The 202124-nt window shown below is 40.0% G+C and overlaps 13 protein-coding genes across 21 annotated transcripts; 5 read left to right on the forward strand and 8 right to left on the reverse strand.

Annotated features, from left to right (window-relative positions):
• Window positions 1-1047: 1047 nt before the first annotated feature.
• LOC117476467 (peptidyl-prolyl cis-trans isomerase-like) lies at window positions 1048-3965 on the reverse strand. Its single transcript, XM_034123036.1, has 5 exons — window positions 3723-3965; window positions 2799-2829; window positions 1766-1854; window positions 1500-1672; window positions 1048-1403 (listed from the first exon to the last, which is right to left on the reverse strand). Exons 1-5 carry the CDS (start codon window positions 3789-3791, stop codon window positions 1268-1270), a joined length of 498 nt encoding a protein of 165 aa, XP_033978927.1. The 5' UTR covers window positions 3792-3965; the 3' UTR covers window positions 1048-1267.
• A 604-nt stretch (window positions 3966-4569) lies between these two features.
• On the reverse strand, window positions 4570-28386 carry zmiz2 (zinc finger, MIZ-type containing 2). Of its 5 annotated transcripts, none has more exons than XM_034123030.1 (21): window positions 28061-28386; window positions 27583-27675; window positions 23038-23139; window positions 20988-21108; window positions 19474-19676; window positions 18187-18355; window positions 17142-17345; window positions 16242-16454; window positions 14864-14947; window positions 14553-14730; window positions 13847-13988; window positions 13360-13465; window positions 12967-13098; window positions 12741-12846; window positions 11075-11232; window positions 10825-10892; window positions 10673-10741; window positions 10189-10430; window positions 8824-8984; window positions 7228-7437; window positions 4570-6745 (listed from the first exon to the last, which is right to left on the reverse strand). In XM_034123030.1, exons 3-21 carry the CDS (start codon window positions 23085-23087, stop codon window positions 6638-6640), a joined length of 2724 nt encoding a protein of 907 aa, XP_033978921.1. In that variant the 5' UTR covers window positions 23088-23139; window positions 27583-27675; window positions 28061-28386; the 3' UTR covers window positions 4570-6637. The 5 variants fall into 5 exon arrangements, with proteins under 5 accessions (XP_033978921.1, XP_033978923.1, XP_033978924.1 ...); XM_034123032.1 differs by having other exon boundaries at window positions 13387-13465; window positions 28061-28382; XM_034123033.1 differs by having other exon boundaries at window positions 8869-8984; window positions 28061-28377.
• Window positions 28387-32621: 4235 nt separating this feature from the next.
• Window positions 32622-40073, forward strand: pargl (poly (ADP-ribose) glycohydrolase, like). The gene is made up of 18 exons (XM_034123035.1): window positions 32622-32763; window positions 33219-33299; window positions 33577-33660; window positions 33975-34519; window positions 34908-35027; window positions 35197-35283; window positions 35670-35741; window positions 35834-35920; window positions 36011-36171; window positions 36251-36324; window positions 36410-36482; window positions 36873-36948; window positions 37038-37185; window positions 37845-37923; window positions 38396-38504; window positions 38947-39043; window positions 39121-39249; window positions 39329-40073. Exons 2-18 carry the CDS (start codon window positions 33221-33223, stop codon window positions 39445-39447), a joined length of 2139 nt encoding a protein of 712 aa, XP_033978926.1. The 5' UTR covers window positions 32622-32763; window positions 33219-33220; the 3' UTR covers window positions 39448-40073.
• A 1818-nt stretch (window positions 40074-41891) lies between these two features.
• On the reverse strand, window positions 41892-71741 carry ogdhb (oxoglutarate (alpha-ketoglutarate) dehydrogenase b (lipoamide)). Its single transcript, XM_034123037.1, has 23 exons — window positions 71615-71741; window positions 69916-70316; window positions 65187-65372; window positions 64218-64311; window positions 52887-53002; window positions 52336-52490; window positions 52055-52201; window positions 51494-51584; window positions 51022-51201; window positions 50806-50934; window positions 50384-50563; window positions 47396-47548; window positions 46644-46746; window positions 46410-46538; window positions 46175-46325; window positions 45826-45953; window positions 45449-45627; window positions 45225-45296; window positions 44632-44757; window positions 44475-44547; window positions 44192-44355; window positions 43573-43727; window positions 41892-43429 (listed from the first exon to the last, which is right to left on the reverse strand). The coding sequence occupies exons 2-23, from the start codon at window positions 70147-70149 to the stop codon at window positions 43309-43311; spliced, it is 3066 nt and encodes a 1021-aa protein (XP_033978928.1). The 5' UTR covers window positions 70150-70316; window positions 71615-71741; the 3' UTR covers window positions 41892-43308.
• A 3264-nt stretch (window positions 71742-75005) lies between these two features.
• Window positions 75006-117731, reverse strand: LOC117476681 (calcium/calmodulin-dependent protein kinase type II subunit beta). Of its 3 annotated transcripts, none has more exons than XM_034123370.1 (21): window positions 117622-117731; window positions 113878-113972; window positions 112199-112258; window positions 111264-111318; window positions 110383-110448; window positions 106748-106820; window positions 103360-103462; window positions 100411-100494; window positions 100229-100323; window positions 100015-100137; window positions 98581-98664; window positions 97265-97307; window positions 94701-94772; window positions 93531-93565; window positions 84878-84943; window positions 84058-84102; window positions 83438-83486; window positions 79768-79843; window positions 78634-78728; window positions 78305-78541; window positions 75006-77289 (listed from the first exon to the last, which is right to left on the reverse strand). In XM_034123370.1, exons 1-20 carry the CDS (start codon window positions 117681-117683, stop codon window positions 78306-78308), a joined length of 1617 nt encoding a protein of 538 aa, XP_033979261.1. In that variant the 5' UTR covers window positions 117684-117731; the 3' UTR covers window positions 75006-77289; window position 78305. The 3 variants fall into 3 exon arrangements, with proteins under 3 accessions (XP_033979261.1, XP_033979258.1, XP_033979259.1); XM_034123367.1 differs by having other exon boundaries at window positions 93531-93568; XM_034123368.1 differs by lacking the exon at window positions 106748-106820 and adding an exon at window positions 107646-107718 and having other exon boundaries at window positions 93531-93568.
• Window positions 117732-121074: 3343 nt separating this feature from the next.
• Window positions 121075-126184, reverse strand: nudcd3 (NudC domain containing 3). Its single transcript, XM_034123550.1, has 6 exons — window positions 125987-126184; window positions 125174-125490; window positions 124403-124535; window positions 124162-124305; window positions 123889-124077; window positions 121075-121447 (listed from the first exon to the last, which is right to left on the reverse strand). Exons 1-6 carry the CDS (start codon window positions 126182-126184, stop codon window positions 121337-121339), a joined length of 1092 nt encoding a protein of 363 aa, XP_033979441.1. The 3' UTR covers window positions 121075-121336.
• Window positions 126185-126574: 390 nt separating this feature from the next.
• mrps24 (mitochondrial ribosomal protein S24) lies at window positions 126575-128508 on the forward strand. The gene is made up of 4 exons (XM_034123257.1): window positions 126575-126818; window positions 127592-127669; window positions 127764-127875; window positions 128020-128508. Exons 1-4 carry the CDS (start codon window positions 126777-126779, stop codon window positions 128301-128303), a joined length of 516 nt encoding a protein of 171 aa, XP_033979148.1. The 5' UTR covers window positions 126575-126776; the 3' UTR covers window positions 128304-128508.
• Window positions 128509-128942: 434 nt separating this feature from the next.
• gnsb (glucosamine (N-acetyl)-6-sulfatase (Sanfilippo disease IIID), b) lies at window positions 128943-142863 on the reverse strand. The gene is made up of 13 exons (XM_034122992.1): window positions 142549-142863; window positions 140965-141024; window positions 139967-140170; window positions 139188-139253; window positions 138961-139059; window positions 133715-133882; window positions 133546-133628; window positions 132871-132989; window positions 132678-132781; window positions 132484-132585; window positions 132288-132398; window positions 131742-131852; window positions 128943-131012 (listed from the first exon to the last, which is right to left on the reverse strand). The coding sequence occupies exons 1-13, from the start codon at window positions 142726-142728 to the stop codon at window positions 130863-130865; spliced, it is 1557 nt and encodes a 518-aa protein (XP_033978883.1). The 5' UTR covers window positions 142729-142863; the 3' UTR covers window positions 128943-130862.
• Window positions 142864-144680: 1817 nt separating this feature from the next.
• On the forward strand, window positions 144681-151601 carry polm (polymerase (DNA directed), mu). Its single transcript, XM_034122993.1, has 11 exons — window positions 144681-145009; window positions 145611-145788; window positions 146221-146319; window positions 146412-146582; window positions 146672-146743; window positions 148043-148163; window positions 148246-148378; window positions 148467-148569; window positions 148680-149015; window positions 149089-149172; window positions 149260-151601. The coding sequence occupies exons 1-11, from the start codon at window positions 144822-144824 to the stop codon at window positions 149344-149346; spliced, it is 1572 nt and encodes a 523-aa protein (XP_033978884.1). The 5' UTR covers window positions 144681-144821; the 3' UTR covers window positions 149347-151601.
• Window positions 151602-158328: 6727 nt separating this feature from the next.
• Window positions 158329-160673, forward strand: ved (ventrally expressed dharma/bozozok antagonist). Its single transcript, XM_034123326.1, has 4 exons — window positions 158329-158335; window positions 158823-159065; window positions 159679-159938; window positions 160323-160673. The coding sequence occupies exons 1-4, from the start codon at window positions 158329-158331 to the stop codon at window positions 160671-160673; spliced, it is 861 nt and encodes a 286-aa protein (XP_033979217.1).
• Window positions 160674-164936: 4263 nt separating this feature from the next.
• Window positions 164937-167190, forward strand: purbb (purine-rich element binding protein Bb). The gene has a single exon (XM_034122994.1). It carries the CDS (start codon window positions 164952-164954, stop codon window positions 165981-165983), a length of 1032 nt encoding a protein of 343 aa, XP_033978885.1. The 5' UTR covers window positions 164937-164951; the 3' UTR covers window positions 165984-167190.
• Window positions 167191-173905: 6715 nt separating this feature from the next.
• il1b (interleukin 1, beta) lies at window positions 173906-178705 on the reverse strand. The gene is made up of 6 exons (XM_034122995.1): window positions 178508-178705; window positions 177533-177596; window positions 176872-177061; window positions 176100-176273; window positions 175085-175212; window positions 173906-174853 (listed from the first exon to the last, which is right to left on the reverse strand). Exons 1-6 carry the CDS (start codon window positions 178660-178662, stop codon window positions 174641-174643), a joined length of 924 nt encoding a protein of 307 aa, XP_033978886.1. The 5' UTR covers window positions 178663-178705; the 3' UTR covers window positions 173906-174640.
• A 7093-nt stretch (window positions 178706-185798) lies between these two features.
• LOC117476444 (metal transporter CNNM3) lies at window positions 185799-201492 on the reverse strand. 3 transcript variants are annotated; one of them, XM_034122997.1, is made up of 11 exons: window positions 200388-201489; window positions 198834-199168; window positions 197913-198089; window positions 196524-196681; window positions 195918-196061; window positions 195684-195842; window positions 194564-194733; window positions 193857-193953; window positions 193086-193216; window positions 191705-191834; window positions 185799-188984 (listed from the first exon to the last, which is right to left on the reverse strand). In XM_034122997.1, the coding sequence occupies exons 1-11, from the start codon at window positions 201090-201092 to the stop codon at window positions 188935-188937; spliced, it is 2256 nt and encodes a 751-aa protein (XP_033978888.1). In that variant the 5' UTR covers window positions 201093-201489; the 3' UTR covers window positions 185799-188934. The 3 variants fall into 3 exon arrangements, with proteins under 3 accessions (XP_033978888.1, XP_033978890.1, XP_033978889.1); XM_034122999.1 differs by lacking the exon at window positions 185799-188984 and adding an exon at window positions 190874-190954 and having other exon boundaries at window positions 200388-201491; XM_034122998.1 differs by lacking the exon at window positions 185799-188984 and adding an exon at window positions 190993-191224 and having other exon boundaries at window positions 200388-201492.
• Window positions 201493-202124: the final 632 nt, after the last annotated feature.

Raw genomic sequence — 202124 nt, forward strand, 5'->3', positions numbered from 1 at the left:
GATAGCAATGAATATCTTAAGTGCTTTGACAAAAAATCCATAAAAAAATGTCATCTGTGGAAGCCGTAGTACTGTAAAAAGCACGACCAATCATTTTAGCCGGCCCGGCTAAAATAACTGGATGGCCTACCTACCTGTCAGCCTTCCATCTGTGCACAAACTTATCTCGTGCCCTCATTGGTCATGTGCGCGTTCGTGTGTGTTGGAGGAGGGGCTCTATAAGGAAGTGGCAGATTTTCTCCGGTTGTGTATTTTCAAATTCTAGCGATCTCGAGCCGGTTTCTCAAATGTACCTACTCTACCTTTAATCTCATTCTGACAGCCTGAACGATGTGCAGGTGAAGCCGAGAAAGAGAAGCTCCTCCATCAGATATGGGAAGCTCAAAAGGTTTGTAGTCTAACTGGATTCACATTTTTCCCAGCATGCTCTAATGATCCATGTAGTATTTGTTGATAACAAGTCGAAACCACTGTGGCTTTACTTACGGTTCAGATACAAATTGATGAAACTGAAAGCAAAACATGCTAAATACTTTATTCAGATGAGCTAATGAATGCAATGGCAGTACTGTAAGAAATTGCAATTAATTCACATTTAATTTGCTCTGTTTTTCAGGAACCTGGGTCCAGCTCCGAGCAGAACAGTTTATCAGCTGTACTGCACTCAGGGAGCACTGACATAGCTTAATATAAAAACATATCATGAACATTTCAGTTTCTATCCCTACTTTACTTGAATAATACACATTTTTAGGATGGAATTGTCCTTTGTTATGTCAATATAAACATGCTCCCAAGTTCTCATTACCGTAACATATTGCTGCTTGTATGAAGAATTTCACAAATGCCCCCGGGAAACTTAAATAAAGTTTACATTTTGAATGGTATTTTTGTTATTGAATATGTTAAGAAAGCACTGTGGTAAACTTCTAAACTGTCAGAAATTAAATAAAGAAGAATATTTGTATTTGTTTAACCCTCTGTACTTTTGTTTGTGACCCCAGCTGCTGTTGAACAGCATTCACACTAATGACAAGACAAACAAAGTTAGCCTTACATATCTTTTTATTTTTCACCATTAGAATCATTTTATCCAGACTTTGTTAACAAATGTGGTCCTTAAAGAACAGATAAGCAGGTACAAAATATTAAACATAACACAGGAGAGAAACATTTTTAGTGGAGAAAGGGAATTAATTCAGCGTTTTTCTCTGATATTCACCGGGATGTGGATGATAAAGGAAACAACATAAGGAGCCTTGACGCACTAATTTAATTGACCGCAGTCGGCAATGGCAACCTTGACCTTAGGAGTGCCGCTCTTTGTGCCTTGCTTCTCCATTGCCTTGACAACATCGACGCCCTCCACAACACTTCCAAACACCACGTGCTTCCCGTTCAGCCTGAGAGGAGAGAAGCTCATTAGTATGCGAGACGGTCATGGGAAACAGTTTGAATAAACCTGAATGCAGCAGCACATGGCTGAGAGGGGAGCTCACCAGTCAGTTTTGTCCGTGCAGATGAAGAACTGGGACCCGTTGGTGTTCGGCCCAGCATTCGCCATGGACAGTGTGCCCATGCCCTGATGCTTCAACTGGAAGTTCTCGTCACCAAACTTCTCCCCGTAGATGGATTTGCCTCCAGTTCCATCGTGGTTAGTGAAGTCTCCCCCCTGAAATAAATAGTTCGCTCAGCAGTCAAAAGAGTTGAATCTGAGCTTGTTTTAAAAATACAAAGACACACACATTTCTAGCCTATACTGTACCTGGCACATGAATTTAGGGATGAGGCGGTGAAATGTGGAGCCCTTGTAACCGAAGCCTTTCTCCCCGGTGCAGAGAGCACGGAAGTTTTCTGTGAAATGGAGACACTTCAGTAAGTACACACCACATTTCTGTATTTTAGTTTGTGTAGCATCTCTCTGCGGTTGTTTAGTGTCCCTTTGAGTCTCTTTTTGGTTGCTTTGCCTCTCTTCTAGTTTGTTTATGGTAATTTCTTGTGGTAATTCTTGTGTCTTTGTGATCATTTTTTTTCTGTCTGGTGATTTGTCTTTTTTAGTAAGTAGTAATTTGCATATCTTTGAGGACATCTGACTCCTTTCCAAAGCTTCCTGTCACAGCAGATCTATTGACGCTACTTTGCACAGATTATTATTCTGAATCCTACAGTATAATAACACCCCCCCAGACATTAAGAGGGCCTTGCAGAAAATAAAATAAATGTCTGGAGCTGGCCCTCAGGATCCTGCTTATGAGGATATAACATTAAAGTGCATTTGAGTCACTTAACAGCACTGTATGACAGAGGAAGCATATAGGCAATTTCTATGTATGAATGAGGTCAAATAAACAATGGCTACAGTATGCGGGTCAAAATGGGTTAGTCATTAATGCATCCTGCAGGTTTCCATGTTGGGAGTTGAGACAGAGCAACCAATAGGCTGCCATCATCCACCAGGAGGTAAAACAAATCAATGCGAATTACAGCAAACAAGAGTAATTTCCCCTTTCCTCTTCCCCTTATATTTATAGTGTGAGAGCACCTGGTAGCATACATTCTTGAATCAATGTTTACACTCACATTCAGCTCTATAAATAGCTACGCAGGCTCTTCAGATTCATACAATGAATCACCCACAGCCACAACCCATATTCAGAATAAACAGCTGTGGATTAATGTGGACCAGTACTTTCCCCAACCAAACAAATCCATTTTCGGTGTGTGAAAAAGCAGGAGCAGTGTTTATTGCTGCTTGAAGTGATGTTAGAGCTTCCTGCCTGCCTTTAAATCGTACATACCTGCAGTCTTTGGGACCGCATCCGTTCGCAGCTGCAAAACACAAACCGTTTCAAATGAGTGGGTGGCAGTTGAACACAAAATGCATAGAATGAAAATAAACTAAACCTCTCGAAGAAAGCTCAACATGTCTGACAACAGCAGCAACTACAGGCAAGTGGCTTGTTCAAACAACTGCAGGATTTTTGGCTTAAAGTTGAAATGAGTCATTTAGGATTTTGCGTGTTTAGGGGTGCCAAAAAAAAAATTAAATTTCACATAATCTTCTCAAATATCGTTTTGTTTAACTACCGTCATCAAACATTGAACATTTGTTGTAATATTTTATTAAATATTTTGCATTATTCCATAAATATATCAGATCATATAACACAAGACAAAGCAATATATTCTTACATTTACGGAGGTTAAAACCAGAGACTGTTTGGCACTTCACTTTAAATATGAACAATATGTTGATTTTCACAAGGGTTGATTTTCGGTCCATCCATTAATACATTACTTCACTTATCATTTCAACTCGCATTGTGTTTTTTAAGACACATCAGAGAAGATTCATCCCCCTTTATCTGCCTGATCTGCCCATCAGACAGCAGCACCACCATTTGTTACACCCAGCTGTGCTGCTGGGCGTTTCCATCAGGATATGGTCTCTCTGGAGGACTGTTTATGATGTAATTGATGTTATCTGTGCGAAGGCAATACATAAAACAAATATATACAGCCTGTAAATGCAAATTGCGACCAAAATGGAATCCTAAAAGATGCATGAGAAAAGTTGACGCACTACAATATGTCAGTCATTTCTCCAGGCCCTTCAAAGCACACAGATGGATGCAAGAGATATAGGCTACTTGTCATCAATTTAAACCTTAATATAATGACGTTTTAAAGATAGTGACGAATGTTAATGTCTGTGTTCTTACCTCCATTATAATCCTCCCAGCGTTAGCTCCATCAATAGTGATGTCGAAGAAAACCTTGGGGTTCATCATGTTGATGAACGCTTGTGATAGAGTTGATGGGAATACGCACTTGAATTACTACCCGTCGAAGCGCCAGTACACTCTGTCTTTTTAGGTCGGGTCTGTGCACCAGTGACGTAAAGGATTACAGCCAATCACAGCCTTTTCTGCTGAAAGACTGCAGAACGGACCAATAGGAATGAAGAGGGGCGGGGTTAGTGTGATGCCGCATGAGATGGGGAGAAAGATGGGCCTCTGTGGTGAAAATCAGCAAATTGAATGCACCCGTGTGCAAAGGTGTGTCCAGTTAATTCATTAATTGTAAAACATGTTGACCCCGTTTGTTTCTTCTTATGCAACACGTGTAAAAAGCCAGCTCCTCTTTTAGGGACTGTTCCTGAAGTAACACTTTTTGATATGACCCCTTTGGCAGTCCTGTTTTAAAACAGAAAATGTGATAATCCAACTCAAAATTTGTTTTTTGGGTGATGTAATGTCTCAAAAGAAAAATGTATGTCAACAATCTTATTAGCAAAATATCATAACTTACTATGTGAAAAGTTTTTTTTTTGTTGCAATTTAATGTTAAATATCAATCTGAAAGTAACTATAATCATAGATAATAAATGTATGTAAAGGGTGCAATAGGTCCCTCGCAAATAATAGGGGTGAAATAAAAGTAAAGAACAAGAACCTCGCAGTTATATGAAGTAGCATTTTATGCAACAGTATTGGATATAAATAAAAATGACAACCACTTCAAAGGCTACTATAAAAATAAGAAAGCCTCCAAAACAAACCATTTTTGTCAGATAAAGTGATTTTTAATTCTGATTCTGAGATTCAGGAAAGGGACAAGGTAACTGTAGGTACAATGACGATTATGATTAAAAAATAAATAGAAAATAATGGCAATTACAATGTGTTACAAAATATGTGGAATAGTTTACATATTAAAAAAACATTTTTTCTAGCAAATTTGCAGTTAAATAGTCCATAGTTTCCAAATATAACATTATTGGCTTTCTCAATTGGCAATGAACATTAGTTCTTGTTGCCTTGTTGGACCACAAAGGGTGAGATCATTCATAGAAAAAAACATCAGCTTTAAAAAGTGTTAATAAGAATAATTTCTTCCGCTGCATCTTTAACTGCATTACTCAATGTCAGCTGACTGTTTTCTGTCATACATGCATTAGTACGACCTTTTTACAATTGCTTTATAATCTTCTAACATACAGTATGTATACAGTGCCAACAATGATCCATTATCCAACTAAATAACATTACAATTACCATGATTAACAATTCATTTGATACACACACGTTCTCTAATGAAAACAGCTGATTATACAGTACATAAACCCGTGTCATGATGGGTTATACATGTGAAACCATTTTAAAACATACTAGCTTTCAAATGGCAGAAAATGCCACGACACACAGCTGTACTCATTTACAGATGCTTGAAAAACCCTTCATAGGAAGGTGAAAACAAACCGAGGGAAAGATGGGAGCTTTAATATATTTCACAGTGCTGAAGGATGTCAGAGATACAATGAACCTCAGCCTGCTCCCAAACTTCATGAATTAAAAAAAGGTCTATTTTACATCTGGGCCCCGCCTTCATAGGCTGGGCTTAGTTTGTCCTTAGGTGAGGAGGCCCCTCGGATCTTTTCTTTTACTCTGCCATCGGACTGAACACAAAGAAACAAAAAAAGTGACCACTGCCCTTATCTTACATCATTGTGAATAAAGTCTGGTGATGCACTGTATTTCCTTATTGTCAATAAACCCCAAATCAACAGAAATGATATCTACTAACAAGTATTGTGTGTGTATTAAAGCTCGATACACCTTGGTATGTGCCATAGAGCTCGATTGTTGTCCAAAAACACCCGAATACTCACAGAGACCCAAATGTGGATACATGTGCCGCTGAAAATAGTCCCTCACAAATGCCTTATTTCCTGCATTGTATTTGATTACCAGCTGTTTGAAGAAATAACTTAGCTTTTTTAAAACATAAAAATATAGATGTTTTTGTGTTTTACTGATTTTTGCAGTCCTTGAATTGCATTGACAATTAAGGATCCGTTTCTCAAGATCTGCACCACAGACAGGAAGTCATTTAGTATTGAAAGATGGATTCATATAATGTTGGTTCTTTTCATGGGAGTCGTTGACAATACGAAAAGTAAAGAATATCACAAGCTTTAACCCTTAATGCAGTGGTCCCCAACGCGGTAGAGGGTTGGAGGGGTTTACTGCTGTTCAATATATATTGAGGAAGGATTTTACAACTCTGGAAACTGTCATCTCAAAGAAAACAGTTGAAATCCGGTTGTTGAGCTACAAAGTAATTGACCAGGAATGTGCGTGTGTGCAAAATAGCGACAGAAACATTTGGGAACCACTGTATTAATGCGTCCTATAACTCCTTATAAACACACCCTATCTTCCATTATCCTCCACTTCTAACTATTACAATCTATGAATTAAATACTGTATATTTAAATCCTTCACCCTGTGGTTTGTGCTATAGTTTAAAATGCTGGTCTGCAGAGTCAGTGCCTACAGTTTTTACTGTTATATTCCTCATGAAAGACAGTGATCACATGTGAAGCGTGTTCCCTCCGGTTCCTGTATACTGCAATGAATGAATTTACAGCAGGACACTTAAAAAAAAGATACACAAAAACGCAATCATGTACACACTCGCACACACTCACACATTTATGCACACTCACACACACCCGCACACACACACACACACACACAGAAGAGGGCGCCCATAGAGACAGTGCTGGCTTTAGCCAATGAGGGCCGGGCTACAGCACCGTGGGAAGCAGAGGCTGGAAGATGAATGGAGGGGGTCAGTTGTTCTCAAAGAGAGAGAGCAGGTCATCACTGCTGTTGTTGGGAAGGTCGGGGGGGCCCAGGTAGGACAGCAGCTCGTCCGGGTTGGTCAGCTCAGGAAGAAGCTAAGGACAAATGAAAGTTTTCCCTTAAGTCAGAGTTTAGGTTTTCTTAAAATATACCTGTTGCATAAAATATAAAACAAAAAAGGTCAAATGTTCTACTTAAGGTTTCCTTAAAATGTTCACATAATTACTCAAGGTTTCCTCCCTTGTGCTCTCTACTTAAGGAATTAATATCTCATTATTATTTAAAATGTTAGCAACCAAAGTAAGGAAACAAACTTTCTTTAGGGTGCTTAAAATGCTTTAAAGAGACAACTTGGAAGTAAAAATGGTATTGGTAGTGGTATTTTCATATGGAAGTCGAAGGGTGAATTGCAACTCTTAAGTTTTCTCATGTTTAATTACATGTATGTTCCGTGCAGTATACAGTATACAAGCTGATGAATATTGGCGCTGAACCTACAGAAGAATAAAGCTACATTTTAGTCCTGTGAAAGGGCCAGTTTGTGCTCTTAAATAACTGAACAGGTGGGTCGACTCACGTCTAGTGCATGGTCGGCCGCGTCCCCCCCGGGGGCTCCAGGGCCTCCCAGAACGAAGGGGCCTTCGTTCTGCAGCCGGGAATTCTGGGTGTTGATGTTCCGCTGCGACAGTGGACTGCCGGCGTCTCCGAGACTCTGGTTTCCATGGACACCTGAGCTGTGCTGCTGCAGGATGTTATGGCCGTGTTCCATTCGTCCAGGATGAGACGTCTGAGAGAGAAAGAAGGAAGAGACGAAAAGACTATCTTTAATTTATGGTAATAAAAACATCAACAAGATGATGCTATTAGGCACATTAAATTCAAACACTATGCTTTTGATAGATTGAAACCTTTTGTTTCTTTCTTTAGAACAACAGAAGGGTGTGACAGTAAAGGAGCATGTCTTCATTGTTCTCTCTCTGAAAACCTTCAGCAGACAGCTGAACAGCTGACAGCGACAGGTGGTATGTGGTGTAGATGCTCGATATGTAATCAAATATATTCTCAGTCTATGCTGTCTACTTCAGGTTTAGATAAAGGCTCTTAACTAAACTCACAAGCCAGAAGGACGAGACAGTCCGTGTTGGTGACAGCAGCACAATATCAGGCCCTTTCAACTGAACAGCTCCAGGTACTGAAGGACTGAAAGTCCCTGACTGGTGTATTCTGTGTTTCTGCAACATCTGAACGTGTTTGGAAATAATTAAGTAGTAATACTGTTGTTCTTTGTATTACATGCAGAGACTCTGATGTTTAAATGGATGTGATGAATGACATGTAGAGGGTCCCTCCCCAAGGTAGATCCTCTGCTGATTGTTTTTAACTTTATAATTCAGTTTTACAAATAAGCAAATTAAGTTTGAATATCTTGGCATTCTCTCGTTGCTCTAGACTAGATCACACAGTCTTTCTGTGAAAGTGTTAAGGCAGCAGTGTCCTGTTGTCATACTTTTCCAGCCTTTTCCGATGATTCATATTTAGTATGATGAAAGACCCACATCAACAATGTGTTAGCCCATGGGTTCCTGCTAAAGATGTAAACACACACATTTATCGTGTCAAAAAGGAGGAAATTGTTTATTTTTTGGATTATATTTTTTCAGCGTTGGATTAATCCTCATTTGATGCTCTGGTGAATATTTGGGTCAGCAGGATGTTGTATGTGGGGTCAAAAATAATAGTTTTTGGACAACAATGGCGCTCTTTGGCACAGAGGAAGAAGACTTATCGGGCGTTAACACACACACACACACACAATACTTGTTGGAAGCTACATTAACTATTGGTTATGGGATTTATTGAGAATAAGACAAAAATAGAATAACCTGATTTGCTCTTCTACCTCTACTGGTTGAAAAACCCCATTTGAACTGTGACATGATTTCAGTTACATAACAGATACCTCCTACTGTGGGTCTGTATGTGAGGGGAGCGCAGTGCCTTCAGGCTGGGGTCTATTCATACTCTGTTTGTCATTGTTGCCTACTCGACCATTAAGGAAAACGCAGCGAGTGAACTGAACAGGAAAAAGACAGTGATCCTCATAGCAGTGGCCAAAGGCTATGTCGAGGAAAAGGGACAGGAACATGCTGCATGTGTGTTTGCTTCTACATACGGTATGTTGTGTCAGAAAGGGGTGTTGAAGTAGAAGGAGTCTGACCTGCTCCGACTGATAGGGGAGGGGAGGTCCGGAGGAGGAGTACTCTCCCAGTGTCGGGGTGCCGGGAGTGTTGGGGAAGTCTGAGAAGCCTCCTTGGCCGGAGAATCCCTGGCTCCCTACCAAAACAAATCAAAACTATTACTTACAAACAGAGAAGCATTGGTCTTTGTCGCCGTCGGTCATTTTGATGGACATAGCGGTAAATATTCTGTCACAATCGATTATAACCTGTAACTTTAATTGTAATCTTTTAATGATGAATAGACTGACTTAATAATTTCATTTTCGTTCATTTTTGAATAATTTATAAACAGAACAAGCTTATGGATTATGCTAAGGCCATGGATGGACACAACATGTAGCAGATGAAGGATCTGCGATACTCTTTGCTCTGCTGCTTGAAATATTCTTCTGGGTCACCTCCCATCTAAGGGCAGATGATCTGAGCTATGAAGCATGATTTTGTTCAGTATGTGTATATAGAGAAAACAGAGATTGTATACTGTACCAGTCAAAGGTAAACATTTACTAGGTTTAAAAAAATATATCTACAACTTAAAACTAGGTTAATAAGTTATTATTATTTATAGGTTTTGTTTTTCACGGTTGACTTAAGATTGAATTGACATGATAACTTATAACAGACAGAGTGAGTTGTTTAACAGCTGACAGAGTGACAGTAACAGCTGTAGCCTCAAACATTGTCTCATAATTATCTCCATGATATTGAATGCCTGTCATTTAAATCATAGACCAGTTTCAATCAGACAGATCCCTTTTTAGAATCTAACGTCATATCAATGTTCCCCTCTTTATTTCTGTCACAGAGAACAGCTCTACAGTCATTTTCAGCGTATTCAAATGTTCTCATTTTGGGTTCACTAACACAATAACTGTCTCCGCTGCATTCCATCGTCTGATGATAACCAACAGCAGGAGTTGAAGCTCCACAAACAGAGGAACAGGTTGCTTTGTGTGGTATTTTTGGAGGCGTTAATGATGCTGATGATTAAATGTCCAAAACATCCAGCTCCTTTTGAACAGTTTTCTTTCATCTTGTTGAAATAAGTAATATAAGCCACACCTGTTTGTGCAGTAAATACAGTTTGATCATTAAGAAACAAATCAAAGAATAAACTACATTTTATTTACATACACATGGGATATTTTTCTAAATGAAGTACATCTTCGCCTAGTGTTCTTCTAACTTTTACTAAGTTACATTTTCAATGCTTGACATTTCCTTGTTACATTGTGTTTACAGTGTGGTATTCATATTTCCCTCCACCACTGACTTTCACTCCTCTCTGCTGACCCTACCTGGCCGGTTGTAGTCGGGGGTGTTCCTGCCCCCTGCAGACAGACTGTGGTAGGGGGACGACGCGGGGCCCAGAGCGGCGATCATCTCCATCACGTTAGGCAGCACCATGTGACTCGGGCTGACGGTCCGGCAGCGCTTCAGCACCGGGCCGTCCGGCTCCTCCTTTATGTGCAGGTCTGGTTTTACAGGCACCGGCCTCCAGCCACACACCGGGTCTATGGTGATCTCCTCATACTCTGAGCTGAGGGAGTAGGGTATGGAGGTTTATTAAGATACTTGATAAACATACACATAATTCAAGGAGATGCACTAGTTACAATTATGTTTTTAAAGTCTGAGCTGCTGATTCCAATTTGTCTTTCTTTCCAAGGAACTATAAACGACTTAATACACAAACATTTTCTAACCATTTTCTCTTCCATTAGCAGCCTTCTATCATAGCATCTCTAGTTGTTCACATACAAAACACAAATAAGCACTCACTTCTGGATGTAGACGAGAATCCCGAGCATGTACTGGTCCACCTCCAGTCCTTCTAGCAAAGCTGATTTACTGTTAGACCAAAGGAAAAAGTGTTGGTTACATTTAATTGTGAGAAGATTCCAAAAAGGTGCAATGGGTGCTTCTTTGCGTACTTGCACACAGGACATCTCCAGGTCCCTCTTTCACAATTAAGCTGCAAATAGGACTCCAGGTCGAAACACTGAAAAATAAAGGAAATCAATATAAGAGAACATATTAGCAAGTCATTTTAATTTGTCTTTGTGTGTGTGTGTGTAGGTGGGCCTGTGTGTGTGTGTGTGTGTGTGTGTGTGTGTGTGTGTGTGTGTGTGTGTGTGTGTGTGTGTGTGTGTGTGTGTGTGTGTGTGTGTGTGTGACCCCCACCTGTATGTGTCTGCAGTCGTGCCCCCTGGCTGGCAGCTGGATTCGTCTGAACGTGATCGGACATTTGAGTGAAACTTTGATTGCCGTCTGCTCTACGCCGTCCTCTCCGTTCAAACCAGGGGTCCCGGGGATCGTACCGCTACTGAAATTTCTCTTTACTGAAACAAGAAGACAATTAAGAAAAGCAAAATTACTTTCTAGATCGATTAATAACTTATATCAGTCAGTTTATTTGCTATCAACGAATACAAATAAGTTTACTTTTCAGTATTGACTTTCTTTATAAGCAAAAGTGTTATAATTTAGGTTTACAGGGAGACCGAACAACCCTCAAACAAACCAAAGAGGTTGCAGGACATGTGAGCCTGCTGGTGTACACACACTCTCTAGATTTGTAGGGTGGTTGAAGAACTAGGAAGGCGTTTCACTCAAAACTCCAAAAATATTCTGCATTCAAAATCTTGTAGTAAATGTGGGTAAGTTTCAAGGTAATGAACTTAGTTACTTTCCAACACTAGACACAGAACCACTAGGTTAAGCTAAAAAAAAACATAATCAGCCGCTGTTGTGCACTAGAGATGGCAAATCCGGATCCTTTTACGGACTCGGAGTCTTCTGAGTCAGTCATTGAAGAGATCCGGATCATACGAGTCCTTTAAGTCATATGAGTCAGCATCACCAAGAGCGTAGAAATCCTACCGGTGAAACCGAAAAGTTGTTGCATTTCACGAGCATATTAAACTAACGTTACATTAACCTCCGCTACACAGTGTCTTTTGCTTTAATAAAAAATGTTGATCACAAAAAAAAAGGGTTATTTAGCGATTTGGCGAATCTGAGTCTGCTGTTGACTCGTGCATGAGGACGAGTCTGCTGGATCTCTGGATCTGCTGCTATACGGTTACGGCTCTGAGTCCGCACGAGTCTGCTATGTTTTGCACAGTGAGTTAGGATTTGCGAATCTCTGAGTCTGCTGTTGACTCGTACACAATAGCCGCGGGAAGTAGGGGTGCTGGAGGCGGGGCTGCGAATGGTGTACATTTGAAAAACTTCATGTTACTGTTGTTGAAATCTCTCCCCACTTTTGTCCGCACCCCCTAAATAAAATGACTTCCCAGTTCCCGCGGCTATGTTCGTGCATGACGAGTCTGGATCTCTGGATCTGCTATACGGTTACGGCTCTGAGTCCCCACGAGTCTGCAGGAAGTGAAGGAAGTTCCCTTGATTCAGTGAGTCAGGATTTGCGAATCTGAGTCTGCTGTTGACTCGTGCATGATGAGTCTGCCTGGATCTCTGGATCTCTGGATCTGCTACTGTTACGGCTCTGAGTCCGCAGGAAGTTTCACTGATCCGCGTCCACTCCCCTGAGCCAAACGATAACTTCTGGCAGCTATCCTACTTGCTAAAGGCTAGGCAGATGGACTGGGGTACGTTGTAATGTGATTTTACATGTTATAAGGAGAGTAGCGAGTAACGCAATTTATAGTTTTAATTTGTACGTCACCAGGTGTAGGACTCAAAGGACTCGGGTTAATCGAGAGGGGAGACTCGTCACGACCAGCTCATTACTAGGATCCGGGTTAATGAACCGGATGAATCAGGACTCACCCATCTCTATTGTGCACCATAATGCTTTAAATCTAAAGCGAGCTGGATCTGAACTCACTCTTGGTGATGCAGTGCTCGGCAGGCAGGAGTCTCTTCTTCATCAAACCCTGCAGGACAGACCTGACGGACGGCCGGTGGACCAACTGTAACACAAACAGGTGCGACTGGAAAGAGAAAAGGGTGGGTTAAAAATGGGATTAGATGTTTAATGTAAGAAATATGAACGTGTGGGAATATGGGAACCAAACGCTGGGACAGGAAGTTGTCATTTTCAGGGTACTTACACAGCAGCAGGCGGTTACTGTGATCTGCACTGTGTTACGTCCCGGTTGACACACCGTCTTCAGGTACAAGGGCTTGTGGGAGGTTTTGTTGTCCCCTCTTTCAATGCACAGAGGAGTTGCATTGACACTGACCTAATACAGATGAAAAAAGTATATTATTATATTTATTTAATGATGTTTAGCCTTGTTTGACAGCAGAATCCAACAATAATACAAGTTGCACGGTATTGAAGTTCAACAATCAAAAATAGCATCCTGGTGGTATGAAATCTCTACAATGAATACAAGTGATACTTTATTTGAGTAATTTAGATAAAAACCAGGGAAATAAAGCCAAAGCTCTAAAATGACCATAGTTACCCTTTAAGAAAGAGTGCCGTATCATGACTTAACTAATAAAGAAAGGCTGATGATGCTCACTTGAACGGATGCAGGCCAGTTTGTATTCATCTGTCGGTCCTCGTGGTGGTAGCATTTAAACTGCAACTCCAGGTCCGGCCTGCAGGGGGCAACACAACACTACCATCAGGGGAGACTGGGTGGGGTTATCAAACATTCCTCATTTGTTTTTTCTTCATGTCTCTTAGAAATCCTTCAGTTAGAAAAACTGAGAGCTCTGAATTCACACTGAAGCCACATATCACGTCACAAATAGAGTCGTATTTATTTTTTAAGGTAAACACCACATATTTATCTTGTATTCGCAGTAACTTCGGCTCATCAGAGAGTAGAAGACTTTGAAGATATTATTTCAATATTATTATGATATACTATTTCATTTGAATATAAAACCCATGAGATGTTTCTTTAAACGGGAGCAGTGCTGCACACAGACTGGACATTCATAGATGTTTCAAAATAAAACTATAAATAATAGTACCTCAACATGAGTGTTTTGTACACAGAGTCTCTCAGCTGGAAGGCGTGGTTACTGACGGCCAGGTTGTGCTCCAGTCTGAACGGCTCCAACACGACGCCGTCTCGTACCGGGAACGTCAGACGCAGGTCGTCACTCGGGTTACCTGGAATGAAAAAGCCAATGTGGTTTATGATTAACTTGCATACATTTCAACAAAAAGCTGCAGACGGTGAGGGGTGGAAATGCAGATTTTAATGTGTAAAGGCCCTTTTAGTTAAGTCATTATGCTTCTCAAAACTATTTGGTCAAAATAGGTATATTAAAAGGATCTTTTACTGTTACACTGATTACGTGTATGTACTCTAAAATAACAACAGGTTAGTCATAGAAACAAGCTAATGCTTTGTGTTGCTCAACAATGATTGCTCAATAATGATTGAGCAACACATTCACATGCACTACATTAACCTGGTAAATCTGTATTCATCTCAGGTCAATGACAAGTATTTTCCTCTACCCTGAACATAATGTTATTTTATTAACAATCTGTTTATAGCCAGACCTCGGAAAAAAGTTTGGACTTTCCGATTTAATTCATTTTAAGTACAAAGATACATATATTTGTGACATTTCTTTTTTCAGCTCTGTAGGTAATTTCCCTGCCTGCAGTGTTTGTCTTGCTCTAACGTGCATCTAATAAGCTTAAAAGCTGGATGTGGGGTCTCACCTGTAGAGATCTGCTGGGCGTTTATGTTGGGTTTGATGTCCGGTGGGAGGTAGGGGGGTTTTGTGTCCTGGCCCGGGGACAGGTATGGAGGTATTGACGTCCCGGGTGTCATGGGAGGCGTGGGATTCCCTCCCATGGGAGAGCTGGGATATCCGGGCATCACTCCACCCCGACCTGGCTGAGGGACGAGGATGAAAACGAGTGCTTAGAACTTCAGTGTTTCTCATTAAAAGCCATCGTCAAACTGTTTATTTCTCTGTGTTAGAACTCAGTCCTATAATGGGATTAAGAAGAGTGCATTTATGGCTTACCCCGTTGACTGCAGCCTGTGTGAAGGCATTGTATCCTCCTGCTCCTCCAGATGGCAGGCTGCCCTGACCATTGAATGGCTCCGACTGGAGAACAGACATGAAACATGAAACTCAGCTAATGATCGCTCTCTCTGGACCCCAAAGAGTCCAACAGTGCTGACAAAATTAGATCTGTGTGCTGGAAGCTTTCAACAACTTGCTTTTAATAATGTGATCAAACATCACCAGGTCAGGTGGAAATAGGACTTACACCAACAATTCTTTTCTCAATGAAAAATGTATTTAAAATTATTTTTTTCTGTTTTACTGTCCTGCCTGTCCAAATCTTTATCATTAGCAAACTGTGAACTATTTAGAAAAATATGTTTTATAAACAAATCTTAAAGGAGAGGTGTCGTGGCCATTTCTACTGATCATAATTCCATTGTTGAGGTATACTAAAATAGATATATTGTGCATTTTTCCAAACTCACATTGGTTTCTCATACAGCATCTCTGTAAACTACGTCTATTCACTGAATTTCACTCTCTGCCTTTAACGGCTCGTTGTAGCTCCCAAAGCTCCAGCCCCCACCCTCTCTGTGAGCACAGTGTGCTCTGATTGGTCGGGACGTTGTGAATCGCGCTGAGCTCCGTGGAGGTGTTGTTTCCTTGTTTAGGATACACAGCCAAACACAGCCAAACTCATCCTGAGCACACACAAAGTCACAGCCGAAGTAAAAACAATAAGTGTGGCTTGATATTGAGTAAGAAAAAGGTTGATAAACGCTGTGAGAATGGGTCTGCAGAGAGAATTTTGCCGCGATCCCAACTGTCTGTTATCAGCCTGCAGCCAGGGAGGAGAAATCAGCTGAGCTGCCTGCTCCCTGCACACAGATGTGTGTGTGAGGAAGTCCGTGGATCGGTCAATTTGGACCAATCAGCGGGGGCTTAACGTAACGGCTCCGCGGACGTAATGTAACGGCTCCACGGATTGGTCCATTTCGTTCCGGGTACGGGTTGACATCATGCCGTCCCGGAAGACTCAAATGGACAATGACGTATCTCCAACGAGGCGTTTTGGGGAGGTATTTTCTGTGTTAGAGTTTTACTCGCTCCAGGGTGTACTTTGAGGGTTTTGACTCTGCACACTGTTTACATGCATAAACCTTCATAACACACAAGGGGACGGGTAATAACCGGAAAAGCATGACACCTCTCCTTTAAATAACTTGCAAATAGCTTAATAATAGATTTGAGTGAATTATTGCAATTTATTTTTGCACATTTTACTCTTTTTTTGGACAAAATTACTTTTTAACATTGGTGATATCAATGTTAGCATGAGCCTCAAACATCCAGAATCTTTCGGCTGTAATTTGTACAGGAAGTGGTTTACCTTATAATACTGTGGAGGGTTGGGCTGGCCGGCTCCTGGGGGGAACTGTCCCAGGTTGTGTGATCCAGAAGAGTACTGCCCCATGAGAGGCATCCGACTGGAGGGGTAGGAGGGTGAGGGCGCACATCGCTGCTGTGGACCAGGGGGGTACTGCAGAGGCTGGTTAGGGTACCCCGACATCCCACCAGAGCCGTACTGCTGCACTGGGAAACCCTGGGGAAAACAGAGTACATTGTAAGAATGTATTGCTGAAAGAGCAGGTAAATATTCAATGCATACATTATATTTATATTATACATCATATATTTTATATATAAAACTTTTTCTTTTGTCCACCGCTTCAAACCATGTCATCATATTTAACACTGTGAAGATGTGCATTTAAAAATACAAATAGCAGTGAAAGACTGGGATTTCTAATCCCAAATAGTTTCTTTCTTTCATGTTTACATTTTTCTTTTAAAGGAGCCTGCGCACTTTGTCTGGTCAGAAAATTAAATTTCTTTTGGGCATGAAGTTGAAGAATCTACAGTCTAATACTCAAACATATTTAATTTGTAGTTAAATAAAAACAGAGAAAAAACCCCAAGTCCTCACATTTAAACTAATTAAAACAAATGAAGATTCAGCTTTTTCCCCCAAATAAATTGGTTAATTAATTATTTAACAGATGTTAAATTAAGATTGCTGTTGATTAATCGACTAATTGTTCAAGCTCTCATCTTATCAACTATTTCCGACATATTCAATGCAACTACTATAAATTGTAGAGTAAACTTGTAGAGCAAAGAAAACTGTAAACAACTTATGAGCAGTGTGTTTTGTGTTGGCTTGAACAATCCACACCAGGGCCTGGCAAAAATCTAAAAGTGTGTATGCCCCTTCTGTCCCCTCACTGACCTCTGAGTGATACGGCCGTTTGAGCCCCTGCTGGGGCCCGGGATAGCCTCCGTGCTGGGGCATCTTCTGAGCCTGGTGGGGGTGGGTGGGATACAGGCCTGCGGTGGAAGGTGGAGGTCCGGGCCTGGAAGAGACCATCCCTGGAGGACCGCGGGGGCCCGCATGAGACAGGAACTGGGTGCTGTAAGAGGATGCTCCACCCATCTGGGAGGGAAGAGGAAGAACAACAGCAGGGGTGAAAACAAAGCTCACCGGGTGTTTGACACAGAGCAGAGGGGGTGAGTGTGAACAGAGTGACAGAAGGGGAGAAGTCATTAAAACGTTGTTAGTGTGACTGTAGGAAAAAACAGACCAGAGTCTGGATTTATTAATTATCAGAATCTCTCCAAAATATCTCACTGAAACTACATCTAGGACGAAAAACAAGCAAAACACTAGCCACATATTGTATTTCTCCGATAGTTCTGGTTTGAATAATTTCAATACAGAAAGTATGGCAAATTTTAAAACTAAGTCTAGACACTTAGGATCAGCTATGCATCACACTGTGGCTGCCTCCTATTAGCTGGTTAAGTTGTTTTGGTCTTTCTTCATTCAGTTATAAATGTTTTCATGAGGAATAACTTATTTTCAAGAATCTCATGAGCACATCTTTGCTTTTAGAGTGGAAAGTTTGCATGACTCTTTGTGGAGAAACACAATTAGTTGCCGATATCATAGGATTTTTAGTCGACTTGAATTTCTTTAATGGAGGGAGCCCTGAAACTAGGTTCTATAACTTAGAATTAAAGTTCATTGCTCCAAATTAAGATACATCTAAGACCAACATTTCACATAAGTTGTGACTGGGGAAGTTTACTGGAGACATCCTGTGCAGGAAAGCTGGTCTCATGATGTTAACAAAATAATAAAAAAGTAACATGACCTGCTAGAAGACTGACATGGACAGGCTGCATCAGAAGGGGATAGTTGTTTAGCCAAAAGAGATGAAATGATTCTGGGCTGGGTTAAAAGCTCCCCGGCTCCTATACAGTCACACATTTACCTGGCCATAGCTCATCTCCTGGTGCTGTTTCTCCTGTATTGCCGCAACAGTTGCCGTAGCAGTGGCAGTTGCTGTGGCAGCGGCGGCGGCAACAGCAGCGGCAGCAGCCTGAGTGAAGTCTGAGGGAGGACGGATGCCCATACCGGCACCTCCACCGTTACCAGAGTAACTGCAGAGAGAGGGGAAGACGGGGAGAGGAGTGGGCGATGAACTAAGTGAACTGAGCGTGTGAGTGTGTGGTTTCGTCATGAGCATGAGTCAGAGCAGTGGGAGAGAGCAGCCACGCTGACATATTTTGATGCAAAATCACGTAGATGTAGCTCAAAGCGTAGTGCTACATAACACTGAACATTCATCAAACTAATTTAGTTTTTATAGTTTCATTTCTTGCTGATTACAGCCAGGCATGATAAATAATGTTCCCTACGCAAACTGCTCAATGTAAAAGGACAGTTAACCAGTTAGTAATCAGCTGGTGCACTCCACTCCACTCCTAGCAGCAAATATTCGGCTTCAACACATGTATTTCAGTTTATTCAAGGCATTCATTTTGTTATTCTACAGTATTGTTGTTTTATAGTTATTTGTTAATGTATACAACCCAATTTGTTTTCTTTGAAATTGAAAAGGATATTGCATTGTGTTTGTTACTTTCGTTGTAGTTGTATATATGTCTTAAGTGTAATTTGGCTTGGCTTCCTATTTTGGATGGATATGCTTTTATTTTGAAGGAGAGTTAGCGCTGTTGACAGGAAGTTGTTGTTGCTATGGAAACAACGTGACGGAGAAAAGGTGCGGAGATTAAAAGTAACATCTACATATAAAGACAGAGAAAGTAAACTATAAAGTTTATGGTTAAGTGTTAGCACCCCCCGAAGAGGCACAAGCTCTTACGTTGATATTGGAGATTTCAATCAATTCAATTTGGCAGCCGCAGTGCACTGCGGCTGCCAAATTGAACGAAATGTAATGAACGGAAATTGAAAACCGAATAGTACTCCAACGACCGAATATTCGGATATTCGGGTACAGCCCTAGATAATTGAAAATGTGATATTGTGACAGCCCTTGTTGCAACACAGCCCATGCCACATGGCTATACTATTTTCTTGATTTCATTAACATATACTTATAAACACAAACATCCATAATCTGGTGAAAGTTAAAATAATAATTTAGCCATTAATTAACTTGTTTCTGCCTTTTCAAATGCTTTGCACAACACAAATTGACATGGAGCATTAAATGAACTGCAGCTGATATTTGGTGAGCAGAAACGCAGCGTACCTTCCTCCGTAGCCCGAGGCCGGGTTGTAAGCAGGGTTGGGACGTCCGTACATGATTGGCTGGCCGTATCCTTTGGAGATAGCGTCTCCGTACGAGTGCTGGCCCATGAACTGGGACCCCATGCCAGGACCCATACCAGGACCACCACCAGGCATCATGTGACCGCCAGAGCTCTCACCCGGACCCATGGGTGAACAGAACACCTACATGAGAAAAAAGAGAGAAGTGTTATCACAGTAAACAATCATAAGAACCATAATCAAGTCAATCAGAGAGAGGAAGGAACACGAAGGCCACAGTGTACAGTCATATTCACTTCTAAGTATCACAATGATAGTCCCTCTGATATGAGATATGACATCCCTATTTTGTGAGGCCATAAAATTGAATAATGAAAGTCTTTTAGTTTTTCTCAGCAGTTATGGCGTTTAAAATAAACCCATTCAAAAGACTGACTGATATAGTTCAACCTAAATGATTGACATTTCAAGTGCATTTCAATCTTGCAAAGCTTCATTCAAAGCTGAAAATAATTGTTATATGGTACTTAGTAAAGGGTAAATTGAAAAAGTCCTTGAAAGAAATTCTCAATTTAAACTCAAATATAAACTTATTTAGGGCTGATAGGTCTTGATTGTAACCTGACATGGTTTCTATTTAGTTTTATTTGTATGAATTCTAAAAAGAAATCCAGTTGCAGAAACATATAACACAAAACAACTGAAAAAGTAGCTTAAAAAAACAAAACATGGCATGGATAATATTATTAACAATTTACCTTTACTGTAAAAGTGTTATACTATATGGGACTTGGATTAAAGGTGGGGTAGGTAAGTTTGAGAAACCGGCTCGAGATACACTTTTTGTTATATTCCATGGAATGCTCTTAACATCCCGATAGCAATGAATATCTTAAGTGCTTTGACAACAAATACATTAAAAAAATGTCATCTGTGGAAGCCGTAATACTGTAAAAAGCACGACCAATCATTTTAGCCGGCCTGGCTAAAATAACTGGATGGCCTACCTGCCTGTCAGCCTTCCATCTGTGCACAAACTTATCTCGTGCCCTCATTGGTCATGTGCGCGTTCGTGTGTGTTGGAGGAGGGGCTCTGTAAGGAAGTGGCAGATTTTCTCCGGTTGTGTATTTTCAAATTCTAGCGATCTCGAGCTGGTTTCTCAAACTTACCTACCCTACCTTTAACATTAAATGTATAAAACAATAGAATTTGGGATGGAAAATATTAAATAAAAATGACCTAGGCAATGTCATCCTTGGTGTGAACGCGCCTAATAAGGGCACTCTGGCTCAAAAGATATCTTAATTTTTTTCTTTTTTAAATGATAGGAGACAAAATGTTTAAAAAATGTGCCTTTACTGTAGCAGTCTGGTAAATATGGTTCTATTTTTTATACATAAATAATACATTTATTTAATATATCTTTAGAGCACATAAAACAGGAGGAGAAGGGAATAATAAAAGATGTCCCCGGGTGCTGAGACATGTGCTACCTGGCTGTGTGTGGGATTGGTCCCGCCCCCCCACACTGTGGTTACTACAGAGAGAGATCCTGGGTGCTGATTGGTTCCTGGTTGCCAGGAGACTGGGTCATTCAGGAAGGGGCCGTCAATGCTGCAGGAGGACATGAAGCCGAGTTACAGGGATGTTGAGGAAGGTTCAGGAGAGAGATTCATCCATTTATCAATGACTGTACCACAGACTTTCATAATGTCCTCAATACAACTAAAAAGAGTGTGTACCACCTTATTAGCGTCTTTTCTACTGGAGCAGACATACAGTATTGAGTAAGAGGTCATCAATACATCATTTACACCCCGTGAGCTAACGATTAACCTGAGCATGGTTTATTCATCTGACGGTTGAGGTTACCCTGTGCTTCCTCCTTTAAAACCGTTTCCTCAACAGGAAACTACCACAACAGCATTGATGTCATGCCACATGTTATGGGTTAATACCATTTACCCCAATAAAAAGTATTTTTACAAGTTAATTTACTACCTATTTTCCATAGTTTTTAGGGCAAAGAATCATAAGATCACAAGATTGAAATTAACTACTTTGCTCTTTCCCTTTTCTTTTATCACCAGGCCCATTTCTGAGGCTGTTAGTCGTGTCAATGAGCTGGCAACACATCTTTAGCTTTCACGGCTTTCTAGGGGGGGAAATAGAGCATTCAACAGGCTTTGTGGCCGCACTCAATTAAAGGAGCGTTTTGGCTCCAGACCACCTGATCAAGACACTTCCAAAAAGGAAGAACAAAGGACACTCAGCAGCCGGTGTCCTTAACAGTTCTTAATTAAAGATTTGAAGCAGTTTGGTGTCCATTTATGTTGTCTTTTGTGCCTCTACAACAACAGGCTTAGCAGTAGCACCTCTTGAATTAACACTATTTTCTGATTTAAAGATTATCTTTTCTGTACAGACTATTAATGTGTTCGTCTGTATGGCAGGAGATACAACCTGACCTACATTCTAGTTGTGTGATAATATTGTGTTTATTTCACCACTCAGAATATCACTTTTTCACTGCATTTATCGCCGTTTCATCTTATGTAATATTGGGGACTCTACTCATAGCTCTGAAGATGTTGCTAGTGGTAAAGAACTTGGCTTTTTACATTTGAATCTGGATTGGAAAGGAGTAAACTGCATCAGCAGGCAACTAGCTTTAGGACACCAGCTATCCAGTATCACAAATAAGTGTTTCTGTCCAGCTGTTTATTTGCATTTCACATTATTGTGTTAAAAAACCTGACACGAAACACCAGATTTGAAGATGACGTAGAGTGAACGTCAGTGAAGAGCTGAAAACATCAGACGTGTGTCGAGAGGTGACTTCCTCACCACAGAAACGTCATATTTACATCTTGTTTTCGCATGGTTTCCATGGTTTGATCTAACTGCCTGATCAGTTGTTGTTTGACGTGCAGCATGATGGAGGGGGGGGGGGAAAATCAATGATCTGGCTTATGCAGTCAGATGAAGGTCAGAAATGTGGGTCTGCAGATTTACAGCCTGATTTCCCTCATGGTTGCCGTCAAAACATCCCTAATACACTGTCTGAGCTTATTTTAATATTTCTGAAGTAGTATTTTACATGTTGTGGATACATTTATTCTTCGATGCGACTAAGCTGTGATTTTAAAACTGAACCATGTCTTTCAGACAACATCCATGTTGTATTTCTCTTCTTATTTACAAGTACTGATGCCTTTTTTTTGCCTACATTTCGGAGGTCATTTTACTGGACAAAATCGACCAGGTGTTCTTTGCTAATGTTCAGAGAGAGCTCCACATCATGGTTGGTCAATTGATCGGTAAAAAGGCCAATTAAAACGTGCAGTGAGTTAACCCAGATACCAGATCAATGAAAAAAGCACATTAATATTTGTAGAGGATGGAAATGCACATTTAACTGCATTTTCTTTTATAATTGATCCGAAAAATCTAACCAGGTGACCAATACAGGGTGTCACATGGTTCACCTGAGGACACTGAGCTTTATGTCACAACAGTGTGTGTGTGTTTGGGTGTGTGTACCTTTGTGGATTGAGAGGCAGGGAGGGTTTCATGGAGTTGAGGGGGTTCATCGGATGAACGGGGGGATCATTACAGAGCCCCCACAGTCCTCAAGAGGCAGCCCTGAGAGGGAGAGAGACGCACACATAAAAAGACGGTTACTCAGAGCTCATTTGCTGCACAGCAACAATTCATCATCACTATAGCCCACACTGTGCGCACAAAGACACATCGCCCTCCCACTCACTTTAATCTGTATGTGTGTGGACTGTGCACATCAAAACGTTAGCCTATCACTGGCTGCTGTAGCTCTGATACCTCTCTGAGGAGGGGGAGGGGTGCTGGAAGCTAAATTTAGCTTGCTGATTTCAAAAGGAATTTAAGAGAACAGAGATGTGAAGAGGCAGACTCTTCTCTCAGCAGCTCACCGACGTACAAATCAGTCGCTAACACACACTTCTGTTGTGTCGCTGTGAGGAATCATCTTGTTCTGCGATTTGCTTCATTTATAAACACCCCTGCATGTTGATCTGCCACTTTCCCTCCTTCAATACCAGATGTTTTCTCTTTGTTTCTACACTCCATCTCTGCTCCCGCTAATGATTTTCTTTATCTGACAGTTAACAACTGATATGCAAATGGTATTTATTTTGAATCGTTTATTTGGTAGGGACATTGCACATTAATGAACACTTACAACAATAAATGTGCCAAGTGTAAATATGCCGGATTTAGCTTTGAGCTACTTTCCATCCGCAGTCCCTCACATAAAACATTTAATTTCTGCCATTTGGTTTCCTTTTTGCACTTTTGCAGATTTGGGTCAGACACCCCACCCCCTCTTGTATAGAAGGAGGGGAGGTGGGTGCTTGAATCACATGACCCTTATACCTGAATTCCCTCCTATCAGAAGGCATCTTCAGCCTCCAGACAGCACCTTGTAACTTCCATCACAGCTTAGCGTTAACCACACAAAGAGCTTGTAAGATGTCTGTCTCCATCACAGGCAGCACAGGCTGTACCTGCAGTGCAAGGACTGAGACGCGCTGTTCTCTCACTATCTCAGCACAGGCTGTACCTGCAGTGCAACGACTGAGACACGCTGTTCTCTCACTATCTCTTTTGACCTCAACTTCCTGACCTTTTCTATACCCGCAGCTCTTCCTCTTCATCCAACTGCTTTCTTTTCTTGTCCTTCCGCTCTTATGTCGTGTCAGCTACTGCCATCAGACTGACAGCCAGAAACACTGGAGGCGCTCAATCAACCCTCAGCTGACCCTCGGATTTCAGCCACTACAAACGCTGTTTTGCTTGGACTGATTCCAGCTATTTGTGCAGAAGCAGATGGAACGGATAACAGAGAAAGGGTGGTTCAAGTTCAATAACCCACATTTATTTATAATGTTCCTTTTCAATGAATACTACAATAAAAGCCACAATGAAACAATTGTCTGCAGACTGTGTACCACATGTTCAGAGGATGCAGTCAAAACACTGATTTATGCAGTTTGAATGCGTTTTTCGAATGTCTATTCAATTATTCTGACAATTATTATTATTGGTTCAATGAATTGTGAAGGCATACAATGCTCCTTATGCTTTTTTAGAGTCTAAAGTAAGGTCTAAATGTTGGCTTCTTTTGTTTAATGAAAATGTTTTTGGTATCTGTACTTCAAAGTTCAAACAATATCATGCAGTTATAATCGCCATTAACATAACAATTTGAAACTGTAAAAACAGTAATAAAGCAGTCTTTACAGCTTAATATTTGTTACGTTTTCACGTGACACTTAAAACTAACATTTAAAACAAAGTTATTAATACTAATTAAAACATACTGGAGTCTATAGATTTGTTAAAAGCTACAGATTACATCTGGAGCCAAAAATATATAATCAAATTCAATTAAACCTAATAATCAATTCACGTCTGGAGAAAACTGCTATTAATGTTCAAGTTGCTGCTCGAGGGTAAGACAGGTTGGCAGCCATTCAGGAAAGATGATTAAACACTCCCTCTGATACTTAATCAAATCAAAAACACACTTTACATAATTAATGAGTTGACAGTCAGACCACCATGTCAATTAAATCAAGGCTCTTCAGTGGCTCTTCTGTTACGACACCCACTGTGTGCAGTGATGGAAAGGAACTCAGTACACTTACTCAAGTACAAGTTGCAGGTAGTTGTAGATAACTTATTTCATGCAACTCTATACTTCTTTTCCACTCCATTTCAAAAGAAACATTTTACTCCACTACATTTTTTTGGATGACCTCAGTCATTTTAAAATAAAGAATCACAACACTGAAGAACAAGTTTAGGATCAAGTTCACATTTAAACTTGATGTATAGTAACATTGAAAAAACGATGTGATTACCTCAAATGTTGTGTATTGTTCGACAAACAGTCCAAAACACACATTTGTTTCCACACAATATGATATGAAACATACAAAATAAGAAAACCCTTGGACTAAAGATGCTGGGATGGTATAATATTAGACTGTATTCATTGCATTACAAAGACAAGTATTTGATTGTTTCATCCTACCCTCAGTAATATAAACGGGGTGGACAACATCAGTGACACCTTTCAATATAAAACAACCACAAACTACATACAAATGAATACATTTCAACAGAAACTGAACATCATGACCTTTATGAAGGGATGAGTTTTTCAGGACTGCTTGACTGCATTAACATTCGCCAGCTGTATCTGATAAACCGAAAAAACAACTGTTTTTATTACCAAAACATCTACGAGTTGCCCATCAAACATTCCTGAAGCACAAAGTGATATCTGTCCAACAGTAAAACACCTACATATTTAAATATCACATGACAACTGAGATACTTAAACTATGAAAGAAAGACTCAGAGAATGAAAATATTTCCTGATCACTTTTTCTTTGATCAACCAATTCACTAAATGATTAATTGGCTTATCCTTTTTGCTTTTATTTGCCATTGAATTTCGTGGCACACATATCAATGAAAATAGCTGAGCAGGTACATTGGATTGACTCGGAACGGAAAACATTTGTTTTCTTGTTAATAAAATAAATCCCCTTTTGACTACTGTAAACAAGGTGCATTCTAACACCTGCTCACAATATTGTCGGGAAATTCAAAGTACTTTTCTGAATAACCAAAGCAGCGTAGGAGGCCACTGCTGCCTGATAACTGGGCTGCCGGCTGAAAACATGCTCAACAATACACAAGCTTAACCTGGTTGATCCTGAGCAGCACCTGCCTTTAATAAAGCTTAATTAAAGCTAATTAAGAGTCTCATTGGGATATGAGAGATTATCAGTTAATAGTCTTATAAATACAGGAGCAGGAAGCACCATGGGAGGAAAATGTCAGCTTGCAACCATCAAAAGATACAAATATTACTCCAAGGAATTAAACACTGTCTCACACTAACAAATGGCATACAAATTGTGAAGAAAGGATCTAATAAAGGTATCCAGCACATTTCATATGTTGTTTTTGTTGTCGTTTATGTTTAGTGGTGGAAAGTATCTAAGTACATTTATTCAAGTACAGTACTACCAAAGGAAGTAGCCTACTCCTTACAGCTTTATTCACTTTGCAGGTGCAGATTACTAATGCTAAATATATTGCTAAATTATGTAATGCATGATAATGTAAAATTACAGATTAAGATAAAACGTTCTTGATTCTGGGGTAAATTGATAAGCTTCACATTAACATATAAAGTAATACAAATTATTCCCAGCTTTACCAGGTGCACAATTAAAGTGATATACATGCACGAAAAAAACGCAAATTATATACGGTTTCGAAATTGATCATTCTGCATATTAAAGAAATGTTGTACTAGTGGTACTTACTAAAAGTACATTAAATGCTTACAGTGTTGTACTTTTAGCTGTTACAGAGTAAGATAACATTGCGGTTTTGGTACTTTTTACCTTAGGAAACGATTGGGCTACTTACATCACACAATGTGGTGGCATTATACGAAAAATAATACGACCTAGGCTTGAAATTTACCGAAAAATATAAAATATACAGTGCAAGAAAATGAATCGGAAAGAGTTAACAGTACAATTAAAGCCCTCACACTTTACTGTGTATCTGTAGAGTTATGGCCTAAAGCAAAACAAAAATCATCAAACCTAAAACATCTGGATGCTCCAAAAAACAACAGCATCGATCTGCTTTGAGTCGTTAAACCACCTTCTTCACCCAAGACTGCTTTTTCAAAGAAACAGTGAAGCCAACTAACTCAGCCTGGCTTCCACCCAACACAACATGTTATTGTACCCATGATACATTCAGGAAGTCATGTCCAACAGGGGAAGAAAACAGGCACTGGCTACCTAATAAAACACATTGCAATTCAACAACAACCCATGCATATTAAAACAACTGTTGTGTAAACCATTCAGGGTGCACAATCAGCTTGTGCAAAACGGACAGAATTTCATTTTACGATGTGCCAATTTGTATTTTTTTTTAAAAAGCATTGGAAAATTATGCAAATTCTCTGTACCTGCAAAATATTATATAAAAACAAAACATGCTGCTTACATTTGCAGCAGTACAAAGCAGAACAAAGCATCTCAGCAGTGTGCATGCTATGGAGGAGTGCAGCCTCTCTCTGTCTCTTCATGTTATCCATCACTGAAAAATGAAAATAGCAGATGTTTCCTTTCACCTACCTGAGCTGATTTGCTTCATAAACGCAGATAATATGCAGCAAGTAAAGCTGGGAGTTAGTAATGATAAAAATGTAATATCTATGTGATATTGCTGTGTTGTAGCCTCAAGTTTGAGTGATCTATCTTGTTAGTGGCAGTGAGTGAAACAGGAGCTGTGGAGGGTCTTTAACACGTTGCTGCTGCGCCGCTGGCACCGTTAGCTCCTGGAGGCTACTTAGCTAAGTATGTGTAACGTTAGCTTGTTCTACGTTACACTGAGCGAGTATCTATCTACAGCGTGTTATAAGCAGTTAACTGAAGAGCAAACAAGGCTATATTGATCATTAGTAACTGTAAACAGAGCTTACCTTTTGCCTGCTTCAGCTGCCAGACGATGAAGTGCCGCTTGATTGTAGACGGTTAGCCACTCGGCTAGCTAGCTAGCTAGCTAGCTAGTGTCGCAGTCCCGGCTAACAAGACAAGGCTGCTTGATTACCGTGTGGTCGAACATTAATAATATATTTTTATTTTGTTATCACACACCAGCCTCTTGAATAGTAAGTATACTATAAATAACCCTTCAAATGTTATTATGCTACTCTTATTTATTGCTAATTATAAATTATGAACAGTGACTAACTATGAGCTATCCGAGTCAATTAGAATAAGCGTGTTGCAGTCTGTGCTTGGGGCAAGCCATAATAACCTGGCAGCTCAGCAATACCTTCCTCATTGCACAATGACCCTCTATAATATATTCATGAGATCACAAGGGCTAATGTCTCCCACAGAGAAAGGCATTTTCCTGTCCCTCCTCCTACAAGTCAGGCGGCTGGCTGCCTGACTGACTGCAGACCAGAGCAGCAGATCATTTTAGAGAAGAGAGAGGAGGGTGGAGGTGGTGGAGGAGGAGGAGGAGGAGGGGGGAGATCATGGACAATGACGTCACCCGTGCATGATCACGTATGTATGATCCATGCATGCAACATGATCTGCGCTTTCCACTTATGCACCTGCATACATGTGTCGCAATATTGTATCAACACACACCCCACACACACACACACACACACACACACACACACACACACACACACACACACACACACACACACACACACACACACACACACACACACACAGGTGGGTGGTGTCACTTGCTAACTAGGCGGTGTTTCTCCAGCAGCAGCAGCAGCAGCAGCAGCAGCAGCAGCAGCATCAGGGCCAGCAGGCAGCGAGTGTTATTGGAGTCATTAAGAGGTGTCTGCAGTATCTTGCCAGAGGGCAGTGCAGCGTGGAGAATAAAAAAAGTCCAACCTGCCTGTGTTTTTCAGACCTCTGTTGCCCTGGAAACAGGTGCAGAGATTTCCCATTTCTTCATTTTTTCCCTCCACACTATCCATATCTCTCCCCACCACCACCACCTCTACACTCCACACTGCTGCTGCTGCTTCCTCCCCCACGACCTGCCGCATAGTACAATCACACATACACACACACACACACACACACACTCACACATACACCCTTTGCTCACAATTTCCAATCTACGACTGCAGTCATTTCACAATGTCACAGTAGGATGGAGTGAATGACTCCTCAACAACATATCTGCACACAAAACCTGAGACATCAGTGAGGCGTTGACCCTCCTTTGACTCTGAGGCAATGCTGCAACAACCTGACCTCCAGGAGGAAATAAAAGAGGGGGGAGATGGGGAGGGTTGAGGAGACAAAGAGGGAGTAAAAAAACAAAGCTGCCTGCACTCACAGATGAAAGAATGTGGTTAATCTCGCTTTTTCCCCCCGAGGCAAGCGAGGAGAAAAACGGGGACAGGAACAGTGCCATCTTTTCTAAAACCTGATTATTCTCATGGCAGTTCTATAGAGATCAGGCAGTTGGCTCACCATATTGCACACATAACTCTAGGTGTTATTTTTGAATATTCATGCATAAAAGTGGTTTAGACAGAAAAGGCATACAGCTGCCACCAGGGGAGACACATTTACTCTGGGCATGTCTCCTTACTTTCAGGCCTTTTTAAGTCATCCTTGTGTTTCTGAAGTGTTATGTGTGCATACCATTGTAGTGACTTCTCTTTGGCATGAGGCAGAACATTCCAGGGAAATGGCTGACCCTGAGTAACACACACACACGCAGGATGAGTGAGTGAGGGAGATAGTGAGGGAGTGAGGTCCTCCACCCTTTTATTGCCCAAGTTGCTGTTTCCTTACAGACACATGACATTGTGTGTGGGAAAACACAGCCACACATAAAATATGCAGCTAGAATAGCAGCATGACTATCATCACAAGAACACATGACAGTGTTTTCCCCTCAACTATATCTTAAAAAACCATACAAAATCTTGATTTTCACCCTGCATTCATCAATGACCTCCCATTTACTCTAGTACAGTGCTGAAACAAGAGAGCATTGAGTATTTTTGTTTTGCTAATGACTGAAACAATTAATCTATCATTGAAAAAGTTGCCAATACATTTTCTGAATAAATCTCGGGCTCAACTCAATTACTGTACTTAAGTGCAAATATGTGACACATTAAAGTGTTACTATTTAAAGTTATTTTTCTACTTCCCTTGAGAAAAATATTGTATATTTTACTGCACTACATGTATCTGTCAGCTATTGTGACTGTGCAAATGATCATTTAAAAAACATAATTAATTTATAAATATAGTGCATTTAGATACAGTTAACTTCAAAAAAGAGTGTATAGTATTAGAATAAAGTTAAATAAGCCATCAACCACAATTATTAATACATACCGATAAAAAGCAGGAGAGTAATTTTTTACTTTCATATTTTAGGAACTAATATTACTCAGTTAATTCATATTCTAAAAATAAATGATTTAATGTGAAGTGGAGTACTTTCACAGTGTGGTATTGCTTTACTTTTTTTTTTAAATTATATAAATACTTTCTCCACCACAGCCATAACAGATAACTAATTTTCTCCTGATGTCTCTCTCTCTATATCCAGCTTGGCCATCTGTGTGACCCTCCATTTGTGCGATGTGATGATGCAGTAGTGTATTTTTACTCCAGTCTCACTGGTTGAAAGCAGTTTGACGCAATTAGCATGAACTCCAAATCATCCTTCTGTCCTTCGACCCCTAATTTTCATCTTTTTACATGTTACTCCTACGACCATCTGGTGCCACAGAGACTCACTTTTCCTTTCTATTTTCATCTCCACAGAAATGATACAGCCCTGTAAATGAGTTGTTGGATTCTCCTCAGCAGACACTTACTGCATTTGATCCAGAACATCAGGAGCAGCTTGACCAGAGCTGTGCCCCCCTGCTGGTACTGTAGATCCCTGGGTATGCTTCAGCAAGCAATGGGGGGAATTATCTGAATACATTTTTACAGCTATTTTAACTTTTCAGATCAAGTTTTACAGTTAAATATAATAACAATAACAGATTTTTAAACCTGTGTTTTTCCCTTTTTGGCTCATCTCAAAAACGCAATGTCTATCGGAGGCCTATTTTCATGGTCTTGACCCAAAAAGGGAAGAGAATCCAATATTTACTCAAAGTTAGAACTTAGTTTCTTTACTTTTTTTTGTTTCCACTTATATACAACCCATCAGATTTATCTGGTGACCAATTGCAGGGGCCCATATTGGGGGCCAGCTGGTTTACATGGATGTAATGTGAACTATACTATACACCACTGAGTTGTTTGATCTGTAACACTATATTGCATTTGATAAGCTGAAGATATATTGTGTTTAAAAGATTAATTGGTTTTAAATAACCAGTAACCACCGTTGTTAAATAAATAAATGTGGTGGAGTAAAAAGCAGAGGTGGGAGAAGTATAGATCTTGTACTTAAGTACAAGTACCAGAGTGTAGGAATACTCTGTTACAAGTAAAAGTCCTGCATTCAAAATGTTACTCAAGTAAAAGTACAAAAGTATTAGTATAAAAATATACTTAAAAGTACCAAAAGTAAAAGTACTCATTATGCAGATGTTTTGATTATAATTATTGATGCATTAAAGTGTCATGCAAAGCTGGTAAAGGTGCAGCTAGTTTTAATGACTTTGTATACTGCAGGGTAGCTTGTGAATTTACTCCAGGTATAAATAAAGTCTTATTTAACTGTTGATTATTACATTATTAATCAAAATCTGCAAAGTAACTAAAGGTATTAAATAAATGTAGTGGATTAAAAGTACACGATTCACCTCAAATGTGTAATGGAGTGGAAGTACAAAGTAGCATGAAATGGAAAGTATCTCAAAGTATTTATATAAAATACTTTAGTAAATCTACTTAGTTATTTTCCACCTCTGGTAAAAAGCATGATATACTGTTTTAATTTTTAAATGTAATGTATGAAGTATTATTATTATTATTATTATTATTATTATTATTATTATTATTATTATTATTATTATTATTATTATTATTATTATTATTATTATTATTATTATTATTATTATTATCTTGCATGAGTTTGACATTCAAATGATAGAAATAACACAATTATTTTTGAAGTGGTTTTGTGGAAATCCTGCAACAAAAAGAAAATCACAGCTGGTCTGCTGCTGCCACCTTGTGTTTAAAATCTCAACTTCACTTCCTGTAATACTGTACTGGTACCAGGCTGGTAAAAACTGTAGTTTATAACAAATACAAATAAAACATAAATAAAATAAAAGGTTAGTATACATAAGGAACCTGGTCAAAATAATTACCATCAAATCTAATGTCCCTATTCTCCGCAATAAGATTATAGTTCATGCTGGATTAATCTCAATTTTAGTTAAAACGAATGTTCTGTTGCAGAAGGTTTTAACATATTATAATGGAAAGCTGCAATACCACAGAATCGTTTCGTGGATAATGTATAACTCACAGTTTCATTGCAGAAGAAGCACTTGCCCTTTAGTTCACTTTCGTTTTGGCTGCAAAGTGAAAGTAAACTGTAGCCTGTGTTTGAGGAGTCTTAACTGCGTTTTCATCGATGAATGCAGTTGTTGAAGAGAATTAAGTGAAATCTGAACACATTACTCGCTGTCTTTTGTGAAAGGTGAGTATTTTTGAACAATTGTGCTTTGTTGTGTACTGTAGCTCCTGCGTGACAATGACAGACAAAATGTCACACTCGTTGATACAATATATATTTCATTTTTTGTCTTTCTGCTCTTAAAACGTAAGATTTGTGTGTGGGACAAACTAGCAGTGGTGGAAGAATTACTCGGATCATTCATTACCTTAAGTGAAAGTCGAAATGACACATTGTGAAAATACTCCGCTTTTTTCCCTTTTTATTTTCCTAAGTTAAACTACAAACGTATTTTACGTTAAATGTCAATTATTATTCTGGACTAACATTATATTGATGCATTAACGTGTAGTATATCAATGTTAAAGCTGTTATGATCACCTACAATCAGTTTTTGTAAGGCGGTCATGAGGTCAAAAGTGTACGACCAATCCCACACTTTCTTTTTACAAACTGTCATGTTTTTGTCTTACCTCCAGGGATGGCTGAGGGCCAAAGCAGCAATAGCTCCATGAAGATGTTGAAGCCTGAATTACTGCACAGTGGCAAAAAAAACTCAGGTGAGGCCTCCTCTGCATATAACTATTAAAAGAGTAAAAGGAAATGCAGTCTACTTTAATTCCACTTCATTAAAAAAATGTGTTTTGCTTCTTGTTGCTTTACTGTAATTTAGCTTCACAGTGCAGAATGTTGAATGAGGAACATTTCCCTGAGCTCACATTACATTTCAGTTTAACCCCTGGACATACTTGCAGGATTAGTTGGAAGCAAATCAAGGTCCGGCATGAATCTTAAACAAGTGATGTAGAGAGTTGAAGCCTGCTCTCTTACCTCCAGATGTGGCCGACGGAGGAGAAAGCAGCAAACGCTCCAGGGAGATGACAGAAGGGCTTCAGACTGGAGAACTGCACAAGAGCAAAGGTCAGGCCTGCTCCTCCTGCATTTAGAGAGATGAAATAAGTAGTTGCCTATAGATTATAATATCAATGAGGGAAAGTAGGGAGATTTCATTCACAGTATTTATAAAGAAGGGAACTTGAATGTTTTAATTGGGAAATCGTATCAGACACACATTATAATTCCCAGGAGAGAAATGTATTACATTACAAGTTTGAAATGTCCAGCAACATATTCTGGATTTATGAAAAATCTTGTTCTTCTTAAGTGTTACCTAGAACCTTTTTGTGTGTGTGTCAGCCACTTCCTTTTCACTGTAATTTGTCTCTCACCTCCAGAAATGTCAGTGGACCGCAGAAACAACTCTGAACAGATTAAACAGTGTTTATCTGATATAAATCCTGATGGAAAAGCAAGCTCAGTTCAGGCAGGCTGCTCATCCCCTGGAGCCCCCTCCTCTGCACCTTCCTCTACTGGAACCTCATACCCTGGACATTCCTCTACTGGACATTCCTCTACTGGACCCTCATACTCTGGACCCTCCTACCCTGGACATTCCTCTACTGGACCCTCCTCCCCTGGACCCTCCTCCTCTGGACCTTCTTCCTCTGCACTTTCCTCCTCTGGACCCTCCTCCTCTGCACCCTCTTCCTCAGTACCCTCTTCCTCTGAACCTTCCTCCTCAGTACCCTCTTCCTCTGAACCCTCCAGTTCCTGGGATGATGTAAGCGCTACACATGTTGAGGGGGCTGAAGCAGTGAGGAAGAAGAGGGAGGACGGCCCTTCATCTTGTTGCCTGCTGGAGGATATGAAGAGAATTCCACAATGTGACAACAAGCTGGGACGTCTGGAATTCAGCAAAACGCACACTGTCCTTGTAGATGTAAGATGTTAGCCTTCTTCTTCTATCTCCACTAACTAAGTACATTTACTCTAGTGCTATACTCAAATGCAATGTTGAGGCACACAACACTCTTTTATAAGTCCTGCAAAATGTATACCTTAAGCAGTAAATGTACTCATCCTGCAGGAGAATATGCACCAATATCTGATTCTATGTGACATTATTAGATTCATCAATATTAGAGCAGCATTTGACCTTCATAGATGATTGATGTTAAGCTACTTATAACTAGTTCATATACATTGAGCTTGTTCAGTCAGATGGTTCCTCTCAGGGGTCAAGACATGATTAATGGGAGAGGAAATAAGAGATATTATGTTCCGTTTTATAATTTTCCTCTCATCTTTTTTTCTTATTTTATACTCAGGTGAACATTTTCAACTTTGGAGCGGGACCTTTGCCTCAGGACGGAAGAGACGTGTGGAACAGTGACTTTGTGAAAATGCCGTATTCTCAGTCGAGTCACATGAAGACTGGATTTGCGATGGTTAGTTTGAAGCTGTTCACATTATGTTTATCTAGAGACAAGTTGTAGGAAATATATGATGTCCTCATTTTCAGGGATACAGATACATTCTCCTCCAGAATAATGGTGGATTATATCAAAACGAATAGAGTAAACATCCTGAGAAGTTATTTGATTTTTCCATCCACAGCAAACCAACAAGGTTAGGTGGGAAGTGATCTCCAAGCAGCTGAGCTCTCTGTCCAAGAAGACGACAGCCAGCGTCAATGATTTGGAGGTAATCTGGCTATTCCATCACCATTTGCATATTTTGTTTTGCACGTTGACCATATTTCTCTTTGTACATTCCTTCCTCTTAGTTTCAAACACTCTATAATTGTTTCTTTTGAATGTATGTATCTAGGCATCCCCTCTCTCCTATCATAGCGGTCACTATCAATAAAGGACAAATGCCCCAAAAACATACATACATGTTTTGTAGTACATTTCCGTTTTATATTTTTGAGTCTTGACTCTTTTCTCTCACTGTTATTTGGGACAAGAAGTAAGGCACAATCCATACTGTACATACGACAACCAACTTGGCAATAAACCTGATTCTTATTCTAACGTGTCTGCAGTAAACATGGATTGTACTCCTTCAACCTGTGTATCTCTCACTAGGAAGCTATCATCAAATATAACCCAAAGTACAAAAGTCAGTGGTCCTTTGATGCCCTCTCCAGCTTGGTTAAGGTCAGTGCCCACGTGTTAACACATTATTCAAACATCTGTTTTGTGGCAGAAACCCCTTTTAATCATTTGTTATAATTATATTTCATCATCAGGCCAACCCGAAAGGAGATAATTACTTACCCAAACTATTTCCAAAGATAGCTGAGCTGGCCTTGAGGCTGCCTGAGCTCGTGAAGAAGGTATGACACTCACTGTCTCAGCTTCACTCTACAGTAGTCACTATCACACTGATATTTGATAATTGACCAAGTTCGCATCTATGTTTCCAGGCCGTCCCGCTGCTTAAGAGGGGACACCCTGCAGCCATCACCCTGTCACAAACTCAGATAGCCTGCCTGCTCGCCAATGCATTTTTCTGCACGTACCCTCACCGCAACGCCTCCGGTCCTAAAGCAGAGTACCACAACTACCCCTCCATCAACTTCACCAGGTCAGAAAACACCCATACCACTCTGTTACACATCCAATTGCCAAGCCTAAATACTCTATTCTTCTCATTCTGCATGTAGTCTGTTTGGTAACTGGTCGTCCCGGAAGAAGCAGAAGCTGAGGGCCATCATGCATTACTTTCAGGAAGTCACAGGTGAGAGATAGTTGATGCTGAACCTCATCTTCCTCCAGTTTGTGAGGAGTGTCAGTGAAGATCTCTGACTGTTGATGTCTTTCAGCCAAGGAACCAACAGGACTGGTGACGTTTGAGAGACACTGCCTCAGAGACACTGACTTCCCCAACTGGAGAAGGTAATAATATTATTAATATGTATTTATAGAGGCATCTCAAACAGTTATACATGATAGAATAACTAAAAGAGAATTCAAGTTAAATATAAAAAGACTATAGCCATGCTAGCAGATCCTGTGGGGCCAGCAGTGTTCATGTCATGGATTTATATAACGATTTTCCAACTTGTAAACATAGTTGAACTTTTTTCTGTACGATTGGAAAACGAATTTCTTTTTTTTAAGCTTCAGGTATATTCAACCTGTCTATTACTAATAAAGAAATACCTTCAGTATAATCAAACAAACAACTTACGTATGTTGACCTTAAGGTGGCACCATATGAAAAGTAAGGATCACTAAAGTTTGTGTAAAAAAGTTAACTCATTATTCATTTTTTTATTGTGGCAGCTGTAACAAGAAGATGCATAAACTGCACGTTGCCTCACATGGCACCATTGAGAATGAAGGAAAAGGAATGCTTCAGGTAAGATCTGAACTAAAGCATCGCGGTCCCAACTGTTTTTGTCCAGAATCTATTGAAATAAGATTTCTTGTGCCTTTGTTTTTGTGCAGGTGGATTTTGCCTCCAGCTGGATCGGTGGAGGTGTGCTGGGCTCAGGTCTGGTGCAGGAGGAGATCCTGTTCATCATCAATCCAGAGCTGATCGTGTCCCGCCTCTTCACTGAGCGACTTGGGGACAAGGAGTGTCTGATCGTTACAGGTACCGTAGTGGAGAAATTATAAATGGATTAGTTATTGTTGATCAAATTAAATGTTTTAAATTACTTAGTAAAAGGTTTTATGTGATTGTAAACTGAATACCTTTAGGTTTTGGTCTTTTGGTCGGGCAAAACAAGACATTTAAAGATATGAACTTGTGCATTTTCACAATTTTTTGACATTTTACAGACTAGAAAAGTGTATGTGTCATCATAAGGAATCAGTGAGACACATTCATTACCATGAGCACACAAACTGTAGTTTACAGACATTGGCTGGTCTCCTAAATACTGACCCAATTGTTGATTCATCCGATTTAAAATAGTCCCCAAAAAATGTGCTTTGAATCGTTTGGTTTGTCATCCATAAAAATGTCAGAAGAAGTTAAATGTTTACGTTTTTACTAACCTCCCCAACTGCTGTGGACAGCTTACATTATTGTCAATCTCTTCTCTGGCGTTCCCAATGTGTTCTGCTTTTATATGTGATTTTCTTAATATGTTGGACTGCCGTTTAGACAAAAAAAGGATTATGTTTGTGTAGCGTTTTTTAAAGATTTACCATTTCAGTAAGAACCAATGGGCTTGGAGCTGAGAGAGACAGGAAGTCAGAAAGTATTGAGACAGACTAACTCAATGTTGGCTTTTCTCTGTTTCTCAGGCTCCCAGCAGTTCAGCAATTACTCTGGTTTCGGGGACACCTTTCAGTGGGAGGGCCCTCATGAGGAGCGCCTCAACAGGTATAATCACTGTCATGGCCTGGCTCTTGGCCATAACAAAAACGTGGAACGGACATGATATAAGGAAGATATTTATTGTAAACCAAAAGACTAAACAAAAGAGCTACCACAATGGGATGTGTTAATCAGTAAGATCAGTAGTGTAGGTCACGGTGTGGGTGTGTGAACGTGGTGTGGTGCAAGGTGTTGAATGCCAAACTAAGAGGAAGGGAAACAAAAGCATATAAGTCAGGTAGCTGCTCTCAAAAACAGATCGTCCAACTGAGAGAGCGAACGAGACTCTGGCTCGAGTCTTTCACTCCTCCGGTACCGGCGGCCAGGTGCCCTCAATCAGCGCTGATAGGGAGGAAGGGAGACCGTTAAAGGGCCATACACACACAATAGGAGAGAGTAAAGCAGGGGTCGTCACATCACTTTTATTATACGAGCCATATTTTAATACATCCGGTTTTCTCACATTTGATCTTTATAGAGACGAGTGGGCTCGGCTGCAGAGGCAGATCGTGGCAATCGACGCTTTGCACTTCAAACACAGAAGTGAGCAGTTCAATATGATCAATGTCACACGGGAACTAAACAAGGTGAGCTGTGTGTATTGTTATTTTGTCATTAATCATTATTTTCATATTATATGACCTAATAATCATATACTAAAAGCCCATATATGGTATATAAACGTTTGTGTGTTGCCTTAAATCAATGCATAACCCACCAATCTTTTCCTGAAATAATGGTATAACAAATCTTAAAGGAAGTATCCAACCACAACTTATATTTTTGCCTTTAATTTGATTAAATATTGTATTTTTCTTAATTGATCTTTTGGCATGCTGCAAACAGAAGTAATAAAGTGTTGGCTCTTGTTTTGGAAAAGTATGTTTGTTTCTGGCTTTAATTCAAAGGACTTCTCAACAGTAATTGTATTATTCTGCATGACCAAACATTCTGTATCAATAGTAAAGTTACATTTGCATTTTATCAGGCATTGTTTTATCTATAGTAATCTTTTTTTCCTTAAAAAAGGCATACTGTGGATTTAAGGGTCATCGGCCCAATGAGCCCGACATCGCTACAGGAAACTGGGGCTGTGGAGCTTTCAATGGAGACAAACAACTCAAAGGTACTTTTTCAGTCTCCATCCATTTATTCTTCACCCAGGAACACATTTAACACCTTGAGCTTTTCCTTTCTGTTCAGCTGTGATCCAGCTGATGGCAGCAGCACAGGCAAAGCGAGGTCTGGCCTTCTTCACCTTTGAGGATGAAAGTCTGAAGCAAGGCCTGCAGCAGACGCACCACCTGCTGGTCACAGAAAGAACTACAGTTGGTGAGAGATTTCAGGACATCAGACTTGTCAAATGTTTCTTGTTGGTTCAAAACGTTTCTAATCGTCTTATATTTTGCAGAGAAACTGTTCAGACTCCTTGAAGACTACTGTGCCGCTCAGCAAGCGTCTGGCAGTGTACGTGTGGATCTGTTTGATTTCATCAGGATCAACTTCAGCCCTTCCAGGAGTCTGCTGTGAGGACTGATTCATCCCTACCTCTGCATCTGAATTTGCACTTAAATCTAAAAGGGATCTTTAAGTAAAAGAAATTAAGAAGCGTCCGTATTGATTAAAGATCATTTTTTGCAAATGTACCTTATTTTGATCGTTAAAAGCGTAGCGATAGCCAGGAAATCTGGGCAGAGAGAGATATGATGTGTAACAACGAAGAAAATACATGGTTATTAAACAAGGCTTTAGATCAATTAATCCAGAAGGTGTTTTTGATTTAGTTTCTACACTTTGATTTATTCACTTTTTCCTCAAGCCAACTGGCCAAGTTGAGAAACTCATAAAAAATAAAATGTCTTAGTGTGAATCATATGTAATTTTAGCTCCATCAGTTGCTCTAAAGCCTGAGAGAAGTTAGCGTTAGACCAGTACTCTCACACTCAGTCAGCTGCTGCAGGTTTTGCAAGTTAACCCATTAACATTCAGCTTCACAAACCAGTGTGACAAGGTGCATTACCTGCAGCAGTTGTTAGTGAGTCTGCTGTACTACCTCTTACTGTACTACTTAATATCACAGCCGTTTCAAATCAACTGAGGTACATAGTGTAGGAGTTACATGTGACTGTGCTGATTAATAAAGATTGAAAGCATTCTCTGCATGTTGTGGACTTTTTGTTTAGTATATGACACCCACTTGAGTTGTAGAATCTCATTTTGGCTGGGGCACTAGTCAAGACAAAAATTACAAAACACTTAAGGAAAAAGAAAACAGCATACACTTCACATACACAGAGACATACAGCTCTCTTACAGCTGTTTACAAGAACAATTGGCGACAGTGATCCCTGGATAATAAATCAAATACAGGTATTGTACAGGTAAATCAGCACAAATGCACAAATAAAAAAAAATAAACATTGATTTATGAGAGAATAAGATTATTCTAAATGTAAAAACAGCTTTATATCAAACTGACCTGGGTCCAGGGAATAGAAAAATAATTGACATATGTCTGCGTGGATATGAAGATAATTAAGTGTCACAGAGGGGAGTATGAGGAAGGAATATACAACCCAAATACTTACCATTAAGCAGAGCTAACAGCTTAGGGATTTAACGATTCAATACGTTACATGGGCTTAGGAGCACGGGTAACAAGTCCCAAAAGAAAGCCCTGAAAGTCAACAGGTGAACCGGAAAGGAGCAGGTATCAGGTATCAGAGGCTGGAGTAAAAACAACCTTTCACTGAAGGGGGAAAAGGGGCTGGTATGTTTTCCTGCAAGGCTAACCTGTTAAGCCCCGAGCCTGTTTTTCAGGTTTCAGGCTCGAAAATGACATGCCCAAAACAAATGACTACAACTTCACTTCTAAAAGGGTTATATGAATAATTTCTTTTATCAAAGCAAGGTTACATCTGTGAGTTGGATGTAGAAGTGTCAGAATCAATATAGATTTTTCTCAGTCAGAGTAAATTCAGATGGAACATAGCAAAAAAAGGTAAATTCTTACCTCCGCCTAAAGAAAAAACATTACTTATAGTGAAAACCACCCTTGAATGATGGGATGGTAGACTAAAAGCTTTAGGAATCCAAAGTATAACATATAATAAGTACCCTGTATCAAGACTGAGGCAAAACAAGTGAAATGTGACCTTTTTCCAGGCGGAATAAGCTTTGGGCACATTTGGGTATATCTGGTTCCATCAGTGCCATTTGACCTTTTTCAGGTACCAGACTATAAAAATGGTGTATTACATTGAATTATCACCATAGGTATTCATTCCATCCAAAGAAAAAAAAAATAAATAAAAAATTTAATTTGTGAAAAAAAAAGGGCCCGCCGACGGGGTCTTTGGGGCTTAACAGGTGTTAACAACATGGGAAGCAGGTGTGTGTGGAAGGTCAGGTGACGGGAAAAGCGGGAGGGTAAAGCGTTCATATTATACATCCATGGGGTAAAGTAGTCTTTTTTTATATTGGAGGCTTCTAAAAAAGAATGTCGAAATACTATACATTCAAACTTTTCCTAAGCAAATGTACACTAGTATTTTCAATAAAAGTACATATAGTTTTAATCTAATGATACCCATTGTGCAGAATGGCCCCATTTCAGAGTAAAAGGCTAGAATTATTGAATTATTTATAAGGAATTAATGTGGTTTTCACTTAAATGCTGCTATAAATTAATTTATTTCTGTGTATCTTGTCAATTTCAATACACTAGTTTTATCTTAATCTATAATTCATAACATCATTATTTAGTTGATTATATTTTGTAGAATTATAATGTATCTGCGAAGTAGACTACCTTTAGTTTTTCAATAAAAGTTATAAAGACAGTAAGAGTTAAATATTTAAGCATAAAGCACATAATTCAATGTTTAAAAATGTATAATATAAAAAAAGACTATACAAGATGTGTTAGTAGCTCAAATAGACACAATAAACTCCAACGGCACTGTTTACCAGGAACTATAATCTTTATTTTTTAAAACAATAAAACATACAACACTTTATGAAAATAAATACATCCAACAAATCTGAGGATCTGAGGAATCTCACATTGTATTACAAGTATTTTCCATTGGAGGCATGATTGTTTTTTTGATATTGAAATGTAATTTCAAGTAATCCTTTACATTTGGCACAAACAGACGTTTACAGTGATGAGACAGGACGTTGAGGGAACCATGGAGGAGGAAGAAGATTTCAAGCATGATATATGAAAAAACAACAAATTAGGTACAAAATGAACTGAAAAAAGGGGTGTGTTTATGTTACTGTAAATGGAGATGCACATGAAGCCTCCCCTCTGTTTGCAGGCAGATAACAACCTGGGTCATTTTAAAGTCACTGCTGATCTCAGATAAAAGTGCAGAAATACATACATACGAGTCCCTTTAATCTAGTTATCTCAAAAGGCAGACATTAAAGGTTTCAAAAGGTTTCACTTTTGAATGTAGGGGGGTCAAATCAAAAACATAATAAAGGAGTTTAAGACATCCCTTTATCCCATTATTTAGCTATTGTAACTCAGCCTTTCAAATAATCAATCAACATGATATGTGTATAGGTTTACCTCTTGTCCACTATCACACTGTAGTCGTGAAACATTCTTGGACATTCAACTCCATTTTAAAAAGGGAATCGTTTAATATTTTGGGGACTACGCTTATTTGCCTTCTTGCTAAGAGTCAGTTGAGAATATAAACGCTAAATATGACACTACTCTCGGCAGCTGGTTAGTTTAGCTTAGCATAAAGCTTTGCAGAAAGTCTGTAAACGTGGGGAAACAGCTAGCCTGGCTCTCAGTTCCTTTAAAGCTTAACCAACTTACCGCGCGTGGTTTCCCAACTCATCTACCTCTCGGCAAGAACACGCTTATGTCCTTGGAAATCAAACCATCCTTTAAATATGTGCGCTGAAGTTTCTTCATTTCCTATGGTGGTCTAAAACCTTTTCCTTTGTAGGCAATCTGCAACAGATCAATACATTTTTTAAATAATTCTTCTGGAGGTGATTGCATACGGTTTATTGTGTGGATGTGCAGAGCCGGTTGCTATTACTAAAATGAAGATCGAGTATTTGTCTTACAAATGAATGTAAGAATTCATACATTCATTGCAGGTGAACTTGCACTATTTTCTGTAATAGTGTCAAACACTGAACACGAGGTCTTCATGGTAACAGTGTTAAAGGTCATTGTGCGCTTTGTTTGAATATTAAGACTGATAGTATGTCTGATATGCAGGTATATTGAGGAAAAAACACATCAATGCAAAGTGTTGTAGGTACAATTTAAAGCCAGTCTGGGGAGGGGTCCTGCACTGAAACGGGACAGGCAGGTGAGAGCAGAGGAGAGGGAGAGTGGAGGGAGGTGTAAACCAGTTAGATTTTTCCTGAGAATGCATCCAGATCGAACGCTGCGTCCACCAAGCGCTGCAGCTCCGTGAGATGAGTCTTTTTGTTTCCAGTAGCTGGAGCTGCTGCAGGGTCACGACCAGCATACCTGCAAACATACACACACACACACACACACACACACACACACACACACACACACACACACACACACACACACACACACACATATAAGTGTCCATACATTCAAAGCAGAGATAGTTCCTGAAACTGTATTCCTGTAGAACTCACCAAACGGGGCGGGTATGGTTGGTGGTGGTGCAGATGCGGGGCTTGACGTAGTCGTGGTAACCCTGGTTCTTGTGCTCTTCCTGACACCACACCAGGTCAGCATTTGAGTAACGATCAGTCTCTGCTTTCACCAGATCAAACGGGAAGGGGGAGAGCTGAAAACAGAGAGAAAGGTCTGATGTTAATTATATATTTGGGCGATGATCCATTGTCATTCCCATTGGGGGATATGGGGGACAAATGTTAGTTAGCATTAGCGGTTTGCTACAACTTCATTCGTAAATTGTCAGCATTAAATGTGTGCTAAACTACGATTTCCCAGCTAATTTGTTTGATTTACTCACAATGTAAACCAGAGATGAACTATTTCTATATCTTTAGAAAGTGAAAGTTAAGACCCCAAAAACAGAATAAATCATTTACAATTGTGATCATTAGTCTTGACCGAAATACTTGTATGTCACAAGTGAAGGTGCCTATACAAACCAGGCACATACACCACCTCCAAAACAGTTTTTGTTGTAAAACTGAAATCCATACACCCACTGTGCGTTCCCTTTCCCAATTTCTCCTCTCCTTTTAACTCTACGTATAAACACCACCTGTACTCTTTTGTTACCTGTTCGATGCGGATCACAGCCACAGTGTCGTCCATGCCTCTGCTCTTGCGTTCTCGGGTCAGTTCATAATAGATCTTCCCGCTGCAGAAAACGATTCTCTTCACCTTTTCTGGGCTGGCAGCTGCAGGCCCCTCGTCTGGGATTAGTCGTTTGAAGATGGTGGCTGCAGGATATAACAAACACACACAAACTTTAAATAACACAGCAAGAAACCAACCAGTATTTTAGAGGGAAACACCTCACCATCTTCAGTTTCCTGCCCATCTTTCTGTCAGTACTGACCTGGCAGCATGTCATCAAAGCTGGACTTGGCCTCAGGATGGCGCAGCAGCGACTTGGGAGTAAACACTATCAGCTAAAGAAAGAGCACAGGGAAATGCTCAGTGACCTTGAACCACATTATCTTGTGCTTTGAGTCCGTTTAAGGTGTGTCACTCACAGGTTTCCTGAAGGGCTGCAGGATCTGTCTGCGGAGGACGTGGAAGTAGTTCGCCGGAGTGGAGCAGTTCACCACGATCCAGTTGCAGTCGTACAGCTGATGCACTGCGAAGTTCTCAGTGATTTTCTGTGAGAAAAAGTAGAGTTGCAATTCAGAGCTAAGGTAGAACTCATTACCAAAGAAACATGCAGTCACCTGTTAATATTCTTTGTCTTTTCTTTCTTTTCAGGGATAATCATTCTGTTCATTTTAGAACTACCCTAACCCTAACCCTTCAATTCTTAGCCTATTTGGTTCACATTTTGAAAAGTAGGATGAACTCTATAAACTCTCCAGTCATAAAGTTGCCAGGCTCCACATCTGATCATGAGGTCAAACAAACTTCCGTGCAACATCAGACAAACAAGGAAAGTCATCTCACTATCTACACCTCCATGATTTTAAATCAGCGTCATGGTAAGTCAGGTTGCTACGGTCACCAGCCATTTCTGATTTCACCATAAAGACAAACTAAGAGCTGGACTGAAAAGTCTCATCTAAAGTTATAAGGAGCAGTGACAGAGGGAGAGAATTTGTATGTTTTTGACACTCACAGGGAAAACATCAGGGTCATCATTGCACATCTGTAGAAACCTCTCAGGGCGGGCAGACGAGTGCTCTGGACCCTAAGAGAAAGGGAAACAAATGAACACCAATCAGTAATCGACAGGTAAGATGTTTTTAACAATCTCCTGTGAGAATGTTGTTCAGCACTGGTGACATTGCAGCACCATGAGACAAACTCAGAATGTAGCAGATCAAGTTTCTCAGTTCCTACCATCCCCTCCATGCCGTGAGGAAGCAGCAACACAATGCCGTTCTGTCGGACCCACTTGGCCTGACCCGAGCTGATGAACTGGTCGATGATACACTGGGCTGTGTTATTAAAGTCTCCAAACTGGGCCTCCCACAGCACCAGCGCATTGGGACTGGCCATGGCAAAGCCTAGTTCAAAACCTGCACACAGAAACCGGGCACAAACAGAGCAGGTTCAGTAAATAAAACACTATCCAACATTTGTATAAGGTTTGCTCTCCAACTTGCTCTACTTCCAAAGTAAATACAATCCCAAGTGGCTTCCCTAGAAAGAGTTACCCATCAAGTTACAGGTACCACAGATTAAAAAGTACCAAAGGTTTTGCGTATGCTACTCACCAAGTACTCCATACTCAGATAGAGAGCTGTTGCACACAGTGTAAGGAGCTTGATCAGGAGAAACGTAGTTCATTGGGATGCAGATCCTCTTGTCAACGTTCTGGTCGTGAAGAACATGGTGTCGATGGCTGTGGAGGAAATCATTTAGTTAAGTCAGTTCAAGTGAATTTGATTTATATAGCACCAAATTATTACAGAGGTTGTTTAATGGCACTTTTTATACATAGCAGGTCTTATTTTCCAGTTGAACATACAGCAGTAGTTAGTTGACAGTTCTCATAGTGTGGGGGGGTTTCTCTGAAGTCACTTTTACACATCAAGCAGTAAATGTTTTTTGTGTCAGGATTACCTGAACGTGCCTCTCTCCACATCCTGTCCACTGAGGCGAATGTGTACCCCCTCTTTGAGCAGAGAGCCAAAGGCCATGTATTCTCCAAGAGCCCAGTCACACACCCGCTGATCCACCATATTTGCACGGCTCTTTAGGATACGACTCAAACCTGAAACATTGAAACACGGCATTAAAAAACAGACATGACAGCACAATAAGGGGTTGTTTGAAACAGGAGAAGATCATAAAGTACCTCCGTGTATCGTGAAGTCTTCCACAGGCACAGAAGAAGCGATGTTTCCAATATGTTTGAGCTCCTCTTCACTGATGCCAGTCGGAGGGCTGTGCATAGTTTTGGGTTGTCCATCCAGGTTGAAGAAATCTGCAGACAGACACACAAACACATCACAAGGAAGAAATGTCCAGACCACATTCTGTAGAGAAGACATACAAGTTATAACACAAATAAAAGAACAAGACTCCTTACCAGGCCATGGTGAGTCCAGCCAGTGTTTGATGTGAAGGATCTTCTCATCTTTGGAGCGGTTGTAAGCATCTTCGCATATTTTGTCGTACCTCGCTACTTCCTCCTGAAAAAGATTGATGCAAGTTCATTGAAAACGTTAGTATATCCGTCTCCAAAGAAGCAACTTTCTGTCTTGTGTTTAGTATATAGGTCTCCAAACATATTCACCTCCTCCAGAGAGTTACAGCGTTTGACAGCCTTTGATTTTGGCGTGACTTTCAGAACAGGAAGGATGTTAGCTTCAAACAAGTGACCTCATTAATGTCTCAAAGAACTGACATGATTAATTGCCCTCAAAATGTCCTGTCTTTGTACAGTACTTCATTCAATCCTCTTTTAAGTTAAGCTCCTCACAGGAATTGGAAATGCATAAATGTAAAATCTAATTCATCCATTATTCTGTCTAGTCCCTGCTGCTATCACAAAATCTTTTTTCCATTTGCACCTCTCAAACGCACAATTCTTTGTCAGACTATTCAATCCCCCTTTCATTGAGATAGAGATGCTTCATAATGTCTCACAGAGCCGAGATGTCTTTCAAACTGCTGACAATGAAACCTACAAGGTTTTTTCAATTTGCAAAAAAAGCTGCGTCCACGTGTTTAAACGGCACCACATTGTAAATGATCTCAATGGAAATGTGACTCTTTTTTGGCTTGTACATATTGAGCGTGCTTGATAAGCAGTAGCTACAGCAGGGCAGGCTGCTTTACCTCATATGCCTGTGTTGTGACCAGTCCCTCAGCAATGACTTTCTCAGCAAACTTCTGCAGGACCCCTTTCTGCTTCTTGATCCGCTTGTACATGAGCGGCTGGGTGAACATCGGCTCATCCATCTCATTGTGGCCATTACGTCTGTAACACACCTGAATGTGAGAAAACAAGAGATTAGGCATTTTCTTATGTCAACAATCAAGTGACCAATTCGGTACTTTTTCTGTGTCACTCTTAATTGCTCTATTGACTCGTGCTGGTCAAAGTTCAAGGTTCCCATTGTCTCATATGTATAACCACATTATGTTAGTTATTTATGCATGGTTTTTTTGTATTCCCTGTTCCTCTATGGATAATAAACCTGAACTGCTTTCCTTGCCTGTCCCCTTACGCCCCTCTTAGCCTGTCGACCCCAATAACAAACACGTGGGAAAAACAAATAAAGGCTTCAATATACAGTACCAGTCAAAAGTTTGGACACACCTTCAAATTCAAAGTTTTTTATTAATTAAAATTGTTTCTACATTGTAGATTAATACTGAAGACATCAAAACTATAAAAGAACACATATGAAATTATCTAGTAAACAAAAAAGTGTTACAAAAATCCAGAATATGAGGATGCTGGTTAAGTGTGCCTTGAATTCTGAATAAATCCCCAACAGTGTCACCAGAAAAGCCCCCCCCCCCCACCATCACAGTTCCTCCTCCATGCTTCACGGTGGAACCATACATGTAGAAACCATCCGCTCACCTTCTCTGCGTCTCACAAAGACACGGAGGTTGAAACCAAAAATCGCAAATTTGGACTCATCAGACCAAAGTACAGATTTCTAATGTCTAATGTCCAATCTTTGTGTTTCTTGGCCCAAACTATTCTCTTCTTCTTGTTCTTCATCCTCAGTAGTAGCTTCTTCATCCTCAGTAGTGGCTTCTTTGCATCAATCAACCATGAAGGCCTGATTCACGCAGTCTCCTCTGAACAGTGGATGCTGAGATTTGTCTGCTACTTGAGCTCTGTGATCATTGATGTGGGCTCTAATCTGAGGTGCCTTAATTTGCGGTTCCTGAGGCTGGTAACTCTTATGTATTTATCCTCTGCATCAGAGATAACTCTTGCTCTTCCTTTCCCGGGGGGGGGGGGTCCTCATGAGAGCCAGTTTCATCATAGCGTTCGATGGTTTTTGCGACTGCACTCGAGGATAAATTCAAAGTTCTTGACATTTTCCAGATCGACTGGCCTTCAATTCTTAAAGTAATGATGGACGGTCGTTTCTCTTTACTGAGTTGAGTGGTTCTTGCCATAATATGGATTACAACAGTAGTCAAATAGGGCTTTCCACTGAGCACTAACCCTACCTCTGCACAACACTGATGGTCTCAAACACATTCAGAAGGCAAGTCATTCCACAAATTGCCTCTTGACAAGGCACACGTGTTCATTGAAAACCATTCCAGGAGACGACCTCATGAAGCTGACAGAGGCCCCGGCCCCACGGGAACGAAAACGGGTTGTATCCGCATATTTCTCTTGCGTATAGCCCTTTTTGCCAAACGATGCCGTAACGAAACGATAGAAACGGACCCTGCAAACGACAACGGGTCCAAAGGTGGATAGATCTGGGAACGGAGCGCTCTGGGGGGTCCAACGGCTCCGTGTGATCGCCTCTATACGATCATTTTGTGATAATGATGACGCAATAGCCCTGCCTCCCCCCACCTCTGCTGCTCACCCCCGCAAAAGTACACTGCACACTGAATTCAGATTATTTATCTTTATCTCGATATGGACATAAACGTGAGTGAAGTCTAATCTGACAGGACGGAGACACGCAGCTCCTCCTGCTGTGATGCAGCGGGAGCAAAACACACACTTCAAGTCAGATCACCACCCTTAGCTATTTTGATTACCTCTCAAACTACCTAAACTAGTTATAAATGTTTATTTTTACTGTCGGTCGGGTCACTCATTACTGGATCAGCTGCTGCATGAGACAGACACTGACGCTGTCAGAAGAGAGGGAGGAAAAAGAGAGGCCAGGCTCCGTGTATTTTATTATTATATAGTCGTTATTCATTTGTTTTAAAGCTCAATAAATAACAAAGAAGACCTTTGACCGGCACTTTTATAATTTTGTCTTAACACACGTTGACCGGCGAAAAACTCTGCCCGGTTCCCTCGGCCCCCACCGCGGAGAATAAACCGAAGTGCAGCCATGACAACCATTCTTCTTCGCTGCTTTTGTGGAGGAAGTTGCTGCTTTTGTGGAGGAAGTTACAGCGCCACGTACAGGCTCGGCATATGTACTGCAGCTTTTCCAGCGGTTGGATCTAAATGGAGCCGTCTCGTGTGGGAAGACACTATCCGGTGTATATTGCGTGTGGACGGAAGCTTTTTGGCGATTGCGTTTGCGTTAATCCTATGCGTTTTGCCGTATGCGTTCCCGTGGGGCCGGGGCCTGAGAGAAGCCAAGAGTGTGCAAAGCTGTCATCAAGGCAAAAGGGGGCTACTTTGAAGAATATAAAATAAAAATCATATTCTGGATTTTTTAACACTTTTTTGTTAACTAGATAATTCCATATGTGTTCTTTCATAGTTTTGATGTCTTCAGCATTAATCTACAAAGTAGAACAAATTAAAATAAAAAACTTCGAATTCGAAGGTGTGTCCAAACTTTGGACTGGTAGTGTACTTTATCAAAAACAGCTGTTAGTTTATTTACCTTTCCAAAAGTGCCTTTGATTGAAACCTCCTGCTGACAGTTGACCATTTTTTTCATCTCTAGTATCTCTCCCATTAACCTGTCCCCAGCTGCTGTCTCTCAATGTATCACTGGAGGATTTAGGCATGAACGTGTCCTTTACTTTCCTCACAACCAGATTCTCAACTTCCTAGATCTGTCAGGCTTCTCTTTCAAATTTCAACGAAGATGGATTGGTATATTACTGACATTATTTGACTTGACAAAACACCTCCTATAAACTTACCAGGTCTACGACTACGTCTTTGTGGAAAGTGTTTCTCCATTCAGATGCCACTTTACACACATATATTACAGCCTCTGGGTCGTCTGCATTGACGTGGAAGATGGGTGCGTTGACCACGCGTGCTACATCTGTCGGATAAGGAGAGGAACGTGCCATCCTGGGATCTGTGGTGAAACCAATCTGTGTGGATGAGAGTTTTAAATTACTACAATAACAGCTGTTATCATCAAGTGAAATGTTGAAGACATTTTTATGATCTATTATGCCCTCAAACTTACAGAAAATAACATTAATGTAGCTGTACTGTTTTCTTTTCAATTTTGTTTTGGTAATATTCTAAATGACTTTAAAATCACAGTATCACAGTATATGCTGAAATAAAAATATGGACACGATAGCATGCTAGCTGTGAATAAAAATACCTGGTTGTTGACCACCACATGAATGGTGCCATGTGTAGTGTAGGACGGCAGGTCAGACAGGTGGAAAGTCTCGTACACGATACCCTGGCCTGCAAATGCAGCATCACCGTGAAGCAGAATAGACATCACCTGTGAAATCATTCAACAGGTTACAAACATGTTAAGAACACAAGGAAAGGTACTTCTTTTCTTCCATGTTTGAATAAACCTCAGTACCCTCTTGCCCTTGGTGTCTCCGCTGTAGAACTGCTCAGCTTTGGTCTTGCCCTGCACCACGGGGTCCACCGCCTCCAGGTGGGACGGGTTGGCCATGAGGGACATTGAGATTTCCCGGTCGCTGACCCGGTTCATCCTCTTGTGATACATCCCCAAGTGATATTTCACATCACCAGAACCCTGAGAGCAGAATATCACAAAAAAGTGAAATCCATCAACCTCAGGAAGACTGTTTAGCCTTACATTTTTGGTTAATTGATGGCATTTAAAAGGAAATAAATACACATTTGTATTGTCAGTTAAGGCTCTTTATCAAGTCAATAAATCTATTTTCTTTTACAACAAACAAATAATCACTGAATACAAAAGAATCAACAGATTCATTGGAAATGGTCATTATCAGTCCTTGCCGCCTTAAAGCCACTGATACCACTGTAACTATCTAAACCATCATTTAGTGACCTGTTCAGACCTCATCAGCAGCCTCTAGCTTGGAGTCAAACTGGCAGAAGATTTGGTCCAGCTCTTTCCGGATCACGTTAGCGAGAACATTCAGCCTTCCTCTGGAGATGGAGAAGTTACATTAGGAAGGAAAATTCAAGCAAAGGCTTTTTCATCAGATGCTATCATGTGACAAAAAGGGTTGAAACCCCCCTAAAATGTAATCACTGAGTTTATTAGCGACACTGATATTCGTCAGGGATCAAATTCATAAAGTGGAATAACATCATTGTATATCATTGTACATGTGAAAATACACATATTTAAAAAAAAGAAAAACACTCATACAAGACAGTTCAACAATAGTTATTAAATGATGAAGGAGTTAACAAATCATAATCATAAATGTTTGTATGATCAAAAGTCTCATATCTAAGGTGGGAACATCTACTAAACCTTGATTTTATCTTTCCAAGCGTCAACAATGTGTGCATTTATGACAGGCAAAGGCTGTAGGAATTGAAATAGATTTTGGCCCTGAAAAAGACTATGTTTGATATCTTATTGGATAAGATGTAATGTCATTGTCTACCTGTGAGGCATCCCCATGATCACACTCTCCACTCCGCTCAGACTGGACATGTCGATGATGGTTTTGAGGGCCGGGATGAGCGATTCACAACCCTCCAGACCAAAGCGTTTCTCTGACGACCATTTCCTCTGGAGGAACTCCTCAAACCTGTGAACAGGTGGTGCTGCTGCGTCACATTGTGGCTCAGAACATCTATCCCCCTGCCCAAACTCCCCCTGCAGCTGCTTTGCATTGCTTTTATAATTAATTACTAAGGAGTGTTAAGGAATGTGTAGACAGACCTTGTGGAGCGGATCATTCTGGCCAAAAGTGTCTTCTTCTCCTCCAGACTGAACTGCATGATTCCAGGTGTCTCAAACTTCTCTCTGATCCACTGGCACTGCTCCAAGTCGTTAATGAACATGAACTCTACTCCAATGTGTTGACAGTAGGCCATCTAAAAGAGAGAGAAGAACGTTTTAACTCTACTCTTCACTATCATGTCCTGGTAAAGCTTGAAGCTTTCCGATCATTTTCAGGTTCATATTTGTATTTTGTGCCTCTACTGTGACATGTTCACATGCTTTAATGTTCAAAAAGCTCTTTAATTTTCTCATACTGCCTGTGCTGCTACACCTTTTCTCACCCTCTGTCTGAAACCAGAGCCCAGTCTGCTCTGATTGGTTAGCTGGCCGGCTCTGTTGCTGATGTTAAATAATTGCTATCAAACATTTTATTTATTGCTATTATTAAATTACATTTTTGTACTAAATTTGTTTTTATCCTGTTATTATACTTTGAATGGCACCACTGCATAAAAGGTGTCCATTTTGAGACATTTTAAATACTTTACTTCCAGTCGTCGGATAATCTCTCTGAGAGGCAGAGAGCTCTCGCTGCCCCCGATGAAGGTGGTGGTGGGGAGCCGGAACACCTTGTCCAGGTCGGATTCCGCCAGTCCGTAAACACCTGTTTCAAAGACATTGACATGAGCAGAAAGCGTAGGCATGCAAATCAGGTCAAGGTCAGGGTTAAAAACAGCTTGGAACAGAAAAATACCACATGACTAACATATTATTAAGACACAGAAGAGGAGGAAACACCTGTAAATAGAAGATTATCTGGAATTTGTGACCCCTGCTTACTTTTTTTAGTTTACTTTTATTACCATTTAACTGCCTTAACAGCTGTCTCATCTGTCAGATTACATTTTGTCCAGATTACTAAAACCACACTCTTAACAGGAATACAAAAATTGTATTATATGTCCTTTTCAGCTTTCATCTACCATCATATTATTGATAAGCTATATCAATAACTGCAACTTACAATGGTTTTCATGAACTTATCTTAAAGTGGACCTATCATGCTATATTTGAACAATATATTGTAGGGCCATACCTATATAAAGTATATAAATATAGTTTTTTTTTCAAAATACCAAACAGATCCTGCATTTTAGCCATGCCTCATTTCGCTCCATTTGCTCTTTCCAGCCCTGTTTTTGCAGGGGGCTGATTCTGTGAGCTGCAGCTGACCACGCCCCCCTGCAGGAGAGGGGAGCGTGCTCTGATCAGCTGCTGGGCTGTCAGAAGAGGGGGAGAAAAAGAGATCTCCGTCCTCCGTGTTTTATTCTTATATATGATTATATAGAGTCATTATTCATTTGTTTTAAAGCTCAATAAATAACAAAGAAGACCTTTGACCGGCACTTTTCTAATTTTGTCCGGAAGATTTAAACTTTAACGGACATCTTGACCGGCGAAAAAAAACCTAACTGAAACTCTGCCGCACGGCCCCCTCGTTCCTTGGAAGAGGCGGAGAGGTGGGTGTTTGTCATCTGCTGGTGGACTAACAAGAGAATTACAGTGCTTGCCTCGACGGGGAGGGATTGCATTGAATTAAAGCAGCGGGAGCAAACGCTTGTCTCGGGGAGGGAGAAAAAGAGCCACAGCAGAGAATAAACAGAAGGGCAACAGTGGCAACCATGCGCGGGAAGTCTTCTTCGCTGCTTTTGTGGCAGACTACAGCGCCACTTACAGGCCTGGCATATGTACTACAGCGTCTCCAGCGCTTTCGAGCGGCAATGGCCGGCCGTGGCCCAACCCCACATTCCCCTGATAGGTGGAGTTGGCCCAATAGCCGTAGCGCCACCGTCCTGACGTCAGTGAAATGTTCAAATCTGGATCAGTTTTTATCAGATCTGTTGCAGCCCCGTTTTTAGAGATTTGGGTATGGAGGAAAATAGAGAGGGTTGTGTTTTCTGACACTTGGTGAGTTCCCTGGAACACCGGGGACACATATTCATGTATAAAAGACGTACAAAAGTGCATTTTGCATGATAGGTCCCCTTTAAGAAAGTAATGCTTATCACAATGTCACAGTGATGACAAACTACGTATTTTGTCTGACCAAAAGTAGATTATGTTCTCATTATTGGATTATTAAGAGAGTTTGAGAACACCTCATTATATAAAATCGGTCACATAATTGTATCTTTTGTTCCCTGATGAGGCCAAAGCTCTCTTGTGGTTACTACAGAATCATCACTGAACTCAACACAGTTTTAAAGTGTCCCAGCTTTCAGGCCCCGAGGCTCTGGGCAGACCTGACAAACAAGATCAGACATGTTATGTGTCTTTCAAATCAGCTTGAAAGGTTTTCATTTGAAGCTGTGGCTTTTGGCATCTTCTTTTGTTTGTCTTTGTAATGCAATGTTAACTTTATTAATCTAGTTTCCATTTTGTTACTGCCTCTATCAGCATTATAAATTATCATAAAGCCTGACTTTATAGATTTGTTATTTGTGATGTTCTTGTAAGAATCCAAAGAAAAAAAGGTTTGGTTGTTAAATACTTTTTTTTATTCATTCATTATTTCTTCATTCATAAAATGTGCAATAAATTATATTGTGAATCTTACTTAAACGCTTGCTTGACAACTGTATAGAAACTGGTTTATAATCTGTTATTTGATTAATTAATTGATATTTTCATATCTAAATGCTGCTAAAATAACATTTCAGTGAGTAAGTCAACTATTGAAATAAGAGGTTTTGTTTTTAGTTTAGAACAATTATCACATTTTATAATTAAACTAAGCTATGACCGAACACCAAAAAATGCAATGGAACGCCGGGTTACGTATTGTAACCCTTGTTATATTAACACAGGCGGAGCCCTCTACTGGACTCTATTGCCGCATTTCCACCACACGGTCGGCCTCGGCCTCGCTCGGTATGGCTAGGCCGCGTTGGGCCTCGTTAGGGCCGACTCACTTCATGCTGCGCTTCCATTACAGTTTAGGAACTGGGGTAGTATCTATAGTAACGCAGTGTAGGCGGAGCCGTGACGTCATCTTCAATGAGAACCCCAGAAAAACAACACAGCCGTTAGCTGTTAGCACTCAGAGCTCACAGCTCCTCATATCTGTTCAGAAACTAGACAAAAGTTAAACAAGTACAAACCACAGACTGCCTGTGTCATGGTGAATACAGTCGCTGCTTTATTTATGTCTGTATAGGCCGTTGTTGTGAGTGTGGACGGACGGAGCATATACAACTTTAGCTTAGCCAATCTCCATTTAGAAAACACGCATTTTAAAAGGTTTTTCGCCTGCCGTCTGTCTGCAGACTTGACAAAGCATTAATTCATGGTTTTTACTAACCGGTATCAGTATGTTGTTACTTCGGCATCATTTTGAAACGTGTATTACAATTAAATCACGGTCAAATATGTTCATCTTGTTGTAGTTGTAGCCCCCTTGCCAGCGATTCTCTCTCTAGTTTAGCAAACTCAGCCCTGTTTGTTGGCCCCGATAGAACCACGATTTTGTCGGGCCAGAAAAGACGTGAAAAAGTACCCCCGGGCCGGAACTAGGCCTAGTGGAAACGCAACCAAAAACGGGCCCGGCACGACACGGCACGCTTAAACCGTGCTCCGCGCCATGGTGGAAATGTGCCATATGGGTACTACCTTATCCTGCGAGCATTCTCCTACTGAGACTTCTATAGACGTAGCCGGCCTTGGGGCGGGCCTACCTGAATGCGCGCGCATCTCACCGTATAAAAGGAGGCCTCGCCTCCTGGGGTAGCCCTTCCGCCCCGTAACGGGCCAGTGCGCACCTCGCCCATCCCGGGACCCCCCAGAGGGCCCAGGAAAGGCGAAGGCGCATTACGTCCAGGGAGGGGGTCAGATGCCTACTGACCCACAGCCCCCCCCCCCCCCCCCCCCCCTCCTCACCAGTCCTGTGTTGCCCCAGCAAGCACAGACGAGGAGAAAGAGCCAGACATGTCCAAGAGATAAAACTTTATGAAGGGGCCTGGCGTTGACCAAGACGCCGCTGTGCATATATCCTCCACACTCACACCGTTGAATAAGGCTGTTGACAGAGCTACAGCCCGTGTGGAGTGCGCACGAATCCCCGTGGGGTAGGCTCTCCCCGCCTGTCCGTAGGCAGGTGCAATACACTCGCAGAGCCAGCCTGCCAGGCGTTTCTTGGACAGAGCTTTCCCAATCACCCCGCCCCCGACGCACACAAACAGCTGTTCGGTGCATCTAAGGGCAGCCGTGCGCTCTACATAACATGCTAGCGCACGCAGAGGAGGTGCAGTTTAGCTTCCCTGACCCCACCATGGGGGGGAAGACTAAAACCCCCTAACTGAATAGCCCTCGACCTGAACGCACTCCTTAGGCTCTTGGGCACAAAGGAGGGGTTCGGTCTGAGTGTCGCGCCGCTCCAGTCACCCCGAATCAGTAAACAGCTCGGGTGCACCGACAGAGCGGTTAACTCGGACACTCTTTTGGCTGACGTTAAGGCAAGAAGCAAAGCTGTCTTCCACGACAGTGCTTTCAGTGAGGAGAGCTCCAGAGGCTCAAATGGTTCTGTGACTAGAGCCTCGAGCACCAGCGGCAGGTCCCACTGCGGGGTGGAGGCGTGCACTACTGGGCGCAGCCTCCTGACCCCCTGTAAAAACCGTGACATCAGTGGTTGACTAAAGGCTGACCTGCCGCCAAATCCCTCATGGCAGGACGAGATGGCTGCTGCATACACTTTCACTGTGGAATGCGCAAGCCCTCTGTCCACCAGTAACTGTAAGAAGGATAAAATAGAGCCTAACTCACAAGATAGGGGCTCTATTCTCCGCTCCTCACACCATCGCTGGAATCCTAGCCACTTTGGCCTGTAACAGGCTGTGGTGGATCCCGCTCTAGCTGCCTGGCTAGACTGAATAACACTGTCAGACAATCCACCCTGTCTCAGCCTGTCCCTCTCAGGAGTCAAGCCTGGAGAGGTTGGCCGAGAGTGGGTAACGCCCCGATTGCACCTGCCTCTTGAGATATCGCCCCCCAGGGCTGGCCCACCTTCATCTGTGTCATCTCTGAGTACCACGGCGCCCCGGCGCGGTCCGGAGCCACTAGGATGACTGACAGACGTTCCCGCCTCACTCTCCCCAGGAGGGCGAGAATGAGACGGAGCGGTGGAAAGGCGGGTCGTCGCTCAGGGCCATAGAGAACCACAGGGCACAGTGGCTGTTGCGCCGGCTGGCGAACAGGTCCACTTCCGCTCTCCCAAACTGGGCCCAGATCTGCTTCACCACCTCTGAGTGAAGCACCCACTCGCCTGGCAGGGGGCCGCCCCTCGACATGAGGTCGGCCCCTCTGTTCTCCAGTCCCGGGATGTGGAGGGCTCTCAGAGATAATACCACCTCTGAAGCCCATAACCACAGTTTCTCCGCTGTGGTCAACAAGGCGGCGGAGCGGACTCCGCCCTGCCTGTTGATATAAGCCACTGTGGTGCTGTTGTCGCTCCTGACCATTACATGTCTCCCTTGAATTAAGGGCATGAAATGCTGGAGGACTAACACTACTGCCTGCAGCTCTAGGAGGTTGCTGTGTCGTGACTCTGTTAGAGACCAGCGCCCACCTAGAGCCCTCTTCAGGCAGGTCCCTCCCCATCCTGTTCTGGATGCGTCCGTGAACACTGTGATGTAGGAGGTCACCCGTCCTAGTGGAGACCCCCTCCGGAGGTGCCCTCCACTGAGGGGGGGATGGTCACCAGCCGCCGTTTGTGCCTCTTGGGATCCAAACGCAGGCTGGAGAACCACCTCTGCAGGCGGCGCATATGTAGTAACCCCAGCGGGACCACAATGTGAGCAGCCGCCATGAGACGCGCTGTGGGGCCTGAGGAGGGGCCAGCGGTAGCATGCGGCTAAGCTGGACTCTCCTCCTCCAGGCGGCTGAAGCGCTGGGTGACCGAGGAGATCGACCCAAAGAGCCCCTCCGTGGACACGGGGGCTCCGAGGAGATCTTCTTGGTCCTTTTTGGATAGGGCAGTGAGTCCTAGCCACACGTGACGAGACGCCACTGTGGCCAAGGACATCACCCGCCCTGCTGCAGTGGCCACGCCATGGATTCGATTATTCATCTGACCAATGGCGCGGTCCGGATAATCGGCAGCAGGACAGGAGCGTCTGCCTGAGGGGTGATTAGGGAGACGCCCAACACGCCAAGACTATTGGCCGCAGCTGCCATCTGTGTACCGAGCCTGAATATCTTATCAAGATATTCCAAGGTGTCTCGGTCCCGGGGCAGCGGTCGTTTACCCTCCGCCCAACCGGCCGCCCGCGGAAGCAGATGGGCCGCCAGGCTCTCATCGAGGGGGGGCACACCGGGACACGCCGTGTCCGAGCGGCCCTGTACCCTGATGATGCCTGTCATTGCGGCTACTGGGGCCTTTAATGGCTGCTGCCATGTCGCCTCCACACACTGCCAGATGTCTGGCAACGGGGGTGGGCGAGACGAAGGCCGGCTGCGCCGGATGCACCGGGCCGTAAAATCCCTGTCTCAGGCGGCTTACAGGCTTCGGTGGCAGCGGTGGGGGGGAGCCCCAAGGCCGGCTACGTCTATAGAAGTCTCAGTATAGGAGAATGCTGGCAGGATAAGGTAGTACCCATAGAGTCCAGTAGAGGGCGGAGCCTGTGAGAGATATAACAAAATCATTCTTTTTTTCACTAATGCATCAACTAAATTGTCACATTTTCTAACGTTCCTTGTGTTTATGAGTTTATTTAAACAATACTTGACAGGACTTTGCTAACGTCACCTTTGACTAAACTGCACAGTATGTTAAACAAGACACAGTAAAAAGCAGCTGATGTGGTTTAAGCAGGAAACAAACAGGACTGATGGGTTGGATTCTGTGTGAGACACTATAGCTTGAGCTCATGTTTATCTAATGGCGCGTTTCCACTACAGCGCGCAGCCCGGTTTAAGAGGGCTGTGACGTCAGCGGCCCGTCTTTGGTTGCGTTTCCACTTGGCCTAGTACCGGCCGGCGGGTCCTAATTCACAGTTTTTCTGGCCTCATAAAATCGTGGGTCCAGGGCCAGAGACAACGAGGCTGAGTCGGGCTGAGTATGCTAAACTAGAGAGAGCGTCGCTGGCAAGGGGGCAACAACTACAACAAGATGGACATATTTGACCGTGATTTAATTGTAATACACGTTTCAAAATGATGCCGAAGTAACAACATACTGATACCGGTTAGTAAAAACCATGAATTAATGCTTTGTCAAGTCTGCAGACAGACGGCAGGGGAAAAACCTTTTAAAATGCTTGTTTTCTAAATGGAGATTGGCTAAGCTAACGCAGTATATGCTCCGACCGTCCACACTCACAACAACGGCCTATACAGACATAAATAAAGCAGCGACTGTATTCACCATGACACAGACAGTCTGTGGTTTGTACTTGTTTAACTTTTGTCTAGTTTCTGAACATATATGAGGAGCTGTGAGCTCTGAGTGCTAACAGCTAACGGCTGTGTTGTTTTTCTGGGGTCCTCTGAAGATCACGTCACGGCTCCGCCTACACTGCGTTACTATAGATACTGCCCCAGTTCCTAAACTGTAATGGAAATGCGCCATAAAGTGAGCCAGTCCTAACGAGGCCCAGCCATACCGAGCGGGGCCGAGCGAGGCCGTGTAGTGGAAACGCGCCATAAAGCATGTTATGTCCTGGCTGCAGCAAACAGAGATAAGACTAAGGCTGGTGCCCCACGGGAACGCATACGGCAAAACGCATAGGATTAACGCAAACGCAATCACCAAAAAGCTTCCGTCTACACGCAATATACACCGGATAGTGTCTGTTCACACGAGACGGCTCCATTTAGATCCAACCGCTGGAAAAGCTGCAGTACATATGCCGAGCCTGTACGTGGCGCTGTAACTTCCTCCACAAAAGCAGCAACTTCCTCCACAAAAGCAGCGAAGAAGAATGGTTGTCATGGCTGCACTTCTGTTTATTCTCCGTGGTGGGGGCCGAGGGAACCGGGCAGATTTTTTCGCCGGTCAACGTGTGTTAAAGTTTAAATCTTCCGGACAAAATTATAAAAGTGCCGGTCAAAGGTCTTCTTTGTTATTTATTGAGCTTTAAAACAAATGAATAACGACTCTATATAATGATATATAATAATAAAATATACGGAGCCTCTCTTTTTCCTCCCTCTCTTCTGACAGCGTCAGTGTCAGTGTCTGTCTCATGCAGCAGCTGATCCAGTAATGAGTGACCCGACAGTAAAAATAAACATATTCATAACTAGTTTAGGTAGTTTGAGAGGTAATTAAAATAGCTAAGGGTGATGATCTGACTTGAAGTGTGTGTTTTGCTCCCGCTGCGTGTCTCCGTCCTGTCAGATTAGACTTCACTCGCGTTTATGTCCATATCGAGATAAAGATAAATAATCTGAATTCAGTGTGCAGTTTACTTTTGCGGGGGTGAGCAGCAGAGGTGGGGGGAGGCAGGGCTATTGCGTCATCATGATCACAAAATGATCGTATAGAGGCGATCACACGGAGCCGTTGGACCCCCCAGAGCGCTCCGTTCCCAGATCTATCCCCCTTTGGACCCGTTGTCGTTTGCGGGGTCCGTTTCTATCGTTTCGTTACGGCCTCGTGTGGCAAAAAGGGCTATACGCAAGAGAAATATGCGGATACAACCCGTTTTCGTTCCCGTGAAAATGAAACAGAGGAGGGGGGGGGGTGTATCTATGTGTGTGTTCCTACATCTCTGTCAGCAAATCAGTGCAGGCTGCTGTGCTGAGGACAGGGGGTTTACAATCCAATATGGCCGAGTCCGCTCTCTGTGTTACATAAGAGATCTTTAGACTCTCCTCTGTGAACAGCCCCCTGCATGACATTTGAAAAAACACACTTGCTTTCTTTGATGATTGCAAAGTTTAAGCAGAATGATTTAATGCTATAATAAATGAGTGTCTGTGTCCAATCTAATCGCAGTAACATTTCAATGAAGAAGGCCCAGATAAGCCCAGATATGCTCCGTTTGATGCCACTGGCTGCTGAGCAAAGGTTAGAAGCAGCCAACAAACACACACACACCTCCTTTCCAAGCATTACTCAACACATTTTTCCCACTTTCCACAAGAAGAGGTGAAAACCAACATGGAGTAGAGCAGGGAGAACCACAACACTAGTTAATAAGCTAATGATAAACCACAGGAAAGTGGTTTTAGGAAGACCACGCAGCGATAAAAGAGCAGAGAACAAGGTTTTAAGTTCTGCTCCTACCTCTTATCAGATTCACAGACGTTCTTTAAAAAAAGATAAATCTGGAGGCATGGAGAGACACAAACACACACACTGTAGTTAAGTATTTCACAGAGCCTCTCATTAATTCTTTCAGGCTGATTTGGACCCCGAAACCGACCCATTGCTCGACCTCTGTGAACCTCAGCGCCACCAGGACAAAGCAGAACCCGGTGAGACTGAACAATGGCCCGAGTATCTGTGGAAACATCCTACAACAGCTCATAACAATCACCTGTGTTTGAACTCAGAGGCCTAACCTTTTCATGAGGAACAATGACAGTTCGATGTAGGCATGCATAACTCGCCACAGCAAACACACACACACACACACACACACTTTTGAACTATTTGCACTCCTGCGACAAATCTGACAAGTCAGTGTTTGGTTAACACAGTAATGAAACATGTTTTAAAAACAGAAAACTGAATACCCAGTAATTAAATACCATGGAATTGGCTGATGTTGATCACTCCCCCACATATGGTGTTGTGTTAACAACCACCAAGCATGTCTTCTTATCTTGTTTTCCTCAGAAACTATAAAATAATATGCCTTACAGTATGTGCTGATAACAGGAGGGACATAAAGATATCCCTCAATAATAATCTGGTCAAATACATTTGAAGTATAAAAAAAAGTAATTAAAAAATAAATAAAAAAGCGAAGGCACCCCATTTAGTAGGGCATACTTTACTTTAATATTCTAAATCCCGTCCATTAGGGATGAATTATTGTGTAATAAATTAGATTAAAGTAATAAGCATCAATAAAACATACTTTTGGGTTATCTTGCCCTTCGTTTCATATTGATAGCTTCTTAGAAAGAGAAAACCTTGGACCATGTATTTATGATTTACCCATTACAATAACTAATGCAGTTATTGCTGTTAGCATTTCGTTATCAGTCTCCTCTTCTATTAAATAATCTACTATGTCTGCATTCTGACTCCAGCACAGGGTGACTTCATTAAAAACACATGTGAGAGTCAATTTAAAGTGGACCTATCATGCTATATTTGAAACATATATTGTAGGGCCATACCTATATAAAACATGTCTGTGAAGTTTTTTTTTCAAAATACCAAACAGATCATGCATTTTAGCCATGCATCATTTCGCTCTATTTGCTCTTTTCCAGCCCTGTTTTTGCAGGGGCTGATTCTGCTTTTGTGGCAGACTACAGCGCCACTTACAGGCCTGGCATATATACTACAGCGTCTCCAGCGCTTTCGAGCGGTCTCTCATTCCCCTGATAGTTTTTGACAAAATAGGACCGACAAATGGACAACTCAAAACGTTAATTCTCAAAAACAAAATGTATCAAAAAGATACAAATCTAGGTAACAGTAAAACCTGAAAAACTGTTTGATAATTCATCGTCTATTAAACTATAGAAATAGGAGAATATACGCCAGCCAGAAGTTGATCTTTTAATGTCTACAAATAATAACTTAATTATTTAAATATATTTTTGTATAATATACATATTCTTGTATTTATCTTGTATTTGCTTAATTGTCAAATGCAGCAACTGTCATACAACTAAATGTCCCCTGTGATAAATAAAGTAGAATAAAGATAAATACAATTCTAATTCATAAATACACCCCAAACATCCACAAGTAGAGCAGAAGTTCTTTTGTTTTATGAAATGAGATCAGCTTTTGGCTACATCAATAGTGGTAGATGAAAGTGATAAGGACATTTTCAAATGAAATGGAAGCATTTTCACAAGAGTATGAGCGATTGCTCTGAAGCCCATAGCTCCTCCTCATCTGCTTGTCACTCAGTTTGTTATGGGAGGGCTTCAGCTTGGCAGCCATGATGCACTGCGGCTTCAACTCAGCCACATGGTGACCTCTGACCTTCAGCAAACTCCATGAAAGGAGGAGTGTGGGTGTTTCTCAATCGCGAGTACGCTTGCTTGGTAGCACATGTCTGCCGAGCATCTTGCTTCAGAAGCGAGTCAAGAATACTTCCTGGCATTCGGAAAACAAAGAGTGGAACAGGCTAGCAAGTGTGCAGGTGTGCGTCATATGAGAGGCCCCGCCTTACATCTTCCGCCACAGATTTGGGGAAATTGGTCCGTGCGCAAAGCATTGTGGGGATTTTAAGACCGCGGAGTCTACTCATGTGCAGCCTCGATATTTCTCCAAACGGAGTACGCCGGGCTCGGTAGATTTCCAAGTATGCTGGAGATTGGAACAGTACTTCGGCGGCACTCGATGACGTAGTATGCTTGAAATAGTGGCTCTGAAGCAGCTTTACTCAAGATTGAGAAACACCCTGTGTGTTGTTCAACGCAAGTAAACCAAATAGGTGGGAGGCCGATGGCAGAGGGGAGCTCACTCAGGATAAATAACTGATGGATGTGTGACATGGACAAAGGAAATAGATAGAGTGGTAAATAGAGGAGAGTAGAAAGACACTCATTGAAAGGTGGGTGGTTTTGCGTAAAAAGAGATCAAGTGTTTGAGGAAAAAAGGGATCCAAAAACAATACAACAGGAAGTGTGAATGACAGGGACAGAGAGGAACACCTTATATAACATGTCAGGAGGTTTATATTTCTCACCAACGTTCTGGAAACCGACGGTACAAGGGGTATCGTCGAAGTCTACACAGCTGATCTCCAGGGGGTCCAGCTTGGCTATGTGATGCCCTCGTACCTACACACAAGGAAACGCAGCTCATTAAAAGTGTGTGGATGGTTTCACAGGTCAACCCATTCCTGCAGATCAGTGTCTGTCTGCTTTAGGAAACTGCTGACCACTTCCTACAAGATTTCCTAACCTGTCTACACATGTTAGCAGAATCTTAAAAGCAGATGTGGGAAGTTTTTGTAAACAAAAAGAAGAAATGTACTGCTAACAGACACACTGTTTGATTAACAGGACATTCATTAATCAAACAAACTGATATACTCGTTGTGCAAACCTACAAAGTATATTTACCCAAGAGGTAAAACATAATATTAACTATTTCAAAATGTGCTACTGTTTACTTATTCTCTACTAAGATTCAGAGGCACATTTTCAACTTGACAATATTTAGTCACCAAATACCAGCTGCAATGCTTAAAGTACATAAAAGGCTTAGAAACATATATTATCATCTATACAATAATATAACAGTAGTTTACAAATTAATACTTTTACATCTGATACTTTAACTTTTGTGTTTTGGCTTTATTTCATTATCCTGGATCCAAAAAAAAACATTTAATTGAACATTGATTTTGTTATGTCTTTAAAAATATTGGTTGATACGTTGTTGTATGATATTTTAAAACTCCCAAACATCAGTATCAGACCCACAAATTCAGTATCTGAACTTAGCACAGCTCTAAAATGCTTCGAAGTAATAATACTGTAACCAAAAGTATGAAGAGGAACAAAATAATGTGTATAAAATATGTTTACGTTCTGAATTATAGTCAATGTCCCTGTCAGAAAATAGTGTGGAGTTCTAGAAATGATATAAGAGCTAATTCAGTGGTAAAAAGGATTGTATAAGTGACATAATCAGCTCAGGTTTAGTTTACCTGGTATGCCCGTATGAGTGAATGCACTGCTTGATGATCCTGCACCAGTTTCTCCAAATTGGGCTGAGCCCCCATCAGGGCCTGGACCCCGGTCAGTCCCTGAGACCCGCTGAGGGGGGGGGGGCTCTGATAGGCCGCACCAGGCGGAGCCCCTGCGTTAGCGTTATGGAAAAATATATCCCAGGACTGCAGGGAGAAACAGGAAAGAGAATAAAAGAAGGTTAGTACTCACCACAACATTTGAACTGAGGCTGATGGGAATTATTTTATACCAATTAGTATAAAATAGCCTCAGTTCTATTTGAGTACACATTTTGTAATACCAATTGGTATTACAAAATGTGTTTTCTATCTGACGATGGCCCTATTTAAAACCCTATTTGGAGCCATCAAAGTGATCTTTATTTGATTTTATAACTTTTTACTGCAAATGTTGTCCTATGGGGGCCCTATGATATCCCTAGCCATTTTCACTTCAACACATCCAATAACTTAGAACCAAGAATGTCAATACAATGTCAGATAATCAGACATATTTTTGCGAAACATTGTCTTTGAACCATAAATGTCTTAGCCAAATGTTGTGCCAGTCCATCTAGTTGATGTCAAGCAATTGCCTTGAATGCTGGAGAATGTGATCTGCTGAATAAAAAATAAAAACAGGATCATCAATGTCATGTCATTAGAAAAATGATCCTTGAGGTTCCCTTAATCTGTCACTGTGAGGAAGCACAACATGAAGGAAACCTGTGTGTTAATCATTTGCCATAACAAACTTGTAAAGAAGAACGTATTGTAACGTTTCTTCAGTACTGGCCTTTGACTGAGCTTTCAGGTCCAACCATAAATGTTTGAATTAAATCAGTTTATTCTAATGATGTTGTGCTTTACAATACTGCAATTTCCACCATACATTTCAGGGCAATCAAACAAAAAACATTGAGATATTTCAGTCCGGACCAAAGTTTTGCACACTGCACTATGCTTGACCTTGCATCTGTGTTTCTAACCAGAGAGGAGAGTAATTGGTTTATTTATCTCAGAGGCTTTTAGGATCAGTGTAGTCGCAGCGTAAAGGAAGCTTCTTTACTTCCGCCTCTGAAGTGGGATATCAGCTTACAGGTAGAGCGTTACATAACATTTTTACTACGCCACTTTAAAGGGATATGAACTCTTGGAAGCACATGCCACACTCCATTACTTGCAGACAATGAATGCATGGTGCCTGACATTACAGAAAAAACATCATGACTTGATCAAATCCCAACCAAAGATAAACAGTCTTTGAAGTGACAATGAATCCAGTCTTGGACCAACCTTATATATTTCACACACTGTTTGTTCAGCATTTTTTTCATGGCTCTCCATTGTGAAAGTGTGTGTCCAAGGGTTCGAGCTTACTCCCCCTTATGATGTTTATCAGTTATCTGGATTGTTAATCTGAAGCCATTTTACTTGATGAGCAACTTCTAGATAAGCTTTGGAACATTTAATCAGCCTTTCTAGTCATTTGAAATGCGTTTTTTAATGCTGGTTTTGTCTATAAAGTTACATTCAAAAGAGTTATTTAGTGTTGTTTTGACATGTCTGAAGCAACTCTATGTATGAGGTAATTTGTCGATTTACAGGAAGTTGTTGTTGGACTGGAGCCAGTATTTTAAATCATCTCCAGGCTGTGGGTCTAAACTATTCGCTATGAATAGAGTAGTCATTGTGCTTAGACAAATCTTAATATATGAGCAAAAGTAGAACTGGCTTAAGGCCTGGCTTAAGGCATGAGCAGTCCTAAAACAAGAGTACAACAACCCTCACATGAATGTATCTCACATACGTTGCATGAAAAAAAACACGGTGGCTGTTGAACTCAGTATCCTCTTTTAAATTCCTCCTCAAAACACATTTTTATCTCAAAGTTCAGAGTGAATTTTGACTAGAGTAGCATGGACACTTAGTCTGTGTGGGGGAAACTTCTGAAGCAATTGGAGTTAGGACTCAGAGAGAGACACGATGGAGAGCTGGAGCTATGATGGCAAACACTGACGGTTTATTTGGAGCTTCGGTCGGAGAATTCACACGACATGTCACGGGCCACGAGTTGACCACACGGTTGAGATGCCACAATCAATTCTGAAGAACTCTACCCCAGACCCATGTATTTAGCTAGTTCAGAGAGAATAATCAACATTGTGCATAACAAGATAGAATCATAACACCTCTATCAGCTGACGCCAACAGGCAGGACAGGGAGGCAAAACAGTGAGAGCACAGCAGCCAAAGGCGCGTTCACACCGCAGTACTTTTCCCACTTTAGTTCCGATATAGTTCCGAAATGTCGCGTTCACACCAAAAAGAGCCGGAACTAAAATGTGTTCATGAGAACCTTTTTACCCCCTTTTCCGTCCCTGCTAGAGAGCAGGGACTTTCATGGGAGAAAAAGGTTCCTATGTCTGATTGGCTGGGCGGATTGCAAACCACGCCCCGTAAAACTCAAAAAAAGTGTTGTGAAGCCGCCATTTTATTATCCTCGCATTAGCATTATTAGCATTAGCCCAGCACAGAAACGCAGAGAGACTAACTTATGGCAACACAAAAGAAAACATGGGAGCGGTGGAGATGAGGAGGTGTCGGCGTTCTGGCGATTTACTCGGAAGGCTTCAGTAGAAGCTGCTGGGACTCCCAGCAGCTTCCCAACTCCCCAACTCCGGGGACTTCCGGCCGGGGACTTCGGGTGGCAGTATACACCGTGAAGTTGTTTGCGGTCTGCCAGTAAACCCAAAGCAGAAGAAGAAGAAGAAGTGACGTCAGCGGCTTCATTTGCCTAATCCTCCCCCAGGGACTTATTCCGGTGTGAAAAGTGCTGCGGTGTGAAAGCGCCTATAGTTACAGGTGCGTGTGCTCAGTCAGGACAGTATGAACTGATAAACTGGGTCAAGGTTATGGGCCTTGGAAATTATTTCCCCAACAGTCTGGATACAGATGTTGCTTTTGAGTGTTAATAATACAATTTAAAAATCTAATCTATAAAGGACCACTACATTGTGGTGTGGAGAAATAGCATAAAATCTCGACAAAAGTAAAGTTAAACTACCTTTATGGCCAACTACCACTACAGATAAGTGAAGAAAATGTGTTTTGGTTGAACAAAAACTGATCCTTTTACATTATATTTGAATCTAACCTGCTTTTGGTAAATCAAGTAATTTAAATTTAGATCATTTAGGCGCCGTTTACACGAGGAGAAAACTGCTTGTATCTGCATAGTTTCGCGTGCGTATAGCCCTATTATTTACACGAGGCCGATAGAAACTGACCCCACAAACGATAACGGGTCCCAAGGTGGATAGATTTGCAAACGAAACGCTCTGGGGGGTCAACCGAGTCCGTGTAATCACCTCTATACGAATATTTCCGGAAAAAATAGCGATAGCCCCGCCTCTCCCCACCTCTCCTGCTCACTGCTGTAGCAACTATCAAAAATAGCTGTGTTAATTAAACGCACAAGGGGTTCTTGAATGAAATAATATTATAAAAGGCAAACCAGAATTGTTAACGCCCAATATACTCCTTAAACAAAATAAACAGAGTCAGATTTCATGCATTGATCCATTATATTGACAAAGGTGCGATCTCACCCGGTGTTTGTAGAGAATATCTCTCTTTCTGAGCCGTCCTCTCCACAGAGACGTGCTTCTTGGTCGGTCGATGCAATAACCACAGAGTCGGTTTCTTTCAGTTAACTTCCCCGTTGCATTTATCCATATGCTGAGGAAATGACTATATCCCGCTGAATACCAGCAATCGCCACACACTTCCTCCTGTCAGTAACTACTGCTAGTGCTAGTGCTACTGACCATGCTACAGATATTAGTGCAAAATCTACAGCTCCTCTACCACAACCATCAGCAACAAGTGGACATGGAGAATTACATGAACTACATGTTGCTAAATACACCGCGGGGCTTAAACAGAAGGGTAGCCATGGCAACATTGCGGCGGGGCTGCTCTTCTTCGCGGCTTTTGGTGTATTTTGGCGGAAGTTACAGCGCCACTTACAGTCCCGGCATATGTACTACAGCGTTTCCAGCGGCCTCGTTTGAACAGACACGTTAAATGAAACGAATGCATGTGAATGGAAGACTTTTTTGAATACGCATACTGTGCATAAACGCAAACGGTCCCGTGTGAGCGGGGCCTAAAACCCTTTAATCACCTAACAGGCTGACGTCAGTTTGGCCACTTAGGTGCTAATGAGGTTTATTGCAGTAGGGATGTTGTTCAAAAACTTCTATATTAGTACAATCGGAATGAGATATGTAATTGTACAACGTATGTAAACCTACTTTGTTTCCTGGATTCAACATCTTTTAACGTGAAATAAGCACACTCACAATGTGTGTTTTTCCCTCTGCTGTGCTGCGTGTCATTCACTTTTTGAACTATTGCTCGCTGCTGTGGTTCCTGAGATGTCAAACATGCATAAGCAAATACACAAACACACAGAGTACCAGAAGTGTCTACGCTTACCTTTACCCTACTAACTGCTGGACAGGTATATGTAAACATTGAGAACATTTTTTTGTATCTTTATGGGCCTCTCAGAAGGAAAGTGAAGGGGCCCTAGTGAATAGTAAACCTGACCTGAACCTGTTTTGTGCAAAAATATCCCGCATATTTTTCAGCATAAATAGTGCAGATGTGACATCAAATACAAGCACAAGCTGTACATTACCTTGTGGACATTCCTGGGGTTTTCCAGCCATGCATAGTACATCTCCTCCACATAGTTAGAGCTAGTGCCATTAAGAAAGGGCTCAGCAGCCACAGATGTGTTCAGGCGCCTCGCAGGCTTAAACGTCCGTAAACCCCCTTCTATCGCCAAGAGTCTGGGCTGCGATATGCTCTGGGCTGACTGTGCAGCCGTTAAAGGCCGAAGCCTTGCCATTGTAGTCCTTAAGCGATGCATGGCTGCAGATCAACCACAGCTACTATCCCTCCTTATTCCTTGAAGAAAGATACAGCAGCACTGTCCCGAACAAAATAGATCCTCCAGGCTCCTCAACAGCTGCCTTCTTGTTCCTCCTCTGCTGGCTTCTCCTCTTCTTCTGCTCTTTCTCTTCTGTCCACTGGATCCTGTTGAGGGAAAAAGTAAATATTGGGCAACCGAAACATTGTACATCATGTGCAACAAGTTAGCAAATCTTAAAAGATAAGATTATGTTTCTGTCAACTGATTGTGTGGACTGTTTGCAGTCTATAAATGCATACTTTTTGACTTTCCTACTCTTTCTGTAGCAGCCTATTGGTTCCTACTGAAAACATGAGTATTTTAAAAATAAAATCACAAATAAATACTGTCATTTGAGAAAAAGTCTCAGTAAATCTCTAAAACAGCTTGGCTTGTAGTTTTTAGCAAACATAAGGAAAATAGGCCTTTTTGTGGACTATGTTTAGTGGTGGATTAATTCACAGTTTCGAGCCAGTTTTTGAAGCAGCAAGAGAGTTTATGTATCAAGTCAAATTTAATTACTGTATTTATTGTCATGAAGCTAAATATCAGGGCACAAATGTGGCTCCTTTGTAAAATAGTTTAGTTTGGTTTTGTATTGTCATTGTCATTTGCACAACTATTACAGAGAGGCAGTCGTTGGCAATTTTAGATCTCAGACACAATGTCCAGAAAATATGTATAAAAAGAAAACCATAGTGGGTTAGTTAAATATAGTGATAACTTATACCATATATTGAATTACTATGTGCTGTAACGTCATCCAAGTTATATGTTGTAGATCAGATGATACAACTCAGTACATGTACTGAACATCCTAAATATAGCTAGACCACCTATACCCATGGGGGAGCGTCCCACTCATAACCAATACATCTGGGTAAAGAACACCCCCAAACAAGCAAAACCAAAGGGGTCTTGCATTTAACAGTTAAATTAAACGGCTTAGCTTTACGTTGGGGGGAATTGCACTTACATTGCATTTAATTTAGCTGACTCTTTAATACAAAACGCCTTAGAATAAAAATGGAGATACAAACTCAGAACAGCAATAAACATAAACATGGAGGTATGGTGGTACAAATACGCCAAACCATTAAAAGTGTTGGTACATTAGTTTCAAATGTGCTTTAACCCGTTAACTACGACAACTTTTGGCTTATTTGTTAACGTTCTAATCGCTCTTTTGTCTGTTCGACAAGATGCGAGTGGGTTTTCAATCTGAGCAGCTGTTTGTCCGGTAAAACATGTTCATTCACACTTATTCACCCACAGCTCCACGCTGGAGGCAAACAAACTGCATTTCAGTCACTGTAGCCTCACGTGCAGGACACACAGTCCGTTAAAGTAACGTCTCTCTCTTCTAAGTTGACTGCAAAGCTTCAACTTTCGCTATCGTTACATTTTTTCTCGAGTTTGTTACCTTTTGTCACTGGTTTTCGCGTGGCTCTGCCCGGGTGAATGAGGAGCAAACTGTCCTGAAATCCTGAGCGCGAGCCGGATGCGGCGTGTGTGAACTCACTGCAGCGCGAGAGCTGAGGAGCTGAGTCGCGCGCCCGGGCACTGTCTAATCACTCTAGTGCTGATCTGCGTCACGCGGGTTCGTGACGTCAGCAAAAGTATGAACTGTCCTCAAATGTGTACTTACAATTACAACACAGGAGTAAATACTTAGTTACTCTCCTTCGATGATGTAAACATGTACAATATTTCTTAAAGGGGACCTATCATGCAAAATGCACTTGTGTACATCTTTTATACATGAATATGTGTCCCCGGTGTTCCAGGGAACTCACCAAGTGTCAGAAAACACAACCCTCTCTATTTTCCTCCATACCCAAATCTCTAAAAAAGGGGCTGCAACGGATCTGATACAGACTGATCCAGATTTGAACACTTCTATGACGTCACAGAAGTGGCGCTACGGCTATTGGGCCAACTCTCCACCTATCAGGGGAATGTGGGGTTGGGCCACAGCCGGCCATTGCTGCTCGAAAGCGCTGGAGACGCTGTAGTACATATGCCAGGCCTGTAAGTGGCGCTGTAGTCTGCCACAAAAGCAGCGAAGAAGACTTCCCGCGCATATGGTAACCATGGTTACCCTTCTGTTTATTCTCCGCTGTGGCTTTTTTTCTCCCTCCCCGAGGCAAGCGTTTGCTCCCGCTGCTTTAAAGTGGACCTATCATGCTATATTTAAATGATATATTGTAGGGCCATACCTATATAAGGTATATTTATACGTTTCTGTTTTCAAAATACCAAACAGATCATGCATTTTATGATTTTAGCCATGCCTCTTTTCGCTCTATGTGCTGTTTGCTGTCTACGGGCTGATTCTGTGAGACCACGCCCCCCTGCAGGAGAGGGTAGCCGTGCTCTGATCAAGTCAAGAGGGGGAGAAAAAAAGATCTCCGTCCTCCGTATTTTATTTATATATACAGTCTATGGTTTTATTATATTATTATAGGCCTATAGAGTCGTTATTCATTTGTTTTAAAGCTCAATAAATAACAAAGAAGACCTTTGACCGGCACTTTTCTAATTTTGTCCGGAAGATTTAAACTTTAACGGACATCTTGACCGGCGAAAGAAACTGAAACTGAAACTCTGCCGCACGGTCCCCTCGTTCCTTGGAAGAGGCGGAGAGGTGGGTGTTTGTCATCTGCTGGTGGTCTAACCGGAGATAATTACAGTGCTTGCCTCGACGGGGAGGGATTGCATTGAATTAAAGGGGACCTATCATGCAAAATGCACTTTTGTACGTCTTTTATACATGAATATGTGTCCCCGGTGTTCCAGGGAACTAACCAAGTGTCATAAAACACAACCCTCTCTATTTTCCTCCATACCCAAATCTCTAAAAAAGGGGCTGCAACGGATCTGATGCAGACTGATCCAGATTTGAACACTTCTATTACGTCACAGAAGTGGCGCTACGGCTATTGGGCCAACTCTCCACTTATCAGGGGAATGTGGGGTTGGGCCACGGCCGGCCATTGCTGCTCGAAAGCGCTGGAGACGATGTAGTACATATGCCAGGCCTGTAAGTGGCGCTGTAGTCTGCCACAAAAGCAGCGAAGAAGACTTCCCGCGCATATGGTAACCATGGTTACCCTTCTGTTTTTTCTCCTCTGTGGCTTTTTTTCTCCCTCCCTGAGGCAAGCGTTTGCTCCCGCTGCTTTAATTCAATGCAATCCCTCCCGTTGAGGCAAGCACTGTAATTATCTCCGGTTAGTCCACCAGCAGATGACAAACACCCACCTCTCCGCCTCTTCCAAGGAATGAGGGGACCGTGCGGCAGAGTTTCAGTTTCAGTTTCTTTCGCCGGTCAAGATGTCCGTTAAAGTTGAAATCTTCCGGACAAAATTAGAAAAGTGCCGGTCAAAGGTCTTCTTTGTTATTTATTGAGCTTTAAAACAAATGAATAACGACTCTATAGGCCTATAATAATATAATAAAACCATAGACTGTATATATAAATAAAACACGGAGGACGGAGATATTTTTTTCTCCCCCTCTTGACTTGATCAGAGCACGGCTACCCTCTCCTGCAGGGGGGCGTGGTCTCACAGAATCAGCCCCGTAGACAGCAAACAGCACATAGAGCGAAAAGAGGCATGGCTAAAATGCATGATCTGTTTGGTATTTTGAAAACAGAAACGTATAAATATACCTTATATAGGTATGGCCCTACAATATATAATTTAAATATAGCATGATAGGTCCACTTTAATATAGAAGAGTAAAAGTATTCAATTCAAATGTTTTATTGTGATGTGCAAAATCTCTTCAGCGAAGATCTTGGCAATGAAAATATTTAGTCCCTCTTCCAACAGTGCAGCAGACAATAAGACTTAACATAACAAAATAAATAACATAGTGCAAGAACTATAGCGTAAATGACAATTGTGCAAGTAAATAATGCATGAGTATGTAAACTGTACATGTCAAATAGAAGATAGGACAGAATGTACAATAAAATAATATTGGAATAAAATACTGCCTATTGTATAAATATATAAATATGTGGATTGTTAACAGATGTATGAGCTATAAACAAATTCATTTGAAGACATCTAAAGAGCTCAGGAATTAATAAATCTTATTGCTGTAGGAAAATGTTTTACCTGAGTCTGTTACGATAATAGAAATATGAAAGTGAAAGTAGCTCCAAATTATGCTTTAGGCTTTAAATTATGTACTCTTCCTACTACTAACCCCCCTAACCCTATATAAGAGCAAACAACTTTTTAGCCAGATCATTCAACAACCATTTCCCTGTAAATGTCATAACAGTATGTCTGATTTCCTGAATGCTGATTTACAACATGATTTGTTACAGGTTGTACTTTAACAGCAGGTACATTAATATGTTCTGCTTCATTGCTTCATTTAATAGATGACTGCATTAAAGGCACTGACTGCCTGGAACAGAGCAATAAACGTCAACCTTTGTCCTCCTGACACTGATTATGTGAAGGCAAGTTAATGAACTTCCCATCCTGATAATGTTAACATTGCTTTTACTATTTGAATGCACCGAGAGAGTATTTATCACACCTTCATATTTATTCGCTTATCTATATAGAAGATCTTAAATTATAAGAGTATAAACATTTAGTGGCATAAAAGGGAAATAGTTTAAAAAAAGTTGTATTCTTTATCAGATGTTTGATCAACACCCACTGATTCCTTATATTGAGCTCTTTCTACTCCAACATGTTGAACTGTGCCCTGTAAAAGTACAGGCAGATGGTCATTGACGGTAATTGACCAATAAAATCACTAGACAGATAAAAGCACATTCAGCAGAGCACTCTTTGCATTGTCATTTTATTGATTCACACACAGATTACATCTGATCACATTGTAATATTGATTAGACTTGGAATGCACACTATTGTCATCATTTTCAGTATAAGTATAATACATTTTTAAAAGAAACAAGAAAAGCTTTGTTTTACATACAGGGGAGTTCATTTATTGTCATTAAGATGTCTCCTGATTGTGTAAGGCTCTTTTAAAACAGTTAAAATAGTGTTTGAGATAAACAAATATTAAATAATGGAATAAGAATTGTTGGTTAAATAAGAAAGTAATCTAAGTGACCAGTGGCCTTTAAAGCACTGATAAGATTAGACAGTACAGGAAACTGTTCCGGTTTGAAGACCTTTATGCTTATGGTACAAATTATAATAAAAATAAACAGAAATCAACCTGCACACAATGCTGTCTCCACTTACAAAGTATTCATTTGTTTTTTTAAATTGTATTTCTTAGGTATTTAGTTATATTTAATCCTTTGTACTCTTATTTGCATCCTTCTTAGTTTTACACAGTGAAAATAAACCAAAGCAATCGTAATAAACTTTAAATTTAGTTTGAAATGAAGTTACTGGAGTCCTGACAACTGTCTGTATTGGTTTGTCATTGTGTCTTTCTCACACTCTGCTTATTATACTTAGAGGTCTAACTCTCACCAAACAGATCACATTTGAATTTGAAACCCTGCATTTGAACTCAGATATGCAGAAGTTCTATGTAGTTAGACGTTGGCGCCCTCTTGAGGAAAGATTGGTGTATTGTCAGGAAACCGGAATAAGATATTTCCTGTATTACACAGCACTTTTTAGATGCATGGTTCTGACTGGACACAAACCTCTTTATTGGGAAATTATAACTGAATGAATAAAAAATATTACATTTTGTCTCGTCAATTGTTTTTTTTGTCAGGATTTCTAAAATCCTGAGAAAACAATCCTGATATAATTGCATTTATTTGCTTTCCAAAAATATTTTGGGGTATTTTATTTAGAAGTGCAGTTACGTAGACAGCTTCATTTAAGAAAACTAAATACATCTTAATTTAGCCCTAATGGGAACTTTTAGTTTAGTAGCATTTTCTTCAGTCTGGTCTAGAAAATAAGAGTTAGCATTTGGGATCTCAGTGTTTTTGTCTTTGATAAAGTTAAAAGACATTTTGAAACTGGATCCAGTCATTTCTTTTAAAGGCATATTCTGTCATGATCTTCACCAGTTTACTCATATAGTACACTATTATATTAACACAAAAAATAGTTTATGCACTTACAAAGCCCACAAAATAGAGGCAATAGATTATATCTCGCTAGCAGTTCAGTCCAAAAAGAGAAAAATCAACAAAATGCACGATAACACCCAACTTACCAATGTTATTAACTTGGAATATCATGCAATTAAATACCATCTACAGCATAATTGTAGTTAAGTCACCACGATGAAACTGGAAATGTACAAAAACAGCGTGATACTATAATTTCAATCAGTCATAATTTCTGTAGTTAGCTTGCAATGTTCAGTACATAGAGAATCAGTTAAGAACAACAGTAATATGTTAGCATGCTGCATGTTTTTCACTGTCTCACAGAGCGGCTTAGAGGGGTCCGGTCAACAAACGGAGGCGTCGGTTTGGGGTCAACTACACACCAGAGGAAAGCAGGATAATAACAAACAGAAAACTCCATTGAAGAACAAAACAAAACGGATAATTAAATACACCCACTGGTGTCTCTCTGTGAGACATGCGGTACCGTTTGTTCATTTCACACAGGCAGCATTAGTCGTGCAGAAAAACAGCCACAGGGAACAGAGGTAAGAGTCATGCTCGTCATAAAAAAAAGAAGAAAATACCAGAATAAAAGGTTTAAAATGACTAATGAATATACTGTACAGTTGAAAGAGCACAACAATAGACTGTAGCCACAATAATACTAGAAGTTAAGTGACAATAATTTATGTTTGAGAATAAATAAGAAGGTAAATCTTCAGCAGGAGAGTGCACCGCTGGAGGCTTCGCAGCACAGAGGACAGATGTTGTCCAGGTGTGTTGGGCAGCTGCAGGGAACTGAAGACATGACGCAGGCTATAAAGAGTCTCCTTTTTCTTTTGGCTGATATGCCCTCTGCTGTAGTGTAGGTTTGCTGATGGTAGCATAGGTGTTACTGTCCGTTGTTGAGGTTGTGGAGAGAGAACAGCGAGATGGGTGTGCAGAACCTCTCTCTCGGATTTTCTATTTATATCTTCTCTGTTCCTCACGGCTTAATCATCAGTCTCTTTTATCTGGAAAGAAGGGAGAAAAATAGTTATATTTAGCTGTTTAAACCTGCCATGGGAGAGTTGTTGGCCACTTGGGGGCACTGGAAACAAGCTTTAAACACAACACTGACATAATACAACATGAAGCTAAAACCTGTTAGCTGACAGTTGAACTTACACAACAACACATACATTCAAAATGTACTCTGTTTAGCTGTACACAAACACAATTATGTAGAGTATGTTTAGGCGTATGGTTTATTTAAAAAAAAAGATTAACGGTTAAAGGTAGGGTAGGTAAGTTTGAGAAACCGGCTCGAGATCACTAGAATTTGAAAATACACAACCGGAGAAAATCTGCCACTTCCTTATAGAGCCCCTCCTCCAACACACACGAACGCGCACATGACCAATGAGGGCACGAGATAAGTTTGTGCATAGATGGAAGGCTGACAGGCAGGTAGGCCATCCAGTTATTTTAGCCGGGCCGGCTAAAATGATTGGTCGTGCTTTTTACAGTACTACGGCTTCCACAGATTACATTTTTTATGGATTTTTTGTCAAAGCACTTAAGATATTCATTGCTATCGGGATGTTAAGAGCATTCCATGGAATATAACAAAAAGTGTATCTCGAGCCGGTTTATCAAACTTACCTACCCTACCTTTAAGTCTATTATAGGTTTAACTAAATAAATAGGGAAGAGCCCCTAGTTGCATACCCCCCCAGCCTTTCTTCCCTTCCGTTTCTTTTTTTTGTTTTTGTCAACTAAGTATTTTCCATCTTTACTAATGTATATAAAAGCCAGAAAGCCAATGCACCCTGCCAATAAATTGTCAACACAGCACATGACCTCCATTGAAACACAACATGCCATTTATACAAATAAACAAAAAAAGGAAGAAGCATGCTCATCAGTAAGTTTTAGGGGTGTTTTTTGATTTGGTTACACTTTAGACAGAGCAAGGCTAGCTGTTTCCCCCTGTTTTCAGACTGTATGCTAAGCTAAGCTAAGTGTGTGTGAGTGTTGACTGTGCACCTCATCCCTGCAGCGGGGCAGCGGGGGCTCCTGAGCAGTGGAAGTGGACGTTCTGCCACCGGCTCTCCCTGCGGTGCCATACTCTGGTCTCCTCTGATTGGCTGGAGCGGGGATGTCCCTGTACGTCCACAAACTGGGTCAGGCGGATGTAGGCGATGCAAGCGGCCTCGTCCCCGATCATGTGCACGTGAGGGTTGAGGATGGTGGTGTGGATGGGTTTGCTGTTCTTGGAGAGGACTGATGGGAGAGGCGGAGGAAATGTTAGAACATTTGAATTAACCAACAACTCAGTCTCTAATGGCTGGAATCATTTTAATTAGTAGTCTTACGATTGTCAAAGTAAAATCTATGGAAGTCCATCCCCTCCACCAGATTACCCAGCCCCTCCGGCTCGAATGAGGTCAGACCGGGGTCGCAGATCTTCCTGTAAAAAACATGCCGGATAAGGCCAGAAAATCTCCTTTAAATGTCATCATCAATTATCAATTATGCTTGTGAATGATGCTTATGCTGGTACAACTCCTGGTTAGTGAACAATAATAATGCAAACTATTATTTTAGCAATTATTGTACACAATTATATAATAGCAGAACAGGAAGGAAATGTTCTTTGCCCCATTTTGATGACATCATAGTACCATTTTGCGGTATTGTGATGGGAGAAGAAATGGAATGGAAAGTCAGATATGAAATTATAAAAGCTTAACTTATTAATCATATTGAATTAGTTGATTTTGACTTAGTATCTCTTAACTCTTAACGTTAAACGCTTTACATTTTGTCCCTAAAAAGTTTTAATCATCATTTTGATTTGTTAGCTTTAAGTTTGGAATAACTGTCAAATAAATGTATTAGGAAATAATCATTTAAATACCTCAAAATATGTAATTATTTGGACAACTTTTGACCAACAATCTCCTTACTATTTACTCACTGTATTGTCATTTTTACTTAGTAGTCAAAGTGCATGTTTTTACTAGCAATTCACATCTTTAATAGTAACAAAGTAATAAGTAAATCAAAAATGTGACTTAATATCAAATAACTAAGTAGCTTTAGTATCTTTACATATAACTTACATGTCTCAAAAAGTACTAAGTATTATCACAGCATGAATATTTTACTTTCATAATGCATGATTCAACATCTATTGTCTTTCTCCTGGTCTAAAAGGTCTCCCATCACTGCAGACTCACTTTGTCCAGCCCCCCCCCCCCCCCACACCTCCCACTCAATCTGCTTAAAGCATTATTCCTAAGTATGTGGTAGGTAGACAAAGAGAGAGTGAAAGGGTACAACAATGACTGTAATTGCTCTTTTATCTGTTAGTGCAAAGACAGACCACCTTTGTATGTCAATCAGATGAATGGTTCTCTGTGGCGGACCACTTTATTTTTACAGTATGAAATCAAACTTTTCCTACAAGCTGTGGAGAAACCAGAAAGAATTAGATGTGGACTCACGCATACGCCTCAAAGTCTCCATTGTTCACAGCTTCAATAAGCTGCTCTGTGATCTTTATGATCTCCTGTTTGCGAGCTGCAGAGAAGAAAGAAAGTGATTTTATTTCACATGACAATTCAACCAGATAATAAAGCCACAGTGCACTTAACTCAGCTCATTAGGCAACTCATTCACAAACATTAACGAACACACTGAGGATGAACTCACCTGATACCACGTTATTCATTGTGAGTCTTATCAGTCATCAGTGAAAACTCCACCATGCTACAGCACATATAAAAACTTCTTCCATGCAGAAAGTTGTTTCCCTCTCCATGATCCTCGCCTACATATCCACCTTTTATTAGAAATGTTAAAAAGTCACTTCCTGCCCGGTCTAGATGCTGTGCCGCTCTCTACCTCCATCCATCTCCCATCACATCTCTTGTTCGCATGTGAAGTTACTTGAGCTCATCACGCTATTCTTGTCCCAGCGCTTTAGATGAGATTTACTGTGCCCTGCTTCTCCCCTCATTTACATCCACCACTGAGAGAAGGCTTAGCTCGCTCTGATTGACTCCCTATCTCTCCCTCTCTCCCTCTTACTCCCTCCCCTCACTCTGTATCTCAGTCTCTCTGTCTGTTTGGAGTTCTTTATTTCATCTTGAGCCTCCATACAAGACCCCATTAGGACAATTATATTTAAAAAATACTGAGCCGGGTTAAGTGTGTAATATTCCCCAAAAAACCTTACATTTTTTTGTATTTAAAGTCATTCATTTGTGAGATTTTTCTTGTGCATTTACCACTGAGATATCAGAATATATCCAAGTGTTTTCTTATAAATGTTCCATTTTATTCTAGTAAAGTTGACTTGCATTTTCTCTACTCTACCCTTTCAATGGAACAAAAAAGGCTCTGTAAAAGTAGCAACATCACAATATAAATGTAATATTTAACGTAAAGGTTAATTTCACCCAAACACAATATTTACTTACCTTCCTTTATTAGTGCACAGATCATTTAGTGTTTTATTTGTCAAGGTTTTGAGTTATATTTTGGAAAGGTTTTTGCCTTCACATGATTAAAGTGCATTGCACCAGGGGGTCTAGACCCACCAAGGGGTCAAAGGTTCAATCTGGAGGGCTTTCAAGGCTTAAAGGTGGGGTAGGTAATTTTGGAGAAACCAGCTCGAGTGCGCTAGAATTTGAAAATACACAGCCGGAAAAAATCTGCCTCTTCCTTCAGACTTCCTTACAGAGCCCCTCCTCCAACACACACGAACGCGCACATGACCAATGAGGGCATGAGATAAGTTTGTGCACAGATGGAAGGCTGACAGGCAGGTAGGCCATCCAGTTATTTTAGCCGGGCCGGCTCAGATGATTGGTCGTGCTTTTTACAGTACTACGGCTTCCACAGATGACTTTTTTTTTAATGTATTTATTGTCAAAGCACTTAAGATATTCATTGCTATCGGGATGTTAAGAGCATTCCATGGAATATAACAAAAAGTGTTTCTGAAATAAATTACATACACCTTTAAGGTTCAGATTGACTGTCTTTGTAAAAGATGACAACTTATTATGGAGATAGAATAAAACTATTAAAGAAACAGTTATGGCTGTATGCTTAAGGACCTCTCATGGTTACTAATTGACTGTTTTATTCCATTATTAAGGGCTCACTCCTTTTAACTTGCAAGAAGGTGCCGCAGGTGATCATCAACAGTTTTGAATCGTGTTTCCTTTAGGTGTTAACAAAGATTCCTGTCCATATTTGCAAATCAAAGTGAGACACTTGTGGTCCGGATTCATTCAAAAAACATTACAGCAATGGTTATTTAAAGACACACATGGCAGAGATCTGCACTTTTTAAGTTAATAATAAACTGATGTGAAATGTACAGTTACACTCTCTAAAGGCATCATTTATGGAATTAATGTAGGTAAAAGTAGCATTACCACAGAGTATGAATACTAAATGATTGGGATTAAGTACAAGAACAAAAGTGATTACCTATGTGATCACTTTAATGTTGCAGCAGGTAAAAGTGGAGTTCAATTAATAATAATAATAATAATAATAATAATAATAATAATATTAATAATACAACTGTATTGATATAGCACCTTTCATGCAAGATGCAGCCCAAAGTGCTTTGCAGAGTAAGACAAGATACAGAATAAAGAGCGAGGAACATAATTAAAAACAAGTTATAATCAAACAAAAATAGTTATTTCACAGAACCGTGGAACGATAAAACATCAACAATGATCCCACTAAAATGACCAAATTAAAAAGATAGGTCTTTCATTGACTTAAAACAATTCAAATGGAGTTTGATAAGATCCAAGGGGAGGCTGGTCCACAGTTTGGGAGCCTAAAAACAGAAAGCAGCCTCCCCAGATTTCTTGTAAAATACTTTCTGTGCTTCTAAAAGAAATGCATTGGAGGATCTGAGTGTCCTTGCAGGTTTATAAAATGAAAGGCAGTCACTGATGTATGGAGGGGCAAGGTTATGTATAGCTTTGTAAATCTTTAAAAGCACTTTAAAATCAATTCTGAAAGACACCTGTAAATAGTGCAGTGATGCCATTGCCAGCACAGGGGAAATGTGATCTCTTTTTTGTGTTTGTTAAAATCCTGGCCGCAGTATTCTGAAAGGTTTGCAATTTCATTAAAGATTTTTTAGGGAGACCATTAAAAATAGAATTGCAGTAGTAAAACAGTGTATATACCGCAGGATAGATGTATCATAATAATATGTCATGAGCTAGTCTTGTTTTAATAATCTGAAGCAAAGTAACCGATGCTTTAACCCTCCTGTTGTCTTCGGGTCAAATCTGACCGATTTACTACTTTCATCAATCATAACTTTTTTGTTTTACATTCGATTGCATTAAGGCTTTACGATATCCTTCACAGTAGACACTTGAACATATACAATTGCTGATCACCACGTTCATTGCATTTTGGATGATTTAGTCAACTTTGTAACACCCATGGTGTTCCCGGTCCATAAAGAAAGGGAATTAGTAACCATCCGGGTCAGATAAAACACACACACACACACACACACACACACACACACACACACACACACACACACACACACACACACACACACACACACACACACACACACACACACACACACACACACACACACACACACACACACACACACACACACACACACACACACACACATATACTATAGATGTGTTCCCCTCCCTTATGTGCCCAATCCCCCCATGTGAATCACACCTGGCACACACACACACACACACACACACACACACACACACACACACACACACACACACACACACACACACACACACACACACACACAGAACAATTTGACACATTTCACGCTCTTATGTGCCCATCGGGGCACTGAACATGTATTGCGTGTGCCAGGTGTGATCCACATGGATCACACCTGGCACACGCAATACATGTTCAGTGCCTGTTCTTTGTATATTTACTGCAGTTTTTCATGTACACCAGTAGTCTGATACAATATTTACAGTTTGAAAGGGTGTTAAATGAAATTTGGTGATGATTAAAGGTTTTTGTGTTAATGTAATAGCAGTTAAAACAGGACCGGTCAAATTTGACCGCGAACACCAAAGTAAGGGGGGAAACGAAGACAATAGGAGGTAAGCTGAGTGTGAAACTCACCTTTCACATCCTCATCCTCAACAGTGGTGCTGCTGCTGTCAGAGGATCCCTGCAAAGTGCACAGACACAAATATTAATTGCAAAATCACATTAAAAGCATACACACACTCGCAGAGACACACTCACTCACACAATTTCTGGCATCGAATCTACAGCACGACTCAACTTTAACACAACGTTTGGCCAAAAATACAGCAACAGATACAGCTGTACGTGTGACTCAGTAGCACACTGCTGACGGACACACACAACTGCAAAGCACATGACGTTTAGCCACCGTGACACACACTCTCCACAGCTGCGTGACGGGGGGGGTTTCATCTGTTAACAGACATGGATTTCTCAGCCAGCAGCGGGAACCACTGAGCTCCATTTATCTGAACACAGAGGGGCAGTGTAACACAACCACCTCACAGGAACCACAGCTCCAGCCTCTCACACTCTCTCCATCTCTCTCATGCATAAAGAAACACACAGATACATATATTACGCCAACATACACAAATCCAGCTTCATCTACGTACAGCTTTACCCCACACAGATAGAGAAACGGAGTGAAGACGAGGATGAGAAATGAAAAGAGGACAGGAAATAAAGAGATGGAGTGAGGGAAGATGTACCTTGTTCCCATCTATTGGATTATAGATAACAGTAGTCTGAGGCTCCTGGAGAAGAATGGAGAGAAAAGAGAACATGGGAAAGAGGCAATAGAGAGGGGAGGTTTCATGGGAGTTTGAGACATAAGAGGAAGATTAATAGAGAGTCAGATGTGAGCAATACATGGGGAGATTTGAAAGGGTTAATGATGGAGGATGGTTGTAAGAGTTCCTAGATGTAACCATCTATGCTAATGATCTGTGCTAATGCTAGATATCATTCTCTCTCACACACACTCACACACTTTGAATTGTCTCTTTTCATACAAATGGATTCATTAAGAATATAAAACAAGCAAAACATATTTTTTTCTATCTATTTTACTTCATAAAACAAGTGCTGTTTGCAACACTGATACAGCAAGTAGCCTTCACAAAGCTGTCAGACAAATGTAGTCAATTCAACATACAGTATTTCCCTCTGAGATGTAGTGAGGCTAAAATATAAAGTTGCATAAAAGGGAAATATTCAAGTAAATAAAAAAAACCTTATCCTTATTGTAGTAAGTTACATTTAAGCGCTGGCTAACAGTCTCATGGCGCTGGCTCCCACTCGTAAAAACATTAGAGTGTTTTCATTTAACTCCTGGCAAGAAGGGGAAGAAGTGCATTTCCCAATTTCTCAACAAATTCCTCAAAAAGCTGCCAACCTTGAATTAATAAATGAAGTCATAGCAACAAATCACGCCTCTCTCCCCCTCACGTTCTTTCATACACACTCCTACACACTCTCCATTTTAAAAGTGTAAAGATGGGACAGACAGACGGACACAGAGCTGCGTACCAGTGCAGCGGTGACGTGGCCTTTGGGACTGGTGACTGTGCTGTTTCTCGTGCTGTTTGTCTGCGGCTGTGCAGGGAAAACAAAGTGCTACATTAGTGCTCAGCAACAATGGTGAGAGGTGCCATCTGCCGGTTGTAAAGTGGGTGGTAACTTTGTAAAAAAGTGTAATACCACGCAAAAAATAGCAGATAGGATCAGAAGAGTGCTCCAGAGTCAAGAATAGAAAAGAACGGAGAGCACTCAACTTCCAGAGAGCAATCGGACAGAAAGCATGACGTGCTGTAGATCAAAAAAGGTTTCCTCACATTTTTCACTACAGAATTAATTAGATAAAAAGGTTTTCTACAATTAATCATGTCATTTGTCCCGGCAGTAAGATTTAAATCAATCCCAGTCAGAGCTTTGATAGTCCAGCCTTGGTCTTTTACGTTCTCATTGGCCTCTCCTGCTCTGGATGCTGTTTAGCAGATGGTGAATAAAAACCAATGACAGCTGTGCACCTCTGCAACATCTGTCAGACATACACGTCCATTTTGTCGAACTGCATGGGCTCTTACATTAGAGCACATGTGTCAAACTCAAGGCCCGGGGGCCAAATCAGGCCCAGGCCCATAGGATCATTTCTAATTACTATTAGATCTGGCCCGCCGGTATATTGCACGCACACCTTCACTCCATCCTGAGGATTTCCTCAGCTCAGAGCCTGAGCCCAAACATTGATGAACTTGCACCCAAGATGAGATGCCAAGTATCTGGCTTGAACTAGCATCAAACTGAGTTTCAATGGATGTTTCCTTCTGCACTTTTTTTCTTGCGACAACAGGGCATGTTTGTTTTTTTCTTTGAGGGAAATTGTTTTTTGAAGCTGTTGTTGGCCTGTGGAAAAATGTACTCATAAGAAATGACTCCGGAAAAGCTGCAGATAGAGCCATAAGAAATGAATGCAACTGATTATTTAATGTTTAATGTTGTTTTTATAGGCAATCATTTAAGCTTTGTTAGTTCCAGGTTTAATAAGTCATTTCAATACGTTTTGCAATAAACATTGAACCAGTGTTTCATTGAACCAGTCCGGCCCTCGACTAGTACCGATTTTTTAATTTTGGCCCACTGTGTATTTGAGTTTGACACCCCTGCATTAGAGTCTCTTAATGTATCTCTCCCGAGTGAAACACATCCAACTGCATACAAAGACAAACAGCGCTTATGAAACAGGCCATTCACCTAAGACACCATAAACAGCCACCAACATGCTAAATATACAGACACCTTGTTTTATAAGGACGCACATAACCAACAGCTCCTCTGACAGCAGGCACAAACACACAAATGCAGGCACGACGCGGCGACTTCATGCTTTAAACCACTTAAGTCTCTATTTTTCTGCTCATTATATTCCTCGGCAGGGCTGCCTGTAATTGGAGAGTGTTCGACTGAATAGGAAGAAAATGGTCAGAAACTAAATTCTGGTCATTATAGACGGAAGATGGAAAAGGGTAAGAGAGAGAAATGGCTTAAGAGGGATGTAAGACCACTTGTGAATATGTAGATTTCCCATGATACCACCTGTTTGCACTTTACTTCGTGTTTTTGAGTATTCTAATTTGATTTCTAAGAGACAAAGGGTCACTAGGGTTATCAAACTGACACCTCACAATGATAAAAAAAAAAAACACTTCATACTTGCTTTCAACACTAATGTCAGTATTTACCCAGGTTCCGATTACGTATTATAAATGCAGGTCTTAGAATAAGCTTCAAGAAGAGTCCAATATTACAGTAATCCACAAATATGTGTCTTAATGATACAAAACAGATACATCTGAATGGATAGGAACAGTGTACCCAAAAGAGGCCCTGCAGTGGGCTAACCACCCATCTTTATTAATCTCTCACCAAAACTCTAATGGGAAAAACATGAAGAAATATTCCCGAGTCAAACAGGAAGTGTGTGACAGTGTGTGTAGCCCTGAGGTAACCCCAGCTGTGGCATTAACTCGAGCATAAAGGTCGCCTATTAGCGTTAGTGAAAATCAAAGGGCAAAAATCAGCCTGTTTATTTTCCAGCATTGGATTTCCCCTTTGAAGGTAGGTTTGCTGTGATGTTTATCCTGCCGGCAATCCAGAGGGATAAACGAGCATCCAGCTGGAAAGTCCCATTTCAAATCCATAATCTCTGCAGCCTTTTTCTGTGGAGTCCATAATTCGTGACTCCCTGCTGCTTTCTGCTGGTTGAGATATTTTGGTTTGGAGAGAAATGTCTCTTTTTGATGAATTGCCATGATATCTGGTTCTCCTCAGGGTGATTTGTAATAACTTGTGTGACTTTTACTAGTACCACTATCACCTCAAAGTTTGAATGTGGCCGATACTTTGATTCATCATCAAATACCTCCAAAACAAATGACATTTACACTAGCCTCGTTCGTATTTGAGCATGTTAACATTGTCATTGTGAGCATATTAGCATGCTGGTAATAGTTACGCTGTTATGAATTTGAGGCATTCTTCCTTTGTAAATCATGAAAAGGGAGAAGGAGAACAAAGAGAGCAGTGAATCACATATTTTGTTGAACACAGTCTGTAATCGAGAAGGATGGACCTGATCAAACACACTGGAGGAGGAGCAGGACGTGGACAGAAATGTTTTCTGGCACTCAGGCTGAAAGATTCCCCCAAAAAGTGCATTGTAAGGAGTAAAAATAAGAAACGGAAAAATGTCAATGCACTGCACGATATTTATCTCACATGAGAGTTTGTTTTTGGAGGGGGGAGGTGATTTATATTCCTACTTTGAGTTACAAGAACACAAAAGACATGTTCAGCCTTTTGAAGCGAGCGTGTGCTGTGAGACTGAGTAATGGTGTTTAATTTAGCAGGAAACAGAGGCAAGTGGTTTGCTCAGCTTGCACATTAATTACACCCTTTATGTGAGAAGCACAGCTCTGAGTCTGCCATTGTTTGGGAGTCACACTCGGATTCAACTAAACATCATTTTAGATGTATATACTGAGGTATTGTTCTCTCGCTCCCAACAATGTGTGTTGAACACATTTGTGATGATTTAATGTGAAATGTACATCTTTGTCAGATAGTGATGCATGTCATTAAAGCAGCGTTAACTGGGGGCAGCAGAAGAAGGTTACAAACACAGTGAAATCTACACTTTTTAAATCAAATTGGTAAATTGTAATTTAAATATTTACGCTATTTCCACCAACTACTGGGTGAAACATCTAGCTTTTTAACTTCTAAATGTTGGAAAGTTACAAAAGCAATTCTCTGTCGGTTCATGTTTATCAGCAACACCTTTCACATTGCACATTTTGTTCATTTGAAAATATTGAACAGCAATGGAGCTAAATGTAATTTATCTATGTTTCTATCATAACTTAAAGTGGACCTATCATGCTATATTTGAATAATATAGTGTAGGACCATACCTATATAAGGCATATTTATACTTTTTTTTTTTTAAATACCAAACAGATCATGCATTTTAGCCATGCCTCATTTTGCTCAATTTGACATTTTTTAGCTCTGTTTTTGCAAGGGTTGATTCTGTGAGCAACAGCACCATCTAGAGGCCTGGCATATGTACTACAGCGTCTCCAGCGCTTTCGAACGGCAATGGCCGTGGCTGTCTCCTCCTGATTGGTGGAGTTGGCCCAATAGCCGTAGCGCCACCGTCCTGACGTCAGGACAGTGTTCAAATCTGGATCAGTTTTTATCAGATCCGTTGCAGCCCCTTTTTTAGAGATTTGGGTATGGAGGAAAATAGAGAGGGTTGTGTTTTCTGACACTTGGTGAGTTCCCTGGAACACCGGGGACACATATTCATGTATAAAAGACGCACAAAAGTGCATTTTGCATGATAGGTCCCCTTTAAGTACAACTCAACAGGATGTGCTGCATTCAGACAACGTTTCTGTGAGATTAGGACTTTCTAAATCTGTTTCAGCACACTTATGGCCTAATAGTATTGGAAATGTCAATGGCTCACCAAAAACATTAGGCTTTATCCAAATTGTAAGGTAATCTGATGAGTAGTGTGTCATCACTTCTGTTATCAGAGCAAAAAGAAGCACATGGCTCCATGGGACACTCAGTATAAATGGATTGGAAAAGGCAAACTGGGAAACTCAGATTAGCACGCTACCACACAGTGAGGTTTGCTCCTTAGGTTCTGTTTTTGTTTTAATGCAGTGTTTTCTTGTCTTGTTTCAGTACCTTTGTGTCTAACATTCAAGCCGATATTTATAGTTTTCCTGTTTCTTCTGATTCTGTCATCATTGTTTTGGTTGCCTATGTTAAGTACAGACTGTTTTTTTCTACCTGAGTTGCCCTTTAAAGGTCCTTTGCCTGTGTTCACAGCAGTTGTTACCACTGGGCAGTTACAGGTCAAAGGTGGCGTGAAGTCAGCTTGGAACTAAGCTAAACTGGGTTGGAAATTAAATATAAGACTTTACAAAAAAGCATATCAACCTCATTGATACATGATGTTAACTGTCTTTCATTTCCCTTAGCTATTGAAACTGGTTATAGAGAAGAAAAGAGCATATTCCCAGGAAATGGCTGGAAAGTGAGATGAGAAATAGAGAGAGAAAGGAGAGAGAAAGGAGAGAGAAAGGAGAGCGGGTGCCCGTGCTAATGCACGAATACTGAAATAGCTCCAGGGTTGTGTGCATTGGTGTGACGTCAGGGTGCAGCAAAGGAGAAGCTGTGATTGTGTAATGATAGATTAATCATCTGGTGGGAAATAATCTGAGATTAGCATCAGGCCACCCGAGGAGAGAGAGGGGAGGGGGAGGGGGGGTGGGTGTCAGGGGAAGAGAGGAAGAGGAGAGGCTGAAAGAGGGAAAAATAGGCCCAGGTTAATGAAAGAGAGCGTGTCATAAAGAAACAGGTCAGGAGAGACTGAGCGAGAGGAGGAAGATGAGGAGGAAGATGAGAGGAAACCGTCGGATGATTCCCTTTTAAACATTTTCTACAGAAAGGTATAGTGATCCCAAAGTCCCAGATAAAATACTGTATGTTATGGACTGTAAATCATTATCTTCTTGAGCCAAATGGATAAATATGTTGGGCACAAAAGTAATCAGGACACTTAACATTATCCTGTATGAACAAAATACACATTTGAAAATGCATGTTCTAAATAATCTTTCTAGAGAGCAAGATTATAATTAGACATAATTATGTGAATAAAGTTATTATCTTGTTGAAAATTATCGATATTTACTACACATAAAATATCATATTGCGTCAACAAATTCATATCTTGAGCCAGTTAGGTCTGTACCTTTTACGTATAAATGAAAACTTGTTAAGAGAAATCCATATTTTATGGACGTAGAATACAATCCAGGGTTTCCCAGACATAGACTTTACTTGGGCGGGCCGCCCAGGTATATTAACGGCCGCCCAAGTATATTTCGTGGTCGATTAACTTGTGGACTATGATCCCTCGCTCTACGCCTCCTGTACCCAGGCCCGGACTGGCCATCAGGAGGACCGGGGGGTTTCCCGATGGCCTGGCCTGTTAAGTGACCTGCCTCACAGGGTGACTGGCTGTCTACATGATGTGGCATGCCGACATGGCCACTGTCACACAGATCATACATCAGAGCCCTCGATTGGTCTCTGCGTGTCATTCAAGCTCGGGATAACCTCAGCTCAGGTGAGGTAAAGGACTCTCTGAGTGTTTAGTTAACTTAGTCCAAGTTCTCAGTGGGTCTCAAACGGTTTGGACCACCATTTATGTAAACACATATTTCCATTTGAGGGGGTAGTGATTAGTCAAATATGTATGAATTAAAAAAAAGAAAAGTTAACTAAGTGAAAAAAGGTAAGATACACTTTTAAAACTGGTTGAGAGCTAAAACTAGTCTTTGCTGCTGCCTCAAAGAGGAGCAGGGGGAGAGGAGGGAGACAGGTGAGGCTGGTTCAGGAGCCCAGACACACTCACAACTATAAATTAACCAAAAATAAATAAACAAGTTTCAGTGTTTTTTTATATTGGAAATGGTATGTTATTGGTTATGGCCATGACGTTATGATTATTGAAATGTATACAGTTCTGTTTCATATAGGTGTTCCCATAGATCTAGGCTCTTTATTTGCCCCTGAAAGTGCACCAGATTGATGCATTTAACTCCAACATAAATAAATAAATCTTACCGGGGGAGCATGCCCCCGGACCCCCCTAGAGGATTTGAGGTCCACCCCCACTTAAAATCACATGGATAGGTTCCTAAATACATTTACATTTTTTTAAAAATAGTAACCCATGTCCATATGTTTATTTGTGGTTAGTAGATTTAAACTATAGGGCTATCACTACGGGCAGCAACGCTGTAAATATTGACAAATAAATCCAGCAGAATGGCACAAAATAAAACTGGTAGTGGGCTGGCTGGGTGTATAATTTCCAGCCTGACTTAGTGTCTCGGTCCGGCCCTGGCTGTACCTGTTCGCTCTGCCATCGCGTGAAGGGTCTGCTCACAAGCGACCAACCGAAAGGTTAATGTTAATGTTGTTGCACGTCACAAAGGCACGTCATGTCACCTCGCCATGCAACCCCCCCCCCCCCCCCCCCCCACCCCGCTACCACCACCCCCCCAAGTATATTTCAGATCTGTGGGAAACACTGCAATCTTGTATGAACATGATCCATATCTTTTGCATATGATTAATTATCTTGTTTTAAAAATAACCATTTCCTATGGACACAAAAAGTATCTTGTGCGTATTACATTTTAATCTTCTGTGAACAAGATCTACATCTTGCACACACACATTATTTAGTGGGAACACTTCATTTTAACATATGCACATGTTTGTGGCAGCTACCTTACCCTTTTTATGCTTCTAAAAATAGCTCAAGATTATTATCATGTGGAGAAGATAATACAATTGTGTACTTGATGTTGTCCCAAGATAAAAACTAAATGTCATGCTTGTGGAGTGCTATAAAAAGGTCTCTATGTACCTTTCTTCAAATCTAACCCTAACCTTCATTGAGTTGCTCACTTAGAGTTTACACAAAGGCTTCACACTGACTCATGCAAGCACACATGCATAGCAACACAGCAGATACACCACACACACACACACACACACACACACACACACACACACACACACACACACACACACACACACACACACACACACACACACACACACACGGACACACATTGCGACAGAGTGCATTAAACACTGACCACAGACACTTACAGAGTGCAACACATTACAAACACTTATGGGAGAGGAGAGAGGAGAGAGGAGAGAGGAGAGAGGAGAGAGGAGAGAGGAGAGGAGAGAGGAGAGAGGAGAGAGGAGAGGAGAGGAGAGAGGAGAGGAGACTGGAGCTAACAGAGCAGCAGCGATAACGTCAGTCACTGCAGAATCTGAGTACTCTCTTCAAATGAGACGGAGCAGGGACCAATGCTTTAATGAGCTTAGCTTTGGCACCGGGATTTTATTTTGGATGAAAAATGTCTGCAGTGGAGTGATGCAAAAAGCGAGCTGTGCCAAACTGAAATGTCTGAGAGCGGAGAGGAGGAAACGCAGCTCCATCAAACCAGTTAGAGAGAAGTGAGCGTCGGAAGTGAGAGGAGACAGCCTTCAAAATAAAAGTCTGTGTCATGTTTATATTCCTAAAGTGAGATTTTACGTCAGAAAGTGTCCTTTTTTCTTTAAGTTTGAGTTTCATAGTTTTACACTTAAAGTGACTTTTGTGATGTTTTTGAATGACAGTTAAGTGCAATAAGTAACGTTTCAAAGAGTGTTGCTACACACAATGTTAACAGGAGGTTTTGATAGAAATGACATCCATTTCAGAGCATTTTACAATATTCAATAATTGGATATTGTTGTATCTTAAATTGTGTTTTCGTGAGTGTTGTCTGACTGACATATTGTTCTATGGTGTTTTTCAATAGAATTATTATTATTATATTCTTTTTGAAATATTACTCATCTTTAAGAAGAAAAGGTACATTTTGAAATTCCAAACATTGCCATTGGCTCTTATTTTCTATTATTCTACATGTATTCTAACACTTAATATTTTTGTAATAGACTATTTTAAATAAAAGATGTTAACTATTGTATTTGATGGAGATACCGGTAACTACATAAATAATACTCTATACTAATCTGGTTCTTCAGCAAGTTTAATTACTTATTTATTTATCAGGATTGCTTTAAAAAGCTACACTTTCTGAGATCCATAAAATATTCATATTTACTGAAAGTCATGAGGTAAATACACAAAGAGGATTTTTAATCTCAATGAGACGGCTCCTGGCTAAATAAAAGTTGAATAAATAAAAACAATGAAGGTAACGATGCCTCTCTGAGTAACATGAAGGAATGACAGAACAGGTCGGGCAGTGAATGACAAACAGCATCTGCTTACCCTGTGCCTTTAAGGCTGAAAACACTGTCTTGAAAAAATATTAAAGTGAACGCTGCAGCACTTGACAAAGTCAAATCACCTCGTACGCATCTGCCTTTGGACGAAATATTTATAGAATAATAAAAGTAGTTCTGAGCGTGAAGGGCGTCCGAACAGCGGGCAGAAAAAGGATTGCACAGAGGGAACGAAGCGAGTAAAAAGCAGTGAGGTAAGAGAAGAGAAGCTTACCTTGACATCAGTCTTCTTGTTGAGGAGACTCTTGGCTGCTGCAGAGAGGCAGAAGGACACACCCTCAGATGGGAGAGTACACATCATACACCTTCAGATGACACAGCTCTCTGGATCTGCTCACTCACACACAGCTGCAGATGCACGCTGATGCATGCACTGGCTAAAGTGAACCACTCAAAACTGAACATGCAGACCACAAACAGAGTGACAAGGCTTGTCTGTCCACATGTCCTCCCCTTCTCCACCCTTAAGGGAAAGACAAAAAGCCACACCGTACAGAATGTATCCCTCCCTCTAAACAAAAAAAGAAAACCCTCCCTCCGTCCTGTAAAAAGACATTAAAAACCCAACGAATAAACACACACTTTAAAAAACCACCATCCAACTGGCACCTCCTAACCCTGATCCATTGCCCAACGCGTTAGATAAGCAGAGGGCATCATGACGGGGGGAAAAAGTCAAACTAATTCTCCATATAATCCAAATACACGCACGCACGCACAGCTACAGATAGAGGGGGGAGATTAGGATGAAAGCACGCTGGGAAGTGGGATGGAGATGCAGGTATGTGATAATGGGTTTGTTAATCTCAAGAGTACGCTGGATTAGTATGAATAACGGCAGAGGTCATTTATGGTCAGGAATTATAAATGACACTTTAATAAAGCGGTATATCAGGTCAGAAATAAACACGCAGAAGCTGTCAAGTGTTTTGATGCTGTTTATGAATGATTTAAGACACAAAAAACATCCTTAACTTTTCCCTTTGCACCTCAGACAAATGCATCCCTTTCTGCAAACACAGCTACATTCAAGCTACCGCACACACACATGCTATTTGTCTCCTAATTCCCCTCAGGACATGTGACTGTATTGCACAACCCATGATAAGCAAAGATATCTGAACAGTAATACTCTCTGCTTCCAGATAAGAGATGTGGATGCGTACCTTGGCAGACGTTGGAGAAGCATTAGAGGAAGGAAAAAGGATTTAGGAGGAGAGATTAAAACAAGCTGAGGGTTCGTGTGTGATGTTGTGACTCTGGGGGGATTTCCATGTAATCATGTCCGAGTTCAGGGAAAGGGAAGGATGGGAAGTTTTAGGAGAGGAGAGAAAGAAAGAAAAGAGTAGTGAGTAAGGGTACAGTTGAGATGGGTTTACAGTACCTTGCTCCACGATGCCAGCGGTGGTCCCGGGCACATTGCTGACGGAGGCGGGGGCTGTAGTCTGCCGGCCCACTGGAACACAGAGAGGAAGGGAGAGGGGGAGGAAGTACAGTATATATTGGTTAATGGAGTGAATCAGAATGAGATCCAGAATGCTTTATTTTCCAAGGACATTTCATTTTTGACAGAATAAAATAAAAGATACAATAAAAAATAAAAACCTGTATCTAAACATAAAAAGTTAAATTAAAATGTGTGAAGGAAATATAATCATAAGAAGTCAAATGTCCAATAAAAGACTAAATAAAATTAAATAATGTATATACACAAATAAAAGTTAAATGTCCAAAAAACGATTAAATACAAAAATATATATATTTATGTAAACATAAGAAGTAACATTTTCAATAAAAGACATAATAAATAGAATAAAAGATACATTCAAAAATAAAAACATGTATATAATAAACATAAAAGTTAAAGTAACATGTGCGAAGTAAATATAAAATAAATATATAATTAAAAATAGATACACAGATATATATTTATATATAAATATATATATATAAAGGTATTAGATAAACATAAGAAGTAAAATGTCTGATAAAAGACTAAATACAATTTATATAAACAGGAAAAGTAAAAATATGTAGTAGCTATTCTTTGATAGTGCTTTTCTTTTCAGAATAAAGATAGCAAGAATAATTTGTTCTTATTGGAGATGTAAATCTTTAAAAACACGTTTTAAAATAAATCTCAGTTGTTTCCTTAAAGATCTGGCCCCTGTAGTTTTTAACAGGAGTACAAAGTACATTTGTTGGGGACAATAATGAGCAGCAGGGTGGTGTGTGTGGGATTAAGTTGAATGTTTGTGTTCACAGTAATGAACAAACATGTCGCCCAGTGCAACAGGGGTGCTAATTGGTGTATTTTGATAGTTCTTTGGACAACAAATGGAGCTCTATGGCACAGATTAAGAAGATGTAAATGGCTTTGATAAACACACAATACTTGTTAGTAGATGTATTTCATCAAATAAAGGAAAACCTCTTTGAAGAATAGTGCATTGCGTAATATGGATATTCTTTACATAAAATAGTCCATCTGTCCATTGTGGTGTTATTCTTCCAACAGTAGACTTCCACAGGGTAAAGTAAACAGATGGATGTATTAGAGTGTGTGTTATGTCATTCCTGTTATAAGGCTCCTCTGATTGGGTTAGGTTCAAAGATACACTGGTCAGGCTTCACTGTTTCTATAGTCTACTGTGTAACAGCTGATATCATCAACTGCTGTAAGCTCTTCAAATATGTTTACATTACAGTGTACAGGTTTGCTTTTAGGTGACAGAAATGTGTTTAAGAAACAGTTTCCCCCACAAAGACAGTGGTACTTTAACTTAAGTAAAAGTATAAACACAACAATGTAGAAATACTATTTTACAAGTACTGCTTTATAAGTAGTTAGCATCAAAGTGTATCAAGTAGCAAAAAGTAAAAGGACACAAAGAATTTCAGGATCAAATATATGATAGAATTGAATTAACATGATTGATGCAATAATGTGTTTATTACTTTGAAATTGGTAAAGATGGTGCCAATTGTATTTATTTTGTATACAGTTTGTTAACAAGAAAGTATTTAAACTGTAAAAGTACATACATCTTTCAAAAAGTATTTGACGAACAAATCTAAAGGATCTGATTAAAAAAAGGAGTTATGATGTGTTTTTATGTTCAAAAAACATTCCTGTGGTTAAGGATAAATATCATCTCTTTGCATTGTTCTTGGTGGGGAACTAGCTGGTATTTCTATCTTGCAAACATAAACAAAAACTATCAAATATGTGATAATCTAGGGATTATTAATGAGCTCTTCAAGCCATCACATTCTGACCATTACATGTTCATATTTCTTGTGTATAAGCAGCAATATAGTTACTATGAATAACATCTAGGTCATGTAATCGCATACCAGGAGAGCACTTTACATACTGTAATTACACATGGTAGGTTATGAAGATTAATGCTGATGTGTTTTTATTGTGAATAAACCATTTGGAAGCCTGGTTAGCGCCGGTGGAAAAATTACAGCAAGAGTCATTCCTCTACAGCGGCAATAAACCCACCACACAGGCCCCCTCACAATAAAGCGGGATCTCATTACGTGTGACATTGAATATGATAAGTTGTGTAGAGAGAAATGTTTTATTACTTCTGTACTTCGTGATTGATCGGATGTCACCAAACAGAATCAAACTCAGACTGCATTTAAGACATCAGACAAACAAGTTATACTGTGTGAGATTACGGACATTAAAACCGAGTAAATATCTCTGCTGAGTTTCCTGCTTACTCTAACACTGCCGCCCATCAACCTGCTGTAAGCGTGTGTGTGTGTGTGTGTGTGTGTGTGTGTGTGTGTGTGTGTGTGTGTGTGTGTGTGTGTGTGTGTGTGTGTGTGTGTGTGTGTGTGTGTGTGTGTGTGAAGAGATGGCAGAAGACAGATGGCATGTCAGCCTGCCCCCCCCCCCCCCCTCTCTCCTGCTCAGGGAGCTGCACTCACCAGAGAAGTTCCTGGAGACGAGCATGGTGGTCAAAATGGCCCCCTGCGGAGGAAGAGGAGGAGACGAGGGTTAAATAAAAATGAGGGACACTCTTTCAGACATGCAATCCCTTTATGATAATATGGCAATTTAAAATGTTGTGTATAAATAAGCACTTTTCAAAGTGACAAAAGCACTCTCTCAGGTCTGACTTGTAGCATTTTTTTGAATCTCTTTTGAATGAAATGCTGCAGAAGCATGACGTCAAATATGCAAACAGAGAAAAATGGCCATTGTGTTTTCTTAATCTTCATTCGTTATGCATAAATGTCATGAAATCAATTGAATTACCCATGAAACACTATGAAAGAGACAATTGTATTCTGTCGATGGGGAGATTACTGTCATATCAGCTAATTACAGTCATTCATGCCCTCGCTGTGGGAACAGGGGAGACGATGATTAAAAAGCGTTTGTACAACCAACATGGCCCAAAACTAAAATGTAGTGCAATTGTAACCAACTTTTCTGAACATCTGCAAAAAGAAAATTCAAATGGAGGCTCGTTTCTCTCCACATCTGCTGGAGCTTATTCTCCATCTTCACCTGGTGACTCCTAGTGTTTTCAATTTTCCTTTATTCAAACAATATGAATGAACAAATACATTTCCAGGAGGCTTCCCACAATTTGAACTATTAAGCATTAAACAATAATGAAAATGTAACCTCCTGCCATTCATTGCTTTAAAAAGACAGCAGGAAAGAAAGCTAAATTCCCTCTACTGTATGATAACATTTAATTATGAAGCTGATGTGCAAATGTCTCAGTGATGCGTCACTCGTGATAATGATTCTTAAAGCGTCAAAATAAGTTTCAAAAGATGACAGGAAACACTCCTCTTCCTCACTGTCATAACATGACAGTATAACTCATCTCTGTTCTCTCTCTCACCCAATTAAACTTACATTATTGCCAGGGTTAAATTACATTTTCCACTAGAGACCAAAATAGATGATGACAGAATGACAAGATCTCTCTCTGAGCGCGTGAGGTGCCAAATATCGCAGGAGCACTTATTTTCTTTTTGTAAATGTGATCTCCGAATAAAACATCAATGTAAAAGTCCGAATGAGAGGAAGCTGTCACTTTACCAGACCGAATAAACCAGTAATGATGCATGTTCCATATCTGAAAGGGGCTTTAGGTAGATATAAGATGGGAAACGAACTTTCGGAGGATTTATAGATTCAGGATTGAGTGATGTTATTTGGTAAACAGAGGAAGATGCAGAGAAGGGAAAGACATGTTTGAGAGAATCATGGAGCATGTTCACACCTTGAGTTTCCTCCTGGCGTTAAACTTCTTCAGGCACTCGACGGTCTCCTGTCTGTGCATCATAGAGGCCACTGTGGAGCGTTGCTGTGAGGACACAAGAGAGGAACAGATGCTGAAAATAAAACATTACAGGAGCAGCTCCGACAGTGACAGGTTTATGTGGGCAGGAGCTGTCGGAGACACTCGCTTCCCTGAAATCTGTTGGTTCTGAAGCTCTTTAGGGGACGGCTTTCTGGCAAAATCGTGTAGGGGTATTTTCAAACTGCCTGCGGTGCCTCTTTAGATACACCTGGCTTTGGCATGAAGACAGACTGTAAATACATTCAAGTTGTTGACTGTTATAGGATTGATCACGGGTGAGTGGAGACACTTGCATAGCGTTTAAAAACACAGCTGGTTGTTATATAAATGTGGAAAAAGTCTGGAAAAACTCGTATTTTCTCTTCCTAGACTTTAACTGCACATATTAGAGTCTCCCGGGTGTCTCCAAAAGCTGATGATCCTGATACTTTTCAAGATGAAGAGCAAACAGAAGTGCTTATCCCTGAGATAGGTTGCTCTTCTTGCCCTCCTGGGTACAACATGTTTCAAGATAAGCTGACCCAGAATCTGCAAATATGAGAGATTGCATGTTTTGAAACAGATGGTGCTGATATTTGGCAGCTTGGGACGGATGTTCATAAACTTGCTTTTGGAGGATTTATAAATTACACATTTGTGTGAGTGTGAAACAGCGGCCATGAAAGATTCTAGTCTACAGTAACAGAGTGTGTAGTATACTTTTCTTCTTTGCTTGAATAGTACGTAACAGAAATAGAAAGAGTGCAATTCAGACACCAAATGTATTGTTTACATTTTAAACAGGCAATATCACGCTCATTTTCAGGTTGATATCAGCATGTAGTGTCTCTACAGGGACATGTAGTGTCTCTACAGGGACATGTAGTGTCTCTACAGGGACATGTAGTGTCTCTACAGGGACATGTAGTGTCTCTACAGTGACATGTCTCCAGGCTTTAATGTTCAAAAAGCTCTTTATTTGTCTCATACTGCGACCCTCTGTCTGAAACCAGAGCCCAGTCTGCTCTGATTGGTTAGCTGGATAGCTCTGTTGTGGTTGATCAACAGCTTGGAGATGTCCCGCCCCTTAGCCTATCATGTACAATGTGTTGGAGTGCTAGCCAATAGAAGCAGCATGGAGCTGCCAGTTTCCCTCAATCATTTTTGAACGTGTGATTTCTCTTTTGAATGTTGAGCTGATTACCTGATCTATTTCAAAAAGTGCTAATTTTATATTTCTATTGCAATAACATTCAGCAATGTAGTTTAAAGAATAACTCTAAAAGAGCTTGTTAGAGGCATCGACATGTTTTCATTTAAATCTTCTTTATCTTGTTGAACTGTTGCTTGAGGTATCTTTCTCTCTGTACTTACGCAGACCCACGGGTGCTTCAGAGCCTCCTGGGCAGTGATTCTCTTGGCTGGGTTGATAGTCAGCATCTGGTTGATCAGATTTTTAGCCTCCGGAGTCACAGTGTCCCACTCTGGGGAGGGAAACTAAACACACACACCAATGCATGTCCACATTATGTTAGATATGAGCAACATAATGTTGGATTTACAGTGAGAGAAACAGAGGCAGGCTCACATCGTACGCTCCGGCTTTGATCTGCTGGTAGAGTTTGTGCTGGTCCTCATCCCAGAACGGAGGGTATCCAACCAAAAGGATGTAGAGGATCACACCTACACAGCGAAAACACAACCTTTGTCTGAGTGACGAGAAGGAAAGCGAGGAGGTGGCGGTTAGAAACACATAAACAAAGAGCTCACCACATGCCCAGATGTCTACTGGTTTACCATACGCCTCCTTCCTCAGCACCTCTGGGGACAAGTAGCCGGGAGTCCCTGCAAAACCTGCAACACAAACACAAACACACACACATCAGGGTTTAGTTACAACACATTTTTACTTGGATTTCTATTAACCAAAACTCAGGGTTTGTTTGTTTCCAGTTTCAAACCATCACTTAACCTCTTGCTTTTAAAACAAAAACATGACCACGATTGTCCCCAAACGTAACCATATGTTTGTTATTGTAACAGAGTTGTCATTTTAACCTTAAAGTTAAGCTAAACTTAACCAAGTTATGTGTGTGCCTCAATCGAACTTAAATTGTCACGTCATGAAAGGAAGTCCCAGACAATGAAATGTTGTCTTGCGAAACAAACATAAAAAACCAACAGCATTATGTTGTTGTTGTTGTTTGGAGGACTTGTTTATCTGCACAGTCTTGATGTAGCTGTCCACGGTGCTGAAAACATCAACCAATCGTTATACAATGCATTATAAATACTGAATAATTAACCATTTCCTGTTTGATTTGATATCATATAGGCTCCAGCAGCCCTTCACTGTAGCCCTTTGATATCTGAGATGGTTTTATGGAGCTGTTTGATGGTTTTTAAAGGGGACCTATCATGCAAAATGCACTTTTGTACGTCTTTTATACATGAATATGTGTCCCCGGTGTTCCAGGGAACTCACCAAGTGTCAGAAAACACAACCCTCTCTATTTTCCTCCATACCCAAATCTCTAAAAAAGGGGCTGCAACGGATCTGATACAAACTGATCCAGATTTGAACACTGTCCTGACGTCAGGACAGTGGCGCTACGGCTATTGGGCCAACTCCACCAATCAGGAGGAGACAGCCACGGCCATTGCCGTTCGAAAGCGCTGGAGACGCTGTAGTACATATGCCAGGCCTGTAGATGGTGCTGTTCTCACAGAATCAGCCCTTGCAAAAACAGAGCTAAAAAATGTCAAATTGAGCAAAATGAGGCATGGCTAAAATGCATGATCTGTTTGGTATTTTGAAAAAAAAAAAGTATAAATATGCCTTATATAGGTATGGTCCTATACTATATTACTCAAATATAGCATGATAGGTCCACTTTAAAGGAGAAAACATTTGGTTTTTGATGGCTTACTGGTTGCAAATGACAATCTGTACAAGCAATACTTATTCAGGGCTGACCGTGTTGAGGTTTGGTTTAATTTTTGATGAAGGGTTCAGATAATCTGTGTCAAACTGAACTTCAGTTTAGATGTCACATGGTGTGCTGAACGCCTGGTTAACTGTAACATGTAGATATAGGTCGCAGCAGCAGTGACATTGGGAGAATTTAATGCAAGCAGGTTCTAGTTGTCAAAGCTCTAAGTAAGCCATTTGTGGAATTTCACACAGCATAAAGGGGCCTCGCTAAATATGTAAACTGATGCGACACCATACCTGTCAGTGACGGAGCAAAATGGTGATGAATCATGTCCAATGTACAAACTCCATAATCTCAATTTACTACTCACTAAAGACTTTACATTTGAGTGTTTATTGTGTAGTGAATAATAACTAAAAGCTGGTCCTTTTTTGTGCCATGTTGAGGATTTTTGAGGCAGCATAATTTACACACAGTCTTAAAATCACCGCACTAAGTACATTATGAAATGTAGCTTCATGAAAAGTCAGAGCTTTTGGCTATTGATCCTCATATTGGCTCTGTCTCCAAGTAGGTACAAAAGTCACTTAATGCACTTTAATAAATCTGGCTGAAATCCATGTGTCATTATCCTTGTTAGCTTTCTAAATCTAAAGTACAAATATAGAAAGTACACAGAAAGATGAATACAAGTGTCCTGTCAGTCAGACCGGATAAGTCTAATATTAGAGAAAGAGGAGGCAGAAATCCCTTCTTGTTTATAGACCGGAGGCCACGCTGACAAAAAGGATAACAAGACGGTATGGATGAATGTTCCCGAGGAAGCCTACACTTCTCTTTGCTGTCTTCAGAGTGACAGCGCTGCGACACATCAGAGCTGTCAGCAACACAGACCTTCATCACAGGAGGAAGAGGAGGGACACAGACCAGCAGATGTTATTGCAGATTTTCTTTTAAGAGAAATACTGCACTGTCTGTGATTCTCCATTCTACCATCTGTGGGTAGCAGGTACTTGTTCATCTATGATTCATTTCATGTTATTAAGAATGTCTTTAGAAAAGTGTTGGAGGACGCACAAGATGCTCTTCATGATCATGTTTTAGTTAACAAGCTTTAGGAAAAAAGAGTTTGGGTCAAGATTCTTGTTTTGGTGATACGAAACTCAAGTACATTTACTCAAGTAGAGTACTTTTGGGGTATTTCACTAAGGTATTTATTTCTGTTTATTTAATTTAAGTTTATTTGCACCATTTGAAATACAAACATAACAAATATAGCAATGGATACAGTGCAGGAACATCCAGAAAACCCACTGGGCTTATTTGAAGCCTCCACCTAAATGCCACTAAACACAATTTGTATATAGAAAAATACATATATATTAAATAAATGTAAAAATAATATGACTACATAATAGTGGTGGTAAACCTTTGGGTCATGACATAATACAAAAAAACGAAAAACGAATAATACTTTATCCTTCTGCTCCACTATATCTAACCCTAACAATTTATATTCTACTTTTTCAAATTCATTGTGTTAGGATGATCTTAATCAGCTACCAAACTCAATGTGATCTTTTAATTCAGAAGGCTTAACTTACAGCATCTAGAAGCTGCTTTTAGTCGGACTCTGTTTGAACTCACAGAACCATTATTTAAAACAACTTCTTCAGTTTGACTTTTTGAATGTTTAAAAGTAACTAAGTCCACATGAGCACACTGCAGATGTGTGTGTTGTGTGTGTTGTGTGTGTGTTGTGAGTGTTGTGTGTGTTACATACCAAACCACGCCTGCTGCTCTCCTTGAACCTCGATAGCCAGTCCAAAGTCAGCCAGCTTCACCGCAGCGTTCTTACACTTGCTGGCCAGCAGCAGGTTCTCCGGCTGCACGAGAACACAGTCACGTCAGTAAAACTCTCATTTTACAAATCACATTTCTTAAAAACATCATCCCAACACCTTCTAAATCTGTGAAGTTCCAGAAGAAAGCAACAAGACAAAAGAAGAGTCCTTATTCAGTGAGATAAATGGATGCCAAAGAATAGCTGTTATTTGTAATTCCTCCCACACAGGAGCAAGCAAGTCTGACTGAAAGAGACACAACACTTTTTTTGCGTGGTAGTTTTGTGTTTTTTGCAGTCATTTTGTTTACATCTTATGTAGTTGTTTTATTGTCTCAATGTCATTTTTTTGGAAGTCTTTGTGGTCATTTTGGGTCTGTAGGAAATGAGCTTGTCTTTGTGGTTTTTTAGCCTCTTATTGTTATTCTGTATCTGGTAGTTTTAGTGTTGTGTGTTTGTGCTGGTTTGAGTTGTTTTAAACTTCTGTGTGGCTTTTCTTTTGTAGATGTCTGATTGATTTCCAACAGAAATGTGTCACTTCATTGGTTGGTTCTGCTCTACCATTTTCATATGAGAAAAGCAGAATTGAAAGTGTGACAAACCACTCGGATGCAACCAATTAAATCCAGATCAGAGGACTAAGAATAACTAAAGATGCCGCTTACACAAATTCATAGCAACACTTTCACATACTCTAAAACCCACAAACACTCCGAGGCTGAGACTGACAGATGGGACTTCAAAACATTGTATAAGCCTTGTTTTTCCATTTGTTTACTTGAGGAAGACCAAGTACAGCTTGTCTTTTAGTCGTTCCTGCTCTGACGCCGACGTAAAAGCAATCTGACAAACAACACAGCACACACACAGCTCCGTGTTTTGATAACCAGTTAATGTTGACAGTGATTGATTTGTGCCATTTCTTAATAATCAGTCCTCCACAGAAACAGCTGGATGTTGTGCTCCAGCTGCAGGGCGTTCATCATGTCACCCTCTGCTGGAGGATTAAAAAAAACTTGACTGCTAGAGAGGAAGGGGAAGCTCCTTATGTAATCAAATCATGTCACATGAAAAGATGTACATCACCTCTCAGCACAACATATTGAAATATCCATTCGTGAAAGATATGACAGTCCTTCTTTGTCAGGGTGTATGCCACTTTGGGACACATGTAAAGAAATGACCTCATAATGAGTCGATGAGTCTAATTCACTTCAGACAATCCACTAATGGGTTAATTGCTTCTTGTTGCAGCTCTCATCTTGGCTATTCTCAAAAGATGACTGACTTTTAAAACCACTTCAAATGACTTTGTAAAAAGTAAAGGGCTCCAGCTGGAACGAGTTGACATTTGTGTTTCAACTCTGAAGAGTCAGAGAGTGACAAGAAAAAGGACACGGTATTTTTGCTCTTTTCTTTTCCTTTCTACAAAGACTGCGAGCTGCACAATTCATTTAATTAGGGAACAAAATAATTCCCATGCCGTAAGAAGGAGACAGTATAGCCTACATCTTTCCTTTCTGTTTCTGTATTTAAAAGGAATACACTAACATACAGAACATGAATATCAATCTCTGGATATGAAGTGTCATTGTCTTTTCAGGTAAGTTGATATGAATAACTTTCAGCCCTGTTTCATGAACAACTAGTGAGAGAACAACAACTACGACAACATCTCTCTTCCTTTAACTGCACGAGGGAAATCATCACAGCACAACCTTCCCTGTGTAGCCTCCTTTGAGTGGGAAACCTTTAATACACTTCAGTAGGTAAAGTCATTGTGGAGCTCCCCAAAGAGTCTCAATGCAATAACAACATGTGAGCCGAGGCCAGTATGGAGAGGGAGCATGTCTCATAAAACATTCATATATTATTATATGAACAGTAAAGCCTTACAATTAGAATAACCTTGTTGTTTTGCATTCTTTTTTTAAATGTGCCCCCTTTTTAGAGATTGGAAAACACTTACGATTGCACAGAGGCTGTTATATATGTTTTCATATTCTAAGTTATTCATATTTTTACAAATGTAAACAGCTAACCTAATTCTAGTATTGATATTTTATTATATACTGTTCATCTCATTCTTTAAAAAAAAAATCTTTTATACATGTATGTATTCTTGTGTGACCTCTTACATGTGCTATCCTTTGTTTTCATGAATATCCTCTTAGTTATGTTGCTGCTAAATAAAGGTTGATCTTATCTTATTTATTTAATGTGAACAAAGATATCACTTAAATAACTCATATCTGCTTACAAACACCCTACAGTAGGTATGAGTGTGTTATTCAGTAATATATCTTCATTTATGTGTTGTTATATTTGTTTATGTTGTTCAGAGCAATTACAAATTAATTTGTGTAAAATCACAGCATGTGTTCTTGATTAAGTCAGTCAAAAGACATGTGTCCTGTTGAGGGGAACTTTTCAAATCTACAAATAAAACTTGAAATGTATATTTATTATTAAGATTGAATGTAATTAGCACTACTGCACATGTTATATATTTAATTTAATATGCCATTCTTGCACACTAAATGTAAATAATATCCTACTCTTATATTGTGTTAGCTGTAAATTGGCCCTATAGTATTTTATTTGTCAGATAGTTTACAGCTTTTTATATTCACGGTCAACCTTTATATTTACACCTTTTCAGTTCTGTTTCATCTTCTATTTTTAGACATTTATATTGTATAATTATTTTATTTTTATTTATAATGATGTGCAATACTTTGTCTTACATGCTGCTTCAACGAAAACATTTCCCAATTTGGGATCAATAAAGTAAATCTTATCTTATCTTATCTTGCTATATCATGCCTGTGACTTGGAGAAATTCAATGAACCTCGAGAACAACTTAACAGCAGGCAGAGAAGCCACATTTTCAAGTCTGATGCACCTGTAACCACGCCCGACAGTGATGTCACGGTGTACCGACACACCCTGAAGTGCACTTCTACATCACTGCAGTAAGGTGAGAGCTTCAACATATGGAGTAAAAAACAAGGTTTTCAGCTGCTGTTAGGTTGCTCTTTCACTTAAATTTCAATTCAAAACATTACCTTAATAAAATCGACACAGTATCGACACTTAAACGCATGCACAGACATTAGTTTCTGACACACAGGAAAGGCACAAACACATGCAGAGACATGCACGAACATGCTAGGTTTAAATACTGCACTTACCAGCTTTCAGAGTCTGGTACAACAGTGAGACGCAGACAAATACAACTTCAAATGACTCTCAACACACACACACACACACACACGCAGACACACACACAGACACAGACACTTATAGACACACACACACACTCACCTTGAGGTCTCTGTGTACCACCCCCATTTGATGGCAGTGGAGCACGGCCTCCACGATCTGCTGGATGCAATGACTGCACGCAAACAGCAGGGGGAGCAGGTTAGTCTGAGCACATTCACTCCCCCCAACTGTCATATCCATGCAGGGGCAGCCACATCTCAATACAAGCCACACACACACACACACACAATATCACAATCTCTCTCACACACTCACTGCACATTCACACCACCCAAAAAAAGGGAATGTGAGAAGAGTGTCTGTCTGAGGGAGAAGGTGTGCAGTTATCTATTTTCTGTTGTTCAAGGGAGAGCCAAACATTAGTCAGGCAGTGTGGGAGTGAGCTGCGGCGCCATGTGGGAGGCACTGTGTCTAACCTGCACATTTCCCTGTGTCATTTATTCAGGATCAGTGCCTTTGACAAAACATGTAAGCAGGTTTCCGAGCATTTGAAGTTCACCGCTGACACTGCTGCTTTCACTCTCTCTCTCTCTCTCTCTCTCTCTCTCTTCGCCAGAGAGAGATAGAGAGCGAGAGAGGACTATAGAGGCTCTCGCTAGATCTATCCGATAGTCTCCTCTATCTCTCTCTCTATCTCTCTCTCATCTCTCTCTCTCTCTCTCTCTCTCTCTCTCCTCTCTCTCTCTCTCCCTCTCCTCTCCTCTCTCTCTCTCCCTCTCTCTCTCTCTCTCTCCCTGCTTGAGCCCACAGGAGATCACAATTCTAGTTCAGGCCGTCTTAAATAGTGCAACAAGAGTCCCAAAGCAAAAAAACCTGGAGACGGGCAGACGCGCAATAAGAGTCAGACAGCAGGCACAGGCATTTGAAAATCACAGGCAGGAATAACACAAGCATGGAGGCAACCCTTACACAATGAGACACGCGCGCACACACACACCTTGAGGTCCCTGTGCACTATTTCATGTTGGTGGGTGTAAGACACACTGTCTAAGATCTGATGGATACAGTGACTGCGGAGACAAAACAACAGGGTGAGGAGCAGATAGGAGGGAACACAGGAAGGAAAGGAAGCACAGTTAAACAGAGAAGAGCAGGGAACATCTGACAGCAGGAGGTTGTTTTCAGGAACAGACATTTATACGGTCAGTTCACCAAAATAACACAGATATCTTATTCAGATTGTTTAGATGTAGTTTTACGAAGATTTGAGAGAATTTTCTCAACATGGCACCAAGCATTGGCAGCATGCAACTCTTTTCTAATGCCTGCTTTTAATATCTTGTCCGGATACAGTACAGGTTTATTTCCCATCAGATTTGACTCATCCTTGGAATCATCACATTTCAACTAGTTTCTGTATGACTGCAGTTGAAGCACTTCAATGACAAATGCTATGTCTTTCAAAGTAAATATAAACCATCTTCACTATGCTAACTATTGTAATTAGCACGCAACACTAGGTGCAGCTGAGGCTGATGGGAATGAATGTCATTTTCTACTTGTTTATACTACTACTTCATTTATACCAAATCAAATTTTAATTGTGACCTGGCATGAAGTTAAAGTACCATCAAAGATGTATAACTCATGCTGAGGATGTCTGAACGAAATGTCACGGCAATCTTTTAAATCGTTTCCTCCAAACCAAGAAACCAAGAAAGACAACCTCATTGTGGCTAAAAGTCAGGTGATCCCAAGTTAGTAGGTTTTGAACATGTACAGACATGTTTATGGTTATTCATCTGATTAAGTCTTAACCAAGTAAATTATCGACATTATCTCGAGCTGCTTTTGCTAAATACTCAACTCAGCAGGTGCCTGCTACTCTCGATAATCCACAGACTTCACCGTCAACAGTTTTATTGTAACTACTTAACACTGAATAAATAGTCCCTTGGGATTATCCCGAATAATTGGGACACTAATGTGGAAAGACACACTGCTGCCAGTGCTAAGAAACGTTGTTTTATTGCTGTGAGTCGCACAGACTAAACAACACACTCCTCCACAGTATTGGCATGCAGGCAGACATCTAAGGGACACACATCTCAAAACCTGGACGCATAAGACCAGCACTCTCCATATGGCGCGATATTAACCGTGAGAAAATATGTTTTATGTCATTTGGGTGAACCTGCCCTTTAACGGGGTGGAGAAAGGAGGGAAGGGACGGAGTGACGGGGTGCAGATGGAGTACAGAGAGGAAACTGTCAGTGAGATACTGCCATGCGAATCACACACCCACACACAAACACATTGAGTGACACACACACAAACACACATGTAATTTATGCAAAGAAACAAGGAAGATGAGAGGGGCAAAAAGAAAATAATCAGGAATGTAGAGTACAGAGGAGAAAACATAGATACTGAAAACAATTTAGATGATTATCAGGGCTCTTGTGTTATTGTGGTTGCATAGTGCCCTACTTTTACACTGGAAATGTAGTATGTAACCACTGATGAATGGTGAACTGGTGAATACAAACAACAGTCCTGGTGTCAGTGTAATTCATCAAACATCAATTACGTTTCATTTTTTATCTTCAATATCCTTTCAATTCACTTAAATTGATTTCAGGCTTTCATTAAAGAGTTGAAAATTCCCTGCGTTGTGGATTTGTGAGTTTTGTACCAACAATAAATACTATTTCTAATTTGGTTTTGAACTGTAGTGTTAAAGTGTATTCACACTGGTAAAGTAACACATCATATGTTTTCTATGCAGTAAAGTATCTAAGTAGATTTACCAAGTACTGTAATTAAGTACAATTTGGAAGTACTTTACTTGAGTATTTAAATGTTTTGCTACTTTCTACTTCTACTTCACGACAAGCCAGACTTTTACTACAGTACAAGATCTGAATAATTGACATGGAAAAAAGCACTGAACCAAACTATGCTTTTTATCCTTTTTGAAGGCACTTCTTAAAATAAATGAACCAACACCTGTTCGACTGATATTCCCTGGAGTCCACTAAAAAACTGAAACATGATTTAGTCAAATGAATTAAACGGAGATGGCGGAGATGTTCTTTGCAAATGCATTTTCCCCGTGGAGGTTTGGTGGTTATTATCATGTGCTTGAATACTGGTCTACAACCTATGCTGCATCATGTTGATGTTGACAGTATTACATAAAAAAAGGAACTCTAAAGCCCTACATAGGACAACAGATGGGGTGATGAAAAGGAGAAGACGGATGAGGAGTGAGAGATTTTATTATTATGTAAAAAGAGCCTCAACATCTTTTCCTCTTTTTACTGCATCTCTCAGTCTCTCGTTTTTTCTCTCCTCCTTTTAATATTTCCATCCCCTCCGCTCCTTCTCTCTGTTGCCTCCACAAACCGCCTCCACAGTCAAATTGATTTAAGTCTACCTCCTGAGGGGGGGTTGCGGCGTGGGCGTGTGTGCATTTTGTGCATGTGTATGTTTCCCCTCTGACTGTAAATTCGGACTCTGGGGAAAACACTCCAACCTCCATATCTATTCAGTCCACAGAAAAATGCGCATCGAGGTATTATCCATCTGAACTAGAAGACTGAATACACCAACAAGAAAGTCGAGCCGAAATCTCAGGGCTGCGGGAGGACTGCAGAGGCAGAGACACATGAAGGGGGGGAAGAGGGGGAGACAGGGGGAGACATGAGAGTCGTCGGGTGTTTGGTGTGTACCTGGCATCTGCTTCACTGTAGTACTCTCTCGCCACAATGTCCTCAAAAAGCTCCCCGCCTGTCACCCTGAGAAATGTAAAGAATACGGTTAAAGCGGCAGATTACATACACACACACACACACACACACACACACACACACACACACACACACACACACACACACATACACACACACACACACACACACACACACACACACACACACACACACACACACACACACACACACACACACACACACACACACACACACACACACACACACACACACACGCACACACACACACACGCACACATGCACACACAAGCACACACAGGAGGGGGATGTCCTCATTAGGGGGAAACCCCGGCTGCAGGATTCACTCTGACTGGGTTGCCATGGAGACTGGCTCCAGTGCGGGGGAGTTTGTGTGTGTGTGTGTGTGTGTGTGTGTGTGTGTGTGTGTGTGTGTGTGTGTGTGTGTGTGTGTGTGTGTGTGTGTGTGTGTGTGTGTGTGTGTGTGTGTGTGTGTGTGTGTGTGTGTGTGTGTGTTGTTTGTGTAAGCCGCAAGGATGGAGGTAGGGAGGAGGGGAGGAGCGGTGGACTGTTATGTAATGGGGGGAACTGCCTTGGAAGCGAGGAGGGGATGAGGAGGGGATGAGGAGGGGAGAAGAAGACGAAGAAGATGAAGAACGAGGAATGCGGATTTAAAGAAATAAGTAAAGAGGAGACAGATGCAGCAAGGGATGAGAGGAAGGGAGTGGAACATGAAGCACCAGGGGAGAGGAAGGAGGAGGAGGAGGAGGAGGGAGAGCAGAGCAGTACAGCAGAGAAAGAGAAGAAGAAGAGGCTGGGAGGAGGAAGGCAGGAAGGACATAAGGAGAGAGGAAATAACTCACAGGTCGAAGAGGAGATAGTGGAAGCCTTCCTCTGAGATGCTGTCATGGAGACGAACTGCAGTAGGCAAAGAGAAATAGACATTAAAGATTAAAGAGGACAAATGATGTCTGTTTTCACCTTCATATTAGTAATGGTGTTTCTACTGGGACATGTCTCCATGCTTTAATGTTCAAAAAGCTCTTTCTTTTTCTCATACTGCCTGTAAACCCACTACAGGAAAGAGAGAAACCCCAAAAAGCACAATAGGGCCCCTTTAAGGCATCAAATAATCATATCATTTTCTCTAGGAATGATTCATCTTCCTATCTTTTGATGAAATGCTCAGACTTTGTTCATTTCGTCACAAAGGACAGTATGGAGAGATTCTAGATTTTTCTTTGCAGTAGAAAACAATGCAAAGACCAAAAGTAGTGATGCACAACTGGGCAAAGTCCCTGGATCATAGGGGGAAATGCAGACCAATGGTGAATGGTGCTGATCAAAGATGCTGCTAAAAGTTTGAATAAAGAAGCAGCAGCATTGCAGAGCTGAGTCATGTTATGTGTTATGTAGTTCTTCCTTTAGGGGAGAAGAATGTTTGTTTTTCCGTTTGAATATGTTTTTGTCTTTCAGAAAGCAAGGTTAAGCAAACTAGTCCCAATACAATATAATACAAAAAGTATTAATACCAGCTTATTTTTACAAAAGGGAAAATAACTGTATCAGTCTCCTCCTTGTACGTATTATTTACAAACTCCTAATGAAGCTAATTATTTAATTGAGTAGTTTCCATTGCAGGATAGTGACAAAACAAACAATGAATGTGCAGTTTACTTATTTAATTGATCAGTGATTTATCAAGAGCCATCTTGTCTTGCTTTGTTTTCAAGGGTCATAAGGTCAGAAAAGGTCAAGAACCACTAATCTGAGGCACCACTTAAAATAGAATACTTACCGATGTTGGAGTGCTTGAGCAATCTGCAGATCCGGGCTTCTCTCTCCAGTTTCTGATGATCTACAAGAGAGGCAGACTTTAGGATGTAGAGAAACATCTCAGATTGATATCTGCAAACGGACATTACAAGAGACTACAGATGCAAATGGTTTCTTTACAAATGTGTCAATGATATCAAATACTCTATATTGTAATGAAACTAACTTTAAGTTTATACTGATATTGAAAAGGTAACTTTCTCAAGGTGGCTGGCAAGGGTGATGAAAAACACAGCACACCACACACACACACACACACACACACACACACACACACACACACACACACACACACATACACACACACACACACACACACACACACACACACACACACACACACACACACACACACACACACACACACACGACCTTCATACACAGATGCCCTCAGCCTCAGGGCTACATTTGTCCCAGATGCCCATTTAACCTCTCATTCCAGAAAGAGGAGAGGAGAGGAGGAAGGAGAGGAGGAGAGATCAGAGGAGATGAAATGATGATATGATGAGAGTTCTAGGAGAAAAGGCAGCAAGAGGAAATAATATCAATGGAAACAAAAAAAGAAATGTATGAGGTGGATGAAATGAGATGAGATAAAGGAACATTGATAGTAGAAGAAAGGGAATGAGGAGAAGAGGAAGAGGAGTTGAGGTGACAAGGTGAGAGGTGAAAGACAAGAGATGAGGAAACAACACTTATATGAGAGGATATATGGGAGTGGAGGAAACAAGGGAACAAGTGAGGAAAACATGTGTGTAGGTGTACAGCAGGAAAAGAGCAGAGGAGAGGAGAGGAAGCCAAATCAAATGTAACAGTGGGGAGAGGAAAGGAAAGGAGAAAAGGAAAGGAAACTGAGGAAAAAGGAGGAAGGGTGGCAGGTTGAGTGGAGTGCTGATATTATATGAGTTTGATCCAAGTGTCCTCTGTCTGGTTTCTATTTGATTGACAGCTCTACAGCGATTACTGCAGGTCAGACACAGACCTCAGATCAGTGTCAATCATGTACAAACTCAAATGATTGAGTGATCTGACCTCAAAGGAGGAAACAGAGAGGCAAGAGACAAGCTTATTAAAAAGGTGGTGTGAGACTGATGCTACCACCTGCAATCTCATTTCTTTTCTGTACACCATTGTTGCTATTTGTAGAGGATTTCTGGGGCGTTTTTTTATAGTATTTGATCAGAATTATAATGGGAGACAAAGACAGGATGACATAACGTCTAAATAGCTGCAAATAGCATTATAAAGAGACACTATTTGCACATTCTGTCACAATCATCACAACAATATAATGTAGAGATCAAGTTAAAACTCAAGATTTTATCCTGAGTAATTACATTTCTGACGTCCTCTTAAATGCTCAGATCGTTTGTCTGTTGTGGATTTATCCGACTGAAACTGTTATCTGCATCTCTATTTCCTTTTCTCTCGTTCTCTCGGAGGAACAGACGTGGAGACTTCACACACTGGAATCAAACACTTGCTAAAATATGCGAATGTGAGCTAGATCTAGGACATACACACACATACAAATCAGTACGAAAACACCCATCATTCCTCTCTGCTTCTTCATATCCTTTACGAGCCACTGGAAAAAAAAACTCAACACATGTTAGCGCTCTGTTAATGACTTCCTCTCACCTCTGGCCGAGAGCTTTTTGGTGTTGATGATTTTGGCGGCATACTCTTGGCCTGAACAGAGTTTGACACAGCGGCGCACCACTGAAAAGGCCCCCCTGGGAAACAAAGACAGGGGACAAGAAGAAGCGACGGGTCAGCGGCCATTTACGCTTTGTCAGCATCAAACAGGCATCTCGGCTATCAGATTGACCTCCTAGTTGTCTTGGACTTCTCTCTGCCTTCAAATCACTCTGATCTGCATGCATGACATACACGAATCTGGGTTGTAGGCAGCAGTAGAAAAGAAGCCAGTGGTGGAATAAATACTCAGATCTTTTTCGTCAATACTATACTGTAGAAATACTCTGTTACAAGTCCAAATCCTGCATTCAATTCAATGTTTGCTTAAGTAAAAGAACAAAAGGCATCAAAACGTACATCACAGTTGCAGCTGGTAAAGGTTGAACCCATTTGATTATATACTACTAGTATGTTTCTTAACGTATAATAAAACATCATCATTTATCAGTTGTCTTTCCATCTGAATCTGAAGCTACCTATACAAAAGTAAAATCCACAAAATTATAAAGTAACATAACATGAAAATACACAAGTATAGCAAAAGTACATCGAAATTGTACTTAACATAAGTAAGTGAATGTACCTAAATTCCACCACTGCTAGTCCCCATTGCTGTAGAAGCAATTTAAAATCACATTTTACACAACAATCATGTCCAGGATTTCTCATTTTATGCTAGCTTGCCAAGAAATAGGTGTGGAACCGGTTATAAAATAAAAATAAAGGTTATAATCTACAAAACTTAAAATTCTGTTCAGTTTGAACAGAAAGCTTTATGTTCTGATCAGTGATGCTAATCAGCCGCTCCACTTCAAGAAAGAAAACAGAAAGTAAAAGCTGGAAGCCTCTGCTCCATAAATTCAATGTTGTGCCAATAATGGGCTGCCAACACGCATCTCTTCCTAGCTTGGCACTAGGCTTTCGAAATTCAATTTTCACATATTTATTCTGATTAAAATGTAAAGAAATATGACTAAATCAGAAGCTAACAAGTCATGTTTGCTGCGATGTACGTTAGCTACTGTACTTGGCTATTAGCGGAGCTGAATTTACGTTAATGTTAAATGCCAAAACCAAATTCAGACAGGTTGAGATTAACTTTCCCAATGATACAAGAAAAATATGCAGCATAAATACAGTGAGGTACTTTCTTTTGCTGTTGAAACTCTTATTAACATCCATTCAACAGTGCACCCTGTTGTCAAAGTATCCTTCTTTTCCTCATGACTCAGACTTACATATAATAATCTTTGAGGTGAGCAATATCAAACAGCATGAAGAAGAAGAAGAAGCACTGAGGAGAAGAACTGTAAGTGTGCTTTCTTGAGGGTTTTTAGGGACACATTTCCTCATCAAACCAAAAGGAGACAAACAGAAATAACCACCTCTGTCACTTCTCAGAGCTAATTTTACCTCACCTCAGTATTGTTACGCAATGAAACACACTCCCCTCAGAGCCCCTGCCTCTCACCAGCACTCCAACGTGAATACATTATCAGGAGGCCGGGTGACTAAGCATGACACTCGCTAACACTCCTGCCGTGTGCTGGGAGAGAAAGGGGGGCTCCAGCATGACAGGTCACCTGCAGGTGGGAGTCAGGAGGGTCTGCATCAGACTATAACAACCCTCTGATTTAGACTCTTTACGCCTTTTTTATTGGTAAATGACAAAACATGCAGGTGGCCATAAATGAAAGAGAATATGTGTAATATATCCAGAAAAAAAGGATATCTATCAGAGATGAGAGAGGAAGATTATGTTTGATCTTGAAAACTAATATAATAATAAGCTGTTCTCATTTCACAATTTAGCCGTTACATGTGGTTGAAATCTCAAGACAAAGACAAGTGAGTACTGTAATTTAGGATAATTATATCAAGTTTGAGTCATAGCATAATGTTAATAATTGTCAGTCTATCTGATTTATAATTATGCAACATACTATTTTACGTCTCGTATTGTCGCTGAAAGATCTTGATAGCAAAGCCTCAATTGATTCAATACATCCTTCAAGATGCTTTGAATTTGATTGGCAGATTACAGCTTCAGCAATTAGCCGAGTAATGGCAGCTCTACCAACTCCTGAGTGAATTATCTGTCTCTTTAGCGGCTAAAAGCTCCACTATGTTCCTCCTTAATCTCTCAGTGTGTCTGTCTGCTGATGGCTGCTGAGCAGGTAGTGTGCATTACAAAGGCTCTTTAGTCCTTTTTCTCTCAAAGTGACGCTATGAGATCAGGGAGAGTGAACCAGAACAGTAAAGCTGCTTCTTTCGCCTCAAAGTGACCAACACATATCCATTGTTTTGCAGGTTATAAATGTCAATAATGAGTCTGACAAACATTGCAGCGCTGACTTGGTGGAGTTGTAAGAATACATTTGCCATATTGATTCAAATCCAAATATTCCAAATGTACATGTAACCCATTTGTGTATCTTCAAGAAACACAGAACATGTTAACAATTAGTCAGCTGCGGAACTAGAGCTTTTTTCTTAATAAATGACTAATTAATCAATTAACCAAAAATAGTTGCTGATTGGTTTTTGGTAAATCGCCTAATTATTACTTCAATTGTAACATAACGCCAAACCCTGACTCTTAACACTTATCTCAACATCCTTCTGTCTTAACATCTGCATTACACAAACACACACACATACACACACACAATAAAAAGGGAGAGCACCAGAAAATCAGTAATGAGGTTCCGTTATCAGTGAGGGCAGCTGCTGCTACTACAGCATCTCCATTGTCTTTAACTTATCACATCTGAAACACACACACACACACACACACACACACACACACACACACACACACACACACACACACACACACACACACACACACACACAACACACACACACACACACACACACACACACACACACACACACACACACACACACACACACACACACACACACAGAGAGATCTCAGCTTTCACCAAAGACCACTAAGCAGAAACTGAAGCGTCCACACTGGAGCTGAAAGTATACCCGGCGCTGAGCTGTGGAATAAATGTTCCTGTGAGGCAGAGAGATCCTCGCTACCCACGCACAGCCTGACAGAGACATGGAGTCCACGTTGCATCTACCCACTGTGGCACCCATCGCCTCTCCAGTCTCTCTCAATTTGTCTGCATGCTATTAGGGGCCACACATCAATAAATATCTCAATTTCTCTCCTTTCTTTATCACAGGATCATTAGATTATCAGATGAGGCAGCAGCAGTCCTATTCTCTGACTTCTCCTCTAAGCTGGGTGCCACTGTGATTAAAGCCAGCTGATGATGAGGCAGCTTAATACCGACACATCAGCTCCTTCCTGATATTAGGCCTATTTGTCCCTAATTTGAGCCCTTGGGCACTGAGGGGAGGAGGGGGGGAGGGGGGTGTTCCCAGAAGTGTCCCCTCATTCAGCTCCATCCTCATGCACAATCCAAATACCTGCATTTAAAGAAGCCTTTTGAGGTCAAACATAAATAATAAAAAAGTCATGCATTGAGATATCATCATAATTTAAGGTTTTTGGAGATGTATAGGAGAGCTCCGGACCAGCGTGCGTTTTGTTGTGAAGGGATGGAGCCGCATCCATCCCCGCAGATGTGCAGAGCTCCATCCCTCAGCGTCAGGCTGCATGCAGGAGACTCAGAAAAAAGCGTAATGGAAACAGCGGCTTACTTGCCAAGCTCCTCGTAAAGCTGGAATTCGTCTGTAAAACGCGTACAAGTAGTGGCTGCCATGATGTCTCCCCTCCTCGGACGGGTGCGGGTGCTCAGTCCGAAATGCACGGTGTGTCGCTGCGGAAGGGAGGACCTCAGCTCTCAGGCTCCGCCCACCTCAAACCTCCGGACGGCTGAGTGGTTCAGCTGCAGCCTGGCACACACACACACTCACACTTACACAGGGCCGTCCCTGGCCAACTTGGGGCCCCAAGCGACATTGTGAGATGAGCCCCCCCCCCCAAACGACAGGAGTGAAACAATTTTTTTGGAAACAACGTACTTTGCAAATATAATTCCTGTTTATTATTATTATCATCAAAACAGTTACTTTTTTATATAACGTGAGGTAAATGGTAAATGTGCATGTATGTCGTTCAGTATGCGTTAAACTACTTCTACTAATAATAATAATCATAATCAATTCAATAATATAAATACTATATTATTTTATTATAATATAAATACTATATTATTTTATTATAATATAAATACTATATTATTTTATTATAATATAGTCAAGACAACATGCTTATTACATGCACAAAAACTGATATTTCTTAAATCTGTATTCAAATGTTCCCTCTGTCAGCAATGTATCAACAACTACACACACATTTCTATCAGTATTTCTCTGTGTTGTGGTTGACATGATGATGACTGTTAGGAGTTAAGGGGAGAGGCTGAGCATCACCATGAAATGTGAAAATTAACATAAAAATGAATAAAAGGGGGAGAAATGCTCCATGTTTTTTAGGCTGTAAACTTTAACTGTTATGTAAGCCAACTAGACAGACAGTTTATCACTCTTCTTGCGCAGAGAGCTGCGCACAAGCCGAGCTCATAAGCCGAGGCCCCCTGCGTGAGGCCCCCTGCGCAATGTGAGGCCCCATGCAGCCTGCATGATCGGCCTGGGACGGCCCTGCACTTACACACACACTGACACTAACACACACACACAGCTTAGCTCGATGGGTTGGCAGTGAGCTCTGAGGAAAGACTCTTTAAACTGGAAATGTGAGCTCAACACATGACGTGTTCCTCTGGGTGGAGAAAAAGGGAAATGTACAAAAAAATCAAAATCAAAGGCAGATTTAATGCCATTTGATTACCAGAGGTGGGATGCAACTAAGTATTTACTCAAGTAGTGTACCTAAGTATTTCTATTGTATGCTACTTTGTACTTCTACTCCATTTAAAAGGGCAAATAATGTCATTTTACTCCACTACATTTATTTAACAGCTTCAGCTATATTTATAACAAAATGCAGCATCTCTAAAAATTAAACTCCTGGATAATTCTTTACATATTTTACAAAAAGTCACAACAGTAAAATGTACTTGATGCAACAGTTATCTTGTAATGTCACATATATAAATATAACTAAAAAGGCCCTTTTCCTGCACAATAGTTTTTCACTTTTACATAAGTACGATTTCAGCTCTTTTTTTCTCGTAATGAAGTATTTTCACAATAATGTATTTGTACTTTTACTCAAGTAAAGCATCTGAATACTTCATCCAGCACTGGTGAAGATTTGAAATCCTATAATGAAGAGATCCCCTGCAGCTGATAATGACATCACTTCTGCTGCCTGTCTGAACCTCGTTAATAAGGGAGGAAATTAAAAGCTGCAGATCATATTTTCACAGAGGAATTCAGTAATAACAGGGGGCTTGTTTTATTAACAGTTTTAATTAGGCAGGGTCAAATAGTTGGTGTTGCCCCCCCCCCCCTGGCCTGTGTGCGTGTTAGCCAAAACATTCCATCGAGTACAGACAGCTGATTTTGAACTACTGCTTTAAAAATAAAACTTCATTTAGAATATGGAACCTGTAGGCAATATATAAACTAAATTGTATAGCCCAGTTACTAACATTAGATTATTTTGACTGGGAGTTTTGAATTTGAACATTTTGGGAAATATACTTTTTGACTTTTTATGGCAAAAGCTAAATGAAAAGATGTATTATATGCTAAATGAAAACACTTTAGGAACTCACTGCATCTGGACAAGAAATAGTATTTTTTTACGTTTATCGTATTTAAAAAAAAAAGATATGCAACATATTTTGCCAAAATCAATTCATTTAAATTAGATTGCAGCAATCAGTGGAGTTGCTTCTTTGATATCATGGCTTAACTCAAGAGGGGAGTGTATTGGCAATTGCAAGCGCTGTAGAGGATGCCAAGTTGTGTTAGAATATGGAAAGTAAACTCGAGGAGGTTGTTACATTTCTTTCGGACAGGCCGATGAAAGGAACGCATGTAAGAGGGAAAGATCTGATCTTTACAGTATCTAACAATGTCTAACAATGTCAGTCACAACGCTCCTTTTTGCTTCCAGCTGAGAAGATACAAGGCTCTCATTAAATGTACTCCACTCTATCTTTCCATCTCCCTTTTACCCCCCATCCCTTCAGCACAATATCAACTCATTCTTTCCATGTGGAAAGTGGAAAGATGGATTATAGATAATACACAAATCTAATTGTGAAGGCATTGTAGCACTATCCAGAGTTCAATTAGAGGGATGCAGAAGACGACTGGAATCAAAAAAGCTAAAAGCATTGATTTACCTTGAACCGAGTGATGCTGGGAGAATCTTTATATCAAGCTCAAACTATTGTTAGTTTCCAAAGTGAGAAGGAACACATTGATGCGTTAAAGAGAGTGGTCGGACTCCATGAAAGAAAAAGAAAGATGCGCAAAGGAAAATAGTCATTATACGAGGTCAGATAATCAAAATGGGCAGAATACCTATGATAGAGTCTACTTTAGAAAACATTTAATACTTGCTAAATAAAATGAATGAGGGTTTTAATTGGCAAATGTTTTTTCTTTGGTTATGAGTCAGCTAATCCAGTGAAACAGTCAAATAACCTGATAATAACTTGTGGGAAAGACAGTCCTTTTCCATATTGTAATATTGTATATCTGCTATTCTTTTCTGAATAAGTACAACATCATAGACTTATATGAAGAAAAAGGAAAAGTCTGAACCGGTAACGAGATGAAGAGAAGGTGAAAAACACGAGTCCTTGCTAAACTCTTCAGGTGGACAGGAACAGATTCACCGAGGGACAAGATCTCAGTTTACATTCTTCTTTTTTCATGAAACATTTCTATTTGTACCAAAAACCTGGTTTATATCGTTGGAGGTGTTCAATTTGGTGTAAAAACAAAATGCAACAAACACACTCTGAAAACATCAGACCTATGAGTGTCCAGGTTTTTCTCACACACCAGCTGTTTTACTCAATTTAATCATTTCCTAATATTTAAATATGAGCAGTGGATTTTCTGAAATTAAGTAAAAATGTGCGCTACATTTGGACGCAAACCTGGCTACTGAGAGAAGACTAAAGGCTGAACATTTTCGGCAAATTGGTCACAATAAAATCACTCATATAGGCACTGAAAAGTTTTTTAAATAAAGAGCAAAAACATGTAACAAATGTATCAGATATAATTCTGCCAAAACATCAAATCAGCGTATGATATAATGACAAGTCCTCGTCGGTATTCCCACTCCAAACAGAACCAGCTTCAGTGCTGCTCTCCCAGCTGAGGACGAATATAACAGAGCAGCAGGTAAATGTTGACTTTCCTACAGCCAGCTTTGCAAATAAACTAGCATTCAGTTCGTATTTGGCTGAGTTTTGGCTGTGCTTCAGAACTGCACCGCGCTGGCCGGGATGTCAAACATGGACGGGTCGAACTGCTGCCCCCTGAACGGAGAGCCTTCAGCGTCCCAGCCCTTCTTCAGCATGTCATGCACCTTCTGTAGAGAGACATGGAGGGAGATGTGTGAAATACACTATGCACCATTCAGGCTATCAAAACCCACAGTGCCATCTAGGGGTAAGTCAGCTCGATGTGCAAATGTTGAGTGTAAAAACACATTGATGCTGATTCAGACAGCGAGCACATTTCTATCAGTGATTTAATATCATCATGTGTTGCTTTCACTACTGTACAAGTCGTGAGTGTTTATTATTTTGTGAAACATCTTCATTCTAGTAGATCAAAATCATGTTGATTTTAAGAGTTTTAATCTCCAGTTTAACTTGAATTTAAATCATATTAATAATTTAGACACAAAAACCTAACCAGCATTAGTTCCGGCTTGTGAAAAATAATGTGGAATGAGGAATGGTATAATTACCATAACATACTCAGTGATGGGAGATACTCAATTTGAAATATAATTGTGTCCCTACAGAAAAAGCAGCATTTGTTATGTAAGGATTTGGAATTGTTAAAATCTCAGTGTGAGAGGAGCATGCAAGCGTCCCTTACAGGGGGGATTCATTTGAGGCGTCAACACAAAATGTAATGTACAGCAATTTGAGCACTTGGAAAAGCGCTAAAATAAATACATATACATGTCTGAATTAAGTTGTATGGAAAACCACCTGTTTCTGAATGGCCAAAGAAACCTAGTTTAGTGGAAATGCTGATACAGCATTCCAACTATCTGTTATGCTACGCACAAAATTCTTTATTATTCCGCCGGGTTATTTTGCACCTCTTCTTCTCCCACATTCCACATCGCAGAAACTCCGTTCAAACATCAAAACGTTCAGCTCGGTCGGGAATCGATGGCTATTACTTTTCTTATTCATAACTTTCATAATTCCAGAGATACATCCCATAATACATCACATTTTTAACATGGAAGTCAATGGAGAAACTCTTCAGACTTGAACAATCTTCATGCAACTTCAACTGCTAACTGCTCCTTCATACTTTCACTCAGAAACCTCATTCCAACTTTAAAATGTTACACATCTTTCTGACATTATTCGTGTAACACAACTTTTCAATCTGATTCGTACTTTTACAGATATTAAACAATGTTCAGACCTTGGTAAAGAGGCCTTCTTCAGATTGCATGATGTCGCAGCTAGAGTGGAGGACAGATTTAATTTTGCCTTCATATTTTCTTTTAAACCTGCCATAATTCCCAAACCCTACATTCCGGAGACATAATTTTTCATGAGAAACGTAGGAAAACATCTTGTAGCTTGAAAAATAAATAAAAATTAAGCAAAATAATTAAACAAAATGCCTCTTGAGGGCATGAAGTGACAAAAACTTTCAACATATCTTCATTAAACCCCATTGTAAGTTCAGCCTCATCTTTCCCCACCACAGCAGCCGCACACCTTTAGTTAATCTGCCAAAAAGGCCACATTATTAACCCGAAAGTACACAAAAAGTACACTTCAGATGCTCAAGTTCCTTGACATGCTTCACACTTTGAAATTTCACCGATATCTGTTACGGTTCTTCAACAAAACGTTCACATGTAAGAGGTTTATCTCTCATTCAGAACAATAAAAATGCTCTCCTCTCACTGATTACTGCACATCACCATGGAAACCTTTGATCTCTGGACACGTCGTTAGCTCATATATAAACACCTGTGTCATGGAACACGATGATGTCATAACTCCAACTCACATGCTCAGAGCAGCAGACTTCAGATAATGGTTAACGGTCCATCCCTCAACAGCTCTACGTCAATTATGGGGTTTCATCATATGCCGTTATCCCTCGCCATAAAAGACGATGTCGCTATAACTCCTATGAAAATGTTCAAAAAGTGCTCAAACTTCACATGTGTGCTAACAGTCCAGCCGTGAAGACATCTACGGGACAGTTTTGAGATTTCTTCAAATGCCGTTGCCATGGCAACACAATGCTCACCATGAAACACGGTTTTCTCATAACTTCAGTGAAAATGCTCCAAACGGCCCAAAACTTCACAGGTTTGGTAACGATGCAGCCATCAACGCATCTAAGCGCATTATGGGATGTCATCAAATGCCGTTGGCATGGCGACAGATAATTCGCCATCAAGTTAGTTCAAAAGTTTGCAGTTCAAATATTCTGCTGCTTTTCCAAGCCTTTTTACTTTCTTTTCTTCTCTCATCACACATTCAAGCCCCCAGTGTTCATGTATCATTTCAATCTAAATTCTTCACTTTCTTCTTACACATTTCAGCATAGCGTCAGCTTTTCAGCATAAAGCATTCCCACTAGCAATTTCTTCAGGAATTGCATTCTCTAGTTAACAATAAAATATTCCCTATTTAATTATAGTGAAGTATAAGTATAAAGTAGCAACAAGTTCGTCTAAACTGTTTCTAAGTACATTTCATGAGTAGATGTGCTTTTTTCCATGGCTTAAATCGCTGTATTGAGTTGGGTCTTTACCGTTTCGTGACTCTGTGGTTTTCCCTGCAGCTTCTGATGGTAGTCGAAGGAGAGTCGGTCCAGAACGGCGTGTTCCTCTTCATCAACCGTTGCCATGGAGCGCTCGCGGTTTATTTGGTTTATATCAATTTCTGCTTCTCCTTTCAGCACTGCGCTCCACCAAACCTCTGATGTCTTACTGAGGGACAGCTGGAGGTCAAAAACAATGAGGTAAATGAAATGATGTTAATTTAAAAGATACAAATCTGTAAATATGTATGAGTGTTTACTCACGACCACACAGTTTCCAGGCTCCAGACTCCACAGAGAGTTTTCAGTGTTGATCTTGTGAGTGAACTCTCCCTCCATCAGTGTTTTTTCTTCGGCACCCTCCCTCACACACACCTGCATGCTGCTGGCCAGCAGATTAACTCTGACCTGACGACACACAGCATGTTAAACTCACAACTGAAATCAGTAGAATGATAATTGAGGAATTCCTGGTATGTCAGGAGGTAGAAAACACTGTGTTTACCTGTTTGCCTTTTAAAACCGTCTTTGGCACAAACACGCGGATCTCCACGTCGGTGTAGTCCTGAGACCAGCTGTAGTTTTCCCTCACAGCCCCGTTGTAGGTGTCGGGGTCGGCCTGCAACTTGTCCCGACTCCTGAAACACAAAATACACACAGACAACAATCATTTAATAACCCATGATATGTCAAATATCTTGTGCTCCTCCCCTGTTATTTATTTGACATGCATAAACACTCACTGGAATTTAATTAGGATTATTATCAGATTATTCTATACTACAGCTGGGCAATTATGACTCTGTAACCATCTTACTTTTGTCATATCAATATGTTTGAAAAAACGATTCTATCAGACATAAGTATACAACCTGGATTTTGCTATGTGGGTTCGTTAAGTCTAGGCCGCATTGTGCCACACAAAAGTTTTAGACGATGTGTCTCATACTCAAACACTGTGGTAGAAAGTCGACTTATTATAAGAAAGACCTGGTTCTGAAAAAAGTCTGGTTGTGTGGTCACACTTTGGCATTAGTCAATTACAACTGTTGAGTTTTAAATCTGATTTGGGCGTTGGAAACTGATGGCCTCGGATCTGTTCCAGTCTGGGTCAGTTTCTGTAGACAGTTGGCAGATACAATCATAAAGGTGTCCCATCTTTAAACTTAGAGCTCATGAAGATAATACTGACAACACAGTGTGCATGTACAGAGATTTACTAATATGACATTTGTCAAATGACTGAATAGAAGCTTTTAAGGATAAAGAAGCTCACCCTTCTGCTGAGGTTGTGCTGGCTGCAGCTGCCTGGTCTCCCTGAGCTGGCTGGCTGGGACCTGAGCTGCTGCTGCTGCTGCTGTGGGGCTGGGGGCTCACAGTCGCTGTTGAGGAGGAGGCAGCAGCTGGAACATCAGCAGCATCTGAAGGGGAGCTCTCTGTCTGTGCCTTCTCTGAGCTCTGCTCCACGGTCTCCTCTGCCACCTCCAGCTCTTGAAGTGCCGGAGGAACACATCGACTCTGCTCTCTCCTCTGCACCTCGCTCAGCTGCCTCTCTCTGTCCTGATCTGCCAGCTTCTCAAAATTCTTAAACATCTGAAGAGGAAATGAAAGATTATTACAGGTCAAGGCATGAATTTCACTAGTTTGTATAACTTGATTCAGATAGGAGGAACTAAACTGCTGGCTCATTGAAGCACAATAGCTTTATCTAAACCTGAGATTTAAATCTATAGTTAATTAGTTTCTCCAGGCTAAAACTATAATGCAGTCTATTACAACAGTCCTGCAAATAAATACTCTCTTAAATAAAGTTGTAATGGTCCGTTTTTGGTGTTTCTGTTATTTAGCCTACCCTCATTGATTTATATGGCATGGGCAAAATAATAAAAACACCTCTCAATGTATCTGTCAATTTCAAAATCCTCAAACCAACACATCCTGTAAGAGAAAAGCAGACTATAGAAATGTATTTAGTATACCAGTGAGTGATCTAACTTAATGATTTTTTTGTGTTGGTTGCAAGGGGTTTAAGAGTTAAATAGCCATGTTGCCATGACACTGAAAACACCAGTTTGTTGACTAACTTCACCTTGAGCACCATCTTCTCCGCCACGCCAGGAGGGAAGCCCATCTTATCGTTTGGACCTGCCAACAGGCGATAATAGTCCGTCTTGCGGTACAGAAACCCAAAATAGACCTGAAGAAAGTCCTGAATGTTTCCAACGTGCTGCAAGATCCCGAGCAGAGCGTTGTCGTACATCTCTGTCATCTGCAGAGGCGACGCCATCGCTGCTTTCACTGTATAACCGTGTTCACTGACTTTAAAGATATGTAAAACAGCGAGTTATAACCTAGTTGTAAACTTCTTGTGTCCACAAATATGAGTTTATGAATAAGTAAGACTCGCCTCTTAATGCCTGGTTCTCTTTCCAGAACAATAATAACACTTCCGGTTAAGTATTTTCAAAGTAAGTGCACCATCTCCACAAACACGCACAATTTGATCCATTTAATTACACAAAGCCCAGAAACGTAAATATAAAGATATATAAGTGTCCTGTGTATTTTTTACATCACTAATGACGATTACAAATAAAACAATTCCAACCAAAAGGTTGTCCAAATGGTTTATTTGTTCTCTATCCGGTTAGTACAGCTCAACAGTCGTCCGCTGGAAACAGCTGCCTAAATGTCGGATAAACAGTTCCACTGTACAGGCATAGTTTACTGGAAAAATAGCAAATTTGCCATTTAACCATTACTTATAATCAGTGCAGTGTTGCAATTTTATTTCAATATTCAAGCTATAAGAGAATATTAAGAGTAAGAGTAATAATCCTTAGCTCTCTGGGGTCCCAACATTGTGGTATTCAGAAAACATGGCGGCGGCGTCCTTGAGCACACGAAGCGCGATGCTGCTGGTAAGTAAACTAATATTTATCTGTTTTTAAATACTCATTTATGTTGACATTATAACATATTGGTTTACTATGATGTATTCAGCTGTACAGTTTGAGAGGGGGTTCATTAAAAGCTAACAGTTTAAAGTACCAGCCGCTTACAGCTTCCTGTATGTCATCTCGTCAAAGCGTTTGATAAGGATATCCTTACTCTATAAGATCTATTTATTAATTTACTGTGTCACATATTCAGTCTGCATTGTAATTATCCAGATTATTCTTAATGTTTTAACACATCCTATGGTGGACAAACGACGTATGCATTCACATAACTGTATTCGTACAGTGTACTCTATTAGATTATGCTTTTAGATTAATATTCCTGCTGCATTAATGTGTATTTTACATATTCATGCTGTAGATGTTTTAGGATATGCTTAAACTACTTAGTATTCTGTTGGTTAGATGTAGTGGAGTAAAAAGTCCAATATCTCCCTTGTAGAGATGTAGTCGAGTAGAATAATAACATAACATGGAAATACACGAGTAGATCAAACGTACTTACATACACTACTTAACCACAGTAGCTACTTGAGTAATGTTACTTTTTAAATTCCACAACTGGGCTTAACCAAGGGTGGATATGAGTTAGGGTAAACTGGGATATGTAACTGAATTTCATCATTTCACAAGCCCAATTTATACTCTTAGGTAAACCCATTAAAGCCTTCTGTTCTCAGCACTTGTTGCAGAAATCTGATGTTTTTTTTTCTCTCATGGTGTTTCCTCTGCAGAGCGCTTTGGCCAGGTCTGGCTCATTATGCAGCCCGTCTGGAAGCAGAGCCCTCCACGTCACCGCGGTGTGCTGCAAGGTGAACACTGAGCTCCAGACATCAAGTTAACAAGCTGACATCTTTTCAACATGTCTTTTTTACTGACTCTTTCCCTTTTCTTTTATCTTATAAGAATCATGCAGCTAGGGTCCGAGTGGGGAAAGGAGACAAACCTGTGACCTATGACCAGGCACTACCCCCTCATTACATCGGCCACCGCAAAGGATGGCTGTCGCAGCACACCAGTACGTATGACCACAATTTAAAGAGCAATTTAACAGCTTGGATCTGGTGTTTCTCTCACTCCAGACTGACCACGATACCTTAATTGATTAACTTTGGATTTAGTGCTGCTATCTCAATACTACTCTCCTTGCCGCTACTACCAGGTAACCTGAAAGGAGAGGGGGGTGCAGCTGAGAGGACCATAGAGGACGTCTTCATCCGGCGCTTCATGTTCGGGACCTTCCACGGATGCCTGGCAAATGAAATTGTGATCAAAAGGCGCGGCAACCTGCTGACAGTGTGCGCTTTAATGCTACAGAGATTACCACCAATGAAGTTTTACTTCCTAATAGGCTATACAGAGACACTACTGTCACACTTGTACAAATGCCCCGTGAAGTTAGAGATTCAGACCCTGCAGCATAAAACTGTGTACAAGTACCTCTGATGGATATGTGACATGCTAAAGCTGAATTCTTTTTCTTGTAGATATAACAACGACTGGATTCTGTTATTGTATAAAATGGTGACTTTGTTCTGGTTTCCTTTATCTTTTCTCAGTGTATCTAAACTTGACTTATCAATTTTCATTGGATTTCAGTTTCAGGGTATTTGTGACTCAGAATAAAATAAAAATATATTTGAAAAACTCATCTGCAATGTCTCTTTCTAGAAATCCTGACTCAGTTACTTAAAGCTGCCATCCTGGTTAAAAGTGCAGGATGCATGTTCTATATTAATTTCCCCCACTTAGGATTCAAAAGCAATTGGCCCTCCCTTTATAGCAGTTATTAGGATACATAAATGTTTTTTTTTAATGGTTTATTACACTATAATGTAGTTGCAGGCAGATACAAGGCTGCTGTATAAACTTAGTAAATGAAAATGTAGGTAAACACAGTAGTAATAATTTAAAATGTCTTATGAGATTTTATAATTAGTGACACTTAACATGTCCTCAAAGATGATTAGAACTACATTATAGTTCAATATGTATTTATTTAATATTTCAGTGCTTATAAATGCTAAATAGTAAATTGTACTTTATTAGCTGTGTGACACCTCTTTGAAATATCCACATAACAAGTTCATTTAAATGCTTCTGATTTATTTTTAATTTAATCACATTGCAAATACATTCACATTTAAGGCACGTGAGCCTCGTCAGTGCAAACACAAGGCACACAGGATCAAAGCGTTCATTTCATATGGTACCAGGTACAATTTCCCCTTTCTCACAATTACAAAATCCTCAACATATCTCAAAAGTATCACAGCACTTTTTCCATCTTTCTGTTTAAAAAGGCTCAATAAAAATGTTACTAATTATACACAGTGTCAAATATTGTAATAAACAAAACATCAGGATTGAAAAACTAAAATGATGTTAATTCTTTAAATCCGAGGCACAAATAGGAGAAATAATCCAACACATCCCGATGTCCAATTAAAAAAGCCTTTGTGTCAGAACTCAAGTACTGCTGAATAGATATAAAAGTATGAGTTAAAAATATTCAGAAAAGAGCTTTACCATGCATAGGTAATATTGCAAAGTGTTTGAATAGAAGGTCTTCACGATAAAAATGAAGATAACGCCAGCAGCAAAAGGACTGGAAACAGCAAGCCTGGCTCTGTGCAAGGGTAACCAAATAAATGTAGCATGACCATTAAAGTTTAAAATTGTTTGTTTAATTTATACACAAACTGACCTGTCAAAACGACAAATAGTAGTTTTATTGTTTTTTTTCCTTCAGTTGGTCTATTTCCTTCCAAGCTAAATTCAGGGACTCAAGAAACAGTCCCGCATTCCTTGATAAAGTTGCAATTTGCAAAGTTTTTATCTGAATTAACCAAACAATATATGACATTTTGATTGGTGAGCTATAGAGCTGCAGCTAGGTGGATTTTGTTTACCTTTGAACAGCACCAGACTAGTTGTTTCCCCTATTTCCAAATGTCTTTATTGTGCCAAGTGAGTTTACCATCTGCTTTTTATGGACAGACGGACATATGAGTGGCATCAATCTTCTCATTTCCCACTCCTAACATATCAAACTATTCCCTTAGAGATGATTGAATACATGACATCCACAGTGTACAAGTGAATATTTGGTTATGTGTCATTTGAACACACATTTTAGTTTGGCATTTGAACCTTGAATAATGGTAAAAATCATTAAAAAGCGTTTTATTCCGTTCATACGTAGAGATGCAGAACAAGAAGGACTGACTGACTGGACTGCAGATCTGCACTATATAAACTGGGTAAGGAGTTATCTTAAAATAACATATAGTAAACTTAATGCGAGATGTATGAGCACAGCTCGGGAAAAAAACAGACGGAACATTTTCATTGCACACATTTTGGCATGTCATTGTAAGAAAAACACAGGTGTTAGGAATACATTTAAAAGGAAACATTTGGGAAATATGCAACAAAAAAAACCCTTGTAGTTGTGCAAGCACTATCTGTATTACTTTAAGGACGATTTCTTTCTTCCCAACCAAGAAATAGGCACTGGCACTTCGGTCTTAGAAAGATGTACAATTCTAAGTATTGAGCTTTAGAGGTAAAGGTAGATCCGGGCTAGCCGTTTCCCAGCCTAAGCTTACCACCTGCTAACTGTAGCTTTATTATTTATCTAGCCCATGACTTCAAAGGATATTCAGAATATAACTCTCAGCAAGAAAGCTAATTTCCCAAAACACATTTCCTTTAACAATGGCTTTTTTCTATTCAAATGTCCCAGTAAACCATGACAGAGTGACAGTGCACAATACCAGGACCCTGAAACTGAAGCAGCTAAATAGAATCCAGCCATCCTTCCTTTTTATTATTAACACCAGTGCTTTTCCTACGGAGACATGTCACAACACAAGAAACATGGTCATTAAAAAGCCCGATCCAGCTATCATACTTGTGGTAAAATTCGGGAAAACAGTCAGATAAACCAACCCGTCTTCCACTGAGGGCATGAAGCAGCTTTGACAGAGCGCTGACTCTGCTTTACTTGACGTCCCGGCAGCTGTCGCCCTGACAGGACTGGAGCTTTATGAGCCGCTGGTTCATCGCCTGCAGGACGGTCGGGTCCACCGACTTCACGATGTTCACCAGCTGGTGGGGGTCTGACGTCAGGTTGTACACTTCTACAAATGACTGGGGACACACAGAGGAAACAAAAGAGATATTCAGATCCTTTTTAATGAAAGTACAAAAACCACACTGGGCAAATACTGCATTTCCTGCATTCAAAACCTTAATTTAAGTAAAAATATGTAGCGAAATGTATTTTTAGGATGAAAAGTAAAAGCAGTCTTAAAGCAGCATACTATTAGATATGATGTCTCTGGATTAATATAAATTCTGCATTAAAGTGTATGTTGCATTTTACTGCTGTAGGAGCTCAAGGCTAGCTCATTTAAACTCCTTGATATTATGTTCTGCAGCTTAATCTCCAGCAATTCATACTATTTTATAAGATCCTCATATGATTTCTGGCAATGCTCCCTTTTTAGAACTTGTCATGAGATCGGAAAAAATGCAGTTTTTTTATCTTTATGACGATGCATTTTCCAGCTTATGCATAAGGGTTATATATAGTTTATTTAGTTTAAGAAGTAGAAGATAAAGAAACCCTTCCTCTTTCAGTTTATCACAAACTTTAAAAAACAACACATCTGGAGATAGATTTTAACGTGACAGGAAGGGAATACAAAAACAATTATAATTAAAATGAACTAAAGCTGTGAATTTTTCTTTCGAAAAAAAAAGTATAAAGAAGCATAAAATGAAAATACTCAAATAAAGAACCTCAAATGGTTATTAAGAACAGTCATTGAGTGAACGTCCACCACTGTCTGAATGTGTGTCACAGTCTCACGTTACCTCGCTGTCTGCGAACTCGCAGTACTGCAGGTCGTGTCCCTTGTCGAGGGTCCTGACACAGGCGTAGGTGTTGTTGTAGGCGTCTTCACACACGCAGTCCGGGAAACATTGCTGAGGAAAATCAAGTGATGAGTCATCGCTGCAGCTTAGAATTACTGTCATTATTGTTTTTGGAAGCTGAAACCATACACACTCCTGCCAACTGCAGAGGGTAGTCATGCAAACTTCTGATACGCAAACATGTGATTTAAACCCAACTTCATTTAGCAAAACAACTGCTTAGCTGTTCAGGAACTTTCAGTCATATCACACATGCCTCCCCTGCAGGTGTTTGAGGTGTTTGGTGTTACATTTCCTTTCCTCTGAGCATTTTCAGATCATGAGATGTGTTTCGAAAGCTCCATAAATGCTACTGAATAAACCTTGTGTGAAGATAATCGTGCATTTCTGCTGGATAAATGACTTTAACAATTAACCAACAATTTGCGTATTGATATCCTATAATTATTCGTTAAACGTTAGTCTTTTCTTGCTGTATATACTCACAGAAAGTCCAGGGCCCAGTTTAGGACAAGCGGGGTCAGTTTTTTCATGTCCCTCTCCGGTGTATTCAACAAGGAAAAAGGGGCGTGCAGTGCCATTACGCAGCGTTGGGGCCTAACAGGCAGAGAATTATTAGGTGATGTTATTTAAGTTTGAGAAACAAATGACATTTAGAAAAATATTTAAAGAAGAAGCTGACCATCTGAGAGAGGAACGACTGCCCATCCACATTCAGAGTTGTCAGGTTGACACCAGATATGTCCAGAATGGTGGGAGCCAGGTCAATATTCAGCACTGGAGCCTGAAAGAGCCATAAAGAAATGATTAAAAGACAAACTAATACTATGGATTAACAGATGCAAAGAATAACATGCGTGTAAATGTGTGTCAGACCTGCAGTGTCTGGTTGGGTTTGATGCCAGGACCGCGGACCATGAGTGGGACCCGGATGTCAAATTCATACAGCTGCCTCTTGTCAATGGGCAAAGAGAACTGACCTGTGAACAGTGGAGATTACTGTGAGGCAGCACACAGACAGGAAGTACAGAGTATATATGTATCTGAGTACCAGAGGAGGGGCTCTCACCTGTGTGGTATCCGTTATCAGAGGTGTAGATGATGTAGGTGTTGTCCAGTTCCTTTATGCTTTCAAGTTTCTTCACCAGCAGCTCCACCATGTCGTCCACAGATAACAGGGTCTGCCATCTGAAGGAGAGATCATTATTTACATTGTTTAAAGTCTACAGTTTGGTAATGTGCTCTGATATAAAGGATAAATATTAAATATAGAATATGTGCACTGTGCAGTGAAATGTAGGGCGATATACAAGGTTACGTAGGTTGATGTCCAGAAAATAATTACAATTGAAATAAGAGTAAAAATTAAATAAATATAAAGGACAACATCTCCATTACAATGTACATACTATGACGTGTTCATTCTTTATTTTTGAAATAACAACCTAAAAGTAATTTCCTTTTCAGTATTTTTGGTCAATGTATTTTTCTTATTGAAAATGTCAATTATATTTGAATGGTTTTGCAGAACAACAAAGTATGTCCCAATCCCTTTCTTTGATTCTAATCAGTGAAAAGATATTCTCAAATGTGAAAAATATTCTGGGAAAAACAAACTAAATAAAGATTTAGTAAGGAAACTGTGACGCCAAATATGACATCATAAATATTAATTTAAACACAACTTCTAGTTAATTCACTTTGATGAGATATTTCAGTCTGAATCAGATTTGTCTGGCAGTACCTCTTCCTATACGCATTATCCAGGAAGGTGAGGGAGGTTTTGGGCATGGGGCTGACAGGCTGACGCAGCAGCCAGTGTTTGTCCTGAAGCACAAAGAAACATATAGATTTGTAAATAACATTAAAAACTGTCATCTATATCAACAAATATTTGATCATCTTGAACACACCTTCCCTGGTTTGTCAAAGCTCCCGCCTCGAGGAGCTTTAACGTCGCTGAACTCCTTCTGGTACTGCGGGGCTGCCATCCAGGGGGAGTGAGGCGCGGGGGGGGAAAGCATCAGGAAGAAGGGATGCTGAGGGCTCCTGTCATCCAGGAAGTGAAGCGACCGGTTCGTCTGGATCGAGGAGAAATAAGCAGGGACTGAATACACAAATTATTAAAAACACATATGGAGATACTAACAAGGAAACAGCCACTTAGTCTGTTATAACCTGGATCAAATATCGGGAAATAAACACTGTTAGTGTATAAATTGGTAGAAAATAAATTGGAAGAGGTGAAAACCGGGAGGGTTGATGCTGCATCTGTGAGTCATTATAATCACAGGATATGTAATAGAGCTTGTCAGAAGCTTCTAAACACATGTTATTAGATGTGACTGATGCTCAAAGGCACAGACTGTGATTTAAATACGGCCTTCCACTGCTGAAGAAAACTTTGGATGCTTATTGAACGAATGGAGGAGTCTCCACCGCCCTTCACCCCCCCTATCACCTTTGAGGATACTCTTCCTTCACCCCCCAGCTCTCTCTACTCTCCGTTCACCCTTTCACCCTCGCCCACCCTCCTGGAGTTCGACCACATGAAGGAGATACAGAGGGTTGGCACCAATTCCTTCCTGGAGTTCAATGACCGCATGAAGGCGATACGCAGGGTTGGCAGCATGTCCTTTACCCCCGCCCCTCAACAACGCCCACCACAATCACCGAAGCAGAGACGCGCACCATCTCCCCCGTCTTCATCACTGTGCCTACGTCAACCACCTTCCCCCCCTTCAAGACAGCATCTGCGGTCTCCGAAGCCTGATAAGAATGTGTGTGTACAAAATGCAGCAAACTAACTGATATGTGCTGGGTCCAGGCTCAAGGGCATATGGCACTCTCAACTCTTTCCAGGACATGCCGGGGCCCTTCCTGCCAGTAGCTTTGCCGATATCTGTTATGATAGGTAATAGATTAAGAGCGGTGAATCAGCTTAGAAACAGGAAGCGCTCAAACGTTTGTGTGAGTTTATCAAATTTAGCAGTGATTCCATGTCAGCCACAGCTTGTCACAACAAATCTGACAGATAGTGTATTTAACAAACTTAAACTAGCTTTATTAAATGTCAGGTCTTTGGCAGGAAAAACGTTTTTAAATCAATGATTTTATCACTGAGCACAATCTCGATTTTATGTTTTTAACGGAAACTTGGATTGAACAAAATAACAGTGCAGCTGTTCTTATCGAATCAACACCTCCCAACTTCAGTTTTATGAGTCAGGAAAGAATGCATAAGAAAGGAGGTGGAGTTGCTATTTTGTTCAATGATTCCATTCAATGCAGGAAGACATCTTATGGGGACTTTGCTTCTTTTGAATATGTGGCCCTTCAGCTGAAATGCTCCTCTCGAGCTCTGTTCCTAAATATCTATAGACCACCCAAATACTGTGCAAGCTTTTTTGATGACTTTACTGAACTGCTGTCAATAGTGTGTATTGACTTTGACTAGTCATTGTTGGTGATTTTAACATCCATGTTGACAACCCCCAGGACAGAGGGTACCGTTGACAGACTAACAAAACCCCCCAGTGTCAGTAGCCTCTGAAATTCTATCCACCAGGGCCTGCAATGAATGTGCCTCCTTCTTCACTGACAAGTGCCTCTGTATCAGGTACAGCAAATGTTTTGTCCCTGTGTCCACTTAAAATCAATTCAAACACCATGACACAATTCCATCAGATTAATGATAAAAACCTAGAGGACATTATTCAACTTCTGAAATCCTCCTCCTGCTGCCTTGATATTATACCTACAGGATTTTTCAAAAATGTTTTTCATTGCATGGCCTCCGATCTACTTCATATAGTAAACAAATCTCTTCACTCAGGTGTTTTTCCACAGGCCCTAAAAACGGCAGTCATTAAACCGCTCTTAAAAAAGAATAATCTAGATGCTTCAGTAATGAACAATTACAGGCCCATATCAAACCTGCCATTTCTAGGTAAAACCATTGAAAAAGTAGCTTTTCAACAGTTGAGTAATTTATTGCATTTAAATAACTGTTTCGATGTGTTCCAGTCAGGCTTTCGTCCAAACCACAGCACTGAGACTGCTCTTGTAAAGGTCTTCAATGACATCCACTTAAACACAGACAGTGGCAGATCTTCAGTGTTAGTATTATTAGATCTCAGTGCTGCGTTTGACACTGTTGACCACAACATATTACTAGACCGACTGGAAAACCGGGTGGGACTTTCGGCAACAGTTCTAAATTGGTTTGAATCCTACTTAAAGGACAGAAACCACTTTGTTTCTATAGGTAAATACACATCTGAGTTGCCAAATATGACATGTGGGGTTCCTCAAGGCTCCATCTTGGGGCCTCTTCTCTTTAACATCTACATGCTACCACTGGCCCAGATAATGAAAAACAACAAAATAAGTTACCATAGCTATGCGGATGACACACACATTTACATAACCATTTCACCAGGAGACTATGCCCCAATTCAAACACTGAGGCCCCAGCTCCATGGGAACGCATACGGCAAAACGCATCGGAGTAACGCAAACGCAACCGCAACCGCAAAAAACCTTCCGCCCACACGCAATATACACCGGATTGTGTCAAGCTCCACGAGACGGCTCCGTTTACATCCAACTGCTGGGAAAGCTGCAGTACATATGCCGAGCCTGTACGTGGCGCTGTAACTTCCTCCACAAAAGCAGCAACTTCCTCCACAAAAGCAGCGAAGAAGAATGGTTGTCATGGCTGCACTTCTGTTTATTCTCCGCGGTGGGGGCCAAGGGATCCGGGCAGAGTTTTTCGCCGGTCAACGTGTGTTAAAGTTTAAATCTTCCGGACAAAATTATAAAAGTGCCGGTCAAAGGTCTTCTTTGTTATTTATTGAGCTTTAAAACAAATGAATAACAACGATATATGATAATAAAATACACAGAGCCTGTCTCTTTTTCCTCTCTTCTCACAGCGTCAGTGTCTGTCTCATGCAGCAGCTGATCCAGTAATGATGACTCGACAGTAAAAATAAACATATTTATAACTAGTTTAGGTAGTTTGAGAGGTAATTAAAATAGCTATTGTTGTTGTTAACGAAACACATCAGCAATGATGCGGGGTACGCGGAGAGGTGGGAAGAGGTGGGGGCGGGGAGAGGCGGGGCTATGAAACGGATGACCGTATAGGCGACCCCACGGCCCCGTTGGACCCCCCAGAGCGCTCCGTTCCCAGATCTATCCACCTTTGGACCCGTTGTCGTTTGCGGGGTCTGTTTCTACGTTTCCGTTACGGCGTCGTCGAGCTTAAAGGGCTATACGCATGAGAAATATGCGGATTCAACCCGTTTTCGTCCCCGTGGAGCCTAGGCCTGAGTAAGTGCATTGAACAAATCAATGACTGGATGTGTCAGAACTTTTTCCAATTAAACAAAGATAAAACTGAGGTAATGGTTTTTGGAGCAAAGGCAGAACGTATAAAAGTTAGCGCTGAGCTTCAGTCTGCAATGTTCAAAACAACAGATAAAGCCAGAAATCTAGGTGTAGTGGACTCTGACCTGAGTTTCAACAGTCACATTAAAACAATTACTAAATCAGCTTACCTAAAGAACATATCTAGGATTAAAAGACTAATGTCACAGCAGGATTTGGAAAAACTTGTCCATGCTTTTATCTTCAGTAGACTGGACTACTGTAATGGTGTCTTCACAGGTCTCACTAAAAAATCCATTACAAAGCTGCAGCTAATTCAGAACGCCGCTGCTCGAGTCCTCACTAACATTAAGAAAGTGGATCACATCACTCCTGTTCTGAAGTCCTTACACTGGCTTCCTGTATGTCAAAGAATTGATTCCAAAATATTGTTGCTGGTTTATAAAGCATTGAATGGTTTAGGCCCAAAATACATTTCTGACCTACTGCTAAATTATGAACCATCCAGAACTCTCAGGTCTTCAGGGACTGGTCAGCTTTCTGTCCCCAGAGTCAGAACTAAACATGGAGAAGCAGCGTTCAGTTATTATGCTCCAAATATCTAGAACAAACTCCCAGAAACCTGCAGGTCCGCTGCAACTCTTACTACTTTTATATCCAGGCTGAAGACTTTTCTTTTTGCCGCTGCTTTTAATTGATATATTCAATATCTTAAACTGCATTGTAACTTTTATTATCTTTGCTTTTTATCTTTGCTTTTAAATGAGTGTTTCTAGATATCATTTTATAATATGTTTCTTAAGCTCTTAATGTCTTTCATTTTTGTAAAGCACTTTGAATTGCCTTGTGTTGAAAGGTGCTATATAAATAAACTTGCCTTGCATTATTAACACAACTGACTTATAAAACTGTTTGTCACTGATAAGATGGTTGGTTTTCTTCATGATTTGGAGCTGATTTATTTATTTTTAGCTCATGATCAGGAATTGTATATAATAGTCTTTAAGTCGTGCTCAAATCCCATACGAAACACAAAGATATTGATCAATTTCCTCTTCAGTGCAATTGGTTTATGCCAAAATTACCTCCAGTTTTCTTTTTTTTCTTCTTTTAGATACAGCATAAAATGGGACAACCAAAAACCTAATGCCACAAAACGCTTAGGAATATAAATGAGTCTTGCTTTCACCGAACAAACAAATCAATCTGTTGCCGAGAAGTCCCCAAACTTTATGGAAGTGTGATACTCAAAGGCGTACAATGAACTTAAGAACAAACAATAGAACAGCAAGTGACAAGGGAAGTACAGCTCCTCGTAAACTATATTTACAGCAGAATAGGTCAACAGCTGCAGAAAACTCATCTGTCACCTGATGTGGGTGACAAGCAGCAGCATGACACCACAAAACAAGACGACATGCATTTGAAGGAAAACAACGAAGAAGCCAAACATCTTCAATCAACCACTGACAAATATAAATACTTAAATGACGTTAAATAAAAAAAATAAAAAATGATATTAGCTTGTTTTTCTTGCAGTTTTAGTACACAATCTAGTTGTTGATGATTAACCTTCAACACTGCTGACTGGCAGACACTCTTTAGACACATGTTGTATTTATGAGACATCAGCTGATTCAGACAGTTTTTAGGTGAACATTCTTTTTTTTCTTCCTACATAATTGTCCCTATAGATGTCTCAATGCATGAAATAGTGCTGATCACAGACCGGGTTCATGCACAAGTCATTGCACTCAGTACTTACGATCAGGTCGGTGAAGTAGTCCTGTTCATAACTGTCTGCATGCTTTTCCTCTTTGCCGTTGACTGACAGTGTGTAGTTATAGTACTGCGAGTTCCCCACCTGTAAACATATAGCAATGCATGTGACAACAGAAGTACTCGGACATACAGTAATAGTGTGTGTTTACGTGTGTGTTTACGTGTGTGCGTGTGTGTGTGTGTGTGTGCGTGCGTGCGTGTGATACTCACCAATGCATGCCACTGGTCCCAGCCCGGTGGAACATGACCAACCTCTCCTTCGTCTTTTTTACCATACTGATGGTGGAAAAAAAAACATTTAAATAAGCCACAGACATTAGAAAGTGTGTAACAAGAGTTCAAAGCAACACTTTGGTAGAGCATGATTTGTGGCAAATGTTATCATCGTCAAGCATAATTATGTCCAAAAGTCATGATCTTTGTTTTGAAGTCATGCGTTTTCTTAACTATCTTTTAAAATAAAATGTTCTAGACACACTCATGAACAAGTTCAGATTTGAAAGGTAAGAAAAGTTGTATTATACTGACTTTTTCTAAGGAATTGTATATTCTTTGTCTATGGATTACCCTGTCCACTCCAGACTGAATTATATCAACCATTATGGGATTGCTAGCTATGAAATGTTGTACCGACACTCATGTCCCCCTGAGGAAGAATTGTAATGACTTGGAGAACCATTCATTTGTATTTTTGAGCCACCATATGGTTCACTTTTCTGTTTTTGTATGGAATTTACTTTTAATGTTCAACATTAAACATGCTAAACATCTGCTTGGTAGCATTATTCCTATGGCTTTAGTCTGTTTGGTTAAAATTACCTTTTAGAACGGGAAACATTTATATAACATGTTTATAACTTTTAAATATATTTGGGTCAAGTTTAAATAATTTTCAAGCAGTCAAGCTTTAGCACAGCTTCTTCTTGAATCATAAAACCACCATATATACTAAACACAGAACAGCTTATCAAGTTTACACGTGGTCAAACCTGGTTGAGATATTTCCCAGCGAAGAACGTCTGGTACTTCTGCTTGTTGAGGTAGATGGGGAAGGCCGTGGACTCGGGGCCTTTCTGCCACTGAATGCTGGAGCAGTTCCCTGACAGTGAGTTGTTCCTCACCTCGTGGTTGTGGGGGTACTGACCGGTCAGAATGCTGCTCCTGCTGGGGCAGCACAGCGGCGTGACGGTGAACTTCAGCGGAGAAGAAGGAAGCGAGAGCGGTGACGGAGGAAGAAGAAGGAGAAGAAGGGGAAAGGTGACAAAAGAGAAGCATGACCGGGGAGAGGAGGATGTGTTCAGTTTCCACATTTTAAAACATGTGAAATCAAAGGGGACTGAAAAAAGGATGCAGGCCCTTTAGTACAAAATGTATTTCAAGTATCGAAGAAAAAGTACTAAAATATAATATAAAATATATCCTGTGATATTTGACTGATATTAGAAAAAAAATTGTGATGCATTAATGTTAGAGCAGTATTTTAGTATTTCAGCTACTCAAGTTGGAGCTAGTTTTAGTACTTTACCTACAGTTAGCTAGCTTACATAGGGGTCGTGGACCTCCAAAGGGTCACCAGATTAACTTGAGGGGTCATAATATTTTTTTAAAAGGACAATAAACTCATTTATTTTCAGATTTATGAGTTTTATGTAATATATGCTTCTTTGTGAAATATTGGATACTTGTACCTCTTTGGGCCTCACCAGATGACGTATTTTAAATGAAACCATGTGATGAGTTTAGAGGGGAAATGACTTAACTGACAACTCATCTGTTTATGTAATGACATCTGAGCATGCCAAGCAAGAACAGTTGGTTTAACCTGTAGCAATGTATTAAATTCTACAAGCATATCTTGTGGTTTTGGTGTAAAATCTGGCATAAAATGGAAATATTCAAGTATTTAAGAACTGCACTAAAGTACAGTACTGCAGTAAATGCATTCATTTACTTTCCACCACTGGGTAAATGTAGAAGACGTACTCACAGCATTCACAAATGTTGCTCCTGCTTCTCCTATTAAGGCTTTAGTTTTCTTCATGGGGGTCTGCAGAACAGAAACAAATCAGATTCAGAATTAGACAAGTGACATAACTCCTACCATTTCATAAGAGCATACATTTGATCTAAAAGTAATACAGTTAGTTGGTGATAATTCTAATCGAGAAAAATGCCAATCACAGTTTCCCAGAACACAAAATGAATCATATAGGAAAAATAAAGGCGGCAAAATCCTCACAAGTTAGCAGCTGAAATCAGAAAATGTATTGTCATTTATGCTTGAAAAAGTGACCCAAATCATAATTTAGCGATCGTTTCAGCCCTAATAGGCGTGATCTATACATTTTCAGCCATCGGAAAACCAAATGCAGTGTTTCCTGTGCATTCTCGCCAACTCTTTCAATGAAAGTAGCTAGCACTTGGAAAGTCCCTAAAAAGGCACAATATGATATCATCATCAACATTATTCATTATTAATTTGCCAAAAGCTAAGTGGCAGTGTCCGTTAATTGAAAACGATGCAAGAGAAGAGACCACATGGAGTTGGTAGAAGAACTGTGAACTGTGGTTCTGTGGGCTCTGAGAAAAGGGATTAGGTTTTTGCACAGCGGCGCCAAACATAATCCCATTTAGAAACGCTAGAGGTGGGAGGAGTTGAAAAGTGATCTATTGCCACTTTAAGAAGAGTAGCACAGAGCAGCTAGCATAGCACAGAGCAGCTAGCATGTCTACTCACTGCGCAACAGTGTGGGGGTGGCAGTGTTTCACCTTGTGAGTCTGCATGTGTTTCATCATGGCCATCATGCTCCTCCGAAATCAACTGCTACCACAGAAGCAGTTTTGAGTACTTTAAGAGGTGTTTATATTCTGTCTGTCTGTTCATGGAATGATTATGTCACGGAGTTAGTGTCAAAACCTTGCAAGATGCACTCATCAAACTCTACAGATGTCAAGTTGAGATTAAAATGAAGGCCAAGTTTGAAGATGGGAGTTGTTCGTGCAAGGGCGCCACAAATAAAAGGGTAGGAGGGTAGGAAGGTAGAGGGCCCCCCCTCCTTTACAACCCTGGCCCCATTTTGGCATTGCTGCTGACCATCACAACATGGTCTCCAGTTACCTTTTAGTTTAAAATGTACTTGTTATTGTATTTGCAAGTTTGTAGCTCTAGTCCCTGCTCTGTTTGGGGTGCTTATATTCTTTGTGTGTATCCAACAAGTTGTGTACTACCTTGCAATTGTTATCATTAATCTTATGTCTCTTAACTATGTTAATAATGGACTTTCAGCAGTCAAAAGAGCTTCCTGCATTACAGCTGACAGCACAGCAGATGAGAGGGCAGTAGACTTTCAAAACCAAGCTTCAAAGGACTGTATCTGAATTATACGAACAATTAGGCGATAATAAAAACACCATAAAGTATGATAAGATGACTCCAAATTCAATGCTAGCTTACTATAAACTCATTCACATGTGTGTATTTATTGGTAGGAGCTTGCATCAGAAGTTACTATAACGTTTCTTTATGATCAAGTTATGAAAACATGTGATTTTTTTAAGCGAGTCAACTCACCATCCCCCCCAGATGAACATCCTGATCGTCGGCGAGGATGAGGATGATGTTGCTCGGTTTGTCGGTCTGTGCAGAGCACCTGACGCAGCAGGTGAGCAGCACCGTGAGGAGGGTGGCCGCTGCAGGGAGTCCTCTCCGCCGGGGTCCTGTCGCTCCTGGTCCGCTCCTCAAAGCTGCCATTAGGCCACAGCAGCACCGGGCCTTGGCTACACACACTCACACACGCCGGTGTTGAGCTGGAGTTCGGTTTCGTTTCCTGGTCAGGGGGAGGGTGTGTGTGTTGTTGGCTGAGTGTGTGCAGGCTGGCAGTTTGAGGAAGTGGAGTCGAGTTCTTGGTGGTCATATGATCACACTTAGAAGGGGAGGAGTAAAGACCGAGAACACATTGTACAGCATGGAATTTATACTACTTATAAACTACAAACTTCCTTATTAACTTTTGCTTTTTACTAACTGAGGCATGCTTTATTACTATCGGATTCGGCACAATAATCCCATTTAATGACATACATAGATGTTTAATTTACACGTTGTATTTATTATTAAAATTGTTTTTAAAACGTTGTTAATCATAATAATATTATATCGCATTATATGATATTGTATCTTCTTATATAGAAAACATATTTATTAAAATATTTCCAAATGTATTAAATTCAACTTTATTAAACTTAATTAAGTAAGCTCTTAATACAAATATACTAACTAGTTCATTTTTATAGTATTACATTTCATTATATAAATATGTAATGTAGCATCTAAATGCACAATATAATATTGTGTGTGCAATATTATATGTTACTATGAAATGTTTTTTATTTTTTAATGTAATGGTGACTGCACATAAATAACTTCAAAGATATATAATATAATCTGTCTAATATCAATATTCAAGCCGATATAACAATCTGACACATATATTTTATAGTCTATTGCTTTAGTTTTCTTTTCAAGAAAATAAAACCTTATTTTACACAAAAGAGGATCTGAAACCAATTCAACAATAGATCTCCATGTGATTCCTCTTAACTTAACCCCTTGAAACCACCTGAGAGTTATTATAGATCAAACTGTTTATTTCAGGGTTTCACATAATTATATTCTTTTATTTTAAGAGTTTTAAAACAGGAAACTCTGTATACTATGTTTGTAGTCTATGAAAATATGTAATTTGCATTGAATAAACTATGCAAATCCAATGTAGACACGGCATGCAGAAGAAGTTATAATATTCCATTGACTCCTGGTTCGAGAACACTGGGTGCTTAAACATTCATACAACCCATTTTCTGTGTGGAGCACATATGTTCTTTTTAGGTCATTATCTCCCACAAAAAAAGACATATGCTGATCATAAGGATAAACCTCGACATATGTTATCATCCAAATCTGTGAGCACTTCCCTTTACTGACATTGAGGGGGAGCTGTTATGGTAAACGACACTTAGATCTAAAGTCATGCATAGCAGCTCTTTGAGGCTGTACAGTAATGCTTTGAAAGTGAGAATAAATTAAGCGTACATCATGTTTTGAACAATCTTTTTTCCTGCAGCTGTTGATGGCACTGTGAAGTGAAGGCAGGTAGTAGTCAGTCAGTAGTTACTGTCAACCTGTACCTTCAAACAATGAACTATGCAAACAGCTGAAAGTGCTTTCTGCTGTTATTACTAGTGACTGGGATTAAAGTGGAAGAACCAGCTCTATTCACCAACTTTCAGCCACATTAAAGGATGGAAAGTACTATTTATAGTACACATTTTAGGTATTTTTTAAATCACTTAATTTATTGGATTAAACAATAGAATAGGATAAATTCTTTATCATTTTACAAAATATATTTCCAATTTTATAAATTCACTTATTTAATATTATAAGTGGTGTTAGTGAGTGTTCATGTTTTAGGTACACAACATAGGAAATTAAGCAGCAATCCTGCATTATACACCAAACAGTAATACAAAAAAGGAGAAAAATGTTACCCATGTTACTTACCGTGAGTATTTATGTTTATTTTAATAATATTAATTTGAATAACTGAAAGCTGTCTTCCATACTGGGCCGTTTCAGTGTTCAGCGCAGTTTCCACTCGGAACTATTTTGGTAGTGCGCATGTGCAGCCGGTGCATCAACACAGCTGCATCCGGTTGCACTGCTGCACAGAATTTTGCTGCTATTTCTTTTTTCTGCGGCTTTCTTTCCCTCTACCCTACCCCCAGAGAATGAACCCATTTACGTTAGACGCCTTAACATCTTATTTAACCATAAAGTGAAACATGGTGCCGTTGAAGAGAAGGAAAGTCTCCTTAGGTGCTGGGAAAACTGGGAATACTGGAAGTGGAGTACCTGCCAAATTCCCTCAGGTGGTTTTATTCCTGTTGGAAAGAAAAATGGGAGCCAGTCGAAGAGCATTTCTCTCTCAGCTCGGCCAAAAGAAAGGATTTCAGGTGGAGGAGTTGTTCAGGTAAGATAAAATAAATAAAGTGTATAGTACAATTGAGAAAAACAGTAACTAAGAGCACTTTTTCTTTAATAGCTGTGAGAATAAAATTAAAGTTCTTCACTTGACTGTTTACATTTTTAAGCTTATTTCTACTTCTAGTTGACAGCTTACATTTTTATACCAAATCAAGATTTTTATTGATTTCTTACAGCTTATATTTGAGAAGTGTTACTGATTAATCAATTTGATTGATTAAGTTGATTGACAGAAAATAAAGTTTCAACTATTGAGATTGCCTTTATTCAACTTGTTCAGCTTTACAAGAAGATTTTGTAAAGGATTTTGTATTACTTTTTAGTTTTTCATAATCCATTTATGAATCCAGGGGTGATTTGTCTGCATTGAGTGCTTTTACTTTTAAGTCAGTTTACACACTCTCATACATTGATGATCAGCGACAATTAATTGTTCAAAAGCTTGTACGTAAACGTGTATTTTAATCTACATTCCCCGGACTTTCCAAAAAGCTAATCATTTATTGAATTGAGTAATTGAGTGTGCTGCCATGCCTGTGGGTACAGTAGTGTCTTTGAATCACATGTTGAATATTGTGTATTCACAGTGAGAGCGTCACACATGTGATTTCTGAGAATAACTCTGGAGATGAGGTCAGGACGTGGCTGGACTCACAGATTGGAGGTCAGTGCAGGACACCGGCTCTCCTTCTGGACATCAGCTGGTACACAGAGAGCATGAAGGCGGGACATCCTGTTGAAATCCTGGACAGACATAAACTACAGGTGCCTTTTTCTTTACTCAGCTCCAGATATTTACTATCAGATGTCAGTCAAGAATTTCACTCAAATATTCCTGTGGCGCATGGCTTCCCAAACATTTTCAGCTCATAAAAGATGGCGTAACAAACTATGCATTTAACATGTATAAAAATACAATTGCATTTTCTATCCTACCCATATTAATTTAAGTATTTGTTATGAATTGAAGTAAAAGTAAAGATAAGATAAGAGGTACTTTATTGATCCCAAATTGGGACATTTCTGTGTTGCAGCAGCATAAAAAACAACAAACGAGGCATTGCACATAGTAGAAATTAAAGAGTAGAAATAAACAATACTAGAATTTGGATTTTTTTAATAAAAGATCTCTGATGAATCCAGCTCTTGGTTTTTGGTTGTATTTGTGCAGCTGTTGAATCCCTCTGTCTTTAACAGGAGCAACAGGTTGATGAATCGAAGGAGGTGGAGAGTATCGTACCGAGCTACGCCTGTCAGAGAAGAACCACTCTGGAGAACCACAACACCGTCTTCACTGTAATGTCCCCCAGCCAACACTTATATTACACCTGTTGTTAGCTAAATGAAAACAGAAAACTGAGAGATTGAGGATGTATTTTCTGTCTCAGGATGCGCTGTCTCTCCTGGCTGAAAACGCTGAGCTCAGTGACGAGGACGGACGAGGCGTTGCGTTCCGACGAGCCGCCGCCGTGCTAAAGGCTCTCCACAGCCCGGTGACAGACCTGCTGCAGCTCAGAGGGCTGCCCTGTCTGGGAGGACATTCACTCAGAGTCATCAAAGTCAGTAGAAAGATATCCCTTTAATATCTCCCTAATCACACTTAAACAAATATCTTATATTTTTCTGTTTTTATTCTCTTTTCTTGCAGGACGTTTTGGAAAATGGAGCATCCAGTGAAGTGGAGTTTACAAAGCAGTCGGAGCGGTTTAAGGCACTGAAGGTATGTCAGCTGTTTGTCCCGTGAACCTTGTGCAGTTTTGTAGTTTATATGATTTTTTTGGGTCTATATAACAAATTAAAGGGTCACCAGATTACTAAAGAAAGAAAAAGTTGAGGAAAATCTCTTAAATTGATAGCTTTTTTCTTGTGAAATATTACATTACATTACATGTTACTTGTTAGACGCTTTTATCCAAAGCGACTTACATACTCAATACTGTGGGCAATCCCCACAGGAGCAATTTGGGGTGAAGTGTCTCAGGGACACAACGACATGCTGACTGCAGTGGGGTTTGAACCTGTGACCCCCTGATCCCAACACCAAGGCTCTATCCACTGCGCCACATGCCAATATGTCATAACTTGACCTCTTAAAGCTCTAAAAAGCCTTCAAATTAAACAATACATTTTTGTTTGAATGGCTCACAGGTCTTGCCTCTGAGGAGAAGCAACAAAAATAAGAAAATGCTATTATATTTTATTCTATTATTCTTTAATTCACTATTCTTCAAAATGTGTGACAGCTTACATTAAGATGACTTCTTAAACAGTTATCAGCCATTGGTTCCTTGTGCTACAGTAGCTAGTTTTACTTGCTATTAACATTATTTATTACACTCTCTTGGGAAAAATAGAGTAATAAACAACACATAGGGAACTTATTTTCTAATATTTGTACCATTTCCCAAAACTCAGTGACATTTCCAAATAAATATCTGAGTGATCCACATCAAATGATTCACACTCTCCAACATGGATCTCATTTCCTCTCCGGCACCACCTAGTGGCACTACACTGGATCAGTCTGGTTTTATTATCCTCTTTTTAGTCATGTTTTATAGATACAATCTTAACTCAATCTCAGTATAACTTTTCTTTAATACATTAGCCAAAAATGAAAAAGCTGCTGAAATTCTATATTGTTCAAACTGTCAACAAATCCTTTAAAACAACTTCAACACACACACACTGCAGTTCATGTTGTCAGTTTGCTGAGGTAGCCGTTGTTAATGTTGTGTAGTTGATATTAAAACAAAATTATACAAAAAAAGGGAAATTATTTGGTCTTTAAAAAAGTCTTCTATGTTGTTGTTTTAATGGGATTTATTCGCAATACTGAGAATATTGAATACTGCCAGTCTTATAATTTAACAAACTGTTAAAATGATCAATAACCTATTAAGGTTACCAATGATTCTGATGTTATGTTGCTTAATGACATTTTTTAATAGTATTTGTTACTCGCTCAAAGCCTGATTTGTATTCCACAGTTTCATTTTTATATCATGATGTGTTTCAGGTGTTAATGGGTATTTTTGGGGTTGGAGCAAAAACAGCAGAGCGATGGATCAGAGAGGGGATACACAGCCTTCCTCAGTTACAGGACTCAGCACACACACTCAATAGAGCTCAACAAGCAGGTGTGTGTCCCAATGCCCATGTATTCATTCACATTGTATTCCATCTTGTTTCTCCTCAAACTAATATACTGTCTTCCCTAAGGTCTGGAGCACTATGATGACCTCAACCAGCCGGTCACTAAGGCCGAGGGTGACACCATCGGAGAGATTGTGGCTAAAGCTGTCATGTCTGTGTTACCAGGGGCACAGATGACTCTGATAGGAGGTTTCAGGAGGTAGATATTATCCCATTGTCTTGTTTTTGAGATTTAAGAAGTTCAAACATATTAAATCAAGGGAAAAATAACTACTGACGCTCTCCAGAGGGAAGCTGACAGGCCATGATGTGGACTTCCTGATAACACACCCAGAGGAGGGCAGAGAGGTGGGGCTGATGCCTAAAGTCGTGTCCTGGTTGGAATCAAAGGTAAACCCTGAGTCAGTGCGTTTTTTAAGATGACTTTTTGACAACCTGAAGTTATTTTAACCACATTTTCACTGCTCAAATGTTACAAATATAGTTTTCTGTCTCTCCAGGGTTTCTTGTTGTACCAGAAAACTACAAGAAACTCTTACCTGGAGTCAAAGGACGGTCCTGCTCGGCCTTCCTCCAACATGGACCGCTTCGAGAGGTGTTTCTCCATCTTTAAACTGCCTGAGGATGCGAAACAAGGAACAAAACAAACAGAGACACTGACAGAAGATACACCTGAGGACACGTGTAGTCTTACAACCCCCTCGTTGGTTAAAGATGAAGGAAGTGAGTCGACAAAACATGCCAATCTCAAACCATGGAGAGCGGTCAGAGTGGACCTGGTGGTGTCGCCCATCAGCCAGTTTGCTTTTGCTCTGCTGGGCTGGACCGGATCAAAGGTGACTTTTTGATATATTATGCAGGATAAATATTGCAAGTGAAGTCCTTCCACTGAGTCTTTATTCTCTGCAGTTGTTTGAGAGAGAGCTGCGCCGCTGGGCGGGGCACGAGAAGGCCATGTCTCTGAGCAGCCACGCTCTGTACGATAACACACAGGTAAACACCTCTAATACACTATTTAACACATTTTATTGGCATATTTGGGTGGTAAATGAATAGCAATGCATGTTTGTATTTTTACAGAGCAAGTACCTGAGAGCTTCATCAGAGGAGGAGATTTTTGCTCATCTCGGTCTGGAGTACATCCCTCCGTCAGAGAGAAACGCCTGACCGGAGCTGATGATCTCCTGCAGGAGGAACCAGCAGGTACCATGTGAGGGTCATACCTGCAGAGAGGGGGGGGGGGGGGGCAGGGGGGGTTTAATGCAGTATCAGCTGGTGGTTCAGCCCAAAAGACAGAACTGCACGGGGCTCTATTGATGCAGTCATGTTGCTTCAGGATCCATGATTATTAGGTAACTAAATCCATGACTGATTCCAAAATAATACAATTTCATAACACTATAAGATTTTAGATCTCTGAAAAGCTACCATCAACTATTTTATCCATGGTCACAACAATCGCAGCGTTTGAAAACGCAAGAAAATGGAATATGAAAAATATGATGAAGGAATACAGAACATTTTCCCTCATAACTTTTTACCGGATTAAAAATGTAACTTTGTTGTTTGTCAACGCGGAATTTTGTGTGCGGATTCCTCAGTGTTGCTGCACCGCTAAACTGGCCTCTTAAGATGCATGAGAGTAGCTGCGTTTTTATGGCCTTTTATTGGCTTTTTTTTGCCCTGTTTGCACATTAATATGAACTGAATTCCAAAAATAGAATTTTGAAGCAATATTTGCACTGTAGGGAACCTGTGTTAGTGGACTAGTCAACTAGGCTAAGACTAATACAGTGTAGTACAGCAGTCCTTTAATAATTCACCTATGAAGGCAATGCTTTTCAGTTTGTGTTAAAACTGTTTTAGAGATGTTTATTCAACGTTATGATCATTTTGGATGCATTTTGTTTTAGCTGTAGTTCTGGCAAAGGAGTGAAGGCATCATCAATTAAAATGTTTAAAACTGATATATAATAAATGCTCTGATCTTGCTGCTTGCTGAAGAAGGTATTTGTTATAAGCTGCTGAACCGTACAATCTGTTCTTAATACAAATCCAATGAAAAGACAACAATGTGAACCTCATGGTGGCGCTAGAGGAAAAGTCAGGGGCTGCTTCCTCAATAACATGTTATTTAAATACATGAGATAGTTTGGTCTGGACCAAATAGGTCGGCCAAGTGACTAATATAGGGGAGCTTTTATATAATTTTATTTTCTCAAAAGAACGAAGAAAGGCGCTCCTGTTCTATAAAGACAGAAATGGTTAATGCAGTCAAAGTGTGATGGGATTAAATCTGCAGCCCAGCAGAAGATAATGTTAAAAAAGAAACAGGATAACAGTTTGACCTGATCAAACATCAACAGAGCTGAACATCGAAACATGCTATCTGTCGTTTGACAAGGAAATACAGCAGATAACTTTCAAGATTTCTTTTCTTTCATATCTGTACAACTCGTGTTCTTCTTATACAGAGTGACATATTTTACCATCCTGTCTTTGTAAAGTGTTCAAGGAACATTTTCCCACAGACACACCTGTGTGCTACTGATCTGTATTCTACAACGTCTGTTCCAAAAGAAAGCCACACAGCAGAGAGACCACAAGTGATCTCCGGGAAAAGAACAGGAAGTCAGTGATAATATATTAAAAAAATGTGTTATGCTGCTTCATACTGCTACTCCACTTCATATCAGGGGGAATATTGTCTTTACTACACAACCTTTTTCTAAAGCTACAGTCACTGGCATCGTTTGAGTTCATATGGAGATTTTACATTAAGAAACCTGCTTTTAAAATACAACATATATATAAAGAATAAGCCAGTGGTTCCCAAACTTTTAGAGTGTGATGATATGTCTATGATTTGTTAACAGAGTCAGACAGTCAGAAATCAACGAGGTGGAGTAACCGTTCGATAAATGACAAAATGTGAATACAAATGTAGTTATATCTTCTTTCTTCTCATTAACCATCTTATGATCCCTCAGATTTAACTGGTGACCCTTTAGGTTGAAAACCTTTGAACTAAACTAGCTAACTTGTACTCAAAGTAGTTCAAACTAGCTGACCAGAGAGAACTGAGAAATGTTAATCTAAAATGTATGCATCTAATGTCACATAAAATCAGACACAAGAAGCACTTTACGGCAGAAGGAGTACATTTGCTGCGGATATTTCAAGGATATTGTGGTGAAAATACTTGTATACGTAGGGCGAGTTTAAATGCAGAACTTTCACTTTTATCCGCATACTTTTAAATAGCAGTATTGTTACTTTAACTTTAATAAAGGATCTGAGTAATTTTTCCACCACTGTGTTCCTTACATTGTTTTCTGTTTGAGTGTTACTCTTGTGTTTTTATGCAGGAAAATCTTAACTATAAAGAGTACTTAAAATGTTAATAATATATTAAACGTATATAAAAGAAATCGCTTCGAATAAAAAAAAAGACGTTTGTGTTTTTTCTAGGAGATCTATTTCAATATTGATCTGAAATGATAAGTCATACATCCTTCCTTCACAGTTGATTTCATTTCCATTTCCACCACCGGCCTCCCCTCTGTTCTCACTGAAGCCCAGACTGGCAGTCTCCTCCTGCAGGACAATGTCTCTCATGTCTGTCCTTCTCCCTCAGAAACTTTTGGTTCACACATACGGTGTCAAAAACAGAGATGTGTCAATGGTGATGCAGGAACATTACAAATAAATCCCTTTTTACCTTCGTACTGCATTTCCAACTACCAGCACACTGTGTATCACACTGTGTTTACATTTCATACAGCCTAATCGTGTTAAATCTGAAAAATAAATAAGATCATGGGAAGAAGTGTGTACCCATGTCAAAGAGAGTGGATGTGAGAGGAGACGGAGGTGTGAGCACTGACACAGCCTTTGATGTTAAACTGGTATTTAGAGGTTAATGAGGCTGTTAGGAAGAGGTGAAGGAAACGCCTGCAAGTTCACACTACCACTGTCACACACACACACACACACACACACACACACACACACACACAGGAATATATCTGCTGTAAATGAAGATCTCTGTCATACAAAACCTGAAGGACAAGACTGTATCAAAGGGATAATTTATTTAAATGTATTTCCCAAATTAAATACATGTCAAAGAACAAAAGTGCAGGGTTATTCAGATCCCTTTCTAAAGTAAAACACGCCAAACCAATTCAACTTTAGAATAATAGTATTATCAGAAAATATACATGAAGTATCAGCAGTTAAAATACACATTCTGCAAAGTAGTCAAATGTCTCTGATTCTGTGGCAAATGAAAAGAGTGTTAATACTGATAAAGGGTGACCAGATAAACCTAATGGGTGGTGGGATGATTAAAGGAGAGGAAAGAAAAAAAAGAAACAAATCTGTATATTTCTTTTGTTGGAATATTGGATCATGTTCTCAGTTTTAACCCAGAAACAGTTATTCGAGTGAAATTTGGAGCACATCTTAAACATGACAGCCAAACACACAGACTTTTTGTAAGAGGTCACAAGCCAAACGTTTGGACACCACTGGTGTAATCCTGCATTTATTTTATGTTGTATTTATACACGTTTATATCTTTGAAAAAGACGTAGCTATATCTGTCAAAAACAAAACAGTGGAGTAGAAATATAAAGTATCCTAAAATGTGAAAAAAAACACAATCAAAGAAGAACAAATAGTTTAAACGTAATTGTGAGGTAGTAATCACTTTACATTTCTTAAAATCAAACAAAACCAAAACAATTTTAAACCAATTTAATTTTGCTCAAGGGTTTCTGCACAATCTGTGTTTACATCTGTTTCTGTCTGTTGTGCTCAAACACAAGACTTAGTGTGTACATATTCAACATTTACTTGGATATACATGAACACAACAGGCCAATAAAACGGATAGTAATCTGACTGTGCATGTGTGTGTTTGTTTGTGTGTGTGTGTGTGTGTGTAATTATCCGTGCAGAGGGGGTCCCGTCCTCCCGGCCCCAGTCCCAGGCTGCTGCTGTCTGTGGGGTAAAGGTCTCCTGCTGGGCCCCTCTTTGATTGGCTCCATTCAGACCCTTTCATCTCTAATGGGCCTGTTTGCTGCTCTGTTATGGACACAAACACACCTCGAGCCCCCCGGGGCGCTGAGCAGCAGACCAGAGGGAGACACATGTCCCAACATGGTGGTCACATCTCTGCATACATCAGCTTATATCTCCGTCTTTATCAGTTTCTTATAGAAAGAGTCCCAAATAAATATCAGTTGAACTCTTCTTTATTATAGAAGTTTGAAAGGACAACACTGCTGATGATCTTCATTTTCTCATTTCCGACAAATCCCATAAAAACATCTATGTGTTAGTTTGTCTCTACATTCTAATTTCCTGTCTGAGGCTCCCAGCTCCAAGCCTTTTGGTTCCTACTTTAGACGACGTAAATGTGAAGTGTCTTTTGGAAATGAATTATCTTACTAGCTATTGGTTCAATTCAAATGTACGAACCAATACGCTGCACGAGTTCATCATAAATCCCCTTCAATTCATTCCTAATATTTCTTTAAAACACATCTGTTTCTTTCATTTCATTTCTTGACTACATGATCCACAATTTAACATTTTAAATCTATATACTTTACTTTACTCTTTGCCTTTCTTTGAAATAATAAGAAAGCTGTGTGATGAAGTCCCCTTTAACGTAGCTTAAAACAAATAGTAAACGATAATTAACAAGAACACTCTTTTCCTTTTTGTGTTTTTAAAATGTAAAACATTTCTTTTGACAGGAAGAAGAATAAATAAATGATTTACGGTCTTATCCTTTTGCACTTTAGCCCAAATGTGCATAAAAAACCAGAACAAAACCTGAAATTTACAAATAAAATGTGTCTGATGCTGAATGGATTCCTCTATGCAGATGAGGGTGGTGATGACGCCCAATAATCATTGATCTCCATTGCCGGCAGTCTCCAGCAGTTGCCCGCCCTGTCTGTAACACAGTCAGTTAAGGCCTCTTCCCCTGTCCCATTGATCCCTATCAACCTCTTCAAAGGCTCCCAGGGCTTTGATGGGGCCAGTGAGACAGGTCCTGGTGGACGAGCAGGCACAGCGACTCCCCTCTTCAAATGGGACAGTGAGGCTTGTCTTGTTTTGAGATTGTGAAATTTAAATGTATCCCTAAAATCCAGGATCTGGTGGCTGCGCTGTGACGTAGCACACCTGAGGGTTCCCAAGCTTTTACAGCCGGTAATAGTGTATATCCCAAAAACCTTCAAATGTAAACTAACATCTGTTTTTAATGGTGGACTTAGTGATTGCCGAGTGACAGATTTTAATAGATTTAAAGGTTTCATTCCTACAATTTGATCTCAAATTAAACCACAACTTCATTAGGGAATCTATTTATTTCCTTGTATACAGTTAAAGGTGGGGTAGGTAAGTTTGAGAAACCGGCTCGAGATACACTTTTTGTTATATTCCATGGAATGCTCTTAACATCCCGATAGCAATGAATATCTCAAGTGCTTTGACAAAAAATCCATAAAAAAATGTTCATCTGTGGAAGCCGTAATACTGTAAAAAGCACGACCAATCATTTTAGCCGGCCCAGCTAAAATAACTGGATGGCCTACCTGCTTGTCAGCCTTCCATCTGTGCACAAACTTATCTCGTGCCCTCGTTGGTCATGTGCGCGTTTGTGTGTGTTGGAGGAGGGGCTCTGAAGAGGCAGATTTTCTCCGGTTGTGTATTTTCAAATTCTAGCGCACTCGAGCTGGTTTCTCCAAAATTACGTATACCCCACCTTTAACATCAACAACACAACATTATTTTTATTTTCACGAAACACATATTTACATGAGAAATATTAATGACCATACATATACAATAATGCAAACAACGTTTCAGAATAATCATGAGCTCATACTAAACCAATCAACCAATACAATTACAAATATATTGAAATGACTCCATTTTAAGTCAAAATACAGACGTTTTAACAGCCACATTTAAACTGTTATTCTATATAAACCATGTAGGGAAATGTCTCAACCCTTAGGTTACTCAAGCATCTGTAACATAGCAATTCCAAACTAGACACTAAGTTTCAATGAATGTTCTTTTGCTGATTTAATTGGCATTTAGGTAAACTTACTGATGTCAAAGGTGACAAAACAAAAACTCTTGATTGTACTGTAAAATGGTTATCTAAAAGTACTTATTAGTATGAATAAAGAGGGTTAATTAGTTCAACAAAAGGAAAAAGTAGCAAGACAAAGTTATGTACAAGAACCTCAAACTAAATGGTCACTTTTGGCCATTGACTCTGCAAGAGCCAGAAGAATTGATCCCATTTGCTATCAATAAAGTGCATTTATCAGATACAAGCACTCACAACAAGAGTTGCAGAAAAATGAGCGGCAGGTGATTGGTACAGTTAAAAGTTCAAAGGGGTCCTGATCATTTGTTGTCTCTCCGTCACCTCCGTCGCTGCCCCTCCGTCTGTCTGTGCTTTAATGGTGTGGATGGGTATCAGTGACCGCTTGCTCTACCTTGTCATCTCCCATCATGCTCTGTGACATGCAGGTCTGCAGGTCTTTGATGTTACAGACAGGCAGACAGATGGAAAAGCAGACAGACAGGAGACAACACTGCAACATCCACAGATACCAATATCAATCAATATCAAGTCTGCAGCTTTCATATTTTAGAAACTGATCACGTTTAAGAAACACATTCATCGGCAAGGTTAATTTGAACGTGATGATGTCAAACATTTTCTCCTGTAAAACATCTGCACATTTACTTGAGTGGGATTTCATAATGCAGGACACCGATGCAGTCACCACTGATTTGTGCCATATTTTTCAGAATAATAATAAAGTGACCTCCTTGAGCAGCGAGAGTAAAATGCTGCTTGCACATTGATGTATCAGTAATATAATGTTGAATATAAAATCAGTCTAATGGGGAATGTTGACTTGTGTTACTATAAAAAGTTAATTTCACTGATACTTTTACTGTAACATTATTTTGAATGCAGGACCTAGTATCGCTACTTTTATTTAAGAAGAGGATCTGAGTAATTGTATCCACATCTTTAAAACCAAACACTCAGAAGGAAATTGTAATATTGGATGGAAACATATAATTATCAAAGGATGTAAAACATATGAAATATGAATACTTCCACAAAGTATTTGAGGAAGTATTCAAATTCTTTAATTCGTGAAAAGTACTGAGAATGTTTCTAAACTAAAGTAATGGCTACACAAGTGATATATGATTACTTTAGATTTGTATTACTTATTTAGTTTATTGATGTGTATAGCATGTTGCTAACATTTGGTAAAAAGTATATTAACTAATTAATGTTGCTATTAATTCAGTGTATTCTGCATGGAATGACGTAAGTAGACTGAAACCACTTTAATAGCAGAGTCAGTGTATCAGTTCTGACCACATCATCTTCTGAGTATATTTTTAATGTGGAGTATTTACTCAAGCTGAGCCGATATGAAGAGGTCTATGGTGTCCTGTCTCGTGTTGGGTGTGTGTTGGTATCAAAGCGCAGAGCCCCTTTGAAGTGTCTCTGGGATGAGCTGTTAGCACCGCGGCTCTCCAATGCGCTCCTCTCCGCTGCGCGCACAGACGGCGCGTCTGGAGGCGAGGAGATACCGGCCCGAGCACTCTCATTATCCTATCAATGGCACCGTTACGGGATTGACCCGATTAACCCTTTAAACCCACAAATTGTTTGGCCCACGCACCATTTGCACACAAAACAGCGCCGGCCTGCCTGCCCTTTTACGCGGAGACAGACTCGGGTCCATGCAGGTCCTGGGTTGGGTCGGGTGGTGATGATGATGAGCCATGTGGGATCATCCTCTGCAGATAGTTACTTATCAGTCACTTTAACTTGATCCCCAAATCCCCATTTTAGCATTGAAAGTGACACAATGGCTTAAGATGATCTGAGGCTCTGCAGAGTAGGTTATTACCATTATGTATAGGAAGTACTTTACAGCTACTCTTACTTAAGTAAAGGATCAGAGTACTGATGTCTGTAGTTTTGCCACTGTGGTTACATTTTCAACAAGCTTTAATAACATAACGGTATTTCTGATGACATAATTCATGTATTATTATAATATACTCTAGTAGGAAGTTAGTGTCCTTTTCCCCCAAAACACTCAAATGTAACACATGAGTTAGTATAAGTTATAATAATTTAATACATAATTAGAGAGTCATTTTTCTACTTTCATTAGTTTTTCCTGATGATACTTGTGTTTTACTCAGTAATTGAAGTGATAAAGGAGTTTACAGAGGTTTGTAATGCTGGACTTTTATCAGGACATTTTACAATTTGTAACTTCCTCCCTTAAATTATGACAGTCCTAAATACTAGTACTCAGTACTCTGAAATCTGTATTTTATGTGTTAAATATGAGGTTTCTATAGAGTCTTGCTTAGAGTATTTCTTTAACTTCTATAAAGGTCTGTTTCTACTTCCACAACATTACACATATCATATTTATTGTGATGAGTGATCATCGTAGGATCATTTACCTTAATCCTGATCAATTAAAAATAAATATAACCTAAAAACCTGTCACAGGTTAATCTTTTGTTACCATCACGTCATATCAGGCAGTTTGCCTTTAATCTGGGATCATCCTGGATTAGCCATTGCTGTTAAATTAAACCATTCACTGCTTGTTATGTTGCTTATTAAGACTCCTTTTCAAATGGAGTTACATTACATGTTTTAAGTAATGACTGTTAAGTTAAGCACTCTATGAACATTGAAGTGTGATTAATGACAATAGATCATCATCAGGGATCAGGCTATAATGATTTATTTTATTTTAATGAATCTCCAGAAAACAGTTTCTTTTTAAATCAGCACAAGGATTATCCTAAAACAATAAATTAATTCTATATTCTTCACTTTGATGAACATTGGGATTTGCCAGAATGATGTATTACATTCTCAGTCAGACTTCTCTGTTGGACCAATAGCTTAAACCAATATATATTAAATGTACATACAAAGAAAGCATAAGCCTTTGATTTAGCTTTTAACAACCAACAAACATTTCTGCTTTAAAAATGACTGAAATTCCCTTTAATCCATTCACTTTTACTTATGTAAGTTTACCAGAAATGTCGGGTGACAGAAAAAACATATCTTAGACCGTTAGAGACCCAGTACAGTGATTTTTAAATATCAAACTGAAACTGTCAAATAAAGGGGGGGGGGGGGGTTATTTATTTACAGTAAGGACTGGGTTGTGGAGGAGATGGAGACAGTTTGGGGTGAGGTGAGTCTATTATCTTTTTTGGAGGCAGGAAGGAGGGGAGGTGGCAGGGGGGGGGTCCTTCCCAGACTCACTGGAGCCTTGTTGTAACAGCCTCATTGAGACTGAATGAGACGTCTTAATTACTCCAGTTGTGAAAACTAAAGAAGGGGAGGGTGGGAGGGACGGGAGGATGTGTGCTTTGATCTTGGAGCTGAGGGAGTTTGAAGCCTCCTATAAATACAGACAGGCTCTGATAAGAGGGCCAGTTAAAACTCTCAGGACAGACCAGCACACCTTCCTCTGCACCCAGGACTCAAAACCTGCTTTCACCAAACACAAGGATTTACTCTTTTCCAGGACAAAACTTCAACACTGCAGCCATGAGAGGACAGTTTTCCATCGAGTGGATGGCCCAGAGCAGCCAGTCCTCCGGCACAGAGAGCTCAGCCTCTGGACCCGCCGCCTGTGGGACTCATTCAGAGAGTCTGCCGGGCTTTTACTGCAGGCAGAAGTCCGAAAATGGACCCGAGCAGCAAGAAACCAGAAACCAGGGCCTCAATTCAATCAGTCTACAGCACCAAACCTCCCACAATAATCAAGGTATGTTCAGTCCAGCCATGAGAAGTTATGTGTTAACTTGAGTTTTCCCATGTTATGCCACTCTATAATTCTACTTCTATACATTTAAGGCAAAACATGTTTGTAATACCCCCATACATGTATGTTCAGCTTATAAACATTCAATAAGACAGTGTGATGTTAAACAGGTATAAGGATATGTTGAATGTTTATGAATGTGCCAAGTTGGTCTGCGATTGTAACCAGGATAGCATTTTTTTATGATATTAAAACTATTTGAACAGATTTCATATCTTATTTTTTATAGAAACCAGGATTTATATTTCTCAACAAACACATTAATAAGGATCTAAATTTGATAACAACTGCAGAAACATTTTAAATGCAGGAATTTAATTTGTAATGTAAAGTAAAAGTACACATTGATATTGTGCTATATTTAAGTCAAAATCTGAGGTATTTGCACATAGCTTATAGCTCTTTTTTTTTTTTATTATACTCCACCAATTTTCTTACAGCATCAGGTACAAATTAGGATTTTTGAACATGAAGAGTATTAGTATTAGTAGTTTTTACTAAAATGTTATCAATGGATAATTCTAACATGATTTCTTCTGTTATGTCCTCTGTGCAGTAACCGAGGAAGGCTTCAGCAGCGGGACAGAGGAGGAAACATCCGGCTACGAGAGTGAAGGGGGTCGCTCCCTCTCCCCCTCGGCCCCCACTGACTGCACCTCCACCCCCCCGGCATCCCCTCCGTCAGGGAGGAGACCCCGTACGGCCTTCACAGCAGAGCAGATCAGTAGCCTGGAGAGGGCCTTCAAGAGAAACGCTTACCTGGGAACACAGGACAAATCCGAGCTCTGCAAGAAGCTCAGCCTTTCTGACAAACAGGTAAAAATCCTTAGATCATATTCGAGACAGCTTTTTCAGGTTCTTAGGTCATCTCCTTAGTGTTTTATTTTTACTTTATTTAGCATTATTTGTCTGCAAATTAAAGACTTTCACATGACATGGCTTTATTACAGTATTTTAAAACCCAATCCATAAATAAACCTGGAAATATACATATATAAACCAAATTAATTAATATATAAAGTATTGTAGCTAAATCATTTAAGAGAGCTACGTGTAGGGCTTTTTTGGAGACTATTTATTGTACTTGTTTTTTTTTAAATTAATTTACTGCTGTTTGTTTTATTTTATTTGTTATGATATTACCCACGTTTGCGAGTGAAAACATTGTCTAATGAGACTTCTTCTTCTTAATTTCTTCAGATCAGAAACTGGTTCCAGAACAGGCGGATGAAGCTGAAGAGGACGGTGCAGGACGCCCTGGCTCACGCCTGCCAGGCAAACGTCGCCTCTCAGTTCATGCATTACCCCGAGCTGCAGGCCTACAGATCGGGACCCTACCCCAGATATCACTCTGCAGCAGCAGCCCAGGACGTCCAAGCCGCTGGTTCCTACATCCACCCACACAGCCTGCATTACAGCTCCCCTCTGCCCAGCGTCACCTCTCTGCCCCTGGACTCTTTCTACCAGTACAGCAGCCTCCCTGGAGTCATGCTGCCGTCTGCCACATCTCAGATAATGGGATCCTACTCAGCTTACCCTCAGTATTACTGACACTGAAGATGTGTAGCTACTGTAATATCTACTGGTATATTTTGTCAGACAAAATGAGATGTTATTGATTGTATTCATCTTATCCTAATAGGATCAATGCTAATATAAATATAAGGAACACAGGCAATGCTTTAAAGCTTGAACCGTGATTTTAACAGGGCGTGTGCAATATTTTGATTTGTGTGTGTATATCTCTGCTTCTCACTGATGTATAGTTTGGATATATTTAAATTTGAATCTATGAAGTTGTTTTATTTGATTTGTGTTTGTTTTGTCATTGTGAAATCAGATTGCTAAAATAAAATCCTTATTAAAATTAACATGTCATCTCATTTGTTTAATCTGAACCTATGGAAGAAAAAATATAGTTAGGAAAAGTGGGTGTAATTTAGCTCTGTACACTTACCTCAGTACTCTAACTTAAGGGACTTGTACTTGATATGGGTGGTTAGATCTCAACTCAATTTTGTTTAACAGTTTACATATTACCAGTATATCTCAGTATTATTTTATATCTATAAATATGTATTACTAAATCAAATTGTATCTCAAATGTATTATAAATAGATCTTTATAAATTACATTATAAAATGACACAGAAACATTTAATCTTCTATTTCTATTTCTAATTCACAAAAAAAAGATAATCTAAAAATAGAAAAATATTATATATTTATTCTACTATACTATATATGTGCCTACTACTTTGGGGGATTTTTATCATATTAAACTATATAATGACATACTTTAATTTCAAATTGTACTTTTGAACAGGCTTAAGGTTGTTTAAAACACTAATATAATGCAACCCCCATATGATGCAAATCAAACACACCTACAGTGCTACGTCACCAGCAGGTGCATGCTGGGTGTGGCTAACCTACATGCTAACTTATACAATGAGGATGCCAATGGTTGGATTCTCCGTCGGGAATTCTTCAGCAACTTTAAACTTCCGTGAGGACTTCTTGCTGTTTGTTGACTGGTCATACCGGGACAGAGGTCGTGTGGTTATTTATCGTTTTGGAAATAAACAAGCAAAGAAGTTGGACCTGAAGAAGAGTCAGGGGGACGAGGTGTACGAGACAGGATGAGGCTCGAGCAGGTAAGTACTGTGCAACAACAACCACACACTGTTTTACACTCCTGCGTGAATTTAGTATTGTATGTAAGTCCACCTTATATTTTATATGAATACCAGAATTAATGGTAGCATTGGTAGCATTGTTTTTGGTGAAAATTGCATTTATTTTCAATTCCTGCCCTGTCATGTGCCAGATATCATTACTACACTGGACATGTACGACACACCTTTTTTTTGTTTTTTGTTCTTACTGTTTTTTTATATGAACATTGTTATGCAACTGTATCCTGTGGTTAAAAGGTGTAGTTTATCTTCACTAGCTTCCCTGTCCTGTGACTTAATGACTTCAAATTAATTCAGCATTGTATTAGTAGCTACACTGGAAAAGTAGGACACGCATCTTTTATTGGATTTTAGTCCAACTTCTGTTTTCCATATTAATTTTCTTATGGCAATTCAGCAATTTCTTTGTTAAAAAGCCCTTCACTTTTTTATAGCTTCCATGTTATATATGACCTTAACACTTCAAAATCAATGCAGCTGTGTTTTACTATACTGGGCTATTGGGACTCCTCTTTTTCTTACTAAGGAATATTGTTGTATAATGGTAGTTGATGATCACTTGTATGCACTGGTTGCAAAGTGTGCCAATTGAAAATGAAGATAGTGTTGGTTTGACATCAGCTCTGTGGTTTGATGTGTACATGTTGACATAATGTATTAAAAAAAGTCTCATTATCCTCTAATGAGATTCATATAATAACCTACTCCTTTCTGCTTTTATGTTTATACAATATTTGTTCCAGATTCAGACCAAAGGGAGAACTATTTGTCCCAGTTCAATATGTGTGTTAAATTCCCTGGATTCATTTGAAAAATCGGCTTATGGTTTTCCTGTTGCACAATTACTGAGAAACAGTGTTTTTCCATAGCTATCATCTTCTAGGACACTGAGGTCGACTTCTTGGTAATGGATCAGGGAATGTCATGGTTTTTTTTTTAGAAGAAGAGGACTTAAAGGTAGGGTAGGTAATTCACTTCAGAAACACTTTTTGTTATATTCCATGGAATGCTCTTAACATCCCGATAGCAATGAATACATTAAATGCGTTGACAATAAATATATACAAACATTTCATCTGTGGAAGCCGTGGCGCTGTAAAAAGCAAGTCCAATTATCTGCCTCGGCCTGCGGCAGATAATTGGATGGCCTACCTGCCTGTCAGCCTTCCATCTCGTGCACAAATTTATCTCGTGCCCTCATTGGTCATGTGCGCGTTCGTGTGTGTTGGAGGAGGGGCTCTGTAAGGAAGTCTGAAGGAAGGGGCAGATTTTTTTCGGTTGTGTACTTTCAAATTCTAGCGCACTCGAGCTGGTTTCTCCATTCTACCCAGTCTATGATTCTACCCTATACCTTTAAAGGTGGGGTAGGTAATTTCGGAGAAACCAGCTCGAGTACGCTAGAATTTGAAAATACACTGCCGGAAAAAATCTGCCACTTCCTTACAGAGCCCCTCCTCCAACACACACGAACGCGCACATGACCAATGAGGGCACGAGATAAGTTTGTGCACAGATGGAAGGCTGACAGGCAGGTAGGCCATCCAGTTATTTTAGCCGGCCCGGCTAAAATGATTGGTCGTGCTTTTTACAGTACCACGGCTTCCACAGATGAATTTTTTTTATGGATTTTTTGTCAAAGCACTTAAGATATTCATTGCTATCGGGATATTAAGAGCATTCCATGGAATATAACAAAAAGTGTATCTCGAGCCGGTTTCTCAAATGTACCTACCCCACCTTTAACGGTTTGTAGCTGAAATCCAACTGTGAGGAAATCCACCTGAATATGTACCTGATAGCCAAATAAGACAATGCTGCCATCTGTGGACAGATATAGGTAGTGCAAGGATACTGTAGTATACAGCTCTGAAAGTAACTGAATACATTTGCTGAAGTACTGAACTTAATCCTGAGGTGCTCTTCCTTTACCTTTCCATATTATGTTACTTTATACTTCTTTTCGACAAGATTTAAAACATGGTTACTTTGCAGATACAGATTAATAATACAAAATATAATCATGAAATCAAGGAAACTTGAGCACATTTTAAAGAAAACAAACTTGTATCGTCTCTGCATTGATTTATTAAAAAGGAGTCGACTTTTTGGCCATAAGGAATAATTTCCTTTAGAAATAACAAATGTTTTTCTTCAGGTGATTTTATTCTCTGCACCATAAAAGAGACATAGAAAGTGGCGTTTGTATGCAATTTTTTCTTCTTGATATATTATAGATTTACAGAAATGTTGGTAAATTCACAAGCTGTCTATAAATAGTTCAAATATTTGCAACATTAAAATGATCTACACATTAATGGATACATAATTTAAGGGTATATAAGTCTGAAATGGGACTTTCTGCATAATAATAACTTTTGGTACTTTTATTTGATGCCAATGCTTTTATTTATATATTATTATTGTTTTAATGCAGGACTTTTACTTCAACAACTATTTCTTAACTGTGGGATTTCTACTTTTATTTTAGTAAAATATTTGACTTGCTTCTAAAATATGATGCATTATTATATATTTAACTACCCAACTGAATATTCATTACTTTGAATGAGTTCCGCCTCCCCAGTGAGATGGACTAAACATTCACGCATGGGTATTAATGACCAAGTAATTTATAATTTAATCATATACCACCAGAAATTGAAGTAGTTGAGTAATTGAAACTTTATTTGGCAGATTACAGCCAGTAAGTGACATTTTTATGTGAGACCTTTTCTTGAAATGGAGCATTTAACACTGTAGGATTAATACTTTTACTAAGTATATTCTTCCACCACTGGCAAGAATAGACAATCACAGAATAGTTTATTAGAAACCGGCAAATTATATCTACTTGGAGTAGGTAGGAAAACAAAGTATGTCGACACATTTTACCAACATTGAAAACATATTTTTCATCATATTTTGTCATAACAACAAAGACATTTCACAACCAGATGGAGAGTGGATAAAAAAAAACAGAACGCAAACGGAACCTCAATCTGAGCCAATGGCTAATACTGGATTTGACATGTGGGCGTGACGGACAAAATCAACGAACCAATGGAAGAGCCGTTAACGCGGAAGTGGCAGATCGTTGGGCCAATTGGAACGCTCCCTGACGTGCACCGACAATGAGCGTGAAGGCTGAGCGCAACCCAGAAAGCAGCTACGCAGGACGGAGGGGCAGAAGCCGAATGGTGGAGCTGAAGATGGCGGATGGCGACAGCGGGAGTGAGCGCGGTGGTAGTAGCGGGGGAGGAGGAGGTGGCGGTGGCGGTGCCGGTGCCGGTGCGGGTGCGGGTGCGGGTGCGGGTGGAAGCGGAAGCGGCTTCCAGCACTTCCAGAGGGACCAGGAGACCCAGGAGCTAGCGTCCAAGCGCCTGGACATCCAGAACAAGCGCTTCTATCTGGACGTCAAGCAAAACAGCAAGGGCAGATTCATCAAAATCGCCGAGGTAGGGGCCGGGGGCTCCAAGAGTCGCTTGACCCTCTCCCTGTCGGTGGCGGCGGAGTTCCGCGACTACCTCGGGGATTTCATCGAGCACTACGCCCAGCTTGGGCCTAGCAGTCCGGAGCAGATCGCCCAGGCCACCTCTGGGGAGGACGGCGGGCCCAGGCGAGCTCTGAAGAGCGAGTTTCTCGTCCGGGAAAACCGCAAGTACTACCTGGACTTGAAGGAGAACCAGCGGGGGAGGTTCCTGCGGATCCGGCAGACCGTAAACCGTGGCCCTGGCTATGGAGTCGGGGGGCCTTCGGGCGGCATGCTGTCCGGCCAGACCATAGCCCTTCCTGCCCAGGGGCTAATAGAGTTTAGAGACGCCCTTGCTAAGCTCATAGATGATTACGGGGGAGACGACGAGGAGCTGGCCGGGAGCATGGCCGCCGGGGGCTACAGCGAGCTCCCCGAAGGCACCTCCATCATGGTGGACTCCAAGCGGTTCTTTTTCGACGTCGGGTCCAACAAATACGGAGTGTTCCTGCGTGTGAGCGAGGTGAAGCCAAGCTACAGGAACTCTATCACCATCCCGTTCAAAGCCTGGAGCAAATTTGGAGGAGCTTTCAGCAAATACGCCGAGGAGATGAAGGAGATCCAGGAGAGGCAGAAGGATAAAACGTACGAGAGGAGAGACGAGTCCGAGGGAGACGAAGTGGACGACGACTGATACAATTTAAAAATAAAACAGCTGTTAGTCAAGTAACATGACAGATCTGCAATTAAAGGGGGGTATTTTGCATAAAAGAGAAAAAGCAGAAATGACAAAGTGCATGACAAATCGTGCTGTAATAGCCTACTAAAGTTTTGTGGCGTAAAAAAAAAAGTACATGTGCAGGGAATTATTGGTGTATTATCCTAAGGGTTGGAGGGTTGAGGGTTGGAGTGATTATGTGAATCTGAAAGTGAAAAAAACAAGTGGACTAAATGTGTAAATGAGATAGTCTCATTGGTAAAAAAAAAAAGAGTGCTTTATTGTAATAAAGAGGAAAAAGAGAACCTACTAAAACCAGCAAATTGGTTTTTATAACTAGAAATGAAGCCAATGAATGCTTTCCTATTTGCAACATAGTTTATATTTAAAGAGTGAGGAGTCAACCTGTTTAAGATGTTTTCCTTGCTCCAATTTAAGGGGGGAGAACTAGCATCCATTGTATTCCTGTTCCAGTCCAGGGCAGATTGTGGGATTTTTGCAAGTCAATCAGATGAACCTGAGAAGGATGTATAGAAAGCTAGCTGCAGTGGATTTTTGCATTAGATACACCAGCAGCCGTCAAATAGCACAGAAGCCTGCAGTCAAACGAAAAGATTACCCAAAATATTAGGGGGAAGTTACTGAGAGGATTATCTTTAAACCCAAACAACAAGGGCCTTGCAGACTAAACTGAAGCTTTGACTCCTGTAGTTGATTACAGTGCAGATCAGCTGGGTTTTATGTTATACATACAATGTTGGCAATATATTTAAAGCTTAAATCATGTTGTTTAAAGTAAGATTCACTTTCCTCACACCAGAGCATCCCTGGTGTTTGAGAACAACCAGCCAACAAGTGGAGAGAGGACAGTCTCTTGTTCCCCCTCCAAGGACTTCTATTGCTCATTTTCTCCCACATGTCACTACAAGGGTCCAAATATCCGGCATTCGGAGGGGGGCGCTGCATCAGATTCAGCGAAAAGCTCCTCTGACCTTCCAGCTCTGCCGGACTGCAGAGCGTCAGCGATGAGTTTTCCCATCAGCCTCTCTGTCACGGTCAGAGCTGAACTGACAACCAGCCACAGGCCACTTTCTGACGTAACTTTCAACATCTTCCAACACGTGAAGACCCTGGACAGAAACTAATTGATGGATGTTTTTCTTCTTTTTTTTTTTTTTTTTTTCAAAAGAGAACTATATTGAAATGAGATTCTACTTATAGGAAAACATATTACTGAACAAACCAGCAAAAGATATTTTGAAATACGTATAAAGGAAAATGTATTGTGTAAAGGAATTCCAAGTCTAAAAATAATAATAAAAAGGTTAATTTCTTAAAACAAAGTTGTGACTGAAACCTCCAGATTTTTTTTTTTTCCTAGAATGAAAGTATAACACTTCCTTAATTAAAAAAACTATAAATGCAATACCTGATGTTGTGGTTGTATATTTTCAAATCCCTGTGTTCCTACAGATATAATCTATGAGTTCTGCAGCCAGAATATGAACGTAAGCAGTGGGTTATTGTTATTGGGTATTTTCTTGACTACGGGATGAATCCTTTAGTCATTACAATGTCTGATACATCTCTCTTAAGTCATTCAGCTTGCTTATGTTATCCTCCAGCATTCCAACACTGACAAATATTGAGGTTATTATGATTTCAAACATTAAAAAAAATCAGGAAATCTTTACAAGTTGGAAGTAATTCCCATAAATGATTGGATTTTAAAACCGTCCACTTGCAAACAGCATCAGTTTGTGTAATCTGTTTTAAATTTGTATACTAAATGTCGCCATTTAGTGTTGTATTGGAGTAAAGTAGTGTGATTCACTGGAACATATAAATCCTTACTGGGAAATCCAACCGTATCAAATCCAGTGCAGGATTAAAGTGCTTTCACCTCAGAGGTCAGTGTGAGGATTTATAGACTGCAACCACATATTTAATTGGTTTGATGCTGCAACTAACGATTGTCTTCATTATTGATTAAACTGTTGGTCTGTAAAATGTCAGAAAGCAGTGAACATTTCCATTACAATTTCCTTAAGCCTGGAATAGTCTTTAAAAGTCATGTTTTGTCAGGCCCACTGTTCAAAACCGAAAGATATTCTGCTTACAATCACACATAGCGAGTAAATATTCACGCCTGAGAAGAGTAGCAAGAAAACCCTTGTAATTTATTTAAAACAAATAGTGAACTATCATTGTTGCAAATGCATTTTCTGTGAATTCACATTTAGCCTTTTTATATTACTTTGAGATCAGATACGTTATATTTTCAGCCTTATCTGTTTTTAGTACTCCTTTACAAATGGAAGTACTGCATGTATTAAAATGCAGCTTATTATTTGGTAACTGTATGAATCTTAATTAGAGTATTTAGACAGAGAGAAAAGAAGAGGTGAACTTAGAAATTGTGGTGAATCTTTCTCACTACTTTTATTTGATATACTTTAATAACGATGAAATAAATATCAATTCCGCTCTCATAATATTTTCAGCAAAAAGGTCAATGTTGATGTGTCTTGCACTAATGATTAAACAAAAAACAATAAATTGATGAATTATAAAAGGAGAAGATTAATCCGAAAATAATCTGCTAAATTGTTCGTAGCAGCCCTAATTGGAATTCTACTGTGGTTCAAATAGGCCTCGTATTTCCAATGTATGCAGAGTATGAAGAACATTTGCTTTACAGTTGCTGTAGAGACACACACACACACACACACACACACACAGAGAGTTTAGCGTGAAGCAGCAGCTGTCTCTAAAGTTTCTAAAGACTGTCAGCAGGAAACGGCTCCACACAACGAGAGCTTGTTCTAACATCCAGTGTCAAATCAGAGGGATGAGCTTGGTTAGTCCTGGTCGTTCTGCTATATATAACCACCTCCTTTCTCTCTGAAGATGAGATGAACATGTTGTGTGAAAACATACAGCTAAACTTGTGTCCTGACTCTGGTGTGAGGAGCAGAAAAGGGGGGGGGGGGGGGGGGGGGAAAGAAGAAGGCTTCAGGGTAACATGATCTCCCTCCACGTGCTGATCTCCTGTTGTTGCTCCTTCTTCTCTGCTCGGACCTTTTCTCCTCGCCTCCCCCCCCCCCCCCCCCCTGCCCACTCAGTAGTTCAGTAAATTGGCAGCTGCTAGGCACTCATGTGTGCGCTGTGAGGGTGTGCTGACAGGACATACTGGCTATTTTAATGTGGGAGGCCTCTGCAGACTTGACATTCCTGGTCAAGGAGTCAGCTGTGCCATTAGGACCTCTTTGCCCGGGGGCAGCGGCGTACAACAGTGTGATTGTGCTGCTCACATGTGGCACGCACGATCCTGCTCTAAGTGCAGGCAGGTACTACTTATTGAGAGCGGTTTTATTAATGGAAGTAAGCCTTGTGCCTATTTTCTTCTCCTAAATCAGTGTTAAGAGGTCAGTTTGTTAGGGAAAGTAGCTTGTTATTCAACCCCTAAATGATTGTATTGTCTCATTCAAGCAGCAACACGTGAGTGCATCTACTCAAGTACCGCACTAAAGTAACATTTTGAGTAAATTCAAAGAGAATTTTGTTGGACATTGGACAATCAGGCTGAAGGTTTTTTTGGGGCTTACATTTTATAGTCACATTTTGGAAAATTGGCTCTGTTAAAAGTAGGCCAGTTGAGCTATTAGCAGTTCCTATTTGCAGTGTCACATAGAAGTAAGGATAACTATCACTAGATTACTTTTATGGTGCGGAAAACTTGAAAAAGACGTCCTAGGTCAGTGTTATTCTGAATGTAAAAGTATGTGTGTTCATGTCCCTCTGTTCAGATTTGATTGGAAAACAAAGCAGAAAAACTCAATGTAATACATGTAATATTTCCCTTTCCTTTCATGCTAACATTAATAGCATTTAGCAACCATAAACCTTGTTTTTCAGCGGTCTGTTTTAGTGGCTGTCTGAATTTCACAGCTTGTTATTGTGCCATTTGAAAGTTGGCAACCTGTACATTTTCCTTCTCTGACTGACAACTGGATCAAACCAGCCTCTGTCTCATACAGCTGTTACAATATACAGGTAGATACTAAAATACTAATCACTTATCACAAATAGGAACACGATGAACATAATGTTTGACCAAAACCACACAAAATAAAGACTATAAGTCAGATACAAATCATGCCAATTCTTGGAAATGATAGTGCGACAGAGCAACTTTAAGAGCACTAGCACATCCATTGATGAGGCCTTCTGTGCATATTCACACAGATGCACTGCATGTAATGTCACTTTTTCAAGACGACTTCATTCCCCAGAGCGCCGAGGTGAGAGGCCGGCTCCTCTCGATCCTTAATGAGAGCATCGGCAAAGGAGCGAGCAAATCCTCTTCATTGGCTGCTGCTGTAGCTAAAAGCAGATTGTGTATTTGCAGCATAATATCGACAGATGTGGTCTTTGTGAGTATGAGGATAAATATGTAACAGTGCAGTGAGTCACAGTGAAATCCACAGGAGTTTGTATGGAGTTGTTTCAGTGTCTTGTTTGAGGTCCAGGTATTTGCACAGTATTTATAACACATATAAATAGCCTGCCTTTTTATTATGGTATTTCTCTGGTTTCCATTGAGAACATTCAGCTAAAACTCCAGATGTGGTGAGCAGGAGGTCTATTCATGTTTTCTTTATTCTTCTTAAATCTACACCAGGGTGGCTCTATGGATCAATATGGGTTAACCAGACCGCTACTTTATCTATGACTGAAATATCTCAACAACCAGGACTATTTGATTAAGAAACTTGTATCATTGTATTACTAGTATTATCAGCTAAATGTACTTCAAGAATCAGCAGTACTCGTGCTGCAGTAAAATGTCTCCAGTGACTATCTGATTGTTTCTGACGTGGTCAGGTTTAAAGCAGTATTGTCATGTTGTTGCTTCTCGAGGTGGAGCTACTTTGAAGTACTTTATAATACAGTTAGATAGTTTACTCCTGTAGTTCCCAAGCTAGGGGTCGCTCCCCTCAAAAGAGTCACCAGATAAATCTGAGGGATTACAAGTAACAAAGTTGTGCTTGGAAAGAATTGGCTTTTTCGTCGTGCTTTTGTCTTTTTTTTATGTTGAGAGGAAAATATCTCTTTGGTGGAACTGATAAATGATCCAAAACATGACAAGACCTAATTCAGTGAATTCAAAGTATGTCCCTCTGAGATGCAGTGGAGCAGCAGTATATAGTAGCATACACAGCACGAATCAAGGAAAGTATAAGTACTTCAAATATGTACTTAAGTGTAGTACTTGGTTGAATAAACATAGTTAGATTCCACCATTTATATAAGTCTCACCTCATAATCAGTCAGTCAGTAAAGAGTTTCAGGATGTTCAACGTGCAACATAGAGTCCAATTGAGGAGGGAATCATTGTAGCTTCTCTTATGCCCCATGCATATGAGATACCAATAATAATAATAATAATAATAATAATAATAATAATAATAATAATAATAATAAGCATACATTTTTTTCGTATCCAAGCCATTATAAATCTTCAACCAATCCATTATCACTTTGCAAAGTCTCCATGAATACTCCTCCACTGTAGAGCTCCATGTCCCTGATGACCTCCCATCACCACTTTCATCCCACTCTCACCTCCCGGGCAGCAGTAATGTGTGCGAGCGTGCACATGTGAACAGTGGGACTAATGCAGCCTGTGAGCAATGTAATACCTCACCAGGCACTGCGCCAAATCAAGACGGGATTATGCCACATGCTCCCAGCAGTCCATCACTATCACGCTAGGATCAGTCAGATCCAACCCTGTGTGTGTGTGTGTGTGTGTGTGTGTGTGTGTGTGTGTGTGGTGTGTGTGTGTGTGTGTGTGTGTGTGTGTGTGTGTGTGTGTGTGTGTGTGTGTGTGTGTGTGTGTGTGTGTGTGTGTGTGTGTGTGTGTGTTGGTGTGTGTGTGTGTGTGTGTGTGTGTGTGTGTGTGTGTGTGTGTGTGTGTGTGTGTGTGTGTGTGTGTGTGTGTGTGTGGTGTGTGTGTGTGTGTGTGTGTGTGTGTGTGTGTGTGTGTGTGTGTGTGTGTGTGTGTGTGTGTGTGTGTGTGTGTGTGTGTGTGTGTGTGTGTGTGTGTGTGTGTGTGTGTGTGTGTGTGTGTGTGTGTGTGTGTGTGTGTGTGTATGCAGAGGGGGGGTCAAACTAAAGTTTCAAATACTAACAGGATGCAGAAGAGCTGTAGCTAAGGGGGGAAAAGGTGCATGGTAACAGAATGAGAATCTGCAGAGGGGGAGAATGACAGAGGAAGGGAAAGTGGCAAAAAGGGGGTTGGGGGGCGGGGGAGTCAGGAGAGAAAGGGAAGAAGGGAGGGGAGGGAGAGGTGCACGAGATGTTTGTAGGAAGCAGGGAAACAGGGGCAGCGGCAGGGAGGGATTCTACGTTAGCGAGGGGAAGCATGATCCTGCTGTGAGGCCGGGCTGCTGGGGCTATATTTAGCTTCTGTTGCCATGTGCCGGGAATGTATGGCAGAGGGAGACACACACACAATCACATGCCCACACACACACACATAATACTTTCATGCTGGTGTTTCTGCACTCGTGCACATGTGAGTGTGTGTGCAAATTGAGGGTTGCAATCTTTTTGTTTGAAGTTTTTTTTCATGCATGCATGTTGGCCTACACTTAAATGAATGTTTCCTTTTCGCTCACACACTCTGACACGTGATTTTCTTACATTGTAGGCAATCACTAATACTGGAGAAGGGGGTTGTAAATATTTCCGTGCGGCACGTGTCGGTAAATCAGAAAAGCCTCAGTGCCAGATTAATGAATTTGACCTTAAAACCGGTCGATAGAGGTGATATCGAAGCTATATTCCGTGTGTTTTGGTCAAGGCAGCAGTAAGAATAGAAGATAATGAGTTCATACATTTTTCTTGCAGCTCGTGACCGTTTTGCCCCTTTAAAGTTAGATGCACATCATTCCATAATCAGCTTTGCGCACCCACGATGCATTGCACAGCTACAGAGCGGAGCTGAGCATCTCTCATTGGTGCTGCAGTCGAGTCGAGACACAGTCCAAGGTGTCGCCATGCAAACCCGAGCAGGCAGTACCAATGAAAAGAAGTCGACTTCCTCCCCACTGCCTCTGATTGGCTGAGTTTCTTTAAGTCTGTTTTTGTGAAGAATAAGAGCTGATTGACATTTCATTTGAGCAGAGCCGTGAAGTTCAGATTATAGGAGGTTATGGATGTTGGTCTTTTATGGTGTGTTCTGTGACACCTACAGAGGACATCTTTGTGGTACGGTATATCACTAAATCATATTATCATTGATCACAAAGAGTTAAACCCTGCTGTGTACCGCTGTGAAATAAAAAAGAGGAAATTAATAGCTTAAAAAGAGGTCAACAAAACAGAACTGAATCTTCTCTGTGATACGGTAAGGTATAGCCCCGTGAAAAGCCCTCTCTAAAGTTAGGTTTATTTTGGACAAGACTAGTCAATAAACGTTTCTACCTTGCTTGTCAGCACCAGAAATAGTAGGTTAAATGTATTATTATCTACTTAATGTATACATGTAAGTAATATATTGCTTCCTTAGCTGTAGCAGTGGCAGCTCTCTGCTCTGATGTGAACTCATCAGACTTATTCTTTGATTACATATAGGTGCAATTTAACCCTTGGATACACATTCATGGTATAAGCAAGTCCCTATCATTTCATTGTTACACACTGGGTTCATGAAGCGTATAGAAAATGTGTTTAAAGATTTAAAATAGATCTTATGCAAAAACATGGGTCATATTTAACCATAAAGATGAAGTTTGGCTGAATAATTGAATATGTTCTGAGTGTTTTCTTTACTTATAGACACTTCATCTAGTCTAGGTTTAAAAATGAGTCACGAGGAACATCCATTCTCTAGAGCCAGTGTTTTATTTGTCCCTTCTGGGCTACTGTAGAAACATCAAAGTTCAACACAGACTCTCCTGCTCCCTATGTGGATTTACTTATCTCAAAATTCAGTTTGATCTAAAAAAAGAAGGTGAAATATTTTTAGAAGGGAAATGCATCTGTGATTTGTTTACATTGACATTTAGTCAGTTCAACAATTCAAACTGATCAGGCTTTAGAGATGTTATTTGTTTGGTGAGAACATAACAAATGGGCAAGAACTGGGAAACACTGGATTATTTATCATATTGAATGCATCATTAGCAGAAATGAGGACAGCATGTGGCCCATGTCCTTTATGTAAATAGAAAGATGATCACTGAAGGTACATAAACAAAAACAACACAATGTTAATGAAATGCTACTAAGCTTTTAGCTGGTTTTACATTCTTAAATCTCTTTTAACAAAACACAAACAATATATATTCACAGTTCTAGATAATAGAGAGATACATTGAAGTAAATGACAGCAAATATAAAACAATAGTTTGGAGGAATATCCTGTTACAATTATCCGAAGGAGATAAATTAAGTTTTGTCTCGGTGAGTAAAAATCTTATAAAGTCAAACTATCTGTAATGAAATAGAAGTCATCACTGCAGGAGGAGGGAATATTACAGACGAAGGCTCCATCTAGTGGCGAGGCAGAACAATAGGAATCTTCGACAACATTCTGTCCAGAAAAAAGGACGGCAGCAATACTAGTTTAATTTGAAGAGGGTGACACGCGCACTGTCTATTTCACACATCTCCAGAGGCTTGCTTTCTTCCTCCCAGGAAGTGCTGATCAACCAGCCGCGACACTTCACAGACTCAAAGGAGTTCTGAGAGACTCCCTCGGTCCTCTTGAAGAACAGAAAGCGGTCCATGTCTCCATCGTCGCTGATCTTTTTGAGTTCCCCCTCATCGCACTTCTGCCGTAAGAAAGGAGAAGAGAAAATGCCTCATTATGTCATGGATGTATGGAAACACAATTGTAACAGTAAAATAAAAGAGATATTTATGATAATAAAAAAAGATACATTTCAGAGATGACAATATGAGGAAAACAACAACATTGAGAACGTCCTAATTGAGACATAATCAGAAGACTAAAAATAGTATTGTATCCAGGACAAATTGACCCCAACATCTTATCTGCTTACCTCCAAAAGCAACGTAGCTTTGCCATCTTCCAAAGAGCAGGACATGTGTAAGTTACTACCGATGGACAGGACGACCGTCTGGCCGACGTCATCTGAGAGAGTCATGTACTTTGACATTTTAAAATTCACTGATGTGGAGAAAAAAAAGAATACAAATGTAACGTTCATTTAAAGACATTGCGGTGCCCATTACATTAGTTTTGCTCTCAACTGTGGAATGGTCAATAATTAATTCAATCAAAGACAGAAATACTAAGGTCTTAAAGTCAACATTTAAAAAAAGTACATATTACGGTTGTGGTTTTCTTCATGTGTATCCAGTTTTAGCTTATTTGTGTACAACTTTGCAGATTCGATGTTCAGTACTGCATCATATAATATAAGCATTTATTTTTCTCTTTACGTAAAAAACTATACGTGTCAAATGTAACTCTAAGGCAGGGGTGTCAAACTCAATTTCATCTCCGGCCACATTAGCATCATGGTTGCACTCAAAGGGCCAGTTTTATATACAAGACTATAAAAAATACATATATATATATTTAATATATATAAAATAATGTATTATATTACATTATTGCCTCTGCATTGGATTATTATCGGATAGGGTAATAACTTAATAAATCACTTCATTGAGAATGTCACAAAATGATTTAAAAAGAATAGACAAATTCTGGAAAAAAAGTCAAAATTAAAAAAAAAAAAAATGACATTTTGAAAAAAAAGTAACATCTTGGAAAAAAAAGTCAGATTCTGAGAAAAAAAGTCAGATTCTGAGAAAAAAGTCAAATTTGAGATGCATTGTGCTACATGTAGTTTATGGGCAACGTGCTTCTGTAAATCGGCATGTAACCTTATAATAAACATTATATTCTTTGCAAGCTCTTGTGGGCCACATGAAATAAAGTCACGGGCCGGATTTGGCCCCCGGGCCTTGAGTTTGACACCCCTGCTCTGAGGTGTAGTGGAGTAGCAGTATAAAGTTGGACAATAGTGTAAATGTAGTATTCAGTACCTTTGCATTCACCCTGACCTCCTTGCAGAGTGATGGCCTGCAGTTTGAACTCATCTGATGAGTAGACGACATCTTTTTGTACCATGTCACACAGGGTGCATTGTGTCACACTGTTGAGCCGATGAAATATTCTTGTCACTGTTGTGGACGAGTTCTGGATCCCGATGGTTGTTTCTGTGGAGAGATGTTAGCAGCTTTCAGAAAAGGAGCTGCAAAAAAGGATAAGGTGTCTTGGAGGGGCATGAAGGCCAAATTGAGGGGGCATAGTGGCCATGATAGTATAGCCTTCAATCAAACTTTTTGCAGAAACCACAGCGCTCTACAACTTAGTTCACCGCTTTCAACTGCTTAGAAACTGGAAGTAGTGGATTTCTTTTTATGGGTCAAATGAGCTCATTTATCAGCAGAAGTTTCCACCACAAAAGCACATCACCTGCAGCAGCAGTATACAGCAGTTCATCAGCCTTGACTTTAGGGATTCACACAATACAATATGATCCAGGAAGTCCAGTTTGAGTGACAGATGAATGCATTTAAAGGCTCAAGTATTCAGATGATTTGTGTAAATACAATTACTAATTGCATACTGGGAAATGCTCAACTACAAGTACAAATCCTGCATTCAAAACCCTACATAAGTACACACATTTAATGTCCTCCTGAGGGTTATAAGGATAACAAATTCGTTTTTTTTATATATTTGGTAACAGAGCCTGACGTTCTTATTTTACCAATGATAACGTTTAATTATGTAAATACTGTTGTTCCCTACCGGTCACCAGGCTCTCCATGATGGCGCTGCAGAGCTCCTCCCCTTTGAGCCCCCGGCTACAGCAGCTCAGACCCCTCCTCATCCTGTTCGCCGCCAGCAGCAGGATAGCAACATGCCGCAGGGTCTTTGGGTTTTTGGAAACCACCAGGTCTAGTCCCTCCTCAATACTGAAGAACTCATCTTGAACTTCCTGCACACAGACAGAGACAATAGAGACCATGAAAGCATGTCTTCCTGCAGGTGCTTCCCCTTTTCTGAGTCAAACCGAGCCAAATGTCGTGCTTGCACATAAACAAGTTAGTTTCATATACTAGCAACTAATTCATCCTACTAACACGTGTTGTGTGTATCCAAAATCAGTTTTTATTTATTCTTCTAGTGATTTGTGTCACAGCTGTTTAAGGATTCACATGCTGGCAGTTGAATTAATATGATATCAATAATTTAAGTTAAGTTGTTATCAAAGACGTAGATACTGTTATACTCATAAAGTACATATACAAACATTCTCATCACACATACATATAGTCCTTTTAATATCACATAAAGACAAAGTGATAATAAATGTGACATGCCATAGAAAATGTATATCAAGACAAGTAAAAGTATACGAATATAAGTGAATTATGGCTTTTCGTGGCCTAATCAAAAAATGGTTTACCGTCATGTTTGTAGCCTTGTTAAAGAAGCAGTCCTCAAATCCATTGTCCTCTGAATCGAGGGGGCTGAAATACAAAACATGATTATTTATAAATGAAAAGGATATTATATTAAAATAAAATGTATTTGATACGCAGTTACAAAGGCTTACATAAGATAAGATAAGATGGTACTTTATTGATCCCAATTTGGGAATTTTTTTGTAATGGTTTACATTGAGAGCATTTTCATTTGGTGCTTAAAGGTTATTTTAGCCGGGCCGGCTCAGATGATTGGTCGTGCTTTTTACAGTACTACGGCTTCCACAGATGACATTTTTGTATGTATTTATTGTCAAAGCACTTAAGATATTCATTGCTATCGGGATGTTAAGAGCATTCCATGGAATATAACAAAAAGTGTTTCTGAAATAAATTACATACCCCACCTTTAATGAAATACACTTGTACTTTTTACCAAGTCCTATTCCCTGTGGTGGAAGATGTATTCACGTCATTTACTTAAAAAAATATAATAGCTAACTGTAAATGTCCTTCATTCAAACCTTACTAAGAAAAAAGTATTAACAGCCAAATGTACTTCAAATATGAACAGTAAATGTACTTATTCAGCAGAAAATGTTCCTATGATGTGTTTAAGGTTTTGATATTACTGTTGCAATAGTGTGTATATTGCATTTGACTGCTATGGTTTTGGTCATTTTAACTATTCACCAAAATGTGAACAACATGCTGTAAGTAAGAAGTGAAACACATTGTCTGCCAGACCGGAGCTGTTCCCTTCCCTGTTCCCAGCCAGTCACATTGTTTGTTTGCAGGATCTCCATGCTTTTTATTTAACAACAGATGTCTTGCTCTAAGCTTCCGTAATACATTAAGTATCTTTAAAGTCCTAATTTTCATTTGTAATGTTGATATTTCAAAAATTAACAGAACAAAGTATTCAGAGAAAATAATGTACGGCAGAAACCACTTACCCTTCTAATGCTTGGGACAGATCGAAGTCGGACATTGTCTTGATGATAAATCTTAAAAAAAGGATTAAATATGAAAAGTAACAGATTTCACTGAAGCGTGTTGGATGAGTGTTTCTGACTGAGCGAGACTGATTGAGCGCCTCCTCTTTATTCATTCTCAGCTTCCTGGTTCAACCCTCCCACTTCTGCCATGATGTCATCAAAAACCACAATAAGCCCCACACCAAACAAACACACCTCACAGACACTCATTTCTCATTATGATACTACTAGTAAAATGTATAGATCATTTTCTGAAACAAGACCTAACAAGACAAATGCATTGAAACATTTGTACCCTATAAGAGGATACAATACATCCATCATTCTTGCCTAATCTGGCACTTTCTAGACGATGACTATGGATTTTGTTTGCATTTATGATGGTTTTAGCAGCTGTAGATATCTAGGCAAACACCTAAACTTTAAAGAACAATGAACAGTATGTCAAGGGCGAGGCTTCATCTAAAGTTTAGATGAAGCTTTAGATTCTAAACTGACAGTAAAAAAAAAAAATGCATCTTATTAATGTATTTAAATGGAGCCAGTCAGCCTATGCAGCAGGTGCACTTTGGGCTCCAGGCAAAATAACGCAGGGTCATTGTCAGGCCCTCTGCCTAGCCTGCAGTGTCTCCTCTGTTAAACTTATTGTTGTCACCCTCCCCCTCGGGTTATACATATGAATCCACATGAATCCCAATACAGATGATTGTATGAAAATATTTTTAAATACAATTGTAAAACAAAGCACTTTGGCAAGTTACAGCATAAGTTGTAAAATGCTTAATAAGTACCGTAACTTTCATGATATGCATTTCTCGGTCACTTGTCATTCACTTAAGTTTCAATTCAATTCAATTCAAGTTATTTATATAGCCCAAAATCACAAATCCTATTTGTCTCAGAGGGCTTCACAAGTCAACAAACAAAATTGGCAATGTAAAACAATGTAAAAACAACAAACGTAATTTAAAAAGGAACACAACACAATGACACAAATACAGTTAGAGTACAATAAAATTCCATAAAACGAAGGGTCCATGAGGATGTAGAAAAGGGGGTTTAAAAGCAGTCTTAACTGTACGCTGTACTAAAGAGGAAAGTCTTTAACCTACTCTTAAATGTGTGGACACTGTCTGCCTCCCTAATCGTCACTGGAAGTTGATTCCAGAGGAACGGGGCTTGGTAGCCGAAAGCTCTAGCACCTGACCTTTTTTTGTGGACTCTGGGAACCACCAACAGACCTGCACTCTGGGATCTTAATGCCCTAGAGCAGTGGTTCCCAACCTGGGGGGCGCGCTCCCCTTGTGGGGGCGCCAAAGATCGCAGGGGGGGCGCCAGGCCTCAGATGATTTGAGGCCAAATATCATATTTAGACTTTTATTTATTTATTTTTTACATATAATTGTAACGCAATACATGATTGTCACTAAAAGCCTTGTCTCTACATTACAATAACATATAAAAAATAATTGATTAATTAATTTGAATAAAAATTCAAGTTAGTAGCTATTATAGGCATAACAAGACAGAAATGTATAATTCTTTCTTTAACCCTTCTCTTGCGTTTCGGGTCAAAAGTGACCGAATGACTTTTGTTTTAATCATAAATATTGTGTTTTTCATCCAATTGCCTCAATACCTTATGTTATCCTCCACACTAGGCCTCTGAACATATACACTTGATGATCACCACTTGCATTGCATTTTGAGTGATTTATTCAACAGTGAAACACCCATGATGTTTTCGGTCAAACCGCCATAGAAAATGAATGGGTATGAGTGTTTTATGTTCATCCTGCAGATGGAAAACATCTCCACACACACACACACACACACACACACACACACACACACACACACACACACACACACACACACACACACACACATTACGGGAACCTCTCCCTTTCTCGCACTGTATGATACAATGTATCATACCTTCTCACAGGTGCGAGCTCTGTGCCCCTCGAGAAACACAAACCTCTCACTTTCTCGCGCTAAATGCGCCTCCCTTACGGACCGTCCACACAGCAGCGTTAAAAAAATCTTGAAACGCTTCTGCCCATTCACTTTGAATGGGGTGACGTCACTTTGCCTCACTTTTCGCCGAACTGCATTGTGGGCAGGCGAGCAGAGATTTTCAGGATTTTCAGGATTCAAAGTTGAGCAATGTTCAACTTTTGAAGCTGAGGTGGAAGCGTCAGCCAATCAAATCTCGTGTATGCAAATCTGACAGTTCAAGTGCTAGCCAATCAAACCGCGTGTATGCTGGGAGAGACATACCACAGGTCATTTCCTCATATTCCAAAAAATGGAGGAGAAATTAGCGGTAGGGAATCACCCGGTGCTTTATGACCAGTCCCTATTTACCTACTGGGATATAAACCGGAGGAGCCAGGCATGGAGGGAGGTGGCAGAGACAGTGGTAGGTTTTCGCCTGTTTGGGGAGTTTATATCCAGTTTACTTCGGGCTTTTTTGCTTCGTATGTCGCGGGCGGGAGATTCATGTGGGTTGTTGGTGCCTTGCTCGCAAAAAATCCCCAAGCTTCAGATACGCCCACCTCCAAGATCTTTTTAACGCTGCTGTGTGGACGGGCCGTTACTGTCTCTCAAGCAGTTATATTTGTGCCTTGCTCACATTTGACTCATTGACACAATGAGCAGGCGACTGATTAGGCGATTTTCTGTACGAGAGGCTTTGGACACATTTTTTGAACCAGATGAAGAGGACATTGAACCAGATGAAGAGGAGATAGAGGAAGATGTCTCAGAAATGGAAGACAACAGCGAACCAGACTATGAGCCTACAACAGACCAGGAAGAGGCACCTGAGGGAGAGGCCCCTGAGGGAGAGGAGGGAGAGGCCCCTGAGGGAGAGGCACCTGAGGGAGAGGCCCCTGAGGGAGAGGAGGGAGAGGCCCCTGAGATAGAGGCCCCTGAGGAAGAGGCCCCTGAGATGACATTCCACAGGGGTCCGGACCATGACATGAAACACTGGCTTGCTTGTATCAAATCAATACATCCCATACATCATTGGAACGGGAAGAATCTCAGCTACAACACTAACTAAATCATTTCCATCTCCAGTAAACACAGCCTACATTGCAAGCATTTTTATAATATACACTAATGTAAAATAAGCAGTATCTTTGAACTTACTGCAAAAAATAATATGAAGTTCACCCCTGGTGTCATTCTGTCTGTTACCCCTTGATTCTACTTGCTTTGACTGTTCAAATGAGATGTCAACCATCAAAATTGGATAAGGGGTTCCAGAGATATCACTGTGCAAAACACACCGGTCAATTTTGACCGAAAATAGCATGGGAAGGGGGGTATGACCTAACGCAAGAGAAGGGTTAATAGAAATGTTTCTTCTGCCCGTAAAGTGTCCAAACCAGGCTTTTCTGGATAAGCGCATTTTTAAAACATAGTCATTGTCCATGCCGGTTTCAGATTATTTGTCACAGTTGCTCCGATCAGATCGGTCTCCTCCATTTTGTAGATTATTTACGATTTTTGTATCCACATAAACACATCGGCAAAATCCGGCTTACTTTGAGCATGTGTTTTAAACAGTTTAATCCCTTTGTGAATTGTTTCCACTTGCGCCGTCCTTTAATTTCTTCATACAGCAAGGCAAGGCAAGGCAAGGCAATTTTATTTATATAGCACTTTTCAGCACGTGGCGATACAGCGGGAATCCAAATGAATTAATCCTGAGTCCAATAACCATCAAAGTCACTCCAATAGTGCTCCTTGATTACGCTTTCATTCTCCTTTAACAAAATACTTCACATTCATCCAGTTTGTGACAGTAGTTGTAGCATTTTTGAGACTTTTAAACTTTAATTACCGCCGTTGCGCACCCCCCCTTGTGTGTTTGTGTGGGGGGCGCAACTTCCATTTGGGGGGGCTCTTGGGAAAAAAGGTTGGGAACCCCTGCCCTAGAGGGGCAATAGGAGATTAAAAGATCCTGTAGGTAGGACCATTGAGCGCTTGAATCCAAACACATCATATAGTACAGTGCACTTGAATTGTACAGAAAAGTGCTATATAAATAAACTTGCCTTGCCTATATGCATCTGAATGGGAAATCCTGCTTAGGCATGACAAGCTCCAAACATATATCTTTTTACTTAAACTGGACTTCCTGGTTCACATTGATTGTGTAAATCTCTAATGCACACTGCTGCAGGTGAGCTTGTGGGTTTGTGGCAGATGCCTGCCAGTAAATTTGAGCTAATTTGACCCAGAAAAAAAGACCCCAACTGTTTCTTTCTATCCACTGAGGGTGGGACTAGTTCATCTGAAGTAAATGGTGTTGTGCTGATTGATTTGGGGCTTTTTCAACTCTCACTACCCACAGCTTCTTGGATAAACCACAAACATTTGTCTGAAAGCTTGACATTTGTACTTTACAAATTCAGATTTGTGCATATAACCGTGGAAGGGGAAATCTGAGACTTCCTAAGACGTCATACTGAGGTATGAGTCTACTTGAAAAGCTCCACTTTCCATGACCACAATTTTACCTTCACACCATGGCTGAAAAATGATTGGATGAAGTGCTAGCAAAACAAATGAAGAAACATAGACTACTGTTATTCAATTCAATCTTTATTTCAGACTCAAGGTCCATATCACATACAAAATGACAAGATACAAATCAATACATTTCAAATCTTTTCAATTGAGGTATAAAATACTTTAGAAGATTTTTAGCTAGCTATTACCTCCGGCCTTCCTTGTTTTGTTTGTGAGGTCATCTTATACGTGTGAAACTCTGCATGTTAACAACCACAAACCTGAGGGGGGAAACCATGTGTTATTTCCATGACAGGAAATTACAAGAGATACTACAGATACTACAGATACTACAGATTTAAACTGCAAACGGAGTGCCGCCTGATGTAAAGAGCTAGTTTAAGTTAAAACACATTAATACATTTCAAAATTGTTGCACGAGATTTAATATTTATCAGAATTACAACAAGATATACTGATCTGGTCATATAAAAAGAAGCTGACTGCTGATATCAATGTCACTCAGTCACTCAGGCAGTAGTTATAGTTGTTAAAAAGATTAATGCACATGAAAGAGAGGCAATACTTTCCACGTCCGATTGCTTAAAAGTGTTACAAGCTTTGTGTGTAAGACAGTGACCAAAACTGGCACTTGATGACTAATACAAATGTTTTCAACTCATCAACTCTTGGTGACTTATAGTTAATCCTTTTAATTGTTTATGTTGATTTTTTTTAACCCTGCTGCAACCCCTGTGCGCACAATTCTTTATTTATTTTTTAATAAAGTGTTATCTTATCTAACTGTATCTCGAATAGGCCTCAAAGAAAATGTGTTTACTTAATTTTCAAAACAAATAATGCAAAAGAACCTGCATGAATATAGAAATATCCAGTACACCATTAGGCCTTTATTGCTAGAACACATGTAAATATATGTTTTCTAAGCTTATGTGAGCTTCCTCACATCTAACCACACATCTTAAAAGTCATGTTTTCAACATACAAACAGACGTGTGTGAACTTGTCAGCATGGTTATAAGTTCATCACTGCAGTGAGTCTCTTTGTCAGAGGAGCCATACACAACATTTTATCTCTTTAAAAATAAAGTTTTATCTTACTTTGCCTTCAACAATTATTCATTTTACACAAAACTTAATTTTCGGAATTTCCGAGAAAATAATGGATAACTTGCATGTCAACCCTAATTCAGATTTGTTAGAGATATTTAACAGAACAGGGTAAAGATTTAACAAACACAATAAACACACACAAATGAGGAATAAAATGGCAAAAAAATAATATCTGTACATATACTGTACATGTGTAATGGTGTATGCAACATTAAAAAAAAATACAGTTAGAGAGATATACAGTATAGAGAAACAGTTTGTGTCATGTTTCACATTTCACATGCTATTACACGATTCACCTTTCACTTCAGATATGAAAGCAGAAGTTGAGTTGTGTGCATTGTGGTGCACCAATTTAAATGTGAACGTTTAGCACACAAGAACAATTCATATTGCATTCTTTCTTTCTGGTTATTTGATACATTACACCAATCTATTTCAATTCAATACAACAGCTCTGCCATGAGTTCAACTTTTGTTCCGTTTTTATATTTAATGTCGTAAATGTTAACCTGCCTCCCCTCCTCCTTCAAGGCACCCTTTCACAGCCTTCAGCATCATTACCACTCTGGATATAGTTCCCCAAGTCACCTGCATGAAAACCTCAACCTCCATCCTGGATCCCATGTCCTCCACCCTTGTCAAGGCCTGCCTCCGCAAACTCACTCCTCTGATCACGTGTCACGTATCATTCAGAATTTACAGAAATGAATTCAACCACAGCGGATTTGAAATACCACATACGACACAAAGCTTAGCTCTGAGTGTTAGCGATGGTTGCTGATGTAAACAAAGACCATATTACATCCAAAACACGTCGGGCATTGTTTCTGATAGCAACGTTTCTGATAGTGCCGTGGGTCCACATTTCCGATATTACGTCATATCGGACGCAAATCTAGTATAGTACGTCTAAAATATATTTTTGAAGCGACCTAGTATAGTATGTCAAAAATATTGGAAAAAACGACAGTGTTGTATGTTGGAACAATTGAAGAGAAATTGTACATTAAAACGTCATGTCTTCATTATCCTTATAAATATGCCTCAATTGTTGCTGAAACAGAGAGCAGAAGAATATCTCCCATATGGTCTAGCGGTTAGGATTCCTGGTTTTCACCCAGGTGGCCTGGGTACTCCTGGTATGGGAACAGATATTATATGGGCAATTACTTGAGCTAATGAAGAAAACCAGATTGTTGTCAGATCATGTGGCCAAACAAAACTATGGGGGGGTGGGGGAAAGCATCACTACATCAATAATTAATATATATGAAAAACGTTCTGTAAAAATGACATGGTAGAGTATGTCTATTATATTTTCAAACAACATAGTATGTCGAAAATATTGGAAAAAACTGCAACGTTTATGTTGAAAACATCAGAAAACATTTGATTGTACATCAGGTCGCAAAATGTCATAAAATGTGTCTTCATATAGTACGTCACAATATATGTCATTAAATAAAATGTCATAGAAAACGGTCGGAAAATACTCTTAAAATGTTTTTGTAGTAAAGTATGTTGTAAATAATGTAGTAATTATAAAGTGTGTAAAATAAGAGAATGGGAAATAAAAACAAACACATTTTAGAACAGGATTGAGTTTATTTCCTAAGAAACATGATTATTGAAAGTGTTAAATGTAATGGAGTCTCAATGCACCAAAACAAACCGGCAGCATTCCCAAAAACTAAAATAGTTCTATACAAATGTAACCTTTACAGAAAGAGGAATTGCTTTAAATGTATACCTCTCAATAACTCTTGTAGTAACAGTGTTATTGTACCTGAAAACTGATTACCTAAAAACTACATCCTCAAATGATAATATATCTAAGCAGTCATATATTAATACACGCTTCTTCAACCAGAAAAATCTCTCAATCAGTACAAAGTAACGATTATCCTTTTACATTCAGTCTCTTGATACCATACAAATGAACAAAACAAAAGGAAACGGCTGAAAAATATTTACTCAGAATCACAAAGATGTCTCCTGGAATATGGCAATGGTGATAACAATGAATCAAATACAAACATGGACAAAAAAGAAACAGAAATGGTGCAAATGTAACAGAGCCGACTCCTAAATAACCCTGCTGCTGCTTAAATGGCAGAAGTTTATTTTAACACAGTGCTCACATGTGTGTTGAGCATATTCTATTTTTGAGTATTTTGAGTATAATAATACTAAAATGAGCACGACCTTAAAATCTAAAGCAATACAATGCAACATACACATAATGCAGCACATCATTGATCCAAAAGAACCTCTTTAGAACTAAAACCTTGAATATGAACATTTTACTGCACGATGAATACTTTTAGTGATACTTTTTATATCAGGAATTTTAACTTGTATACGAGTATTTTTATAGTGTGGAACGTTACTTAAGTAAAGGATCTGATTATTTATTCTACCACTGCACTCATTTCCATTCATTAAAAATAATTTAGTGCGACCGTGTTCGAACAATACAAATTGAAATACAAAGTGGGTATCTTTGAGCACACATCCGAGTGTATTTCTGCCGTGGGTATTAATTGTTTCCCCAATTTGTACAGTGTTGTTGCAGTACAAAGGAGCCACTTTATGGCCAGTATAGACTTCCTCAACAAGAGGTTTGCATGCGAGTACTGCATTACAAATATCCTTTAAAACACAGATTTGAATACAGCCTACAGAGAGATTCCTCTTTACGGTAAATACATGAATGTACAAACTGGAAACACAAAGGGTTAGGTTTTTTTAGAAGCCATTTCTGACATATTCTATATGTGTACACTCATGCAACAATGACCGACAGAAGCTTAACATGCATGTTAGGCAATCATCAGGATGGGTAAGGTGAAGACTGGATGCTTGCTTGCTTATGTGTACTAGTGAAATATTGTATGGCACTCACACACACACAGACACACATTCATAGACAGACGGATAAAACAAACAGATGTGAACATGTACTGGAATGGTAAAGTGACCAAAACACATGATAACAAAGACAGAAGATTTAGAGAGATTAATTTAATCTCCTGCAGAGCCTGATAACTCTTCCTCTTTGTGCCATAGAGCTCCATTGTTGTCCGAAGACTATTTAAAACACACGAATAGGCCACACTGCCACACCGAGGGACATGTTTCATCATTAGCATGAACACACATTGTAGTTTATTTTTGCCTCAATCCCACATACACTGTCCTGCTGCTCCTAAAACTCACTACAGCACCGAATGTAAGAAAAAAAGGCCGAAAATATTAATTTGATCGTTAAGATTATTGTTTAATTGTATGTCAATCAATTTACTGATTGGAATTCAATTCAAAATGTTTCAAACTGATACAATCAGTTGAAGACAACGACATCACTGTTGTACAATTACACACGTGTGCAATATGTCATTTGGAAAATCGACTACGTATGTCAATTGTAATTTCTTATATATTTTGTGTGCATGCCCTTTATCTTATCTCTCAATCTTCACGTTTGCTGTAACGATGTACATTTCCCCGAGGAATAAAGATATTCTGATTCTGATTCTGAATACCTGAGTTTTGGTACAGATACCAACTGCATACTTTTATCAATACCTTACTTGAAGAAATACTTGTAAATTAACTTGCTGATTAATAATCTTTCAATAGACTAATCGAATCACATCTTTTTACAAAACATTTTATGCAAACGTTTAATGTTTGACCACATGCAACTGAACACAATATAAATCCAGTGTTAACAAATGTTAATGTGGGAACTATATGCTGCCCAGACATGGGATACTGTACCAAAAGAAAACACTGATGTTGGATGATTGTTTGCTTTTGCCGAGTTTGTTCGACCTATGAAATGTCAGAAAATGGGGAAATCTGCCCAATTTAAGACCAAAGTGACATCTTCCAATGTCTTGGGTCTTTCAAAAACACAACATATTCAGCTTGTCATCACATAAGACAAAGAATAGCAGCATATCTTTACAACTAAGACAATTAGTTGATTAACAAAATAGTTGCTGATTATTTTCTGAGAATTGATTCATTGTTTCAGCTCTTTTTACAACCAACATCTTCATCTGGAGGCCCTTTAGTTTCTGTTAGATTTCAGCATCGATACAAAAATATCACTCTGTTAATATTTAGTCTTCTTTTTTACTTTGGTTACATCCTTGACCACAGTCCTTTACCCTTCACTTAATGAATATTTAAATGATAAACTAACCACTGGAAGCTGAACACACACACCTTTGTGTCTGACAGCAATGTTGTGTGAGGGTAGAAAGATGTGGACGTACCTTACAGCTTGAAAAATAGCTTAAGACTATCTACAGTGCACAACCTCAATGTGCAAATCTGCTTTTAACCAACCTGTGTTATTTCTTTTTAATGTCTCAAACGGACGGATGCACACACGGGTACAGACAACACACACACACACACACACACACACACGTAGCTTTGGCACCCAGACAGTCACAAGTGAGGAATCATGGCAATGCAGAGTTTAGTACAAACCTGGAAGAAATATAGTTCAAAGTGTATGAAACAGCATCAAATCATATTGCAATGAAAATCACAAAAAAAGGAATGAGATATGTGAGCAGTGGATCTACAAAACAAATAAAATCACTCTCACTCCAGTCTTGTCCAATAACTACGTTCCAGCCATAGATGAGTCATTAATAAAACAAACTAAAATCTCTACTGGGTTGGAGCAGGTCAGAACCGCATTACCCATGAGCCTCTTCTTCTGTGGAGCTCTCCTGGGCGCTACTGCCACCTGTGGAGCCCGACCAATGAGAAGGAGAGTTGGGGTGAGTGAGGGATGATATCAAATGGAGAAAATAACACACACACACACACACACAGAGGCGCAGACACACACATTTAAAGGTGACGGAGGACATAGAAAAGTGGGAAACATGCAAGAGAGACGAAGAAGGGCCAGAGTTAAAGAGTAGTAAAAGAAGAAGTCAAAGTGAAACAAGACTTCCATTTTTTGCTACAAATGGAAAACTCATTAAAAACCTAATTGCCCCTTTTAACAATTCCAACAAACAAAAATACAGCTTTTTTAGATTGACTTTACATGTTTTTTCTTTAATCGATTGATTTAATTTAAGCTTATATTTTATCACCGTTATATTCTGTTACCAATTATAATTTTTTTTTAATATAGCATCCAACCGAAAGTATTTCATACAATTGTACTTGTATAATCGTAAACAAAGTGACAATAAACATCATGAATCTGCTTTGAGAGGCAAACTCAAATTAAACATCTGTGTTTTCAAAGAAATTCCGTAAATATGATAGTTCATTTAAATGTTCATATCAGTCAGCTTATCATGCTTCTCTCAGAGGCTTCTTCTTCTTTTGTGCCATCTCGTCTCTGTCTTATTTACTACACTTGGTGATGTAACACACCCTCAGACAGACATATTGGAGTCCTTCTGCTCGAATATCAAACTCACTTTCTGCTCAGTGGTTTGGACGGTTCTTTTCTGATCCGTTTCCAACTGAGAAGTGATACTACATCACTTCAACAACCTGCTGACTGATTACTTCCCTCACCGAAACTCAGCAGTGAGTCACATTGTTGCACTGGGTGACATGTTCCTCCGTTACCATCAACACACTGTGTTTAAATCAATCACACAGTCCTGTTGCATCAAATACTCAGTAGAGAACCAAATGTGGATCAATCCGCCGCTGAAAATAGTCCCAAAATAATGCACTACTTTCACCTGTTCGAGTAACATTTTGATTACAACTTTTTTCGATGATTTTAAGGGAATAGTTAATGTATTGAAATATATTAGGGTTTATAAGTCTATTGTTTTGAATAGGTTTAAAGGAAACTTTTGCCAAATAGCATTACCCCATCATTTCTTTAATATCTTAGGAGATTAAACTTTTTTTTATTAGGGTAAAAATGGCTTTCATGTAATGATTTCCAGAACCACTTCACAAGATGAAAGGATAATCGATTTACTTTAAATTGAAAATAGGCTTGGTTGTACTTTTATAATGAAGAAAACTTAAAAATAAGACCTTTCTTAAGCAAGTTCTGCAGTTATTCAGACCTGTATTTACATCTATGCACTTGTCCCTTTCACCTCAGGTAGTTTCTTTGGCTTCCTGTCGCTGAGCCTCCATTATGGATGCCAGAATACACATTTGATCCCTTTAAAGCAGGGGTCTCAAACTCAAGGCCCGGGGGCCAAATCCGGCCCGCGACTTCATTTTATGTGGCCCCGCAAGAGCTTGCAAAGAATATAATACATTTATTATACGGTTACATGCCACTTTACAGAAGCAGGTTGCCCATAAACTACATGTCCCACAATGCATCTCGTTTTGTGACATGCGCACTGAAGAGACTTGCAATTATTTGCCCTGGACTTCTGCTTTCAGACGTAGTTAATTACTAAGTTATTATCCTATCTGATAATAATCCAATTCACAGGCAATGATATAATATGATACATTATTTTATATATATATATATATATATATATATATATATATATATATATATTATATATTTATATAGTTACAACCGGCCCTTTGAGTGCAACCTTTATGCGAACTTGGCCTGCGATGAAATTGAGTTTGACACCCCTGCTTTAAAGTCATTATAATATTATCTTTATTGATAGAAAATCCTGACATGTCTGTGTTAACCAGATATGACACAACATTTACATACCCAACAGAGAGAGAGATGATTTCAGGGAAAAGCAGAAACTAGGAAGAAGACAGGATGGAGAAATAAAGGTTATAGAGCCTCACAAACACTTACACACACACATGAATAAGTCTTATGAAAATAAACTGCACCCACTGGGACGGCAGATTTGAAAGGTTCAAAAGAGTCCCGTTACACTTTCAAGAGGAGTGTGTGTTAGTGAGTGTGCTGTATGTACAGTCTGTGTCTGCATTTCATTTACCTCATGCACAAATAAAACTAACAGTAGTTCTCAATGGTGTCAAAGATTGAAAAGTTTACAGGGAACTCTGCACAGCCAGAGAAGAGAGAAGAAGACATGGAGGCACGCAAGGAAGGAAAAGAAGAGAGAGAGAAAGTATTATAATCAGCTGAAAGCAAACAGGAAAGGCAGTAAGAGTACTACAAAGACGTTTCCATTCAAATAGAACTGGGCAATATAACGATATTATATTGTCTGAAATTTGCATATCATATATGGCATTTTTTTATTCCTCTTCTTTTATTTGCCTTTACCCACTTAGTCCCTTTATCAATGATACTGAATATTAATAATTATAAATCGTATTGTGTAAATGTTTTGTGAAAGCTCAAATAATGACCCCCACAATATTGCCGAAATATTGATATCAGTCAAAAGTTGTGCAATATTTGATTTAGTTTATATTGCCCAGCCCTAAATTCAAGAGTTTTAGCGATTTATCAGGAATAAAATGTTAGTTTTGAGACCAAACTGCAGCAGAGATCAGACGTGGTTCAGACGGACTCACCTTGCTGTGTGGTGTTCTTCTCGTTGAGCAGCTTGGTCTGACTGTTGGGCAGGATCTTGATCTCTGGAGGATCAGGACTCTGACCGACCCGGGACGCCATGAGAGCGTTCAGATACTGCAGACGTGTCACCTAGAAAAACGAAATGAAATAAATGTTTCCTCAGAGTGAAACGCTCTAAACTCTATATATTGTGTACGGACATAAGAAGGGATTGAGCAGGTTGACTCAACATCACACTTTAATTAAAGACTCTGTCAGACTGTTTAATATCGATTTGGAAAGTGAATAGAAGTGTATAGAAATATATGCAAGCAGAAAATGCATTATAACCACAAACTATATGTACTTTTGACGTCTCTATTCAACAGGCGCCATTGACAAGCAGCTAATAATGAAAAACATTAAGGAGGCAAACAATATTTTAAGAGATGTGTTCCCCAAATCTTGTCTGTAAGTCTCAAACCAAGAAAGTAAAACAGACCTAAGATTGTCATGGCAACACTCGGGTAGGGGGATAATCTTGACTGTTGGGGGGGGTAATGTGAAAAAGCTACGCTATGGGTGTAAGAATGAGTATTTCACTCTTTATTGACTGCTGTTTACAATCTGTATTCCTCCCTGTGGATTTGGATTCATGTTGCTCTGGGAATTCAATATGTACAGGTATATTCATTTGTTAAAGTGGACCTATCATGCTATATTTGAATAATATAGTGTAGGACCATACCTATATAAGGCATATTTATACTTTTTTTTTTTCAAAATACCAAACAGATCATGCATTTTAGCCATGCTTCATTTTGCTCAATTTGACATTTTTTAGATCTGTTTTAGCAAGGGTTGATTCTGTGAGCAACAGCACCATCTAGAGGCCTGGCATATGTACTACAGCGTCTCCAGCGCTTTCGAACGGCAATGCCGTGGCTGTCTCCTCCTGATTGGTGGAGTTGGCCCAATAGCCGTAGCGCCACTGTCCTGACGTCAGGACAGTGTTCAAATCTGGATCAGTTTTTATCAGATCCGTTGCAGCCCCTTTTTTAGAGATTTGGGTATGGAGGAAAATAGAGAGGGTTGTGTTTTCTGACACTTGGTGAGTTCCCTGGAACACCGGGGACACATATTCATGTATAAAAGACGTACAAAAGTGCATTTTGCATTATAGGTCCCCTTTAAACAAAGTGATACATTTATAATTATATCCATAATTATAGTCAAATCAAATAAATATGTTTGATCCCTAATTGGTCCCTTTTGCATAACAGTTCATGTTGATGGGTATTTTTGGGCTCTATCTTGGAGTCGGACATCCAGTTCATCTTGGACATCCCAAAAGTGTGTGTCTGACTTTTTAAGTGACTGAAAACACACACACACACTTACGCGTATGAGCTGCAGGTCAGTGAGAGCTCGGACGGTGTAGTCGGGACAATAACTGGACGGGCTGGTGGCGTCTGCTGACTCGAACGGATCTCTGGGAGTCTGACACTGGGTCGACACAGGAGACTGATGCACTGCACACACACACACGCACACAACACACACACATACATTACACACACACACAGTCAGCATAATTTCTGCAATCCTGCAACCTCATTTTTATAGCCAGGTGTCGACTCAAATAAACTTCAGTTACATAAACCATGACCACAAGTGGAAACTGCTGCATGCTTAATGTTTCAACTGCATGATAAATGCTCAAACTTGACAGAACATGTTAGAGGAGAATCTAACCTCAAATAAACTTCACCAGTAATATGTTTGGGTTATAATTGTTTTGGTTTTCAATTAATATACGACTATTGAATCAGGTGAATAAGTAGTTTTCCTTGGTATTTTAATAAAGGGTCACAATAAATATTGTAAAAGATAAATTAAAAGTACTGAAAGTCAAAAATGGTATGTATAAAAATGATAACATATCTGTTTTTAAAATGAAAAGAGCTGTACAGTCTAAAAGGTAGATATCCAAATAAAACTCATGGCTCTAACATCTCTGATAAATGGGTTTAATGTCAGCAAACCTTTTTCAAGCGTCTCCTGATTCTCTATTCAATTAAAATACTGATTATCAAATCTTATGAACCACCTTCTGTGTTTGTAAGAAGTATCTTCCATATAAAAAAATCGTCCAGTTGTTTTTGATCTCACCTGAAGATGGCAGCGTGAGCGCAGACACGCCGTAGTATGTAAACGCTCCGTTCTCAAACTTCAGGCCCTCTTTCCCGATCTCCACCTCCACACGACCCTGAACACAGACAGCAAGCATGTTTATGTTGAAACATTTTCAGGTTAAATAAAGAAAAAGTATACTATAAACTCCCAAAGATGTAAAACTGTCTGCTTTTTACAAGCCGGTCATTTTTTTCTTGTGAATCTGATTTAACGACAGTTTCTCCCCATCCTTAAGTTTACTCATAAATAAAGTTCTTAAAAAAGAGATCATTTTTCTAGCTGATAATACAATGTTTCCTCATAGGTATCTATAAACACTGTTTTAAAGTATGCTGTTAAACACATCAACCTGTGTTATTTCTTACTTTGCTTATTTTATTTGATAGATGTATTCAATATGTACTGATCTTATCATGATTTGTTATTCTATACCACAATATTGTAGATGCTTATATTGAAGTATCCTGATATTTAAAACTGAGATCTGCTTGAAAAACTATTTTAAACTTCAAACTCATTTTGAAGATGAAAGTAAATCAACCAGTAAGTCAAAATGTCCCTTTTATATCTACATGTACCTCTTTTCTACAGTGACAGATCTTGTGGCTTCAAATTATTCCTATAAAGTGAGTAAAGTACATTTGACTGAAATAAATGTGTGAATACAATGTGTGTGTCCCCACCTGCAGCAGCAGGATGAAGTAGTCCACCGGGTGGTTGCGTGTGTACAGGTAGTGAGCCGCGCTCAGACGGTTGGTCGGGTCAAAGTGCACCTCCTGGTTGACACTGGGGTGACGGAGCAGGTGAAACAAGATCTTCTCAGAAACACGTCCGGGGCTGAAGTGTGACACCTCTGCAGGGGTCAAAGGTCAGAGACACACGATGGTGAACTTTCTCTCTGGGCAGTGATGTCAAATATGTCTATTCAATCAGACGTCATATAACTTCTTTGCAGTTTCGTTGTCCTATTATCCTGAGCCTTCGGCTGAATTGTAATAAGTGACAGGAGCATAATAATGACATGTGTGGGGTTAAACTGTGACTCATTTAATCAGTGTGAGGAGCGTGAGCAAACACAGCCTCACTCAGTCCGTCCCATCACACACACACACGACTGTGAAACCTTTGGAATCAGCTGTTATATTCATTCTTCTCTAATTTCCTTTCATATTGGCTTTTGTAAAAAATATTGTATTATTGTATAAGTTGTATTTACTAAATGTAGGTGGTCCCAAAAGTAAAAGAATACATGATTAAAAAATAACATTTTGTTGATGTTGCCACATAATTGCATGACAGATGAGAAAAGTGTTGGAAAGTTGGATTTATTTTTCATTTCAGAGAAGCATAAGTCTCGATGTTAAACTATATTTTGTCAGACTAAAGCACTATTAGCTGATATTTCTTGTTAACCCAAAATATACATTTGATTTCTTATGTGAAGTTTGCATGTTTATAAAAGCATCATTGTGCACTTGACACTGAAATTCAAATCTCCACACATCTAAATGCTAAGCTTCCCGTTTCTTTGACCAAATACTAGGGATTTCTTATCTCCCCATCTGTTGCACAGAGGACTGTTTGTCTCTTTCTGCCATTCCATTTGCAAAACAAACCCCTTTTTTTTTTTACCAAATACCATCCATTTGTAAAGAGGGCTTTCTACAAGCTAAAGGCATAAAAGACCATTCAAAAATATAGACTATCCTTGAGCCTTTTGAATGTATCCATTCAAGCTTTGGTTGCAGGAGATAACTTCATACAGTACTGTATACATATGAGTGTAAGTTAAGATGGACAGACCTCTGGACAGGAAGCGGTGTGTGGCCAGCAGGAGCTGTGGGGATGTTCGGATCTTGGGTTCTCCCTCAGGAGGCTTGAAGAGAGAAAACTCCTCGTGAACGGTTCGAGGCTCCAGAGAAATCTCCAGCGGGGCGAGGGGCCGCTTCACCTTCCTGTCCACTACAGGAGGAGGACATCTTAAGAACATACATAGGATGCTAAATGAACAATCACATTTACAATCGACAAACTTACAGTAGCCGTCAGATTCATCCAGGATCTCTGATTTGATGATCTCCTCGATGACGTCCTCCAGCGTGACCAATCCCAGCACCTCGTAGAAAGGATCCCCCTCCCCCTCGTTGTTTACCTTCTGCACGATGGCCATGTGAGAGTTACCTGATAGTAGAGGAAAGGTCAGAAAGGAGTTTATAAAGAGATTATTAAAAGGGTCAGTTCAACCAATTTACAAAAAATATACAATTTTCCAACAATTTGAAATTCAGACATTCAGATCCTGCTTTAACATTAAGAAATAACCTTTTTATATTATTTGTAACAGCATAACAGTCGCAGTAGACATGTTTTTATTTTAAATGCTTAGTACATTTAGTAAAAGTATTTCATGAACAACATCTCTTCAACGTACAACAACATTTCATAATAAACATTACAGCACATGTATTCAAATATTCAAGACTTTTAATACCTGCTTAGAACTTATTTTGAAGGAACCTTGATTATAGACTTTTCAAGCTGTAAAGATATTTAGTCAAACTGAACTTTAATAAATCGAAATAAAAGGATGAAAGACTTTACAGCAAAGACACCTCTGCTATGACATTTTGAGTGTGAGCACACCTTTCTTGAACTCCTCCAGCATGGCGTCCAGTTTTGTGTCGTTGAAGACGTAGTGCAGTGGGTGATTGTAAAACTTGGTGATAGTCGTCATGGGGGTGCAGTCGTCCGGGTCCACCAGAGCCAAGTCCTTCACGTACAGGATCTCCACGATGTTGGACCTGGAAAATCAAACGCAAGTTAATGAGTGGACATGAGAATTGCCATGTGAAGAAACCAAATACCAAATCTATTGTTTGTTGGCACTGAACGTTGTCTTTGTGTGTGTTTGCCTGTGTGTACTTTTGTAATGAGTTATTATAGGTCACTAAACCAACATTACCAAGAGAAATCAAGTGTGCTCCAGAGAAGGCTTAGAAAATAACTCTTTCATTTGGAAAAGTTTAAACCTTGAACTGATCCACATTGTTCTGCCTTATGGCTGAAGGTATCTAAATCCACAACTATATAAAAAGGAATAATCTAATATAACGTAGGGCTGTGCAATTAATCGTATTTTAATCGCAATTACGATTTTGGCCTGCCACAATTACGAAAACAACATAATGGAAAAAAACGATTATTTTGCTTTGCTAGGTTGTGACAGTGCACTGCAACATATTTGATCTAATTTATTTTGGTCTAATTTATTTTTATTTATCATATTAATATATGTTTAGTAGCTTGTGGAAGTGCGCTCCAAAATACGTGTTGATCTTGTTTATTGGTATTTATTATTTTTGATATTATTTATTTAAATGTATCATTTATTTTAGTATTGGTATTTCAGTTGAATTATACGTTCAGGGTAATCAACAGTTAAAAAGATACTGTTCAAATTATTATTTGTATTTGTTTTAAAGTTCAATAAATGGATGTTTTCAAAGTCAATGAATAATCGTATTTAATAATCGTGATATCAATTATTGACCAAAATAATCGTGATTATGATTTTTACCATAATCGAGCAGCCCTAACATAACGTAAATAAATGCACCAGTAGGACACACCAGTGCACATACATTTAGAGAGTTGAGTGATAAGAGACAGAGATCTATTTTCAAATGAAGGAGCTAAGTAAAATTACTTAAATGTCTGTTCTTGCATAAAATATATATTTTGTGCAAGAATTTAAACTTTTAAGGATTTCAAGGACCTGTGGGAACCATGCAGTTCACTCTCTAATATGTGTAGGGATAACATTAAACTTTACATTTTTAAATATATATTCCTAGCAATATGTTTTGTATAATACTTTGAGTGCTTTCACCAAATCAATTTCTAATCCTTCCCGGTCTAGCATCTGTTTCAAATTGTAGTTTGTAAGTACAATATTCTGGTTATTTATTGTTTTCACCATAAAACTACAACTTTTGTTTCAAAGTTTTGGAGAAGCCGTGTTCCTGAGCCCACCTCTCCTCCTCGTAGATGGGCACCCTGTTGTACCCGCTCTGCATGATCTCCGACATGGTGGAGAAGTCCAGGATGACGGAGCTGGGCAGCATGAAGCAGTCCTTCAGCGGGGTCAGGATGTCCTCCACCGTCTTACTGCGCAGCATCCCGCGGCTGAACTCCTCCTTCACAAACTCACTGGGACAGAACACAGAGTAGATGAGACGTGGAAAACATAAAAAGGTTTTGAATCAGAATCAGAATTCCTTTATTAGTCCCGCAGCGGGGACATTTACAGTGTTACAGTAAAAGTGGCATAGCGGGTAAAAAATGCATGCAATAATAAAGAGTAAATACATTTAATATGTATATATATATATATATATATATATATATATATATATATATATATATATATATATATATATATATATATATATATATATATATATATATATATATATATATATATGTTCATTTTAATTCATTTCTTATTTTAAAGTTACTTAACTGTATAACATTTTATTTTTATCTTTGATTTTATCTTTAAATTGTATTCATCTCTAATCTGTGCTGTCCTGTTTTCCATTCTTACCCTGTTGCTGTTAAACTACTGGATTTCCCCACAGGGATTAATAAAGGTCCATCTTATCTTATCTTATCTTAATCAATTTTAATCATCATACAACCTAAAGAAAACAAAAATACATAGATCAAAGCATACAACAAACAAATAAAGTAATAAACATTATAATAAAACAACCACGTTTAGGACCTGTTAAAGGGCCCCATCTAAATGTTATAGTACCCTATAATAAAGTAAACAAAGGTTTACCATCTTGACTTTAATATTTGAACTAGCTTATTTAACATTTAAAGGAAGGCAATTACAGAGATAAGGGCTCCAGAGACGCAGATTGTGATATGCGTGTCTTTATTTACCTGTAAGGGTCGTTGACACTTGTGCGGATCATCTCCATGGCCCTCTCCCTGATCCCACAGGTGGTGATGTCCCTCCTCAGCGCCAGGTCCAGGATCAGCCCCAGGGGGCAGGACAGGGGGAAGGTGAGCACCAGACAGACCTGGGCCAGCCAGGTGAGACCCGGCGCCAGCTGGAAGCCGTACCCGGAGCACAGGATGTGAGGAGCAAGCTCAGCCAGGAGGAAGATGAGGAAGCCGCTGGTGAAGACGGCGGAGAGGATGGAGCCCAGCGCCCGGTACAGGAGGACCCCGAGGACCGAGTGGCCCAGGACCGACAGGAAGAGCAGAGAGCATGCCTGGGGAGAGAGGATACAGAGAAATACATTTAGGGTGAGAAACTCAAACTCAGCTGTTATATTCTTAATCCACAATATGGCTTCATCCTTACAAAACGTTTCTTTCCATCATGCGTACTGTTTTTACAGACTTAACACTTTATAGGGCACTATTAGGTTAACCCTAACCCCAACGCGTTTTAGGCCTCTGCTGATTGGTCAAATTCCCCAATGGCGCGCTCTGTGGCGTAGAGTGATCTTTGCTGATTGGCTGGGAGAAGACCACATGCTTCTCGACCTCACTGAGGGACGCCATGTTTGGTGTGTGCGGAAGTTACCAAATATGGTTCCTCGCCCGATAAAGGGTTAACTGTCTTATTTAAGTGTAGGAGAGAATGTGCATTGACAGTATTTTATTTAATGCCTAGCCTCTTGCAGAGTTATGTGTTGTTGTCTTTTATTGATAAAGGTGAGACACTACAGGCAAAAACATTGTACAATTTTGAGTTTGGACTATGTTTGTTCCATAACATGTCTTTCTTTCAGACTAGCGAAAATAAAACATCCAAAACACATTTTGATGTTTTTTTCCTCTGTCTACTAAATCCCTCAAAATTAAATATTCTGAAATGTGTAATACACAAATTCTCTGTATGTATGAAATAACTAGATCACTTTGAAAAAGAAGGAGAAGAATTTTACAAAACTATTTATAAAAAGGTAGTATTCTCAAAATAATGTCTTTCTCGTACTCTGAGCCAGAATTCTTCACATCAGTAGCACTTACAAACTTTCCAGTTTCACTCCCATCTATTTTGTCAAGGTTTTTACAAAAGGGGTTGGTAATATGTTATTAATAGCCTGAATAATGACACATTGTATCCTTAAAAAACATGGCACAAAGTATATATTGTTACGTGGCTGTTAATAGTATCTTTGATTTGGGGAATGATACAAAAAGATACCCAGGATCCCCTCTCTAAAAACCTTGATTTGTCATTTCAAAATGTCAACAAAACCAAAAACTTTTAACATTTAAAGTTTTGGATCTGGCTTGTTCAGATTATCTCTGTGTATGCAAATTATGACACATACATTTTCAATATTATTCATTATTATAACAAGATTAGTTGTATTAATGTAGGCAATAACCTTGGGAAGAGTCATAGTAATACCCTAACAGCTGTCCCGACTCTGCCTGCTCATATGTGACTTTCCCACCTTGTTTTCAGAAACTTACCAGGAAGTTCCCTCTCCTCCTGATGGGCTCCAGACGCTTGGCGGCCCGCTTCTCCTCCTCGGACCCGCAGCTGTGGAGCACATACAGCTCCACGGGGTCCAGCCACAGCAGGCTGAGGTTCACTGTCCTCAGCAGTCCGCACACCAGCAGCAGCAACACCACCAGCACCGCCAGCCCCCAGGGCGGGATGTAGTCTGCGGGCAGCCCGGTGTCGGTGTTGATCCGCAGCCTGTCCGGGCCCGAAGAAGCCCATTTCGCCCCGCTCAGCACGCACAGGTGGTAGTAGGACTTCCCGCTGCCGACCCCCGCAGAGATGCTCCTTTTTCGGACCTCCACCGTTATGAGCCCGCTGTATTTCTCATCCGGGGTGAACACCCCCGTTACCTGGAAGGCAGACTGCCCATGGCTGGACTCCTGTCCGCAGGGGTCAGGCGCATCCCCGACCGCCCCTGCTGCTCCGCCAGCTGCCCCAGCGAACGCCACCCACGGCCAGCTTCCATTCAGCTCAGTCCCGTAGAGACGGAGCTTGAACGTGGCTCCTTCTGGCGCCGAGATGATGCGGTCCTTCATGCACACCAGGCCCGCCGGGTTCTCCAGTCGCAGCCCCAGCACCAGTGGAGCCTCTTGGCTGCAGGCGCCGTACCTGATCCCGCAGAACAACAATATCTTCAACAGGAACCATAGACCTGCCAAGCTGGCCACCATATTGGAATTGGTCAGCCTGGCTCTGTGCGGATCATGTGACTCCTGCCCCACAACGGCCCCGCCCACCCGGGCTGAGCCAGCCAAACAAAACGAACACTGCAACTGAGCTCCGTGGCGGCCATTTTGGCTCTACGTATACAGGCGGAGCTCTGGGAAATCTGTTCAGCTTGGTTCTGAATGGTTTTGTTTTACAGCACCGCCTCCTCTGAAAGCCAGCGAATTGGAGTAAGTGTGAGCTCACAGCCAATTCAAGACAACGAAGCAAGAAGGAGCTAACGCCCATCTTTGTTAGATTTCATGAAAACAAGTCATTCATCACCCTGGGCCTTAGACACAGTTCACATTCAATTGAATCAATGCAAATGTAATCACATTAGATTTGAAGAATTGGTTTATCCCTTTCTCAAGTCTGTATTTTATTTTCTCTCACTTTTATATTTAGTTCTTTGTTTAATTCAATGAATGAAAAAATAGTATTATTTTAAAACAAAACATTTGAACTATCCTGTAAAGTGAGTTGCACCTTTAACACAATACATTTTTTGATTTGTTCAAAGTCATAAAAAACGTATTCCCTGTTGTGTAGGCTATTGTTGCATTGTTGGAGAAGCCTGTGACCTAAGATTTTCAACGACATAATTACTCTGTTTGACAATAAAGAACCTTGAACCTTGAACCTATTCTTGGTTGTAATCGCAGTCAGTATGAGAAGTGCAGGATTGTGAATGAGAGAAATATAATAACCAGCTTCCTTTTGATAACAAAATGTGAGTATCCACCCAAATGTCCTGTAAATATTTCTCACATCAGATAACGTGAAGTGAAAAAATCCTGCAGACCAGAAAACTTAATTCCAGTAATCCATAGAAAACTTTGAATATGAATCAAACAAAGACAGATTTTCTGTAGAGAAATATATCTCAGGTTTATTAACCTCATAGTTTTCTTCAAATGCCTTACATTACTTATAAAACAGTATGTACACATTGCTTTAAAGTTACACAACCAATGTTTGGAAGTGTACTTCCATCT

The sequence above is a fragment of the Trematomus bernacchii genome, unplaced genomic scaffold, assembly GCF_902827165.1.
Source record: "Trematomus bernacchii unplaced genomic scaffold, fTreBer1.1, whole genome shotgun sequence".
NCBI lineage: Eukaryota > Metazoa > Chordata > Actinopteri > Perciformes > Nototheniidae > Trematomus > Trematomus bernacchii.

Excerpts from the sequence above, each read along its gene's own strand:
- nudcd3 (XM_034123550.1), bottom strand. The coding sequence starts at position 126,184 with ATGGCGTCGCCTCTGCAGATGACAGAGATGTACGACAACGCTCTGCTC. Across the intron at positions 125,491-125,986 it reads CGGAGAAGATGGTGCTCAAG|ATGTTTAAGAATTTTGAGAA; the intron begins GTGAAGTTAGTC and ends TTTCCTCTTCAG. Across the intron at positions 124,536-125,173 it reads AGCACAACCTCAGCAGAAGG|GAGTCGGGACAAGTTGCAGG; the intron begins GTGAGCTTCTTT and ends TTTGTGTTTCAG.
- LOC117476467 (XM_034123036.1), bottom strand. The coding sequence starts at position 3,791 with ATGATGAACCCCAAGGTTTTCTTCGACATCACTATTGATGGAGCTAAC. Across the intron at positions 1,855-2,798 it reads TGCGGTCCCAAAGACTGCAG|AAAACTTCCGTGCTCTCTGC; the intron begins GTATGTACGATT and ends TCCATTTCACAG. Across the intron at positions 1,673-1,765 it reads TCCCTAAATTCATGTGCCAG|GGGGGAGACTTCACTAACCA; the intron begins GTACAGTATAGG and ends TATTTATTTCAG.
- polm (XM_034122993.1), top strand. The coding sequence starts at position 144,822 with ATGGTGCCGTTGAAGAGAAGGAAAGTCTCCTTAGGTGCTGGGAAAACT. Across the intron at positions 148,379-148,466 it reads CTGATAGGAGGTTTCAGGAG|AGGGAAGCTGACAGGCCATG; the intron begins GTAGATATTATC and ends GACGCTCTCCAG. Across the intron at positions 149,173-149,259 it reads CTCTGTACGATAACACACAG|AGCAAGTACCTGAGAGCTTC; the intron begins GTAAACACCTCT and ends GTATTTTTACAG.
- mrps24 (XM_034123257.1), top strand. The coding sequence starts at position 126,777 with ATGGCGGCGGCGTCCTTGAGCACACGAAGCGCGATGCTGCTG. Across the intron at positions 127,670-127,763 it reads TCACCGCGGTGTGCTGCAAG|AATCATGCAGCTAGGGTCCG; the intron begins GTGAACACTGAG and ends TTATCTTATAAG. Across the intron at positions 127,876-128,019 it reads ATGGCTGTCGCAGCACACCA|GTAACCTGAAAGGAGAGGGG; the intron begins GTACGTATGACC and ends CGCTACTACCAG.
- ogdhb (XM_034123037.1), bottom strand. The coding sequence starts at position 70,149 with ATGCATCGCTTAAGGACTACAATGGCAAGGCTTCGGCCTTTAACGGCT. Across the intron at positions 46,747-47,395 it reads TCACAACACAGGCATATGAG|GAGGAAGTAGCGAGGTACGA; the intron begins GTAAAGCAGCCT and ends AATCTTTTTCAG. Across the intron at positions 44,758-45,224 it reads ATGACCCTGATGTTTTCCCT|AAAATCACTGAGAACTTCGC; the intron begins GTGAGTGTCAAA and ends TTTTTCTCACAG.
- purbb (XM_034122994.1), top strand. The coding sequence starts at position 164,952 with ATGAGCGTGAAGGCTGAGCGCAACCCAGAAAGCAGCTACGCAGGACGG.
- gnsb (XM_034122992.1), bottom strand. The coding sequence starts at position 142,728 with ATGGCAGCTTTGAGGAGCGGACCAGGAGCGACAGGACCCCGGCGGAGA. Across the intron at positions 133,883-138,960 it reads ACTACTTCACCGACCTGATC|ACGAACCGGTCGCTTCACTT; the intron begins GTAAGTACTGAG and ends TCCTCGATCCAG. Across the intron at positions 132,990-133,545 it reads GATAATGCGTATAGGAAGAG|ATGGCAGACCCTGTTATCTG; the intron begins GTACTGCCAGAC and ends TCTCTCCTTCAG.
- LOC117476681 (XM_034123367.1), bottom strand. The coding sequence starts at position 117,683 with ATGGCAGCCACTACTTGTACGCGTTTTACAGACGAATTCCAGCTTTAC. Across the intron at positions 97,308-98,580 it reads ACGCCAGGAGGAAACTCAAG|GGGGCCATTTTGACCACCAT; the intron begins GTGTGAACATGC and ends CTTCCTCCGCAG. Across the intron at positions 84,103-84,877 it reads GCCACGTCACCGCTGCACTG|GAGCCTCAGACTACTGTTAT; the intron begins GTACGCAGCTCT and ends ATTCTTCTCCAG.
- LOC117476444 (XM_034122997.1), bottom strand. The coding sequence starts at position 201,092 with ATGGTGGCCAGCTTGGCAGGTCTATGGTTCCTGTTGAAGATATTGTTG. Across the intron at positions 193,954-194,563 it reads ACTTCATCCTGCTGCTGCAG|GGTCGTGTGGAGGTGGAGAT; the intron begins GTGGGGACACAC and ends GTCTGTGTTCAG. Across the intron at positions 193,217-193,856 it reads GCTCACGCTGCCATCTTCAG|TGCATCAGTCTCCTGTGTCG; the intron begins GTGAGATCAAAA and ends GTGTGTGTGCAG.
- il1b (XM_034122995.1), bottom strand. The coding sequence starts at position 178,662 with ATGAATAAAGAGGAGGCGCTCAATCAGTCTCGCTCAGTCAGAAACACT. Across the intron at positions 177,597-178,507 it reads CTGTCCCAAGCATTAGAAGG|CCCCCTCGATTCAGAGGACA; the intron begins GTAAGTGGTTTC and ends TTTGTATTTCAG. Across the intron at positions 176,274-176,871 it reads CATGGAGAGCCTGGTGACCG|AAACAACCATCGGGATCCAG; the intron begins GTAGGGAACAAC and ends ATCTCTCCACAG.
- ved (XM_034123326.1), top strand. Across the intron at positions 159,066-159,678 it reads AACCTCCCACAATAATCAAG|TAACCGAGGAAGGCTTCAGC; the intron begins GTATGTTCAGTC and ends TCCTCTGTGCAG. Across the intron at positions 159,939-160,322 it reads TCAGCCTTTCTGACAAACAG|ATCAGAAACTGGTTCCAGAA; the intron begins GTAAAAATCCTT and ends TAATTTCTTCAG.
- pargl (XM_034123035.1), top strand. The coding sequence starts at position 33,221 with ATGGCTGAGGGCCAAAGCAGCAATAGCTCCATGAAGATGTTGAAGCCT. Across the intron at positions 35,921-36,010 it reads TGCCTGAGCTCGTGAAGAAG|GCCGTCCCGCTGCTTAAGAG; the intron begins GTATGACACTCA and ends CTATGTTTCCAG. Across the intron at positions 36,949-37,037 it reads AAGGAAAAGGAATGCTTCAG|GTGGATTTTGCCTCCAGCTG; the intron begins GTAAGATCTGAA and ends GTTTTTGTGCAG.
- zmiz2 (XM_034123031.1), bottom strand. The coding sequence starts at position 23,087 with ATGAACCCCCTCAACTCCATGAAACCCTCCCTGCCTCTCAATCCACAA. Across the intron at positions 17,346-18,186 it reads AGGAGATGAGCTATGGCCAG|ATGGGTGGAGCATCCTCTTA; the intron begins GTAAATGTGTGA and ends CTTCCCTCCCAG. Across the intron at positions 10,431-10,672 it reads ATTCTCGTCTACATCCAGAA|CTCAGAGTATGAGGAGATCA; the intron begins GTGAGTGCTTAT and ends CTACTCCCTCAG.